The following is a 287657-nucleotide window of genomic DNA, read 5'->3' as shown; positions in this document are numbered from 1 at the left end:
ATTTGTTCAGTGATTTGTCTGTTTTAAGATGTACATAAATGACACTTTCTCTATTATAGGTTCCCTTACAGGTCCAAGCATTTGAAAATATACTTAATGCCATAATCTACCCTAATTCTACAATACAACTGTCCTTCGTATCTGTCCAAAGCAGTCCCAAAATACTGCTGATGGATTCGGAAACATGACTGTGGCATATGAAATGTGAAATGATCTGTTCATCTTATCTCATCCCTCATCTTCAGCACGGATCTGGCACTCAGTGGCTGCCTTGTCATACCAAATTCCATTTCTTTCACACAGCCACATATTTGTTTACAGTGGAACGAGGGTTTAGCCTAAGCTCGTCAAAAGTGAGCATTTGTGTTTGCAAAGTATAAACTATAGCTGTCTGTCCACACGCAGAAGCCACCCACTGGTGTTCACTGTCCCTCTGCTTGTCTGTTCCCAACAGTGGAGACTACAGTATATGACAACAGATGTGTTTGAGTTTGGACCAAGTCTTGTTCAATATTTGCTCACGTCTTAAGGAGATCAGGCCCACATGAAAGAAGCCCAGCTTGGCTTCCAGTTGAAAGGCAGGGCTGGGGATCTGCACAGGGCAAGCCCCCCATGGCAGGTGGCCTCAAACATCCCAGAACCGGCCCGGTTACTCTACACATGCGGACTGGAGCTGGTCCAGGCTGCAGCACAGCTGGTCTTATGGGTGTGAAGCCCAGAACATGCACTCAGGGACAAATATGGACAGGATGAAAGATTCAGCTACACACTTGACCTAAAACCCTTGTTTGTTTGTCTCTCACTGTGTTAGGATGTAAAAAAAACAAAACAAACAAAGACAAAAACCATCGTTACTCCTACAGCAGCATGGCAATACCACTGTTGACCAAATAATAATAATAATAATAATAATAATAATAATAATAATGATGATGATGATGATGATGATGATGATGATGATGATGATGATGATGATGATGATATTGTCAGATGGGTGTAAGTCATAAGATGTAACGTGTTCCACTAAACGTGTTTGGCTACTTTTGAAGGTTAGCTTGTCTGCATTAACATTTCCATTAGCCAGCTACACCTGAACACCATGTTTCCTGAGCTTCTTTAATGTTTCCAACGTGAGATATAAATGCAGCTTAAAGAATAAAATAAATATAGAAAAACTGGTGGTTGAAAATAAAATCATACTCCCAAACTCGTTCATACAAGCAGGGCTTGTTCAGGCGACGGAAAAGACAAACATTTGAAAACCCGTATATACATATACATAAATATATATACAGACACGTGTGTGTGACATTTTTTTGTCTACCTTTTAAAAGACGTGGAGCTCTGCTGCTGACGGATGTGTGACATTTAAGCTCCAGTGGTTTCCAAACTTGGCTGAGAGAGGACAGCAGCATGTATGTGATCTTTTTGTGTTACAGCTCCTCCTGCTGCTCACAACCAGGAAACACACTCGTGTCTTCTGTTCAAAAATAAATAAATAAAATGTGAGCTCGGTGTGCAGGAACTTCATGTACATGCTGTCCACCTTCTGAAGAAGATCCAGCAGGGTTCTCCAGAACATAATGAGGTGACAGTGAAGAAGTTCACAACTGGGAATTGAAAATAAAATAGAAGAAGGAATAGAACGAAAATGAAACCTATTCTATTATATGTCTATTCTATCTGAGTTGACACCCCTGGATTAAAAAAACATGATATATTTACTTCATCATTGTAGACAGTTTGGTGTCTATAATCTGTGCCGTTAACAATAATGTGGCATCAGTGTGATTTTGAAGTTAGACCATCAACCATAATCTGTCAATCCCACCAAAATCTCACACTTTCTCTCTGTGTCAAATCTGAAGAATTGTTATTGAGAGATGCCTTTTATTAGAGTGGGATACATGGACAAATGGACAGATATAATAGCCAAATATAGTTCTCTGACTGGAGTCAGATACGCTGATAATATATACATATATACATTTGTTTACTACTTACAGGACTTTTAATGGAGCATTTTCACACTGTGCTATGATTACTTTTACTTAAGGATGTGAATGTTCGTTCCATCACGCTGGACCCAGCAATTAAATCAGCATGCATGTTTCTCTTTCAACATTTAGCACAATTCGGACACCCCTCTTATATCCATTCATGACGTTGCAGTGTTACTGTTAATGTTACTGTGTCATGGACAACAGCAGACAGTATACCAACTGGTCTACTGTATCACTAAAATGTTTGTTCAAAGGAAAATCCAAAGATGAGTAGACATTGAGTTCAGATTGAGCATACACAGAGGTGTTTAATAAAGTTGACAGTTTCTACTGTTTGGGACTTCACATGAGAACAAATTCTATGTAAGAGTTGTTTACTTTATTTTATACAGAATAAGAGAGATAACCTAAATTACACATTAAAAGCCAATATTTGTACTTTTTGTAATACAAATTTTGTACAACAATATCTAGCATAGTATCTTATTTAATAAAAAGTTCACTTGGATATTTATTTTATGATGAAAATAAAATAACACATTCAAGGGAAATAAAATGTAGATTAACTTAAATCTCTCAATTTCGAAACAAATAATTTCATTATTGGCAACAAAGTCCAGCTTGTGCCGCCAAACGGTCTGAGCATCCAAACCGAAAACAGCTTCTTTAGTTAAGTGAACTATCAACTACAAACACTTACCAAACACGTAGTTCTGTTTATAAAAGCCATGAAGCAAAGCAGTGTTCTCTTGCACAGCAAAGTGAAGAAAGACCTCTACAAAGGTTCATTGATTACCCTTTCCGTTCACATTCATTAGTTGTGCACATCTTGGCCACAGATCAAAAGACCAAAGTGTATCACGGTGCATTCATCATGCATTTTCTTGTGTGAGTCTTCTGAGAAGAGGCAGGTCTGGTCAATCTTGAGTGTTATCTGCATTGTTGTTCTGTTCTTTAACTGAGAGAAAAATAAAAGTGTTGTATTTTTCTTTGGGATAAGGCATTTCCTAACTGTGCATATAGATAGAGAAACTACAAAATTCCCTGATATGTTATTAAGTGCTAAAGTATGTGCTCAACTATGAGGTGATACTGCCGAGACAGGCACGGAGTTTGTGTTGTAGTCTTTTATTATTGCTATTTTCACCTGCTGCGTTTTACTTAATTACACTATGAACTACTATACATCATGTAATGTCCACTAATGTGTATGAACATGAAGAGATTGCCCTGGGGGATCCAAATCAATAGATTTAATAAAACATATCGCATCCATCGTGAAGTCTGGGCACTTCAGGATGTGAGGCAAACAGTCTCTGATGACATATATGACCTGTAATGACATCATAGTCTGTGTATGTCACGTGTATTAAGGTTAAAACTGCATAGATCATTATGGGCTTATACTGAGTACTACTGTGGAGTTGATGATGGGGGGCGAAGAAAACAGTAAACCTCAGAAACACACACAAGATATGTCATTTCAAATGCACAGTGATAACCTGTCTTGTACAGCAAACTCCTCATACAACGTGTGCAATCCAGCAGTGTGATTAAAGTCAATGGCATTGCATTGTTGTTGTAACTGTTGATTAGCTGCTGAATTATTTGCTCTGTCATGAGTGAGAAGGAAACAAGTCGAAGCCCCCTTTTCCTCTATACAGCGTGTAGATGGCTGAGGCATTGGCCTTGTGTTGCAACATCTATCACGTACACGACTTTAGCGCCTTCAGATATTCACTTTTCTAGCTCCTAAAGTTCCTAGGCCTACAGTTCTCCTGCCATTATAGGGCGTATATTTAAGATACAGTTTCTGGAGCCAATTAAAGTAACACATGAGTATTTTTGTACACAATTAGGGCTGAAATTTCAAATTGACTGCAATATTTACAACCACATGTGGGCACAGGCATGATAAAAGTTGTGTGAAGGTCAGCAGCCACTCTGAGAAGGAGTGTGTGTGTCTTCTGCTTAATCCCATGAAACCATTAACAGAATAGTGGAAATGGCCTGAGAAATGACATGTCTTTCAGCTGAGCGCCATGCAATAACAATAGATTATTCTTCAATGTGGGGCCTGGGACCTTGGGTTTGAATGTTGGCAGTGTATTCTGCAGCTGCTGGTACACAACTAACACGAGCTAACACAATAGGAGGGAAGAAACTCTATTTCCCCTAGCCTTGTGATTCTTCACAAAACTGAAAATAGTGGAACTTCAACCTCACAGTATTATTATTACAATGTCTTAAGGACAAACAGTCACCACTAATAGAGAGAGAGGAAAAAAAAAACCAAACAAACAAACTGACCACCTGGAACTGAAACAGAGGAGATTATGTTGATAGGTAAATTTAGTAGAGATGACAGTAAAATGAACACAATAGCAAATATTGACCAGTGAATGATCTACTTTTTAAGGGTCTACGCTTGTAAACTTGGCTGTTATCCACAAAAATATACTTTTCTTGAAAACGGTGATCGTACAGTACTTTCAGTACATACTCACACCCTGGTGATATATATTAAAGTCGCTATTTACAAAACAAAAAGAGGTTTGGCTCAAATTTTCAGTTATACAAACAGAACAGCAAATGTTCATGGCTTTTGATATTGATTCATGATCTGGTTTACAAGATTTACACTGTAATAAAGCACAATAGAAAATAAAACTATGGCAAGGAAATGGTGCATTTGAGTGAACTGTTAGGAAACCATAGCGACTGTACAAAACAACACAATAGAACAGCTTTGGCTTATATTACTAATGAACTGTTAGCAAATGTGAACATGTTGAGTTTTTCCACCAGTTCAACTGGACAGGTTCGCGCGATTATAATTGCACATTTAGATAGCCTACTTTTTAAATTATAAAATGAATAGTATGTCATTATTGCAATAAATTCTGCTGCTATTTTGTTTTTAAATCCCCAACAGCATTGCTTCATTTATTCACTTAAGTAGTCTCAACTGTTGTTTTCTGTATAACCAAAATTCAGGTATAGTACTTGTTAACTTCATACTGTCTGTATCTCCTGATCGGCTAAATCAATAAATTAGAAGAGGCCACTTGAGCCAAAGCTCTTAATGGTTACAGCATGATTTTAAAAGATAGTTCTTGCAGTGAACATCATATGTGAGGGTCCTCAGCCTGAAAGAAACACAACTTTCTCTGATTGTTTGCAACATGCGAGCACGACAGCAAAACAGAAACTACATGTAAGTGTCTGAGTAGACCAGTGACTACAATTATCTATCGCCTATTGTTTAACAATTTTCTTTCCTCTGCAAAAGTCATCTGAATTGCACCAAGTACCTGATACCTCTTGCTTGTGCATATAATTCAGTCCAGCTAACTGTTTTGTTTTTTTTTTTAATTTCTTACTGTATCAGTTTGAGAATTGACTTTAGATGTGTCCTGACGTGTCTTATAACATCTCATTCTTTCAAATTGAAATGGAGTTGAATAATATTATCATAATGATAGCTCTAAGGACCCTTCTCTTTCTTTTATCTCCACGTCCAACCCCTCCCTCTCTCTGACTGGCTGGTAACTGGAGGCCCGATCGTGGGCTCTTTATGTCACCCATGTGTCCATGCGCAGGCGCTTGACTGAGGGGCTCTCCCTGTCCTCAGAGCCAGCAGGGGGTCTTCCCAGCCCTAGTGGGGAGTGGAAGTCTGGCCGGTGGTCTTCACGATCACTGCCGTCATATGAGCTACAAGAAGAGCTGAGGCTGTCGGCAGGTGAGCGTCCCAGAACTTCCTGTCGGCTGGACCCTTGCTGTGGCTGTTGAGGGGGGAAACCAGATGGGGTGACACGCTCCCGAGGTGGTGAGATGGGTTCGGACTTGATATTTATGCTCTGGCTGGTGCTGATGGACAGGTTGGAACCCTGAGGTAGGTGACCTCCACCACTGCAGAGAAGAAATGAAGAGCCATTTGTGTTCGGAACAAAAAATGAGACAACAAATGTGAGGTGCAATAACGCGCAAAGCCAGAAATATGTAGCTGTGTGATTCAGCATAATATCACAGAGCACAGTGGGTGTTGCTTTTATGTGGGGGCGTCTGGAGAGTGTGCTTTTGTTTGGAAGTGTGTTACTCACACCAAAGAATTAAGAGCTGCCTGGCCCAGTTGATGCTGTTGCCATGCCGACATGGAGCTCAGTGAGAGCCCAGGAGAGCTGAAGCCCTGTAGGGAAGAGATCTCTGCACTGCTCAGGGAGTACTCTGCAAAAACAAAAGCAACCACATACAGTGAGAACTCAAACTCACATTGCAACTACAGCACAGAGATAAGAGCAAAAACCAGCAGTGTGTAGTGCAAACAGTCACGTCTACGGAGGTTGGTTTCAGTCTGAGGGGAAGGCAAGGCCAGACTCACCAGCAGGGTTGTAGGAGGTGGGCATGCCAGAGTAGACCAGGCCCTGGGGGGGTAAGCTGGGGGTGGTGACAGACACTACTGGAGTGGCCAGTGCCTGGGTGGACTGGGAGCTGCTTATTCTCTGCGTGTTCTGCAAAACACAAGAAGCAACAAAGAAAGTGACCAGAAGCCCCAAAAGTAAAGCTCCTAATAGTTTTCTCATCTTTTTAGATATTTAACCAAGACGCTCACATTTTTACTCACTCTAACTGAAGGACCTGTGTGTAATAGCAAGGACTGCCACACGGTGGTGGTGTAGGTTCATGCCTGTCTATATGCTGAGCTTTCTGATTTGATATTGACTGTATGTTTTAATAAAGTTTTTAAAAAAGAGTGAGAGAGTAAAAATAATAACATTTAAAAACTAATGTTCTACTTTCTTAAGAGCAATTTAATTGATATTTGTCCAAATAAAGACGGTTGAATATGCCTGAAAGTATAAACTAGATGAAAACTGAATCTAGACTTATATATCAAACATGGTCAGCATGAGCTTTAAAGTAGCTATGTGGATTTCTGTGCTTTCAATAAATAATAATAATAATAATAAATAATAAGTCACTCCATAAATTTAAAGTGGACAAGTGACAGATGCAGTCAGTGCAGAAATCACAAGTGACATGCAGTTACAGACACAGCAAATTATTAATCAGATTTATTAAAACCTTTATTTGCTTTGTCATGAAAAAAAAATGCTTTTATAACAATAGTGCAGTATTGAAACAATTCAAATAAACAGCTTTTCCCTGCAAGGTGTGAAAAGATAATATAAATGACACATTTTAATTCCTTGGGTGATGTAAACAAGAGCTCCAGTGGTTTGTTAGTGCAGTGACTGGCATGCAGTCCACAAAAACACACCAACAAAACTTGGTGTCGTCATGCAGCAAACTACACTGTGAGCTGGAATTGCACACACTCCGACTGAACTAATCAAATGCTCAGAACAATACCAGGACGAATACCCAAAATGTAATGTAAGAAGTGTGTGTGCAGCTGCCACCAGTTGCATCTGAAGCAGAACTGCATCATAATCTAGTTGATGGCTTCCTTGTATTGTTCCGACGCTCGCCATCTAAATGACTTCACCAAACCCGAATACCTCACAGAATAATATCATTTAAGATGTTCATGTTCTCTTCCTTGGAAAAAATACACATATATTTTTTTCTTACCCGACAGTTCAAACTGTTCACATTGTGACTACAATATGACAGTGAAAAATTAAACATTCATTTGTCTTTCTCTTTCACAGGCACACTAAACACACACAAACACTACTGGTAGTATCTGACTAACACTTTAGTGTTGGGAATGGAGGAGCCAAGTTAACAGGCTCAGGCAATTTTCACAAGCCAAACCCAAAACATGCAGTAACAAAACATTTTTTACATTATTAATATTTATTGCTGCTTGAAGTTCTCAAGGCTAGTTTCTGCTTTGAACAAAACCTTTAGATAAGCATGTGCGATTACCGGATGCATGTTCACACTTCAGCCATTTCCCAAGCACTTGTCAAAACTCACCAAATCCATTTCCTCCTCCTCCGACTGCCCACAACAGAAGAAAAAAAGAGAGGCAGAGTTACAGAAAAGAAGCAGAGCAACTGTAAATTGCTCTGGAAAGTAGTTCCTCCTATTTAGATTTTACAGTTAAAGGAAAAAGGTTGCATAAAAGTGTGGATGACTTCTGCAGTCGTTATAAAATCACACTTATTTTGTGTTTATAGTCTGGTGTAATATTGAAGAACCAATTCGCCCTAAGCATAAGTACCCAATTAACTTTATTTAACCTTCAAGCATATGGCCACAATCCTCCAACAATATGTGGATGTGATGCTTTGAAGCTACAGTTGGTTTTTCTTGTAAACGGTAAAGAAGAAACTGAATAATCCTGGACAAGACTTTTGTCCAGTGTAGTAAAGATGCTAAATTGTTTTAGATTCGGACTTGTGAACATGGCACTGCAATCACCTCATCATAAATCAGAAATACAAATAAACTTCTTTCTCAGGTAACAAAAATTACTTTATACAACTGTGCATTGCAAATCATCCCTGTGCTGGAGAAATCAGAAGCCAGTCTTCCATCTTTCCTGTGCTGTGGGACATACTGTGACCAGACCAGGGCTATCTTAATACCCATACTCAATCAATAGCGGCAGGAAGACACGACAAGGGCGACAAGATATTATCTGGCTCACACCCTAGGCCCCATGATTAAGTCTTCATCTACACTCTGTCACACTGAGATGTGATTAATTTAATACCATTATGTCCTAATGACAGGCTGTCTGCAGACCTGCCACAGCCAGCACCAAAACGCTTCCGTGACTCAGACAGAACCGACCTCCCACCCCTGCATAACTAGTTTCCGGATCTCTTGCATCTCAACCTGTCCTGCTCCACCAATTTCACATGTCGACATGGTGACACACACAGTTGTTTAAACACTGATCCTGTCTAGCCAAGCCTCGGCAAAGAAGGAGCACCCGCAATAACCCAAGGTTTATTTACCAAACACAATCATTCTCCTGGCGTGGCTCCTGTTGCTGACAACACCAGCAGCGTGCACATGTTTTTCATCTATGCCTGAAAAGCCCAGTGTTACAGTGTTTTTTCGAATGTAGTTTTGTGACCAGCAGAATTCAGACACCTCAGGTGTTTGACTGTGGTCAGGGTACTCTTAAGTTTCATTATCTGTAGTTCCAACAATTTTCCCTCCTTTAGGGATCAATAAAGGGTTATCGTATTATTAGAATGAGAGAAAGTCTCTCGTTTTAAATGCGAATACTGAGCCTGAGTTATGACACCTGGGCTGCAGATTGTTGAAGAATGCAGCAGATGAGGAACATGGCTCATATAAGGCCTCCAAGTAGTGAGTGAGTTCCTCTCAGGAGATAAACATAGTCCTTGATGAAGTAACAACCCCAGCAGCACAGCAAGATACACTGATGTGATGACAACAAAAATATATGTAGGCAAAATCCTGCAAAGTATTCACCCCTGAAAGTCTACATAAAGATACAAAGCAATGCTCTACTCTACCCTGCAGTCGAGAAACATTAAGGTCAGTTAGTTGGTGATACTTGGGTGAAGCAGCATGCTCAATACTCACCAGCGGGGGCATCATCCCTTTGCTTGATGGGGGGATAACAACCCTCAGGTCTGGCTTACGGCTTCCCATTCCCATATTCCCTCCAGGGGGTGGTGGAGACTTGGTGGGCATGACTTTACCCAGGCCATTGCCGCTGGGTGTACTGAGGAGGCCCGGAGAGCCCCTAGGGTTAACAAAACCATTCCCTACAGAGGTAAAAAGCAACAGAAACACATCATCAAACCATGGACTGTGACTGACAACAATCTCAGTCATCAAGCAAACCTCTCACTCGGTGCTGTTTCCAGCTTGCTGCAGCACGCAGCGTTAAGTGTTTCCAACCCTCTGGGAAGTTTTAATAGACTTGGATAATTATCCTGCACATTTACAAAAATAAAATGTCCATTTCAAAATTGATGAGCCTTTTATTTTTTATTGTAAATGATTACATCAAAGTCAATTCTTTGCATCTTGGGATGAGGAGCAGTTCACTGACAAATGTACTGTGACTGCTTAAAAGAAATAGCTGAAGCTATTACAGTTGAATAAAAACAATAAAAACTGATCTTTTGTGTTGTTGCTTTTGTTGTTGTTGTACACAAATGTAGACGCTCCCTTCAGCTTTCACACCTTGAGGTGCATGGCCATTAGTCACTTCCTCTTTTCAAATAGCAAATATAAGTCCCCACAAACTTATTGTGAGATCCTCTTCACATCCAACCCATAAGAAAAAAATCTAATGAAATATGAATAAATGCTCTAAATATTGTTATTGGGTGTGGATTGATGATTTTCAATCAATCATTTCAATCGATCATTTCAAAATTTTGTTTTTCTCACGTATTTTGTTTTTTCAGTAGTTGACAATAAATAGGGACATATTCTTGGTATTTTGGCTCTGAAAACGGATTTTTTTTTTTTTTTCATAGGCAAAATACCAAGAATACCAAGTCTGACCTGATTTTTTAATACAGGTTTCAGAGGTGCACCTGCATTGCACTTAAGTGAGTAAAACCTTTACTTATGCACGACACACTCATAATGCAAAACAGAAAATATACAGAAAACAAGGGGGAAGAGAAAATGAATGGTATCGACCACTGTTATCAACAGATCAGTAACACTTCAACAAGTTGCTAACTTCTCCATTGTGTTCAGTGAAACACAGAGTGTGCACAACGCACAGACTCTTGTGTAGGAACATAATAGAACAATAGCCTCTCTGACTGTAGATAAGAACTGCAACAATTCATGGTCAAATAAACAGTAATGACACCTACAATAGTCTCTCCCAGCTGAATCAACAGTATATGCGAGCAGCTATCGGCATCAGCTCTGGCTTTGATCATACAAGACTTGGCTGCTTCAAGAAAACACCGTTCATGGAATTAGCAGAATAAATGTCCAAGCCACTAAAAATAACAAACCTGATTAAAAGCAGTGAAGATGTCACTCGGTTGGAATGAGATGTCAGTGCAAATAGAAGTTGATCTAAAGGAATATGTTGCAATGTGGCAATTAGCCAAATGATGTCTTTTCTGATTCCAATCTATAAACTGTGATATTTTACTTTGAGAATCAGCCTGAAACACAAAGATGTTGCTGACAAAAACAAAGACAAAAGGGGGAGCAGAGAGGCTTTTTATCTTCCCCATAACACACTGTTCAACTTGCCATAGGTACAAAAGCACAGGCGTGACAAATAATATTAATGATGACTGCATTCAACTATGCAACTATTTTAATGAGCCTCGTCAATGCCTAGCATGCAGAGTACCAGAGCCCTGAAACTGGTCATCCTCATTATAATACATTATTATTGTTGTTACTAATTACAAAAGCTTTTTCTCTTAAGAAAAAAAAATCATATGTAAAAAAAAGTTACTTATCAGACAGTTTTTATTTCTTTTTTGTGCCATTTGGCCATTCTCACAGTGGGAACACTTCGTATTGACAAAAACACAAAAACACCAACTATAACATTATATGCACTTTTATTTCACATATGTTTGAACACAGAATTTAAATGGATTCTGTGTTGAAGGCAAAAATTTACAATAACCCTGAGGTGAAATGAAAAAGTTTCCTCATCCTATCATTTATTCTTTGTTTGCTTTTTTTTAACAATAGTCTATCCATTTACATCCCATTGGCATCTATAAGAGTATGCGCTGGGCTGATGACAGCATGACACATTGGACAATGTGCCATTTCATCACAAGAGATAGACACTGTGTACTATCTTTATAGACTAATTAAGACTTGAATCAACTCATGCACCTGACTTGAATAGCATGCCTCTGATTACAACTTCACATGTTTGAGGATTTCTAAATCACCGTACCTCTTTCAAATGATTGCCAAGATTGGAACACATGTCCAAACTAATGCTCAGACCAAAAAGTTAATACCAAGCCAGGATAAAAGCCACAGATTTAGACGCCACCTTTCCGTTGGGACATTACATTGGGCTTTTCTGATGTCTGCCTTCATTCTCTATTCATATAGATTAGTTGTGGTAAAAAAGCTTCTCTGGCTGAAAACTGCACACAGTGTAATTCATTACATAAGGTCTTTTGTTTACAATTAAAACATTCAGATCTGATTTGAAGTTCAAGGAAAGAAAACCCAGTAACTTTTTGTACCAACATCCCACCTGTACCGTAGCCGTAAGAAAAAAAATTGTTTGCGCATGCGAAATAGTTGTAAATAATGTGCCTCATAAAAGAGCATCATTTAAAAAAAAAATTGTGCAGATGGGGATTTGTTACAAGTAAGCACTGATGGTAGCTTCTTTTTTTCCCTCCAGCATGGGTATGACTCATCATGGTGCGTCAAATTTGACTATAGGTTTCACATCGAATTAACATCGGAATGATCACGAACATCACAAACTACAATGAAAGAAAATGGCTTTCTGAAAGTAAAACCAACTCAAATGCAAACTTGATGCACCTGCATCAATTGCCAGATGTTAACTGCTGAACATACAAACATGCTCTGTAACTGTGTATCAAGAGCTTGCAAGGCTCCACTTGTAATGGAAGGATTTGTGTGGCCCGCATATATAGTGCATAACAGAGAGCACTCTTAAATCCTCCCTGTGCACCACAACTCACAATTCTTAATGCTCACCAGTCAAAGACCACAGTTTGTAATTAGGTGTAATTGTCTTAAGTTGCTGAAAGGAAAGTTCTAGCACATAGAAGTAAGCTGTTGAGCCTTTGCCTGAACCAGACACGAGGTGAGAATAACACTTGCCTCATTTCAAAGAGAAAATAAATTTGTTTGCTTGAAAAATATATCTGGTAATGTTCACTGTGACATCAACATGTTTCGCAGCAGAGAAGTCTTCAGAATCAACTAAAAACTAGCCCAGAGACAGTGAGGAAACATACATCAGAAAAATCCCTCAGTTTTCCTCTTCTATATGTCAGTATTTCAATCAACTTTGCTGCACATGCACTCAATCCCCTCCCTGTGCTGACACCATCAGACTGGGGAGAAGATGTCACCATTGCACATCTTCCATCTGGCCACTTCGAAAGGCTTCTCCTGTGGTGATAGCTGCTCCTTGTGAAAAATCAGAGCTATGTCAGGAATGGTCATCTGACAGCGGGCCTGGAGAGGTTTCTCCTCCCTGTAGTCTCTGCTCTTACACACTTGGTACAAACAACAGCTGCAGCATGCTCACACCATGCCAAACGCTAACACCCCCTGGCAGAAGATCCTAACTCTACCCCGACGGGGTACCACACCCTAAACTTAAAACTTACCCAGTGCCCTCTTGGAAATGTTGACTGTAAACCAATATGAGGCGGTATACTCTCTAATCAATGCCTAATCAAATATGACGCTTAATCCCCTACTCTGTTGGCCTTCAGCTTGTGATTATGATCATTCGATATGGTTTCATAAAAAACGCATGCACTTTGCCAGAAACAGTATATGGAATACAGCAAGCTGAGTGACAAGGAAAGAGTTAAAGTCCACCTGCCTCCGCCTCTCACACAGCACATTGCAGCCATGACAGGCTGTCCGGTCATTGTGTACTGAGGACTTAGTGGGATGTCATGGCCCGAATACCTACAGGGTTATGCTGGTCTAGGCATCTTACAGACCCTACCCAGCCTTATAAGGGCTGCCAGGGTAGTGGTGGGGAACAGATGCACCTGTCAATAGGAGGAAGGAAAAAGGAAGAGGGAGGGCTACAAAGAGGTGACAAATTTAAAGAAAAGACTGCATTTATTTATCTGCCAAAGTCAGTTCGAGAGCTAATTACCTCACCTGGTTACCCCTTTCAAGCACACACTCCACACTGTGTGAATGCTACTGGGCTGTTTGCCACCTCTCAAACATGCATTTACTTGACATATTCATTTCCTCTGTTGAGAGGAGCAACACATGAATTCCCTTGGCATGCAGTGAAAATATAGTCAGGCAAAAGCACCATCAGTCAATGATAGTGACATCTATGTTCAACCAATCACAGATGGACACGCAACTATCCAGCTCTTGTGCTAAGCAGGAAGCCTATTGGGCAGAGCTACAGAGAGCTAATGAATCTCTCCGGGAGGACTTACCCGCTGGGCTGGAGCCCGCAACACTTGGCACTGAAAGGTCTGTGGTATCCAGCATGCCACCTAATGAGATGCACAGAGTGATATGATTAGCCATCTGTATCCTTCTCCAAGCGAGTAGAGCATGTGATGGAGATGCCAAACCAGACATGAAAATGTCATGTAGATCTGTCTTCACTGCACACAAAAGGAAGGCATGTGGTCCTGCCAGTGCTCTCTTGGTGGGGAAATATTCACTTTATGCACAAAATCAACCATTCCTCTATGACGATGCACCTTCGGCAAACAATTCAGTCTTCAAAATTAGGGAACTCTCAAATATTCTTTAGAGCGCTCTTCGCAGTACACACTTTCCAGAACTACACCAACACACACAGTGCAAATATGAACAAAAACCGAGGGCAAAAACTACAAGACAGTGGTGTTATTGTAGAAAAACAACCACAGTAAACCCCGAGCAAAGGGGCAAGTGTTAACCAATTCTGATATGTGGTTAAATTTGAATGAAGAAATTCACACCTTGCTGCATGTACATCTATCATATGCAGTGCAGCTGAATCTTGCAAAAGCCATCTGGACAAAGTGAGTCAAACCAGTCATACAAGTACTCACGTAGACTGACATCATTTTTCCACAATGCTGAGACAGTAAAAGGTGTGATGATAAGTGATGGTGTGAAAAAACCAAGGCACAAATACATTCACCGGCCACTTCATTAGGTACACTTTGCTAGTGCAAATTTGGACACCTTTCGCCTTCATAACTGGCCAAATTCTTTGTGGCATAGATTTCACAAGGTGCTGAAAAAAAATCGTCAGGTTTTGATTCATATTGACATGATAGCAACACACAGCTGATGCAGATTTTTCAGCTGCACACTCATAATGTCCCACCACATCCCAAAGGTGCCGTGTTGGATTGGGATCTGGTGACTATGGAGGGCATTAGAGTACATTGAACTCATTGTCAGGTTCAACAAACCAGTTTAAGATGATTTGAGCATTGTGACACAGTGCATTAGCCTGCTGGAAGTAACTATCAAATGATGGTTAGACTATTGACATAAAGGGATGGACATGGTCAGCAACAATACTCAGGCAGGCTGTGGTGTTTAAATGATTTTCAGTTAGTATTGAGGTGCTTATGGTGTGCCAAGAAAATATCCCCACATCAATAGCCCAACACCACCAGCTTGAAGCGTTGATCCGAGGCAGGATGACTCCATGCTTTCATGTTGTTTATGCCTAATTCTGACCTGACCACCTGAAAGTCACAGCAGTAATCAGGAAGGCATTAGACCAGGCAACATTTTTCTAATCTTCTTTTGTCTAATTTTGGAGAGCTCATGTGAATTGTAGCCTCCATTTCCTGTTTTTAGCTGACAGGAGTGGTCCCCAGTGGCGTCTTCTACTGTTGTAGCACAATTGCTTCAAGATTCAACCTGTTGTGTGATCACATATGCCTTGGTTGTAACTAGTGGTTGCCCTTCTGGTGGCCATTCACATCTGACTTCTTTCCTCAACAAGACTTTTTTACCCAAAGAACTTGCGCTCCCTGGATATTTTCTCTTTTTCTGTCTCTTCTTTGTAAACAATAGATATGTTTCAGTGTGAAAATCCCAGTGAATCAGCAATTTCTGAAATATTTAAGCCAACCATTCCTTATTCAAAGTCATTTAAAAAAACCTTTCTTTCCCATTCTGATGTGTTTTAAACTTCAGCACATTGTTTTGACTATTATAATTGCATATCTAAATGCATTGAATTGTGCCACATGATTTGCTGATTAGATGTCTGTGTTAACAAGGAAAAGGTGTACCCAATAAAGTGGCCTGTAAAGTCATATCAGTCTTTGCCAATCTTGGAAAAATAAGTATAAATAAGTATGAGAAAAACTTTCATGTGAGAAACAACCAAAGGAAAAAAAAAACGACACCTTGAAACCATCTTAGGGGACTAGGTAACACTGTGGGTTTAACATCTTGGGAACCACACTGATAAGAGAGAGCTTTATTTCATTATTTTTGGTGTTATATCCTAATGAGATTGAAATCTAATTTAAAATAGAGATCTGGCCAAGAAAGTATCATAAACAAGGTTATAACAGTAAATATGGACAAATACAACTGTTGGATACTACAAACAAGTGGACACAAATCCAATTAATGTACAACATTAAAACAATTTCAGTGAATATTTACAAGGAATCATTTTGACCCAGAGTATGTATTTCTCACTTCTATAAAAATGACTTAAATCTCCCCACATAATCAGCTGACATTTTTAATTCTGTTCTGCTGGGCAACATTTGTGAAAGATTGTGAGAGTGATGAGGGCATTGTTGCCAAACCTGTGTCTGTGCTCTCCATATGAAGCTGGGGAGGTGATTAGTCTAATTTAGCATAACAAGGGGGCCACAAGGGAAGTATACCGAGGTGTTATTCCTTTTTTCAAGTTATTTTTTTTTTATCAACATTTCTGCTATCAAATCAAGAAGCTAAAATGTATTGTTTAATAAGTTTTTTTTTAATTAAAACAAAAAATAAATGTGCTGTTTGTTTCACTTGGTATTCATTCACTATGCGGAGCTAAGCTAATAATGTCAGATATGACCACCTGTATATGCTATAATCATAGTAAAAACATCCATACATAAGTCCTCTAATCAGTTAATCAAGTCAGGGTGGTCTGGTTCTATATGTCACTGACCTGCACTTCCTGCACTGGTGGGCCGCTGGGGGCCTCCACTGGAGCCCACACTTCTGTGCAGAGAGCTCTGTGGAGGGGACAACATCCCACTATCACCCAGAGAGGCTGTAGCTGCTGCCAGGGACTGGCTGCCCAGTGTCCCTCCTGGCGGGTACATGGCATTAGGATTGGATACAGGCACTGCCACATGCATGGAGAAGTTCTGCTGAGGCAATGCTGTGGGCTAGAAGAGGGAGACACACACAAAAGCACTCAAAATCTCAGGTCTAATGAAGAGTCTGATGAGTCAGTGGTTATCAAAGCGTCATCAACAAAGAGCTACCCATGTGGGTCATCTTTAACAAACCAATAAATTCACAAATTGAGGGGCAGTGCAGACTAAAGAAGTGCAATAAAGGAAGAAGCAAAAACGATACATCTTCAGCTTCACAGATGATTTACAACACACTTTCAGAGTCACGACTGAGTGACTTATACCCATCAAAAAAGTTCCTTGTCATTGACATCATACATACAGAATACACAAAATCTTCATTGTTACCACAGTGCACACAATACACGCGAAAAAAAAAAAAAAAAAATCCAAAAACATGCATTCAGGTGTTCACTTTGGCATTGCAGCAGTCAGCAACACACGGGTACTGGTGCCAGAAGTTACTGCCACAATGACAGAGAAGGGTAGTGGGAATTCACAACTACAAGAATCGTGACTCACTTGCATTTACTTACAAAGTGCTGACTGTGCAAAACGTAAGTGAGAATGATAGGTGGTAGTGAGAACATTTCATCAGAGCATTATCCAGTGAGCCAGTCGGCCGTTATCATTAGTTTGTTAATGGCAAAGTGATGCTCTTCAAGTCAGGAACATAAAGGAAATGGCTGCTTAGTAAGCACTATGTTCTTGCACATTTCTAATATTGCCACGCATGATAAGATCACATAAGATTTGTGGCATTTTAGTCGATGAGTCAGTGTGGTATTTGATGACATAGAGGGAAGATGTTAAATGACAGTGTCGCACTTGTTAGCTTTGAGAGCACTTTGTGGTCACAACTCAGAAGTAGGAGCCATCTCATGCTAGAATGAAGTGAGAAAGGTCATAGAAAGATTTCAAAGGAAAAATAATATATTCAACAAATGTTTGTCTATTAGTTTTTTTTTTATGAACTTATGAGGTAGAAATCAGCTTTGAGATAGCATCAGCCCACCTCTAAATCATAGAACCTGCAGTTCTTCATGACAAGCCCTCATAATAAGATTTTGTTATGAAGATCTGTTTTTATAATGACTTGTTTTATTCATAAAAATCCAACCACAGTACTGGGGTTATTGTCTTTCTAACAGAGGGATGCAACATTTCATCTGTTCATGAAATGTGATCTTATCAAGGTGTGCCAAAATATCAGTGGCAGAACAAATCAACATCACAAACAAATGTACACCCAGTAAAGTGGGTATTAATCTTAAGATCAAGGAGTTCTGAAAGAAGTTGACAGAGTTTCTGGGGTAGGGTAACAAAAAGAGGAAAAAGTTAAATGAAAAAAGAGTGAAAATCCTTTGTGCCACAAAGCCAAGCAAAAACGGTACATTTACAGTACTTACGATTTTATGATTTCTCATCATATTATCAAACTCCTCATTAATTTTTTTATACTTTTCTTCTGTGTGAGGAGTGAGGACATATGAGGCATCAGGGTCCGGGCTATCACAACCTCTGTGTTCTTTCTTGTTTAGCGCCTGTAGTGAACATCAACATAAAGACAGGAATCAACACAAAATAGCAGGGGACAAAGGAAGTACTTACACCACAGCGCTTGTACATTAAATCACTCTCTTCGCTTAGTTTGCCGAAATGGTCGTCCATGAGGGGGCTGTGCCCAAAACAGTCATCAGGATCAGGACTAGCACAGTCATTATGGCCTTTGTTTCTCAATTTCTGAAATGAAATTGGACAGTTGAAAAGAAAACAGTATACAAGATGTGGTTCGGTGTTTTTGCTGCTTGTTAACTATACATTTCTATCTGGAAAAAGCAGCTACCAAAAATTCAATTACTGCTGTTGTCACTTTTATTAATGTTTGTCCTTCATATTTTTTCATTTTGTAACAGCAAAATATTAAGAGAAGCCACAGCGATGCTGGGATAACTATAGGTCAGTACACGGCTCTAGAACAAGGGGAAACTGAAATGTCACCCCATATCCTTTTACCCTTCAGAAGTGTTCAGAGAAACAAAATATTGTGTCCTCCTCCCTTTTCCTCTCTTTCGCTCTACTCCTTAAAACCCCCTCCCACCTCTGTCCCTTTCTGTTCTTTCTTCCCTCTTGCTGCAAGTGTGTGTTTGCATTTTTCATTATATTTCAGTTATCATAAGCTATCCAGCTGGAAGAAACCCCAACATAAGAAGATTCAACAGCAAAGCACTTTAGCTTGTCCCGGACTACAATTCAGTATGGTTGTCACTCATGGGATCTTATCGAAGTTAATGCAAGGGGGAATAAAATGGATTATCAAATGTGGTCAAAATGCCTATTTGAGCATGAAATTGAGCAATTATTGTGAAAGCAAAGAGCTCGTAAGGTTATATGGTGGTATGTTGTGGTATTACAAAAAGAGCCTATTATAACTTCAAGGAGGAAAAAACATGTCATGCAGCTAAACAAATAAATGCTGCACTGTGCTCTTTTGCTCACTTTCATACAGACTGTTCTCTGCTCCTCATTACAGCTCTGAATAGTGGTGTTAACAAGACTTGCTGACAGCATGTGACAGCTTGTGATATCAAGGCAGTGTACATCAAAACATGATTTATGTGTGGCTCTCAAGGTTTCTCTATCAGGCCGCTGCAGGTCTACAGCAGCGCCCTGCCCTGTCTGTGGGCTGCCTCAGAGGCCTCATGTCTACAGGAAGGTCACTGACTACTGTGGATGTACAGGTCAAAGTGTGAACCAGAGGAGAGTTACCTACATACACTAATGAGACCTTACTCTCTGTTTCTGGTCCTCATCACCCCACAAAGTGGAAAAAGTGTGTGTTCATGTGTATGTGCATGTGTCAGAGTGAGAGTGAAGAAGAAGGATAGAAACAGAAACTATAAGAGTAGGAGTACATGCAGTGCATTTGTGCAGTGTCTGCGTTGAATATGGGTGTGAGTGAGTATTCTGTTTGTGTGTTTGTGTGTGCGGTAATGGAGGGTCGAGGGTATTTCTACAGCTGCTACATCCTCTGACAGCGGTGTGACAGTACATTTTCGGTTTGTGCAGACAATGTGGCTAACCCAGCATTGCTCACCACAACCTCAGTGTAAGTCACATTTCCTAAAACCTGTGCTATGGCTTCATAAGACTCCTGCAAATAACATAATTGCTCAATAAAACCAGGTGCTACTAAGTCCCCCACTCTTCACTCCATCTCCATGCATTCACATACTTTCAGTTTGTGAGGGATATACTGCAAAAAGCAATGTAAATCAGCAGAAATGGGATGCCGTACATAGCTAAGACAAAAAGGAGGAAGTTCATAAAAGCACCCATGCGTCTTCAAACATAAATGTCCACAATGCCCCGAGAAGAGCAGGAGAAAGAAGTCCTCTGGATAATGAATAGCCTGCATTGTACCACAGACGCATTAATGTTTGGTGTGGTACAGAGCAGTGGCATTCTTTTCATTCTAAGAAAACGCCTTGCTGGGTCATTTCCTGTTTACTGTACGAACCCTCTTTAGTTAAGGTCCTGACTGGCCTGTGTTTACTGGGGTTAAACTGTGCACTTTCTCCACCAGTGAGCCAAAGATCTGATCTTAACCTGCAAATTTAAGTTCCAACCTGCTCATTATGTGAATATCTTGGTCGGAGCGGTCAGGCGCGGCTGTGTGAGATGGGCAGGACTGCTCTACTTTCACAACAAGCCTGGCCAGCCTTCAGTACACCGCACCCACTGGCACAAGCCATTTAGGGAAGGGCTGCAGCAGTGCAGTAGATGATCAAGAACCAAACAGCATTGAGCAATTGCAGGCGGCACGTAGATCAATTCCATGATACACGACACATATTAATTTCAAAAAGATGCACTGAAGATGATGCAAGGTGCAGTGTTATGCATTCAAGATTTTGGTGTTCAAGTGTTAATCACCTCTGCAGAGTTCTAACATATATAACAGTGAAGGCCTTGGAAAGCATGGCAGTAATTCTCTCTTAAATGGCTTGGCATGTTTTGGGTGTCCCACAGACGCTGCCCACAGCTCCCAGGAAATGGATCACTAAATCAGCACACGGACGAACAGGTGTCCCTCTTCCAAACACCTGTCAAGACCTGGCTCCCCATGCTGGCCAATCAGAGGCAGCCGTACGAACATGGCCGTAGAAGGAACCACATGTAGCCCCGAAGGCCACCTGATCTGAGCTCAACTTTTCTCTTACGTGTCGATGTGGATGACTGCTCCAGAGAATAATGTTCTGACCTAGAAAAACGGAAACTTGCAAAGGAAAAACAGAAAACTTATTTTTTATTTTATGAATAGTTTGTTGAAAGCGGTTTGAAAATGCCTCTCAAATGTTGAATAAAGTGGTGGGGTTTGTATTTTTTAAGAGTTAAGTTGGCTAGATGTGAATGTAGCTGAGGTTGGAAATTTTCAGTAGAGTTTCTGATGAAAGATATGGGCTGATTGTTGCAGAAAGGGGGCTGCAGAGAATATAGACAAGGGAACTTGTGTAATCTATTCACCAGGCCCTGAAATGCTCACAAAGATGAGTGGGACCAAGGCCAGCTGCTATTTTCTCACAGCACTCCAAACCTGTATTGATAGGAATTTGGCTCTTCAAATAAAAATGGAGACTCTGACTGGCTGACGTCAAACCGACTGGACACTATTGTCTGTTTGCTTGTGCGATACTTCAACTTCTCTTAAAGAAACATTTTCCTTTTGCAGGATGCCTTGAGGTTTTTGTTCAGAAGAAAACATCTATCCACCATCTCCACCTGAGACCTGACTACTAACCTAACTGTAACCATGGGGAGCATTCGGCACAGTAATTGCCTCTCTCTGTTGGCAGTGTATGTTAAGAGTAGAAGGCTATGTGCAGGGAAAGATAACGTTACATACAATTTAGATTAATTTTTTTATTGTTTTTGTTGTTGTAATTCCGCACACCTGATCCTTTTACATCCTTTACATTATGCTCAAGTCAACTCTGGGTCAGGTTTACAGTTAAGCACTATATTCAAATTTTAATTTGAAAATTGACACTACCACATTCAATGGATTAAAAATAAAACCTAAACCATTGCATAAGCCACCTACATAACCTGTTTCTTGAGAAGTACTTTCAGTTAAATGGGCCCAAGCAATTTACTCTGCTGCTGTGAATCTTAGAAAACCATTTCACTCTGATGTTCTCTCTCTCTTGTGTCAAGAGAGCTTTCTGCATTTAACTTATTCATGTACTGTACAGTACTGTATGTGAATAGAAGACAGGGTGAAAGGAGAAAGATAGTAGTTAGGTATAAAAGCTGAAGTTCAAAAGTGTGGGGGAGATGGCTAAAAGGAAGGCATGAAGAGGATGTTTCTATGGGCTCCTCCATTGTGCCTGAATCACAGCAAAAGGCTATACTTAAAGTAGCTTTCGATATTGGTCGAGCACCACCTGACCTATGACTGGAGTGGCACAGGGGATTGCATTCCCCTCACCGGCAAGCTTGTTTGTAGCATAATGGCAAATCCATCAGGAAATTACACAAAATGTTCCAAAAGTGGAGTAGATCATGAATGTTTAATGCATGTTGTGTTTGTTCCATCCTTCTGTAAAGCAAACACAAGCTATATTTTATTGTTGTGAAGTAGCTTTCACTCACCTCATTTCAGCCGGGTTGTCCCGGCCTCTCACCCTGCACTGCTGTGAATTACCCCTTGTGCCCACCACTACACTAAGTAAGGTAGCGTGCTAATCCTCATGACATCACCATTGTGTCCAGGCTGTTCCATCTAATGTGCTTATCAAAGGGCCTCTTTCAGTGTGAACACACTAAGAAATCAGCAAAGAGAGGCAGTTGATAGGAAGGCTTTTATCTGCTGAGGAATATTTCTGCTCTTATATAACATCTTAAGAGACTTTCACTAGCATCACGTTCCCTTTCCCCTGTGGTGCTGTAGTCTTCACTTGAGGGGAATAAAAGCTTCTTTTAGTTGGCCTTCAGGCACTGTATGCCACGGCCCATGCAACACTGGGTTACTGTATTATAGGAAGCCACTTCTTCCCTCTGCTTTTTCCACCGCATATTGTTAGTCGGGGGAGAGGGGCTATTAGATGCGGAGACCACTGTAATTCCCAGCCATATCTTGTTTAATCTCATGACCATTACACATTACTAAGTGGACTGAAATCAGGATATGAGGCTCGATTCATGTCCTTCCTTTGGCTCCCTCCATTGTCTAGATACTCAGTGAACAGGAAGAGCGGCAGGAAGGGGGCGAGATCTCAGCTTGACCGTCTGCAATTTATTCTCATCTTGTTGTCTAGCAGCTGTATATACATAGTGAGATATACATCGTGAGATTCAATTCCACCTGACATCACAGTATGTGATGAACAGTAAAGTAAATGTTCAGAGTCCATGGGTCATTAATCTAAAGTGAGTCACGTGACTAGATCTAAAGCAGATATGGATAAATGCACAATTTTGTCCATATCTACTTTGAATACTGCAAATGATTACCTGCATCTGACTGTTTAGATTGCCAATTAAAAATGGCCATCCATTTCACTGAATAAGAGGCAATTGCAAGTGCAGAGAGCGGTCCCTTCAGAGCTTTCTGCTCTGAGACTGTGGTGAGTGACTGATGTGACAAAGCTATTAGCTGCTACAGTCAGAGAACAGTCTCAATCAGTGGACTGCATATTTTGAGTATAGACAGGAGGGAATTAAACTACAAATTGAGGATAAAGGCAAACCAATGTCATCATTATCTACAGATTGAAAAGAATGAGAACACACTCCCTGCTCCAACTCCACATAAAGAAAAGGTGACACAGATTAAAAAAAAATAAGATAATAAAAAAATTCCAATGTAGTGAAAAATGTTAACATACCGATTACTGAAAATCTTTTGGAGTGTTTTTACTCTTTCGCTCTCTGTCCCTCTCTCTGTCTCTGGTCATTGAGTGGATCATTAGCTGTCAAGGCCCTTGAAACCATACCCCAACCCTGAACTCCCATTCCTGCTTGCCTCTAAAATATTCATAAGGACAATTAGGAGTTCCGATAAGGCGAGTACGGAGGGCTGGGGGGGCGTGCAGCAGAGAGGGCAGGATGTGCCATCAGGACGTCTGTTCTGCAACACTCTATACCCAGACCACAGACCTGTCCTCATCAATCTGAGACACAGCAGCCTCCCTCTCTGCCCCCAGTCAGGCCTGGCAACCAGGGAAGCTGGCACAATGCCAGCTAACCCCAAGTCCCCCACCCCCACCACTCCCAGCAGGCTTTGCTCTGTCCTCGCCCCTGGGCAGGAGGGGTTGGCCACACAGCATGCACAGGAGGAGGAGGGGGCACAAGGGCAAGCTGATTGTTGCATGAGCTAACTCAGAGAAGCTGCTGCACACAAGAGCAAGGTCTCATTTCAGATGTTCAACCCACAAGGTCACTGAAAAACACAAAAGGTGGACCCATAGATAGTGGTTGAAATGATCACTGATCTAACTAGACCCTGTAACTAGATCAAACCAAATTAGGTCAGCTCATTGTTTGACCTATTTTGTATATTACATTCCAGTTTTTGACAGGTATGTGTGAAACATATGCAACCCATCTTAGATTAAATTAAGATTAGTTCAAACCCCTCAGAAAAGTTGATTTAGCCATTGTGTTGCTTTTGAATTATTCCTTGTGACTATGTCACTCATGTTCATTGGTCAGTAATGTAAATTCAGTAAAACTAAGCACAAGTGATTAATTCAAATAAAGAAAGATGCAACTTTTTTACTCCAGCAATTTGAAAAAAATTAAAACTGTAAAACTTATCCATAAGGCTGAGGTAACAGGAAGAAAAAGCCTTTCACCGCTCTGAACAGACTGTGGATTACTTATGACTTGCTTTCATACTGGGGACAAAACAAAAACCATGCTTGTCCACACAAATTAGTTAAAACTCTCTGTCGGTAGTTTGTCACACAAACTTCAGCACCAGTTCCAAAAAACTCCTTCTGCTATTTGACAAACATCAAAAGAAATTTTAACATAAGATTGAAAAATTTTTTGGATATTTTGACAGAACAATTTGCCATTCATTTAAAAGAACACTGCTTTTCCAACAGAGTATTAGTGAGATTTTTTAGTTCCAGATTTTGAGACAGCATATCTAATTTTAGACACTGGTGTATTAACTCATTAGTGTCACTGGAAACTCATGTTTAGAAGCAGGCACCGTGGCCTGTGGTCTTTTCTTGCTGGGTCTTCTTTAATTTTAGGCTCTCCGAGAGACCCTGAGTTTGAAATGAGACATATGCAATGTCGTGGACAGGGTGGAAAAAAGCCCTGACGTCAATGAAATACAGCATGTGCCAAAAGCAAAAATCTCTTAGCAGTTACCTGGTAACAAGCATCACACACCAGAGAGCAGAGACATTATAAAGCAACAAGATGTAATACATGATAAATTTAAAATGCACAGAGAACCAGTACTTGTGCATGAAAAGTCTTGTCTTGCCACAGTGACTGAAGCAGTATTAATGGTTCTGTTGCGAGCAACATGCTGGGTTTCAAAGTGCCTCTTTTTATAGGACAAGGACTCCTTTTCCTCTGGGCTTTTAGTGAAAAAGGGTCACCAGTCCTATTTTGTAGTTTTCTGAGTGTAATGAAACAGTTGAGGTAATGTTCATGTGAGTATAGGGCAGATTCTGTAACAAGTGTCCTCTGCAATCAAACAGATACAGTAGCCAGTACTTGGTACCTGACGCCTGAGTGGAGCCTTTGAATCAAACTGACCACAACCAGCAGTATTCCTGCTCTTCATATGGGATTTTGTCCTTGGGTTAGGTGGGTGAACATTTATAATATATTCATACATGCAATAATATGAATGCATTGTTGATCTACTGAAGAATTCATAAAAATGTTTTCAGTTGTGTATTGTTATTTAGGGTGTCTCTATTCTTCAAATGAAACTCACAGTAGCTTACTATGTGTCTGAAGCATTATGCTACTAACTGTTCAGCAGCATTATCAGATCCTTTACGGCTGTGGCTAACAGTTTTCACTATGACTTTTTTTTTTTTTCCCATTTCTTATTTATTTTTATCTTGTCCTACTGCACCAGTCTGAAAATAGATGCTGGTGCTGTGTGACAAGCCAGCATTGTTTATTTTGACTGGCAACAGAAGCTAACTCTGAGGCTAATCTGGCCTCAAACACAGGCCCAAAGGTTAAGTACCAGCTCTCAGGTATATAAAGCGCTCAGCACACACAGGAAAAAGTTGCTTGTCTTCACCCCACAACACGTTTATAAGAGTAATAAACAAAGAGGCAGCAATAGGATTCTGGAAACACAAATTAATGTTGCCCAAGCTGTTACTTTACCAAAGCCTCTTGAAATGACAGATTGACTGACAGGCTTTGTATTTACATGGCAACACTCACAAAATTTACTGAAGAGAAACTAGGTCCCTCTTGACAAAGCAGATTACCATTGATAAAAAGCATAAAATTCTAAAATATAATATTGCTATACTTAAGGCAATTTGCAGTACTGTGCATGACATACAGTCAAAATAAAAATATAGAAAATCATTTTAATATCACTTCAATAAATCACACAAGCCCAAAAGTGTGCATACTGTTTTTCTGTAATATTAAAAATGGCCTGGTAGAAAATTTCACATATATTGAGAAGCAGTGGGAAAACCAACATCTACCCAATAAGTCTATGTCAATAGCGATGACATTTGGTTTAGCTTAAAAGGGATATCTCATCATTGCAGCTCTATGGTGGATATCAAAAAGGAGAATAGCAATATGAAGATGGCTCAGAAAGGGAGCAATATACTGGTAAAGCAATAAAAGTGAAAAAAGTGTTATAAGGCCTCACAATTAAGTCACTAAAACTACGGTATACCTTAATTTAATGAGAACTCTTGAAATCACTCAATTATTTAACATTTATTTGGTAAATATTTAAGATTTTCAATCAGAAATTAGATTTCTTTTTTATTATTATCATTATTTAAACCTGATCTGAACTCTTATTTAGTCGTTATATTTAGACCACTGCTCCCCCTTTCTAAATCACTGTCAGTAGACTAGCAAATGCTTGATAATGATATAGATAATTATATACAAACACTGAGCAATTTGGCCAGAGACACAATAAGAAATCATGGATATTTCTAACTGGAATTATGTCTTGCAGGAAGTGTAATTTAGCTGACATGCAAAATGTTTAATTAACTTGCTATTCTACTTCTCTCCAAATGACAGTTCACTTAAAAAAAATAAAATAAATAAATAACAAAGCAGAGCACAGCCATGTTTCTCTGCAGACCTGAACCACTAACCAAAAAATTAAATTATGCTGCCTCTCACATTTAACTTCTACAGCCTGGTTTCCAAATGTGCACACATTCTCTCATCAACTTTGTTTTTATGGAGCCCAGCTTTTGTTTTCAGGCCTCATTGTTGTGTGTACTATGGCTATAAATGAGGTTCAATGGAAGTACAGCAGATTTACATCCACAGGTTGAGAAGGAAGGAGAAACTTAACCCTCAAAAGTAAAATTATTCTATCAACAAAGAGATGGCGCATCAACATTAAGTAATATGACTACTGCAAAAGATAAGTGCCTTTCCAGAGAATATACCCACTGCTGCAAAGTCACAGAATGAAGAGATACAGAAAACATAAACATAGGAAACTGCAAAGGCCCTGATTCTTCATACAAACATTTTCCAAAGTACAGCTTGGCTTAAAAAATTATAGTACACATGAATTCCTGCCCTTTTCCAGTCATTGTCATGTAGCATGAAACAACAATAGTTAGCATGAACATAAAAAATGTAATACTGTGTTCAGCTGTGAAACAGTAAATTGTATACTGGTGATCTCATCAAATCTGTTTTGGCTACTTCAAAAATAGTTCAATTGGCCACTTGTCAACAATTGAATCCAAATAAAATGAAGAAGAACATGACTCATTTTAGCTATTTAATGATCAGTTGCAAAAAACACTTGACCTTTTCCAGAGTCAAACAGTAATGGCATAGATTTTTTTTTTTAAATTAAAAATAACCTCCTTCAGGCAGACAACTGCCTCATTTGTAATTAGAGATAGGAGGTAATCACTCAGTGAAGCATTATCAACATAAAAAAAAAACCTTAGTTATTCATCAAAAGCAATTAAAAGTTCACAAAACAGCACTGACGCTTGTTTAAATCATACTTATAACTAATATAACCAATTTTTATAAGTTGCAGTGAGCCATACAACGCGTTCTACCCCATTTAAGACCTTAGAGATTGCTTTTAGTGTAAACTGTAGCTGATGTATGGTTATATTATCAACCTGATTTAAACCTCCAATGTATAGAATAGTATTCTTGAAAACAGTGTAAATGTCAAAAAACCATACCTATTAGGAACGGATTCATATAAGAATCGTGAATATCATTTACTACGGTTCAGAATAAATTTAAAATGTCCCAAAATCGACATAAAAAATAAATAAAACAAATCCCCAGGATGTCTGCCTCCATTTTGTATGCAGGACATCCTGACGTCACCACAGAGCCGGTTCTGGGACATACGCATGCCCACGCATGCACCAAAGCACCACAACAAGGAGGAAACTACAGTAACGAAGGAGAGAGTGATTCAACCCACCCCGTCCTCATTGAAGGCAAAAATTTGGAATCATTTTGGTTTTTATACTATAAAAACCATTTTATTTTTTTCCAAATTTCACTTAAATTTTTCCCAGGTTTCAATTTTTGGGAATTATGATTTTAGCGTTTTACTTGTGTTTTGAGTAATGAAATATAAACAATTTCTTAACTTATAACTAAAGACTGGCTTGCTTCCACACATTTAAGCTAAAACATAACAATAAAACAATGAAACACACGTTCCACAACTTTGGTAGGAATATCAAATCCACTGTAAACTTTTTAATCTCTATCTCCATGCTCTTTAGTTTTCCACCGATTACTGGCATCTCTATTGAAGTTCATGATAGTCAACCTCTTTGTGTTGAGCTCAGTGAGTGACTCAGCGCTTCACTGGTGGGGAGTGTACATTATTAGTGACCTCCTCAGAGAATTTTTCCGACAGACACGTTCCTTTTTATTCTGGAAAAAAAAAAAAAAGACTGGGGTCTGGTCTCTATGGAGGGGTCCATTCTCGCATCTCATCTAGTCTGGGGAGGTCGCTGTTCTTTGCTGTAGTCCATTACTTGTCAACAATTAACCAATTAACAGGGACGTGTTCAGGTGCCCACACAGGGAATCAAACCGCACCCTTCTTATTGCAGGGCAGCAGCACTAACCACTGCACAGGTCACCACATACATTTACATCAAGTCAACAATTAACCTAGACATGTTCAGGTGCCAGTAACGGGAATTGAACTGTGCCCACTACGCTCAAGTCACCACATTCATTCATTATTTATTCATGGGTAGGGGGGGGCAAACATTATTAGTGACTCCCCTCTGAGCATTTTCCCAACAGATATGATCGTTTTTATTCTGGAAAAAAAAAACAACAAAAAAACAAAAAAAAAGTTTATGTAAACTGTTGACCAGTTCCGTGTTTATAATTAATTCTGTTTTTTCGTGATCGCAGATTTTATAGGGCCCTATTTACTGAATGCCCAGGAATGCCGAGCTGGGCATTCATTAGCTTCATAGTGTGCAAGGCTTACATAATGAGGAACCCATGTGTAACTGCACTATTTTATTTGATTTTATAAAAAAAAACACTTTTAGTTTTGTAACTTAAGCAATATGTGATATTGCTTTGATGCACCAATTTCATCTAAGCATGGATAAATGTTTAAAACTTAATAAATGTGAAAAAGACATTTTAATGTCTCAATTTGCCATTCTGTCTTGCAAAGCAGACTGGAGTAGATCATGAGGATCCGTTGCACACCTATAGATTGAAGCAGAAATCATTATGAATCAAATAGTTTTGAATCGAAAATCGATTTTGAATCGAATCATAACACCAAAAATTTGAATGGAATCGAATCGTAAGATAGTAAAAGATTCCCACCCTTGATACCTATCTATCATCTTATTCTAGCTGAATATTAATATCAAGCATCTTCATGTGCCTATCATAAATAATTACTGTATTCACTCACGTTTAGCTCATTTACGGATCAAAGTTTTGTGAGACTTATATTTTTATTCCATTACTTTTACACTAAAACCATCACATGGCTGATTTGAATTTTTTGTATTAATCCTGTCAATTAATTAGCCAAACAGCCAGTTGCCTTTCTCTGTGTCCCAGCCAGAGCGTCATTTGAACATCCTTTTATGTTTTTGTGTCGCAATTATAAATACACAGTATGTGAGAATCTGCTTTTGGTACTCGGGGTATGTTTCACCAGTGTGCTTTGATATTCAAGGATTTGCAGTCTGTTAAAACCAACACAAACAAGCTGCACAACACAATATCCTCGACAGACTTCAGAGTTGAAAAAGTACTGATCTACTAGAAATTTGTGTGGCTGACAATCACCTCTCAGAGGGATTTTCAATCAGAAATTTGGCTGATGGAGTGAACAGATGTCAAATGCAAATTGTGTTTTTGTTCATGTAAAAATTATGTATATTAGTCTCATAACCTTTTAAAAAGAAGGCCGATGTCTTACCAGTCGGGTGGAGTAAAATCCTGTTTCAATATGAGGAAGCGTCTGACGTCCAACCCTACTACTTGTGTCTTCATATACAAAACTAAACATAGATATTGCTGTTTATTTTTCTGAACAGTGTGCCGAAATATAAAAGCCTTTTCAGGAAAATGAAAGTCTTTCAGTATTATCAAATAAAAGATTGGATTTAGTAAAGGTTTAGGACATTTTTGTTCCCTTTTTTCTCTTGCTCTTCCAATTCTTTCCAACTGCCAACCCCATTCCCCTGCCTCCATTTCCAGTGAGCCACCAGCAGGAGAATAATTGATCAATCATGCTAATTGAAGAGTCTGGACAGCTAGCCCACCATAGCAGATTTGCCAATTTGCACTCATTAAGAAAGAAATGAGTCTTAATCACTACTCAGCTTTTGATTGACAACATAAACATTCCCTGTCCGAAACTCTTGGTGCTCGTTCAGCCCTAAGCTTTTTAAGTGATTTATTTCATAACTGGCAATAAAATACTTTTTTCTTTGAGCGCCACCACGTCCCTGAACAAGTACTTTTGATTGATAGTGGCTAAATGCATTTAGAGTTTCCATCAGTTAAAAAAAAAAAAAAAACGAATATGCTACATGATGACAAATTGAACCCATATGTATCTCTTGTCATTGTAAACTCTGCAAAGGGCAGGGGGAAATTCACAAACAAAACAGGCGTGATCAAGAGGAAAACACTTGGATTGGCATTCAGTAATGGTCAATATTTACATATCTTATTGAATGATTAATTCAGGTTCATTGATCACAAAAGCTGATAGCGATCATGAATTAAATTACGTGATGATTTTATACTCATTTCCTCTTTTTGTAATTGTCTTGTGAAAGGGGTACTGTTCCCGCATAAATAAATGGGACAATTGTCTGCTTTCCCTGAGTAACAGCAACAATAGCCACCCGTTTTTATAATGAAGATGATAAGAAAAATTTCCCTATGAATGATATCCGGTCGTTTACGCTCACAAATCATCAGGGTAATATAACAAAAAAGGAGAAACGTCAATCCTTTGCATATGCTGCAATCCAGTTATTTACAACTAACAAGAACAGGTATTTGACTGAGATTACATTCTCAAATTGGGTTAAAGTCCATTTGCAACCCTGATTTTACAAGATTACTACTTAGTGTTATCTTAGTGTTGATTCCATGTGCCTGAAAAACCTGATTATTCCTAATCTGTTTTATACATCTTAATTGTGTTGAATTGCTCAAAAAGAGTACCCAAAAATGCCAAATGATGCCTGTTAAGTTACTATTTCATTTCAAGGTTCCTCTTGGGGATACAGGGCTCTCTCTGTGTGCAGAAGAACAGTGTGAGGTTATAGTGGAACATAAGTAAAATCTCATTAGCTCCACCAGCAGAGAGGGGAGGAAGAGTAAATATTATTAGATTAATGTAATGACTAACAGCAGCATTTTCATTTGCGGTGTAAACAGAATTCGATAGTAAGAACGATAAAAATAACACAACAAAACTTTCAGTCATGAATGATCTTGCTAATCCTAAACCTTACTAAATGCTACTTTTTTACTGTTTTCGTCCAGTTGGAAGCGCAGATGATGCTGGTTTTAAATTTAGCAAGAGTAAAAGCTGTGATGTTTTACTATGTAAATCTATACATAAACTATACAGCTTAAATAAAAAAAGTACATACATGACTTGTTAAGAAATATATAAAAATTAAGGAACACCAGCAGATGAATTCATAAAAGGAAAGATTTGATACATCAGTTAGCCTGTCGCCTGGAGTGTCTGTAAGGTTAAGACCATCAGCACATGCAGACACACACAAATACTCACACTCCAACACGCGTAGAAGAAAAACCTGAGCCTACTGCTCTGCTTTGGACTGTGAGCCAAGTTTGAGACAAAGTCCATAGCCCTCCACTGGGTTATCAAACTGTGGCCCAGGCATGCATCCATCTGTGGAAAACATGGAGACTGTTCTCCCACACTGCACAGTTCAGCCTTTATCTACAGATGGTACTACTGAGCAGGAATGTGACCTTTGATTTAGTTTCTCACACGGAGCAAGCTTCCACAATGAAAAGTGGTAAAGGGTTTTTCTGGCCTCTCAAACCAGAGAGATGATCACATGATTGTGCATGGCAAAGATTGGTTTAACACAATTTTAAAATTTAGATAAGAGGCCAGCGTAAGTGTCCTCATGTGAGAAGCATTTCACTAGATAAATGGGGGAGGGGTTGGGTTCTTCCCATCATTAGAAATGCATCAGCTCCTCAATGTATTGCACAAGGATCTCTGCAGATGCAAAAGTCCTCTCCAACTGAGGTACTCAGCAAAAGATTTCATATTTAGATTTTCCTTCCTAAAATGATAAAATTTTACTTCTCTCAAATTATCAAACACCTCTCACAGTCGCTGGCCAAGTGAATAGAGGGGTTATCTGGTAATGTTGTGATGGATACTGGGTGGGTTACTTCTGCTCTGCTTCTTCACTTCTGAACCCTGTCCACATAGCCACGAGGCAGAGGTGGGATTTGTGCATAACTGCAAAGATGCTGGCCAAGTGAGCAGGGACAACAGTGGCTTGTTGTCCCCCTTTTGTGTAAAGGGGCAGCTTCCTTGAAAGCAGCCAGAAGGGCTAAGTGGAAAATCAGCATGGGACACATTATGCACATTATACATTGCAGTTCTAACACCATGCTGTTAATATAAATATACCCTGGAAGACCACAGATACAGCATATGTAGTATAGCAGTCTAAGAGGAATGACTCAGCTGACACACGGTGAATTACCCAAAACGGTGAGTGAGTTTGGGGTGTCGTTGGGTTTCTAGTGAAGTCTTGTTCAAAACAAGACAGGTTCCAGAGATGTTGCAAAAACAAATTTGTGGTCACTCTTATGTAAGTAAGGAATATATCCATGTATATTTTATGCAGGTGAGCCCATGCTCTGCTCTGAGAGCCCCTGATGGAGGAATGACTGCATGAGTCTACTGAATGCCAAAGCACTCTTCTGCAGCTCTGCCAAGCAGGTAATTCACAAGCAGAAGCAGCATGAATAAAAGATAATGGGCCACAGCTGACTCCTTTATGCTGCATGTAATTTCAATTGGGGATTCTTGAATTTTTTCAATCTCACCCATCTTAAACCCTTAACGTCTCCTATTTGAGATGCCGTGATAAAAACGCTCAATGTTGGAGTGGACAGAATGCCATAAAGAGTGTTGTGGCAGAAGTGTTGCAAGGCAGCAGTCAGCATTTTCTAGTCGAACAGTAACTCCAAGATCCGAGTTTCATTTATCCACAAAGAGGATAGCGGTCTCATAAAGAAGATCTTGAATTAGTCAAGAAAGCTAACCAAGATGCTTGGAACAAAACATATCTAATCATTCTCTTCACTTTTGCTTTTACACCTTGGCTGACAATTTTTATGGCGTAACAAGTGGCCTGCTCTTTCCCTTCAGGCATGCAGAAGCTGCCAACAAACCTGACTGGCTGTTGATTTTTATGTCGTAGTGTGGAATATACTTAAAACTGTATTTTCAGAAAAATTACTGCAGCAATGCCAGAGTAATTGTCTATAATGAGAAATAACCAGAAAACTGAGCCCTACAGGTACAATATCTATGGGAAACAGGATGACTATGGTGCTAAGCTGCAAAATATGTGCATGCAAGTGCAAAGATATCCTCTCCAAGTCAGTTGATGTGCACAAGAGAAGCTGAACTTATCAGAGTGTGCAGACCTCCTGTACCCTATCTGAAGGGTGACTTAAAGGAAACTGTTATTTGTTCCTCTCGCTGCATGTCTGTTATCCTTGCAGCATTTATCAAAGATTTTAAGGCTAAAATTACTGGAGGGTCTGAATCCAAAACTAAAATAACATAAATGGCTTGTTACTTAATTTTGTCTTTTGCCTCCACATTGAATTTGAGTAGTTAGTTGTCGCACTGTTTTCCCTCACAAAGTAAGAAAAGAGCACTCACTCACCTCTACAATGTCGGAGTTGGTTCTGCTCTCATGGGGCTCATTGTACTCTGTGTATTTCAGCAACACTTTGTCCATGTCTGTGCTGGCGTACTGGAACAGTTTGTTAGAGCTGTTGAAAATGATGAGGGCTATCTCACAGTCACATAGCACACTCAGCTCATAAGCCTTTTTCATCAAGCCAAACTTCCTCTTTGTGAAGGTAACCTGATGAAACAAACACAGAAAACAAAACCTTCCATTACTTGTTTTGTGCAGTATAGGATTCTGCATTCAAATTTAGCATTTCAAGTATTATCAGCAAAGTAGGCTACCACCAGTATGTGTGTGTGTCCTTGTGTGCATGAAAAATCTTTTTCAGTATACCATAACCCAAATTTTCCCATTAATCCGTAATGTAGCAATAAATAAATGCAAATCTATAAATATTTTGTTCATAGATTTGTATTAAATCTGTAAATGGTGCTGTTAAGATTTAAAACCTTTGTAAAACCAACTCTCTCATCTGGGGTACGTATACCATTGCCTGAGCCATGAAAATAACAGTATTAACAACGCTACTGTAACCAAGGTGACAGATAACAAGATAATTTCTCCTTTAGGAAAGATTACAATGACAACAACAAAGTGCATGTCTGATGTGTCTAGTTTTCAGGCCAGAGGTCAGGGTTAGAGGCACAAGTCAGTGAGCTGAGTCAGAGCTTTGGCGACAAGAGGGGTCCATACATTATTGTAGCCCATGACTCCATATACGGAAAGCTATCTCTGTAGTGCAGCATAAGCCTTGTAACATGAGCCCTCAGATGGGACTTGGGGTCATACATCACTCCAGTGGTAACGCAAACCCTCACTGCAAAGTGACTTTATGTCCTGCATCTCTGCAGCTCTATGTCTGTGGTAGCCTAAGACTCATACGCACATGTCATTATGTTACACCCCCTCTTTAGAGTAAGCTACATTCATTTCTCTAGCGAAAAACATTATTCACAAGTAGAGATGGAAAGGCAGCTGTTTTCTCATCTGGTTTCACGATTGCTGTTTGCAGAAAATAGATTTAAAAATGTGCATTTAGAGTAATCTTCTTTTTTCTTTCTTTATTGCATGCTTCTTGGTAAATGTGTGTTATACAGTGTGGCTTGTGAATGTGCTGGTAAAAACTGTGTTTAGAGCCACAAAGGATTGCATCGGTCTGCATTTGCTATCATTTGCACTGACCTACTAAGAGAGGAGTTGAGCAGATGAGCTGGCTTTGTTCAACTTTAATTGGTCACAGCTTGCGGCTATACCCTCATTTTAACTGGTATTATGCAGTATATATCTTATGTGTTGCATCAAGCCTATGTAACCACAGTGGGGTCACTCCAACTGTGATAAATGAACTTCAAATCTTCCTAACCACAGGTAATTACACCAAACCATTATTCCCTTTCTAGACATGGAGGAACCTGTCCTCTTTTCACTTTGTCTTTAGTGCATCGATATCAGCTGAGCTTATGACAAACCACACTGTAAAATGACATTTTTAAAATGACAAATACAGGAGAAGCTGAATTAAATGACATGTTCCCTGCAAATCTAGAAAATAAAATCTTTTGACTATGTTTGGCTGAACAGAAAAAGCACGATGTGGATATGAGGATGTCCTTTGGATGATTTTCTGGAGGTGAATTGCCAACCTTAAACCCGCATAGCAGAAGAGCAGGAGACAAAGTACGTGACTTGTGTCAGGTTTGTTTCTCCCCAGGTAGAACACCTGCTCAGCTACTATGACAAAACACTGAAGGCTGCCCAATTTCCCTTTTCCCTGCATTGCCATGTATTTGTTTATTTGCCTAATCAAGTGGAAAGCAGGGACTGTTATGTGGGGGAAAATGATTAACAAATTGTATGCTCTTTAGCAGATGAATGTGGCTGTTAAGCCATGGAGATGTCACCTTTCGGCAGGGAGCTCAAGATGAGACGCTGAGCGAGGACTTTGTTCCACCTGGATGCATGGCTGAAAGAGTGCTGAGTGCAGGGTTGCTGACCCAGGCACCGCTTCATTTCAACCTCAGCAGCAGCACAAGACTCGGTCCGTGCTCCAACTCCATACAGAGTACCTCTACAAAAGGTAGCTGCAGCAAACAATGCCATTAAAGGTGATGTCCACATTGTTCGCTTGTACTTTTTATATGGAAAGAATAGGCAACTAAGCAACTGAGTTTTGGACAACTTTCACACTTAGATATCAAAATATCTAAGACGTATTTGTATAAAGACAAACACATGCTAATATAATCATCATGCACCCCCATTTTCTCTGAGGTGACTAGCGAGACAGTAGGAAACCACAGGCATCCTTGAGGTCAAGTGGGAGGTACACTGGTGGAGCTTTCAGTCACCCACAAAAGCATGTAATGTGGTTTCAAAAATTTTAATTGCTGTGATAGTAGCATGCGGTATAGGGAGTCTTGCCCCCTGACTGATTCATGTGATTCACAATTACAGAATGAGTTTCACTATTTTAAAGCTGCAATGTAAAACTAGTGTACCAATGCATCTTGAAAAGGAAGGCAGAAGCTAGGCCATATTTAAACTTGCAATTAACTGTAGAGAGTCAAATTTTCTTTACCTTTGCTATGGTCAATATAAAAGCTCATACAATACCAGACAGTTCATTACCTATAGTAGCATTTGAGTTAAACTACGGCAAGCTGATAACTCTGACCTTTTAAGATGCTCTCAAGATCTCAAAAAGATGAAACTGCTCTCAAGTCTGTATTAAGTACTTGAGTTGAAGCCAACTGGACTTCTTTCAGAGTCAAGATGATACCTTCATGTCTCATCTGAAATGTGAATGAGAACCTACAAAAGAAGTCCAGTCGACTTTGATTCAAGCACCTAAGATTAACATGACCTGGATGGCTGAGAACACATAGACTCTCAAGTTACTTGACTTTCTGCATTTCTGACTTCTTCTCAGAATAAATTCTATTGCACTTTAACTGAGTTTGGTTATTCAGTTGTTCAAGTATTTCTTATATATAGTAGATCATGAGGTTCTAAGGCTACAAAACCTAAACAGAATCACAGAAATTTACATGAAATGTAGTGCATGCTGGAATAAAGATATGTTGACTCTATAGCATAAGCCTATGCACATACCCAGTATGCCTTTAATGCCATATACAATTTTTGTTTTATCACTTCATTAGTCAGTCCCTGTCCAAGAAAACAGCCTCAGATATAATAACATAATTGCTGCAACAAACCATGACACACACATCCACTCAAGAGTTGATGTGTCAATCAAAGGGTCTATCAATGTCTGTCCTCAGGCCAAGGTGCCAAGATGACAAACAAGACATCTGGGACTGAGACTACAGCTGTGACCAGGGCATGGCAGGAGATGCCTGACTCACTAACACCTTCAGAGGGGTGAGGAGCTAGAAGTCTTATTAGAACCTCATGCCACCTCTGACAGGCCCTGTGGCAGACGTGAGAGAGAGCTTGAGAGACAGTGAGGTCTGGCACCAGCTGGCAGAATGACCCAGGCCCTGTGGCTGGTGCCCTGGCCATGCAGTGGCAGAGTGTGCGGGCCTGGGAGACAGGCCAGGGCCACCATGACTGTCTGCCTGGATCATCTCTCAATGGGGGAGAGGACAGCCCCAGGATCCCCATGTGGACAACTGAGGGCACCAAGGCCTTGTCCACTGGGTGGGATTGACCTTGAAACCTACTGTAGCTGTGACTGATCCTGTTTAGAAGAGGATGACATGCTAGCTAACAAAACATGAGTATATGTTTGTGAGATAACTGTAATCAATAATGAGACTCACACAGTTTAGGGGCAATTGGCTTGTTGACTTTGTTAAATATGAGCATTTTAGCAATGAAAGCCCGCTGTCTCAGAAAATAAAATGTGACCATCATGTTCATATAACTGCATATTGTATTTTCTTGAAGAATATACATGTGGGCTGTTACATCTAACAGTGTCCCTCTGTTCTTCCCAGTCTATCAGCAAGCTCATTAAATGTCAAAATATTGATGACCGCTAAAGAGTGGGTGAAGATTAAAAAAAGTGGGAGGTATGTGCTCCCTGAAGAGAAAGTAAGATAGAAGGCTGCTCTGCGCCAATGGGCTTTTGACATGCCTGCGCAAAATCCAAAATGAGCCACAGCAAGGGCAGGCAACCCTCAACCCAGCAGCAAAATCATCAAACTTTTAATGACTTGGGCAATTACGCCCAGCGAGCCTGCTTAATGGCATCCAGAGGACGTCACTGGACATTGCTCACTAGGCTCAACAGCCTATCCCCTGCACTAACTTACAGCACAGTGTGTGCACTTCCTTATTCAAAACCATTCCTCTTGTAAATCCACACATGCATATATGAAAAATGGGTAAAAGACCCCGCATATGCTCATTGAGTGCCACTGGCTCTGTCATTTTGTTTCAAACCTGTAAATCAAGACACAACAGATGCTCTATTCTTTTTGAAATCCAGGTGGTTCATCTGAGTCCAGTGTTGGAAACCAGCCATCTATTTGTGTAAAAGTGAGTTTGAGTTCATGTGTGTCCTTCTGTGTCACAAAAGGTAAATAACTGTTGTGAATACTGTGAATGAGGAGAATCAACCAGTGTTGTGCTGTTGACTGATGTTATTCAGTAGTCATTTGCAGTCAGCATGTCATTCTCAGTGATGACTCCACCTCTCTATTATGGGACCATCACTTATAGAATCCTTGGCACAGGACTTGGCTCCTACATTGTGCATGATGCAAGACCTCTGTTGTCTTCATATCTCATTCAACCAGAGACCAACACATTTGTGTAAGCATAAAGCTACACACAAATATCTTAGATAGACATAATGCAACAACTGTACAATGCTTTATCTCTTCTCTCATTCTACTTGCCATTTTGGGGCAATAATTGATGTCTTCATAACTGTAAAAATTAGTTGTCAGTCTACAATGTAGGTAATGACATAAGGCAAAACGAAAAAAATATGAGCCAAGTTCACTGCCTGTCTCAACTCTGCACTTGCAATTCCTGATAGATTGTGCAATTACAGATCTTCTCGGTCGGTGCCACGCTCCATGTTATAAATCCTGAAAGGTTAACAGCCCTGCAAAAGCAATTGCAGTGATAATACAAGGAAGCCCCCACTGTCTCAACACAACATTCTCCACAGCAATACTATCTCATCAGCCCACTTAGGGACTTCCTTTATTTTAATGCAATGAGCATGGATAGCTTGTAGCAGAGTGCTGCAGATAAAGATTTAAATCGTCTTCCAACAGTGGGGACCATATGCTAATGGCTCTTCCCCCTTGGTTTGGAGCATGCCCCAGGGAGGTGGCACTGCGTGCATGACAGAGAGAAAGATACACACACATACATCACTTCATACCAAAGCTTTATTTTAGCACAGTGGCCTATTGTGATGGCAGATTCTCTGCTGAGCCAGCAAAAAGCAACTAAGTGTGAGCTGAAATGCCTGTGTTATCCTGATAAACTTTTTTACAAATTACACAGTGCGGCATTTAAAATCTGATGCACACAGTAAATTTTGGGAGATACATTTAACAATGAGCAATGTGTCTCCCTGCAGCTGAACGTTTCTGTGAAACACTAGGGCTACATCTCTACCCTTACGCCCTTCATACAACATTTGAAGGGTTAATCTATTTAGTTGGCGATTACATGAACTCTTTTCATGTCATTATATAGACTGTAGACAACACCAATGATACTGTCCTAGTGTTTGAATTCCACCCAGAGCCAGGTGTTATAGTAACAACTGGTCCACAGTGACGACTGTTGTTTCGCACTTGGCTGAACTGCTAGCCTCAAAGCAACAGATAAGGAAACAGTTAGACAGTTAGAGTACCAATTGTATAGTACCATATTATGTTAATACCCAGAGGAGAGAAAGCACTACTGGACGCCTCTATTACAATTTTGTGTGCACAGCAGAAAGTTGTTCCACCTGTGAAGGAATGCAAATTATAATTCGAGGACTTAATAATGCTCTTCTTCAATATGAAAAACCTACACATCTACATTAATTAGTATAATTTGTCAAAAATGTTCCCTCATCTTTTCTCAACTTAGCTCTTAAATCAAAGCAAATTAATCTTAAAAAAAAAAAAAGGACCCAGCCTTCCTGCTATAGATAATCTAAACCTGTTATTCTTGTTTCAAACAGACTCAGGCTGTTTTCTCCTGTGTTTTGCTGTTTTGGAGTTTATATTTAACGTGAGCAGACAGAGTGAATTCCAGCTCTCTCCCTCTATGTGGCTAGCCAGAACCAATGTAGCCAAGGCAGAGAAGGGTGCTGTGTGTCCTGCTGACCCACCCTGCAAATGAGAGGGTGCTGTGGTGCAGTGGCTGCTCCTAATTACTACCAAACAGCTGCAAACACATAGAGCTACAGCAAAGGGGCCCAGCCATACTGCCAGGCCAGTGGACAAGCCCTACAGTGTGGGGAGGCCACAGGCAGCTCGCTGTGCTCCTCGCTCCCCTCAGCTTACTCCCACGCCATGAGGCCCCCGCTGCAGCCCAGTGCTCCTGCTGCCTCATCAAGTTCTCTGGCTGAAATTGCAGGGTGGCAGGGGAATCATGTCTGTAAATATGACCGCACTGACAAAGAAATGTCATGGTCCCTGTTCCTCTGGCCAGGACTTTGGGGAGGGAGGTATGTCTGTTTAGATCCATGTACACCATGACAACTGCTGAACTTCAGTCACAGGCAGGAAGGAAAATAGAGGAAAACATCAATCTTCATACAGGTACCAAGCACGCACTTTCTTTTCTCAGGCAAAGAAATTGTACTCTTTCCATATGCATAAAATTTCTATAAATTGAATTTGAACCTTTGAAAGTCATCCACATCAACTGACGTACAAGTATGTGAAATACATTAGAAAGTTTCTGGGTGTAAGAAGAAAAGCTGTGACTCACCTGCCTGTTCCTTTCATCCATGATCCTGGTGATCTGTATCTTCTTCCGCCCCATGGCTGTATCCTTTCCGGTCTCTCTGACACCTCGACAATATCAGAAAAACAACAAGCTTTCTTCCTCCACGCTCCTAGCACATCATGCAACAGTCTCTTCTTGTATACACTCTTTAACTTTTCGCAATGCACTCTTTGCTCTTCGGCAGACCACGCCACAATCTGCAAGATGCCCAAAACACAGACAAAGAGGGATGGGGGGTGGGGGGGCAGAAAGTTAACTTGATACTCAACAATGTCTCCTTAGGCACTTCAAAGCATCGTATGGCTCTGTACTGTGTTCACAAGCACATTTACAAAGTATGACACCCAACTGATGTGCTCTTATCTCTTCAGGTGCTGCACTTGAACCACAGCTGAAGTCAATGAAAGATGGCTTCACACTTAAAGGGCAGCACCTATACAAGTCACAGACAAGTTGTACTGAATAACCTATTGTGCATTCTGATACCAATCCAAGTGATCAAAATACTTTCACAACTATTTGAACATTTTAAATTTTAGAAGCTTACATTTAAATACCTATAAAACAAACAAGATAGTATCTGTCAATTAGTGAGCTATAGCAGAGCAAGCAGGAGGGCTTTGTATTCTTGCGATCCCTGAGCTGACCCATCCTGATGCCAGCTTTGCTCTTAAGATGATTAAGAGAGTGCCCAGACTGGGGTTGACAGTGGCTGAAATCTCCAAGGCAAGTAAAGAAGCCACCTGGGGGGTCTGGGTGGTGTATTCCCACATGAGCTTGTAACCTGGCCAGAGGTTTGGACCACACTGCTCCCTCGGGGACATTTCCTGACTCTGCTTCTCTGTAAGAGAAGATATAGCCCGCTCCCTTAGGGCACATCCATCACTTACAGACAGCAAATAGAAAATGTCTACACAACTGTATTTCCCCTATGGCTACATATGTAGAGAGGTTAACAAGTCAAGCCATTAGATGCAGTCAGCAGTTGTGAGGCGAGGAAGCCAGGGGCCGAATTGGCAGTCAAAATGAAAATGACCAGTTCCAGTGGCACACAGTCATTATGGGTTACAGATGGACTGGCATTATGGTGTCTGGCTGTCTGATTCGGGGCTCCACTGTAGGCAAACTTGACTGAGATCACCTCACTAACTACCCACGCACAACCGTCTGTGCCAGGAAAGTAACCGCCAGAACCCCCACAAAGAATTTCCCCAAACCACATCACAACAGGCCCGGGAGAGTGACGGTGCTCTTGTTCGTTCACCATTTCACACAGAGACTGACGAAGCAGTGTTTGAATTAGAGAGAGGTCAGATTAGGGATGGGTTCCGCTTCCCCAATGACAGACTTGAGCCACCATGAAAGTAACATTGAGGTAAGCTACAAAAAGTGATAATATAGTATTTTTTATTTTATGAAAGTGCAGTGAAATTGCAAAAGTGAAGAGTTCAGACATCCTACCATATATGTATGCATGCGAATACTCCATCCTGTCTTTAAGCAAAAGAGCTGTCACTCTGGGAGAGTTCAGGTGTAGTGGCACATTTGACTATATCTTGACCTTTTCTCTTACACAGAAACAAAACGTCAAACCAGGAGAGCCGTCAGACTGGAGGTGTGCCACACTCCCACCTAGGCGTCCACATTCATTACAGGTTTGTCAACACAACGTTGATAAAATCTTGGGGGGGTTTTAAATGATCACAATGATCTCATAACATCTTTAATATCACAACATGCTTCACTGTAGATCTTATAACGTAATTTCAGTCTCCAGAATTAAGTTGGAAATTTAAGATGGCACACCCATTCAGATCAAAAATATCAGAAGATATATATACCAAAAGAGAACATTGTCTGTACTGTGGCAGAGCACATGTTTGTGCCGATAGTCCAACTTCTTCTGAGCGTTAGAATAGGACAAAGTATCTGTTCATTGGCTGAATCATGTGCTCCTTCAGTGTGTGCATAAGAAATAAACATAAAAAGAGAAGAAGAAAAGGGAACTTTGCCTAGAAGCAAAATCAGGACTTTGACACAGGGCGACTGGAAATATAAACACACACACGCAGATATTATACATATATTAATTGCATTATTGTCAGAGTGGAGTTAAAACAACAATACTGGATGATACATTTTTTAACAGGCCAGTTTTTCTTTTGATTTGGTTACCAGAGTACAGACAACATGTAATTATGCTAAAGGTAGGTTTTTCCATGTGGATGCACAGAGAGCCGCGAGTGCAGCATCAGTTCTGAAAATCTCTGATCGCAGCAGTTTGTGCCTGTTTACAATAATAACCCTATATAATAGATTGTGTTACATCTATTTAACTTAATTGTCTGTTGTTTCACACACACACATACACAAAAGGTGCTTACTAATAACTTAAACTTTTCACTATAGAAACAACCACATCAGCTTGAGGCATAGTCAATAGGACATGTCTGCCATTTAAGAGTCTGTGCCTTACTGTATCAACACACACACACTTTTTGGGGCTATGCTTCATCTCTTAACAGTTAGCAGTAAGTATAACAGTCTTTTCTGACCAGGGACACAATGATTCTCCTTGTCTGTGTGTGAGCCTGGAACTGACTGGAGGGCCAGTCTGCCTCCTCCTCCTGTGGAGACAACAGGAGGCTTGGTGACAGCCCTGGCCCTTTCACAATCAATAAAACAAGCTCAATTCCCTGTGTAATTACTGTATCCAGCATCCTCCTCCCTCTCTGCCTGTACGCCTTTGTTCACGCCTCTCAAAATTGAGGTAATACTCCCTCAACTGTTGTCCTATATAAAAGAGAACATAAAATTACAGACTAAATTTATGTTGCAGGGATTCACCTAATGAACCAAAAAGGAGGCCAGTGTTATTCTGTATGTTTGTGGCATAATGAAACTATGTCAGTTGAATCTGTAACAATTATTCAAACCTTCATTGTGTCTAAAGAAGCACCCACTATGTGAGGCAACCAAGCCTCCACTTCTTTTGAAGGTGATGGACAGGAGCCAAAGTCATACCTAAGCATACTATAGCCGTGACAGTTGTGTTTCCTGTGCAAGGCAGCGTTAGCCTCAGTATCCTACCACAGGTCGTGGGTAGACAAGACCCAACTTCCTGCCCCTCCATTTCCTGTTATTCAGGACCCTTCTACATACATGGTGGGTGGGGCGGTGAGGGAGACGCAGAGAGGAGGAGGAAGAAAGGGAGTTGACCACCTTGGGGACACCCCTACGCTCTGATCATTTTCCCTATCACCTACCAGACTGTAAGTGCAAGACTAAACAACAACAAAAGCCCATCTCTTTTGGCTTAGCTCAGCGTGCTTATCATGTTTACTGGAAGGATCATTAGATAGGCTGGACAACATGCGCATGCTGCTTTCAGCCCCTCACTTTAGAATTAGTAGGCAGAGACCTTTTCTTGTTATTCAAACACTCCATTGGTTACATAAGAGTGAATCACAGCTCTCACAGTAAGAGTTAATATAAATTGAAACAACATGATTATGACAGAACTACATTTTCGAAAGGATGCAACAGCCTCAGCAATCTGACGTGCAGTGGCATAGGGATTCGGTGAAATAATCCATGACAACGTTCTTCAGTGTATCGAACCCAAAGTGTCAACACTGTGACTTGGTTGTGATTAGCCTCAGGCCAACTGAAGATATAAAGCAAAGCAGCCTAAATCCACAGTTTTACTGATTTGTTTCAATGGAGTCTTGACACCAGCGCAGTAGGAAATGAACATCCACCTCTTTGTTCTTGCTTTCATCAGAAGGTGCCATACCTGTAAATGGTGCTGTTGGCCTGAGGGGAGTGGAGACGAGCCAGCCCTCTCACACTCTCTCCCTCTTGCCTTTTGTGAGAGTGTGCTTATCTCCCTCTCCAGCAGTGAAAGGCAGGATTGTGGCCCCGGCAGCATCACTAGTGTTAATGTCTTCTGATGCTAATCTGACACACAGCTGATCTCTCAACAACCACTTTTTCCAATGCCTCCTTTCAGCCTTCCCTCTTTTTCATTCTTTCCTTTCTCATGATTTCTTTTTTGCTCATTTTCTTTCTCACTTTCTTTGAACTCATGTTATACATTCCCTTACCTCAGTTTCCAAGGCAACAAATGAGATATAATTAATAAGAGCCATTGCAAGGGCATGCGAACAAAAAAGTGAAAAAGAGCCTTTGAGAAATGTAGAGAGAGGTGGGGCAGTCTGCAAATCATGGACTTTCTGCAGCACTTCCCCTTCCTCTGTAAAGCATTGCTGCGGGTGACATTTCTCATACCAGAGAGTGCTTAAGTAACATTTACAAGAGAGGCTAAAATATTTTCTTGATATTAATACCTTGAACGATTTCAAGGAAAATCCAACACACATAGTTTTCATGATAGAAAGGCCAGTAGGCCAAAATCTCGAGATGATGAATCAAATGAAATATTTAGTATGCTTACGTCAAGTAAGAATTTGTTCAGGCATCTCTTATGTTGTTCCATTCAGCAAAATGTTTTGTCTACATATTAAAATGGCCTAAATGCAACTCAATTAAGTAAGGTAAAAAAAAGTGACCTACACAGTCAGGCCAGTGATGAAGCCAACAGAAAGTCCTAACTAAAATGGCGGCCAAGCAGGCAGCGAGTGGTTAATCTGCCCTGATGACTGGTAGCTCAGTCCAACTCTCCAATGGCCCAGCTGTAATCCCACATTGGATCAATGCAAGTTCAAACAATCCTCCATGCTGCTAGCACCTTGCCTGGGCTGGGGGATGGTACTGTAAGACAGGGACCGGGAGACAGAAAGCTACTTATCACCTCCAAAATGACATCAAAAGGAACGAAAACCCCACAGGGTGAACCTGTTCTGACTGAGAAAATGTTTCGTTGACGCCACACTGTGTAGCAGACTGACTGGAAATTATGTCACTCTTCAGATAAACACTGGACACGTATTTAATCTTCAAAATCTGAATGACAATGAATGGATACAACAACCAATAACCAAAGGACATCATATACTGACAGCATTACCAGACAGACATCCTCCATCTCACTCTCACACTACTGTCAGGGGATCAGAGGACGGTGCAAGGTGACTTTGACTAAGAGCCTTGGGGTTTCATGAGAAAACGCCATTGACATTACATTAATTTCGTGTCTCTTTTTTAACTGACTTAGTGCCACTGAGTTCTGGATAGCACGAGAAAAATGAAACAGATACGTTTGGTTTTGCTTAAAGGCACAGACTGTGGAGCTCTACAGGCCAGGAGGGCAACAGTGACAAATAAGTGACATGTTCAGCTACCAAATTTTTCCTCACTTGCAGGAGTTCTTCAACAAATGAACGCTCAACAGAGCAGGATAAATGTTAGTCAGAAACTTTCCACTGCACTTGACATGTGTTTGGGTTTGATAGCCGGTGTGTGTATGTGAGAGAGAGAAACAGAAGGAAAAACAAGAGGGGAAAGGAGAGCGAGAGGAATCTGACACAGAGAGTGGGAAAGGAAAGGCAGCATGACTGTGTTAACTATGTGAAAAGATGTAAAGGAAACAAGACTAAAAGAAGCACCCGTGCCCATCTCATCCCACCTCTGTGGTAGTGTGCGGCAGCAGCGTTGTAACATAATTACTGCTGGGACAATTCTATTCCCAATGATCCATTTGCGTCAGTCAGGTTTTCGAGCACAGCCAATGAATGGATTCTCAGTTTCTCAAGGATAAAGCGATGACCCTCTCCTTGCTGTTATATCCATTTCATGTAGAAAAGCTACTCTCCTCCTCAAGGTAAATCCCTTGATGCATTTAAGAGTGAAACTTTTATGAACAAAGAAAATTATGATACCTTCCTTGATGCAAAGGTAGGATGATGACTAACAGAAAAAATGTGCCTGCTTGGTGAATGAGAACCCTAGATACACATTCAAGTTATCTGAAAAACAAAGAAAGTTGGAAAATTCAGACTCTACAACAAATAAACATTTTTAAGTTGTCTTTTTTTCTTATCCAAAGATGATTTCCTCAAATGACAATGATGTACTTACTTAATACTTTATCAAATCCATGATTTGCATTGGTTTCTCTGTCCAATACTGCACATTTTCATAGTTTCATGTTATACTGTACTTGTGTTTTACAAAAAAAGGCAAGAATGTCAATTCCATCTGCCTGAATTATACAAATAGAGCTTGATAAACTTTTCTTCTTTTTTTTTTTTTTTTTTTTTTGGAATGAAGTAGACAATATTTTCTCATTCGGACAATAAAAAGTAGTCTTTTGTTTGTGTTTGTGTATCTTTATTGTAATGGTAATACATGAGAGACACAAACTGGGGATTTTTGAGCTCTTAAGGATGCAGTATTTCACACAGAGCATTGTTGTGACTTGTTTGTTATGTTAACCTCTTGACCTTTAGAAACAATTTCTAATCAGCCAATCTACAGTTTGTCATGCAACATCTGTAAAATGCAATTGACAGACTAATGAATAACTACTCACTTCTAATTTATTGCTGTTGGTTTAACAAACTATGTCTCTGAGCAAAGGCCCTCCATCACCAACATTCCTTATGACAGCATGTCAGTTTAACAAGTCACTATCTTGACATGGCACATCAGTATCACCAGGATTCATTATGGATGAACAATTCATATGTCACTTTCTTCTATCTGATAAAGTTACATCTCTCACATTTTCTTTTACTCTCAAGTTTTCACAATTTCACTTTTTTAATTGCTGTCTCAATCAGTCTGCTTTTGTATACTAAAAGAAAATGCATAAACATGCAAAAAATATAAAAACTAAAATATGCAAGATCTTAAGGGTCTCCAAATTTGCATAGCATTAGTTTGGGGTCTGATATGATATAAGGGCTTGTGTCCATATACATGGTTGCCTATCATTAGATGGACTTCTCATCAGGGAATGATAATAATAACAATAATAGTAATGCCAACACCATAGGGAGCACCCCCCCACCACACACACACACCACCACCCCCCCTCGCAGGAACCCTGCGAGTTGTGTTAACTGCCATGGCAGCCTTTTGATGTAGCGCAGACTGCAACTTGGAAATGGTAAACAGCAAAGCTGAACCAAGATCTTCCTCCAGGGGGAATCCACAGTGTAAGGGTATTAGGGACGTCATGCATAATGCGTCTCAGCAGTAGTACATTTACCCACTCTCAACACATCTTTGGAAACACTGAGGATCCAGATTAGACACTGAGATTCCAGATATTCTGTTCTCTCCCAGTGTTTGATGATCAGCAGACATATTCCACTAAATAAATTGTGAGTAAAAAACAACAGTTTCTGCCACATATACATGCCATAATATTGTTTAGGATTATAGTTATTGTCCACTCTCAGAAAAACTCTGCTTTTAATGGGGGAAAAAAAAATTAAAAAGCTCTGAATAAATATTTGATTTTCTTTTCCCATTTTTATCTTCCACTCGATGCCTCTTTCCCACAGTGTTCCATTACATAAAAGGTTTATGCAATCTGAGCAATGAGGATGGCCATGAGTCATAACAACAGTAAAAGGAGATATCTAAAGTAGCATTGATTTTTTTTCCGAACAATTTCATGCCTTTTTTTTTTCCCATGTAAACATTTCAAATAAAGCAATGGCTGGCCCATTTCTGAAAACATGTGGCACATGGAGGTTGGAAGAGGCAGGAAATTAATTCAATTCTAGGACTTTTAAATGTTTTCAGTGGGACTTTGTGTTTCAAGGTTTCTATGACAAGCTAGAAGATGTTTTGAGATGTTTTGAATTATCTGTGCACCATTTGAATCTACTTTGTGAATGATACGTCTAAACAGAAGACTCTTCCTAAATACCCTGTTTTCGCAAAGGCAGATGTGACAAAAATGAGCAAGCTGGATCATTTCTTTATAATCAATAAGGCTTGTTAGACCAACTTCAATCTGAAATGTGAAGGGAATACTTTTCACTCACGTTTCTATCTGGTTTGAATATCTGTTAACATCAATGAAAGGCATTCACTGAACAACTAATCTAAAAGGGATTTTTTTGCAGTTAAATCCCACAGTTTCCCCCAAATCAGATGATGCGTTCTAGCTGTCACATGAACACTGTGTGCAAACACTGGAGAGAAAGACAGAGACCCCCACAGGCCCTGCTGCTGCTGCTGCTCACCTCTCCAGGAATCTTTTCAGTCAAACTGTTCACTGATAGCCTCTGGTCCTGAGTCCCAGGGCCAGCTGCTGATGATAGATGCCCCCTACCCCGTCCCTTTACCCCAACCCTCATATATGTTCAGAACACCCCTGGTAGTTGGTCCAGCGACAGAGGTTGAAGTGGGATGATGGAAACAAAATCAAGTACAACACAGTCTGACATGAATACAGTCTGGCAACAGCTCACTGGTGGGAAAAAAAAGCTACACCATTTTCACCTAGATTTGCAGCCCAGAGCACACAGATGGAAAGTGGACTGGGAGAAGCGGAGAGGACAGACGGGCAGATGCACAATCAGCGGGCAGACTCAACACCTCACTTTCAATCCCAGTCACACTATATAGAGGGCTGGGATCTAGGGACTGGAGATGCAATCACAGTACTATATGGATGGACCTGACTGAAAACGACTAGTTTTACCTGAATTCAAATGATGCCTGCAGCTTTCCAGAGTGCAGATATTTTAGAACAGGGCCTACGACTAAAGAGGAGTAATGTTTACCCTTTAGAATTCAAAGTGAAGTGGAAAAGTATAAAGATGATATCATGACTTGTAGAAATCATAACAAATTAGACCCATGCTTCCCCTAAAATTGGAAAAGTCAAGAAAAAGGAAGACATTTTTTATCATCTTGAATAAGTACACACCAAATAGTCACAACATACTGCGTTTGGAAACACATGCTTGAGCAAAAAGAACGTGCATAAGGCGCTGTAATGTTCATGCTGTTCCAACAGAGGCCTAACAGCAGAGAGGAAGGCAACTTTGAACTGTGGACTGTAGTCCTGTGGTGGACTAAAGCAGCTTCCAGAAAGTAGAGGGGGCTGGGTCACATCCCTTCCCTGCATACAGCTGATGTGTGCTACAAAATAATGAAAGGAATCACATCCCCCCCAGCTGTCCTAGTTCACAGGGCTTTGCAGACAGACAGAAAAACAAGGATATCGCAGGACAGGGCTCCTTCCTGCAGCTCAGGGGGCCAGAGCGCTTACCCAGCTGCAGGAGCTCCAATTCTTCCTTCCAGCAGCTACTGGACTTTTAGTCAATGGGTTAGCTGCAGGAGTTGTGACACCCAGGTCTCCCAGCTGTATTTACTACACCAGCCATTGATAAACACCTTTTCACGGCCTCTACTTCCTACTGTCTCGGGTAACATAATGGGAGCAAGGACTAAATGGAGATAAAGGTTGTAAGTGACGTATCAAATTGCTTACTATACCACTTCATAACTAAAAAGTAAATAGTCTTACAACAAAGAAGTTACCAGACTTTGCATAAAATTACCTTTGCACTAAATTCTATTGTTTTTCCACTCATGGTACTTCTATTTATCAGTTATACACAAAGATTGAAAAGTTAAATCTCCAGTGAGAGATAAAGATCTACAGTAGAGCATCAGGAATTCAATACAGTGGGGTATATTAGCAATCATGGGAGATCTTTTGATCTAGTAAATTAGATTATAATATATTCCTTTGATTTATGTATGTCTCATTAAAATTCAACTAAAATGCAACTCAGCAAAGACATGTCTTTCTTAACTTCCTTTTCAACTATCAGTTTTGCTTCTGATTCAACTTCATTATACTGCTGTAGGAATGTAGACACTCAGTCACTAACAAGTATTATATGTCCATACATACAAATGTCTATTTCAACAATAACATAACAAGTTAAGAAATAATGATTTACTTAACCACATGACACAAGTGTTTAAACATCTTCTTGGTGTGGCCCACTCACTTTTGAGTTGATGCTCAGAGTGATTCTGTGGTTGCTCCAGCACTCAAGAAAGCCAAAGGGGGTGGAGGTGTGTTTTAGGAAGGTGTGAAATGACTTCACCTCTCAATGTCATCACCTTTGCTCCACCACATGCTTCCACAGTTGACTGTCCCAAGCCACATAGTGCACATGTGGGATTACTCTGCTCATCTACTTCTTTATATTAGCGAAGCCAACTTACTAGCACAGTAGACAGCAACTAAGGGAACAAGAAGTGATTTAATGGGCTTTATGAACAGAGAAAACACCAAAAAGTCATCTGACTTAAATGCATACAGGGGTCAACTGAACCTTTGATGCCACTCATAAGACCATGTAAAATATCACAACTTCATTTAATTACACTGGACTTTCAGTGTCATGTTTAAAACATTCATCGTACAGTTGAATTCAAGGAATGGGTTTATTAAGGGTAGGTATAGGAACAAAAACTTTTGTTTTTCAAGGTCATGCTTTAGGTTAAAAAAAAAAAAGTACAAAGCACATGATAAGTGTTTAACATTGTGCAAGTTAGGTTGCAAAATGAGACGTTTTAAAAGAAACAAGGACCAGTTTAAATTTTAAAAAGAGCTGCAGTCTCCTATGTGAAATACATGTGTCTTGTTCACAAATGCACTCTCATCGTTTGACTTCCCCCTTGGCTCCCATTATAGCTACTATGGCACCAAACAGTTAAGTGTAATTGTTGGTCATAATAAGCTGCGTGCTGAGACAACCTATGAGGTTGGTTCTTTTACTGTCCCTATTTTGAGATACTGTGGTGACAGAGGCTATATAACATAGTGAATTTGTCTGTCTTTATATTCAGAATCAGAGTCCACGACCAGCCTGGATGTGCAGTGAGATACAGACTAGGATCATAGTGTCAGAAGCAGATTAACAGCAGATTTGAGTGTGGCTCTGCTTGAGTATCTTCCTACTGATTCTCCCGTGTGGTCCACTTTGAAGAAGTGAATAGACCTCCAGTCAGGCATTGTTTGGGAGAGCAGGGGTGACAGGAAAAGACGGCAAAGTCTTAAGCTGCTCTGCCCTGCTCAGCAGCACATGTGCTGAGTGAGCCAAACAGGGTGCTTACCACCAGAGGTCTCAGTCAAGGGCAGGGCAGTTGAAAGGTCGCTGCTAGCTGTTTTGCTATACAAACGGTGCCTCAGCGAGCAATGCATTCACCCTCTGAGCTTACATCAAGCTATTAGAGTGCCTATTAGAGGGCCTGAACAATCAGCTACCAAAGTTCCTTCAGAGTTTCTTACTGCGGTTGAAATTGAATATGCTTGTTCGGCAATTATCAATTAGAAATATTAGAAGAGTGATTTTAAAAACAAAATTGAAGACAGGTAATAATATTGGCATGAATTCTGCAAGTAGTTTTTTGTGACAGTTGGCAATCATAATTCAATGTTGTGTGTTTTAATGTAAAGAAATAAAGAAATATCCTTTAACCTGCAAGCATTTAAGTTGATGTCCTTGCAAAAAGTCCTTGTTCACACCTAAGTAATGGCTCACAACCACACCACGTGCACATCCTGTCTAGTATGAGGGGTACACCCCTAACGCAGAGAGACAACCACATACTGAATACAAGATCTCCTTGCAGGGAGGTACTGGTGGGAACTACAGGCCACTGAGACACAGTCCGGATATTTGCTGGTGCAATTGCCCTTATAACTATGAACCATAAGCAAAAAATTTAAAAATGAATAAAACGATGTGTCTTGACTTGAAATCAAACTCACAGAAGTTTTATTGCCGTCGAATCATAGTTTAAGACAAATAATTGGTATATTGCAGTCAAACAGTATATTCACACTATTTAATTTGTTAATATTTGCTGAAGAAAAAACTGCATAAGATGTTTCTATTTAGGCTACCAGGGACAGTGCACAGTTAACTGTGGTCTAAAACATTATCTGCCAGGCTCAAGATTCTGCATCCAACCTCCAGGTCTCACAGGAGAATGCTGGAATCTCCATATTGATGCTCCAATAAACAATGAATCATGTTACTAAGATGCTTTTGTTGGTCAAAGAGAAAGTTGGATAGTTAAGCTGTCACACTGAACATTGTCATGTTGCTTACTTATGAATGTAAATGTAATTATTTATTGAAGTAAAATACACATATAAAAAATAATATGCTGCCAAAGTCTAATGTAAAATCAATTGCAGAAATAAGTATGAAGTGCAGTCTCTGAATCTGTGTAAAATTGACATTAAAATCAATTCTATTAACCAAACCAACCAAGAAACTCCTTGTAATATGCTTTAACTCTGCTTCTCTGAACTAGACTTCACCTAAAATTCACTTGTAAAACCTAAGAGCCTAAGAGAGTTAAGAGCCACTTAATGCTGCACACAAAAAACATTTTCAAACACAGCTAAACAATTAAAAATTTTATTTATATTAGGCTAAACACCAAAAATATATAAAGCGATTGTTAAACAATTGTAACATCCATAATTGCTGTAATGTTAATGCTAAATTTGCAGTGTAAGAGAACATCTCAGCTTACCAAACCATCAAAGAAACCCTATCCCTTTTATTGGACCAAAATGTTCAGCCTCTATCTCTTATTTTTCATTCAATACATCCTTGGCTTTCAGCTCTCTGGTGTTTTGTCCTCCTTGGAAAAATGTCCGGGGAGGAGAAGAGTGGAGGAGAAGACTAACGCTCAGTGATTCAGCGGCATCATGTAAACGCCAGCATTCTCTTTCTGACAACCAGCGTTAATTGCAGATCCTACTCGCCCACACACTCCACATTTCTCCTGGAAGGAGAAGCTGAGAGATATTGAAGTGGGATGAGGAGTGCAGTAAAAGATGCTGCAGCTGCCTGTTCCTCACACCGTCACCACCTCTCATTTCTCCTTCTCCACCGAGAACTTGTGGTAAGACACTAACACGCACTTACGCACATTTACAGAGACATGCAGGGGCACACAAACATGCCATGTAACAAGGCTAAAACATTTCGTAAACAATGATAGTCATCGTGGCATATCATCCATCTATCTTACATTACTACATTAAGTTGATTGAATGTTCCAGGATAAGACCAATAGACACATTATCAGACCGCTTCGTTTGTGTTTGTGTATATGTATAGGTAAAGCATTGGGGATCTGAAGTTCGAGAAACTGTTGACCGCATGATGACTCTATCTGTCCCTTCACCGACATTGATTTAATTCCAGTGGCTGATATATAGCATAAATTGTTAAAATTATATTAATTCAAGCAGCCTTGAAAGAATCTCTCATCCACACATTAGACATAAGAGCTCACGTGATGTGGATCATGAGCAACAAGGCCCATTACTGTCGAGGCCTGGGGCAGCACAGAAGCTAATGAATGCAGATTGGAGGGTGCTTTATTCTTTGCTTTAGAAATCACTGGCAACCAGCTGGAATGGCAATGTACATGCTGTCAGAACAGCAGTAACAGAAAGTGGACAGTGAAAAATTCAAGTATGCTTTAACGGTACTGCAACAACTACTACGTCCCTGAAGAATTGCTTTCACAATATATCATTGGTTAAACCACATAACTGAGGCACACACAGTAAGCCTAAGTATATCTATGCCTTTTACACTGGTGTAAAAGCAGTGCTTTTTTTTTTTTTTTTTTAAATCTATCCACCTAAACAATCTGCTGCATAAAAAGCCTTGAGTGTTTTCATTTGTTGGATTGCGTATGTACAATACAAAAAAAAAGGCACACATTACTGGTTACAACATGTCAGGCATCCAAATATTTTCATACCAATATTAACTTTGTGGTATTTTCAGTTACAAGTACTCCTTCTGTACAACCTTAATGAGACATGTGGGGCGTAGGCATACATCAGAAACATTTTAGAAGGTCAGGTTACTGTTGGCTATTGCTCACTGTGGCCAGAGGTTAAGGTCACAAGAGACAGAGAGATTCAACGACGCACCACACAGCAAAGATCCACTCCCACAAGCTTAAACTAAAAAACAATGTGACTTGCACTGAAATGTACTATACGTTGTCCCACTGTCTATCACTCTGAATAAATAAAAAATACGATCTTCAAGGGAATGTCTTATGCAAGGAGACAGCTATCAAAACAATCTCACCTCAATTGACTTGGTTGGGGACAGTTCAGCGGAGTCTATTTCAGCTTCAGCTGGTCATTTCTTCAAAGTAAAGACTTAGTGTTTACTTTATATTATTAAAAAGGTATACAACATCAACACAGCTGAATCACTAACATACTGAACTGCCAAAGTGATGTTCTTAATGGCTGTTTGGTGTCGCCTTTAGTTGAGCCGATTTAAGTTTGCAGTAGTGAAAACTCAGATCTGCAGCTTCAAGCAAGTGTGGCGATGCCACAGTGACCAGCAACATGTACACTGGACAAGCTGTCAAAACTGGCAACTGGATCCAGGTCTCAGGCGAATTTAAAGTAGGATACATAATACGTATCAGCTGCATTACAACGTTGAATTAAGTGAAACACATGTTTTTGAGAAGCGGTAATAATATACAAACATAGAATTTGCTGTAAACTTAATATCCAAGCTCAGCTTGTATGACCAGGCTAATGTCAGAGTGTGAGCTGCTGTTGTTGTGACTGCTCGGCTGTGTCATTACACGCGCATTGATTACTATTTTTGTCCCCCCCACCACCACCAAAGTAGATTGAAGTATCTAAACATGTCGGATCCCGGGGAGTTTTAGAAGCCGTACTGGGCCGGAGGGAGAGACCGGTGCGCAGTGTTTCGGTCCTGTCTGTCTGTCTGTCTGTCTGTCTGCTGGCAAAAAAACTTTCTCGCGTTTGACTGATATCAACAGCGCGCGCGCGCGTCTGACTGCGCCCTTTAAACGGACAGCTGGATATTTTCACGGCGGCAAAAAAAAAAAAAAAAACAAAGAAAAAAGACATGAAAAGAAAATGAATAATAATAAACCCTCCACCTTGCTGAATTTTGACACGACAAACGTGAAGTGAGCCGACGCTTGAACGCGCGTGCAGAAGAGGGAGATAAATGGACTCATGTCTCCGACTCCCAGCTCCTCTCCACATCTCCCTCTTGCGCTTTTTTGACTCTCACTCAGTGAAGCTACAGCTCCGCCGCTACTCAACAACATTGTTTCTATTTCCGTTACTCACCTTTACTCCCAAGTCAGTCGCTGTATATAGACACTCTATATCGGTGGCTCCAGTGGATAAACGTAATTTCGGTTCACATTTACACGCTGACTGCTATTTTGGGGAGAGCTGACAAACTCAGAAAAGCCAGTCTTCCTCTTGTCAGGGGGGGAGACTCCTCCCCTTATCTGACGAGCTGCCGCCTCTCCGGCTCTCTCTCTCTCTCTCTCTCTCTCTCTCTCTCTCTCTCTCTCTCTGTGTCAAACACACACACACACACGAGTCAAAGCTTTGGGAGGAGTTGGAGAAGTCTCTGTTTATTTCCAAGTTTTAACATGAAGTTAAAATTGAATCTGCGACGTGCTGGACTCTTTGCCTGCTATTATTGTTACATAATGCGTCTGCCTGGATGGCTGCTCGTTAGAAATTGTGTCATATTCATAATAACCACCCGGCGGGTGAGTCAGTTTAAGGTAAAACAAACCAAACTTTATGGAAACTCTGACAGAACCAAATGGAACAAACAAAAGCAGTGCAGCTGTCAGGAGAAGAGACTGTGATTGTGCTCAGATATGCTCTGTTTTCCTTCCGGACTGACTTTAGATTTAGTCCATTACTTTCTCAAATTGCTCGGATCGGCCTCGTCGTACCAGATACATTTGACGTCATATCGCTAAGACAACAGCGATGGAATTTGGTTTGGAGGACACGCCCCTCGGCCAATGGGAACCCGCAGCGCCTGTCCGATAGCCAATCAGAGAAGGGACAGGCGGAGGGCGGGGCGGGGACTGATTGACTCGCATATGAGCTTGTCACGTGTAAGTGCTGGATCAGAGGAGGTGTGGTGTCTCTCCTGCCATGTCAGAGGCAGGTGTCACAGAAAACCAGGCCAGTGATCATTCAGCACCGTGAGCATGGCTCTGGTCCGGATGGGAAAAACATTTCACCAGGTTGAGACAAGTCACTACAGCAAACACAGAGGCAAAGCATGAAGAAATTAAAACCTGTAAAGTTTCATGAAGTTAACAAAGGTACTTGTTGTTACACATAGAGTTTGAATATAGTACAGGATATAGTATAATGTATATTCTGAAAATATCTATATATCTATCCATATATCTATCTGTCTGTCTACCTATCTATCTATCTATCTATCTATCTGTCCATCATAACTACTGAGGTTGAGCATGAAGATATTCAACATTTTAAACCTGTAAAGTTACATAACGTTGACAGAGCTGTAGCAGAGCACATAGTTTACAGTATAGTAAAGTTCTTACTTTACAATCCTTCTTTTATCCGACAGCTGGGGTTTATCCATCAGACCTGAAATTATCTCATAAAACTATCTAATAATAAAGTGGCTTTGATGAGCTCCATCTTGACCGAGTACAGCATTGAAATGCTGCTTAAACATAGATGCTCCCCTAATTGCATAGGCCAATAAAAATGATACCTGAAAAAGTAGTTTTAACTTGTTTTAAGTTGTGCACTTGTATTAGTTTATGTATTATATATAGTTTTACTGGAGTGTAATCTGAATGCAGGACTTTTGTACAGTATTTGTACGTCTACCGCTACTGCACAGAGGACAGAAAGTTGAAGCAGAAATTGCACAAATCTTTTCACATCATTTAGGTCACACAGAGACACGGCTGAAGTTTTAATGTAATAGGACTTTTTTCTGTGTTTTAGAAATGAGGGTATTTGATTATCTGCAAACAAAATTAGCAGTGAATAGTAAACCAGTGTGAGCTTGCTCAGATATCCTCTACTAATGGCATCTTTTTTCATTACACTGCATGCTCATTAATGAAGGAGAAGGTTTTTCACAAAGTATGGTTTCTGCTGCATAGCTCATTTGTTTTAGTCTAGTATAGTCTGGTCCCTGGTGTATTGAGCTACCTTTTCCACCAGTTAGTTCCATTCCCACAGGAAAAGATTGTGTCTAGCCTCCTTCACCCCTACTGATTGCTCAGGGCTCTAGGCCAAGTAGTCACAACTGTCCTTAATGATTTGTTATGCCCATATAAAACAGGTTTGCATTAATAATATTTAAATATAAGCAAGAGTAAGTCAAAATAGTTACATTCTCCTTTAAGTGCAACAATCTATAATAACAAACTGCACTACCAGTAGAAATTAAAAAGATATTGCTTGAAGTTTATTCAATTTGGCTAGACTTGTCTGCATTATGTTCTTGGCAGCTGTCCATATACTGATCCAGGTTAAATGAGGGAGTTCTCTGTGCCCACATGGGGTGATGTATTTTGGCTCTTCCTTGACTTTGCCTAAGCCTTGATCCATTATTACTTTACTGTGCAAACTCTGGCTCCAAAAGGATAATGTTAAAGGACCCAGGAATTCCACCTCCTTGGTTTTCACAGGCCAGTAGAGATGCAACCACTTTGTCCATTAAAATCAATGCCAGCTGCGTTTAACATGCTTGTGTAACGTGTCCATTCAAAATGAAAAAAAAAAAAAAAAAGCATGGTAAACTAAAATGTTATTGTTCTCATTACAGCCACAGTGATGCTTGGTACATTGTCCTCCCATATGCTTCTTACACCAACCAGTCCTTCATATTCTACCATGAAACTTCAGTTACATTTCAGGGCAATACACTTTGGTTGTATGTTCATTAATTATATATTTTTATTGACAGTCTACTGACATATTTGCAATCATATCTGCAATTCTAATGGTTACTATCCTGTAGAGGAAATTAATTTCCTTGTAGGTCATGTTATGTTAGGTAGGTACGTATTCGAATTGCATCACATGGCAGCCGAAGAGGCTTTGTTGTAGAGATGTGTTCAATATAAACTCTGGTGATCTCACTTCAAACTGATGTCCCAGCCACATATGCATGGGTTACATTCATTTAAATGTCATGAGAAAAAACCTTTTACTGTTTTCTGCAGGCCAAGACATGAGCCATCATTCATAAATAGGCTCTTCTGCAGCATTTGAATAATTGAATAACTCTATGATTTCTTTCTCATCTTCCAAACCATTGAAATAGTATCAGCAACATTTCAATATTAAAGCGCCACAGCATGAAAATTATATTAAAAAAACAAGCTGATAAAACGCAGTCCTCTCAAGCATCCATGTTTTTTACTCTTTCCTGTGCTTTAAGCAGTGTGTAACTATAGTCGTGACAAGAAACAATTAGATAGAAACAGACCCCAGCTGTTCTCTCGGAGTGTTTTCAATCAGTTAACTTTCTGCTGTGCAGCGATTCTTTGTGAGTTCAGGTTGATGCCATCTGACAACAGTGTGGATCCAAATTGCTCTCAGCATCTCCTTCAGCAGCACTTTGGAGTTGTACACACCCCTCCTATCTTCCAAAAGTGATGCTCACAAAAATATAACCAAAACATCACTTACATCAGCTCATTAAGTTTCACCTGAACATGATGCAATAGACTAATGTATGACAAAGGATGTAGGGCTAAAAATAGTTTTTTTTAAATCCATACAATTACACAAAAAATTTGATGTGAATGGGAATAAAACATGATTCGCATTAAGAGGTGTTTCATTTCTATCATGTGCAAGGAGTCATAACCTTTTGTAACACCTGTGTCTCACCTGTTTGTTGTTGTTGCAGATGCCTTCACAGAACCTGCTGTTACAACCTTCTTATCCTGCAAGTACTGGCCCTCGTTATCGCTTCTTTTCCTTCTGTCATCAGCCCTCCTTCTTCTTTCTGGCCTTTATTTCACTCTACCCATTGATTTACCTAAAAACCAGACCAGCTGGCTTTGGATGCTTCCCTCCGAGCCCTGAGAGGCCCGTCTTGATATCCTGTTCCTCCTCTTGTCCCTGGGTCTCTCTGCCGGCAGAGAGCAACGGTGGCAGTGGTTTGAAGAGTAGGACCCCAGATGGACACAGATATGTTGGGCATGCGTTATGTGATGGGGCTTGGCTCAGGGCTCTCTAGACCAGCCACAGCTGTCAATCATAACCTCAGAAGGTGTTAAGGATTTTTCTTTCCTGTTCCTGAGGGCTGCAAATAAATAAATATGTAATTTCCTCCAACATGATGGGAAACGGTTGCTCCTCATATGTCATTCTTCTTTGTGGTCTGGTAAATAGGGATAAAGGTCTGTTGTTTTTAGATTAAAACACACCTTATTCAGATTCTATCCATCAAATGTCCAAGTCCGGTACTTTGCCTTTTTAAATTAAGGGGTAAAACTTATTATGTGCGACAATGTAAGTGAAATATCTCAACAAGTTTCAGTGACGTGCCAAATAATGGTTTGTTCCAGCAGGGCTTTGATTTGCGACAGCTGGCATTTCCAACATTGCACCAGACCACAAATAGACCCAGACACTCTTTCTCTCCAATTAAAAAAGGGCCTAAAACTCTTGTGTCATGCAGCAAGCGTTATTAGGCTATACAAGTCAAGTTTGATCTACAATACGATAGTGAGGAAAAAAATTGGTGTTTATTTTGTAAATGAGAAAGGCACAAACAGATCACTGAGTCACACAATTTTCTGGGACAGCAATCTAATCACCAAGCTCTGAAATAGCATTTCATTATCTGAGGCTCATTAAAACAGCCTTTCTGAAAGCCCTCAACACCCCTCACCAATCCACAGCCCTCTACTCGCCACATTCTACACATTCAGTCACAAGACAAATCCTGCCGACAAATGCCATGCTGCAGTTTTACTGACTTTTAGATAATGACTCTGAAATATTAAGTTACCCATTGTTCACACTGTGATTTCAGTTTCTGAAATAAGCGCAAAAAACAGAGGTGCTCGTAAAATATTCAAATCTCGTTGGGTTTTTTTCGACAAAGTACTCAGAAAACTACTGATTGATTTACCTTATGTTCCAAGATGCTAAAATTTTCCATCCACAATGATTTCAGTCATCTTGATATTACAAAAGTCTTCAAACAATCCTGTATCTGAGGAAACCGCAGCAACGTGTTAGATAATCAAAATCAAGATCTAAAAATACTCCACGTCTCACAGTCTGGATCTCTTCTCTTATTACTCACTGTAATTAAAAGCAACCAGGGCCTGTTGGCTCCAAATAGTGTAGAATAGCACACAATTGTTAACATCTAGGAATAACATTTGAAATGAGAATCGTCATCACATAAACTGAGCAGAGTGCACAAAGCAGATAGAAAGGCGTCCAGTTAGATGTGATTGTAAACAGCCATCCAAATGGTCTTTGGGCAAATCAGAACAGTTTCAATGTATTTGTAATAGGTTTACGACAGGAGTAACTCTGTGATGTGTTTGACTTGTTTTTATCTGACTTCTGTATATCTTTGACACAATGCAGTAGGCTTTCTTGAATGTCTGCGCTCTTCCTGAGGCAAAGAACAACAGCATATTAATGTCCGTATGATGAGCTGATGATCTCTCTGGAGAGTACGTCATCTTTCTTACCTCTGCTTTTTTGATGTATTCCTCTCTGTTTATCACAAGGTTGAATTCTTATCATCTGGTAGATGGAGTAGCCCAAACACCCTTCCTGTCTTGTTTGCTCTTGTTTCCTTTTTTTTTTCTCCTCCAGACGTACAAAGATCCAGCTAATAACACAAGCTTTTTAATTATCTCCACCATTCACATTAGCCTATAGCTCCATTTATAAAAATGTAGTCTCCATCGTACTGAGCTCATTAAAAATTGAACAAGGTCAGGAATGAAACTGCTCTTACCATTATTCACTTTGTCCCTAATTTCAAGTATTATTTAATTAATCACCTGAAATGACTCCAATAATTCACAGTGTCATGAATTGCTGGGTGATAGGCCATTAGCCAATTTCATACCTACAAACAATAAATGGAGTAAAACACTTTGTTTGATTTTATTTATTTATTTTTTTAAGAACTTCAATTTAATTCCTATGGTTCTTGAATACCTGTTCTGTTTTTAGGGGATAAAACTTTGATGTTTTATGATTCATAACGATCAATTTGTACTTCAACATTTCACGCTTGGCTAATTTCACAGATTTTCTGACTTGATGATTGCATCATAAGCAGGAACCTTGTTGTGTGTGTATGTGTGAGTTTCTGACATTGCCAAAGCCAGTCAGCAGGTGCCATCACTTCTCATTCCCACCATTTACAGTGCAACGACATGTTGAGGACAAGCAGGATCAAGAGAGTCTGCCAAAGGGAATGTGTGGGAGAGACTGCGCTAATTTTTGCCTTTCAGCCAGTTCTCCTTGGCTTTTTAACTGTGAGTCCACATCAAGCTAATTCTACTGTAATTCATCTAGTCAGACTGAAGCGCAAGAAAGCTAAAGCTATATGAATCTACTGTCACTTAAACATGTAGGCAGCATTAAAAGAAGACAAAGTGTTTTCCATTCTGCTCCATTTTCTGATTTTTTGTTCTAACTGAAATTTTTTAACAAATGATAGCCACAAAAGAACAGAAATATAATATGTGCTGTTCAGCTTTTAAAAAAAAAAAACAAAAAAAAAAAAACATATCTTAGAACATTTTCTTGAACTCTTGTTTTTGCACTCATGTTTTCTGGATTACTGAAGCCTTTGAATATTGAGAAGAGCATTACATGCATATTCCCTGACAATGCTCTATTACTGCACAGTTGATTTGTAAAATCCTACCCTATCATGCAATTGTAGGTAGGTGCCCAGTTCTCGCAAAGCATTATGACTCATACCAGGCGTAGAGCAGCTATCCAACTCTAATCCACAAGAGATAATTTGGTATTCATGTTTTACAAATGTGCTTCAGAAAAATCCCTAAATCTTTTTGGCAAGTGCAGTCGAGAAAGTCGTGCAAGCATGTCATCCACCATGAAAAGGCAGAGGTATGTTGAGTAGAGCGAAGCTTTGTCTCCCGAGCTGAGCCTGGAAGACACTGCCATCATCAGCTTCCTTTGTTGGAGACTTTGTCTTTCCAGTATTTTGGTGGTTTCTCAAAGGTAAATAGAGGCTTAACTCAGAGGGGCACATGCAGTTTTCCTACAACAGGTAATAAATTTGCGTGTCAGGCCTGCGCGTCACAGATTAAAACATGCTTTGTTTAGGATGATTTATGAGTGTGATGTCGTGCTGGGTGCACTTGGCTGTGAGGAGCCGAGGGTTTGATGGTGGTGAGGGGGTAGCAGGTGGGGCGGTGGGTTGTCGAGTGTCAGATTTGTCTTACAGGAAGACTGATCTGTAGCTGCTCCGAGGGTGCCCACTGCAACACACACCTCTGTCATTAATCACACACAGCCTCGGAGTGGAGTGCTTTGTCTTCTCCTCCGCTCACACCAGTGCTGCGAGCTGTCACCATACTGAGAAAAGCTTACTTCAGAACAACTACGAAGAAGTAACAGAAAGTGCTTGTGCCCTCTGAATTTGCAGGGTGTGTGCATTCTCTCAGAAAAATATAAAGTCCCAAGAATAAAACTTGTTTTCCCAGACTGTGGCAGTTGTTTCGTAACCACGCAAGAAAATACTAAGGAATCTAAGATCAATCTTTACACTCATGAAATCCCTTTGCCATTTACTTTGTCTAGACAATGCCTGACTATTATGTCTTAACTCTTCTTGTTTTGTTCCTCCTTCAGAAAAGGTTACCTGGAAATACAGGATTAAGATCATTCACTATCCTTGGGAAGAAACAGCTGAATCAGCAGGCAGCACAGCTAAGAGCACGTTGACTTATAATCCAAATACAGCTGACCGCAGATGCCCTACTTTCCTACCACTCTCACTCCATCAACTTTGAGCTTGAATTAGTGGCAATTAATTGCAGCAAGAGAATTATTAGCATTGAAAGAGTGAGTTAAAACCTATTTCCAGGTTGATGTTCAGACAATTAGTCAAAATATGTTAATTTGTATAATACAAAAGGGGTATGATCCTATTTATATATTTTTCTATTCTGATGCTATTTGTTGCTCGCTGAACTGACTTTTTACATCCTTTTATGTGTAATATTACAGGTTAGACTATTAAAATAGGGTGTATATGTATGAGATAATGGAGAACCACCCTGTTCTCCCTGACTGCCATGCAAGGATTTCATGCAGAAAAACAGTGAGGGTGCTTTTCATTGTGGTCCTGCCTCACTTTCAGTGTGTCTTGGCTTAAACTGAGAGAAAAATAAAAACGGAACAGGCTGAGCTTCTTAAAACCACCTGGTGGCCGGTGACCAGTTTAAAGATCTTGCAGTGCAGTGACATTATTAAAGTTATACAATATTTCGAAGCATTTGTCAATATTGACATTGCTGAGATACACACTCCACAATAAAAAATGTAATTTCACAAAAAACAAAAGCTTCAGAATAAGAGTATCATGAATTCAAATCTACCGGCGAGAGGAGAAACAATGGCTGCCTTCGTTGGTGTGAAGCCTGACTGTCTACCCTGATTATTAAGTGTACATGAATCCAAAGAATTATAGGAGTTCTTCATATTATATTTTCATATATCAATATTCCAGAGGATGAATATTCCCATTTGAAATCCACTGACAATCTGTAAACTGTTGCCTCATCACTTTTTCCACTGTGAAAACTTTATTTTCAAGTTACAGCTTTGGATGTGTTCGCTTTTCTTACTTTCCTGTCCAATTATTAATGCAATAACCAATGAGTGAGCCAGCTAACCTTTTCTCTGAGCCGACACAAATACTAATTTAATTGGATAAGTCAGCTTCAGTTTTGAAGCTGCTACAGCAAAGCAGCCAACCCCCCTCTGTTGCAAACCCATGATGTCCGCCTCTGACCCAGAAAACAGAGATGTCACCATTTTAAATTTAACACCTTTTCTGCAGATGATTAGTTCCTTGCTGGGAGCCGATGGCATTGCTTGGAGCTTTAGCCATTGTTTTTACAATACAAGATATCAGAAGTGCTGCTTTTTCTAGCTGGGCTGGAGTTAGCTGATTAATATTCTGATTTCAGTGGAAGACAAGCCCCTCCGATCTTGAAGCATTGTAATGAACATCTCAAGAGTAAATGTAGTTTACTGAAAATATTTTGAATTTTCATGGCCCATTTAATCTCCAGAGGTTAAAAAAATAAATGTCATCAAAAGTTGAGAGTGCATCCTTTCCACACAAACAGCTGAACTTGTTTGATATCTTTCAACAGAGGTCTACCAAGCCCATTTCTGGCACAAAAAACCTCCCTTACATAAGTAAGTGGACTATTTGTATTGATATAATAGTAATAATAGACAATATTGCCACAAAGACAACAGAGTTTGTATAATAGCCGCAGCAGTAAAAGAAAAAAATAAAACAACAAACTAGAGTAGATAAAAAGCAGACACAGTCAGTGGCCCTTAACCTGTGTAAGAAAATGAAAGAAAAGTGAAAGTACCATCTTGTGTCCTAAAAACAAATATTCAGAAAAGAATAGAAGTCAAAGCTTAAACCAACCCATTAGTCATGTAGTTCTCTAACTCCAAAGCATCTGAAATCTGCACTGAACCGGTGTCTGATTTCTCTGCACATTTTAATGTATCCTCTGCCCCCTCAAACTGGGACATTTTCATGTAATAATCAATGTTTTCTTCCCACTGAAATATGGGCTAAAATGTGTCATCTACCCTGGGCATCTCATAAACAGTTCATTTCTGAATGTAACCCTAGGTGGCCAGGAGGGGGAATAACGATCTGTCAAAATAGAGCACCGGTCTACAAAGCGTGCTTTCAGTGTGGAGGGCTAGATATGTGAAGTATATAATTGCATGCAGTGTTTAACATTTATTACATTCACTTCACCAATGCGGTTTGTTTATCGTAACATACCAGGTAAACGGAGTTAATGTGTGCCTAAGCAAATATTTGCAGCACTATATCAAATGCAGCTACCAAATTAAGGATATCAGAGAGGCCAAATAGGGTCGCGTGTGAAATAACAGACTTGTTAGGCCATCCGCTGTTCCATACACAGATTGCCCTATCACACGAGTGGCTGAAGTGTTTGCACACAGAGCTTTGCTGCCTGTGGGCTTATATATCACACTGTGCCTTATTAAGAGCTTTAACAAAATCTGGCTTTCACTAGCCCCCCTTAGTCACCGCTCTGAAGGCAGTAGTCTTCAGGGCTTGTGTTTGTGCACAGCCCCAACTTAACGCCGAGTCCTCCTAAACCGATTGGGGCAGTGTACATGTGTTGGATAGATAAAAGGCACGGATGGGGATATGATGGCTGTGCTGCGTGAAGACTTGGTCAAAAATGACATGTTTCTTGTAAGTGGTGTAGGAGATCAGACACACTCAGCATTATTGGATGTCATGCCCTGATGTGATTTTGTTTCATTTTTCAGTATAAAGATCTGCCCGTTTGAATACACCCCACAAATTCCTTCACATCATCTCAGTAAAATTGAGAACGAGGACTTGAGTCAAAACTATTTTTTTTTTTTTTTTACTCACATTTAAAACAGATTTTACAGGAACAACTTTTGATATCCATGGAGAAACCGTAGAAATTGGATAATGCCAAGGGTTTAGCTGTCAGAGGCCCTCTTCAGACCGGGTATTCGGTCTCAGGTGATTCACTTCATAAGTGGACAGCTCTAATTTCAGTGGTGAACCAAGAGGACATATTTGAGATCTGATCACTTCAGAGACCGGCCATTTATTTTTATGCAAAAGTAATGAGCAGTGCTCCAAGAAAGTGAAGCACCGAAACATCAATTGATTATCTCCAGCTGCACAGTGACCCACTGAAATGACTTCACTGTACTCACACGCTGGGTGTAGCCTCACTGTGTCCTATTCCCTCACTCACCAAAATAGAGGAGTCCATTTTATTATAGCATGCTGGGAATTCCCCTCCATTTCCTCTCGCTCTTGACCTCCCACCCTCCATTGTATTTGCAAGGAGAGGGTCTGGGGCTGGAGTGGCCTGTGCAACTCTGCCAGGCTGACAGATCGGCTTGTCGTGCCCTCTGCTGCTCCGTCTGCACTGCGGCTCCATTGTTCTGCCCTCTCAGGCCCAGCCGTCGGGCAACTCCTCACCATTGTGTCTGACAGACCTGCAACCTGATACCATGGCAGCAGGCGCCGGCTTCTGTCCCCGCGGAACACTGAAGCTGTGTTCATAAATGCATGCTGGTGTGTGAGAGTGCGTACATGAAGTTTTAATTAGAATTTACACCAACAAATTTGTAAGACACTTGCGGTCCGAACCTCTTTTTTAAAGTGAGATTAATTGTTTTATGTGAACCAACAACTGTGTGCTTTCCAGAATCAGGACCATCGAAGTAGTTGAATGTCACAGAGGAGGAATGAAGATGATCCAGGCACATGAACAAACTCTACACTACACTGCTGTAGGATCTATATCTACAAAGGCCCTGTTGGGTAGAAAACTATGCACTCACAGTCACATCTTAACAGCAACAAGAGGAAGACTGACATCTTATCGCACCTCCACAGAGAAATGGAAAAACTGAGCCTGAAGAAGCCTATGGTGCAGACACAACACAACAGCCTATACACATCAAAGCAAGCCCCAACCAAGCCGAGCATGCCATTGTATGTCACTGAGGAATAGTCCTCTTTTTATGTAACACACAGATGATTAAAGAGTTCAACACTGCAAGCAGACTAATGACTCCACTGGGTTGCAGGAGAACTCAGGAGAGAAGAAGCCAGGGCCTCGAGAGAATACTTGCTGAAACAGGGATAGGTTCTAAAATATACAAATTTATTCATCAGAAAGCAGTCTTTTTATGTCATCGATGTGTGCGTATGTGAGTGTATGCAGGTGGCAGGGAGTGAATGTGAGCGAGGAAGATGGAGGGGGAGAGAGAGAGATGAAGGAGAGAAAGACAGAGCGATCTGATAGTGTCAGCCTCCTGTGAGCAAAAAACATCAAGCAAACGGTAACAACCACCAACCAACTCTGCCATAACGTTAGCTTTACGTTCTTCTGTTTCAAACATAATATAACGGATATTTTAAATATCATTAACAGGTGATATCCCATATACATTTATTTGTTTATATTACGTTTGACGGTGTCACTGTGGAGTTTTCCTTTTCCTCCTCTTCAGTTTATCGTACAAGATCATGGAGGCTATAGTATTTCGACAGAGTACACAGTCAGACTTTTTTCCTTTGGATAAATGTACACTGGTGGGTCCCCTGTGAGAGGTGACAGAGTGATGAATGGTTGTGGTGCCTCTTAGACAAAGTAGAGAAATTATTGTCAGTCACAATAGGAAGAGGGATTAATGGCCACAAGTGGCAAAGGGTAATCATTTAAGATTACAAAAAGAGTAATCCATAGATATGGAAGGTACAGTTTGGCCCTCTAATCAGTTGCAATGAGGATAAATGTGGACACAAACCATATTGTGATGCTATTTGATTTGTCTGGATTGAAAACGTTTTGAAGAGGAGTATCCTACATGGTGGAAAATGTATTATCCAGAAAAGGTGTGAAAAAATGGTCATTATAAATAGTTTTTTTTTTTTTTCCCATAACATACCCTCAACCTAACCCTAACACATTCCCACTCCCCATGTTCTTTTTGTTTGTTGGAGTTCCTTTGTTCATTTGAGTTAATATAGTTTTCTCCAGCTCCCCAGAGATCTTTCACTTCTCAGAGAATATTAAAAACTTAAATGTAAATAGGACTGATGGGGAAACTGAGGCTCCATGGTTACACAGTGACACAGTTTATTTAAGAAATGTATCTGGTTTCTTCATGAATGTATTAGATTTTCTTCCTTAACAACTGAAGGCAAACATTTTGAATTGTGACTATAGTACAAGATTTATTTTATTTTTATTTTTTTCGAGAAAATATAACGATTCTTTCTCTGTCTGTTCTGGTCACCTATTCATCTACATATACTTTATAGGATCACAGTAGTGAGGTCACTACTGGACACTCTCAGAAACCATGTTCCTATTTGGCATGCTGATTTTACTTCTTACATTCTTGTATCCATTGATAGGATGTTGTTGCTTGCCATGATCTTGTGCATCTACTTGAATAAAGACTAATTCTGAGTAACAACAATGTGTGTGTGTGTGTGTGTGTGTGTGTGTGTATTGAATTCTGGGTGGATTACATTCCCTGTCTTGTTGATATAACTCTGAGGCTGTTTCAAAACCATTGTGTGCAGAAAGGAAACATATTCCGTCCTTAGATTCAGGTGCTATTTTTACATGAACAGGTAGCTAACAGCCTTTTAAACACAGTCACTGTGAGAAGTTGAATGAATCTTTACTTGAACATGTTTTAAGAACTTGAACTTGTCAGGAAAATGTAAAAAAAAAAAAGAAAGACATGCATATTTGTCTGATTCCATTTAAGACCTTTTCAGATCAATCTGGGGATTGTTTAATTTAAATTTTTATACCGATGAGAGCTTTGTTAACCCTTCTGTTTAGTTGAAGGCGTTCTTCAGAAATAGGACTTAATACCCAGAACATACAGCATTTAAGAGGAAGGGATCATCAGGAGATATGGCACTGAAATAGTACATGCAAATCCACGAAAATGGTTACCCCTCGAGTATGATCCAACAGGGATGACAACATAAACAATGGTGCAGCTAGTTTTCAAACCAGCTGCACAGTGCTATTGTTGGGATTAGCATGGTAATCTCATGGCTGGGAACGCTCACTGTAAAGACACCTGATCAGCCAGTAAGTATTTGTAGTATAATAAGTATTTGTTCCTCTTTTATTTAGCACAATTATGACAAACAGCATTGCTGAACGTAACATTTTTGTATATTTTTATTTGACTTTACCAATTATGTATATTCTTTCCAATTATGGCTAAATGAATGGCCTCTTTTGAACAGCCCAGTTAAATTTAATTTGATTTTCCGAGACAAACATCCAGTTTGATATTGAATTAAGTCAAAATTGTGCAATGGAATAAATAGAGTGCTCTCTGCAAACATTATGAGAGAAACTATGCAAAGGAGGACTACAAACAGGCAAAAGAAAGGAAGGATAATATGAAAGAAGGGATAAGAAAGCAAAATGAGAGCTTGCCTGTGTGTGGATGGGCAGAAGGCCTGCAGAGCTTGGCAGGAGTCCTTCTTCTGACAGCAGCTGTGGCTTCAGTTTTATATCTTAAGGTGGTGCCTTGACTCCACACCAGTCCTTCTATCTCCAGCTCTCATGTTTTCAATCAGAAGGGACCATAAATTATTGTCAGCAGTAATCACAGCTGTCCACCGTGGGCCTGCTGAGGGGTCCCAGCCTGTCCTGGTGCATCAAGTCATGCTGGATCGTGGCACCTCTGATACGGGCAGCTGAAAGAGCCTGCAAGCAGAGTAAGAAACAGCACAAACTTTCGGAGGAGGCCCTGTTTGTCTCAGAACCTGAAGCAAATGGAAATGATCAGCTGGAGTGAGATGATAAAACTGACTTAAAGGATAAAGTGAAATTGAAAACCTAAAAATTTTCTACACACTTAAGAACAACTAATATAATTTTTCACGGACACTAAAGTATGCTTTTACACTTCTAGAAAATATTTCCAAGAATCACGCGCTTTGTAAAAGGCATGGTATTCATGGGAGAACCCTCAGATGAATGTGTATTTATTTGTTTAAACAGCAATATTTAGGTGATCACTGAAATTGAAATGTTGGGCGAACAGTTCCTTTTATTCTGTAACACGAGAGAGCAACAAAAAATTACAGACTCTACATCTTCGATCAAATATGACCATTAATTGTGGCACTGTTTAAAAAACAAAAATGTGGTTTTATTTCATTCTTACTCTGACTGAAATGGGAAAGAGCCTGTTAGATTTCCACTAAATGCTGGCACAGCTCTCCTCCCTAAAGTCATAAAGCAGACAAAGTGGGTTTCCCCTCTTTCTTCTGTCCGCAAAATTCATCTGGCTCCTTTGGCAAGCTGCCTGGGTAATCGTGGCACGGGCTGTGTTTTTCGCGACAGTACTGTTATTTTGCTGTGAAAACTCTCAGCATGGGGTGGCACACCCACCTCTGGCAAGACACTGCTGTCAAAGCCGATCAGCAGAGAGCAGCCTTCCCTTTCAATTAGCCTTGTCTGTCTAAGAACAGGGCCAGGAGCACCATCACAGAGCCACACAGCCACACAGGCACCCAGTGAAGGAACAGCAAGGAGAGCAGGTGGGAGGAGAGCGAAGAGCTGGAGAAGTAAGCCCCAAAACTCCAGACAGGGACTGAAATACCCTCCACTGCTGTGCGCTAAGTCCCTCTGTACCAGAAAGGGCCCTGCCATGGCACGTCACAGTAAACACAAGCAGGCTCCATGGAAACATGGCCATTTGGCACAAAAGCACAGGATGAGATATGGCACCAATGAGGCTGATAATTCCCTGAATAACTATATCTTCCCCTCATGTGCTATCACAGTGATGAGGAGTGAGAGTGCATGTGTGTGTGAATGAGAGAGAGAGCGAGAGAGAGAGAAAAAAAGAGGGTGCAGTTAAACAGCCGTGTCACATGCTACCCAAGGAGTTACCTAAGAAACAGCTCGGCACAGTTTATATGGCACTAATCAAGACGCAAATTACAGGGTGTTTGGGGAACTTGTGAACACTGTTGAAGAGGTTTGAGCAGTAGCTGTGGGAGCTGGAAGAGAAAGGGTGGGAGCCTTGCCCCTAGGTTGTTTATTACAAATGCCATATCCAGGTGGGATTTGCAGAGTTGCACCCTAGCCAGCGTCTTTCTCTCAATGGAAAGAGCCTAAGGTGGAGAATGGTAAACATGGGCAGCTGTAACACAAGCACAGGTTTCCCTGTGGGCCCAGCTGGGGATTTTTAATAGAGAAACTGCAAAGAAGAGGTACAGTATCAATAACCATATCAAGTCTATGGGAAGGCTTAACATTGGAAATATTGTCACAGATTCAGTTTTGCAAAACTCAACAAAAAACATCGCGACTGACAACGTTGCTTGTTTTGAAAAAAATCTAACTCATCTTTTAAATGAGCCAGTCTGAGTTGAGAAGTTACATCAAAGGCCCATCTCAGATTAAAGCAAGGCATGAGATCAACACTTTGAGCCTTTTCTTCCTGTTTCAGCTCTGAGTTCACTGAAGTGCGCCGAACAAAAAGCAGGCAGTAAGAAGTCACAGCGAGGAGGAGAAGGCTGTGTTGTACGCTGCTCCAATTTTCCACGCTTCGATTTTCCTGAACAGTTGAAGAGATGCTCCATTGTAATGAGTATCATGTGTATAAAGCTGTTGTACTGAGGCATTGTACCCATAAAAACAGCAGCTCTGTCACCGGCAGACTGGGATCTGGAAAACCCATCACTGACTGGAGCTCATAAAACTTGGGAGTAAAGAAAGTGTGTAAAGTGACAAAATGAGACTTCATTTCTTCATTATTTGTCTTTTTTTCTCCATAATGTCTCTGACATTATTCTCTTTAGACAAAAGTTGATGCCAGTGTGAGATACTCAAAAGCTCCAGCAGTGATTTAGTCAACAATGTTTTATTTATTCTATTCTGTTTACAAGGTCAGTTATGTGTTGAGCTGCCCCCATGTGCAACGTAATACCACAGAATAAATCTAATAAAGCAGTTATTCTCAATGTCACGGCACAAACACAGTGTTACGATTGTTAAGCGGCATGGATGACTCTGTACGCTCATTTTTTCATTATGGGCTGGACTCTGTATCTCAGCACACTTTCAAGCAATGCCAAAGTAAAAATCCAGCTGCTCTCTTATATCTCCGATTCCATATGCATCCTGTTCATCCATATATAACTGAGGATATGACTCTGTCTCTTTGTTCTTTTGCCATTGAAAAGATATCAATATATCATTTGGTTGAGATTTTCCTTTATCCTAACTTGACCAAACCTTTTGTGCAGATTTGACTTGTCTTTGAATGGAGAACACCAAGAAACACTAAACTGAAACATCTAATCTATTTATTTGCATATCAACACAACAACCCCTGCGACCCAGAAATGGAAAAGCAGTAGAAGATGGATGAATGGATGGATGGGTCAGCACAACGATTTATACACATCAACCATCTGTTGTTCAGACGCCACATTACTTCATGTGAGATCAGATTTTGATCACTTTTGTGGATAAAAAATTCTCAAAATTTCACTCCATGAAACATAAATGTCACATAGCATATTTTACACATCTATGTTTGAACATTTTGCAGCTGCACGTGTCATAGACTTGACATGCCAAAGAGAAAATATAAGACTTTAGAACAGGACTGCACTATAAGTCTAAGTACAGAGGGAAGGACAACATCCTCTCTCGCCTATGCAGCTGATGTGTGGGACGGGGGCCCCTTCGGTGAGTGCTGTTGTCAGCCGAGACAAACTGCAGCTCCTGGGAGTGCCCCAGATCTGACAGAAACCTTCCCCTCCATCAGTCAAGTCATCTGAGTCAGTGAAAGAGTCTGCGCCCTGCTTGCGGTCACACCAACCAGGAGACACAAGCTGTTCCTCTCCAGGTGCTCATTAATGCACTTGTCCTTGATACCTCCACCATACAACAACACAAAGACAAACAGGAGCCTGCCGTGTTCTAATTACACTTGCGTGCACACACTCACAAGGATGGGCCTTACGTATTTCACTAAGTGAATTGTAAATGTCAAACGATAGCACACAGCCCTTTACTTCCTTACCGCTGTTGGTGCTACTGTCTTTTTCTGGGGGGACAAATATGGACTGATGTGGAGCAGAATAAGACAAATAAGTAATGTTATGTAAAGATGGTTCAAGGTTTTGAGGTGGGGGACGTTGGGGAGAGTTGATGGGAGAGCCAGTGCTGGAGTGGAGAGCCGAGTAGAAGAATTCATCAAGCTTCCTCGGCAATTAGCATATGGGCTTAATTATCATATGAAACCAATCCTCCATAGCCAGACTCTGCCTGCAATATGACTTCCTATCCTTTTACATTATCACCCATCCCACTGAAAAATGGTGAGCATGAATGACCCTGGTATTGTCTTATACCTCTCCTCTCCAAGGCCTGCTTGAATAACTACCATACCTCCAATGTTCCTTTTTCCATTATGCAGTTAAGCCAGACAGTTAATTATCCAGGAGCAGGGAGGCCGGGTCTCTTTGCTGGCCGCGATAACGATATGCTTTGCTGGGCAAAGAATGAAGAGGGCCAGCCCACAGGGAGCCCTGCTGATGTCAGGCAATCTTTCAAAAAAGGCCCAGACAATTAGATGCACCAGTGCTACCAGGGATGGCTAGTGTTATTGAGGATACTGGCTAGCTTCTCTAATGGGGGTATTTAGGGCAATTATGATAAAGATGTCAGGGCGACCTCCCTGCGAATGCTGCTTTTACAAGGGGTGCCTCTAAGTGCAAGATCACAGAGCAGAAATAAGGAGTGACTAAAGATGTGGCCAGTCCCGTGTGGAAATCTTGCCACCAGCAGAACTGCACTTAAGACTCGTCTCATATGGAAAATACTGTCTAGAGGTGCTAAATGGGCTAATCTGCCCTGAGAGTTGAGTTTTTATGGGAATTTTGAAGTCTATTATGACAGTCTCAAGAAAGTAAACACTCCAGTGCGCAATTAAAGAGCAAAGCCTGGCTGATTTGTTTCCATTTAGCATCATAAGGATTCAGCACATCTGGCCCAGGGAGAGATCGAAGTACTGTTATTATTTAATGGACGGGGGAGGAGGAGGGGGGGGGCGCTTACCATCTGTAAGGTAGCAGAGCCCCAGAAAGGGGCCTTTCATGTGGTTACTGTTGCTCACTGCTTGTGTCTGAATTGTTTCCATACACACGTTTACCTCAGGCATCACCTTTCTACTGGAATCCACCACCTCACATCAAAGTTACAGCTCAGGGACAGAACCAACAGCTACTGGTCACCACACACCTATAACAAGTCAGTCCAAGTGCAATGATAGCATATGCCATCCACATGGCTGGCATGACACGAAACACAAACTGACTAATGTTTGAAGTAGGTTCAAAGAGACAAAAGCAGAGGAAAAGTGCAATGTGGAAGCAGTATGTATCCTCTTTCTCTTTTTAAAACAGCAAAACAGCTGGTCGTGCTCCTACAAAGTGCTAAGTACATTTCCACAATTGTTTTTTTACACTGTGTGTGTGTATAATTCTCTGTGATATCCCTCTCTCTATAATAACCTCTCTGGATAGATATTAGATGGTCAGTAAACAGCAATCCCACTCTGCAGATGAAGACAAGCTCTTCACTGAAGCACATTCCAAAAGTAAGTGTTTTTTCTGTGGTAGTTCATCGAGCAGAGCAATACACTCGTCAGGAAAGGGGAGATTAGATATGAAGTTTAATGCAATAAAAGCCCCTAAAGTGCAATGGGCCTCTCGCCTTAAATGTCTAATAAAGGACGTTTGATAGAGAGAATGAAACATGTTACAGAAACATAAATCTTATTACATTGAAAATCTCTGGGTTGGCACTGTCTTTCTGTCTGTCTTCACAAACGCATGCAAATAGACAAAACACATTCAGCAAACATCATTTCCACTTAACAACATATGCAAACACTCACAGAACAACCAAATACACATAATGACAGCAAATGCTACTTATCGTTTGAAAAGGGGATGTTACAACTGATGAACATGGCTGTACACACTTCTTTTTAGTTAGAAGCAGTGAACACGCTTTGTTCATCCCATCACACTGTGAGTGTTTGTGGCGCAGTTAGTTGTAACTATTACAGCATAACATGGTGCCAAATTGAGGCAGATGCTTTCTGAAATTGTTTGTGTGTTTTGTCTATTGTAGATTGTTTGTTGTTTGTTTCATTGCAGTGTGGTCAAAATCTCAGGGCCACCATAATGTGCAAACATTTAGAGCCCCTAGACAATGAATCTGAACCACTGCGATTTATTTTTAGTATTTCTTTTTGGCACCATCCTCAGTGCTTTGCCAAAATATCTCAGACGCTAAGATGAATTACCACAAAAGTTGGTGGACATATACATGTCAGCATTTTTGCTTTTTGGCTAAATTACATTTCAGTCATCTGTGTGTTTAGCACTAATTATCAACTGAGAGCGTGCTAACACACTAAAATATTATGGTGAACTCAGTTTAATTAATAAATGTACCATGATAATCCTCTTTTTTCTCAAATTCACCCTCAATAATTGTTTATTTTTTTGTTACACTGACTACTTTACGTTATTTGTCTTTACTCCTTCTACATCCTAAGCAAATGGATACAGGTCCCTGAAATACTAGCCAATCAATCAGGCCGAGTTTGCCCTTTTGCAGCAACAAGCCCCCGTTGTACCCAGCCATCAGTCATGGCCCACCTCTGGTTGTCCTCTTGCCTATTTTCACACCATCTCTTTCACTCCACTCCCAGCACAATGACTTATTATGTTTTCCAACTTGATTCCCCTTGATGTTTGCTCTCTAACTGGCTCACTGTCTGTGAGTTACAGTCCCTTTGGCCAAATTCACCATCATGATAGCTGGACATTTAGCTCAAAATGTTTGGCAGAGTGTCAAAAACAATCATAGGGAACCTGTAGAAAGAAAAATCATTTGAATCTTAATTTTGGTTATCAAGAATATTTACTGTGAAAAGGAGTGTGTTTGGTTTGGATAAAAGCATGAAAAGGTGAGTAATATTTGTTGCTGAGTCATGACACGATCTTAGCTTCAGTTAAGTTAAAGGTTTCCACAATCACAAGGCAAATTAAAATGACAGAGGACGGTAAAAAAAAGATTTACTGCCACTTTTGCAAATAAAGTGTATCATGCCAATACTGAAAGCATATTGTCTGCTTGGAGATAGAAGTTCACACCAGCAAAATAACAAAGAAAGCAAATCCAAAGAGGGTGTAAGAGATACTTTATAGGGTCACCTTTAAGGCTGCCATGCTGCACTCACACACAGCTAAGAGGTCCATTTAAAACATCAGCCAGGCAACAACTCACAGTTTCACAGGCTAAGTGTTTGTCCCTATTATTTGCTGGGGACTGGTGTTGATTGGTGAGTTTGTGAGGAGCTTCCACACTGCCCAGATTTCTCACAGGTGTAGGAAGATGAGTTTTAATGAATTTGTCTTATCACAATAAACTTAAATCAAAGCCTTCCGACAACCATTACATCAAAAGCAAAGCGTAACCATACCCATGGCAGCTAAGTCGTTTAGTTCCATTAGAAAGGGGTGCCCCTCTTAAAGTAACTGAATAATCAAGAGCTGTGCATGAGGTCTGGGCAGATGTGTATACACAAACTGTGCATACACCAACCACAGCTGTAGTGACTGATGGCAGGTTTGACAGAGTTGCTTTGTGATGTAGAGAAGGAAAATGTCCAATGTGGCTCCCATCCGCCAGCGTGCACACAAACTTCTCAAAACAGTCAGGTATCATTGTCTGCAGATGCTGAAACGAGGATGTCTAGCAAAGGAAAGGTTTGAGAGAGTGGATGTACCAACAATTTGTGTGTGTGTGTGTGTGTGCAATTACATAATCAGGAACACATAACAGCTTACTTATCTGATTACATTGGAGACACAAAAGGGAGTGAAAATCTGTCATCAGGAGGTTAACAAAAGAAAAAGCAGAGAGGGAGAGTGAGAATGAGCAAACCATCCTTTCAGGAAGGACCCTGAAGGGTTTGGGGCCCTGAAAAAATAAGGCTAATTTGAAGGTCATTTAAAGAGCGCAAGGCAGTGCAGCTCAGGAGGGGGGCCTCGAACAAGTGCAGGGGGAGCGGCTTGGGTTGCACCGCTGTAAGGTAGGCGCTCTGACGCTCTCCCTGGTGCTCTTCATCAATCTCTTCCATCCACTGAGAGCCTCGTCTGACCCACATAGCAGCCAGAGGGAGGGGGGGGGGGGGGGGGGGGTTGCCTTTCTTCCATTATTGATACCACTGCATCATACAACCCTCTCTTACCTGAACCTAGTCAGCAGAGGAGCTACAAAGGTCAGAGAACCACAGGCAGACATTTAGCCTCTCATTCAGATTCACAGGCAAAGGTAAGGTAACCCCCACCCAAACCTCTCTCGCATTCATTTTGGAAACATGGTCGGATTGGTGGAGGTTAAAACTAATTCATTTCAGCTTCAAACTGAGTGGATCATTTCTTTTTGATATAAGAAAAAGCCATCTGAAACATCTCTGGTTGTCATTTGGGACATCACGTCAAGTGAGATAGTGACAGTTACTGTGTCTAAAACTGAAGCCTTTGTGTTTTTATTTTTTGGAGACTTGGAGTCCATTTCCTCATCAGCTGTAGGTATGTCCTCAGTGCTGCTATCTTCCTGTGTATTTTTTACGTGGAGATACAGATGAACCCCCCCCACGTTATTTTGCAAATGTCTGGTGAACAGTTGCTGATCCTTGTTGCAGCATTTCAAAGCTTGATTGCAGGGCCATTGGAAGAGGATGAAACTCCTCCATACACATATCTCCCTGTCGCAATACAGCTAAAACTGCAATTATGAAGGAATGTACTCGCTCTCAGCACACAAAACACAGTTGTTGGTTTAGAGCACCATTGTCTAAACAGAAAACGGCAATATCACCTCCAAAGCTTTCCATAATCTTTGATTTTGACACTGAATAGAAAGAAAAGACGAAGCTTTAGTGCTGAAACAATAGTAGATTTGTTTTCTGCATATGCTTCAAATTAGGCCAAGGTTTGGGTAAGGATAAACACAAGTTTAAACCAGTCTAAGTCTTTGTCATAGAAGGGAACAATTCACATTTGAATACAAAACACTTGCTTAAAAAGCATTGGCATTGGATGACGCTGTTGGATGGAAAGACAGCTTATCTTATCACACGGTAACTATCATGTCTTAGCTATGGACAGCTTCAGTCAATTCAAAGGAAGGGGTGCCCGGCTTAAGTGCCTGGCTTTGTTTCTACCTCTTAAAAGTGGCATCACTCGAACAAGTACTTTGATTACAGTACTGGAACACATCTCTTATGTGCGAATAACGTGCTTTATCTTAAGTCTAGCAGCTGTGAATACATTAGCATATTTGCTGTGAGTCAGAAGCGGATACCTTTGTTAAAGTGCTAAAACCAATTGTGCTGTTTAACAACAACAGAGAGGTGCCACATTTTCCACAAATTTGGAATTTTAATAATTTAAAATAAATTCAATATCAGAGACACACATAGTGATGCAGATACATTTTTTTTTTTACATTTGAATCATTACTTTTGACGATTCTGAGATACTCTATAAAAATGTGCTATATTAAATAAAATCTACTCTGTTTCCCACTTTAAACTATTTGCCGTGACAACTCATGTTCAGTGGCAGAGGATGGGTATCTGTGGGTTAACTAGCACAGGAAGTGGGCACAGCTGTATAAAAGTTAGGTGCTAGTCTGTGGTTTTAGCTAATAACTGTGACATATGTGAGAATAGCACAATTGAAGACTGAATTTAAGAATAATGTGAGCTGAGTTTGCAGACATTCCTGACTGAGAACGGGATTCATTAATTGTTTGCTATTTGTTATAAAATGCTGTTCAGACATTCCTGTGCTAACAATTGAAGCCGGGTGGAACTGTACATTAAGATACTATAATAATTTATGTCTCATTGGCTTTTTTAATTTTTATCTTACTACAGAATATAACAGTTAAACAGCAAATGAAGCCTTTATGAAATGGCTATAATAGTTCCAAAGGGGACATTTAGCAATCTATGTTACTTTCCATTATTTCATTCAGCAAAAACACCAAATTGAAGTAATATGAAGAGCACTTTATATGATGACTAACTTCTCTTGAAGTTAATGATAATGGAATGAAAGGAATAAAAATGTTAATTGTTCTGTGCATTTTTATTCAAACAGGCTCAGCTCAGTGAGAATAATGCAACACTTTACGTGCATTAGGAAAACTTGAAACTGTATTTTTGTTACCTTGTCCTTCCTTTACCGCACAGTTGTGTGTCAAAAACTCACCATACAACTTGTGATATCTTGTATAAGCTCTTTGTGCTACGAGGTGCACTGCATATGTTTCATGACAAATCCGTCAACATTTTTTTCTAAATAATCTATAAAAATCTACTGATTGTTGAGCAGCTGTCAGCTGGCCTGTAAATGTAGTATTTCTGCAGCGGCCAACAAGACAGATTTGCTGTTTTCAACCAAAGCTTTGGCTTTACAAGTGAAGCTGACAAGGTTGTCATGAGCCTCTTAAACTGTGAACAGGAAGGTCTGCAGTGCTTGAGGGCGGATTTCTATGGTCGAGTGTCTTGACAGATGAAAATAGAATAATTGCAAGCGCAGGACTGAGCTCAGGCAGTGGATGTTATTCTAAGCTCAAAAATGTATTAAAACCTCATTACCTTCACACTGTGTTGTTTAAGGCTAGCGCTCTTGCATTGTACATTTTAAGTTGTAGGAGGAAACCATTATTCAGAATCAAATATTTAGAGCCATTATATAATTGAAAAAGACTTTTCTGGCACCATTTCTCTCATGTCTTTCACTGAAATGGCCTCAATAAAGTTATTCACCATTAATGTTTTTTGGAATGAGTCCATGGAAAATGGAGAACTTTGGAAGCCTGGCGTGTATAGGGTAAACATACATTAAATAACATGTTTTTCTTCCGTTGCCTGCATGGTCTGTAACTAAGTCTACAGTATAGCTGAACCAGGAAGCTCTATATATCACGTGTGAACGGGTTCCCCCACAGATATAGCAGCCAACTGTCAACCCCAAACAACATGCATAAAACGCACACTGTCCCACTGAGACGTTGTCTTTTTTTTTTTTTTTTTTTTATACAAAGTGTAAAAAACACAAGGCTGGTTACACTGAGGTTACAGTTGCAGCAATAGTGTTAAAAAATGCAACTAGGTAAACAACTTGAGATGAAAATGCCACTCTTTCAATAATTAGTCCATTTGCACTATACACCACAGCTTTGCCGCACACTCTCACAGTGGGATTTAAAGAAAACAGAGGAATGATTAGAAGTGTTTGAATGGCATTTGGCAAGGGTGAAAAATTTTAAGTGCTCACCCTTCACCTCTTGCTCATCATCCACTCCTACACACTCCCCTCAATGTCTACACATACACACAGAAACACACAGATGTCAGAGAGGTCTAAGTGACTCTACCCCTGTCACTGGGTGCCTGCTGTGAAAACAGCAGCCCCCCCACCCGAATCCCCCATCCCCTCTCTCCCTCTTCTCTGGACGCTAGCCTGACATACCAGACCTTGTTCGTTAGTGCATATTTTTACCCACCGTTACTAAATTAGGAAGCCAGAGGGAGCAAATGGAGTGTGACTGCCAAGGCAGAAGAAGAAGGGTCTGATCAGGCCTGGGTTTGCTGAGGGCCCATGCCAACCCTACCAGCTTCATTAAGAGCCACTTGGGTTTCAGAAATAGAAGCCCAACAGGGACTGGGGCCAAACAGAGCCCTGAACGGCCAGCCAAAAACTCACGGGACCCACAAACAAATAAACGGGTTGTCTCATGGTCTGCCAGAATCAACCGGCAGCAATCATCCCATGGAGCCATAAGAAGTTATCTTAGGCAGTATTGCACACAAAATGTGCTCTGCCCCGAGTTTAAAAGTGGTGACAGTACAAATACTGCCAGCCTGATACAGAATAAATTAACCTAGAAAGCTGTCTCCAGAGACCAATTTCTCAAAGCAGCCACAGAGACGTTACTTCTTGTTTATATTGCAAGGATTTTGGACACTGATGTAAGAAAGGATATTTTCACAAGGAAATGCACATTTCCTCTTCTCGCTATTGGTATATAGCATTCCCACCTACTAAAGTGCAGAATAATGTGGAACACATGTATTCCTTATCTATAGCTCTGTATTTTTTTAATTATTTTATTTTCATCTTTTCAATACACCTGTGCTCATAAGTAAAAACAAACACGCACACACACACCCACAGATAATATGTGGGTGTGTGTGTGTACAGTGATAAAACAGTATAGGACGATGTGTTTCAGGTACATTGTTTACTTTCTCATCTTAGTGACACCTCTCAATAAGTTGTGCGCTGCAGTGACTTCAGTCCATTTAACATCCACCCATTAAAACTAATGAGCTATTAGAATCTGACTTTGACCAACTTTAAGGTCAATGTTGGCATTTACGTTCACCATATTTACCTAAGAAGGAAAAAGAAAATGCATTGCCCTACAGGACAGTTTTGATTGACTGTGACATTGTTACTCCAGTGATGATGCTTTTATTCATTATTATTTTATTAATAATATTAAGCCCATATCATCAAAAAACACTTTGGGCTTTTGTCTGTTTTTTCAGACTGTTATCACATGTAAGTGACCAAATTATGGTTTTCAAATTACAAGTAACATCATTAGAGGCCTGAGAAATAATGACATAAATGGTCTGATAAATGCTGAGGCTGTAGAACTGAAAAAGAAAGGATGGCCCTGGGGTTTATGTATTGCTAGTTTAACATTGTGAAGTGTGAATGCCCCAAGGACAGGCCAGAACCCCTGCCATCACATCTTTAAAAAGCACAACAAATTTGTAATAGCCTTCTCCCTGGAGCACAACCGTAGAACCTGCAGTACACTCTTGTGTTACTATATTGACATCTTGTGGAAGTTTCACAATACTGCAGTTGTTTAAAAACTACAAATACTAAAACTAACTAAAAAAAATACTCAACATTTTGGACTCTTAATGATGAAATGAATGAAAAACAAATTACTCAAAATGATTTCTATCCTGAGCGGAATTGCAGAAAACTGCCCGTTGAGAAAAAAAATATAAGAAAATATCATTTAAAAAATAGTATGTTAATATAAACTTTTTAAAAATAGTTTGCAACAAAAGAAATCCCAATTTAAAGTCACAGCTGCCTATAATGTCTGGTAGATGACAAAAGCAGAAACTCTGGTATTGCTCAGTTAGCTCAGAAGTATCCACTTCACTTGTGCTAATATAACATCTGAAGATTTTTCTTATTGTAATTCGGTAACTTCTACATGTAGTAGCAAATAATAATAATAATAATAATAATAATAATAATAATAATTAGAAGTAGAAGAAGAAGGTCACTGAACAGTATTTTTTTCTGCAAAGACAAATTTGAAATTCAGGTGCGTTCAATTACTCTCTAGTTTATGTCTAATTCTGTGAAGTAATGGCCTTTGGCTTTAAAAGGTTTCTTTGATGTATTTCAACAAAGGTGTTGAAATACTATGTGAGAATAATCATCCAAACACACACGTCAACAGGTAATAGGCCTAAACAAATTAATGCCATTTCTTAGCATTTCTTAGCAGTTTTGCAGAGTCCAGATTTAATTTGGGAACCTGCACTGTGTTGCACTAATGTTCAGATTTGTTACAAATCACACTTTTGAGGAGTAATTTCAGGAATAACATTTTAGTTGAAGAAACCTGCAACCTAACATGTAAAATGCTGACATCGTGTTTTGAAAGTTGCTGTTCTCTTTTTGTTAACCAACCAACCCGGAAAGCATCATCGGGGAATTCATGTTGAGAAACTTAAACGCTTGTAGCCTCTTTGGTGCTCAGAAAACAAAATGAAAGTAAAACGTGAGCCATCACGGCCTGTATACACTGTTTGAATGAACATTTGAACTGTCATTGATTACTTCAGCGGTTCTTGAACGCATCCCACTTCCTTAGCTCCACCGGAGGGCTCTCCGTGTTGGATACTCCAGCTTTGTCCTCCTTAAACTGCGGTCCTCGGCTGAGTCTGGCTTTTGCCTGCCGGCAGCTGTGAGCGCCGTGTTTGTACAGGTGATTTTTACATTTCAACGCCGTGAAGTACTCTTTTGGTTTTTAATCCCATCGTCCATAACAGAGCATCAGCAATTATGCTAAATGGGCTAACAGGCTACGTGTGCACTGTTACCACGGAAACGAGCGCAGCGTCGAATAACACGGAGCAATGGCGGCTGCATTAAATCCACAATAAGTTGGAAGTCGCGTTTCCCTTTCAAATAAAGTCTACGTGTGCCTCCAACTGTGGCCGCTTGATGATGGTAACGCGATGGCACAAACACGGCCCAGTTCCTACGAGTCTCAGACCGAGTAAGCGTTTTTGTGTTCTTGCTAAAGTTTTCGTTTAACCCACTTATCCACTGCATTGGCAGGAAAATGTTGAAGGAAAGTTAATTTCTTAGTTCTCACCAAGTTGTCAAAGTGCCCTCAGTTGATTCAGGCCTCAGTGGACTTACATGCATTTCAATTACAAGGTGGTCTCCTGTAATGCGTGTCCTCCATGTTCTGCCAGTCTTGCACCCAGATCCCCACAGAGCATGGGAAGCACCGACGCATCGCCTCCGTCTGTGTCCAACGTGCAGAGTCCAACAAAAACAGGCTGTCCAAAGAGGGATTTTATGATGATGCCTCCAGAGGAGAAGCTCAAACACTTTGACTGCCAGGCTCAGACTCATGAAGGCAACCAAGATGTGCGTACAGTATAAGCTGCTGTGACAATTTTACATGGCTTTCTGTGTTCTAGGGTTAGGGTTAGGGTTTGCTCAGGTGCTGTGCATTCACAACACCTCATGAAGACTTAGATCTTGTATAAATCTTAGCTGCACACTTAAGGCTGTCAATGATAATTATCACTGTTGAGATGCATGTTGCTATTGTGATTATGAGTTTTACTCTGGTTTTGATTGTGTCCATGCTGTTATTGGTATGTGACACAAGAAGCCTGATCCTTTGTGTTCTCTCATACATACATGAACATAGCACTAGAAAGTGTGCAGGTGTGTCTTAATTCCCAGAAATCACAAAAAGATGATCAGACACCTTGATAAGGTGTTAACATGCCCAAACTTTTCAGTAAGAGTTTACCTGAACAGGAGAGGCTGCATCAATATGAATACTAGAATATAGCAGAACCATTACTATATAAAAGGCTGTAACCAGTGAATGCTTTTGATTTTGTGATGTATGACTTATGCATTTAATTGCTTATCATGTTTTTATTCAACAGATTGTAATATTTCTATGGCTTTTGATGCATGGTACAGTGAGACTGAATGCCATTAACCATATTTTCTCAGTTTGACTCTTGCATCCAGGACTTGGTGCGTTATGTGGCTCTGACTAGACTAGTATATGGGAAGAGACATCTGAAACTAGCCCAGGCTCATGTCCGACTGGCAAGAGCATATTTCCGACACAAAGGTAATTTTATTAAGAAAATACTATAAGTATATCCTGACTTCAGATAATATGGTTTGTTTTCAGAAAAGACCACAAAAAACAATCCACCCAATACATTTAACCATTAAATATTTTCTAATCTATCACAGATTTAATTTTTGACTGTCAACAACAAAACAATGATATTCAGATTTAGAGTCAACATGCTATTCAGTTTCCAGTCTATGATTACTTCTTTCCTCAGGCTGGGGACTTCAGGCCCGGGAGCACTGTATTCTGGCCAGGGAGCTACTGTCTGTCTGCTTCACCATCTCCTCCTGCAGCAGTGAAAAACACAAGATCCTCACGTGTGTCCTGAGTGTACACCTCACACAGGGAGGTGCTGCACTGCTTACAGCCAAATATCCTTGTTATTGTGTTTGACAATACTGCATGAATCTACAAGATGAAAATATCCTTGACACTCCCCCACTTTAGAAGAGGCAGAATCTTCTTTTCTGGAGGCAGAGCAAGTTCTTAAGGAGCTTCATCAACACTGTGCCATGAAACAAGAGGACATTATAGAGACTGAGCTGGAAATTTCCACTGGACTATGCAGGTAAAGTAATAAGTTAAAAAAAAAAAAGAAAAAGGTGTAATACCTCTGTATTGTTTCAGTAGCATAGCTCAAGAAAATGTAGGTTAAATAGTAAAAATACAGTAAATTAGAGGCAGTAATGCAACATTTGTAGCTTGTGGTACATGGTGGCAGAATCCACTCATTTTGTGGGAGTAATGTCTGTTAATCAGGTAATTTGCTCTATTTAACTGTTCCTCTTTCAAGTAGTTGTAAAGTTCTTTTTGAGTTTGACCACAAGATGGCAATAGAGTACAGAAGATTTGTATATAATCAACCTCTCAAATTGTTTTACAAGTGGGGGTTTCTGGCTTAGTCATGCTACTAAAACTATATTGTATATATGTGACATAATGTTATGTTCTTTTGTGAACAACAAAAGAAATATTAGGGTTTTGGCTTCCTGAAACCTCCTATTTTCAGTTAAACCTGGTTGCCATCCTCAATTATTCTTTTGTCTAGACGTTCTGTTTCCCTCCTTTAGAGAGTCCTAATTTCAATGTAAAATTTTAGCCATTTTGTTTACACATATTTTCCATATAATGAATTTGTTTATAGCATCAGTGACATAAATGTAATAATGCGAGGGCTCACAAAGATCCAAACCATATGGTTTGGAACAGATTAAAAATTTGTCTGCCATGCTGGAGGCATTAAGCACAGCAGTGTAGACTCTTTGGTTAGCTGTGTGGTAACATAAAAATAACAGCCTCTTCTCATAGCTTAGATTTCTGTTGGTAAAATTAGAAGCATAACATAAAAACAAAGTGTAGTCTTACCTGGGTTGTGAGACCTAATGGCTCTGTTTATTTTGGCCCTGGTTTTTTTAAATGTGAGAGAATTGATTTTGAGAATATGTATTTTGACTCTGTAAAAGTTAATTCTGCATTAATAAGCCTTATCAGCGTCTGGGGTGATCTACACTCATGGGAATTTGTAAATGATGCCATCTTGGTCTATTTCAGAGAGTTTGTTGACATGATGTGTGTAATTGAAAAAATGTGCAGACTCTGGCTGGTGTGTAAGCTTTCTAAATCTCTTTTGTTAGGTGATGACTAAGAATTTGGCATGCTTCTAAAGCTCTGTCAGTCAACACTGTTGTGGTCGAGGGGAATGTTCCCACCAAAGCCTGAAACAATAATGTAAGCTCAACTCCCTTATAGATCCCAGTCCAAATATTCTGCCCAGTTTCAGATCCACACTCAAGGTGTGCTCTTATCAGCCAGATGGAATTGTCTGTCAAGGGACTTCATTTTATGTTTATACATCATGTCAATTGAAATGAACAGCCACCAAGTTTCACGTTCATCAGCTTTGTTTATGTTGCAAGTAACTAGTTGTGCTGCATACACAGCATACATCTGCATCTGCATCTGTTGTCTCATTCTAAAAAAGCTAAATCAACTTTTGTTTCAGATGTAAATATAAAATAATTAAAGCCAGCAGGTTAGGAGGAGGATAGGATAGCATCACTAGCCACACAGGTGATGTTAACATGCAACTGTATTCTTTTACCTAAATCTGCCTTACGAATATAATAAATCAGACTCTTCAGGCAGAGAGTCAACACTACACAGATTTGCTGCCACAGTGTTATGTTTTTGTCCTTCTGTTTTCACTCTGAATTGGCTCAAATATATAATTTTCCAAATGCAAGCCCAGAGCAAATTTACGTCAAACCATGTTCTGGAAACGTTTACAAAAGAGGGCTGTGTGGCTTGCTTGGCAACATATCTACAAATCCTTAATTGTATTAATTCAGTGGCCTTAGGAGTCTTAGTAGATTTCATTGGGATGTGGTATATTACCGTTCTGCCAGGAAGTGCATAAGGATGTAGAGTGAATGAGAGGATAGAGAAGCATTGTCTCTGTCTGGCCATGCAGGCAGAATGGCAGGACTCAAGCCATGCTGGAATGCACTGTAGCTCTGCTTCAGCTCTGCTGCCCTAAAAGGACTTAAGTGCCTGCCTCATGAACACTTAGGAGCGGGGCACTCCTGTTATCCATTACTGCATGTTAGGATAATCTTGGATTCATGGGAATTGTAAAAAAAATAATAAATAAAAGCCTCTGCATTGTTTTAGTAATATGTGCTGCTGACATTTAACCCCTGAGCCAGGACCTTTTGGGAGGGGGGAATCTAAATCTGCGCTCTTACAGATTACTTCCATGTGCATTTTGTAGCCAAATGAACTGTCATTCTGGTGACCACTATACACTATAGTGTGGATATGGAAAGATGAATTATGAAAATTGGTTTTCTATACTACTATGCAACAGCAATATAGTGAGAGATCACATAGTATTGAATTGTGTGCCCTCGGAGACTGACCACCAAACGTGACTGGAGAGCTGAATTAAATTTAGAGTCCATTAGATGATTTGAAGCTGTTAGCTGTTAGCTGAGGTTCCTGATGGATCCAGTGTCCTTGCAGTGATTATTGCAGCTATCATCTCATCTCCTCTCTGTGGCCACCCAAGATCTTGCTCAGTAACAGGCCTTGCAATATTATAGGAAGTAGTTGTCTTTTAAAACAGTGAGGACTGGGCATGCATGCTGGTATACCAAAGCATTGTTATAGTGTTACCTTATTTAGACACCCTAGAATGATTTTTGAATACCCTTTGGGACTTGTTCGTCAGACCCTGGTGTGGAGTATTTAAAGTGAGGGAACTCTAATGAGGAGACAATCTTGAATGAAATACTTATAAAAAGGAGATGTGCAAGCTTTCCCTGTTATATTCTGCTTTGCACCAAACATGCACTGTTAATATAAATGGTTTCACAATATTGCTTTACCATCCTGCTCTGTATAGTAGAACACAGAGGTCATTGTCTTGATGTCTGTCTTTCTGTCTCTGCTTATCTGTGTGTCCTCCCTGCTCTAAAGGATCTATAGGAAACAAAATAAGCCCGACAAGGCCTTAAGCCAGTGTGAGAGGTCACTGAACCTGCTGAAGGACTGTGATAAGCCAGAAAAGACCTGCTCTGTGTATAGGGACATGGCCACCATTGAACAAGACAGAGGTCATTTGGACCAGGCCATTCAGTATCTCTCCAAGGCAAGTGACATACCACTTAGATATAATGCACAACACTTAAACACAACATATATAACCACACGAAGGCTTCCTGGAACAGTGCCATGCTGTGTTGTTAAGTAAAGTTCCTAACCCCTTATTTGCTGATACGCGATCTGCCTCATTTAATGTAGATATTTCTGTTAGGCTCAAACCATTGCTATGAGCCACAGCCTGGAGGAGCTGAAGAAGGCTCAGATCACCCACAGCCTGGCCCTCATCCTTTCTGCTGTACCAGAGCCCCATCACAATGGTGAGTCTATTCAGACAGAGGCAAAAGGCATTTATCAGAGCTGGAATCTCCCATTATCTTCCTATATGTCAAATTCTTTGAGATGATGATATGGAAACCAGACTTATAAGAGGCTTATTGTAATAGCCCTACATGACCGAGTCCACCCATGTCAGTACAATTCACTTGTGCATATGTCTGCTCCATGGTATCTGTAAAGCACCCTGAGAATATTGAAATGATCTGGACACAAAAATGGAACTGCTACTCAAAGGTTTCTGTAGTGATTCTGGAGCAGTATATAATTTAAGAAACTGGTATTATGTCAATTATAGCATTGCTATAAGTTAAGTAGTCACTGTGCATCACTGAGTATTTTTCCTCATGTTGGTTTAGAGTCTGCAGGTCACTACTTTGAGCTGAGTCTAAGTGCATACAGGAACTCTGTAGGTCCACAGGATCCAGCCTTTCTCGCTGCTCAAGATGATTTCTGTCGTTTCCTCCTCATCAATGGCGAACAAGAGGTTAAATACAGACACACACATGCACAAACGCACACATCTACAACATCAGTCAGGTGAGACCACCACTAAGTTTTCCTTTCAAAGCACCTGATATGTTTTCTTTTTCACTTACAGAACCTCAGAAGGTTTTGTTAGCAACACAATTTTTTTTTGTCCCGAGAGCAGCACCATGGAAACACTCCCTCAGAGTTTGTAATTGTCAAGAGGTTAATTCCAACTGTTAAATTGGGTGTGGCTCTTTCTTCTGTTGGTAAGAGATGAATTACCCGTATGTGATGTACCACTGCAGAGATGTGTGGAGATTCAGAGAAACTCAATTACAATGAAGAGATCCACTTTTGGTGACACGAGTGCTGAGGTAGCAGACACCCTTCAGCTGATAGGAAGCATGGAGATGACGGAGGGTAGGATGGTGCAGGCACACAGGACCATGACAAAGGTAATCACATGCAAGAGAACATAAACAGCACAAGCAATCTTGTGATCCCCTGCAAAAGCTTCTTAGAAATCCTGGAAAGCGTAGTAGTTACCGTCATCCTGCATGATGTTTTTCCTGCCAAACTATTCATGGGGGCTGACTAAAAGGCCAGGAGTCAGCAGGTGTGGCCACCTACACCAGTGACAGATGAGGCTTGTCCAAAATACACACCAGAGTCCCTATCATTTCGAGATGAGCTATTTCTGCCATGTCTCTAAAGCTCAGTGCTATCAGAGTTAATGCTAATCTTGGGTGCAAGGTGCAGAGCTGCCCTCCCTGGTGTAAAATATCACACAGAGTGACTTTGTGTTTCCTCAGCTTTGGAAAAAGATTGGCAGTCTGTCAAATGCTTTCAATTAAGGGAACATTGACCTCAATTAGTGTGGTATCCCAAGTTGTTCTTTGGGACAAAGGTGACATTCTTATATCTTCCAGCACACATGCATTGAACAAACAACAGCTTTTCACCAGATTTATTTGTGTGCAAACTCTATAGCTGTTACTGTTTTGATTTGTTATGTAAGGAGTGATTTTGTTTTTCACATACAGTATGACTGCACGTTTTCCCAATGAGCTAATTTCTGCCCTCAAACACACTAAAAAAACACCCTCAAAGGGGGGTTTCTTCAAACTGGTAACTACATGCCTGTAAGTGAAGAAGGCTGGTTGCTATGTTGTTTTGTTATGGCATCCAAGTGTGAGGGGTCCAAATATGACAGGGTATATCAGAGCTCACTCTCTCTAACCACATCCACGTAGTAACCTTTCTAAAGTGCCCTGACACAGAGCAGACATGTCCGGACATTTTTTTTCCCTGTCATTGTGACACCATCTGCACAGTGACTAAGTTTTGTTTTTCCGACGGAAAATTAATACAGTATGTCCCCTCAAAACAAACATTTAGAACAATGGCACACACAGAAAAACACACTTCACATTTCCCCTCTCCTCTGGAGTATTCCTGAAAAAAAAGAAAAAAAAGGCCTTCCATTACGTCAACCTTAGCAACAGTGAAAACAGACGTGACACAAGATGGATCTGTTGCAGATTACAAAGAGTTTTACTTTCCACGGTGAAAAGGGAAACTTTCATTCCCCCTCCCTGATTTAGCAAAGTTCAGGTTCTTTTTACATCTTTACATCATTATTTCTGATGTTTGCATATATGACAGACAGGCAGCCTTTCATAGTGTCTATTGTGTCACCATGGGAACTGTGCAGTCATAGACATGTGTTTGTAGTCTAAAGTTCAGACTTTTCAGGATTTGGTTTAATAATGTAACATTTTCTGATGTCGTAAAGTTAGGCAATGATTGCTGATTCCACCCATTTGATTAGACCAAATTAAATGTAGAGAGGAAAAGTCCAGTGTTGTGTGGACTCAGGCTGGTCTTAATTATTTTGAGTTAACAAATCCAAAATCTTGTGTTGCAGGTTTTGGGTGCTTGTAATAAATCTTGCAGATCCCCCTTGTTAACTGGACACTTGGAGTAGTTTGCACAGGTGTTATCCAAAGCTTGGACTGCTGCAGTGGTTATTTTCAGATGTTTAGTGCATTGACATGTTGCTAGGAAGTATTTATTCCCCTCTGAGCACAAGTTGTACCTCTTATCTTCCATTGACCACTTATTCTACTGTCATTATTTTATTTTTAATTTTAGTGCCTGGAAATACAGAGTTTGATGTATGGTCCTCAGCACAAGAAGACGAAAGCTACACAAAAAGCTGTGGATATGTTGGCTCGGTAAATATGCACAGCTCTTACTTTTATTTGCAAGTATCTTATATTAATATATTGGGAGAAGGGGGGAACAACAATAAGCAAGCGATGTAACCAAGTACTGTATGCTCTGCAGGGCACCAGTAGTGGCTGAGAGGCTCCAGAGGCATGGTAAAAAGAAAACAAAGTGTCAAACATTTTCAGTCTCACCTTCTAGCGCCAATGATGGAAATTCAATGTCTGACTCCTGAAAGCTTTAAAAAAAAAAAAACCAACCAACATCTCCCAGTAACTTTGAGGGTTTGGACCACAAACTAGTGACATTTTGTTGTTTGTTTTGATCAGTTTCGACTGAAAGTTAGCTTCTATTTCATTGCCCTGATCATGATGATCTTTGAAGAAAAACTCTTACACAGAAGACATATCCACAAAAGGTTTTAATTGTCTTAAGGAAGTAGTCCATTTCCAAGGAAGGGCTGGAACGACTGTCAACCAAAGCAGTAATGTTATGGGTTATGTTAAGTAGAAATAATGTCAATTAAAGCAAAGACCTTTGGTTATCCATGGTGACTGATACTTATTTAGCACACTTACTGAATATTGCTTAGATATCACTTGATTTTCTGAATGTTTGCGTACAAAAATCATGTACACTATGAAATGGCACATGGTTTCCAGAGTACACTGTGTACACGCCCAACAAATATTCCTTAATTTAAGTTTTAATTTTAATTTTTTTTTTAATTACTGCAGTTCATAAATGGGAAAATGTAAGCGAATCTGCTGTATCTGGCACTTCAATGCGACAAATATTTTATCTTCTGCTTAGTTTTTATTTAATTTCTAACAATGAATAAAAGCATGGCATTCAGATTTAACTTTGTTATTATTTTAACATGATAGAGCCAAAATGCCCGTCCGTGACGACACTGCTCAGTGGTTGGTAAGCACTCATTACAATAACCACAGTGCAATTAACATTTCCTCTCCCTGCAACTAGCACACAACAAAGCAAACCGTAGTGAACATCCAGTGCCACTAAGCTAATGAGCCAAAAATAGTCATGGTCATGAACACACTGTTATGTCAGACCAGAGGTGATTTTTTTTTTTTTTTTTTTAAGCTAACACTGTGAAAAGTAAATGGTGCCATAACATATATTAAAACCGGATGTGATTATATTTTCTCTAATATTAGTGCTGCATTAATTCTTTTCTTTTTTCTTACTATTTTCTTTTCAAAGTGACACCAAACCTCCTCTGGCATTCTAAGCAGTACAGTCTAACATTTTGAATCCCAAACTCTACCACTTGTTCAGAGCTAAATGTTCACCATTCAATATAGTATATAATATTAGAAATGTACATTATTCAAAATGTGTAATTAAGTTATTTAATCTGTCAACACCTAACTCTTTTAAGTGTCACATTTACTTGCACTACACTTTCATTCAAAACTTGCCATATTTTTCCTGACTCCACAACAAAGACAGTTACATGACTATATTCTGAACAAATTAGCAACTGCTCCTTAAAATAAACCATGTTGGGCTTGCAGGATGCAGTATTAAGTTGCGAAATTCCATTCGAATGCAGTGCCCAAAACGAAAGAAAAATGAAAGGCCCAGTCTGCCTTTGTAGAGTTGTACAGCACCACTTTACTCCACCCATCATATCCCTATGTCTCTCTGCACTAAACCTTGAGCAGTTAGACGAAACATGGTAGGCACAACACTATGTGTTTGTTGGGTTAATGGTGTGCTGTAAACTGCAGTAGCGGCTGTTTAAGCTGGGTAGCACAAGATAATAGAAAAATAGAGAAATCTAGAGTGTAAACAAAACTAAATATAAAGTATGAAAGCGTAACACATACCAGTGCAACACTCCATCAGTATTAACTACTATAAGAATAATTCTAATTTAATTCTACTCATATTAGTTAGCATTGAGTATTATTAAAAGAAATGTTTCCCTTAATGAATACCATGGAATATATTTGTATTAATCTGGTTATTTTAACCAGATAACAAAGTTTGCTTTGATCATGAGGTGCAGTTAGGTACACCAAGTTTTAGATAAACTCCAATTAGGTAGAGTAAAAGAGCAAACCAAAATCAAAGCTTAACTGCAAACATTACATCGTTATTATAGTGTTTACAGTCAGCACTGATGCCACATGTGATCAAAACAACTTCTATATGTGCACTTAAGGGAAGTGATACACTTTCGGACTGAATTTGCTCTTAGTCATCTGTTGGGCTTTCAAGGTAAATTGTAGCAACTCTTTTCTCTTGAGGAATCTTTACTGGGGTCTCTGGGATTTGAGGTTGCAGCCCTTGTCCTGCTGACGCGTCAGAATGGCTGCTCTGTACATCCATCTGGAAGGTGAAGGACTTCTCTGATGGGCTGAGTTTGATGTATTTTTCAGTGATTTCAGACACAGATTCTCTTATATTTGAGCCTTCAAACTCTTCACCATGACCTACATCCTCTCCTTTGGTCACTCTGAAGCTGTACTCTCCTCCTGCTGCACCCTGGAAGGTTTTCTCAAGCTCTAGGTTAGACGATCTGAGAGCTGCGACAATCTGCTCCTCAGACAGATCATCCTCTGGCTCCAGGAGTCCTGAATCTTCTAAAGTTTGAGAGACGTTTAGCTCTGCAACTATAGTCATGGTTCCGTTGTCATTTGACTGCTGCACTTTTTTCACATCAACAGCCACATTCTGTGGAATTTCACTGCTCACCTTTGTGAGGAAAGACAACTCCTCCCTCAGTGGACCAGAAACTGAGCTTTGTAGCTTCTCTAGTGCTCCCTTTAGCTGTTCTTTGGGATCCAAAGAGTCCTCTCTCAGGAACTCAAGCACCGACTCCTGCACAACAGGGGAGACGCGGACCTCTTCTTCAATTATGCATTCTGGAAAGCTCTCTTTGACACCTGGCAGGAACTTGTATTCGTCACTTTCCTCTACGATCGTTCTTTTCAGTGGAAAACTCTCATCTTGATAATACCTTTCATCTGACAGGTCATCTACAAGACCATAATGGCCATATGAGGTAATGCCACTACCCTCCTCGGCTTCAGAAAGGTTGTCATCTGGGGTTGACACATAATACTCATGAGGTTCTTGCTCATGGGAGAAATACGGAGATTCACTCTGTCTAGAAACCTCTTCAACATGAACAGATCTACCTCTGGTGTGATCTGTGTCTGTCATTGGGGATTTCATCGCATGTTCATCACCACTCTGAACATGAACATTAAGAGGGACATTTTCTAACTCCTCAATTTGGAAATAAGTTGAGGAGGGCTCATAAAAGATAGATCTGGACTTCTGTTCAACTTCAAGGTCTTCATCGCTGTAAGAATCTATTGGTTCCTCGATGATTTCCACATTGACAGACTTATTTTGCAGGGTCTCAGCTCCCTGCAATTCACTCAGCAGATTCTTAATCATGCCTCCTGTTGCTGTGTCCTTGATGTCCTCCAGTGACACCTTCTTCACACCTTGGCCCAGAAGTTCCTCCAGGGTAGAGTCCTCAGAAACATCCAGCTCTTCCTCCACTTTGGACTCTAGGACAATCTGTGTTTTAGTCGTGCCATCCTCCTGCTGAGTTTTCTCCACATGATACCGAACCTTGGAGTCTCCTGATGAACAAACACTAGCTTCCAAACCTGCTGGTTTCATTGCTCTCTCAACGATATCCTCTACGGACACAGAATCCAATATCTTTTTCGCACCTGGCTCTATTTTCTCTTTGTCTCTGAACTTGCCGTAATCTATCTCGGCGTCACCTGACAGCTGCTTTTTGCCTGCTGCTTCAGTTTTCGTGCTCAGGGTCATCATTGGCGGAGACACCATTCGCACTGATTTGGTTTCAGCAGTGGAGGACTTGACCGGACTGCTAGTGTTCTCCACCTGAGAGACCGTTTTGATTTTCACAGTTTTCTCCTCTGTTGTTGTTGTTTTCTGCACAACTTGACCCCCAGGCTTTTCAGTCGGGGGTGTGTGTTTGTCTTTAGCAGCATCTGTGGTCGTTGTGGTAGTTGTAGCGGGGGTGGCAGCAGTGGCCCGAGCTTTGGCAAATGAGATCATGTCCCTTCTTGATGCAGGACTTTGATAACGATCTCTACCTGCAACTGAAATGGGAATGACCCTAGAGGGACTTATGGACCCAGAGGGCGGCACAGTGGACCTTCTCAGGCTTGACACTGGCGGTGTGTACCTGATGTCCATATGCTGCCTGGTGTGTAAAATTGAAGCTCTGGGTGTGTAGGGTTGGGCCGGCATCTTGATATCTGAGGCAGAGAAGGAATTAGCAGATGTAACTACATGATGCATAATACATTTCCTGTTTACTTCACTTATTTAACATTGTTTAATATATAAATACATGTTCATTTATTCTGTGGAAAGCCTTAACACCATTTAAGGTGTTCTCTTGTGATCTATTGAGATCAGTACAGTACCTATTATTCTTTCTCTCTGATGCTGATTCACTCTCCTGTGGGCATCTGGTATTCCCACGTTCTGTCCCTCCAGGAGAGCCCTGTGCAAAGAAGAAACACATACTACATAAGGCAGTCGGGTTGTATACAGTTGCTTATCCCGCTGCTTTAACTCAATATTTTTTTGATGGAAATGGAGACGAAAAGACAAATGCAACTACCTCACAAGATGGTGTATATCATTCAGCTCTGCCATCTCAACTCTCAGACTAAACGCAACAGGCTTACAAGATGGTATGAATCCAGGACCTGGCCATGTAAGGCAGTAATCAGCAAAAAGGTAACAAGCCACTGTCATGTAATAAAGACCCTGTAGTAAATTGTTTACGCATTTCACCTTACCTTTGCTCTGCTTAATTAAACATAAAAGAGAAACGTCCATCAAAAATGAACAACCTGTCCCAAGAGCGTCTTCCCAAAGACTGACCTAAAAATAACAGCTACAATACGGGGCTGTCCACACAACCCAGTGATTCCCAAAGCAAAAGCTGACTCGTGACCAATACAGAAACAGATACCAAGGCGACGTCTCTGAACAAACATTCTGTCTATTCCAAAAATTCAAAACAAACCAGATGTGCTGTTGGAAAATTTGCAATACACAGACAGACTAGAATAGACAGTCTTATAAATAACTCCTTTGGATTTGCCTTAATACTAATTTAATGTTGATTAACCTTAACAATAGTCCTGTAGACTGTTCAGATGTCCTGACAAATGAGCTAAGGGTTTATGATAATATGATATTACAGCGAATAATTGAACAAAAACAACCACAGATTATCTTTGAATGTGAAAATACCGTATGTTTTAACAGCTATAAAAATAACTTTGTCTTTCAGTAAAAATAGTCTGTCAGTGTGTGACCAATGTTAGGATCATGAAAACCGCATACCAAGCTATTACAAGAAATTGGATGCCAAATATGGTTAGCCTTTTCGTATGTATTAAGTATGCAAATATCACTGCAAAAGACGATTATACCTTTCAGAAGTCACCAGTAACGCCTGCTATTTCCCCCTCAGCCAAATTAAAATGACTGCTGGGCATATCCTGCCCAAACTGTGAATTTACGACTGTTTTGACTGAACAACTGACAAAGTCAATCTCATCACCTGTAGGCAGCCACCTCCATGCCCAGATCCATCTTAACCTGGAGAAGGTGCTGGTGTTCTTTCATCTTCTCTGCTATGGTGTCAGCCATGATGTTCCTCTCGCGCTCCAGCTGCTCAATGATCATCTGGAGGAGGAAACAAGCACAGAACAAAACCAAAGTTTTTACTTCATTTACAATTCTATTTGTCAATTGGGTATTGTAGTAAAATTGGAAATAATGAAGCCATTCAGTAAATGAATGAGTAACCACCTGCAACGTTGTTAACTAAACAAGTTTTATCTGTTTGAGTCAAACGTGCTTGTAGCATTTACCATTGTATCATCAAAGTTATTAAATGTCCAGACCACTGACTCACTCCAGGGACTTTTCACCAGAGGGACCAGAAAACCTGGTCAGTTCCAAATTTTAACCTGGATGAATCCTGGAGAAAGCACACAGTGCAGAGCCAGTGTGGTCATTTGTAAGTCCTGACCTGCTTGGTGTTCCATCTTTAGGAGGCTAATGAGGATTTGTCAGTCTGACAGCTAATTGGTTTAAGATACTGGTGTAATCTCACAAATGCAAAGTCCTGGGAAGATGGTGTGTGTGTTCACTTGCTGAAACTCCTTTCAATCCTTTCAAACTGAGGCCAAATGTTGTATTCAAGATGCATTATTTCTGCAGTTTACTGCTGGCTGCCATAATGTACCCAAACAGGCAGAATTAGATTCATTTTAGAGGAACCATTCAGAGTGAAGCCAGAGTGGGGTTGGTAACAGGATGTCACACATCATAGCTATTCCTGATATAAATGGCAGCAATAATTATTGGTCCTGGCAGCTGTCTCTGGGGGCGGTGGGTGTGGCACGGTGAAGACAGAGCCGCTGCTCTGTGGGACACTCTGGGAAAATGTACATTTTTTCTGTCCGTTTTCTGTCCTCTCACCTGATATTCACTGAAGTCCACGTGAAATTTTTCCTGCATGTGCATGAGTTCTTCTTCAAGACGCATCTGGACCTGGCCCTGTTTTTCCGCTTCTCTGCGTAATTTGTCCAGCTCTGAGGCGTACAGCATCTTCTCCCTCTGCAGCTCAGCCAGCATGGCCTGGTCCGCTTTGATGGACTGCTCCATCTCCTCCACCTTCTGCTGGTACATCTCAAAGGTCTGAATCCACCCCTCGGACACACCCCGGGCGTACTCCTGCACTTCCTCCGTGGAGGCCACCGCGGGCCCTCGGTAGGTTTGGGTGATGATGGGCACCACCCGGGCCTCCACATGCCGCCGGAGCTGGTCCTTCTCCTGCCTCTGCGCGTCCTCCAAGCTCTGGTACTCGGTCTCCAGCCGGAGCAGGCGCTGCTGGAGCTCTCCGTTGGTCTTCAGAGCGCAGTGGAGCTCACTCTCGCAGTCCTTGAGCTCTCCACTGATGTCTCTGCACACCTCGGTCTGCTCGCTGCACACAGACCGGACCATCTGCAGCTCCCTCCACAGCTTCTCCCGCTCCATCTCCGCCTGGGACTTCTCCAGGGACAGCTGGCCCACCATCCTCCGCAGCTCCCGCATTTCAGCCTTGTAGCTGGGCTCCAACTCCGCCGTCTTCGTCAGCCGGAGTTTGTTGATTTCTGCGATCAGATGCGCGTTTTCTTGCTCCAGCTGCTTGGTCCGGGACAGATACTGGCCGAGTCGGCTGTTCAGCTGCTGCAGCTGCTGTTTTTCGCTCTCAAAAGTTCTCTTGAAAGGCAACATCGTGGCATCTAACGATTAAAAACTAACGTGTCCGGTCCGAATCGGGCTTCTTAACAGCAGACTGACGCGTCTGTGTCTGGGGGGCCAAACTGCGATGTCACTTGCGATCAGCGGCCTTTGACAAGTGCAGGAGGAGGCGGAGGGCGTGTCCGGCTCACAGGAGCGTCCCGGGGCGGCCCCGGCAGATGTTGTGCTGCATTTAAGGGCTGTCAGAAATATCAAAACTGATCAAGGAACGATAAGAGCGAACACACGGCGAGGTGCTGTGAAGTAACTCTACAATCAAGTTGGCCCCTTCGATGCGCATCAAACTGGGTCTGTTGTGTAAAAGTTAGGCTATTTGGTGTAACTATATTTTATGTCCATATTCATCTTTAATGTCGGACGTTTTGCTTTAATAGAGGTATTCATCAATAAGTTAGCATGTCTTATACAATTGTATTCCTCTTAGTTGTGAGTACAGTAACAGAGTGTTTGTTGTCACGATCGGTTGCTTCCATTTTGTGCTGTTTAATTCGATCTCATCACATTTCAGAGGAAAGAAAAAATTACCTTACCTACCAAATGCACATTCAAAACCCAATATTATTAAATATCACTAAGGATAAAGAAATTATATATGGCTTAAAAAATATGTTCTGCCAAATAGACCATTGCTTGTGTTATTTTGCTAATAATTTCTTCAAACAACACGGATTTTCTTTATAGATCAGAAACCTTTCACAAAAACAGGTTTTTGTTACCTTATGATTTATAACCCCCCCCCCCCCCCCAAAAAAAAAGGTTAATAAATAAGAAAAAAAAAAATTATAAAAAAGTAGTTCAGTCTGCTCATCGGGATTTTAAAACTGTGACCATAGACTGTTGAAGTGGACATGTCAGGGTGTCCATTTGTACGAATAAGAAATCAATTGGAATGAAAGTCTATGGGAAAACGTCCTCAATTTTTACATAGTTAATGACCTCAGTAATCATTCTTCAAATGGGTGCATGATATACATTTAGTTATCTTCAAGTTTGGATCAATACAACATGGTGTTTAATTTTTTAAAACTTACTCTCATTCAGAGGAAAATGAAAGGGCTGGAAGAGGGCGTGGCTTCCCTGTGATTGACAGGCTGTCCCAAAAATATTGATCTGGCTGATAATCAGGACAGAGAGCCATTCTCCCTCCTCCTCAGCTCCACCTTCCCCTCCAGATCTGCTTTCCTCTAGTGACAAACACATCAAGATGGCGATGGGTAAATTAGAAACTCAGGACCTCCAAACAGCAGCTCAAAAACCCAGGAGAGACATCGGAGGCTTTCCTATTCGACTGTGTCGAGATGTTTGAGACCTGAAAGGTGTGATCACATTTACTACAGGTACGTGAATGCATCACCAGTTTCCCATATCGGTTTGTCTCCACTATGTGGACAAAGAGTGAAGGAGCAGGATCTGTTTTCCTGAGTCCTGAACCTGAACCCTGATCTGGAAACGGAGTGGAGTGACAGCGACATGAGTGAGGGCGAAGCTGTGCTGATTACTGGTAAAGAAACAATCACTCAATAACTATCAGTACAACTCTGTGACTGCTCATCTTCAGCCTCTTGGTGTTCCTCAGGGTTTGGACCTTTCCGACAGTTCCTGGTGAACCCGAGCTGGAGATTAGCTCAGGTAATGGTTCAAAACAAAAAGTTCTAATGTAATGATGATAAAACGCTGATTTATGTTCATGTGTGAAAATAAGCCCAGAATAAGGAAGAGATTTCATTCCGTCTTTCTCTCCATAATATGAGTCCATTGTAACTGAAGTCAAATGTCTGACTGTTTGTGTTGTAGAGGCTGAAGTTGGTCGGACTGGGACGGCGGATTGATGTTCATGTGAAGGAGCTGCCTGTGACTTACGTTAAAACTCAGCAAATCATTGCTGACATTTGGCAAACCTTCAATCCAAAGGTAAAATCTAGTCTTTGACTCAAGCTAGCCAGCAATTTTTTTTATTTTTTTATATGAAGCTGTCAGAATATTGTATCATTTAGTTTCACCGTTCAATTTGAATAATTTCTTTGTTTCCATACATGCAGATTCCTGTGATGTTTCAAAGACTAAATAAACTTGTAACTCTAAGTTTATCGATTAAGTCCATTTAAATCTATTTTGCACATAAACACTGCAATCAAACCAAAAGTGGCCTCAACCAGTTTACTTCTAAAGTTTGCCAAAGGTTTTAAAATTGTTCCAAAAACTACAGATGACGTCCATAAGCATTTAGAGTAATGTCTCATGTGAACGTTTTGTGTCTGTGTGTCCCAGTTTGCGGTACATCTGGGAATATCCAGGGGCTCCAGTGTTGTTATCTTGGAGCAAACAGCGACAAATTGTGGTTACAGAGACAGAGATGTGTGCGGTTTCTGTCCTGAAACTCAGTGCTGTGTGGAGGGAGGACCGGAGAAACTCTGCTCAGTGATTAACATGAGGGCTGTTTCCAAAAAGTTCAGAGAAGCAGGGATGGATGTCCTTTGTTCAAGAGACGCTGGCAGGTGGGCAGGAGGTCCTGTTGTGTCTAGTCAGACGCACAAGTATGTAACACAACCAGATCATGCTTTCTGTCTTTGTTTTTTTTTCAGGTTCCTGTGTGACTTTGCATATTACTGCTCACTGTATCATGGGCAGGGGAGGGCAGCGCTCATCCACATTCCCACATCTGGTAGCCTGGCCTCCATCGACAGACTGGTACCACTGCTGCAGAGCCTCATTCAGACCATGCTCAACCAGCTGGGTGACCCTTCAGGAGCAGCACGAACAGAGACAAGTGATTCGTCAGCAGCCGCACCCAGGTAGATCTCCTCTGACAGCTCACAGATGGGAAGCCACGTCTTAAAGGGAATCAAAGTACAACGAGCAGACAAAGTTCTCATTCATTTGTTTATTCAAAATTTCAGAAGAAAAAGAAAATACAAGAAATTCTCAGATACACATTTGGAAGATGGCATGTCAAAAAATACACCATCTCAGCTATAGGTGTGAAAAATGTTGAGGCCTTAGATACAGAGTTTGAAAAAAGACAGTCTTGTGAAGGTTTTTGATTATTTCTCTCTCCAATCAGGTAATGAACACACAGATATTGTGAAAGTATTATAAGATAGTACTAGAGACCAAGGGCCCCTCAGAAGGAGTAGGAATGCAAATAATAAAAATAGAGGCATGACTATGATAAACCTCAAACTTATTATTGCAGTTTGAATGCACTGACACATCCTCCATAAACCTGAGGTTTGCATGAAGAACATTGATGAAATCAAATGATAAATGTCTATGTTGGATGTTTTCTAGATAGCGACTGCATTTCTGCTGCAAATCCGTTAATGAAAACAAAAAATAGTAACTACTGTGAAGCCGTAAACTCAGGCCTATCATATTTTTATTCTAATCGTGCTGTTTGCTCTTCACCATGCCTACCCGTAATCTATGCAACATCCCTGTCCTACATTAGGTTTGTGAACTAATTATAACCAGTAATTCAACAGCAATTCACCTCACAACAGGCCAATGTAATGTCTACCACCAGAATTAAAAAGCTGAAATATATAAGAAATATTATTATGATTACATACATCCAAACTGGAAAAAAACATAAATCCACAGATATGTTAAGTAACTACATAAGATGTTTGCTCGTCAGTCATGATTTCTGTACCAATGTAGTAAATCAGCAGCAGTCGCACTGTTTTTCAACAAAAAGATTGTACACCCTAGGATTGTTATTCTCTTCTACCATGCACAGATAAACTCTTTAATAAGAACCTGGATGGACTATCCAGGTTTCACATTAGATGTTACCCAGTGGCCTGATCATAGTACCCCACTTTTTTTTTTTCTTTCTTTCTTTCTTTTTTTTTTTTTTTTTTTTTTATAAATTGCTTTTGGCTTTTCATTTCAACACAGATTCTCAATATGGTTTTTCCCCTCTCGCTCAAAAGCCTTTGCACTGAGTTCATGCAACATTAGCGACTTTGAGTAAAAAGGAGTACTGAGGTTTTAAGGTGAGCGAAGGTTTGAGATGTAAAAGCTCCCTTCCACCATTACACTCAACACTTGTGATGACAGTCTAAGATTCACTGAGGCGACAGTTTTTGAACCAGCAGCATAATTGTGAGTAGCAGTACAACAGGCCAGAAAACGTGTAGACTTTACTTTCAAATAGTTCAAAAAGCATAAAAGTGATCACTAAGAGATTCACTCTGATGACTATGAGAGCTAGAACGCCATAGCATTTAGCAGGAACACTTGGACTGGAGTGCCTATATACCCATAAATATGGATCGAGAAGTGAAAAGAACATTTCTGCTGCAGCTTTGACTAAACAATGACTGCCAAACAGGTGAAGTTGTTCATTTAGGCTTCAAGATAGAAACATGTAGGAGGTGGAGTTGCTGTAAAAGGTTTTGTGTAGAAAGTACAGAAATATCTTTGTTTACATTCACAGCACAGATTCATATTAATAACTGTATGTAGTTTTTTTTTTTTCCTTTCTTTTAATAGTGCGATCTGCTTGTTTAGGAATAAACATAATGAAGTTGTAGAGTTGTGCTGTAATCTTGCATCATCTCCAAGTGAAAATATTTTTTTTTTGAGAGGTCAATAAAAAAATTCCCTTTTTAAATATTCCTCATGTTATTTGTTTAGACGTTTATATAAATGCATTTTAATGAGAAAATTAAGGTTTTTGTTGAGGATTCAAGGTTGTGACAATACGTTAGGAGTCGGTGGAGATGGAATAATGTGCTCCGGCCTCTTTTCTCATCGCCCACAGTAAGCTCCCCTGTTGAATGGATGTCTCTGCTGATATTACTGAGTAGCGTTTTAATGCATACCCAAACACAATTTAATTTATTGGCAGCCATAGCTCAGTCCTTTTCTTTGTCTGCTCAGAGTTAAAAATGGATTTTACATAAATTTCACTGGACCAGAAGCTGGTGGACTGAACTTGGAGCACTTAAATTCCACCTCCTGTTTTAGTTGGCTTTGTGAGGTCTACCTAGATCCCTGTGGGTTTTAACTGGGTGATGAGGTTTCAGTATAGGCTAATGAGAAATAGTGAGATGTATTTGTTTTCCATATGTTTACATGTATTTAAAGAGTGAGGTAGATATATACTTGAAGGAAAAAAAAGTTGTTGTTTTTCTTAAGTCCCCCAGTCATGACAACAAAGAAAATACATACAAAAGAAAAATCCAACTTTATACTGAATCATGGGGCATTTATACAGTGATTGAAACTGATAACAGAAAAGGAAAATAAAAAAAAATTAATAAATAACACTCCTACAGAAGAAGAAAAAAAAAAACTTCAAAGAGGGGAAAAAAAAAAATCAGGCGATATTTCTACACGATGAAGAGAAATTCTTCAAAACACTTTCACTATTCAGCCTCCATTTTAAGACCTTTTCCATTCATGACATTGAAATGTGCTCCCTTCCCTGGACTTTAACCCATCCTATATTTGGTTTTTAGAAGCTGTGATTATGAAGACAAACAGTAAGACCTATTCTCATTTTGAAAACAGAACATTAACAGAAGTGACGTAGTATTGCGTTGTTGAAATAATAATAAAAAAAAAAGGGGGAGGGGGGTGTGATTCTGAATGGTTGAAAGGTGGTTGGTATAATTAAGGCAAACAAGACACAATCCAATTAGCCCTATTGATTTGAAAAGAGGCAGGATGTGGATGGGTTAAAATACCAGATGGTGTATAAAGTAAATACCTTGTATACTGGATCTAATCCTGAATTCAAAAGGAGGCACAAGGGGGAAAGGTACAATTTGTTGTCGAGGTGAGTGAGGGGCCAAGGGAAGTGAAGAGGGCATTTTTAGACAAAGACACGATGATGGAGGAGAGAGGGTGGGAGTGGGAGGGAGTTACAAAGTGAGACAAGTAGAAGACGATCATGACAATGTGTGGAGAAAGCAAAACCTTTACTTTGACCTGAGATTGAGTCGCACCTAGAGGGCAACGCTAGGCGCAGTGCGAGACAACAAGTACAAAAAAGGGTGCAGAAAGTACACGCTCACACATCGAGCTAAGGTGTCCATTCCAAATAATAATATTAATAATAATAATAATAATAATAATAATGATAATGATAACAACAATAATAATATAGACATCCAAAAAACAAACAAAAAAAAAATACAGAAGAAACATTTCATAATTAAAGGCAACGAACAAAATGTAGTGTTACAGAAAAACCTTTTGGGGTAACAGAAAAAAAATTTTGTTAGAACTTAATCATCTTAATTTTTGTATCTTTATTTTTATTTTGTTTTTGTTGTTTTTTTAACAGAGTTTGAAGATATAAGAAATGGACTGTAGTGGAGACCATAAAATACCAAACCTGAAGGATTCCTTTATATATAACATCCAAAAGAGAAAAAAAGAATAAAATAGCAGCTTTGTTCTGTACAGACATAGAGGCAAACATTTTGAACCGTAAAAAGGTTTAAAAAAGTGACAAAATCAATGATGTGTATAAAAACGATCCTGCAGTCTAAAATACAACTGTAAGACCTTTATATGTGTTTGAAATGTAAAGAAACTAATGACTATTCTAAAAGAGACCTGCTGTGACTTTAAAGTTGTCTCTAGGCTACTAAAATCTTTACTGATCCAACGCCTTCTCATTTTCTGTCTCAGGTCTTAGACTGATTTGTTTGTTGTGGTGTTTTTGGTGCCATTCAATGCAAATAGCAGTTATCACCTCCCACATGAAATGCACACTTAAAAAAAAACAAGAAAAAAAAAAAAAAAAAACGTCATAAGGTTTGAATAAATGAAAGTGGAGGCAGAGCCGTATCCCTTGATTTGTGAAGTTCAGTGTTTTGCAGTGTGGGAACTCTGATCTCTTGATGTTTTGTTTCATTAAAGCAAAGACAGACGGAGGCTGTGGTTCAGAGTTGGCTGACTTGAGTCACATGTGCATGTCTCTCAGATGAAGAAATGAAAGCAGTGAAGGGATAAAGTTATTCTTAGATCTGAAGGGATTTCGGTGGCTCAACAGAAACTTTTGGTTAGGCCATCATCGGTAACAGCATGCGGGCTTTTTTTTTTTAATGGAATTATAAGATAATGCAATCAATATTTTTGTGATCAATTAATCTAGTAATTATTTTTGGAATTTGTAGGCAAGACTGTCCAAAGTGATATATATATATATATATATATGTGTGTGTGTGTGTTTTTTTGCCTGAACAAAAACATAAGTTTATTACGACAGAGGGGAAAAAAAACTACAAACAAACAAAATAAAACTCCTGATCCTCATGTTTGCAGAGTTGGAACCAATGAGATCTTACAAAAAAAACATAACTTATAGCTCTTGGGGAAGTCTTGTTCCCATTTGATTGTTTTATAACACTGGTGGTTAATTCATGCTTATTATAAATAACTCAAGAATTCATAATGATATTGTGTCCCTTCAGTGGTAAAACTTGTGTTTATATCTGATGCCTTTGCTTAAATTTCAACTACAGTAAGTCATATAGGGTTCATTGATTTTTCTCCTGCTGTCTGTGATGGCAGTTCACTTGTATCAGGTTGTGTTAGATTTATTTTTCAGCCCTGGTGCAGATGCTGCACAGTCTGAGAAATACACGTGACTGCAGGTGTGAATGCAGCACATGGTAACAGTTAGACTGTATTCTCACACACACACACACACACAGAGCTGCTGGGGCAGATCCTGCATGAAATGTGAACACCACCGTGCCAAACAGTTTTGGTATTATTTCCCAGAGAAACATATCTCAACTCTGAATCACAGCCTTACACAAGAAGGGAGACCTGTATGAAATTGCAGAAAAAAGCTTGATTTGGCAACAATTTGGTAGATACACAAATAGGCCCCCTTCTTCCATTTTGACCCTTTCCTGACAAGGTCTACACCCACACAAATCAACAAGTAAGTGAAACAATTACCTTAGTCCAAACTTTCCAACTGAGGCATCCTCAAGTGGCATGAGCAATTCTGCTCATGGAAACAAAGTCATTTTGATGGAAAGTCACTTTAGAAATTGAGTTTACCATACAACAGAGAGATTCATGTGTTTTTAAATACACACTTGGATATCCACAACATTCTCTCTAAAATCATGAGGGGAAGAAAGTGCTCCTCTATTGGATTTGCTGGCAGATATGCTAAAAAAACGGTTTTCTTTATGTTCTTGTCTGACTCAGGATACGTGCCTGTATTGTTTTCATTCTGAAGTACAGGCGGCACAGGAAGGGGTTCCCCAGTGTCGAGTCTGAGAGACCAAACTCCGGATGCTTTAGCAGGTTTCTGTGTTATTTGTCAGTTTTTGTAGTTTATGTTTGACCTTAAAGGAGCGGAGAGGCCATCTACTGGCGCACAGTCACTCCTCACCTCACCCATCCCTCCTCAAGAGATGGGAAAGAGGTTTTTGTTTACCCTGTGTAAGAGGAGGAGGGGTTGGACTGATATCAGCAGGCTGACGACTGGGGCAGTGGTAACGGCCGTTCATTCTTTCTGCCCCCATTCATGTGTGCATAGGGTTGCATCTCGTCAAAGTTGGGCCGCAACACAACCACGGGCCCGTTGGCTGAAACATATCCTGAGTGCTTGTCCAAGGCCTGGCCTGGAGACGCCAAGGCTGAGGCAACCGTGCCTGGGGAGGAGTGAGACATGGGTCCCAGCAGTGGAGTACTCGGGCCCTGCATGGGGGATAACTGCTGGGCAGAAGGAGGTGGCGTGCCTCCCGCACACCCCGACGAAGGGGCGGCAGTCGCCGAGGGCTGCCTGGTGATTGCAGGGTCCAGTGGAATGTTCTCCATGTTTTCTACCTCCATGTCCAACTCCTCGGTGTCAGGCGGCTTGTTCTCCTCACTGTAGAAGAAGCTCATTTCGCTGAAGGGAGGATCCAGTTCATCTTTGATGCTGCTGATGATCTCCAGAAAGGATGGACGCATCTTGGGGTTATACTGCCAGCACATCCTCATCAGCTCAAACCTGTAAGTGACATAAAGTTACATGTTGATTTAGGATTTTTCAAGTCTAGCTCAATAATTATACGTATCATACCATGACAAAGATCACACCTTCAGAAGATACCGACTTCATTTACCTTACGCTGCTGAAGCCTCATTCTGAAGCATTAACAATGTGAGAACGATGGATTCCTTTCCCCTCTCTTGCAGTGTAACTTAGCCAAGAGGCTGTTAATCTAGCCGCGATGGACAGGTGGAGTACTGACAGCAACCACACCTTGCACCTTTGACCACAGTAGTATTTTACGAAAGATGAGTTTTAAAGCTTCGTAATGGGAGGACTTCTGACCGCTCACCAGCAGGTGGCAGAACACACTAATGTTTTAACCCAGGTCAGTACTGTACAGTACTAAAACTCAATTTACAGTATTGATCCTTAAAAAGAAACCAGTTACACAGTACATTACTACACTACAGCGCTGTAAAGTTCAGTTTTTACCTATAGTTATTAATACTGTCCAATAAAATGCCATATTAACTGCACAGTGGCCGAAATATAAATACAAACAGATGTTGGCTAAATCTTGCTGCCAGAATACTTTAACTGTCAGCGATATAAAAACTTTCTAGAGCAGATAAATGGAGACATCTGCAAAGTGGATATGATTCATTTATTGCTACATGACTACAAATACAGTAAGATCAGTAATGTAGCATGTGCTCAGCAGCACAGTAAATCATACCATAGGTTACTTTGCCAGGCCAGCAGCCGAGCTTTGGGAATGTCAAAACAACATCATAAAAAGGAGAATTATTACAGTTTTGTGTGGTGCTATGCCACACACCACAACTTCAATTATACACAAACAAGCTAAGAATACTCTGAGCCCTGCTGACATAAACACCTCAGTTGTCTGTCGTTCACTTTTGGTGTTCCCTCTCTTGTTTTCTCTCGCTCCCAGCGGTCTCTTTGCAGTGTACAACAGCCTCTGCAGCTGGATGCCAGCTACTCTCCACGCAGAGGAATTATGTGTAAGCACGTGCCTCGCTTCGCACTCTCAAACAGCAGGGGGCTTTGGCTTGTTTTTCAGCAGTGCCGCAAGTGTCTTAAATATGACGATCAGATGTCCAAACCCAGGCAGCAGAGACGTCCCATGAAACAACGAGTAATGCTTGGAGCCAGGCCGACGCTCCAGAGTAACCTGTCTGCAGAGCCCTGCCTGCTGAAAACACTTCCCCCGCCATCTGTTGCTTTGCATGAGGCATGTTGATGCAAATTTAGAAAACAAACACAGCAGTAAATCCTGACTTCTTGTCAGCATCCTGCCAATCATGGCACACAGGCACACGCTATTGCCATTAAACTAATTCACTCATGTGTGACCTGTTGTCAGTGACGTTTGCAATGTGTAACAGATCAAAGTGCAACACGAGGTGACTGTGCTGTTGGTGTACAGATATCTCCTCAAAGTCAAACCCCAACCTCTGTTGCTGGAGTAAAATCCCTTCCCCGACAATACATTGTGAGCATTGTAAGCGGATATCAAGTTATGTTTGTTTTAAAATTGTGCATCAAGATGAGGTTTGGAGGCGCTTAGGCTTTTTGAAAACAATTTCCACACACACATTCAAAAAGTCCTTGAAACAGTCAAATAAAATCAAAAGCAGACTAGCTTTAAGGCCAACTGTGAGTTCAGAGGAGTCTCTGCTCATCAATGGCGGATGTTAATAAACCTAAACTGGAATGTCAGTTTTGCAACAACGAATGCAAAACTTCACACATCCGACATCTCCAGTGTGGTGAAGCATTTATCCATAACAGCGTTGTAACTGATACTAAGTATTCCACAATAAATCGTCACGCTAAATGCGATCACAGAGTTCGTGTTTCCTTTTTTGCCCAACTCTGCGAGAAAGAATGCACTTTTGTTGAGGGGAACTGTAGACAGAAACATGGGAAATCCAATCAGTGACCCAGAGCTACCTGATCATGGGAAACAGTACAAGGAGGAGACATTCAAAGCTCTCCAAATGTGACTCATCCCTCTGTATTATTCAGCCCTCTTCCTCTTCTTCTGTCTTTCTATTCAGTCTTTGTTTCAGACTTCTGGCTTCGCTACATTTCAGCAATTTTCTGGAAAGCTCCATGAAGTTACTACACCAGAGGCTACAAGCATCAGCAGCAGCCTGACTACCCCACGTAGCTCAGATACCAGGAGGCGACCCCACCACCTCTGTAACATAATCCACACACTCCTGCAATCAGGACAAATCAGCCAGGCTGCCATAGAAACCAGAGGTTTGTGTCTGCACAACACTTGGCCCTCCTTTTTTTTTTTTTTTTGTTGCTCACACTCGCTTTCTAAGGTGAGGTCAGCCATGAAGAGTGGGAGGGGAGGGAGCAGAATACCTTCTTATTGAGGTCAGAGGGGGAGTGGAGAAATGCATATATGCGGCGCTTCACGCCGACAAGCAGGTAGTGCAGTGCTTTCTCTTCTCCAACAGCCAGGGTGATTCAGTAATGAATTATAAATACATTAATGAATTCATTCCGCTGCTCTCACTCTCTTTGCTGACAAACACCATCTTCCTGCTCATGCCTGCATGCAGCAGCAGCAAAGAGGACATCTCTCCAACACGTGTCGGGGCATCCTTCTTTGGGCTGAGGCTGACGAGCGAGGTGACTTCTCACTGCCAGCTGAACACTGAAGTCATGTTGTCAACAGACCACATTTAACCTGTGATGTTAATATCAGGTCCCATCTTGGCTCTACCTTAGCACACATATCACACGGTCCCACACACTTAGCACCACAAATTAAAATAGACACAGGGCAAAATATTAATAGGGCTGTGCAAGGTGACGGCACTTGAGGATAAAACAATATATTCCAACCTGAACCTGAAGGGGATGAAATTGGCGGTATGCACAGTTATGGATCACAGACACAAAGAGACTCACAGCATGTCAGGGCAGTTGTCAGGTTTGTCCAGGAGTCCTCCCTCCATGACGAAGCGCAGCACTTGCTCGTTGGACATGCCCTGGTAAGGCTGCTCTGCTAAGGTGGCAATTTCCCACAGCACAACGCCAAATGACCTGGGATGAAAATTTTATAAAATATATGAACATTTTTGGCTTTTATCTGATGGTAATCAAAAACAAGCTTCTTTTTTTTCTTTCTAAATAAATATTTCAACTTAAAATAGGAGCCAACTAGTGTGTTCGACATTTCCTCCCCTGGAACCAAATACAAAGCACTCTTAGCATTTGTAGGATCAAACTCACAAAAGAATCCCACAGACAGTCATTTACATCTATTGACTTTATCAATGATGTCTTTGTCCGTGGATCATTATTAGGTACACTTGAATATTATTAACTTCATTATTAACTTCATATTTCACCTTATTGACCTTTCAGGCAGCCAGTGGTTTCTTTGAGCTTCACATTCTTGCATAAGATAATATTCGTTTATTGTAGTGAATTCCACTTTAGTACTGTTGTTGCACTCAAACCTGCAACTTTGGGGCCAGACTAAATTTGTAATCTTTATTATCAAGCAAAAATAAACAGCAAACAACCAAGCAGAATAACTTTGACGATGCAAGATTGTGCCAAATGACAATATGTATTGTCAGAAAAAGCTGTCACCTCACACCACAGTTCACTACAGGCCGGCAGGCTAGGTAATATTATTATAATGTTGTGTTTAGAGCTTATTTTGTTGTCCCCAAGCAACCTAAAAATCCATCACTACCAAATTGACCTTATGTAAATGCTAGTGTGGGTTTTTTAATAAAAATTTACTGACTACTCCGTAAAGCCTGCTTTAATCTTTCCTCATCCGGAGTAAAAATAGGCTGCTAACTGAAATATCATATTCAGACCAAGTCTAACCTGTCAACATTTACTCAGTTTGAAATGTTGGAGGACGGTATAAAGGAAAACCTACCCTCAGCAGATGCACGTAACTGCATTTAAAACCTAAAAATGTGATGATTTAGAAATAAATATAAGGAAGAGTCAAAGCTGTGTAGCAGCGTTCAGCTCAATGGATCACAATATAATTGCTTAGTGATAATTTTTTTTGATTCACTGAATTAGTTAATCAGTCAAGTAAACGTCTTTAAGTTTTACCTGGCAACTGGATAACTCCGACAATGAAAAACAGTCATATTTTCACCAGTGGCACAAGTTCTGAGTGCAAACTCAACAGTCGTTAAAACAGCCTTATTACAACACTGCGTAAAACCTACACTGACAGACAAAGCCTCAGCCAGACAGCTTTTCCCAATCAACAAAATAAAGGGTACCTACTCATCGAGTCCTACGGAGCCAAGAAAAGGTTCGTCTTACAATAAGCTTCATCTGCTCAACTTCAAAGAGAAAGATAATAGTAAACGAATGTGGAGGTGGGTTTTGTGCTGGCACTGCAACCTCTCATTTAAGAACATCTGGAGCAGTTTAAGCTCATTCTTAGGGACTGGCCCATGGGACACTTTGAATTGGGAAACAAAAACTTGCAAGGGAGCTAGTAAACAGTTGTATTTCTTGAGAACAATATCATTTCACCAAAAGCTGGAATAAAAAACAGAGTGGTCTTGTTCTATACTGCTCTGTCACAGAGTGAGGAATTTCCGTAGAAGCAGCTGGAAACCAAAAGATTTTTGCTGGTTTTCTCCTGACAGGATATGCATGTTCGAACTATTAAAATGGCTGCAAAGTGATGGATACGTTTTTTTACTCCACAGCATGAACTGAAATCTCTACATGCTCAGAGACACACAGCATTTTTGGAATATTTTGCAAGATCCCAGGATTAAGGCAGGTTTACACATGTACAATACAGGCTTTGTATGTGTGTTTGTGTGCATGAGTGTAAGAGTGATGTTGTCCTACCAGACATCAGACATTGTAGTGAACACGCCATCTTTCAGCGACTCTGGAGACATCCAGCGGACAGGCAGCAAGCCCTTCCCTCCCTTTCGGTAGTAATCTGTCTCATAAATATCTCTGGTCATGCCAAAATCTAAAAAAAAAGAAAAAGAAAACAGAGGTTGGGGAAGCCACTGAATATCACTCATTCTGTGTGGGAGAGGAAGCTCCTGAGAGCTCATCCATTCCCCTCACCTCCCCCTGCCCTCCCTCCCTCTGTCCATCTCCATTAAGACTCCACTGCTTCAGGCACTCACTGAAATCCAAACACTTATTTTTGAGGCCAGTAGATTGAATCCAGCATTGAGCAACCGAGGGAGGCTGAAGGCATCATATTAACTTGACTTACCTCCAATCTTCACAGTGAAGTCTTCTGCTACCATGCAGTTCCTGGCAGCCAGATCTCTGTGGACAAATTTGTTGGCATTTAGGTACGCCATGCCGTCAGCAATTTCCCCTGCCATCTGGATCATCTTCTTGAGCGGGGGTAGGACCTGGCTGGTGACATTCTGTGGTAAAGCCAGAGGAGCCGAGGTGAGAGGGTAAAGAGCACAATAAAGCACTGTGTCCGTCTCACATTTCTCTGCTCTCGGCAGATCAGCACTCAAAATTGTGGGATGAATGCTCATATAGAAAGGTGCAAAAGAGCGTTGAAGAAAGACTGGGACAGAAAAGAGGGGCAGGGTGTGTGAATGTAAGACCATCACCTTTTCTTCTAAGAGACTGTATCACTTATAAAGCTGTGTGTGTATGCACGCGCTTGTGAAATCTGCTTACTTCTTTGCGCAGAGAGCGCAGGTGGCTCTTGAGATCACCTCGTGTCATCAGCTCCATAATCACCAAGGTCGGCTGCCCCTGCGAGACCACACCCAGCAGCCGAACCTGCAACAAAGCACAGGACAGCACATGTCAGATGTGAAGAACCTGAATTTCCACATTGTACCCACACTACATAGGACCTACGGGAAAACCCGTTTAAAGAGCAGGTATATGTTACTGTATATAGGCTACTGTTGAAAATGAGCAGCAAATGAGAAAAATGTCTACATTCCCAACTCTGGGTGATGAGCAAAAACGTATTTAAGTGGTTGCATTAGATCTTTTAAAATTGAATATTGAAATCCACTCCTTTTTAAATTATTCAAATTGAATTTAATAATTGAGTGTTTAGTTTTTTGGCAACCAGACTTGATTAAAAAAAGAGGTTGTAATAGCAGCTTTCCAAAGGGAAAATCTTGAACACATCCATTTAACTTAGTTAATGAGGCTGTGATCAAGCTGATGAGAGAAATGTACTCCATCTCCAGGAGGCTGCACTCTGCCTCAGGCTGTAAAGACAACCGCACTCAGCACTCGTGACCTGCTGACCTCCTGGTCTCCTTCTCACACTTGCACACATTATTTTAAAAAACTATGCTGGTTAAAAGTACCATCTTAAAACGTGGTGTTGGGTTATTTTACGCCATACTGTGGTGATTAATGTGTATTTATTTCAGGCTGTCCCTCGTACCACATGGTGACAGTTGAATTCCTTCATGACGGAGGCTTCGTTTAAAAACTCGATGCGCTCCCTCATGCTGGCGGACTCGTTGACCGTCTTGATAGCCACTCGTGTCTCAGGTTCGTCTTTGACCACCCCCTTGGCGATGCCTTCGTACACCATGCCGAAGGAGCCCTGGCCAAGCTCTCTGTAAATAGTAATCTTCTCCCTTGCCACCTCCCACTCATCCGGGACATACACTGACACAAAACAGTGGATGGCGGGTCAACATCGAGGAGCCACACAGCAACGTAACAGCGAAAATTGAAGATATTTGATATTCTTACTTTCAGCAGCACTGACGTACTCTGGGTTGACAGACGCATAGAGGACTCCATTTCCCAATCTGTCGCTATTCCTGTGAACACAAACACAGCTCAGTTAATCAGCAGGCAACTCTGATTGTTAAAATTATGTCATACTCTGTATGAAGTGTGGTCTTTACCACAGAGGAATGTTTATGAAGACAACACCGATTAAGTCTAATTAAAGTTGCACCAGTTGTTAAAGTTTCATGAGCAGAGCAAGGTAGAACAGCATAATTAGCAGTAATCTGGTTCATGAAGAGACTTGCCTCTTTTTGTTGACAAAGAAGAGAATCGTGGTGAGGCTGGCAATGAAAACTGTCACCAAGACAGGAATTATGATGACCAAATAAAACGCAACATCATTGTCTCCTGTCAGACAGAACAGAGAAATGAAAGGGATTAGCACTGACAAGCAGTGGCATGTCTCGTTTACTGTCACTTATTCATGGGAAAAAACATTATTTAATGAGCGAGAAACGTTGCATTACGTATGGGTGGAGGCACATAGAAGAAGACGCCTTCCGTCCAGGAGCCGTTGCCTGCTAGTGAAGTGGCGCGCACCCGGGCAGAGTAGTTTCCTGAACCCAGGTTGGTCAGCCGAGCTCCTTTATACTCACGGTATTGCTGCTGTGACACACACTCTGGTTTCTCAGGCTGAAATAAATAAACACAGAGCGGTTACTGTTTACAGGACAGTTAAGACACAAGTCCAGTAAAGGGTAAAAAACTAAGTTGCTGGCCACATGTCAAGGATATTTCTGTTCTGAGACCCCCTCTGCTTCAAAATACGTTTAGCTTATTATCATTTCATGAGGTTTTATTGTGCAGAATAATTCATGTGTAAAGTTCAAGACATGTTCATTTGCATGCGATTTAGCGAAATCACAACTAGTTTGCAGCTTATTCTGGTCCAATGTGCAACATATGATACAAGTAATGTGCAGCTTTGAGTCGTCCAGTGAATATTTACTGAGAATTATCGTTCATAATAAGACAAATTTTTTTCCTCAGATACATAATTTATCTATAGGGAGAAAAAAACTGATTATCACCAAGTAGTATGTTTGCTATATGTATATTCTTTAGAAGCAAGCCTATTCCTCACACATCTTAAAACATGACTGAGGGGACTGAGGCGACTTACGTTAGACCCAGCCTGACTCACCTCATTACCGAGACGGAACTTGATCTCATACATCAGGATGAGTCCATTGGGCATGCTGGGCTCTGGCCAGTGCAGCACCACACAACCCTCTTTGTCACTCTTCTCATAGTTCACCTTTCCAGGAATGTCATCTGCTTTGTCTGGGAAACACAGATACATAATGATTTCAAATAAGGAATTGTTTGTATTTTATTTTCACTGAGGGAGTTACAGCACGGGTAGCACAGCGACATAGTGGTTAGCACTGTTTGCCTCTCAACAACAAGGTCGCAGGTTCTGGGCCTGTTTGCATGTTCTCCCTGTGTCTGCATGGGTACATAATGTTTGGGTTAAATGGTGGCCGTAATGGTCCGTAGGTCTGAGTTTGAGTGTGAGTGGCTGTTGGTCTGTGTGTGTCAGCCCTGTGATGGACTGGTGGCCTGTCCACGGTGTACCCCACCCTCCACCAATGTGAGCTGGGATTGGCTCCAGGACCCCCCGCAACCCGGAAACGGATAAGCGGTAGAAGATGAATGAATGAATGAGTTAGAGCACACTGTGCCCTTTTTTCCAATCACAGAAAGTATCCAGGTCAGTGACTCACCTGCAGGTTTAGTCCTGGAGAAGACAAATGCACCAGCGCTGCAGTGCCCCACCTCCTCATTGCAGGCATGGATGTCAATGCGGTAGACTGTGAAGGGCCGCAGGTTGGTGATCTCTAAATATTCTGTTGTGCTCTTCGCCTCTAAGAACGGGTACTCTTTAACAGGAGGAACGTTATCTGTGCTGTTCCCGGAGCCAAGGCTGGTGTTCCCTCTACCAACGCCCTCATTAAGCAGTGTGTTGTTAGCCACACCAAAAACATCTCTGCGTCGACGGTCTTGAGGTCTGAAAAACATATTACATCAGGTTGATTTAGATACAGTGGGTGCTATTATGACAATACAAGACAAAAAGATGTAGTGGAAAAGATATTGTAACAAATAACTGTAGCCCTATAAATCCCAAAAGCATTTTCCACAAAGCTTAAGCAGCTTGCTGGACAGGATGAAGTGTGTGTGTGTGTTTCCCAATGTTTCCAGATGCTGAGAAGTACTCCCTGTGGGGTTGTGCAGAAGGATGAGGTCAGACAGATCATAGTGAGGTGGACAGACAGAGAAAAAGTATAAAAACGGGGAAAAAAAAAGCAGTGACAGGGACATTTTTCAACAGAAAGGAAATAAAAGCCTGAACCAACGCTGCGGTCCAGCTTATCCAGATGAATAATATGAGTACACAAAGCTGAAATATGGTTTCTCCATTCATTGAATCTATAATGTAAAAAGTATAATCTGTTTTTAACAGTCAAACGGACGGCACAGTGGCGAGTGGACACTTGGTCTCATAGTGCAGAGGCGCCTGGAGCTGGACATCATCATTACTGTGAACAAGCAGCTAGTGACAGCTGTGACTGCAGCAGCAGCAGAGGCACAGGGCTGCTTGGCTGGATGAACCTTTAACAGTGACCTGTGAAACCTGCTGGGTCGTCCGCTGAGACAGACAGAACCAGAGCCCCAGCTCTGAGCGAGTGTACTGACAGCAGCTGAAACAGGTGATGAGCAGTGTGTGGAGCTCAACTGTGAAAAATCTTTAGACATTTGGAAGTGTATGAGGACCACATAAAACAGGTGGCTATGCTTTCTTTACAGCTTACACCACTCATCTCAAACAAAAGAAAATAAAGCACAGGACTCCAAAGGTACACCAGAAATTACTGGATGAAACTCTTTTAATTATAGACATAACTGCAAATTCTTCAATGTTTGGTCTCTAGACTTCCAAAAAATAGTCAAAAATGCCCATCATTGGTCCAGAAGCCAGAGACATTCTGTTTACTATCTCACAGGACAATGAGAAGTTACAAATGCTTCGGCTGTTTGGCATTTTGGGTTTGTAAAAAGAGTTTCACACTGATACTGATTACTTTTCTGTCAGTCTGCTAATCCTTTCAACAGCACCAAGAGTAATTAAACACTAAACTAAGAGCAAATGTGAAGTCAAGCATCGTATGTGTCTGAGCAGACCATCACAAACAGGAGGAGTGTCCAGACACAGATGGATCCGTGGGAAAGAAGAGTCACACTGACACGTTAAAATTCTTCCCTGGCAGTCATAGCTGGGGCAGTGCTATCCAGAGTCCAGCACTCTAAAACAGTTACTACTGACAATAAATCAAAAACATATGAAAACTGGCAGGAAAGTAAAGCCCAGGATGCATGAGTGGGATTCACACTGACTTGTAAACCTTGCACTATCCTTTATTAAAGTGACAGAATGAGAGGGAGGCAGCGTGGACAGAAGGGGGAGAAGTTGAGGGTCTAATTTTTGCACATGCTGTAAAAGTGTTACGTCTAGCAGGGCAGTCTGAACATTGTGAGACCGCTCCTCAGCTGACTGAGGCCTGACCTTATAACAAGTGAGTTACTACAGTTAGTGTCCTGACCTCACCCGCTAAAAAAAAAGGTTTACCTTCACTCAGTGGAATCCAGAAACGAAAGCCGCGTCTACACATTCAGTCTGTGGCTACTAGGACACGTTATTTGTGCCTGACCCTGACTGCGGCAACACATATCAGGCTCACAGAAGAGGCCGCAGTCTTTGGACTTTACCAAAGACGAGGTAACAGCATTAGTCATGAGTTTCAGTAGGAGGAGATTTTAGGAAATAAGCTGATAACAGGTTTTTGGATCGTATCACAAAGTCTCCTTAACAGATACTGACAGCCGTCCTCTTTGTGCAGCCACCCTCCTCTTCTCAAGTAAATTAGTCGACCTCCCTTACTTTTTGTTTGTATTTTAGCACTGATGGGACTCTTCCCTCATTCATTTAAATTCCAGATGGATTCACTGTACATTTCCTGGCAGCTGTCTTGCTACAGAAAAAAAGAAGAAGAAAAAAAAAAGTCTCAGACAAAGAGAGCATGCAAGGGGAGGAGGAGAGTGGAGTGCTGAGTGGAGAGGGACAGAATGGAAAACATTTCCTCTTCTTTCTGTTTCTGTTTTCACCCGCCCCTCTTTCCCCTCACCCGTGGTCAAAACCCTGAACTTTTGAAAAAACCTCCCCGATTTTCGAGGCCTTTCCCTTGAGTGGTTTGTAATAATGCTGGCTCTGTTTCAGTGGAGACTGTGCTTACACAGGCTGAGCCATTCGCTGCAGGCCTGGGACCTGCCACCCGCCTGTTTCCTAGACAGCTATAGTATAACAAATCAACACAGCCAGAAAGCAAGGAGGAGGAGAGGAGAGGGTCAGATATGAGTTCAATTACAATAGAAAGCTATGTGGTATTATTCTCCCTCCAAAGACATATTGATCCAAATCCACAAGAGAACTGTGAAAGAAGAAAGAAGGGCACTCTAACACTGAATGAATGAACTTTGGAGGTTTGGCAGCATTATTTAGAAATATGGATTCATAAGAAACCTGTTGTTTCCTTAGTGAGGGGCAGCAAGTACATCAAAGGTGTCTATTTCATGGTGATGTGTTGTACGAGTTACACTTGGATTGCTTCTTACTGTCTACATTAGAGTATAGAAGGGTGGGAGACAAAGGGAGCTGTAGTATTTGAAACTGTTAAACATCCATAGCCACGAGCAAGTTAAATGATAACACAACCCAAATGTCAGTCCCTATTGCGGGGAACAAAAGGCTAAGCAGCTAGTGTGCGAGTGTGCAGCCAAACTAGGCCCTTCGGACTCCTTAATCACATCTCTCTCCTGGGTTTGTTTGTGTTGCCTAAATTGCTGCCTGCTAGGTCCTAACATCCCCCGTGCCATCGTTGCCTCGGCAACAGAGAGCCGCAAGAGTGCTAAGAAGGCTTTGGATCCTGCTCAGCATGTCTTCTCATCTGCACTTCCCGACAAAAGGACCAAGCCCAGCAGGCTGGTTCAGCCCCTGTACGGTTCACCGATGGCCCCATGCTCAGATCCTGTCAGCTTCACAGAGGAGCCACCCCATTCCTCACTTTGGCAAACAAGTTCAGCTCTTTGATGGCCATCTCCACAATGAAAGGAGGCACAGAGCAGGAGCTGTAAACAGTTTAAGGAGATCACTGTGAGGCTGATATTGCTTCACCATCTGTGGCTTACTATACCTCGGCAGGAAGATGGCATTGTGAAGGAAGTTTTCGAATATCTTTAAAAAGACGCGCTCATCCTTCTCCCGATCCTTCTCCTCAGGCGTCTTCTGGCAAGCACAGCACAGGCCCTTGTCTGGCCCCGCCAGGTCTGACTTGGTTGGCTTGGTGTTCTCTTCCATGTCAGTGAGCCCTACTGCCGGGATCCGGATTGGGATTCTGATCTTCAGTTCTGTTTCAGGGAAAACCAAAAGTGTTCACTGACGGGCAGAGCCTTAGTTTTTTCCACAGTTATGTTTCAAAATTAAAAGATTGATTTAAACATTTTAACACTAATTCACTTTATCATAAGAGCAATCCCTTTTATGTCTATATCCAAGTAAGAAGCTACAGCTCACGCAATTATTTAACAAATACACATGAGAGCAGTTTTAATGCTCATCAAGAAATCAAATAAGCTTATAACCTAAAATCTAACTATTGATTTCATGACAGCAAGCAATGGGAAAGTAAAAGACAGTAAAAATAGTGCTTGTTTTGTAGAATAAGGGATGCAGACCTTTAGAGCAGTAGTTATGTTGGTAGAGCTCCCTGTCCTCAGGCTGTTGCTGCCAGCGGACCAGGTAGTAGGTCAGATTGCCATTGGGAAAGACCGGAGGTGACCACTTCACCAACAGCTTAGTCGAGGAGTTGGCAAATGCACGGGCATCTTTAGGCACGGATGGCACTGCAATGAGGTCAAAGCCAAGTTGTGTTATGCTAAAATGTATCAACCTGTAGTGAATGCAAAGTCTTAATCACTCTTAATTAATTGGGAACAATGGCCAGCCACAGAACTGATGTGAACAGATTCTCAGACTTACATGATGGGCGTGTGCGAATATAGATTATATCGCTCTTTGCACCGCTAATGTGTTTGTCCTCCACCTGCAGGGTGATGGCCTTCACAAAAATAGCATACTGGGTCCAGGGTTTGAGATGCGCAAGAGTGACTTTTGGGTCATCGTTTTTAGCCTGAGGCAAATCCACATCCACCATGTACCAGCTGTTTGAGCCGCAGCCATCCTGGCCGTCAAACTCTGTGATGTTCTGGAAAGGCCTGGCAAAGAAACGAAACGAGTCCAACGTTCACAAAAAATGTTAACGTTAATCTAGTAAAAAAAAGAAAAGTAAAACAGATTCCAGGTCACATTTGAGGATATACTCCAACTTTACAGCCAATTTCTGTATATCTTTCAGCCAGTTGCCTATTCTACATTACTCATGATAAAACTTTTAATGACTACATCTCTTCGAGGGAGACATTTTGTTTCACTTTGGTCCAGTTGGGAGAATTTTATCTCAAACAAGAAGCAGGTAAATTGTTTGGTTGCTTTACTTTTGTTAAATTCTTCTATCAGCCCCCCGAAATTGGAGAGACTCAAATTCAGGAAATTAATCCAAAAGCTTATAACATTAACATAAGAAAATGACTGGCAGTAAGTAGAGCACACAGCCAGCTAATTTTTAAATGTAAATGTAAATGTAACTGATTTTGAGTGGAGTCTTTTTTTACTTTGGAAACATTAGGTTCTTGATATCATATGTCCTACGCAGAAGATTTTAAGATATATAATCATTCTCAATGTCAAGTGAATTTTATAGTGTGACAGTGTTACAGAATATTGAGCTGTTACTCACGACTCCTTGTAGTAGACAATGAAGCTAATAAGGTCTCCATACTCTGGAGGCCGGTAGCGCTCCCAGGTCAGATTGATCGTATTGCTTGTTGTGCCATTATACTTAAACATCAAGGTATGGCTTTCACCTGTTTTGAAAGGACATCATGCTCAATGAGACATGCAGTGTATGCATTTCATGGTAGCTCCTTTAATGCTCAAGCACAGTAATAGGCAAAGGAATAAAAACAGGAACAGGTTTTTCTCAGGATCCTGCAAAAATGCAATGTTGAATGTGTAAATGCTCATGCAACTATACTCACAACTGGCTCTTTCGCCGTTGTTACGGAAATCACCCTGCTCTGGCTTCACAGTTATTCCTGTCTTCTCCCACATGGTGTGAATCTCAGACATGCAGAGTTTGGGGTTTAGACGGAAGAAAAGACGTCCAGCCCGAATAGTCAGGTTGTGCTGACTCCAATCCCACAGGTACTGCAAGTGCTGGTTGTTGATGGCCGAGAAAGAATACATGCTAATAAAAGAAGAAAAAGAGTAAGTTACAACCATCTCATTATCGTTTTTTTTTTAAAGATGTTGAAGTTGTTTTCTGAGTATGACTCATGGAACCTGAAGTTATGAAGAAATCATGTTCAAAAGGAGTTTTTTCTTGCCACGTGGTGGCAGCGTTAAACACTAACAGAAATACACATGACTGAACTCAGGTTTGTCCATCTCCCTGACAGTAAGGGTGGGTTTGTGAAGAGGACATGAAATAGAAACTGTGTCTAGCTAGCACTCTCTAGCTGTCCAAGTAACAGAGCAGAGCACCTCCACAGTTAAGGGAATGTCTGCCATCCTCAACAGCATTCCTCTGAGTGAAACTCAACCCTGGGAGAAACGACAACAAGAAGAGCAACGGGCTTTCCCATGACCCCTTTGGCCATTACCGAAAAACTTTCCCTCATATCTAAGAGTGCTGCTGATACCCCAGTAGAGACGTGGACCTGAGACTTCTCATGCAGATCAGCAGCCACACTGACTTATCTTGCCACGACCTCAGGAATCATTATTAGTTTCATCAATTCATGTTTATGCAACTCCAGTGATATGCTGAGGTAGCCTCCCTGCTTTGCCAGTGTCCTTCTCATTCCTTCAGTCCCTGCACACATTCACAGACCAAAAAGCTGCAGACAAACAGCGCAGCCGAGCCATACTTGTCGATGAGTTCCTGCCCATTGATGTAACGCAGGCTCTTGAGAAAGGACAGCGAGCCAAGTGCGTGGGAGTGTCGAATCTTCACATAGCCCGTCACTGTCTGGATCAATCCCATGAAGCTCTCCAGCTCAGACGCTATGTTATCTGGGGACAAGAGATAATCACACACAAACACACACGCACATAAAAATGCATTGCAGCTTATAAGGCAAAACAGCACATAACAGCACATTTAAAAACCCACAGGGACCCCTACTGCTACTGCTGCTGATGCAAATTTCCCAACAAGCACTAAATTGTATAAGCTTTATCATATGTGGAGATTAGCTTGAGAGCCACCTTGTCGACAGAGCAAATATACGGCATTATTGTTTAATGTGAAGATCACAGGAAGCAGATGTAATGTTGATTCTGCAGCTCTCATGTGCATCCTAGCAGTTTAGACTGCCAGACTCTTGTACTTTATCTGCCTCAGGCATCATAATATTTACAAGGCAGTTGAGTGTGGACAATGTAGTACTGAAATCAGTATAGAATCATTATGGCGTTAGAGTGGCAGATTGTAGCCGAGTTAAATATTTGACTTTATTGGAATAACAGCTTCAAAGCAGAGAACCACTAGTGTGTTTAATCTGCTTAGTTGTGTCTGATGTAGTTTAGTCCTCTAGAATTCCTTGGAGCAGACTACTGGGATTTGCTAAACTCGTTTACTCTTTAAAATATTCTCTACATGCGGTGTGAAAAGCCCCGTGCTTCACTCACTTCCACGGCGAATGTTGATGTCCAGATTGCCCATGATGACAGTGCAGTCCTTCAGGGACTGAGCAGCATCCACAGAGTCGATGACAGGTGATGTACAGACTTTATCACACAGGCCATTGCAGTCACTGCATAACATGCTGTCAGAGGCAGACGTATAGGGAAGAGGCAGGAGAGAAACATTGGAAAAAAATAAGTAATAAATAAAATCTCATGCAAGCTTTCCTACCTCACCCTGAAATCATCTTCTCCCCAAGCTCCCAAACATTCCAAAGGATTCAGGCAAATAAATTCACTATGTGATATGGAGAATATAATCTTTTAAGGGGCCCTCATCTGAACTCTGCTGTGTGAGAAGGAGACTCACTGTATTGACCTTTGAGACCTGCAGCAATGGAATGGCCAACAAATCTACAGCAGCAAAAAGCCTGAATGGAGTGTTTGGGAATTGATGCGACAAAACAGGGAGGAAGGCTGCCTACAAAGTTTTCGTTTTTGTTGTAAGTTAATCTTGAGCAAAGCAAAGTTGACATTTGGCCTCTATTTAAACCATTTGAGTATTAATCTCTATCAGTTCACTCTTTCTATATTCGAGTTATTATCATTCCAACATGTTCTTAAGCTGTAGCACTTCTAACTCTGTGGCCTACTTAAAGAAAAGCAACGTGTGAGAGGCTGGGCCAGGTGAAGTTCACACCATCGATACTCCATGAAAATTAAGTAATTATGCGCAAGTAAATGGCAAACATAAGCAACTTTAGCACCTGAGTACTGAAGAAAAACTACCTATTCACAAATAAATTAGCCAGGAGATAAACAAAACTATTTGTTTATCTCCCCCTTTCTCATGTATCATGTTATTATCCACTATAAAAATAAATTACAGCATATTAAAGTTAGCTTAGCCTTGAAAAGTTTTTAGACTTAATATGAAATAATTCATTCTAAGGAGCTCATCTTTATAGTTTCTACACACTGCGTGATCTGGACTAGTATTTCCAAATCAGACCCAAACTAGAAGTGAAGGGTACATCTTTACCGATTAGTCTCGTTGCGTGTGAAGCCAGAGGGGCAGTCGGGCATACATTCACCCGCATGGATGACGAAGTGAGTGTCACTGGGCAAGTGTACTTGAGAGCAAAGCTCCATGGTGATGCAGCGCCAGCCCTCAAACTTGTAGGTGCCCGGGGGACAGTCGGGAACACAGCGGTCCTCGTGGAAATAGTGGAGGCAGGCGAAGCAGGCCATGTCATTGTTGGGTTCAGTGCAGCTGCCCAGGCACTGGCTGTGGCAGCACTCCCCCTTGTCTGTGCACGCAAGTTTGCAGTGATCTGGACATACTGGAGAAGACAGAGAAAGATCGGGAAGAGGTCAGCTTTAGGAGCCCCGTCTGCACTGCTGAGCTATTATAACAGCCCGCTAACAAAGTTAAAGTCAATATGGATAAAAGTTATTATTAAGTTATTTTTGCGTGCACACAGTGGCTACACTCCCTGGCCATTTTATTAGATACATGAATACAATCTTACACAATCCACAACACTGTCACATATATTTTCAATATGAAACTCCTAATGTTTATCTTTTGGGAAAACCTTCTAGAAGATGTTCATTCAGCTCTGTTTATTATTGAAATTTTAGTCAGTAATGGTGATGCACTGGGCTGAATTACACTGACATTTGTTTCTAATATTCTTCCTCCCCCTGTGTTTGTAAATATGATGAGGAAAAGCATCTCCAACACAATGCATTCCAGTTTAAGACAATTCTATGACTTCATTGATAAACATCTAGTTGAACTAATACCTCCTTGACAGTGCTGCTCAAAACTGGACACTACCTTTGCAAGCACAGGAAACAGAGACAGACCTGATTAAATGCTCTCACACTGATATTTACCTTTTTGTGTGTGTTTTTCAACCAAAGCTAACAACAGCTTATATCCAGATCCATAAAAAAATTGAAGAGTTAATGTTTACAGTTCATATAAAAAGACAACCTATATATTCTTTAATAACATCAGTAGTTTGGTAAAATGGAACAGAAGGAACAGAAGATAATTGCACCTCTAACAAAACTCACTGCCACTATCAGTTCATCTTCCAAGAGAGAATTGCTGAACATCTTTACAGGCTGAGGGAGAAATCATCAGAGAAATGAGTGTGTGGCGTGTCTCAAATTAAGCTTGAGCACATGCTAAAGGCTCCTCGTTCTTTATAGGATGAGGAACCAATGATGCCAAACAATGTGTTATCAATAAAACAGTTCACTTTCCCATTGCTTGGGCCAGAGATATGACAAATTATCTAATCCTGAAAGACCTCCAAATGCCTACGACTGTATCAGCATTATCTCTCCAAATCCAAAGTTTGATACTGATAGACAAAAGGCACATTCAGGCAGTGGGACAGATCAGATCTTGCTTATAGCTTTACAAACTCGCCGCTCTTACACTTTAGTCTACAAACCACATGGAAGTGACAAATGAGAGGTTTTTTTTTTCTTTTGTAGCATACTGATAGAGAAGCACTTGGGAAAAAGCAGAGAATTCCTACTGCTAAATAACCTTGAAATACTTCAGGCAAAGGTGTCCTAGTTTTAGATGATTCCACTCCACAGAAAATCCACTCGGAGTCTGTGTGGAGCTGGATGAATGATCGTAAAATGTCTGGTAACAAGCAGTTTTCTGCTAATAATTGTTTGAGGGGTCTCTGTCTGGATAAAGAGCTGCTCTGGGAAAGACTGAGTCAAGAGTTCATGTTTCTTCAGGGGAAATGTCGAACATAATAAATCCGTCATCATTATTGACAAAAAAAAAGTCTTTTCTGCATATTATTTCTGCATATATGTGTGCATGGAGGAAAGACGTGCCCCCCCACGTCCCTGTGTTGTTTATATATGGAAGCTTTAAGTGTTTACTATTTATTTTTGTTTTCTTTGTTATTGCTGCAAGACAAATTTCCCCACAGGGGCAATAAAGCTGAACTGAACTGAAATAAGAGGCACAGCACTCCTGGTTCCCTAGCAACCGCCTCCTGGTGCAAAGCCAGAGCTGGAAGGAAATGTGCACACAGTAACAGACACACAAAGCCAGAAAAACGTACACTAAAAACACTAATTTCACCACTTCCATGTGTGCCTTTATAATTTGAATGACTGTGATACTCCACATGTGACTTCCATGTCAGCAGTGTCATAATTCAAGATATCTGCATCACTCACACACACACACACACACACACACACAGTTAGAAAAGAAAGGAATACACATGCTGAAGAATGAGCTTGTGATGTGTGCACATGCATGTCGGTATGTGAGTATTTGTATGTGCCAGAGAGAAAGAGGAAAGGAGCTCTGCTTGTTTATTTGCTTTTAAATTAAAAGCGGGTGTCGGCGCATCGCTGGTTCACAAGAAAATGAAGCCGGCTGCTGAGCTAATCTCCTAATGAATATTTCATGTTGCTTTACAAAACATCTGTGTAGGTTAAGAGTGTGACGGTGCACTACAGAAATGCTGCAGAGGAAACACACATACACCCACAATGCTGTGCCAAACTCCAGTTGCAGTCCTGACATTTTCTCAAATACTTGTCATTCTTTCTCACATTCAGTCACATCCAACAGTACAGAGGAGGTGAAATGGTTGTGTTAGGAAAATAACCTTGATTTTGTAACAAAAGAAAAAAACAAAACTCCTTTGTCTATTTCCCCCAAAACTAAAATATTAGCAGAGCCAATAGAATATTTTTTGCTGAATACACAACAGTACCTCAGGAATTTCCAATATTTGTCTCCTGATAAGACAGACCTTGAAGTTACCCTGCAATTACTGAGAGTATCACGATGACAGCAGAAGTAAGCAGGATATTTAGCTGCATGGCCTTGCCTGCGCTATCAATAGCTTCACACTATGTATATGTTCTGCCACACCAGGATTTGACTGGTGCTGCAGTACTTCATGAATAACCATATCTAACTATTCTGGATTTTCTCCAAAACAAACAGCAAAGATCTTTTTTTTTTTTTTTTTTTTTTTTTTTTTTTTAATACAAAGACAAATTTGAACACAACCAGGTTCTCACATAACAGCTATGATTTGATTGGAAATATGATGCTGATATTAGTGCGTTTAAAGCAGGAAAAGAAGTAAAGAAGTGTTGCACATTTGCGCTGAGAGCAAAAAAAAAAAAGGGGGGGGGGTGAGCAAAAGAGGCATCAGCCATGCTTCATTTCCTTGGAATCCTACCAAAAGGGGGCAGCCAAGGCAAACTCTAATGAGCCTTATTGAAGGAGGTCCCTTCCTTCCGCATCATTTTAACAGATTCTTCAATGAAGAGAAATTCCAAACATGCATACCTTCCTCCAGAAGAAAGTGCAGGGAGGGGTTGTTGCTCACTCGAATCCATATAAGTCGACCCGGTTTCACTGTGTGACCAAACAACCCGCGGTATCAAGGATACAATCCTCTATTTATAGATGCCCCTAATGCAGCCCTATTTCAAACGCCGCTGCTCTCTACAGATAGCTATGCAGGGCATTGTGGGTTTCCACTACTTCAAAGGAAAGGGACTACCTAACAAGGGGCTCCTCTTCAGATAAGTCGTCATCATCCTTGTAGCCCCCTGAGTGGGTATTTGAAATGAGCAGGAATAAAAGAGCATCAGCAGACTGGCATCTGACCCCACGCAAGGTAATACATTATTACGTCAACCAATTACTGAAGGCATGAAGAAACATTATATATGTTAGTCAAATAATTTCTCCCCCATTCCACAGAGATACACATATAGATTCACTGGGGACTCTATGTGTCGGCCCTGCAATAGATTGGCGACCTGTCCAGGGTGACCCCGCCCAACTGTCCAGTACACCCAAGATCCTGAAAGATAAGGGGTTGAAAATGAAAGAATGTGTCAAACTGCTCTGGGTTAGGGAGTTGGGGGGGATCCTCCCTTCTTCCCTCCTGCTCCTTACTGAAGCAAACATAGTCAGGTCAGACACCACAGCCAACCACCTGCCTGCCCCTGCTGTTCACCAGAGCACTGCGACACGAGGAATGGCAGCGTCTGTTCCATCGACAGTAAACGAGAAAACAGTCACCACCAAGGAGTCCCATTCTGAGCGGCCGGTGCATCCCAACAACCGCCGTTACATATAGGAATGGGGAGAGGAGGCATCACTGACAGGCTGAGACACACTGTTTGCTTTTTGTTCTAAAGGTATCCTCCAGGCGCTGGACTATGTGAAGTATCTGCAGAATGTTCCAGGCCGCAGAGGATTCAAGGGGGGGAATGTTAATCCCTTGTTCCGCTGCAACAACAAAATAACAACTTTAGGAATTGCTATGGAAACCTGAGAGGAGGCAGCTATTTTAGCTACAGACATGAACATGGAAGAGAATGGGAGATTAGAAAACTTACATATGAAAGATGGGAAAAAAAAGAAAATATCTATATAAAACAATATAATGTTCCAATTCTGGAGCAAAAGAGAGGCTTCAGCTAAGCAAAAGAGGAGGCAAGCATCAAATGTATTCCTCCATCAAGCTGTTTTCTTGACGTGCATTTGGGGTTGGGGGGGTCAGAGTCATGTGACCCATAGCCCTTCAACAATGCCCTTTTCACCACAGTCCGTATGGACAAAAAAAACAGCTTTTATCTGATAACAACATAGCTAGATTTCAACACTGCTTGGAAATGGGTGTGCGTGTGTGTGTCTGTGTGTTGAAGGATGACAATGAGGACTTCTCACACTTTGGGTTCCGAAAAACAAATTAATTACCTTATTAGAAAAAAAAAAAAAAAAAATGTCGGCACATGAGAGGAAGAAAATTGCAATGCAGCAATGCTCCTCATCTGAATGCGAGTCATGCAGCATTTGCTCAAGAGCACGCTGTGTAAGTAGACTACTACACTGTTTACACTGAGAAGCTGGTGACACGTTTACTGCCGGCAGGTCACTGCCACCTCTAAAGGTGAAGCACTGTGTGGAAACATGAAAAAATGTGGTAAATTGATATAATTTTTCAAAACCAATCGCAGCTCTGAGCCATGGTGAAGAATAAAAAGGATCCAATGGAAAGATGAAACATTTCATTCTTCATAACATATCAAAGCACACTGTGTTTTCCCTGCGTCATTGACGATAGGCAGGAAGCGTGACAGACAGTTGGGAAATCATTCATTATTCACAGTGGGGCTCATGGGGGAGGGACAGAGGGAAGGAGGGTGATGGGGAAGAGAGGGGTGGGGGTTAAACTGGGAGCAATCTGCTGGGCCAATAGCAGGCGGGCAGGGGAGGTTCCACGCCTAATGACTGACATGTTATTGAGTCTGGAGCAGAGATGGTAAACAAGTCCTCTCTTGAGCGGGCGTCGGAGGAGTATGGGAGCGGGGGTGGGAGTGGGGGTTTGTAACCATAGTGATTCAGCATGACTTTTCCACATTTTCAGAGGAACCATAAGTTGGGAAAAACTTGAACAGATTACTCAACAACAAGGATCAGCAACATTACTCCTCTAAATAGAGCTGACTCTTAACTGGAACATCATCTGATAACAAAACATGACCACTATACAGGAGTTAAGATTTTTTATTTTATTTTGTTTTTTGGTCTTTTTAGGATCTAGCACAGAGTAAGGCTACTTGGCTGACAGAGATTTAAACCTTTAAACTTTGCAGAGGAAAAAAAGAATGTAACCCCGACATACATTGGTGTGACTGCTTCATTTTGAAGTTTATTACAGAAGCTCAGCTATAACTGTGAATTGCAGCACTTCTTTGCCCCACAGTGTAAACAGGGCCGTAGCCTCACTCGGACCTGATTCAATTTATCTCTACATCACATCCATTTACTGACAGATTCACTGCTGCACACTACAGCAATCCAAGGCACTGTGGGGATACAAAGCCAGAACCGGTGAGCTCAGGTTACCATAGTGGAGAGCAGTAGCAGACAGTGAGGTAGCTGTTCAGGAGTACAGTAGGAGAAGCCAGGCCTATCATGGACTTCTGCAGCCTGGATCCCAGCTCCCCCCCAACACACACACACACGTTACAGTTCCCTCAGCTCCATCAGGCCACATCCTCATCCGGCAACCCGATCCTCCATGGGAGCCCCCAGTGGATCACTCCAGACACTTGTTTAAACCACATCAGCCCAGACGGCCAGAGAGAGGATGCTTCCTCCACTCACAGCCAAAAGGCAAACCGCATCTGAGATTCCACCTCTGCCTTACAGCTTCAGTGACAGAGTCTTAAGTCCCAGGATGGGCTGATCTCGTTTAAAAAGGTGCTTTTCACCTTTGCAGACAGTGTGTCTGGCTTAGTGCGTTTGGCAAGATCAACTGCTCTGCTGATCAGAGTTTTTTTGTTTTAGAGGGGAAACACTGCACAGAGTCATGATGTGATTTTCTCATGCAGACAGCTGGCTCCGGAGAGCTTGGCTAAATCTCTGTTCAGCCCCATGCACAAAGGTGTGTGAGAGCCTCTTCCTCCCCATCCCACTCTTTCACTCCCATGCCCACTAATGACCAGCGATGTGTTTTTCACACAACTATGTGCTGGTCTGTGTGTTCAGGCATGCGTGGCATTTCCCCTCACTCACATTCAGTCACAACAACACACACACACACACACACACACAGACCCCTTCCTTCTACCCTCAGGCCTCGGCCCATTCTGCAGCAGCTGCTGTTGCTGTGGCTGTTTTTGTGTTGTTGTTGATTACACTCTAACAGGATACAGGTATACATCACCATCACATATGAAAACGCTTTGGCTTTTATTATCCTCAGAGGAGGTTCCGGATGTGCTGAAAACTATTAAAAACATGTTTAACCTTAGAAAAGTTCAGTAAAGAGAAATATTTCACTAATATAAAGGTGCATATAATGACCTACTTCTTAACAAGTAAATGTATAGTATAATAATAATATATAGGCTATAATGTGCACAACATAATAAATGATGGGATCAATATTAACCATGTTATTGAATATCATATTACATCACTCCTACTAATCCAACCCAGAGGCAATTCATGTCACTTAAAAGGATTGGTTGATTACTTGATTAAATAACTGAAAATAATCAAATATAGAGGGACGCACATAAACATTCATAAGTAATTACAAATAAACACAATCCAGTCCCAATAAGAAAGAGCTATTTGACAAAAAATCCAGAACTGCAGACAAAATCCATAACAGAGGTTGGACCCACACTGAACTTCTAAATCCCTGTAGGCTCGACTTCTAGTAAGCCAGAATTCCCAGAGTCCTAATGGATCCCTGGACAGAGGCACCACTGGAGTCATATTTGTTTTATGAAGACAGGCCTCTGTGGCGGGCTTCCTCATTAAATCAGGCAACTCTCCAGTTTACTCTGAAGACTCACTCATAGTGGATGTCATGACTTGGAGGGGTTGGGAAACAAAAACAGGCCTACTGAGCTATCATACAAATTTATGGGATGGCTCCACTTTGAAAGGCACATCTAAATCAAACATTATTACAGAGATGTGCTCTGTACTCTTACTCTGTACTTTTATTACCCAATGAATTGAACTAAGTGCATCACCTGCTCCTGATCTGGTGGCTTGAACAAAAAAAATAAATAAATAAAAAAAATCAGCAGGGCAATTCAAAACACTGCCAGTTTAAGAGTTTGGTTTGTTTTCCCCACTCTGATTATGCTCCAGAATGGTATTAACTGAAACGATCATCACAGTTGCGGGCACCAGCAGTGTGTTAGGTACTAAGACAGGCATTGGTATGGAAAAGCCAAGTTCAGGGAGAACTCAGGTACTGTCTTTTTTTTTTTTTTTTTTTTTTTCAGATTCAGAGGTGTTTCCTCTCACTAAAAGTGGCTTCTAAAAATACCTGACTTCCCAGATTTGCTTCATTAAATGCAGTGTGTTTCCTGGCAGGGCTGTGCTATAGCTGGCTGGCAAGTTGCGTTGCCTGGCTATTTTGCTAGTTGGAGGACTGGCTGGTTGGGGTTTGTGAGAGTACACTTAACATTAACATCTCTTCCTGTACGTTGCACTCTTAAGACTCTCTGGTGAATGTAGAGGAGACACCCATGAAGACAAATGTTTACCTAGAGGTGTATATATGGTATCCATGTAACACTGGCTTTAAGATACAACAATGTAGAGAAACACAACTTAACAATAAGTGAACCCTACACATAAAATGACTTGACTTAGATGCTGGAATTTTACAAGCTCAGTCTAACACCTGGCTTTGTACCCACCTGCCCCCAGATATGCAGCTCTGACAAAGACTCACAAAGTTGATTGCTTTTTCTTTTTTTTTTTTTTTTTCCATATTCAAATCAGACTCCACAGCATTTCTACAACTAACACCTTGGTTATTAAAAAATTACAGCAAATGTTGCAAGAAACCATAGGCAGTACCTTGTGTAACATTTTTACCCATAGCCAAACTTGGTTCAGCCTATAATCACCAGAGCATCAGAATAGTAGTGAATCTGATGCCAAGGTCTATTTTGGTTGATGACCATCTGCAGCTTTGCAGCACACGGTGCCCAGACTCCGTCCTGGCACACTGTCCGACATACATTTTCCCTGCTGGCACAACGTCTGGATTCAAAATGATATCTCTTCATTTCGCATTGACCTCAAGGAGGTCCGAATACTGATTTGCCCTGAGCTAAAAAGCTAATGGGAGTAACTTTGCATCCATTGCAAGCATTCCTACCAGGTTAAAATGTGCTCTGGAGAGAAGGCCATTAGTTGATCGTGGGGCAGATAGTCATTGGACTGTAAATCCTGAAATTATCTTGCAGTTTGGTTATGTTTTATATGTGCAAGTCAGGATTGACATTTGTTTGTATATGTACATGTAAACTCGGGGTCATATTTGGGCCGTTAAGTTGGACACCTTACACACAGCTCACATTGCAGTCTCTGTGTATGTCTGACTGCAGTTTCCTTATCTTTCAGATGATGGTGGCTGCTCGCTGGCACTTGCACACACACACTGCGGTGAAATGCAGTTGCTCAGCCCGTTTCCTCAGTGCATCTCCCTCCTCTCTCAGTCTCTGCTACCTCGTTGGAGCCTGACGTTCTGTACAGTCCCATTAACCACTTCAAATACGACGTCTGGATTTAGGATTTCCTTTTTCGGCCATTTAATTTCATTTTTGCTGAGAATTTCATGAGGATACACACAGTATCCTTTTTGTGATTCTTCTTACATTCCTTTAAAAAATAGGGCAATCTGCAGGTTCAGCAGTGAGAGTTGTGTCAAGAGTTGACAACTGTTAATGGCGACCGAGGCTACACTCAACAACAGGAGAGGCTGCACCTAGAGTTTGGGCTAGGAGAGTTAAAAGCTTGCAGCTTGCAGATACTTTATGGACAGCTGAACAACAAAGAGGAGTGCAGGCTCTTGATGCTAGAATTGTGGCATGTTTATACACTGATAAATGCACCAGTGATGGGAAATGTTTGGCAGCCTTCGACAATGCATTTGTTTTCACTTGATCCTTTCACATGAAAGGCCATGTCTGAACACCAAAATTAGGAACATTACCTAAAATGTCTCCTTTTTTCCAAGTGGTTGAAGGTGACAATCAAACAGCTAGTGTGGGTTACCATTTGAACAGAAAGGTACCAAAAACACTAAAAAACCATCACATTGCAGTAAACAGTGAACTCAATAGTTTGTCCTCAGTGGTAATTGGGTAACAACAGTACCAAATATGGCAATTGCAATGGAGTGTAAAGAGCGTCACTGTTTACAAGTCTCTGAACAAATTGGGAGTTACGTCACCTTCAGTTAAGCTTCACTCACAGGCTCAGGGACACACAGCTATTCAGTTTCAACCTAGGTTTTGGTTGTAATCAGATTTTGCCATGACGCAAACCTCCCATTCACTTCTGGTCTAAAATACAAGAAGTGCAGTCATGATACCGATAACAGGGAAGTAACAGACCATAGCTCCTATCTAATCTCTCCCATATTTAGTTTAAGGACACAGTTAAGGACACAGTTTCTGTGGGAACTCAAAACACACTGGGCTCAACAGTCTGATATGGTTTACATCAATGGTAAGACCGGGTGTACGGGTTTTTGCTTCAGAGGCTTGGGGGGAGGGGGGTTAAAGGTCAGAGGCTAGAGGCCAAGGGCCAGAGTATGAATAAAGCTGTGCCTGGCCACGCTGTGCCAACAGTAGAAGAAGGCAGACGATGTGGATGGAGCAGGACAGCTGACGGGCCTCAAACAGTCCCCAGCCCACACTTCCTATTGGCTACCAGTGACATCATTGTTCTATCCCCATTTTTCACCTCCTCTTTTCAGGGTGGGCGGAGACTTCAGTTCTTCCTCCTCCTCTCTTTCTCTACACTTAACTAGGCCGTTTCTTGTTTCTTCTCTCGCTTGCTTCCTTTCCATCTCTCCCTCTCTCTTTCTCTCTCTCTCACACACACAAATTCACACACTCACAGAGTTTTACTTGCCCCTTTAAGGGACCTCAGCAGTTCATATGGCCACCCTTGTTCAGGAGGAGGGAGGAGAGAGGGGGGAAAGGAGCAACAAAACAAGAGTAGAATGAAAGAACTATAAATGATAAAGGAAATCTATCTATCCCTTCTTTGACGGAGGTGCATGTGAGTCGACTTCCTTGGTTGGTGTGGAAACTTCAGGCTGTGTGACGCTCACAGGACGTGGCATGCACACAAGACTACACGGCGTACCCTTGGTAGCTTCAGCTTCCCCCCTCTGCCACATCACACTTAGTTACCATTAACATCCACCATGTGGTCTCCAATGGGTCAGTATATGGGGCACACAACCTTCCGCACACACACAAGTACACATACATATACACATGCACACACACAAACTGCACATATGCAATAATTTTTTTTTATCCCAAACAACACTTTCTTAATTATGAGAAGCCAAGTGAGGAGCTTTGTTTGGTGCTTCATGCTTCACAATCTGTTATTGTGAAAGTCTTGGTCTGACATTTTCACTAGCAGACAGCTCACTAAATTACCAGCTGGGCTTCACTGTGATATGCCTCCAGTAATGAAACAAAAGATGCTCAAAAAGAAAGAGAAAAAGACACTCAGAGAGAAAGAAACCCAATAAAAAAAAGGCATATTGAGAAATAATTGTCTAATATAAAAAAGATGTGCTGGAAGAAAAAGAGGAACGTCCATGTAGCTGAGGGAGGTGGCTCTTTGGGGAGGTCTTAATCACAGAGATCAATCCCTGTTCCAGACATGTCTGATGAGCAGGAATGGAGGAAAGGTGACAAAAGCGGGTTTAAATCAGTCAGTCAGCTGACCTTCCTGTGCTCTGTAACAGTCCGATGCACTGTTCAGTCCAGGATCACACCCCCCCATTAGAGATTAGCTTTTAGTCAGATTAAGGAGGAGTCACTGCATGTAGGAGAAGGGGAATGTCATGACAGCAACACAGGATGAATCAAAGGGGTGGAGCGAAGAAAGAGGACAAGGGACAGACAGAGGTTAGTTGGCACTGAGGCAGAAGGAGAAGGATCTCCACAAAGACTAGATGTTAATGCACGTTGAGGCAAGACAATATCAGCAGAGCTTAACAGTTTCTGCTTGCTGGAGTGTCCTTCAGCAAACAGAAGTTCAAGCAGCACCGTTACAAACTCTACAGGTGTGTGGTGTACACCAAAGTAGGCCATTCAAAGCATACCTCAGAGGGCAGAAAGGGCACATGCCAGCGGAGAGGCAGAGAAATGGGCACAGAGAAAAAAACTGCCACCAACCACAGGAAGTGCTGAGCCCCCAACATGTCAAACATAAGCCTTCCAGAAATGACTGCAACAAAATACCCACGCTTTCTCCCCCAAACAAACAAAGACATCCATTGTGAAATGCAGCGGCACACTCACAGTCAGGGGAGACATAAAGACACAGTTTGAAAACAGTGGGCAACATTCCCCCTCCTCTCTTTCTCTCTCTTCTCAAAGCCACAGACAACTTTCTTCTTCAGCAGAGACACAAACAAGGGGGCACATAACATTGTAGCCCACTATGGACCCCCCCGCTACTAAGAAAACTATGCTTTTGTCTTTCTGTTGTTACAGACCTCACACGACTCAACGGCCAAGGCTGCGCCAGTATTTCAGCAGACATGTCACTCTTATCCACTGAGAGCGTCAACAACGTGGACAAAACAAAAACACAAAAAACAACGGGTTTTTTTTGGGTCATGATTCAAAAACCTATGGGCTCGCATTATAAATTCAATATTTAAGGAACAACAAATACGTGTATTGCAGCAATATGTATACTGAAATCTTCACAACACTTCCTTAAGACAGCTCATACAAGAAAGTGCAAATGATCCTTAACACGATTCACAGTCTGATCTCTTGCTTATAATAATGTTTCAGACTTAATATGATTTCTCCAGCGCAGGTTCATGCAACCTGAGGGATATCCCCAAACAGATTACTTCATGCTATTCTTAAGATCACTCTGCTCCTCTCGCATATGTGTGGGAATCTGTGGAAAGAGGACACTGCACCAACAGTATGTGCTGCATGCACCGGAGGAACCGTCTCTATATTTACCTCAGAACTACTCCATTCCAGCCGTCCCCTGCAGTAATTTGTTGGAGTTATTTCATAAATGTCTTGTTAACCGTTATTGGTCTGAAAGCCACCAAATTGGACATCATGAACTGTAACAAATGGGGGGCCTCAGGCTATATTTACTGTTCCATGGTAGAACTGCTGCTGCTCTGGAAGTGGCTCAAAAAACACTACACTGAATAACAGATGATACAAAGGCCCTTTGTCACATTTATATTCTTAATGCAATATTATCTTAACGGAGAGGCGTGAAGCAGTGTTAAATATTGCCTGGGACTGAACATGCTGTGAGTTACACATTATCTAGTCTAGTCTAAACTAAGACTCGCACACCTGCTAGATCAGTGATTTCCTCCAGAACGCACTTAGACAAACACAAATGCGCACACACACTCACATACTCCGTAGCAGCCGGTGCTGTGCTGGCTGACTACAGACAGCCACAGGAACACAGAGCTGGTCCAGAGAGGGAATGGGAGCTCACTGCTCAATCAATGAGCCATCAATCACTCAAAACACACACACACATACACATACACACAGTGACGCACACAGAGAGACGGAGCAAACACAGGAAACAGGAGACTATATCCTTTAACTACCACTCAAAAGAAAGTCATCAAAGTGCTGGCTCTGACTCCAGGCCTTTTTCCATGGCCAAATTTCCAAGCACTGTTTTGTCTTGTGGTGGTTTGATTAGAGCTAATATTACTCTGCCCTGAACTCTCTCGTTTGTGTGTGCGTATGTATGTCCTATACAGTCTGTTGCTGCGCCACAATAGCTATCTGCTAGCCTAACCAGCTCACAGCTGGGCCTCCTATAATCTGCCAAGCTCTCAGACAGGAAAGGAGGTGGCAGCAGCTCCCATATAGTTATACACCTTTGTTGTTAATTTAATGGAACAGACAGCTGGCAATCGTTCTAATTATTATTTCAATGCCCTAAGATTTTATTCAATTTTTATTTTAAAAATGACACAGGAGTAAAAAACAAAATAATAATCCACATCCAAATAAATTGATTCCAATTAACGACTGATGAATTCAAGAGTCTTTTAGTCAGAGGAGAAAGGGTCAGATGAAAATTATGGTCAAGCCTACAACAGATACTGAGTAGTAAATTGTCAAATTATAAATTCATGGTTTTGAATGGAACAGTTCTTGATAGTCACTTTGCAACCCTAACCCTAACCCTTATAAATTCAAGGAAAAGGTCAAGAAATTAAAACTTTTAAATCAAAAATGGGTATTGATTGAACCAAGATAAACATATAGGTTTGGCAGCACATCAGGTGGTGGCAGACACAGACAGCTCTCCAGATCAAAGCACCATTCCAGCATTTCTTCCCAGCCCCATTCTGCCTGCAGGAGCACATTCCTGCTGCATGTAGGCAAAGCGAGGCTCACCTGAAGCATGTTATTACTGCATCGCTTGTCCTCAAGGGGGAAAAACACGAGTTCACCGAGTTGCCCCAAGAGCAAGTGAGCTCATCCAGCTCTTACACCATGTTCCTAATGTGTCTTGGATGCAGAGCACGTCCAACACGTAAACAAGAGTTTTGAGTAAGCTCCAAGCTGAGCTTGGGGTGTGTGTGAGAGTGAGGTGGGGGGTGGGGGGGCTGGACCAGCAAAGTTAATGTACACAGTGAAGAGTAAATGACACCAGTGGACATCTGCTTTCCCTGAACATGTGACAGCCTGCACTGTCACTGTGTCAGCTCTTATTACCTAAAGGCTAACGTCACGGACTGACTGACTAATGTCACCTGCTACCTGATGTTGTATGGGTGAAATTGACATGACAACAGAGGCTGGTCTGTGGGCTGACTGTCTCTAATAAATATTATCCATCAAATTTTAATGATATGTTGAAACTATTTTTACTTTCTTTTTTTTTTTATATAACTAAGGTTATAAAAGTTATCTTGACAAGTGAATCATGACAACCTCAGTCCCTTCATAAAGATGCTGCCCTCCCCCACCACACACACACACACATCCAAACCCCCTGTAACTCATGCATCAAATGGAGCAGCACGCCCCCAACTCCCTGCAGCGAACCCAGGACAGCCATGCCAGCATTGTGTCTGTGGTTTAAGGGCAAGCAAGTCAGCTAGGAATGGGAGTTGAGGATCAATGCAACTTGGCAGCTCAACGCCTCATGTCATCGGCATGCATGTAATATACTGCCTCAGAAAAGAAGAACAGAGACTACATTCTGTTTGACGTCGAAGACAATAAAAAGACGAGTCTGCGCTGGCCTGTTTTTCTAGAAGCTTTTGAAAAACTGCATTAACTGTGTTGACTAAAGAAAGTCAGAAACTGGAAAGAAAACAGACCTACTCAAGTGTAATTAAACCCTTATATACACACATACAAGACCTGAATAATTGTGCATTTGGTAACACAGCTCGGAACTTATACTTCTAAGAGATTAACTGTGTGGATGCTTTGTTGAGCCCCTGGGACTTCACTGTAAAACAAAAGTGGTTTAGATTGGGCATGAGCATGATGCTTACAGACAACACACATGTCACAGATAGACAAATTCAGCTTAAAAGCGCACAGTATCGTACTGCATCACCTGAGTGGGTTAAGACGTTACGAAAGTATTGAGGTGTGCCTGTTACTTCCGAGTCATTGTTTTCACGTGACGTCACGCCATTGTGGGAACGCCCCCCTGGAGGGCAAAAGACGCTACTTCATCTGCCGCCTGCTACTTTTTTTTCTATTATTTATTTTTTTTTTTTGTTATTAGTTTTACTAGTTTCACTAGTTTGGCTTCTCTTTTAGCAAAATGCCGGATAGTTGCTGCGCTATTGGCTGTACAAACCGACGAGGAGACAAGCCTGGGTTGTGCTTTTACAGAATCCCGTCTGAGAAAGAAAACCCAGAGAGGAGGAGATTGTGGATATGCGCCATAAGACGTGCCTCCGTCCCCGGGGAGGGCAAACAATGGCAGCCATCGAAGTACACACGTCTTTGCAGCGAACATTTCATCAAAGGTAAGGTTAAGCTCTAACGTCAGCCAACACTGTGTATTTTAACTTTTGTACTCTCAGTCATCGTGTTTTTTACGTATTCGTTCTGGCATGGCTCGCTTAAGTGGACCCGTGCAGACCAACGCCGACGGACTCTGCTAATTAGCAGTTAGCTAACATTAGCCGATAGTGTTAGTTGGGGGGGTCATTTTCAGATATTGGAAGTGGAAAAAGTTTTACCAGTTTGCATGCAGTGTAAATTTGGTAACAGTTCTGATGATACGTCATTTTATTTCATGAATAAATGATTATGGTAACGTTAGTTGCATGAATGAAGAAACGTTACTGTAATAAACATTCAGCCTAGATGAGTAAACATCTAGCTCAGGATATAACGTTACTTATTTCTCATGGTTTTGTTTTGTTTGTTTGTTTTTTTTTTTGTTTGTTTGTATACAGCCAGGAAAAATATAATTCAGCAAAACCCATTACAGCATCAACTTTAATTAAAACTGTTCCACTACTGACTGTAAACCTTTACAAAAACAAAATTAGACTACCTAAATACAATTTTTGGTAAGTGATGAAGATTAAAACTAAGTTAACACTGTCTGAAGGAATGATATCACAGTGCTCTTGATGCTAATAACTTGTTGGCATATGTGGGACATAAACCCTCATGTGTCATTATAGGTGCCAAATGTGATGACCCCTTGTCCCCGGACTGGGTTCCTTCCATCTTTTCACACATTCCAGCCTCCAAGAAGAGGAAAAGGGAGAAAGACATGGACAGGTATAAGCAACACAGCAGAATGAAGAACAAGAGGGCAGAGGAGCAAAAGAAGAAAGATGCAGTGGATGTCCTCCTCGACGTGTCATCAGGACCAGATGCTGAGCCTGCACCACCTGCTGAGGATGAACAACAGTGTGACAACAAGCCATGCAAGGAAAAGATCGAAAGATTACAAAGGGAGTGTAATGACCTCAGGGAGGAAAACTGTAAGCTGAAAGACATTATTAAATCAGGAACATTTGATGAACTGGCTTTTGAAAAAGATGATGAAAAGGTTAAGGCAATGACTGGAATCCCCACATATTCAAAGTTACAAGTAATTTTAACAATTGTTTTACCATTTCTGCAGACTGGTGCAAACCTCTCTCCCTTCCAACAACTTCTGTTAACTCTTATGAGGCTGAAAATGAATCTTCCCCTGTCATTGCTTGGTTGTATGTTTAAGGTCTCAATTCAAACTTCCAGCAGAACGTTTAGAAGCACCATTGAAGTTCTGAATGCAAAGCTTGTTCCAGCACTTGTGTTTTGGCCAAATCGAGAGGAGCTTCAGTTGTCAATGCCTATGATATTTAGACAGGTTTTTCGTAAATGTGTCTGTATAATTGACTGCTTTGAGGTTTTTATTGAAACGCCTAGAGACCTAAGAGCACGAGCACAGACATACTCAAAATACAAACATCACCATACAATGAAATATCTAATTGGCATTACACCACAAGGAACAGTTTCTTTTGTATCAAAAGGATGGGGTGGGAGAACATCAGACAGCCATTTGACTGAAAGAAGTGGATTTTTGGATTGCCTTAACCCAGGTGATGTCATACTAGCTGATAGAGAGTTTGATGGTGCAGATTCAGTTGGTCTCTACAATGCTGAGCTTCAGATCCCAGCTTTCACTAGAGGCAAAAAGCAGTTTGGTCCAGTGGAATTAGAGTCCACACAAGGAATCGCATCAATTAGGACACATGTAGAAAGAGTTATTGGTGAGACAAGGAATCAGTACTCCATACTTCAAAGTACAATTGGAATTCAAATGTGTGAAGCTGAGCATCCTGAAGGCCTTACACCTCTAGATGAAATAGTCCGTGTGTGCTGTGCACTGACAAATTTGGCTCCTTCAATTATTCACTGGTCTGGATACAGTTTTCTAGAAGCTTTTGAAAAAATGCATTAACTCTGACTAAAGAAAGTCAGAAACTGGAAAGAAAACAGACCTACTCAAGTGTAATTAAACCCTTATATACACACATACAAGACCTGAATAAATGTGCATTTGGTAACACACAGCTCGGAACTTATACTTCTAAGAGATTAACTGTGTGGATGCTTTGTTGAGCCCCTGGGACTTCACTGTAAAACAACAGTGGTTTAGATTTCATGGGGCGATTAGGATAACAGAGGAGCATGAGCATGATGCTTGCAGACAACACACACGTCACAGATAAACAAATTCAGCTTAAAAGCACACAGTATCGCACTGTAGCACCTGAGTGGGTTAAGATGTTACGGAAGTATTGAGGTGTGCCTATTACTTCCTATTGTGAGGACTGATCAAGCGGCTCTGGAGCAAGCTGCCTCAGACGAAAGCACATCCCAAATTGGGTCTTTGTTCCAGACTGCACAGTGTGTCAGCAGAAGCATGAACAAAACACAAACACACAAAGCCTGTGAAGAGGCGAGAGTGTATGTGTGTGGGCCTACCCGAGGCTCCTCCTCAGCCCGAAGAGTCGCTAACACGCACACACACACGCAACCAGTCCTACCACAAGCGCCTCTGAGCCGCGTCTCACCCACCCACACACAACACACAACCTGACCCGCCTCTCCTCTCACCCCCCCCCCCCCCCCTCCCATCTCTCTCTCTCTCCTTCCCACCCTCATTCATAAAATGGCTGCTTCACAACTCCAGCTGCTGGCACAGAATTTATGGATGAGGGGTCAGGGGCAGCAACAAGCCAGGAGGGACTTGTTTGCTTTATTTCTCCCCTCCCTTCCATCTCTTCATGCACTCAACTCTTGTCTGTCTAGCCATTGCCATCCCCCTAATTCTCCCCCCTCACATAGACCAGCCTTCCTCATCCCTGCACCCCACTCCCCCTTCTCCCCTCCAAAACAAACCTGATAACCTCATGGCCTAGGAGGGAAACTGAAGCTATGCGTCTGGCAGAGGAAGGCAGGAGCTGAGCAGAGCGGGGGCAGGAGCAAGCACTGGTGGCTCCTCCTCAGAGGCCAGCGAGAGGGAAACAGGGACATTCTCAAGTTCCATCCCTGGAACACAACCTCCATGTTTCTGTAGTTTTACCACATCACATGCAGACTCTCAAGGCATGCTTTCAAAGCAAGAGATTGATCGCTTTTTTTTCCTGTCCGCTGCTCTTTGTAGTCTAGAAATAGAATTTTTGTACCTGGGCATTTTGTAAAGTGGTATTTGTTGAAAGAATAATAAAATTATGCACGGCAAATAGATTGTGTCTCTGAGAAGCTCACTGTGGACCGGCAGAGTTCTATCAACTGATCCACTGGACAGCGAGTACACCAGATTTTGGTTCAAAAGAGAAAATAAGACTATAAAGCCAGAACAATTCAGACAACACCACGGGGTGCAGTAGTAAGTGCCATCATGTGTGTACTTTTTTGTTTGCAGGAGGGGTGTGTACTTAGTCTGAGGTGAATGAGTGCATGAGCGTTAATGTAGTCCCCCCCCCTGCCAGTACTACAGTACACCACTCTGCAGCATCTTCTGCTGTAAGCACACAAATTAAAACTCACTCAAGCAAGTGCTTTGGCTGGCCTCATCTGCTCCCCTCCCCTTCCCTTCCTTCCATCCATCTATCTCTCTCCTCCCTGCCCCCCCACCGCTGCAGCGCTTAGTAGGCAAGTGGACAAGGAAGGAAGGAGGGAAGAACTATGGGGCCGCAGTGAAGCCTAAGAGACCCACCTCTTGCTGGAATGAGTCTTAATTTCAGAGGGTGGGGCTAGGCTTCTGTGGTAGGACAAGCACATGTGCCACACAAAAGGGGCATGTGTTCAGTCTGTAGCAGCGACGCACACATATACATATATAGCAGGCACTGTGACAAGGGTCAGTCTAGGGATAAAAGCCAATGAGTCTCCTGTGTGGTTTCTTGTATCTACCCCGAAACAGCACGTTTCCTGTTTCTACATCATGTATCTAAAGGAGGACACCAGACTTAATTATATACATCTGTAAAAGAAAAGGTATGCTCTGGTTATATAATCTCTGTACAAGTTGTGGAACTGTTGCTGTGTTTCACATCTCTTAAAAGCAACACATTTAGTTGTTCAGTTATAACCAGGATATTGCATTTCCCCTCAGCATTTCTCGTCAGCCCACAGGCTTCAGCCCACGCAGGCCACCTTCAGCCCACCCACCACCCACCCTCTGCCTGCCTGTGTTTAAGTCCTGGACCCATTCCACTCTAACTTTCCACAGATGGGCACAGAGCTGTGTGGACGTGCACTGAGCATTCGGTGTACGTGCGTCAGTCACACCACAGCCCAGGAATCACAGGATCAGAGTTGGAGTTGAGGGGCACGGGGGTGGGGTAGGTGCAGGAGCCTGGCCATATCTGAGCTGGCAGGGCAAAACAGGGACAGCAGTAAACAAACGAACCAACATCCCGCCTGTGCTGCATAGTGTGGTTGCCTGGCTATTTATATGTGTCCCTCCTTCAGAGAAGGAAGCCGCTCCTATTGGATCCAGATGTGAGAGGAAGGACAGACAGCAGCCCGACTGAAAGGTGGCAGCCTGGACCCAGCAGAGGTTCTGCTGTTGCAGAGCTACTGTCCTGTCATTTACACAGCAACTTAAGTTTACTTGGAAAAATGGCAAAAACAAGGTTATATTCACTTTTGACGTGGAGCAATAGGACAAATATGTGCTGTATGATGACGAAAAATGCATTTTAAAATAACCACATATGAATACATTCGCAATTACGAACAAGCCAACAGGAATTCTGCTAGAAAAACGGGTGATATTTCTTTGACCCCAATTATGCTACATAGCTGAGTTAGGAATGAAGTGGTAAAGGTAAAAAGCTTCTTTTGACAAGCTAAGGTCGCAGCCCCATCAGAGGCTTTAAAGATTAAATCACACTGCTCTCAGTGAGCCAACTAACATAACTTAACACTACTCTCTTCCTTCTGCCTGACTATGGCTCTTGAATGACAATGAGTGCTTGTGAGACAGGGCTAAATGTGATGCGACCCCTGATGATGGATTGCCAGTAGCCAGCCCCCAGTGGGCTATGAGCCCATTGATCCACTGGAGGATCCAATGACACTTAATCAATCCCTTGGTGAGCTTCCTGAGATGCAGAGGTGGCAACTAGGCAAGAGGATCCTTGATAGTTTCCGCCAGAATGAGTTTGAAAGATGGAGGGACTTCCTGTCCATCAGTCCACAGTTCCTTCTCGACTGCGTGCCCGGCTGCGTGTTGTCCCTGTGTCTGAGTGGCGCTCTGAGAGCCACTGCACATGATGCGGCGCACAACAGAGGTTGCGCACCGCTGCTAATCAAGTCACATCTGGCTCTGTGAGCACACACTTATGCCTCTTCCAAACTGAGTGGATATGATAGGGAAGACTATTCTCAGAAATGACATACTGATCCCCTGATCCACTGTTGCATCAGATATGTCTGGCATGAGAAAGTTGATGCAAGTCCATATACACACACACACGACTCCTCTTTGTGGTTGTGGGGCATGAGGTCTGAACAGGAGCCATTGTGGACTGTGCTCCCAGGCAGCCACACTGACTAGGGCCCATTTGCCCTTATGATATGGCTCGAGTTTGAACACCGACGTCAGCCCACAGGCAGCCGCGTAACGTCAGCACATGTGTGCTTTGACCAGGCGCCTGAATGGGTCGGTTTCACACAGAGGGAGGTGGAGAGCATGGGAAGGGAGGCAGGCACGATCCGGATGTCACAGTCATTTGCGTCCCCAGAAAACAGAAATTAAGATAATTTCTGATTAGAGCAAGCAAAATAAAACAGCTGTATTGCGCAGTGAGCATCACTGTCAATGTAATGGTATAATTATGCGTCTGCTCTCAAAAAACTCAGAGGCATTTTTGGTGCCAACAGTAAGGCCAGTGTTCAAATAAAATAGCACTGTCTGGTTGACCAACGGCGGCTGGCTTGGATTTAAAGAGAATTGATACAGATGGCAATGGAGAGAGCAATAAAAGTAAATCATTTCACCAGTCGGGGGTACATCAGTGCCATTCCAGATTGGATAAACAGGTTTCTTAGAACAAAACCAAACCTCTGAATAAGTCAGTAGTCTCCTCTGTTGTCTGTGCTTCTTGTGTAATACAACATTCTGTTTCCTCCACCTGATGCCGGGTAACAAAGGCAGCTGCTGGGCCGCAGCCCATTCAAGGAAGGGACAAGACAACATGCTCCTTTGTTCCACAGACAAAAGAAGGTCCTTTGAATTCAGCCCCCCATAACGCTTATCTTTTCACACCTATGTGGGAAAACAACCACAAACTGTAAGTCCATCTGCTGCTGGTCACTGTAAGGCATGTGACCCAGATCTACAAAAATCTCGTTTCCTCCCCTACCTCTCCTCTCTCGCTTCCCTCACACCCTCTTGGCTCTTGGATCCTCTGAGGCCTCCCTTGGATTAGCTCGCCTCACTTGGAGTTTGGCCCTGACCTCCAAGAGTGGATGCATGCACGTATCAGAATAGTACCTGTGTGTTTGTAATAAATGTTCTCAAACTAAACCAATGGTCTATCTGATATTGCACAAGAAGGAGTATCGCCAACCTCTTCTTTGGAGAACTCAGAATCCTTCTGCTTTAATATGGTAATGTGTCTCTAGTTGTTAAATTGATGATAGTCAGAGATCCAAATGAATAGTATTTTATACTACACTGAGACTGAATTGTTGATTTGGGTATTGTTTCCCTTTTTAGGCTGGCATCCTGAGGTTAACCTTCATATTAAAGTAATCATTTAACAACAATATTTTTAATATTAAGAGTTTAGTACATTTTTGATAGCCAATCCCCAATGAACTACCAGGCCCCGACTAATGGTGCCCCATGTAAGTTGTATCACAACACAGCCATGACGACTTCTGTATTGCATTAGCTAATAAATAACATTTGATAAATCTATGGTGCAAGGCAGCTAATGAATGACATCCTAGTAGGAATTCCTAGAAGGAATTTACCATACTCAGAATAAAAGCAGCTTTGGAATACATTTTTTTTTTTACAGATGTGCAACCCTCGACTCCAGAACACATTCCACTGATCTTTTCGTCATCCCATAGCACCTTCCTTGTGCCCAAATTGCTGGCTCCACCCACCCAGGCCACCCGCCTCGAGGGAAGCGGCAGAATGGTACGATATTCTCCAAGCCTACGTGCTACAGGACACAACCCTACAACAGTACACACACACAGAGTGGAGCAAGGCGAGGGGGCCCTACCCTCATAGCACACCCCCGTCACACTCAATCACAGCAACACACACAGACTTCAGAACACTTTGGCGGGGGTGGGGGACAGAACATGAAAACATGAATGATTTGTGATTTCTTTGGAGTACCTGCCTTCAGACCACTGAGCCCCACCTGTCACCGCAGCCACAATACTATCAAAACAGCTTTGAACTTGTGGCTGTTGACCATTGAGGAGTAAAGAGGGCCAAATGGGCTTAAGTCAGGGCCCAGACTGCCCACTGCTCTCCTAAGCCTGTTTGACCAGCTGTCTGTCTGCCTAAAGACAGACTAGAGAGTTCCTCACACGCACACAATCGCCCACTTGAGGGAGGGAGCACCCACCGCACTCCAACCTTCGACCACCCCTCCCATCTGCTCCACCAACCGCCAAAATCAAATCACAACAATAGCAAAGCGCCTGTGTCTGTTTCCTTCATGAAAACAGTGCATTTGATTCTGATTTCACATCTGTGTTGCAAGACTGCATAAAACCTTTGTATGACGTTTTTCATTGTGGCATCAATTTCCACTTATGTAATACATAGAAATAATATTTAATAGTTAATTGTTATTAAGTTGTCTGTTCAGTAAGAAATACAGTAAGCAAAATTATGCTATTCCATGTATATAATGATGAATATACAATTTGTGTGTATTTCGGCCTCAGCACTGCATTTCGCTCCGCTCTCCCCACTCAGGCTGGCAAATAGAAGGTTCATACAGTAGGACAGAGTTTGTTAGAGCTCCCCCATTAGTGTACTTTTTGCCCTGTCTGCTCTTCCTCCTCCCTTGGCTAACATTTCCTCTGCTGTTAACCAGATAGTCCAGCAAGATGAATGACTACATTAATCGTCTTTGATAGCTCAGGGATCTGCCTCGTGCACAGGAGAGAACAGTGTGTATACAGGCAGCGGACAAGAGCATTTAGTGCAGCTCTTTAAGTGTGCGTGAATTGTGTAAATGCACACGATTACAGAAGCACCTGAAAAATACAAAGTTTTGCCCACACTTAATGGGCTCTTCACTGCTTGTGCATCCACTGTCTTGAGTTCATAATGGGACACGGCAGCAGGCTCTTAACACCACTTTCTCAGATGGACACATGACTGCATTTAGTCTTGTGCTCTCCTGTCTCCTGAGAGGTGAGCCCTTGACAGGAGACCACAGCTCTACCTTGTGCTTTCACATTGCTGCAGCTGTCAAGGTAGGCCCAAAGGACTCTGACCTGCTTCCTTGCCTCACTAAACACGCACTCCCTTTCTATGTCATTCACATGCAGTTTTCCCTCTGAGATACATGGACACAGCAGGGGAGCGATGCAAGTATAACCTGTGTCAAAGCAGTCAAGGCTGCCCAGCCATGATGCATGGCCTTACCCACGCATCTGGGAGATCTCAGGATTCATTGTCACAGAAAGCATCAGCCTGCAGACTCTATAGCAAAGCTATGCCTGCAGGGTTTGCCTGTATCTGTTGTTGTGCAGTAGTGCTGTATCATCATGGCACCTTTCTCCGGAGGGTCCCTCTAATCCAGTTACCAATTTAAACAAGGGAAATGGTTCCAAGGCATCCATCCCACTTATCCTTGGATCAAAAGGAGAACCGAAAACCTTCTTGTCAACCCTAAAAGACTTCAAAGGGTTCAACAGTCTAAACATTTGTAGAAATTTGTGGAATTCAACATACTTAATTGCGCCTGACCCACAAGCAGACTTGAAATCCAGCCCATTAATCAAAACGGACACAGCCTAAAAGGGGTTATATGCAAGTGTTTTATAACAGAATGTGAAGAAATAATATTTTGTGTGTATGCTGTAGAGGCATATACTGAAGTCAGCTTGCTAACCGGCTATCCACAGCCTATCCCATCTTGTAATACTGCTTGGTATCTCAAGAGGCAATAATGAGCTACTGTCACATCCTTGAAGCCCTTAGTCTGACACTAGAGGACAGTGACTCTTGTTGTCAGTGGCTGAAGCACTTGGCAAGGGACTATTGTCATCCCCAGCACCACCACCACCCACTACCATCAAGAAAACACATTCAGCAACAAAGAAATATAAGCAAACAAGAGTGGCATTGCTTTTGACCACTGGAGAAAACTCTTGGCAGGTAAAGGAATAGGCTTGAAAGAAACCTCTAAATTTGATGCTAGACTGGTAAGTAAACAACTCCTGTAGTGATAGAAAATACTTAAATAATCACCTTAAAATAGGGAGTGTGAGGCACGTGAGACATGGAGAAATCTACATCTAGTAATGCATATTTACACCAGAGGAAATAGCAGAAGTGAAGGGAATCTGGCACTGACTGTGAGAGACAGTGAGCAGCCTCGTAGTAGATGCCATAGTGGCATAACATCCAAAGAACATGATCATATATCTCCGGGGTTGGGGAAGAATCTAGGTGACTAAGCCAACAGCAACAACAACAGTACGGCTGGGCAATTCCTGCTCCACAACTTCATATAGTAACCATCGGCACTGCATTTAGCACTGAGCCAAGCTCACCAACACTTGGCCTGGACACCTGACTGGAACCAGCCGAAATAATGGCACATCCACTGTGGATAAGAAGCAATAACCCCAACATAGCCCTTCTTAAAGCACAGCACAATAATAGTCCTAAGTAGAGAAAAATAACAAGAATAATCAGTGTGGAAGGAATAAGTAGAAGAGGAATTTTCTAAAAATAACCTGATTTGTTGGGGTATTAAAGGCTAGACACAGCATTCTGGGGAGGCTGAGCTGAGCGCAAGTGACGTATTAGCAGATCGTTTACTGTCAAGCATTACTTAACTTCACACACGCAAAGGAAAATGGGGTTAAAGTGGATACAGGTTTCCAAATGAGGATTGGTCTGAACAAAAGCTGTTTTATTTGGGCCTGTCTCCCTGATGTCGGATGATGCCTTTATGACAAACAGAAGAAAATTATATCAGATAACCTTCTAGGACTCATCCTTAATTTTCACTGGATTCCATACTGGAGCAATATGACAGAAGGAAAAAGGAATGAGTCACCCAGTATGAACGCTGGCTTACATTGTTCAGCCATGCTGATCCAGTGAATGGGGGTTATGGTGAAAGCCTGGGTGTTCAGTTGCTACAGGCCTGGGCAGGCTGAGAGGTAGTGGATTGAGAAATGAAGTTTTTGGAGGACAGGGGTTATGTCCTCTATCTGTCTGTGACATTACATAAAGGCACCGGTGTTATCCTTTTGTAACAGTGGAAATGAACTGTACTGACAGCAAAGACAGTAGTCTTTTATGTAATCCCTGTCCAGACCGAGGCATTTTTTTTTTTTTTATCCCGTGTAAGCAGGGCAACAGTGCCCACAGGCTGAGAGGTCTTCCAGCTCAGCAGCTGTTCGGGTGAAGATCAGCTAGAAGAGGAGGGGGAGGCTGGAAAGGAGGACATCAGATGAGGTTGCAAGTGTTTGGGAGGGCAACTGGGTGACGATGTAGGGAGGAGAGTTGGTGTTGACATCTTTCAGCTATAGAGCTGGTCTCGAGTTTATCAGACAAAGCAAGTGATGAGGAAACAATAGGCATTCTTCCAGATCTCCCTGTGAGGGTCAGACAGTGAAAAGAACAGCCTCCACGCCACACACACATATGCTGTGCCCTACAAAAGCATTTAAAGCAAAGCACTGTTTGTTACACAAGGCCTGACTGAGGCATATATCGGGCATCAGAAGCAGACAATTTCATGAGGTCGGCGTGACACCACCAAAGGGAGTTATACTCACACTGTGACAGTAGGCCAATACCGATTGGCTCGTTTAACAGAATCTGCCCATTGTCTGCCCTCTGTGGCCTCCCTTGTTCCTCATTACTGTTGTCTCCCCTCTCCTTATCTTTCTCATAGACAGAGGAATGTGGAGTATGTAGTAGGAATGCCAGCAGGGAGACCAGCCGCAAGACTGAACTTAAGTAACCTTGGCTAAGGGGATAAAATGTTACATGGCAGTTAAAATATAAGGATGATGAAGCTCGACTGAAAGCTCTGCCAAGCTTTGATTTCAGAGAAATTAAGCTAATGTTGCTTATTTTTTCTTCTTTCTTTTGGGATATTTGCTCAAGGTCAATTCTGAAGGGTCTCTGAATTTGAGACTAGGACCAAAAGGTCAGTCACTTATCAGCGATGCCTTAGGAGTCCCAGATCGTTGAGAACCAGTAGCATATGTAGTATATTCCCTTGGCAGAAAGATTAAATATAGAGTTTGGTTTTCAATAACGACCACATGTTCTTATTTATTCCTGTTCACATTTTCTTGCTTGGATTTAATGGAGCAAAACAATTTAGAAAACTCAATCAGGAGATTTATGGTCCTCTAGCCATTGGTCACAGGCACTCATATGGAAGGAAAAGATACAAAGGCAGTTAGCAGAGATTAAAGGCTGCCCAGATGAGCAATGAAAAGATCTGGATCCAATAACGCAGGGGCCTTGCACTTATTACTTCCAAGGAAACGATTCAGAAGTGATAGCAGTAACGATAAACGATACTCAGATTAAATAAAACTCCACTGCAACTATATTCTACGCAGAAATCTAATTACATTCTCAATTCAAACACAATTTCACTATCAATTTTCAAAAACAGTCAGCTGCTGTCTTGGCTTTATTTTAATCTGAGCATTCCCATGTCAGAAGCTGAGTGTCCAACATAAACATCAGTGCCATCACTTAGGAATCACTGCATTTCCTAATAGAGTCTGTGATTTAACTGACTTAGATAAACAGTCCAAACTAAACCAACAGACCATTAATGGCCATTTGTAAGAACCTATTGGCACAAAAAGGCTAATTAATTTCTGCTGAGTAGTGCAGCTTACTAAGAACAATGAACTGAGCACTGAAGAGGGTATGAGGCCACACTTGAACTAGCCATGATTTACAAAGGAGAATGGAGAGAAAACTGAATAATAGAGGATCTTGGCACGATGAAGCAAATGTTTCTCTGCTATCAGAGATTAGACATGCCCTGAACCATGTGGAGAGGTACCAACGTCAGCGTGAGCAAGCAGAGAGCCATTTCTATCTGAGGATGCCCACAGCAGACCTAAGATGGGGAAGGATGCCAAGCAATTAACTGGAAAACTCACTGGTTCAACAGTCACGGTCTGGAAGCGTTTTAATAAGCTGGAAACTATTTCCAAAATGGTTGATGGTTCTGATGCCGACCAGAGACAAAGGCCTGCATTGTAATGGCAGAGTGTGTATTTTTCTTCGCTGATCAAGTTTACTGCCAAGAGGCAAGGAACAGGCGACAGACCCGAGAGCAGTCACCGTTGTTTCTCTAAGCCCCACCTCCCCCCACCCTCTACTCCACCTCCTAACACGCACGCACACAAACACAGCCTTCTCCACCACAAAGGCAGACATGTGAGACCTTCTCCATTGAGCCATGTCAGAAGAATGCCACAGTGTGGACCATCCCCACAGTGGACCGTCGCCAATATCCCGAGAATCAATGTGCAGTATGATAACTCTAATTTAAGCCATTCAGTGGGTAAGTATTTACACGAGAAAATTAAAGTCAGCAAAACCACTGGAGATTCCTGGAATGGGTGTGTAACTTACTTGACAGAAACAATAAAAGGAGAGCAAAAGAAATCATGTCACTGACAAACACACTTCCCAGCACAATGCCTCTGCTGCAATTACAGACACATGACAGAGAGGCTTTTCATTGGCACCTCTATGTGTCACACTATCACAGCAACCTTATTGCACAGTTCAGTCAAACTCAGACATACAAAACACAACCCACACTTATGCACACAAACAAAAACACCCAAGTAAGGGCAGATTTTACAATTTTCTTTTTTATAGCAGCATTTCCGTTTCTCTTCCGCTCACTCTTTCATGTGGCCATACCATGTGGCCTGGTCATAGATCAGAGATGTGGGGGTGTTTCTGGGACCATGGGGGTGACAAGCTCGTTTGATCTTAACTTTCTCTTATGTAGATGCGAACCTGACCTTACTGCTGGGTGGGGATATGTGAACCTCCGCCTTTCTCATTTTGTCTCAATCTGTTTTTCACTCCTGGCGCTCTTACTCCAGTAGCCAGCCTCTCTGGCAGGAGATGACCCGCCCTGCTCATACTCACTTCATAAATCAGAAGCTACGCTTCCTGTGCTGCACTTGAAAAGGAGCTGGGCCTCTGCCTTTCTTCTTGTTCTTTCTGACCTAACAGGCTGCTTCCTCCCACTGCACCAAAACCAAGAGTTTAAACGCATGCTTGTTTGCAACATTATCTGACACCCGCAGGCATAAAGTGACACGCAAGACGCAGAGATGTCTGTCTCCATGGAAGCACCAAAGAGCATGTTGGCTAGAGCATGTCCTTGCATGCTAGGAAATAGCAACCCTCCTTGAAATTTACATATACTCGGATGAAAAATCACAATAGGCTACTTTGTGCTGATATGGTGGTTTGAATTGGAACAGATACTGTAGTAGTAGAATACTTGGTTATTGTTAGCACTGAGATTTGTCAAGCGTCGACACACAACAAAAACGAAAAAAAAAAAAAAAAAACTATACAGATGAAGGTTTCTGAAAACTCAGAATAATAAAAAGAGCTCAATTCAAACCCAAGAGCTTTATAAATGCAATTAATCCGTAAACTCAAGTCACAGTCAAGGCAGGGACTAGAAAAGGTCACAGTCTCAAAAGCATCTTTGGTGGTCTGAAATATTTCCTTCACTAAGTCCAACATGCTTGCGTAACTATACCAGCCACGTTAGGCTTTCGCTTAATTAAAACACTGGCCAGTGAACCACAAGGTGTAAAAACTTCCAAGAGCAAGGTTTGTTTTTCTATATGGTACCTGGGCTCCTCACCAGACCAAGGGGGTAGAGGGGTGTTTTTTATGACCAGGAGCCTCCCACAGGCACAAAACCCTAATAATACCACGGCTGTCGTGCCAATGATGTCACTGATGCCAACCCGGCTACTCACAGTCTGATTCAACAACACACCCGTACACCCAGGACTCTCCTTAACACGTGTGATTGTCCAAAGATGCGCTCTCATGGAACTTCCAGTATTTTAAAAAGTTATTCTCTGGTTCTGGTACGGCAATTTAAAGACTTTGCCACACCTCTTTGATACAGTGAAGTCTGTTTCTTCGCTCTCCGTTATTCCTGTTTCTCTTCCTCACATATACTTCCAAAGTCATAGTGAGTTGGAGAAGAAGGTCAAGGCCAGTTGAGGGAAGTGGTCCTCAGCTGGTAGAATAAGCCTGGCAGTATCCATCAAAACTTTAAACTCCTTTGGAAACATTTTTTGGCACAGCTACAGGTCCAGCTTATAAGCTCAGGTGAGTGGCTTATTGTGGTCATTTTGCAACATTTTATTAGTTACATAATTGTAAATCATAAATGTTTGCTTTATGCCAGTTCCCAGTCGGACTGCAACTTACATTATGGTTACATTATGCTGCTTCTTAAAATCCAGTAGAGGTGTAAAAATGAAATAATTTGGAATAGGCCAAACTGGCGCTTGTGAGCTTGTTGTGATGTGATGTGATGCTGTAGGCAGGCCAAGACACTGAGTACCCAGCATCACCTAGGGCTATATCAGGCTTGTGGATGTCATCCATCCTCTGCTTAGCCTCAGGCTATGCCCTCTGTCGGCTCAACAGTCAGCGATTCACATGACGTCAACTCCCTTCAAGCTGGAAACTTAAGGCCAATGCATCACTGTAGGCGTATTCCACACTTGCATGTCCCTTACACACTAAGGGTTTGGGTGTGTGCTTGCTTAAGATGAAATTCAAGATACATTCAAGCAATCTTGATCGAAAGCAAAGATTATTTGAATAATGTCGTACAGGATGAGCGAACAAGGCAAAATTTATGAGAGGGAGTTTTTCGGATTTTTAAATTTAATAACAACCATACTCCTTACTCTGTCATATTGCTCCTTACTTTTTTTGGTGTTGGAGTAGGAGACGCGAAAAAAAACACCTCTGCATGCAAAAATCTGAGCCTGAGAAAACAGTATTCCGCAGTTTGGATAACTGATGTTATACAGAAAGAAAAGCATTCATGTCACAATATTACAGCTCCGCTAACAAATGCTGCTTTGTGTCTATATAGTACACAAATGGTTGTAGTGTGCATGCTCTAAGGACATGCATTAGATAGTCAAAGAAACAATAACGTGCTGCTTTCCTCTCTACATAGCACCATATATATTAAAATATTATATTATATATATTAAATGAAGCCAATTATCAACATTTATGTGGAACACAATTCAACTATTGCATCTATTACATTAAGCAGCTGCCCACCACTAGCAGGACTGCATCCACCTCTCCATGTATTGAGGCCCAGATGTTGGAAACCAACAAGCTGGGCAGTTGTACAGATGAGTCAACACAGTTAAGCAGTATTTTGATTTATAAAATGAAATAAGCAAATGAGGTTTTTATGTGGGCTGTGTGAGACAAAACTGATCCGTATATGCACATACAAAAAGACAAACTCTGGAGTAGAGCACTGCATAACCACATTCAGCTCAGACATGTCATCATTATCCTGATACATTCAGTACATAGATTGCATGCCATGTATATATACTTAGAGGCAGAGACGCACATTCCTCTCCATGCACCTCCCTGCTCCTGATTCATTTTCAGTATGAGACACATCTGGATTTGGGTTTTGACATTTTTTTTTCTGAGCACATGCGCTCAGCCTATTGCACTAATCTCAGACCCCCTAAAAGTCACAATATCCTCACGATGGAAAAACTGTATTTTGTGTTCGAGCTCTCAAACGGAGTTATGATCTCCAATCCGATTTGGATAAAGCTTTATAAGCAGAAAAATGTTAAAAGCATTTCTGGAGTGTAAATATTCAAATTCATATTGTATTGTTTGTGAACAGGAGGTTAAATTTACAGCACTGGAAATGAGACAACAAAGAAAAACAGCATAACACACCAAAAGGTAAATAAAACATGCAGAATAAAAAGGGAAATCATGGCAAAACCTAAGCATTCATTGAAATATGAACAATAAAGATGGAACAAAAGGCTTCTATGTCTTGTTGACAGAGAAAAGAGAAAAGGCTTTCAGTAAAAATATTTGGACATTTGGATATAGGAAAAGGAACGTAGATCTTTGCATAAAACCATTCAAATAAGTTCTTTTCCTGTTTATCCCTGTCGACATTAAAACACCATTCTCAGCCTCCGAAATCTGATATTCTCAATGTGTCCGTACTGTGGCTACAAGCGTAAACAGCACATCAACAGGTATGTTTGTGGCCTTTCTTTTACCAGCAGAGAGAACAGAAAAGTCAAGGCAGGATGAAGCTCTAGGGGTTTTCCTGAAAAGGAGCAAAAGTGTCATTACCCCACACAAGCAGAGGAAGGGAGAAAGAAAAGGGTTGGAAGATAATACCATATATTAAGAAGGGAGGCAAGAGGAATGCAAAAACAAGCTTTTAACAAGCAAGTACATGTCTGGTCTGGGAAAGTGCTCACAACAGTACATATTGGACGGAAGAGTGTCTCACTGCTGGGAAAGGCTGACACATGGACCTCAACACATCAAACACACAAACACAGATTTCCGTATTTTTCCACCACAACATGGTGGAACAGAAGGTTTGACTTACTCATCAGCAGCAAGTCACGGCATTTTCAAGCCACATCACAGTCAAAACAGAGAGGTGTAACAAGACAAAACCAAAGCAAGCTGAGGGCCATGGCGTGGGTCCATCGAGGACAAGCTGCACAGAGTAAATGAGTGTGAGTAATGAAATATGAATGAGAATGGGCGGTGTTTACATGCCGGCTGTAAGTTAGTGTCCTTATGCACACTCAAGTGCAAACAAGCCTCATCTTTGTAAGTGATGCACTAATGGCAGTGGGAGGCAGAGGGTTGGCGTTGGACTGAAGGGGGACAAGCCCAGACTAGGACTTCAAAGGTCTGTTGGACACTTCATCAACAAAACATACTCTAGTCACACACACAGGAGGATGGAGCAGATGAAAGGAGTGCTAATGCAACCTCCAACCCCCACCCATCCCGCTCTATCAGCAGCAGACCCGAGAAGCTAGGCTGTCATAGCAGGACACACAGACGCAACCACACGCACAAACAGCAGGGGTCAATGGGTTCCTAAAGTCTGTAAGCAAACTCATCAATCATGAGCAGATCACTGACCACAGAAGGTCACATCTACTCAGCAGTTTTAAATTAAGACTGAGCATTGATTCAATATTGCAGTGCAGCATGATAACATTTCATACAAGTCTGTTTACCAAATGAAAATCCAAAAATCTGGTTAAACTTAGTTAAAATTAAGAAACTGCATTGCAAACTGGAGGTTCTCTATCTCTATCTGACTGTTCAATCCCTCTGACAACCCAAAAACTGTAGTAAGGGGACATGGAAATATTAATGTTTTATCAGTCTACTGTTTAAGGACATGTACAGATAGATAAAAAAAAAAAAAAAACAAGTGATGAACTTCATTTCAAGCATACAAAACAGTGTACAAAGAATAAAAAGTCGTTGCCCTAGCTCAGGTGAGTGCAGATGAGGTTGACTTAAACTTAAAAGATGTAAACAAGATAAATAAAAAAATATTGATACATAAAATTAAATATAAAAAGCTAAATATAAAGCTGATATTGCACTTTTTTTAAGCATTATTGCATTTAGTGACATTTGCACAAAGGCGTATTGCACAAAGACAGACACTCAAAGACAGGGGGATGAGTGGGGGAGGCAGTCCAGTGAATTTAAAAAAAAAAAAGAAAACTGATCTGCTTTTTAACTATTACAATTGGAAATCCTTTAGTTTGGTCCAATAGAACTAAAAATAATTAAATTTGTGAAATGTATGCAATTGGGAAAAAAAATATGTACTAGAATGTAATATCTACAAATATTGTCAATGAGACAGTTTTGTAGTTTTAACCACCACACTAAATGACCAATCACTGACAATCTCATTATAGGTCAGCAGTGTCTTTTGGGTTTTGGGAGCGCACTGGCAAAGTCATCCTGATACATTACCTCAACTTATCTGCCACCAAAAAGTCACGATAATCCTCAATGTCCTGTGAGTAAAGCAAAATTTAGTGAGGATGAATGAGGATAGTGAAGGCTCCCAGGTGACGCGGCCTCTCCTTCCCTCTGAGCAGCAGGCGGAGATAGAGCTGCAGTGGGGAGCTCCAGAGACCTCTATATTTATCTGACACAGTAACAAGCTGCTGTCTGACTGCTGCATGGTGCAGTACAGCTGTACAGTTGCTCTTCAACCGAAGCATCTGCCCGCCCGCCCCCCCCATACTTTCCTGGGCTGTGCTCCGCTGTGGCCAGTAATGAGTGTAGCAAAGATGACCCAGCAATGTGCCAACATTTCGTGAGACGTCATGAACAAAATGACATTTTCCTCCATATCTACAGGAGCAAGAAATAAACTGAATTCTGTCACCGTGTGAGTTATCAGTGTCGCTATATATGCGACTGGATTTCTCAAAGGGAAGAGCCATATTTCATCCCAGGCCACCCTGATGCTAACAAAGCACCAACTGGTGATTGTCGTGTTGGAGTGGTCCATTGAGGCGGCCAGCCAAGGAGCAGCCAGTTTGCCAAGAGAGCCATGCCAAGAGGGCTGGAGAACGCAGAGGAGCCCCAGCCACCTGTGCCCATTAGGCGGCGTGCTGACAACTGCACTTGGCCCTGGGGATCCCACCCAAACAAGCCGAGAAAAAGAGAGGAAGCGGAGGACCCAGACAGGGTCAAGGTCATTCTTCAGTCATTTACAGAAAGTAAACTAATGACATTAGACAAGCGGCACTTTATGGGTCGTTGACAGTGGAAGATATATGGGGGAGGGGTCTCAAAGAGCTGACGTGATCAAAACCTTGTTTAGAGCTGATAAAACGCCTGCGCTCATGCTGGCATACAGGTAAATAGTTTGAGTTTGAGAGGAAGTGCGCAGTTTTGGCAGACATTTCATCGGACTGTATAGTTCATAAGCTTTCTTTTGTCATTTTATGACTTCCTTTCTCTGCCTTTAGCTCTGAAAAGAAAGCAGTTGGCAAAACACTACTGGCATGCTGAGGCCTGCTCGATATCTCTTAAAGATTCATAGATGAATTTACGCACATACAGAACATACACAAACACACACAACACACCCATTAGATCCATGACTCATCCTGAGCTAAGCTCAATAAAAGGACAATAAAAGTCCTTCAGTTCTATAGTTGATATGTAGCCTTAGCTGTTCAAGCCGTTTGTCTGCCCGTCAGTTTGCTTAGTACCAAAGGCACTTGGTCATAAAAGCTTTTAAAACAAAACACAGCCCACAACTGCACACACTGACATGCCCTTGGGAAGGACATCTGCTCGCAAAGAAACACACATTTCAGCCATGTGTTGAGAGAAAGGTAGAGGGAGGAGATCATACCCACCCCCCCTCCCTCTTACCACACACACAACAGAGGAAGAAAATAGAGGAGCAGTGTTTCTGTGACCTCGGTGAACCTGACTAACTATTCTGGCAGAGCAGAATACTCTCCTCTCTCTGCGGTATGCCAGCGTACATCCTCACCTCTGCAGGAGAGATTTGTCAGCGGGAGATTTCTTTTTTTTTTTTTCTGTGGAATTAACCCATGCTCTCAGAGCTTACTTGCAGGCATGGCACATTATCTCCCAGGAAGAACTGCCAAGCCAGCGCAGCAGAGAGCAAATGGCTGCTCTGGCTTACAGAGGGATAGAGCTGGGGCAGGCAGGCAGGGAAGACAGAGGCACTGCTCAGGCGCCACGGGCAGGCACAGGCAGCAGGCATGGGCACTCGTGTCTCTCAATTCTCTGAGAGGCGTCACTAAGCGGCAGAGATAGCCCTCATCCTTCCTGCCATTTAGTACGGGATTGAGAGGAACCTACCACAGATCGGGGGAGGGGGCACGGCTCTACGGGAGGAAGTTATAGTATTCACGCAGATTTATGAATGAGTGCTGAGAGCAAAAGATGACTCAGCCACTGAGCTGCCCAGCCAGAAGTCAGCCTATCACCAGAGGCACTGGGTGGCTCAAATAGGCACCAAGCAGGCTGGAAACACACCCCTCACACTTACACAGGCACACACACACACACACACATTAACAAACGCAGCAGGCACGGTCACAGTGGGCACCCACAACCTGGGCACAAGTTGAGGAAATTTTGTCGATGAAGAGAGGTGGCACGTGAGAGGACAGACGGAGCGTATGTGTTTGCACATGAGTACATGGACGCTTCAATTTGAGCGCAAGTGTGTCAGTCAGTCTCTTTGGAGGGCTAGCAGCATGACAAAGGCCCTCTTCTGGTCAATCGAGTCTGTGAGAGGAAAGCTAGGAAAAGAGGCCAATCTGTCAGTAATTTGAGAGGAGTCCTCTGTAGGCCACAGAGGACAGGAGTCGGATAAACTCACAGCACTGGCCATCAATGAACAATAAGCCCTGCTGTTCATACATTGACAATAGCACAGTGTATAATCATGTCATCATAAATGAAATTTGCCATCTCGCAATCAAACCGAAATTATGCTGAAAAAGACACTGTTGTTGACATTAAGAGTCAGCAATAGCAGCCGACACTTGTCTGTGGCTTTTCATGAGTTTCACCACACTCGGCTCAAGCAGTGGAGCAAATATAATATGTTTCAATTTCACGTTTGGGAGGAACTCAAAACAAATTAAAGTATGAGGCAAAAAGAATTCCACTCTGACCAATCACATTTGCCATTCATGCTCTAGGCCTCTCAAAAGTCCAAAGGCAACCAATAAAACCAATTGAGCAGAAAAACTATTTGTAACCAAACAAAGTTTTTCTTCTTCCTTGAAGAGGGCTCAGGTTCTGGGTACTCAGTGAAGAAGGTCTCTGTTTTTGGGTGAATGTAATAACATCGACTGCTAACAGTTCCCTAAGAATGACATTTATGAATGTGACCTAGATGGAAGAAAATGTGGCAAAGGCCAGGAGAGAGAAGTAGAAGGGCACAGAGTGAGAGAGGGGGGTGCAGCGATATAGAAAACACACACACATACAAGACACACGCACTCACATTCAACAACAAGCATGTGCGTTTTCTACAAACTGTTTGCTCACAAAAATTGGCATATTCATCACATTTTGATGAATATGCCAATAGATCTTATTTCTAAAATGGACACAGCTAAATTCCCAAATATAAATTAATATAACTATAGTCTAAACCTGTCTTATTTATTAAGGGACGTATTTTATCTGAAAATGTTGTCCATGCATTTACTTACTTCTCTAGTTCAGACCTACTTCTGACTTCCACCTGTGTGGTATATACAAGTGAAGAAGCAACAGTAAAGGAATGATGGGAGTAGTTGTGTCAACGGTCTGTCTAATAAGCAACCACACACACATCATATTGTCTCCTCTTTTGCCCTTCAATCACTGTTTAAAACGGCAGAGGCATTGACTACACAAAGAGAATGAAGGACTTCAAAGAAGACAGCTTTGTCTTTTTTCTCTAATGTGTTTATTTCAACAACACCATGAAGTTGTGGATCAATAGTTGCCATAACTCTGGGGGAGTAATACAGGCAAGGGCATGCACGTCCACACACGCACATACAGTGCCACCGAGTTAGGTGAAGAGAAAGACGGCATTTAACGTGTTAGGTACATCCTCAAGAAGTTACCTACAAGAGCTTCAGCATACGGGGTCTGTGTGTAGTAATGTATTGAAATGCTGTGCAGTTACTAAGCACCGGCCCAGGAAGCTGTGTGAAAAAAAACTGATCCCTCTGGGCTTGGGGTGGTCTTCGGTCTCACAGTTATGGGAGTGCAGGAATGAATGAGTCTGATCGACCTGAGTGCCATCTCTCTGGCACCCTCACTGGCAAAGCTGCCTAAGTGTTGTACAAAATGGAACATAGCACATGTTGGGTGGAAACAGCGGATGTATGGGCACTGAGTCATGGTGCTGAGTGTGCCCCCAGGAAAGCACCAGACTCTCAGGACTGGAATCCGAGACTTTTCCTCACTTCCTGTGCCCAGAAAAGCAATTAAATATTTAAAAGCTTCCTTGTGTCTGCTGATGGATGTTGGTTAAACAAAAACTGTTGACAGATAATCATATGATCTCAGGCCACCTTGGTGTACAACAGCCTCAGATAAACACAAAATAGACTGCATCCACATCAATATCAGCACTACCATCAACTCAACTCCTTCTTCCTTCCCACAAACAGTCTCTGTATGCCTCCGCACATGAAACCCATACATACAGTCTGTGCTGCGCATTCCCCCTTTTTATCCCCTCACAACTGCAATGACTAAGCCAGCAGGAATTTCTACCTTATATACTTAAAGGGGCAGTATCATTTTATTCAACTTAACCAACATGACTTGTACCTAAAATAAAAATATATTTAGCTCTTTGCTTAGCACAAATGGACACGATCTTTGCACAAATCAATCTTTGCTCAAGTTAGAGCTGAACTTGGTAGTTCCAGAAATCAATTTAATAAAGGCTCTGAAGATAAAGGAGGATTTTTACTCTCTTTTCTCTGTGATTCATTTACCTCCTGTTGTCAATAATTCTTTGATCAAATCGATTTGCGTATAATATTTGAAGAGGGGAAAAAACTAAATTTTTATTCATTTCTAAGAAAATTACTGAGCAAAAAATAAATAAATAAATTACTCATCCGAGAAGATTTTTGGTTTTGGTGTTTTCATGAGATTTGGTGAGATTTTGGTCAAGAAAATCGTAGAAATATTTCACAGCTGCAGTAAAAGATTCAGTCTGGCCGCCAGTTGCATCGTCTTAAAAGAAGCTCTTTTTTCCCTGCTGTCAAGTGGGCACCGAGACCAGAGATATCAAGTGGATCCCTGGCAAGGAGGGAGTAAACATTATCTAATGCAAAAGTCTCCCAGGGCAGTGGAGAGCTGTCCCAACTGCTTGGGTTCCAAAAGGCCTTTGCTCTGCTGAGTTCCTTCCGGGTTCAATTCAAGGTCACGCAGAACACAGGCTGTCTGTGGAATAACAGGACAGCAGGTCTCCTTATATTATAGTTCACCGTGCATTACTATAGCTCAGGCACTAAAATGCAAATTGAAAACACACCACTTTCACTCTCACTGGCTTTTTTTTTTTTTTGATTGGTTCAAAAAGACTTTGAGAGACTTTCACTATGTGGACATTGTGATTCATTAAAAATTCACAGGAGAACTTGGGTTCTCACATTTGTCCAATTAAAACCTCAGAGAAATGATATTCCTTCAAATGTGACAGGTTAAGGAGACAAGGGTTGAAAAACTGCCAGGGTGTCTTTTGAGGCCGAGAATATAATATAAGTTCATACTTTTCTGGAGCTATGTGAGGACAAACGAGGGAGAGAGTGTGTGCCTCCCTGTGGAGCTGTGAGGACTAACCTGCCCTGAGAGTGGGCCTGAAAACAGCAGCTTGCTTTCCTGCTCGTCTGCCTAATTGCAAAAGCCTCTTGTCTATCTGGCTTTGGCTGGGCTCCAGGGGTAGAGGGCAGGCCTGTCTGCAGCAAACACAGAGACCTGAGGAGGCTATTTGAAGCAGGCCAGACACTTTTTAGTCACAGGATTCCCCAAGACACAAAGCAAACAGCATGCAATGTCAAAAGATCCAGGGCCCAGCCAAGCAAGCTGGTTGGCTCTGACCACTCGACTGATGAGAGAATGCTTCCAACAAGTAAACAGTGGAGCGATATCTGACAGCTGGAGCTGTTCACAGCCCCTGATAAGCCCCACAGAAAAGAATGAGGTGAAAATAGCAGAGGAAACACCAGCGGAACAACTGACAAGGACAACCAGGAATGGCATCCAAGTTGAGGTTATGTGAGGAAGAGAATGCTAGCGTGGAAGAAATTGAATGACACCTTGTATGAAAAAAGGAAAATAGTGTCAGGAAAATCACAGAAAGAAAGCATGGGGGGGGGGGCACTAAGAAGGATGGGCTTTTTTTCAACCCCTCAAGCACCCTCCGCTTTAGCATGAGCTTGTATACTTGACATTTGTCTGACATTTTCCCCTCAGTGCCCCTCCTCCTGTGTCCAGCTCCTCGGTGAGGGCCTCTCCACACATCGCTGGCTGCCACTAAAAAGCAGCCTGGACCTCTGCTCCAATCTGCACTCCCCTACACTGTCACTTCCACTCGCTTCTATCCAACCAAAAATACTGCATTAACCTTGCTTCCTTTGCCCAGTGTCATATTGATAGTCGCCTCTGTGAGCGCTCGACTAATACACTCCAAACTGTTGTCTGAAACAGTATCTGCTAAGTAGTCAAACATATGGAAAGATGATTCTTCTTGTTGCTCAATGAACTACTAAAATGCTAAGTGGCTGCAGTAGTGTACGAGGCAGACAGCGCTCCCTCCTCATGTAGTGTAATTAAAGAGGAGATCGGGCTGTATTGACTAAAAAACCACTGCGCGCCCTTGAAGGAACATCTGTACTGGAGAAAAACAAGGCAATTATGCAGAGGGGTGGAGGGAGAAGAGAGGAATCTTAAGCAAGACGGAGGGAGGTAGACACTTCAAGCCTTTTAAAAAACAAAGACAGGGTGAGAAATGTTACCTGTTCATGTAGTTTGGAGTAGTTGCACACCGTCTAAGACTTTCTCTGGGTTCGTTTTGTCCTATTGTTGCTTTTAAAATGCCTCTTTACCCCCACTGTGTAGCTCCCTGCGGCCTCTATCTGCAGCCTTGAGACCTGAAGGCCTTTTAGACGAATGCATTTATCCTGACCTTGGCCTGGGGCCTCCGGGAGAAATAATCTGGTTCAAACAATACCCCTGTTCTGCCTCTCAAGTCTGCCGTGTGAGAACAACACCACGAAACACTACATAGGATCTACAGTGGGGTGGGACCAAAGGGTGACTGCAAACAATTGAAAGTTTCACAATGTAGCATTCTGTACAAATTCATATTTAGGAATCATTTTTGTGATGTTTCTATAACAAAACATGTCCCTATAAAACCAGAACAAATGTTTTCATTCACATCAGAAATTGTACATGCATCAGACAATCGATAAGACCATGTCTGGAGCGCGGGAGGGTCAGAATAAACACAGCCACAACAATAAACGTCATAGCTTTTCTATAGAGAAAGATGTGGTCACTGGGGAAAGGATGCAAGCTTGATTTCCACTATTTGTTCTGGTCTTCTATAGAAACAACCTGGATGATTTTCCCACCATTATTTCACACAGATGAAAAGCCAGGAAAAAAAGGCTCAGGGCAGGAGTCTGGAAAAAATTGATCCCTTTTTTTTTTTGCTCCTATACAGCAAGAAAAACAAAACAAAATATTTATCTGTGCATTTTAGTCACTCCTATGATCTGTGGTCCAAGAAAGAGGGAACTATGAGTGAACAGGCTCTGTAAAGCAGCGGTGTGTTTATGGTCTATGCAAAATACACCAGTAAATAGAAGTAGTGCACTGCACCTTTATGAGCCATTGAGACAGTTCAGGACAAAGAACACAAAAAGAAGCTCAGGCAGCAGTCAGTTATTAAATTTGTCCAAACTGTGAAAACCTTGTTCCACCCTATACAAAATACGAATAACCCTGTTATACAGTCTGCCATAAAGACATGCCAGATAAAGGATGGCAATACTTTACTGACAGGAACATCGCAGGTTCCTTCGGTCTTGCTGCTTGGCATTTGGCAAGTCAACTGACTGCTGTCCCTTCATAAGCAACATGGCTGACTGGAGGCATGTTCCCCAGCACTTAGAGCAGCATGAGCAGCGAGGTTGGAGGCTACTTTTTCCAATGCTTCTTAATCCGACATCAGGAGCCTGCTAAGTGTCACATTAAGAGGAAACTGGATACATTCTGGAGCGTGTGTTGGATGTTTGAAAGTGAAGAGGCCTTAGTTACAGGTCAAAAAATTATGCTGCGCACACGCTTTGAGGCGTTAATGCTAATCAAAGCGATTTCTCTTATGCCTGTAAGAGCATGTATCTGAATCTATCTCTATCTCCTGGAGCTCAGCATCCAGGAGACCAGTGTTCTGTTGTTCAGAGATACGTCACAGACACAGCTCATGAGAGGCTTGTGGCTGCCATTAAGTGCAGGGAATCAACAGGCTGGTATTTTGTCAAGGTGCTTTTTGGGGTCTGCTGGCAACCTGACCTTGGACTTAAGCATTGGACAGCTAATATGCAAGAGTGCAGTAAAGTCAAAAGTCTTCAAATCAAATGTCCGTCCTTTCTGGCACAACTGATGATCACATTGACTGATTTTATTCAATGAAAGCGGCTCACAATTTGGACTACTGAAAGATAGTGCTGTTATTCTTTGCAAGTCATAGAAAAGGACGAGTGTGTGGGAGAGTGAGAGCCAGAACCACATGTTAGTAGGCCAAGGATGGTGCTTTGAGGAAAGTGTTCTCTTGCACATCCAGATAATAGTCTCTATGTGGATGTCATTCTTACACCGACCCTTCCTGAAGTATGAAACAGTATTCACAGCACAGATCTTGTATTTGAACAGGCATCCAAACCTCTGTCAACAGAAGGGACGGACCGTGCATCCAGCAGCAAAATTGTTCAAAATAAACTGTTATATTAGACAAACTCATCACAAAACTAACCCATCATGATTTTTTTTGTTTGGATAGATTCATCCAGCGGGCAAATGAGAAAGTAGAGGAGCAGGACTAAAAAGTACAACCAACACAGCCATCAAAGAGGAGAAAGAAGAAGCTGATCAGGCCTGTAGAGAAGACTCACGCTGAGACTGTCACAAATCCAGAGAAGACATTCTAGATCACGGTGGATAATCCTATAATGGACACAGCCAATGAGATAATGCCCAGAAGATTTCTGAGGCATTGCACACTTTATTCTTTTTGGCCTGAAACACTTCCCCCTCACTTGGGAGAAGTTTTCACCACCTCCACATTCAGCCTTTAAAGAGCTCCCCGAATGTTTGCTTGACTTCCACACAAATGCAACTGCAGAGATTTTGCAATGTGAATTAAACAGTTTTGGACTTAAAATAAAATAAAAAAATAAAACAATAATGTCACCATTACAACAGTATGAGACCAGAACAGTGGAGGTGAATATGAATGAATGGGAGTGTGAAACAACTCAAAAGCATTATCCATTATTTTTAAGAGTGGAGACATTTAAACATCTGATTAAAAAATACAAAAAAACAAAAAAACAAAACAACCATCAATGGGCCTTTCTGTTTTGCAAAGAATTATGGAGACTACCAACTGCAGCCATGAAAAATTATTCACGACCCTGGCCTCTGCGCCCCTGCCGGAAAGTTAAAAATAAAGCATAGATAGCCTAAGGAAACAAAGAGAAGCTTGATATCTTGAAAATAGCTGCAAGGAAACTGATTCAAGCAAGAATATGGCATATTAAAACAAAGGAGTAGTTGAATGTTATGTCATAAAGCAACAGAGCATTTCTACCAGAGCCTGTGCCCTACAGGCTGTCAGAACACATTATAAAAGTCTTCAACCGCCTTCTACAGTAGTTTTGAATAACTGAGCCGTTGGTACCACACTCTAATCAAAAAGCACCGAGTGTCTCTCTCTGCAATCTACAAGAGAAAGAGTGGTTGAGATATGCAAAGTTGCAGCAAGCTGCTTCACTCACCTTGAGTGCTGTAGGATTGGTTAGGACGAACTGAACACAAGGGACAAATAAACAAAACTGAATGAATTCAAACCTGCAGATGGAGAGGAATTTTAATGTATAAATATCTATATAAATGGCATGACCCTCCTCTGAACTGTTTTAAAAAATGCATGACCCTACCGCGAGGCCGAAGCTAAACGAGGATGACCCTCCCCCAGATTCTTCAATATACCCCTTTTCATAAATTGCAAAAGTCCCTAAGGCAAATATTTAACTGACATGGTCCAGACAGGTCGACTAGCTCATTTCTTGGCAGAGCAAGTTTAACCTCAACTGAGTATGCCTTTCTAATACCCGCTGCTGTATATTGCAACCATCCTTCACTCCACATATAGCCTGATCTTAGGACAAGGTCTCTATAATGAACAGAGAGGAAATGTTTGCACTGGCCCGTGGACAATCCTACAGCCTGACGGAAATGAAGGAAAAACACTGCATAGATTCATGGGAGTTGTTCACTGGCAAAGAAACGCACAATTTCAGAAAGTTTGTGCGACTGGAAACCACCTACCTAGATCAAAGTCACATCTGCATTTACTGTACTAATATTGCACAAACAATGCTGCTATTAAAATTGTATTCAAATTTAGCAAAAAACATTGTTGTTGTTGTAAAACATTGTTTGCTTCTTGATTTCTTTAAATCCATCGCTTGGTTAAAGTATGAAATTGAACATAGATATTCAGCTTACCTTTCTGGCACTGGTTAGAGGTCCAGCAGCGATAGTCATAGTTGTCATTGAAAGATGTCCTCTGACAAAGAGGGTTATACTCCATGAAGCCTGGACAGACATTGGCACACTCCTTTGCCTTCTTATTCCCATTGATAACATTGTTGAACTCAGCATCCATAATAAGAGACCAGTCCACTGAGTCCAGGTAGCAGAGCTCAGGGTTCTTCTCGATCCTCAAGGCCCCCCGTGTGATGTTCCTAAGGTTGTACAGACCGATGTCCTTCAGGCTGGTCATCTCGTAGATCACGAGGGCGTAGTTGTAAAAGAGATTGTGCCCACGGATGACGCTGAGGTTGGGGAAGAGCACGCTGAGGCTGTCCAGGCCCGAGACACGAAACAGCAGCAGGTAGTCGGTGATGACAGTCAGCTTGGGGAAGCTGAGGGAGCGGAAGACCTCTTGATGGATGTTGTTGGTCTTGTCATTGATGAGGAGGATCTGCAGGTAGCCCTCCACCACCGTGCAGTTCTCCAGCCGCTTGAACTCACTGATATCATTTCGGATGTCGAAACTTGGACCACAAACTGGCAGAGAGACAGAAACATGATGAACACGTCATCCAAAAAATGCTTGTACAAAACAAAGTAACACAGATTTTCCATTATACTGTACATGAATGTAATACAGCAAGGCTACATATAGATTAGCATGTAGATTTCTATTGCCAAAAGATTTTAATTATAATAATCTTCCTGAAGCATATAATCCCGTTAGTCGAGACTCTGAGGCCGCTATTTTGCTGGCAACATTTCACACATAGAAATAATACAGAGCTCTGAAAAGTAAGTGTGTGCGGTGTTAGCTCACCACGTTTTGACGAAGAATAGAAGAAGCTAATGTTTTTTCTGAGCGCGCTCGAGTTTTTGTATTCTAAAGAGAGAAAGATTATCATCGGGGTCATAGGAGATGAAGATGTTTTTAATAAAACAGTGAAAGGAGAAACTGAAGATGGCAAATTAACACGTCGGCACAGCCATCGAATGACACGTGAACTCTGCTTTTCTCAGTTACAATGTCGTCCGTCACCTCAGCTAACCCCAGAGTTGAAATACGTTTGAATGAGTTGTGCCTCTATGCATGGAAAAGAACACCTGAAACCACAGCGCCTAAAGCCTCCCCTGACACACACACACACACACGCACGCACACAAAATGAACAAGAAACACATTTATGATTGATTACAACCAACTCTCCCCCGTTGTGCCTATCAGTTACTACACTTATGGATTAATGGTTGACAATAATATTATGTCATTGTTCTCTAATGCAGTCACTGGTTCCATAAGCACTTTTTTCACAGGCACATCTTTGACCCCACCCATCATTTTTCAAAAGCATTCAAATCTAATTAGAGTGTCGAGTGAATAATATCTACAGTAACAGCATTAAAGTTGTGTTCTGTTACAATATTTCATTCATACAGTTGAACTGTCAGTATTTGGGTCAGGTTCCCATTTGAATCTTTTAGATAATTATAAATGATCAATTATTGCTCGCTATTTAGACAGTTAACTGTTTCACTATAATCTCTAGTTAATTTTACACTACAATTGTACTAGAAAACAAATACGGTCTAAGAAAGCAAAAAGAATGCAAAAGAATTGACCAGTTCAAGAAAACATCAAAAAAAAAAACAAACAAACAAACAAACAAACAAAAAAAAGCAAAACCTCTAACCTTTTAAGAAAAAATTATTTTTAAGAAAACAGAGTCGGCATCCATTTCTCAAAACAGGTTGTGTATTATTTTGAACTGTCTAAAAGAAGGTTCAACAGTCAGCACAGGAAATGCCTTGACATATAAGCTCCTTGGTTAAACCTGTTAGGTTCTTAAAGAGGCTTAGGACATTGTCGCAGCGAGCAACACTGTCACAGCGTCTGTCTGAGACAAACAGGCGTGCGTTCAATAAGCATCTTTGATCCTTGTCACCACAACTAGTGGATGAAGCTATGAGCTAAACCATCTTGTCCCAAAATATACATGGTGCCAGCAGATTGTCCTAGATGGTCAAAGAAGTCGTACAAAACTGACAAAAGTGATCTCAGTAGTAGGATGTCTATGTACTATTAGAATGTGCCGGTGAGTATATTAAGTCCACTTCAGTGGAGATAAAAGAGGCCATGTTTGATGTTCTTTGTTCACGCTAGTCGGCCAAAAATAGAAGCAACATTGTTTAAGGGGATGAATGGGCTATATTTGCTCCTGTTTCACTTCTCCAAAATTAGAACGGAAACGATTACTCCAGTTGAAAATAGTATTTGCTTTCTCCAATCAACACTAATGCCCCTGGGATCCACTTGTGAGCCATCGAGCTGCATGTCTTCTTTGTTTCATTGAGAATTTTCTTCCAGCTTCTCCAGCAGCCGGAGAGAGAGGGAGGAGGGGTGGAGCCACTCAAATACAAAGACTAATTTGTTTGTTAGTAAAGAGAAACTGTAGGCCCCACTTCCTGATGAGGGCATTAATAAAACCAGTGGGTGTCTGGCCAGAGAATGAAAAGGGCGGGTGGGGGGGGGGTGATGGGGAGATAAGATTTCTGCCATGCAATCCTATCTGAAGCCATATTAGTGTTCTAAAACCGTCACAAAAAGAAAATGTTTTATACATACAAATTCTTTTTTGAGGATTGTAAATGCCAGATATTCTCTCTTGTTCTACCACAAGCTGAAATTGATTTCCACTCACATAATTTCTGGAGAAGAAAGGAAAAACAGAGAAGACAGAAAGGAATGAAGATTGAAAAGAAAAACCTCCTCTTTGTGTTTCCCTACTTCTACTCATTAGGCATGTTAAGTACCAGGAATTCCAATCATTTCCTTGGAAAAGGATTGAGTAGGATGTTGCCTCAAACCTAAACCCCAAGGCTTCTCTGATTCATGGCAATCTATCCATTTGTTATGAGGATAACAATGCTTAAATAAGATTTAGATACCAAACTCTTTATTCATCATTATATGAAGAGGAAGTGTGTGTGGGGGGGGTGCTAACAGTCACTCCTAGTAGTGGTGAGGATATTGAAGCGACAGTGTCCACAGTGGGATAAGCCTGAATACATATGTCCGTCTCTCTTTGCTGCTCACGCTGCTGAGTAAACACATCTATCTCCAGAGTGCAACAGGATCCAACGGCTCGTGTTTATAATTGATAAACCTTGCCCTAGCACTGTGTGGAAATGCCATCACACAAACACACGTGTCACACCTGTGCATGCACGCACACACGGTCAAACATGACCCTGTTTACAGGACATATTAAGGGGCGGTGTTTATCTTAACCTCACTTAAAATCTGATTCAGCTTTACTAAATATATTCCCCCATATAAATAAACTTAATCCCAGTTTTGGCTAACAAAAATCTGAACCTTCCGCCCACATGTTTATCCTTTACCAGACATGCAACTTAACATTTCTTTGCCCCCGTATTTAATTTAAAGAAAGGTTTTCTGGTCTGGAACGGCACTTTTGAGGTCCTAAACATCTCGTGACTGTTGCAGAGTCGTGCATTTGCCGTGTGAATGTTGAACAAGCAGGTCAGCACGGCGGCATAGTGGTTAGTGCTGTTTCCCTACAACAAGAAGGTTGTGGGTTCAGTTCCTGGCCTTTCTGTGCGGAGTTTGCATATTCTCCGCGTACTTGCATCCCTTTCCTCCCACCGTCCAAAGACATGCGCATTTAGGTTGACTGATGATTCTATATTGTCGACCTGTCCAGGGTGAACCCCGCCCTCACCCAATGTGAGCGGAGATTGGCTCCAGCACCCACCGTGACCCGGAAACAGATGAGCGGTAGAAGATGGATGAATGAATTTACAGCAAGCGGGGCTGTATACAACAGTTGCATCAGGATTATGATTTTTTTTTTTTTAAACTAAGAAACTCAACATGCGATCACAACTGAGAAGAAGCTGGCGTATGGTCGTATTTTAGTGGAAAAAATAAGCAGTACCATCAAAAACTGTCACCAATTACTTTTCAGCCCACTTTCATTGATTAGGAATTAATGTACTGATTATTTTACAAATAAATTTGAGCGTTTCTTTATTTTGGATTCTGTAGTCTTAAGTAAATTCCTAATGTTTTTATTCATCCAAAAAAATGTGTTGAGCAGAACTAAATACATTAAAGTTATGGATTCATCTTGTTTAAAAATATTATTTTATATTTTATATTTTATATAGAATATTATTATATTGTGAAATTGTGGATTTAATGTAATTTTATGAAAATATATCCAAAGGTAGGGAGAAGTGACAGTTATTTTATGCAAAATGATCTCTTTTTTTAAAAAAGATCAATTCAAATAGATTTTACGATTGAGGTTTGCATTTCCACTCTTGAAAAATTTGAGACTTTAACACAGGTTTTATGTTTAGATGAAACATGTATTAAACAGCTTTGGCAACACACTTTTCCACTCATGCAGCACCAGTGAGAGAATCGAAGGAGCTATTCACTGAGCGGTCATATCCCTTCACACCTGCCACATCAGCTTGCCCTAATCCTCAGCATACTGGAAATCATCTGACCGGCGGTCTGGTGGGTCACTTCCCCTCAGTGGTCCTTACTTCAAACACGTTGGATCAGATATCACCGAAACCTTAAACAGTAACACTACACTCACCACCATAACAACCCCTCGCACAAAGAATCCCCCGGCCCATCCCATCCCAAAATAAGGGGAGAGTGCAGGAGGTGACACACTTTGTGTTCACATGCACACTGTAACCTGATTACTTTAAATAACAAACTGTATTAGCTGCTGTTACTAGTTTTGATGATATTGAATATAATCAAGCACAAAAAAAGAAGGTGCTGAACATCAACCGGCAGTTTAGCATCAGCCTTAATCTGAAGCTCCTGACAAGCTGCTGTTTATGACAACTTGCTGTAATCTGCTTTGTACCTGTGCTCTCTGATACATGTATGAACAACTGCCTCATTAGAAACAGTATTAAACAGTGATTCCTAATTATAACAAAAGTGCTGCCTAACTGATTAACATGCAGCAATGAAAATCCTTCTCCTCAGAGAATAATCTTTGTCTGATGAATTCTCTCTTCAGGACCAAAATGCATTCAGCTCTTGATGAACAGCTTTCAACTGATACAGTGAGTGCCATCCATTAGAAGAGCTAACATTTGCAATCATCTTGCAAATTGTACAATACTCCACGGACCATTAAAACCGGCAGCCCATGATGATGTATGTGTGGTTGGCCAGAGCCTGCATTTGAGCAAATCCAATGACGGGCCACTTGAAATAAAGTGTTTAATTAAGCATTGTAAACCTCAGCTGGCAGCATGGAGGAGCTGTAGGACAGCATTTGACTGCACTCTCTCACAAACTAGCCCAGTGACACACTTTCACATCCTTACACAGGAGCATGCCATTGACTGTCACTGAGTCCTGCTGCAGTACACACACGCAGAGCATCACAATAAACTCACATGCATGGACACACATTCACTCACACGCCATAGGACTATGAACACTCATTACACTTTCCCGTCGGGGGCGAGACAAGGTATTCCTGCGTCTGGCCAAGCCAGAATTTGGGGGAAGGGGTAGGGGCTACATGGCTGATGGAAAGGAGAATAGGGGGGATCCGTATGTATGTACGAATGCAACCATGTAGCTCAAGTCACAATATGGAAGGGGGCACCTTGGAAGAGAGTGACAGCAGTCATATCTAACCCACTCGCCTCTGTCACGACAGGGAGAGTTGTACTGCAACATGCCATACCCCAAAGGAAAAGGGCAGCTGTCAAACACAATGCCTGCAGACATTCGATTATTTATGCTGCCATTCAGGTTTTCCAGAGCAACTTGTCCTTTCATAAATAACTGAACAGGAAGAACGGTGTGCCCTCATGGAACGGGACAGAGAATGTCTGTGCTCACACAACCCCTGCACCAATGTTGTTGGTGATACATCTATTTATAACTCCAATAGTAGTGGCGCCAAGTGAAGTTAAGCGCATCAGTCTATAGAGGAGACAGCTCCGTGTGAACAGCAAAAGCCAATAAAACAGTTCACAAACTCTCTACTCTTCCGATCAACAAAACCAAGTCTGTTTCTCTTGCAAGTGTATTTTTGCACATTCTATTTCCAAACACCAAGTCTCTATCTTCCTCGCACGCTCTCTCTCTCTGCCTTTTAGAGACTTGTTTGCTGCATACTTGGAAGCCATGGCATGGAAAGTTTACTGCGGTGAGAGTTAAAAGGGAGCTTAATTACATTTTATTGGTGTGGACAGATTATCAAAATGAACAGGGCAGAGGAGTTTTCAACCCCTAATGGAGCTCTTGGATATCTGGGATTTTCCACCAAGAGATGATAGAAGCAGGAAATTCCAAATTTACGCCACCCAGAGAAATTAAAACGATCCACAACTGATAAACTGGTGAACCTCGTCCTTCTTTTGATATTCACCGCAAGTCATTGTGCCTGAATTCTTTGTTCTGGATGGCCTCATGTATTATACACCACAGAGTGTCAAGATCTGAGAGCAACTGCTTGTCTCCCAGCCCCCAACTGCATTCATGGGTGTCTCACTGGGTTGAAGATGGGTGCAAAGAAAGGAAGCCCCACATTGGCTGTGGTTGGATCATTGGTCAATGGGACTGAATTAAGCTTTTTTTGCCTCTTATTTGAATGCTAATAGAGGTCAGTCTACAGTCTCCTCTACTCATGTCAAGTTGTCTCCAGCATCCCTCCTCTCTGCAGAAGTGGAAATTAGTATAACAGGAGTTACATTAATGCCAAACACACACTGATACACTGAGAATGCAAGCCACACCACCCACATTGCACACACTATCACTGTGAGCTCAAGGTGGAGTGATGTCTGGAAAAAGGCTTGAAACATAATGACAAACAGGTGAATGAGCAACTCCTGATGTGTGGCTTGTCAAACAAACACATTAAAAAAAAGTTTTTAAAGGATCTGGATTTAAGTGCAGCACAATTACTGAGCTAAAACTAGTCTTTTAACTATATTTTACTATGTATGATAAACATTAAAACAAACAGTAAAAGGATTTAGCAAAATGGCCACTTTAATCCAGCAGTTTTTGGCCTCGAGTTTAGAAAAGACAGATTATGTATCATCTACGTGTGACAAGGTATTGACAGAGTTTTTCCTGAAAAGTCTCTCACATCACTGTCAAGCAGTAGCACATATGGCTGTAAATAATCCACTATCTAATAAAATGAGAAGAAACCCACATTGATTCCCAATTCTGCCTGAGCCGTGGATGCTCTTTCATTTACAGGGAATTAGATTAGACTGGATGACTTTAGATTAGATAAAACAAAAAACTCATTAAAACATTTATGAGCTCAATCTAAAATCATACCAGAATCAAAACAAAAACAAGAGGGAACTTTTGAGGCAAAATGATTAAAGCACACTTAATTATGAGGTTGAAAACAGAATTCAAAAATAATCTTGACCTACACCCTGGTGTTTATTTATTTGCAGCCTAGACATTTAAACTGAAAACTCAGAGTACTTCGATGTGAAAGAACCTTTTGTGAACTCAGGTGAACGATTTTATATTATTATGAATTAATATTATCTACTCTCAACTAGATATCATGAGTAATTCTAACTGAAATGGGAATTAGAGATAAAACATTTCCCATAATATACTCTTTCATGAATTTCATGAATAGAATCATAGTCCATTTGAGTATATAGTTTGCGTCCTGATTGTATTTTGTCTTTGTTTTTTGTTTTTTTTTTATGACTGTATGGCCTTTTTAAGAACCTGAGCTTTATCTGATTCAGCTTTTTCATACGCAGCGACGCTACACTATCAAATGCAAAATGGCCACATGGTTGTAGTAACCTTCAGCTCTGTTCCCTGGATTCATCCTCTGCTTTCTGGATGTCTGCCGTGAAGATTACGGCGACATGTGCCTCGGATCTTTTCCCTGTTTCTAAACAAACAGCACAGCTCCAGCAGCCCCGAGGACACGGTTTATATTAAAAAATAAAAAATAAAAAAAGTATATGTGTGATTGAAGGGACACCGGCAGGACCACATGGTCTCAGCTAATGTAAGTAACAGGCACACTGTGTGTGCTGTCCAACACAGTCACCAAGTCCTGTAGAGCAAGTAATCCCTTCATTTTAAATAAATTCAATCAGTAATAACTATAATAATAATAATGAACCGGTAAATATTATTTAAACATCATTTTCCACCAGGCTGATTTACAAAAGCTTGAACTGGACTATGAAAACACTTTCTATAATGATGTCCGTCTATACACAAGCCTGTAACAAAGTTTAAGAATAAAAAAATAAATATCACAACGAATACTCACTCTCTCCAGAAGCGGACCACATGCAGATAGTGGAGACAGACAGCATCAAACCCAAAACCAAGGTCGGGCTACCCACCGGTGAGTCAGATCTCATGTTCCTCAACATTATTCTCCTCCCCCCACCCCCCCAAAAAATATTCTGCAAAAATCAAAAGACGGGAACAAAAGTGACACAAAACAATGATTTTGTACACACAGGAAAATGGAGGGGAAACTAAATGTGTCTGTGGCCCAAAAGGTTACGCTATGATAGCCCGAAAAGACGTGGTTGCTTGTCTGCCAAGATTTAAAATGAAAATAAAAATAAGAAATAAAAAAAAAAGCAATAAACGAATGTGTATGAATTACTACGATTGGGAATTTCTTCGAAGAAAATACAAAAACAGTCTGCTATTTTTGCCAATCACAGGACACTTTGACGTCGGCTGGTATGCCAGTGATTTCACTGGATAAATGATGGTAATCCCCATCTTCAGTCTCCATCTCCTGAAAACAGCAGTGCGCGTACAGTGCGATCGGGCCCCGCTAATAACAGCGAGAATATCAGACTAAATGTTTTTTGTTGTTGTTTTGTTTTCTTGTTTTTTTTTTAGTAATATCCTCGGCCAGCAGGAGAAATACAGCCAGTGTCGCTCACAAGACTCCCCCGGTGAATGGCTGAGCGCGAGGGGAGGAGGGAGGCAGAAAACACGTCCAGATCCACAGGGGTGGTGGCTGGGAGGCTGAAAAATGAATGAAAAAGCTTTTATGCCTCTGCCATTCACCCAACACAGGCTCCCGATCCTCAACAAGCAGTCCCGGCCCGCAGACAGGAGTCGTTTTGTTGTTTTTTTTTTTTAAACCAATTTCCAGGTCCCGGGGTCGGACTTATCTCCGCCGTCAGTCGGGATTTGCAAGTGAAAGAAAATACCAGACTTGTGCCACGCAGGAGAAACGGGTCTCCAGCTCCACAGCTACACGACCTCGGCTGGGGTGGGAGGGAGAATATGTCCAAGGAGTTGCCCTTTAAGCGTGTTTTTACTTATTTATTTATTTATTTTCTTGTTTTTGTCTGTGTCCTCGCAAGTAAAAAAAAAAAAAAAAAAAAAAAAAAAGCCCGAAAGTCCCGGTGTGCATAAAATCCAGAGGCTGGAGTCCTGGGGCTGGTCCTGGGGCTGGTCCTGGGGCTGGTCCTGGGGCTGGCCCTGGGCTGGAGGAGGCTGAGAGTCTCCACTCCTCCGCGGTATCTCTGCTGTAAACAACAGTCGGCTTCTCTCACTCAAACACATAGTGCCTAAGATAAGGTGGCCGGCGGGAGGCAGCAAAACCCGGACCGGGTTCAGGTCCCGGGGATTCGTGCAAAAAAAAAAAATCCACCACATTCCCAAAACAAAAGGCGCAGTACGCTGCACCACGTGTGCGTCTGAGAGCTGTAGGTTGGTTTAAAGACATATAACCCGCTGCAGAGAAATGTTTAGTTTAGTTGGGCCCCTGGATGGCCACATGAGGTCCAGTTCCTGCAGACTCAAGTTGTGATCTGCAGCTTTGATAAACTAAAGTATCGTTAACAAACATGAATTGATGGCACACAATGTTAGACTGTAGCAAAGTATATAATAAAAATAGGTTAAAAAAAAAAAGGTAAAATTGTTTAAAATCTGTCAGCTATCCTGGCCAGGCTGTCTGGGGTTTCTTTCTTCAAGGCCTTCCACTCATTTGCTTGAGAGACTTCAACATCGTTGACAGGTTTACAGTTATCAGCTTGTTTAAGACACAGGCGGGGCTTGTAATTTCATACTCTATGTTTTAATGGGTTACAGATTTGTATAAAATAAAACAAACCTAGACATATTTAATAATTAATTCCAGTTACTCAGTTTTATAGTCTTTTTCATTTAATATTGTATTAGCAACAAATAGAAATTTATCATTATCCTTTTATAAACTATCGGTGCTAAGTGGCAGCAGCATTTAAGAGGAAATAATGACATAGCTATTTTTAAAGTGTAATTTATTTATTTATTTTCTCTGGAGTGAACAGGGCGAATCTCCCATACCATGAAGTCTATTTTGTCCACCGGAGCTGTGCCATAGGTTACACTCGCCTTCGTCGTCACGGACCTACAGTAAAAGCTGGCATGGATCTGTAATCAGGAGCGGACTGCCGGCGCAGCAAACATCGCCGTCACAAATCAGTGTACCGGGAAAAACTGTCGAGCTTTAATATGTCATCAGAAATGTCCGTGTTTGCTTTTTTAGCACACTAAATCATGCGATCATGTCATATCGACACACAGCTGACAACATCGTGGCACATTTTTCTTACCGTTGTCTTATTAAAAAAGAAATAAGTGGGTCATTAGAAAGTCTTTCCAGCGCGAAGTAATTAGGGCGGTTTAATGAATCTGATGTAACAATTACAATTAATTTCCAAATAAACAAAAACGACCTTCCCTCTTGTTAGAAAACGTTACTAAATTTAAAATAAACTTAAATAAATCTTAATATGTTCTTTTCCCAAATTGGAAATTTTACAGATTACCAGAAAATGTTTTAAACAACTTTTATATTCATGTTTAATGACCGATTGGTCTGGGCAAAATTCACATTTGCTCTGAACTGGAAAGTCTTGTGTTAGCTTGCTGATGTAAATTTTGTCTACCCAAAATAAAAACAACAACAAAAAAAATTATAATATAACCATAGTTGTTTTTGTTTGTTTGTTTTATATATTTATTTTCTGGAAAGCACCATCTCAGGGCCTCCATGTCTGGGCTCTATCAGTGCTAAAGTGCTGCCCTCTGCTGCTGTTAATGCTCCACTGCAGGTTTAAGGTAGCCACACTGCACTGGATGTTAGATGGATTCAGATCATCTCTGAAAAATCAACCATGGTAAACACTTGCTGCACTCTATTCTGGGCAAAGTCTTCTTAAGGTCATTCACTTTGTCAAGAACGTGATTCTTTGTCTCTTTCGCACAAAAACACAGATCCCATCTAATGAGCACCAAGTAATTGAACCCCATAACGCTGTGCAAATCATATTTGATACATACAATTATGAGACCATCCACTTGTAAAAATAAAAGAAAAAGAAATTGAAAAGGCTGCAGTTGGAGAAAAACAAAGATGCAGCTATAAAGATACAGATGTTACAGATGATCAAGGAGAACATTTTTTTGTTATTGCATGAATTGGGTGTAATTCCTGATGTCAACAAATATATGAACAAAAACGCAAAAATGTTTTGTTTTGGGTTTTTTTTTTACATTTTGTTAAAGGGCAAAATAAAGAATTTTATTTTTGGAAGCCATGACATGGAAAGTATATAAAAAAAAAGAATTTTCTGTCCATTATTTCTCTAGTAAGGCATTATAAGGCTACTGAACATCTGAAATCACAAAACATGTAAAAATAATAATTCTACATCTGAATGGCAGTGTGACACTTTAGGCAACGTTCTGCTGGGAAACCTTGGGTACTGCCATCCACGTTGACTTGGCCTCCATGTTCTCCAGATCTCAGTCCAATCCAGCATCTGTGGGACGAACCAACCAGTCCAGACTACGGAGGCCCCACCTGCTGCTAACATCTTGGTACCTGATACCACAGCCCACCTTCAGGGGTCTAGTGGAGTCTCTGCCTTCACAGGTTATGTGTGTATTGGCAGCAAAAGGAGGCGCAACACAATATTTGCCAGGTTGTCATAATGCTACGCCTGAGTATAAAAATTAGTATTAAAAATATGTAGTAAACAGTACATTTAAAATTGTGCATAAGGAGTCTGTGCAGAGGAGAAACTTGGTATGAATTTGCATAAAAAGATTTGGGTATATTTTAGCTGAGGCTGTACCGTAGTTAAGTCTACAGTTTGGTATTGAGGTTTCTGTTATAATTCTCCTGAGGAAAAGCTTTTTCCTCAGCCTCCTCTGTTTTTTCTTTAAACAACCCCAGCACATCCCAGGACCGAGGAATTATTTGGCGAGAGAAGCCCTGCTCCACCAGCCAAGACACTCCAGTAATACATATCACAGAAGAAAGCATGGCCAGAGTCCTGTAGGGAAAACACTGTTCGATCACGCCTTCCTCCTCCCTCCAGCCGGGATACAGCAAGACAGGAGGGATCCCGAGCAATGGCTCCCCACTCAACAGACGCAGCAGCAGCCCAATTATGTAGCCGGCGATAGCACCGTAGGTATTAGCTTTACGACAGTGTATCACACAGACAAGCTGTGGGAAAATCAGACAGTAGAGAAGATCCCCGCTTACAATCAAGAAGGCAAGCACACTGTCATCACCAAAAGCCAAGGCTGTTCCAACCAAGCCCACCAGCAAAACGCTTATACGTATGGCCCACTGCAGCTCCCTCTCCGATGCCTGCCACGAGACAGAGAGAGGAGAAAGACAATTAGACAATTAGTTTGCTTATTGCTGAACCAAATACACACACACACACACACACACACCTGCTTCCTTAAAGTTGTCTTGTAAATGTTTTGTGTAAACATAGATGCTGAGGACAGCAGCGCAGAGTCCATGGAGGACATAACTGCTGCAGCCACAGCACCAATGCCTAACACTGAGACCCAGGTGGGGGTGAGGTTGTGCAGGACCAGTGGCAGAATCCTCCCTGCCTCCCCACGGTCAGCAGGAGGGGGTAAACCATAATCTGTCTGGTTCCAGTCTTGGAAAAAAAGGAAAGGAAGAGAGAACAGGCGATATTGAGGTAGATAGAGAGACAGACAGATGCGAGAGGAAAAGATATCATGGGAGGATAGGAAGAGTTTTAAGAATTTGGTGATGGTGTTAAAAATATTAAAATAAAAACTGGAGTATTAGGGGGAAGGAAGCAAAATGAAAACTAAATGTACAACATGTCCCAACATAATTAACATAACAGAAATGATGTACTAATAATAGCCAGTTATGCTAATGCTTAAAAGCCCTGAGCCCTGAATGTGAGAACAAGATGTCCAACTGAACAGATGAAGCCATTGTGTGTGAGTGTTTACTTTCATCTGTACCTGCAGAGACAGCCACTCCTCCAACAATCACTGAAGGGATTCCCATCATAAAAGTTGTCCCAGCAGCAGCATAACAGGTGACCTGAGCCTGAGCTGAGGAAGCTGAGGAGAGGATCCTCTGGTACAGAGCTTGGTAGGACAGTCCCCCTAAAGCCTACAATATAGACAATCATGTACACAAAACACAAGCGTTGTCAGCAAAGAACTTGGCAATTGATGGAATTAACCAAACTGACCTTTCTCACAGCAGAGAGTTCAGCTTGTCAACAAACGTATCTAATAACGTGAATAACAATGAATTCATTCTATTTGTCGATGTTATGGCAGAGATCCATTTCACTACTTCAGGTTCAGGGCCCAGCTTTGCTGATTTCATATTTGGCATTTAGGTTTACACATTTAAGAGAATGCCATTAATTTTCAGAATGACTTGCAATTAGTCAGCAAATTAAATCTGACAAAATTGCTGTTTTTTATGTAATTCTAGTAAACTATTTTTCATGACTTAACAGCCCCAGTCATGAAATTTGAGAACTTGAGGTTTTACTGAACACATGGAAAGCCTATATGAGAAATATCTTAGTGGTATCATTTGGTGCCTTAGTCACCAAGCTCCATTACATACATACATTACACACATACAAAAAATATATTACGAGCTAACCAATAGCAGCAACTCATCTATCCATTTTCCTGCATCCTCTAGTGCTAGCTCTCCCATCCATGTGTATCCATTCGTCTGATTGAGGTGGGTTGGCCATGAGACATCAGTAACGGCTGGTCCGAGTAGCAAAAAAATAACACAGAGCCACTGAAACGGAGAAAAAAACGAATGTTAGCAATGCTGATGAAGAACATTTAATTTCAATTTATTTCTCACAGTGTTTCTCACCAAGCTGACAAAGATGAAGATAAGTTGGATAATATCAGTATATGCAACAGAGTAGAGCCCTCCCAGAAATGTATAGATGATTGCGAAAGCTGATGAGATAATGATACACATGGCAGACGACAATCCAAGAATCACGCTCATTGTTCCTCCTGGATATCACACAGAAAATTTAATTAACAATGGTGAACAAAAATATTAAGTGATGATTTTATTTGAAGTTATCACATACAAAAAGAGTTACTTACCGAGAGCATTAAGGATGCTGGCAACCCACAAAAGATCACTGACCAAAATAGGAACCAGAAGTGCTGCTGTGAAAATGTTGCCATAGCGACGCTGAAATGGATCCAGCATGGTCACATAGCGTTTTGATCTCATAGGCTTCGCAAAAAACAGCCCCGCTTAGGATTAAGCAAAACAAAGAAAATAAATGAACTACTCTGTCAGAAAATGTATCTGATATTTAAGATAATGCAGTATGTTAATTCATTTATTAGCCAAAACAGTTCCAAAGAAAAGCAAGCAGAAATAATTCCAGATCCACAAAGGTGATCACTGTTTCTATGATAGAATACATTTATTTCACAATTCAGAAAAATTTTATATTGTTTAAGAAGAAGTGCTTTTTTTGTGCCATGACAACTTCATGTAAGTGTATACCCTGCACTAGCTAGAATAAATAACTGTCTGTGAGCCATTCCTCATAGTTTATATTTACTGCTTTTTAATTTCTGCAACTAACTTGAAAATGTGCAATATAAGTGTAGCAACTTGCACCTAAACTTTTTTTCTTTCATAGCTAAAACAGATCATTTAACTTTGACAGGAAAAAAAAATTCAATAATGATTCAAAACAGCTATGGATTAAACTGTGCTTCCTTTCTGCAGAAATAAAATCATTTCAGTAGACTAAATGTGGCATATAATTTGCGTGAGCTGTTTTATTCCGATATGTGAAGAATCTGAATTAGCACTCTTATTTGGCACACATCCATTTTAAGTGGACTCTCCATTGACTCCTTGGGATGTACCCTGCATCTTCCTCAAATGCATGCTGGGATAAGTGAAAGCCAACAACACCACCAAAGAACAACCCTAACCCCAACCCAAATAACTTGAATGAATGAATTTCTGCTATTTTTCTTAAGGTTGATGCATCTCTGTAATTCTTACATTTTTGTAGGTTACACATGATCTGACATCTACTTCTTCAGATCTTTTTCTGAAGGCTGGATGGAGATTGGTTTGGGGTCTGAGTGGCACTGTGTGCAGTTGTGGCACCAGCTTAGACCCATTTTTAAAACTAAACTCAGCTCTCAGTTCTGGATATAATTGGTTATCTGGATAAGCTTTATCTGCCAAAAATGTGTATTCTCAGGCGTCATTTGAAGGTGCCAACATAACATCTCACTAATTTCAATGCAGTCTGTGAAATATTGGTCATCAAACAGGTCATTGCACTCTGCAAGACCCTCTTAGCTATTTACAACTTACTTAAAACTTATTTGTAGGAACCTATGCCAAGTAAATCTTTACTACATGATTTGGTTTATGCTTCAATAAAATATTACTGAAGAGCAAACATATGTACAAAGTGTCACATCAGCTGTGCACAGGCAACACTTGAGTATGCATCTATGAAACCACAACTCCAGGTTGTTAATCCTTGCCAATAAACAGGAAGAAGCTCAAATATCAGACATATTTTTGGATAGCGTTTTTACAGCATATTAATTGCATAAGTTTGATTGGAAGCTTGTGCAATAACTATGATCTCTTCCTCTGTTGTATGACATTTTAAGTGAGTTTCAGCTACTTACCCAGAATGAAATTAATAACATATGAAAAAGGTCCGAGAGCCCAAATGAGACCTTGAGTCGGAGTATAAACAGCCTCAGCAGTTCCCATAATATAACCTCCACCAACCCAAGTTGCTGAAAGTAGAGCAAAGAGAACAAGCTCAAACTGGAGCAAAAATACAGAGAGAAGAGCACAGAATGCACATGAAGTAATAGATGATCGGCATGAAATGAAGAAAGCTTTTACCTGTCATGGTGAAAACACCAATTATGGTATTGATGTTGCGACCACCAACTATGGTAACTTCGCTCTTGCTTCCAACACATTTTTTCTCCACTTTCTTGGATTTTCGAGCGGCCCAGATCCCAATTACCAGAATGACAATATAAAAAAACACAACGGCCACCAATCCAGGGATATCCACTGCCATGTTTGTCTGGTAACACAATATACAGTCCATCAGTTACACTGTCATACAGTATAGCACAGGGATCTTCAATGTTTTCCAGGCCAAGGACCCCCAAACTAATGGAGAGATGGAGCGGGGACCCCATACTGCGTTCCAGACAACTCGGAACTCGGAAATTTCCCAGTTGACATCTCAGAGTTCTGACCTCAAAGTGTTCAAGGCAAGTTACGATTGCCGTTTGAGCACAAGGAATTCTGGTTTGTAACCAAGCCAACATGACGAACACTATAAGAATTCAGAGTAAACACAAGAAACAAGTGCTACAAAAATGGATCAGACTCAGTGACTAACTCCCTAACAACAACCTTATGGCCTACCCTACATGCCCTAAGGATAATTATATCTCACTAGCCCAGTAAGCAGTGATAACTAACATGTCCTTGGGGTCATCAGGTGGGAACCTACTTCCACCGGTGTTTCGTCTAGTTGGTCCCATGACACCTCCAGGAGGCTAGACAGTGATCACTGGCATCCGAGAGTCACTAATGCCAGCCATCACTGCTCCTCACACCAAGACAACTATTTCAAACAGCACAATGGTCGACTACTCCGACTTCTCACCAACTACACCAGTGAAAGCAGGCTGGGGATGCAGACCCTGGTTCGGGTAGGGGGGAGAAGTAGAAGAAGTGGAGATAAAAGTAGGGCTGGGATACAAACCCAAGTTCGGGTAGGGGGCATGAATGTATAGAGGGTGCAGGAGGTGGAAGACAAACTACACTAGCAGATTCAGCAAACTCACCTGAACAGTCCTATAATCAGAGAAAAAGACACCGTCCCTTTGCATTCCTTAATATTTCCTCCTGTCTGTGAACCTGCTCCACACTAGCTTGCTTCTCTTTGGGACCTGCTCTGCTCCACACCGATTTGCCTGGGCCAAGCCTCCACGCACTATTTTCACATTACCCACAATCTCTGTATGCCTTGGATTCCATTTTCTCCCCTTGGTTGGGTTTGGAACCACCTCACTACCACATCTTTACTCCCAGATAGCAGGAAGTCCTCACAGTACTTAAACATCTACGAACATCCAGCCACTTCCTAACACTTATCAATCTTTCCATTTTCTCTGCAGCAGATATTGGAATCTCATATACAGACAGCGGCCACATCAATCTGGAAAATGATCCAAACTGCAAACATCATAGTTTCAATTTCCTGGAAGCCCTGATTTATCTATTCTATCCAGACCCTCAGCAACATCCTTCCCAAACTGCACGTAAAGCAAGTCTGCCTTGCACCACCTACCTAGGCTCTTTAACTGATTGTTCCCTATTAATTGGAATTTCCTCTTCATCTATTACAACATAAGATTATTTATATAAGATTACTATGACTTATACTTAATCATTTCAATCGCCAAAGGTGTGTACAACTTGCTCATTTGAGTGAATCGGGGCCTAATTTAACAGAAGCCTATACTTTATATTTTATGTTATTTGCCGTTATTTTGAAACATATTTTGTATTGATTGACAATAAAAGATTAATTTAATTGATTAATTAACATTGTATGCCTAATTTTGCCATACTGAGTAATAATTGTACACTACTTTTTTTTTTTGGTAATAGCATGGTCGACTTCTTGACGTTAGCTAGCATTAGCTATCGCTAGCTAGCATTAGCAATTTCTTGCCGGCGACATATTCGGGCACCGTTTCAGACACATAACAGATTGTAGTACACAATCGTGTGTGTAATATTTTGATTGCAACGTGCAAATCTTTACATTGTCTGTGTGTCACGCGCAATACCACCGCATCCACGGAAGCTGCCATGTTGATGAAGAAGCGATCGTCGGTTAGGTACGAGTTCGACGTTCCTGTACACAAACACGAGTCACGGGTTTCCTGGAACGTATAAAATTGTGTTTTATATTAAACTGGTCCTATAGTGCCATGTGTAAACGTACCTTGCTATTGTGCATTCAAAACTAAGATATTCAAATAATACACAAGTTCATATATTCATGTTTTTATTTTAAGCATTTGCAAGGTACAGTGAGTAGGGCGACCATGCCACTGCCGTTTATAAACATACCTCAAACGGATACCTGCCAAGATCATCAATGTCTCTCAATTGCATGTAATCATGCATAAAAGCTATTCCATTTGACATTTTTATTTTGAGTTACGAAACGATTCATTTTGCAAGAATGTTCTAGCTGTTAGCATTATAGCAATGGCCTTTCGGAGCCAGCGTGGCACAGCAGCCACAGGCCGGGTCCTCCTTGTTGGAGGGACAGGTGTTGTGAATGAGCCGGTACCGGAGGGGGGGGGGCACACTATTGGTTACAACGTTGTGTGTTTTTGCCCTTTTTAAAATTAGAAATGGATTTTGCGCTCGCATCTCTTGCTGGCTAGCGGAGCTACAGTGACGTCACCAAATGTAGCGGCGTTGTAAACAATGTTAGCGCGCTGCTGTTGCCAGGTTTGACAGAGACAGGAAAGGTATAATGAAGATGTTTGTAGTGCCGTGTTCACTGAATATGTATGTATTTGTATGAAAAAAAAATATATGTATATATTGGCTGTGTTAGCATATTGCTATAGGCTACCACAGGAGCCACCAATTAAAGCTTGAGGAGCCGCGCAACAAGTATTTCTGGCCAAGAGTACATCCGACCAACTGCCTCAGGCATCACCAGCCAAACTGGCCCGAAAGTTTTTATCAACACCCACCAAATTGGATTTTAGGCCGCTTTTGGCGGGTGTTAATTTAGAAGCCTGGTTGTAAGATGACACTTTTAGCTTCGTCCAGGATTGCAGGCGCTCACCCGTGAGCCGTGAGCGATGTTTACTTTATATAAAGTTCATTGTAGAAAAGATGTTGTCGCACAGGTATGTGGCTCTAAAGATCGACAGGACTTCTCCGTGTTCACGTAGATGTGGTCTATGGTGTTCCACGTGACGAACAAAAGTTTTTCCGGTTAGGGCAGACTTCCAATGTCTCCAGCAAATTTTAATCAGCTGTTAAAACAAAAATGTATTTTAAAGTCACAAGAGCATCTGAATCTATACAACTAACTATAGTTGTATAGTTGTAACTATACAATACAATGAAAAAAATATTAATAAGATAAAATCAATTAATTTGCCATTAATTGTTCACTTTATTTAATTAATTGTTTAATTAATTAACCAATCGATCAATTAATTCATTACATCAAATTAAATTAAATGTATTAATTAATTTATTATTTATTTAATTTATTTATATTTCGAAATGAGCTTGCCCTCCGGAGCTACAGCAGGGGCCAGCCCTGGTCAAGTCTGTAAACTCTTTCTTCTCCTGAACAAACAGGCGTTTCAAGCGTCATGCAACGTCTGACTAACAAGAAATCGCACAAATGCTTCAAGTTATTCTGACAGAACAGTGACCATGAGGAGCGTCTTTAATAACGTTTCTATCACACAAAAAGTTGGCCAGTAACATTTACTGTATTAAGGGCCACACAGCGTTAACTCATTACCTACACAGTTATGGACAAGTTACTCAACAATGGATTTATCCGATGAAGGCAAGTTCAAGTTCTTCTCACCCTAGGACTGAAATGGACAAGGTAGCTGCTTGGTAAACTGCCTGCCAAGTTTACATTCCTGTTAGAAAATCGCTGTTTTTCAATCATCCCAAATGCTGATATAAATATATAGATTAAATCAAATTTAATTGGGTCGATGTTGTTTCGATGGCACATTTTTATCATTGAAGAGGTGAAACTGTAAGAGGTAAGGGTAAGTGACTGGTAGTGAGGGCAGACGTACCTTTGATACGGAGGGGTGGCGTCCTCTCTGTCACGCATCTGCCGCCTCTGTCGTGACTCCCTGTGGTTGTCTCCCTTTATAATGGGATTCTTCGGGTTGTGTTCAGCGCTGCCAAGAAGTACAGAAACGTTTTTACGCAGCAGCGGCCGCCTACGGGACTATGTATCTGCTGCTGGCAGTGCTCAGGCTACACCTACGCTGGGAAAAAAACGAATGCTAAACGCTGCTGATGTTCCAGTTCTGTTGAGAAACGTTGCAAAGGCTGCGCACGTTAAACGTTTCCACGCAACAGTAAGTCAGTCAATGAGCATTGTTTACTTGCAGATCTCTTTCATCCCTATAACCTTTGACTGTCACCATGAAGCAAAAAAAAAAAAAAAAAAAAAAAAATTGCATGGGAGACTCGCCAAATCACACGGTATTTTATTGCCTAACTAGGACAACAGAAATCTTTAACGAACCATATCAAATGCCATATTCCTGCTGGTGGCTTGGCGAGTGCATCATGTAACACTCAACTTGGGAGTACAACTTGGAATCTTTTTACACGAGAAAAAACAATTTCTGTGCCCCCCCCAAAAAAAAAGTCTTTCTTTTAAAAGATTTAGGTGTTTGTTGTTAATTATGTTGTATATGTCTGATCTATTTTTTGTCATGTTCCAACAGTAGAGTGGATTGTGTTAGATTTAGACTGGGTTTTCCTGGGTGGGCTCCTTGTTGTTGGCTGATAATTCTGGAGTCTTCAGAGGAACAAGCCCGTTTCCTGCAGGGTTAGAGGTGCACAAAATCCAGTGGTTTCTGTCCTGTTCAGCTTTGTGGGAATCCAAGAAGGTGTGAGATGTAACTTCGTATTCATTCCCATATATGTTCCTGCAGGGACACAACTATTAGCTAAAGAATGATAGCAGGTATGCATATACTGTCACCTGACTTGAATCTGCTGTTTTAGAGGTGCTCATCTCTTTGACAAGTGGCTTTGAATATCTGAATGCAACTAAATGATCTGTTTGACTGTGTGAACTGAATTGAGTCTACATGTCATATTTCTATCACAGTTTGACAGGAAATTCATTATTTTTGTGAAGTGACTTAATAAATTCACTTCGCACACTAACACTCTTTCTGTATATAAACAGTTTAGCTATTATTTACACCAGAATTTCAATGAACCACAAGTTGACATCTGACATACTTCAGCAATGTGATAGCTGCACATATTTTACAAACAACACAGGAAACTTTAACATACTGCAGAACTTGATCACCCAGAACAGCAAGAGCCTGGTTTGTCTTACAGTGTATAATAAGCACCTTGGCATTGGCCTGTAAGAAACACACAAAGAAAATTGCGTGAATATTCACAGGCCATCAGAGCGAAAGGATAGAAAAAGGCAATCTTCTCTTTTCAGCTTCTGTAACCAGTGCACTTGTTAACAATGAAGTCACTGAAAAGACTTACAGGGATAGGGTGACCCTCATGTTCAAGCCTCTCCTGGGGGTCAAAGTGGACTACCTTCCACCCTGACAGGTAGGAGTAATTTTCAACCAAGTTTACCTCTTGCAGACGGGACTTCTTTGCACACTTTAAATGCAGATACATGATTATAAGATTAATTAATTATTAATTAATTAATTAATTAATTAATTGATTGATAATATCTAGTGAAAATCACAAACATTGTTTTGCTTGCTATTTATCTTCAAGTATACATCTAACAATTATGCATTTGTACTGTTTAAGTCACAGTTGTTACTTTCTTAGTATAATGGATTCTCTTTAATGGTACTCAACCTTTTGAAAACTTTGTAGATCACTTGTCAAGTAAAGCTGAGGAACAAAGCAAGAAAAACTCTTTAAATGCAAAGAATAACACAAAAATAACATGTAATAAACATGTGATTTATGTTTTTTGTTTGTTTTTTTACATTCATACACATAATGCAAGATAAAGTATATCGGCCATCTTACATATCAGAGCAAGTACACATACTATGCATACAATGCATCTCAATTGCACCACTCTTCTTGAGCTGTCACGTAATTACGAGACAGCCCCAACATAGCTGAGATAACTTGGTTCCACTGTTAAGCTATCAAAAGATCGCCTTGGACCCACAAAAGATATTACACATCTGTTTTTATGAGCCACTTGGTACCCCTTGTGGCATGCAAACTGATTTCAAATGTGTTAGATTGGTGAAAAGAACCTTGAAAATATAAGTCAGTTTTTGTGTATAGTACATTGTGTGATCTAACAAGTTTCAGCGGCTGTTTCCGGGTAAAACTTGGTTTCAGTGTGACTGTGCATGACTTACTCCCCTGGCAAAACCACTTGTCGTTCTCAGGGCAAAACGCTTCTCAAAAACCAGAGGTGATCCATCGGGACTACCATCTACGCTGCAGACAAACAGTGTTACAGCTTAACCTCTGGGATTTTTACCATGTGGTATCTGTTGATTTAGATTTAAGCATGCTTGTGTGTGTACCTGGTAATAATAAAAGCAGTACGAATGCAGGGCTGGATACCTCTTGCTGCACTGATGCCACAGGGGGATTGAATTCCAGGTGAGGGAACCTTTATCAAACTGTTAATGTCTGCATTAATGCTTACTGTGCTGCACTCCCTGTTTTCTCCTCCCATGTTCACCAGCATCACTACATCTCCAAAGTGCAATTTTCCATCGTTTGTCGCAGAAAGATTCACCTACACACACACAACAATGTCATTGTTTTCATTGCCAACCCACTAATGAATGTGATACCACTGCTATTATTAATGGTTTTCATAACTTTTCATCTCAATTTACCGGTCTCAAAATGTTCTCTTTAAGGAAGTCTACTTTCTGCACAGTGAGTTCCCCTCTTTTCTTTTTCTCCAGATATTCTTTTTTTTTATCCTGGAAAAAAAAAAATCAACATATGCAATGTGTATTTTTAATATGTGCTCACAACACCAGTTACTGCTGGCTGTGTGAAAACAAACAAACAAACAAAATTTCAATTTCAAATGTGTTCAAATCTGCCTTTATACCATTACTTTGACCTAATCATAAATATAAATGCTGGTGTTAAAAATATTTAGCCCTTTTGCTCTTCGTCACCACATTATCTTTGCAGTTTTTGTCCTTGTGGCTTGGTTAAATGACTGTACATCATTTTACAATTTAACAATTTAAATCTCACTGGTTAAAGCATTACAGATTTCTGCTGTGCAACCAGACTTTGTTCAAGCACTTTTGGTGCTAATTATACAGCAGCAGTTGATGCGATGCCTTCAGCCATTTTAAGTATATTTTGTTGTCAATACAAATGCAATACAAATGACTCTTAGCAAAGTGTGTTTGCTAAGTCCTCACATGTCAACGCCTTCAACGCCAGACCTTGAGAATGAATTTAGCTAGCTATAAGTTGACACTTTCATTTGGAAACAAACCTCTTGTAAGCGAAGGTCTTCGCTCCAGTTTCCAATTTTCACACTCGTACGGTAAGTCCTGCCATGAGCCATCCTGCTGTGACACGGACGGCCGCTGCTTCCGCCTGCTTTGTGTGGTGGTTTCTATGGTAACGCATGGTAGCGCTAATTAGCCCAACGTCCCGTCCGCTCTCACTTCTCGCTTATTGTCGCGAGAAGGAGCGCTGGTTGTAATCGATACCCGTCCTGTACCTTCAATGACTCCAGGTGAAATCTGTTATTTCTGCTCTTTCTAATACTCTGCTGCGGTAAAGAAGTGAGTGATTCAGATCATTAGAAGGAGAGTATTTCTGCTAATCAGTTGAGGTATAAAGGGCAAAAACATTAATTATTCTTCAAGTGGATCTCTTGCAATACTTTCCCTTAAAGGCTGTTAAATAACATTATAGGTGCATTGGTTAACATTTCATATATTTTCAGAGTTTCCCGACCACACCCACACAACTGAACACACCTTGCTAGTGAGCATTGCATCTCCAGAAACACATGATTTATGAGCTGATGATGGAGAAATCAGTCACCAGTGATTATATTGTCAGATGGTTGTTGTGAAGTCAAAAGTACAATAATGCACCTCTCATTGTTGTGTCTGCTTCTTCTCTTTATCAGCAGGTTGAAAATGCTCATCCTGCACCAACCTAAACATAAACACAATATCAATCATAATTCTAAAGCTATACATTTCCTCATAGTGCTTCGGTTGTGCACCAACAGAAAAACAAACTGCTACCAAGACGATTCACATGTCCCCATTGTCACTTAACAGAGTTCAGTAGTCTTCCTCTATTCTTTAATTGTGAGTAAATTAAAAAATGGTAGTTTCTTTAATAGTTTCATTAATTGCTGAATTCACTGAATGAAGCTTACAGTCAACTTATGTATAATCCTTCACCTACACCTATAAATACAATATTCTTTGTTCAAGTGTTTGTAATATATGCAATGAGGTTCTAACAGCTGCAACCAAGACTGAGTCTGTCCATACTCCTGATGTTTTTCTTATTTTGCTGTCCTTTTCCCTTTTAGTCTGAGTCAGTGGCCATTGGCTCGGCCTCTGGCTCCAGAGCCATTCATATGACTTTTGTGGTTTGTTTCCTTCAGTGAATCAGAGTCCTCCTCCTCTTCATCACTCCTGTCATCACCTTCCAGCTGATGAGACACAGAGAGGACACATGGGAAAGGTGAGTGAGCCAATGAGGAGCAACAAGACATGTGGATCTTTCAGCCTGACACATATTGATACATTTCCGTCATTCACATGAATGAACAGACATATGCAAACGCACCTTGCTGAAGATAAACTTGTATACCATTCGTAAAATGAGAACAGCCCAGTAGAGATGCAGTATCTGTAGAAGCATCAGCATGAAGTTGAAGAAATAGTAGCCGAAGAAAGGAGAAAAACGTTCCAGTGGGTAAACCCATGTGCAGTGGATCAGCCTGTAGAAGATATGGATACATAATATTTTCACTCCTCCACTCCAAGGTCATAACCTTGCACTATCCTGTATTCCTTTCACTCCACACTTACCAGAAAGGAAAAATTACAAGCCTCGTCACCATAAAGAGAACTGTGAACACCATAAATATGCCGTTAGCTGTCTGGTGCCACTTGGCATAGTTGAGTACCTTTGCACCCTGTGAGGCAAAAACAAGGAGAAGAGACAGGTTTGGTAGGTCGTTTTTAAGAGGTCATACATTTGACCTAGTTTGACACAACTTTGGTATTTTATACTGTTGACACCATTAAAATGTGAAACATAATCACAAATACAAGTTCTTGAACAGGTAAAGCACTGTTTTTGCTATGTGTAACATTAGTACAACGTGCTTCAGTCTGCACCTGCACAATCTACTCTCACTGCACCAGCCTGCAATAAGACAATAAGACAGTTGATGTCCAATAGATTACTTTGCTCTTGCACTCATTTCGTACCAGCACTGACCTCCAGTAGTATGTCAGCAGAGTCATGAATGGCCATCACAAGGGTTCCAATACGGATGTAGTTTGAAATCCAGGAGAAAACGAGAAGAGTCATTGTGGCTATATGATGAATCACCTGCTCTTTGAAGTCCTACACACATGCATATTACACCCCGTTACTCACCCCATATGTATTGTAATAAAAGTTATTTATATTAAAAAATGGTGGAGTCATTGATTTCATACAACAGTTCACATGTGTAGACTTACTTTCCGTTTCACATCAAATGAGAGTCTAAAGAGCAGAGAAAGGTAAAAGCCCGTCTCCAAGAGGTAATACCAGTACTGAGATGGCAGCAGTGACTGCATGGACACACATATATATATGGATATTTATCACAACACAATCTGTGATGCTGTTTGACATCCGCTTGACTCCTGCCAAATGCCAAAACACTTGCCTGTTTAGGGAAGCCTTCCCAAACCTCCTTCAGGTTGTAAAGCCATGGTTTCTACAGCCAGCAATAATAAATATGATAAATATGATACATGTCCTATCGCTGTAAAACAAACAATTCATGGACTGGAAAAAATATGAAACAATAGCTAAAACCATATCAAGGAAACAGTTCCTGGGACAGTGAAAGGACAAAACTATGTACTTACATCATACAGAGCTAGGACTCCGCCCACAAATGCAAAAAAATAAAACACGCATCTCCAGCTGTTGAGAGATGAAAACATTGTTGTCAGACGTTTGTGCAAAGTCAGATATGTGTGGAACCACACAACCAAACCACACACACACCTGGCCTCACAGAACCTCTTTTGAAGCCCTGGCCGGTCCTGGTTCCGTCTCCTCCTAAACCACACTTGGATTCTTCTTTCTGGCCAACTCGTCTTTTTACACAGTGACCTCACATCAGCCTAGGACAGATTATTCAGATTTGATTGTAAAATGATTTCCAGCAGTATAAACTGTAGCCTCAAACAGTTATATTGACAAAAACTGACTAACTGGCACAGCATAACTGAAAAGACCATAACAAGCACTTATATTGATTGATTAGTGTGGCAGTCGTTATTTATGTTTACTGTGTTTAGCTTTTTATTCACTGGCATCCTTTTTTACATACAAAGAAGACAATAGCATTTACCCTCCAACTTTCTTCTTCGCTTCATTGAAATCCTGAGTGATTCGATGTCCACATTCCTTTGATTGATTTATATTTACCTGTAAAGCGTTGATGTTTTTTGAATTTCCATAAACAACTGAAAGAATACAAAACCAAGACAACCTCCTGAAGTGAGATTTGTAACCACTGCCACACTGCAGCACAGTTTGCCACCTGTTAGGGTTTCCATATGAGAGGTACAGTTGTAAAAATTTACAGATAAATATCTAAATGTGTGGACAATAATTTGGTTTACTTGTATTGTCTAATAGTAATCAATATGTACTCATGGTTTGGTGTATTAATATGGTGTCTGGAGGGATCCCATAGCAAGAAATCCTCTATTGTATGATTTCACAATGGTGGAGGTGGGAACTTCTCCTCCATCCCTTCTCTCTCCAAAGATTATTATTATAATGAACTCAGAATTAGTGACTGCAGAAGCCAGTGAAATCAACTGAATTGATGAAATACATTTAATCATGTTGATGAAACCAAATTGCATCATCTTAACGACATGGAGCATTAGCCTGCTGGAAGTAATCGCTGGAAGGTAGCAAGTTGTGGCCATGAAGGGAAGCACATGGTCAGCAACAATACTCAGACAAGCTGCGATGATTGGTAGTAAGGGGCCCAAATTGTGCCCCACTATAACACTACCCCTGGCCAGGGAGGACTGATAGTTCTGTTTGTGAACCATTTTTAGCTTTAAGTGAAAAGCCCATTTAACAAACCTGTGATGGAAGCCGTGCTTGGCTGCAGAAGTAGTTTTCTAGGATGGGGTTCGGTTCTGCTGTCAAACGTATTTGGTCCCTGATTCCCCAAACATTAGCTAGAGGTGTGGCAAGGTACCTGCAACATCACAGTAAATCTGTGTCAGTAGATACCACTGCATGAGAAAATGTGGGGCACAGCGAGGTTTAGTTTTTTCTATTCAAAAACAACAGAAATCGTGTTTTTTTTGGACTTCACAGCTTGTTTCAAACAACTTTTGCAGCATAATCCCAGTTTTGCAAAACCAGATGATCAAATGGTTAAACTCACTGACACACAGGAAAACGTAGTCAGGATACTCTCACCTTTCAAACAAATATCTGACTAGGAGCAGGCAGAAGGCGCAGGGCACGGCAGCATAAAGATGGGAGGCTTTCGCGTAGATACGACCTTCACTGTCCTCCAGAGCAGACCAGGTGAGATTCCCTGGAAGCCACAGACGGTCCCACCACAGCCACTCCCCAAGTGTCTGTAACATGCTGCTGGAAACAATGAAATACACAATGAGAACATATCCACTTTTTTGACAAAGATGCTAAACACTTTGTCATCTTCAGGATGTTCTGCAAAGCTACAACAACAGACTATTGTGAAAGAGAATCTATTTAAGAAAAATCTTGCTCCCCATCACAAACTTATTTTCAAGCTCCAAGTGGACTTAAAGCCAAAAGTGATTTTCTTTTTTGGTCGTAAATCAATATTCACAAAATTTTGTTGTGGCCAATATCTCCTGGTGATCTGTGACTGTACAACTGCCGCTATGGAGGAGGTGTGCCATTTGGAGATGGAGTGGGAAAGAGATATCAAAGGGCAAGGAAGATAAAGATGAATGTGCGATAATCCTGGGTGCAGAGATTAGAAAGTAGTAAAATCCTTCATCTTGTGAACTCTGCCCCTAACAACATGTAGATAAAAACTTTATGTGAACAGTTGGAAAATTATTGTAGAAAGAATGTTTAGTGGACATGTTTGTCTGATCAAACATAAATAATCATATGTAAATTTTTCTAATCATATTAATATGTACTGTGCTCCTGATCAGTGGCAACCTCAATGTGAGTTAATAAACCATGATTGGAACTGAAGCATGCCTACAGACAAGTTGACAAGTTCTAACAGAACAGAGTGAAGCTGAGACAGAGCAAGGATACTGAAAGACTGCGTTACATAATCTGACTGAATTTATTTTAAAATATTGAGTAAAACATAGTCTCAGCACTCTACCTGATCTCTTTTACACTTAAGATTTTCATTTCATCCATACTAACGTCTAAATGAGAATATTTTAAAGTGTAGTCGTATGATCAAATGTATGTACACTTCAGTTTCCCCACGGCGATTTGTTCTTTGGGAACCTATCTGTGAAGTGAGTTTGCTAATTTAATAGTTCATTTATGGCTTCAGGAAATAACAGTCGTGTTTACACCATTACATTCACAGTTACAGTTTTGGTGAGCCAATCTTCAAACATAATTTAAAAAAGCAAGCATTTACTCATGAGCTTTCCTTAATCTTATTGATGTACCTCGTTGTGTGTGAGGTGGCAGGTCTATGCTTTTGGAGCATGTGGATGATCACTCACCTTTCTTTGAAACAATGGGATCCCTCCCTTCCACTCTGTCCGCTCTTATGATCACACCCTCGTAGTTGGAGCACGTCCTTTACCTTAAGATTAGACCAGCACCAGAAATAACTAACTACCCTTGGAGCATTTTGCGCTCACGGTTGTTGACGACCAGCCGAAGCAGTCATCTGAGTGTGGGATTGTTTGTGAATACCCTCACCTGCAAGAATTCCCTTGGAATGCTGGGAAGCCCCCACAAAGGCCCCATTCAGCAGAGGAGGGCAGCAGCAGAGGAGGAGTCAGTGCATGTTGGGGATAGAGGAGAGACAGGAACTTTCACACACAGAGATAAAGAGAGGGATAGCCACAAGGGTGAATAAGAAACACACAAAGATTATCTGTAAGGAATGCACGGGACAAATGATTTGTTTTGTAACTCTGCAGGCGAGCAGCTCACATGTACGTTTTGAGAGTGAGCATTAACCAACACACCACTGAGCGATCAGGATAATGAACTTGTGTTTCTCTATAAACCAGAGGGGGGCAACAAAGACAACACAATAGGATCAGTGCTGATACTTCAAGTTAGGATTAGGATACCACTGGCATGTGTTGTTGTTGTTGTGTCTCTCAGCTTGTCACAAATAGCAGTAGTCTTGATATATGAGGCCACTTGTCACCTTGTAGCAAAGGAAACAGGAATGCAACATACCAGGTTCACCTTGTGATTTTGCGAGTTCAGAAGGAAAAACAGATATCAAAAATATGTCCTTTTATTAGAATTTTACATTTTTCATATATCAAAACATCTAAAAATGAACAGCAGATCTACAAGCATAACTCTTCACGCTGCTTTACATATTTCCGTATTCCTCACCATATTCCAGCACCGCTGCATGTGTGAGACTGAAAATAATAGAGGAAGAGTGACTACTGAGCTGTGGCTGTGGGCAAAAACAAACCAACAACAAAAATGACCCCCTCCCCACGTCAAAAAGAACAAAAAACGAAAAACAAAAGAATAGAAAGAGGTAACGCTCCAGCGGTGTCTGGCAAACTGCTTCAGATCAGTCTTTCTCTGATTTGTCCAAGACCTCCCCTGCCAGAATCAGTCCTAAACCACTGAGCGGTATAAACATCTCTGTGAAGATTAAGAGGATAAAAAAGGAGGTTCAGTTCATCTGGATGGTCTCTCCTCAGGGGTGAGGCACCAGGCACAGACAGGCTAATCTGGATAGCCCTACCCCTCCCTCCCTCACCCTCTGTCCCCATGCAATGCCTTCCTGCACTCCTCATACTGGTGTGTTGCGCTTCAGTTCACTGGGGGAAGGGGGGATTCGATCTCCCAGCTTTGTGAAACTGGTGGAGTGGCTGGGTTTGGTGGAGGGCTCCTCAGAACTAGGGGCTCTTTGTCGCGGAGGCAAGGTGGCGCACCGGGCTTTGCCCCGCGAGCGTGGCTGCTGTGGCGGAGGGCCCTTCAGCATGAATAGTTCAGTGGCAGCTTTGGGCTGGGAGGACTCAGGACTGACCTGCGGGGGTTGTGTGGGAAGTGAAGATGAAGGTGACAGTGGAGTGTTCAGGGGAAGGAATGGGCTGGATGAGGTCTGTAATGACGACCCCATGGGAATCAGAGGAATAAGCGGCGCTGCCTGCTGAAACCTTGTGAGGCTGGTGGAGTGGCTGGGCCGAGGCAGGCTATGACAAGCTTCAGCCCCTCTGTGGCGGGAAGGCAGGGTGGAGCAACGGACCTTTGCCCTTGAGACGGGCTCTCTGGGCGGAGGAGGGGCAATTAGCGAGAAGAGTTTAGTGTCAATATCTGATGTTGTAATTTCTGCCCTGGAGGCCCTCAGGCTCTCAGAAGAAGCCCTTTTAGATGATGATTGTGACGAAGGCTCCTTCTCTTTCTGGAATCCTTGTTTGGAGCCTGAGTGGGGAAGCTGTGCTGTGCTCAGTGAGGTTTCCTCATCTACATGGCAAGAAGGAAGCAGAATTATTCACTAGACAAAATGGAGAGCAAATCAAAGAGAACATGAGAAATATATGAAACATAAAGCTGAATCACTCGCCTAACAGGCCCAGCTCACTCATGAAGGAGTCCAGATCAACATTTAATTTTGTGTTATCTTCCTTTGCTTCATTTTCTTCTTCAGTTCTTTGCTCTTTTTCTTCATTTTCTTTCACTCCCTCTTGCTCATTTTCATCACAGTCATTGATCTCTTGATTTGTTTCAGTTTCTGCCTCTTGTACTTTGCCAACCTCAACTTCCCCTTCTTCATCTTCTTTTGGTATTTGTCCATTTTCTTCAACTTCTTCAATTGTCTCCCCAATCTTTGGATCACTGTCGCCGGTCTTTCTGGGTCCATCCAAATTGACCTCAAGCGCTTCTTCCTCTTCCTCCACAAGCTGCTCCTCTTGGCCTTCTGTTGGCGCCTCCACCACGATATCGATATGGGTGGGGAAATAGGGGATGGAGCATTTGGGGGAGTGAGATTTGGCACGTGCTTCTTGGTCTTGATTCAGCAGAAACTCCATCAGCATCATGTTCTCTTTCTTCAGCTGTTCCCGTAGAGACCGTGGCACGTCTGGGATCATCCAGGCAACCAGCATACTGAGGAACATGGCAAGGTTCTAAAGGGAAGAAAAGGATTTTTGTCTCGTCTTAAAACGTTAGGCTTGGAGTTCATTGCTGCTGTAGTTAACTTATTTCATTGCATTACTGTAAAAAAAAAAAATCTAATAAATTCAATTTGCTGAAAGAGACGATAAACGGTCGCCATGGCAATACACTACTCCACCAGCTTGGTAATGGTTTGATACTTACCCTATAAAGCTGATGGCTACTGACTGACTACTATTTAATTCAGTGTTTCCAGTAATAGACACACTATTTCAGTAATGGTGGGACCAAGTTTTTAAGCAACACAGAATCCCAGGCTTCCTGGTATATAAAAATTATCCGGATTAGTTTCACACAGGGTAGACAAATTTTTCTTTTGAAAAGGAGAGAGGACTGCTATCAGACCAGGAAACCGTATGGGGATGTACTTTGTGATCATATGCAGGGAGACAAAAAGATAGCTCAGTGCATCCTTTCTAAACTGTGTAATCCCATTGGTCAGGAATAAATATACTATAAACATAAAGATGAAGCCAAATGGGTAAAACCACTGAAGAAAGCAAACTTCTCTAATGCTAAGATGTTCAATAACCACCATGTTTAGAATGACATGAACAAAGCTAGAATTTGAAATGTAATTTTCCCACCTGGAAGAATATCACAAAGGCCAACTTTGCCGCCAGGACAGACCAGTACTGTTTTGAGAAGGTGTAGGCATCTGGTGCCCATGGAGGGTCTCTGTAGTCCTTATACCTGAAAAACACAAGCAGGTGGGTACGAGTAAGGACACATCTATCAAGTTATGAACTTATGTTATCTGAAAATATATAAATAAATTATAATAATAATTAATCCTGGAAAGTGCCACATTTCTTCATTTGTAAAAACACAAATGTGGGATTTAGATAAAGAGTTGAAATGCTGCTCAGGGATTTACAGGTAGCTCCAGATCGGTCGAGGTTAAGAGCGCCACTCTGACCTGCACAGAGACACTCCGGTGATGAGGGTGGTGGTGGGCGCAGTGCCGGATGCAAAGTTGCTGACATTGAAGTAGGACAGTGAATGCTCTGTGTAGCCATTCATTGTGCCATTTGCACTGTACATGTACTGGTAAACCATTCGTGGAACAAACTCTGACGTGAAGGAGATGACAAACGCCTGAGAAGATAAACAAGGGAGATGGAAATGGAAATCAAAGACATAATACGTAACTATGTAATAAATACTTCTATCACATTAACTCATGGACAATTATATCTACCTCAGTTCAGCCATTTTTTCAGATGTGACAAATTTATGCTGAATTAATAATGGCACTACCATTATTAGTTTGTCACGTGCGTGAGACTCCTGAATTAAGTCCATCATTTCCCTCACATATTGTGGCCAGAGTCGCTTCCTGAAAGAGAACATTCTGCGTGCTTTGACACTTTGGGTTTGGGCCTGTTTTTGTCAGTTCGGTGTGCTGACTGATTTGTTCTCCTTTCACCAGTTTTACATAACAGGAAACTGCCTTTGCCAGACAAAACTGTGCCCAGAGATACAAGTGCCACTGAGACTACTCACGCTATAAAGCAAAGTGGCTTTTACAAGTCGCCGCTACTCCACTCACTGGTAGTTGAAGAAGTGCACCCACCAGACCAAAAAGTGACTGTCAGCTAAAAAACATGGCTGTTAATCCAAAAATGTATATTATTAAGGAACGCTGATATCTAAATATAATAAAGACAGCTCTTTTTCTTGACAACAATCTCACGGGGGCAGATTGAGCGCATGACAGGGAGGAGGCTCTCAAAATGTCAGAACATTTTAATTATTGATTAAAGTACAAGTTCCTTCATGATCATCAGCACCAAAACTTTTCATTTGCATCATCATAGAAATGTCAGCATTCATTGCAAATATTGTATAATGTCGTGCAGTAGGATCTCTGCCAGACTTCTCAAACTCACAGACATTCACACTTACATTGGTGATGACAGAGAACTTGCTGATTCCACAGAGAATGTTGTACCAAATCCCTGCAGGGAGCGTGTGCATGGAAAGAGACAAACAGGGGAAAGGGAAGTGTGTCCATGTGTGCAGCAGGGTGTGTGCGTGTATTTGTGTGAAGGATTGCGACGGACAATACAGAAATGGAGACAATGGTGGGGCAGAGTGGAGTAGAAGAAGAGAAAGTGAATAAAGGATCAAGTGTTGCTTATTTCACATTCACGCAAGGACTGAAAGAGGAGGCATACTGGCATGTGTGATCTATACCTATGTCTTTACACCTCACAGCATCAGGCCGCCGGATCTCCGTTACAAATTTTGCAGCATCGAGGCGAATCTCGATGACATTGTTGAGCAGAGCTAATGCTGGTGCCAGTGGAAATGAGGCCACGAACAGAGACACAAACCCATACTGGATTACTGTAAATACAAACATGTACATGCATAGATGGTTACAAATTTCATGGTGTGACTGCAATGTTGCGCGACTGAGTGACTACAAGAGTGAGCAGGAAACAAGAATACATACTCATTTCCATGTACTCCGGGCTGACGCCTTCAAAAGGCTCAAGGGTGAAATCTTTATCAAATTGCTGTTTTGGTCTCTTCTCTTCTGTTTCATTCTCCTCATCCTCTGCCCTTTTCTTTCCCTTTTGCTCCTGTATTGTTCTGTACATCTTTTTCAACTTACTGCAAAAAAATAATGCATTGATGACAGAAAATGTAGAAAATAAAAAAAAAACAAAACAAAACAAAACAAACTAATCTAAACAACAACAAGAACAACAACATACGGTATGAGAATCTCAAACACATTGTTTTGAATAAGCTGTTTTCCAAGCATGATCATGCTGAGCTGGATGCAAAGTTCAATGAGGCAGCCTGGGGGAGCACACTGTGGAGCATAAAACATACATTTACTCAGGACCTAGACGCACATAAACACAGATTTTTACACAGTAATAAATAATGTGTGTAACTGAACCTACTTCTTCCATTCGATAGTCTCCAAAGACGTAAACATAATCGCCAGGCCGCCCAGCAAATCTGCAGGGAAAGGAGAAGCAACAACAAAGCAAAGTCATTTGATGAGGAATAATAATAATAAAAAAGACTGGTGAGAGGTGAGCCATGGAAGACAAATAAGAAGAAAGAAAAAAAAATGCACACCTGCCCTTGAAGAAGGCCACATAGAAAATTGGTGCAAAGGCGTTCATGGATTTGAGAAAGAAAGACTTGAAGATCAGTCTCTCTTCAAACTCTTCCTTTGTCTTAGGGAGTTCTGTTAGAACGAAGTCACAATTATAATAACAACATCAGCTCATGTCAAGCGCTTGTTCATGATGGTGTGTGCCACAATGAGTGAATTTAAAAAGGGCAAAATATTAAAATGACGTCCCTAGGTTTAAAAAGGTAATGGGAACTAAGTAAATAATTTACAGAATTCAGAGTAAAGTGCCACTTTCATTTATCCTGCAAACATATGTATGATGCAAAGAAATAATGTTACGCATTGTTTACACTTAAACATTTGTTCCAGTTAAGTCGCCAGTAGGTTGTGATTTTAAGGCTTTACTTTGTAACATAAAGGAGAATACCCAGTTCAGTCAGCCACACAGCAATTGCGCCATAAACCTCCTCCAACACCAGGACGACCAACATGTTGAGGATGATGCCGGTGGTGGTGACGGTCATCCTTACGTTGGCCTTGGCTTCAGGATCAGGGTTCATGGACCAAACACTTAACATGCAAATACGGTAAACTGCCACCCCAAACACTGCAGAGAAGGTCACGAAGATCTGGACACATGAACACAACATGCCTTAGGAATGATTAAATCTTATGTGCATTTTCTATATTTGGTAGATATGTTTATATGTTTTTCTGACTTCTCATTGCCATTTTAACATTATTTTGAAACTTGACTTGAATGTCTGTAGTAATTTGAAACAGACCTCCATAACATAACATAACAAACATAAACATTAGATCATGTAGTTACATAAGTATAAAAATGTTGATGTTTATAAATATTATCAACAGGAAAAAAAAAATCTTATAAAAATGATCATAATCACAAACTACTGCATGAAGAGAACGCATTATGAGATTAACAATAGGAGAACATGAACATGAAGTGTTACTGTAGTACCAGCAGGAGCAATGTGGACACATTGATGAGGTAACCTGACAGGTGGTCCTCAATGTCCAGAGACTCCGGCTCTTGCTGTCAAGAAAAACATGCATGTTATTTGGATGATATGTGTGATAACACTTAGCAGATACTCTGCACACGCACTTTATGTTTTCTGTCTGCCAGGTGCGTGTTTGCTATCAGAAAGGACAGAAATCCCCTCCCCTCCTCTCCTTCCTCCCGTTTCTCTCTCCATCAGTAATCTGGGCTAATCTCAGGCAGGTAAGCAGCTTTGGACTCAACCACCCACAGCAGATGAGGAGGGGGTTCCTCTTTATGCACCAGTATAAACTCATAAACTCCAAGTTCATCTGCAGTAACTTTATTGCAGATGAAGCATAAATTTTGCTTGTAGTGCTGCATTTAGTTTAACTTCACTGAGTGTTGTGTAATTGAAGCAGTGACATCTGTGCTAGCAATCACTGTGAGGCAAATTTAAATCCTCTCAGTGTGACAGCTCTGCCCTCCCCTTCCCTCAGCAACTCTGTCCACTTAATGTCCTACCACACAGCAGTGCATCAATACCTGGGAGGTCAGCATCTGGTCAGTTTCTCCGTCTGCACCACCGTCAGCTCGAGTCAACTATACCACAGGACAGTGAGAAAAAAGACCCCTCGTTTATTCATGTGTGATGTGCTACAAATCATAAATTTGTATCTGATTAACCAAATACAAACACACAGAGATATGATACCTTCTTCTTGGACTGTGCTTTCATCTTATCTTTTTTCTCCTGTAAAACTTCTTCATATTCAGGTCTCAGTTCCTCCTGTCATGCAGCACAGATGTTAAAGCCAGTGTCAGTGCAACACAAAGTGAGGAACATACACGATCACCCTATGAGCTGTATTGACCTCCTATGAGCCACACAAAGGATCATCTGACATGCACCAATTCATATGTAGCTGCAGTTCCTTGGTATTTCTGAAGGCTGATTCCACCAAATCTGATTTGAGTGACCTCAAATCTGCAGCTGGCAGCAGGTCCTGTTAAAGGATGCTACGACTTTAATAAAAAAAAAAGACAATCCAATGAAAATGGTTTTTATACAGTTTTTGTTTTTTTGTTTTTTTTTTACTTGATTGGAAAAGTTGTTAAGAAAGGAATAGGAAAGTTTTCTCATGGTCAATTCAGATTATGCTTCTGTAAAATGCAATTCAGTGGCTGCTCAAGAATAGTAGAATAATATGCAGATTGCATCTAGAAATAGCTATAAATTAAAGATCTCAACCACAACTTTTCTAAAAAAGGTAAATAATAAAATAGAAAACAAACAAATACAACCACTTAACCCAGATTTGGGTCCAGGTTAAGATTTCAGTGTTTCTTTTTTACATCTATTCAGTATAGAAACTTGCCCCACCTTGACTCGCTCCTTCAGGCAGCAGGGGCATAAAATGAAAGGGAGAGAGAGGGAAAATTGTTGTTTTAGCATTTGTGTTGAGACCCTGTAGCGTCATCTCATCCAGCAACTGCACTGCTTTAAGAACAGACCAATCCTATTACAGTCCTGTACAGGGTTAAGAGTCGTGTTAATGCATTTATGCATGTGTGGCCAAGGACGTGTGTGTGTGTGCTGATGGGGGCAAAACACAACTGACATCATGATTGACCCTTGACATTAGGTGAATTTTCTCTGACCCTTACTAACTTGGAACTTTAACATCCAGGATGTGAAAGAGGGAGAAAAACACGATGGACACATTGATTGATATCACATAGTAACGACAGTAAAAGCTCTGACTGTGTCTACTAACATATCTGGGTTTATTCTACATTATTCATGCCTGTATTACGTTTATGTATATGCACACACATATTTATGTACTCACCTCCTCATCCTCCAAGCTTGTCAGGTCCCAGGTATGTTTTAGACACATCTGTCGCCTTTTCCAGTGTTCAAGGAAACAGGCAGCTGCAAAACACAGAAGGAACTTTGAACATCACAAGAATTCAAGAATGACTTCAAGAATGCTGCAATACTGTTGTAGCAAATCAAATCAGATTTATTTGTATAGCACCAAATCATAACAAAGTTACATCAAGGCACTTTACACATAGAGCAGGTCTAGACCAAACTCTTTATAAAATTATTTAAAGAGACCCAACAGATCCCCCGATGAGCAAGCACTTGGCGACAGTGGCAAGGAAAAACCTCAGGCAGAACCAGGCTCAGAGGGGGCGGCCAGGGGAGAGAGAGAGAGAGAAGCTCAGTCCTTCCCCCAGTAGCCTAGGCCTATAGCAGCATAGCTAAAGAGTAGATGGACTTTAACTTTTTAACTATAAGCTCTGTCATAGCAGGAGATTAAAGGGAACTACTCTTTGTTCGGCAGCAAGCCCATGTGTGCCTTTGAGCAGTGCAAAGACTAGAGTTTACAAAATGAACAAGAACGTTCTTAGTTTAAGTATGTCGATGTTTGTTGTCATTCTTTTACAAAGAGGTGTTCAGGAAGAGCAGAAAATTCACCAGTAACAGGACTCAGAATCAGCTCACTAAATTTATTCAATACAGCAAAGTGTAATCAGGTAAGGAAATTACCGGTCGTTGTTCTGGTGTTCTGTTATAATGTGCAGCAATGACGACTTTAGCAGTTTCCAGCACCAGAGATACAATTTTGAGGACTTACTGGAATATGGAAATTTACTTTATGATTGATTGTTACAGACAAGGTGAGATTTGAGTGTATATTTACCCCACAGAGACATGAAAATTGCAAAGAGGACAGTGGCACCGTTGTCAAACAGGTATGAAGCTCGGGCCAGGGAGCACACTGTACTCAGACGCCAGTAGTCACACACTCCATCACACAGTGGACACATGGTGATGTTCAGGTTGTCATCACAAGTCTCCTGACTGATATAAAACAACTCTGAGAAGAACGTATTCACACGACATGCATATATGGTAGTTTTGATGAAGCATTCATGAATTCAAAGGGGACGTGATTTCCTACCTTGGGATATTGGCATCCACAGTGAATATGCCGTAGAGAAAGACTATGATTCCCAGTACAGAGGGAGGGATGAGGAGCTGAGTATAAACACCCAGCCAGGCAAAATACAACCCGATCTGCTCGCCAAAGTATTTCCTGTGTAAATAAAAGGCAACGTATCACCCAAATGCCCTGGTTTCCTTCTTTACAGAGCTACACTCTTGTTCACCCTTCATAATGTAATTCAGTATGAGGCCAAAGTACTGACTTCTTTTCTAAGACATTTGTTGTTTGATTCATGACTTTCAGTGCATAAAAAAAAGGGGTGGGTCAGTCAATCTACTGAGTAGTTGCTCCTCAGAGCTCACATTATTTCCATTTTAAGGCCAAAATGTTATATTTACCTAAGGAACTATTTATCTGATGATGTGTCTTCATTTTGTTTTTTCAGATTTTCTCTCTTTTATCCTTTTTAACCTGCGAAGCAAATTTTGTTGCTGATCTGTATGAAAAGTGCCATATCAATAAAGTTTGATTTGATTTGATATTAAATCTCTGAAATGCACTTGTGTACCTAAGGGAAATACTTGCTTTTAATTACAAAATGGTCTCTTTTATTGATTCATCACCATTACAATAAACTTATCATACTGAGCTCTTGAAGAGCAAAGTTACCAATAAGTTTGTTCAGTATGACAGTTCTACATTAACAGCTATTTTGAACGATGCAATTGTAAAGCTCGCTTAGTACCTGATCAGGTCCACAGGTTGGTATTTATGCATGACCCCATAGTTAGCCCATTCTTCATGCAGGAGCTTAAGGAAACACAAACAATTTACAAGTTAATAATGAAATATAATCACATTTTATGATGATATATAGAGAGCCCATAGTAATATAGTAAACAGTAAGTCTCAGTGGTCTGAGTATAATTAAAATAAAAAAGGAACATCACTGGTCCTGACCAAATCAGGGCATATTCATTTTAAGAATATAGTCCGGTCCACTTTCTAGAAACATTTTATCTTCAGATTTGTCACTCAACTCACCTGTCTGTCATTTCGTTGATCTTTCCGTCCTCTCCTTGTGAATGACCCCTAAAGAAAAAAAAAAAGTCACCACCCTTTTATATGAGACTTACTGTCTTACATGTCATGTTTTATGCATAGATGTATCTGCAGATAACAAAATAGTTTTTTTATAGTTTTATTTATAAATGCCCTAATTTACTTCTATGTGCAGAAGATTAAAGCTTAATAAATACAATTTTCAAACATACACACACACACGCACATATAAAGAGTTGTTTCTTTTATATCAACAACATTCACACAGTGTGATATTGCTATTTTTGTTATACTCACATCATGTAAAGGGAAGGCAGAGTCATAGACACCCCGAGCCAATAATGAGCTGATGCCTTGTGACACAGAGAGAGAGTATAATACAATATCATGGACATGGTCAGGTTTGTGACTGCTGCCATATGGCTAAAATCAGACTGGCATTCGGCCTTTGAGCAGTATAAAAAGCTCTCACCGGTGGTTTGGCAAGTGTGTCTGCATGTAGTTCGGGAAATAATCTCAGCCACCTAGAAGTAAACATAGAGCACAGATAGTACGTGTCATGTTGTGTTCACTCTGATGAAATATTGAGTTATGTATCTGCAGACTCACTATTCTGCTGCGTGTTGCATTGTCAAATAAGGTCTCTGTTGACTTTATGTCATACCTGCAGGAAATGACAAAAAATGAGAGAGAACATGGATTAATATTTGATTCACATGTACTGGGATCAGTGTTCACGCTTGCACCTTCTCAGTTCCTTTTGCTTCTCTGTCCCACGGATTACACAATTCCCATTTCAGTGGTGTGGACAGGAAAAGTTTAATTTATGTGAGAGCTGCACCATGTTGTGATAAAGACGATAAAAGCAGACAGCCTGCAGGTGATTTAGACATTAGGGGGTTATGTAAATCACTAACCATGACTGAGTTAAAGCACAGGTGTGTCCCCAGGCAAGGACAACTCCTAAACTGAGTTGGTTTTTTGATAAGACATGAGCATATGTGAGTGTGGCAGAGCAGGTACTCACAGGTGGAGTTTGTCCCTGATAAAAGGGTGTTTGATGGTTTTGAAATGGACGTGTGTCTGCGAGTCTTTGTGAATGTCAAAGTCAGGGACGTCTGGCTGAAACGGCGTGTTGACTTTAGCCATGATGGAATCCCATATTCCAGCGATGCCAATGCGTTTCCGCAATTCACATTTCTGCTCAATGAAAAAACATGAAGGAAATACATTTTCATCACATCTACTCAGTCATACTGATATATTGACTATCTCACACATCTGTCTTCCACAACGGCCTGACATACAACTCCTCAGTCTAAAAATAGTTGGCTGCAATGTGCACCATAAATATGCAAGACAGACACAGCATGGACATTTCTGTACAGAACTGCAGACCTTTTTTACAGCAACTTTGATCTTCTGAAGTTCCGCCTCTCGACTCAGTATTGGCCATGGGATGTGCAGCCGAATAAACCCTATGCCATTTGACCTCTGCACAGAAAGAGAAGAAATGTAATATAAATGAGATAATAACAAAAGTAACACTTTATACATTTCTTCATCACATCAACCACTGCAGACACGTCGAGTTCAAATTACACCTCAAACTTGTGCTTGAATGATATAACTGTAGGGTTACAAGGACAGATCAGACATGTCTCCTTCACTCTCTTCCTCTTTCCATGTAATTGCTCCTGCTATTTGTCCTAAAGCAGCCAGTTGAGCCTTCTCTAAACCTGTAAGTATGCTACTTTGTCTTACAATGAGGCTGTTTGGAAGGAAATCCCATTATTTCAAGACCAAAACCTCCCAGTTTTGCAAAGCACAGAAAATGTGCAAAATGAATTATTAAATGTTGGTACAGGCACCGGAAAACCACCACACTGTAGCCATTTAATGTGTCAAAAGTCAAAAGCTACTGCCGTGTCTGTGGGCCAGTGAATTAAAACCAGTCCTCCCAATTACATTAATGACCTTGGAGGGAGGTGGATACAACAACACTGGCTACACTTATGTTGTGATTTATCAGACATTTATCAAACTTTCCATTTGTAGCATTAATATCCATCGCACCTACAGCACTACTAATCAGAAATGATAAAGATGCTAAGGTCAAAACCACATAAACATTCATAAAAATCCAGTTTGGTTGCAAGAGAGTGGGAAAGTAGAATAGACCAACATACAAAAAATACAAAACATAATCATTCCATGATTCACCAGCCTACATTTTTAAATAAATCCTGCACTAATGAGCTGTCAAACTTTTTGCTCAACTGTGTTTGTCCACATACAGACTGCTATAGATACAAACTGATGAAGTTCAGTTGACCAGTGAAAACAGACCTCTCACCAATTGCAATTGTGCTCAATATACGTTCATGTGGCAGCATACACATTTCTGCGTAGTGGATATCTCTCTAATAAGGCTCTATAATCTGCCCTTTGGCTTCGCACTTCCAGTCAGCGGTCTTAATCCTGAACCAAAACAGCAGCTGAGTTAACACGCAAGTGTCTCACAACCACAGACACACACCAAAATCTACACATGGACCCATACATTGTTTGCTACTGTATTTGTGGAGACATGTCGCTTCAGCTTGGCCCCAATCATGTCAACTGTATTACTTAGACAGAAACTCAGCCTAATTCTGTTTCTAACACCCAAACAGTTGAACCTGTGGGGTCCGTTTTATATTTTGGCCACTACAAAATTAAATACTGGCCTCCTAATTTACTAAAACTTCACACATGCACACACACTCAGACAAAAAACATTCATTAGTCCGCATGACAAGATAAGTGGAACATTATTATCATTATCATATTATCCTTAAATATGAACAAGTCATCTCTTTAATTGGACTGCAGGCATGTCCTCGACCTGCAGGGTCAGACTGAGTCTTATCCTCAACCTGTTTGGCGGCTGTCCAGTCAGAGGATTTGAGGTCACATCACTGAAGGATGGCTGTGACCCATAAATGTTTATAGAAGTGTGCAGCAAACCAAAAAAACAAAATCACAGTGAAAGCTCTGTCAAAGCAGATACACACCTCTTTATCACGCTCTATCTGTAGTCCAGCTTCAAGGAGGCCCCTCTCAAACTCCTCCCTCATTAGTGCCTTCTCCTCCTCAGACAACTTTGGCACCTCCACTTCTGCAGGTGCCGCGGCCTCACCGGACTCTGCTTCTGTGTCCCACTGGCCAGGTATTTGGATTGGTAAACTCCCATTGGATGCGATGGAAAGACGTGACTTGGAGGCCTGCCTTTTCTTATACTTGTAGCACAGGACATAGTCCACTTTTCTCTTGCCATCAGCAAAAAAAAGCCCAGGGCCTAGATCAATGCCAGAGTCCTAACAAACACACACAGGTAATTAATGAGCAAAGTAACAAGAGTTACTTGGAGCATGACAAACCAGGCGAAGCTCCACGTGTGGCAGCTCGGGGAGGGGACAACTGTGCCACAGGATGTGAGTGTTTACAGCTGTAGGAGACCATACCGACAGAGGGGGCTCATCGGGCTCTGGGGGGTTGATAGGGCCTCCATTGGCGGCGTCGAGCCCAAGCCCAGACAATGATCGGGCCAAAGAAACAAGCTTCACCGAGTGGACGGACGACGACTCACTCATTTCTGTTGTAACGGGTATACGCTCTTTTCCATTTCATCCCTCTGCTAGAAGATGAAATGAAAAACAGGAGTTTAGTATCCAGCACTCACCTGAGCTGTTAAAAAAAAAAAGCCTTAAGGCAAAGTAACCTGCTCTGGAGTAGTTTACATTACATTACATTTTTTTATTATTTGCATTAAAAGTTGATCAAATTCTATAAAATCCTCAAATCAGGAACAACACTGTAGATGGACATTAGGTCCATTTTACTGTCAAATATCATGTGTGAAACCACAGAGCAATGCCGGCTTTAGGACGACATCAAATCTAAGTGAAAGTCAAACCCTCCCGTCTCTTTTTTTACTCAATTGAAACTGCAGGCTCAGATTAAGATCACACTGCAATCCAAGCAGCACAGTTTACAATCTGTCGGGGTAATTTGGTCACTTGGCTGATTCTTTAGAGATTAAGAGTTTTGAGTAATTAAATGTTGCACTACTAGAAACAAATGTGGATCTCGGGCTTCGAGACATAAAATATTGAATATTTTTGAAATTGACAAAGCAAACCTTTCTGATGTTTGTGATTCACTCTCTTAAGTGTTCATTGAGATCACTTAAAATACATAAAATACAGGGGACTGTATGTGTGGATTTTAGAATTTGAACTTGAAGACAGTGTTTGAAGGCATTTGTTTAATTTTAAAGAGCAGCTTTAAAACTTCTATTACTCCTTATTGTCATCTCAGGTTTTTTGGTTGCAGGTTGTCAATAGCTCTTCCAGTAAAAATCGTAATGCTTATTATTGTGTTTTCATTTCACAATTCCCAGCTAAGAAATTCAAATCTTTGTACTTTATCTCCTATCAAGAACTTTATCCTGCCAGATTTTAGTTACAAAATTCAGAAAATCATATGAAGACACTTTACAGAATTTGTAATTTCACATTTCCACTTATTACGTGGTAAAAGTAAAGAATTTCTAAAGTTTCTCTTCAGAGTGGATGAAAACAAAAACATGTTTATATTATGTCATTTTTAGTTTTAAGCCTGGATCACTTCTGTGACTGGGCGGTTAAAAGTCTGTGTATTCTAGCAATTACATATTTGACACATATGCCACTTAGACATGTGTTACAATTGTGTTATAAACTATTAATTAGAGGCGTAACACAGCTTTACCAACCCTTGTAAATCATTGTGTGACAAAGTGTGAGGGGACATTGATCGCTGGACAGATTCCAACTGCATGTTGGAAACCCATGAGACATGCAAATAAACAGACAAGCAAACAGCGTGCGGCACATACAGAGACATTCAATCCCATTACGCATATGCACACACATCCACGTTAATCCCTGTTTACCACGTGTTGGCAAACACAGTCGAGATGGAAATGGAGACAATGTCAGTTCAGTTTCAGCTAAACAAAGTCAACCAGATGGACAGTGTGATAGAGGAGAGGGGGTTCAGTGGGACAAAACTAAGTAATGTTTAGCTGAGCTGTCATCTTATCAGCCTCTTGCATTGTATAGTTACACTAATACAGCTACTCCGTAACTGTAACTGTCATTGTCTTTGGAGAAACAAAGAGAGGTGTGAATTTGTTTGTCTCAGATGAAGTTAGCCACTTAAACTTGATGATCATAATTTAGTGTCCATAATGGCTGATATTCCTGCAGTTTCCAAGAATGTTAATGCAGCTCATGAGAAGCAATATGCATATGTACACACACTCACACACACACGTGGTGTGGTATCAGCCAGAACATCAATGATTACAATGGCATCTTATATAAGCAGAACCAATGATGTAGACCAATATAGAGAGGAACTCAACAGGTATAAATGTTATGATATATGTGTTGATGATATGATATGTCTCATTATCTCATTTATACAATCTCAACAAGGCTTGCAAAGGAAAACATGTTTTTACAATGAGTTGAAGTACAAACTTGACTTTTTTCAGGGTGGGGTTGAAGATCCTTACATTGCACAGAAACTGTGTCTAGACATTATAAGCAAGTAAAGACATCAGGACTTGGACTCTGGGTGACTCAGGTATGGTCTCCTCTGAAAACAGCACAGCAGAGCAGAATGAACCAAAAGAAATGTACACAGAGGTACAAAGTTAGATCATAGACGTTATAAAGCTTCCCTTTCTTGTTCTTGGTTTCCATTATCTTGGGTCTGAATCATTTTTTTATGTCCTCCCGGGCTGCTCAGGCACAGAAGGAGTACGCAATTTAGTCAAAGTGTGCGTCTCATCACAGGATTTAAAGACATGTAAGCTTGCTGACAGCTCAACAGCAGAGGCCGGAGGGTCATCAGCACCTCACACCAACATTACAGGGCAGAGGGCAGCAGGGGAGCGGCCTAATACTGTCCCTCCTGGAATACAGCAGATTATACACCGCTAATTTTAACATCTGCTCACTCCTCTCTAAAGATGCAACAGGAACTCACAACATTTTACCATGAACAATCAAACTTTCCCTCCTAATCACCTCACCTGTTTGTCAGCTTTCCTGGCTTTGTTTTTGCTTTCTTTTTTTCTCTCTCTCTTGGATGGAAACGTCCATCCAAGACAAAAGCATCAACAGATTATATCATAATTAATTCATTTGCATTCTGATTGCCTAAATCCCTCTGCAGTTGTCAGGAGGTGATTATGCGACAAATATGTGTTGAATTAAAAGCTCATGGGCGCAACAGTTGTTTGCGCGCAGATGGTCAGATGGAAAAACCAGCCTCAGCAGCCCGACACACACACACACACACACACACACCGCTGCAGCCACCGGGGGATTTAAATGGGCTAATAAAGGCAGCGGCTCTGCCTGACTTTTTTTCATGGAAACACAAGCAAGCAGCGAATTAATAAACACAAACGTGCCAAAGTGCATACTAATAATAATGATAATAATATAAAAATAAACTAATAAATAATAATAAAAAAGGACACTGTCCAAACTGCCTGCAGGCGACATAAACAAAACAACTAACAGCAATGACGGTGGAGTGCGCAGTTGTTTTTTTGTTTTTTTGAACATCTTTGCTTTTGTTTTTCTTTCTCTTTCTTTTCTAGCTGCCTGCACGTTACAGAAAAGTGAGAGAGTGGACTCACCAGTGCGGCTGGAGGATCAGCTCTGTGCTTTGGAGATGGATGATAAGACGCGCGGGACGCGCAGCCTGGAGACGGACTCAGACGGTGGACAATCCGCGCGCGCTCCCGGAACCCCTGGCTTAACACGCGCGCGCACATAGCGGCTAATTCCCTGACCGTTCCATAAGAGAGGAAGGGAAGGTGCGATGCACGCTACCGCTGCAGGGGGTGTGTGTGCGTGTCTGTGTGTAAAAGGTGGCAGAAGTTGGCCTGAGCTGAAACTGGACCTGACCCACCCTCTGTAGACAAACACCAAAGGCGACACACAAATAAATACAGCAAATAGCACTTCGATTGTTGATGTAGCAACAGTTTATTTTTGTTTACCAAATGTTTTGTTGTACTTAGCTACCGCTGTGGACTAAATGCATTGTTATATTCCACTACTGCCTTTATTGCTCACTCTATTGCTATTCATTTTTTTTTATTTCCAACTGTTTCATAGTTAATCTCACATGAAAAGGAAAATCTGGAAAGGACTACTCCACATCTCTAATATCTAATTATCATACACAATCTCTACACAGTTGTACAATAAAAAAAAATGGTCAGGCTATAAGACAGACAAAAACTTGTGCTCATAGAAACTTGCAGGCTTGCTTTATTGTTATTTGTTGCGATTTTATATGGATTCATTTTAGTTGGATGCATCTACTGTTATAAACTCTCCCTCTCTAGCTGCAGTGTTTGGACAGACAGTCACAAGAAGAGACGGACAGGACAGTGTGGTGGCTGCGGGTACCGTTGGCACAAAGGATGGGAACGCTGAGAGGCTCTGTCTTCACAGCAGCACAGCACACACACTCCTGCTCCACAGAGGCCTTCTCCAGAGAGAACATGGACTTGCTGTGACATTTTCCCTGACAGACAGAAAGGGTGAGAGGTGATGGATAACATTGTGATTTCATTGAACTTTGCAGGCTCATCCTAGGGAGAAAAAGTATTATTCAACACCAAAAATTTATGTGTGTGTGTGTTGTTTCTTACCTCACAGTAATACAGTTCTATCTGGTTCTCTGACTGGCAATCATCCACTTTGATGTAGTTAAGTGTTCCCACCACCTTCCGGCACTGTGGCTCCGTACCTTCACAGATGCACACACTCTTTTTAATATCAAAGCTTCAGGATTTTTCAGAAGAGTGCACCAGTGTTGCAGAGAGCACAGATCAACTTACACATCTCACAGCAGGTTGTTCCAATCTGGCTAACTTTCCCCTGAAAACAAACAGATAAGAAGAAAAAAAACGTAAAAATGTGCTGGCAGAAGCTGTATTGTTGGTGTGGGAATGAGTTTGTGTAATGGTCGTACCCCTTCATCCAGACAGGCTTGGCGGTTAAAAGGAGGGCAGGTGGTCACTTTGTTCTGCAGCACAAGATCTCCTTTCCTGTTTACACCACAGGAGTATAAGTTGCAGCCATCTTGGCTAGTAGTGTTCACCTGGAGGAATATGGAGCATGTATGTAACACCACTACTGCTGAGACACTTCATTTTAAAATGTATCAGAGGTAAATGGAATGAATGAAAACAAAATTGTTCAAGTATAACTTGTTCAGTATAATACTGTGGCACAGAGAATTATGTATTACTGCAGAGCATGTTATTTATATCATATGGCATAGTATAGTACCGTCCAGTATAATATTCTATAGTATAAGATAATATTATGCAGTATACAGTATAATATAGCATAGTATAGCAAAGCATTGTAGAGTACTGCACTGTATAGTGTACATAGTACAGTAAAGTTTATACACTACACTATTATCATACATTTTTAATTCAACTGTAAATAATTGCAACAGTATGTCTGCATTTTGTGTGTGTGACAATGTTAATCATAACAAAGGTATGGCATTTTACACAAAGCACCCACCTGCAAACTCATCAGCGTTCCATCTGGTTTCTGCATGATGCAGGCAGTGGGAACACAATGACCACAGCAAGCACCTTCCTCCGTCTGCAGCGTGTAGCCCTGAAAATATCATGGTTAGAATAATGCATGTTAGCTAATATATGAAGTCATCAGAGGAACGTTGCTGTAAATACAGACACATAAATGTGACTAGACCATTTTCTGCTAATTAATAATTCCAATTCAGTTCAATTTAACGATGAACAAGGAGGAAATGTAATGCTAGAGTTAGAGAATATTTGATAACAACAATGGACATTTAAATGTATTAGTTAGTTATGACGATGACAAACAGTGATAGGGATAAAAAAATTTTGGATGGCTTGATGGATGTTACCATGGGGCAAGTGGGACAGCTGGTTCTCCTGCAGGACAGTCTGTATTTCTTCATGGCGCCATTCTCTACCATACATTCACAGTGTGTGCACACATCCACCATTATCTTCTCCCCTGACTGCACAAACACAGATACAGATAGTCCAGTAAAAGTAATATTTGAAGTTCTCTTATGTGTATGTGATAGAAGAGTGTTGTTTTCTGTTCAACTTACTGCTATTACAGAGCTGTTGAGTAAACAGGCATCTAAAGGAGCTGTAGAGAAAAGCAAATATTTGTACTGCAATTTTTTTAACAGTATATATTAAGCCGTAGGCTTTTAACGGTCAAATTAGGGACAATTAGGCAGGAATAAGATGAGAGAGTCCTCTGCTGGACAGAAGCTGCAACTGCAACTCAGTATATTGACTGTATGTGATGGTATGTGACTATGGGAGGGAAAAGATTAATAAGTCATGAGTCATGAGGCTTTTGAAATAACAACCACTAGTTTGTTCAGTACAAAACGCTGTGACTGCGAGTAATTTCACATGAATATGTATGTGTTTACCACAGTGGCAGCGGGGGCAGCAGTCCTGGGTTTCACAGTGTAACTCTGTTCCCAAAGGGCAGGAGGGAGTGTCCATAACTGAGCAGCTCATGTTAGTTGCTGAGATGAACACTTCATCTTTCACTTTCACACACTCGTGTAACACACATTTATCATGTGGTGACTGCCATACCTCGCCCACCTATAAACAAAAACAGTTGATATTCTAAGCATCTTCAAAAACAGAGGACTCTTCAACAGGTTCTTTTTTTGGATCTGTGTTCACAGTCAGAACAAGCAGCACGATTGTTATCTGACAGGAAATCATGATCAAGTCACTCCACATTATCACTTCAACATGTTAATTTTTAACACACGTACATGTCTGAGGCTTCCCCCAATCAGAGTGTCTCCTCGCATCTCTCCTTCTGACTCCACACAACTGGTTGGTTTACACTTCCCACAGCACTCTCCTTTTGATAAAATGTATGTTGAGCCCTGAAATGAAAAATAAACATATGATACGTATGAACTACCAAAGACTTTGCATCTTCATACGAAGACATTACATTTTTGGTTCTTTTTGGCATTACACTTAATTTTGCTGAACCTGTGAGCCTCATTCTTGTCTTTGTCATCTTGTGGCCACCAAAGCAAATTTCAATGATCAGTGTACAATCAAAATTGACAGCAATTCCCACAAACATGTATAAAATTATAGCTTGGGTCTCAGCTGTGAAATCATCATGTAACTGTGAATGCTTAGCGTTTTCTTTTTCATGTGTACGTGTGTATCCGTCACCTGAGGGCAGGTCCGATCACAGACCGGTGGGGTGCACTGAGCAGTGTGCAGAGATGTCTCCTTGTCCTTCAGCTGTGTACACCTGCACTTCTCACATCCTTCCTCCCATTCACGTCCCACTGGGTGAATCACCCCACTAACAACACACACCTGGATGGACACAATATTGAAAAAGGAAAAGTTTTCGAAAAAGTTTAAAACAGCAACAGAACAGATGGTCCTTTTTCCCTAAAAGTTTCATGAAGACACAAACTCGCCTTGTCTGGCAGGCAGTTGATTTCTGTGCAGCCACAGTCATCTGTGGTGGAGGATGTAATGTACCCTGCAGGGCAGGTGCGGGTGGAGTTTTGACAACTGCACACACATTCAAACACATCACAACACTTTGTCTTTTTGACTGACAGCTGGCGATGTGTGGGACACGCAGGGGGAGCTTGCAGTGAACATTCCTCTTTCTTGCAGACTGAAACAGAATAGAGATGAAGAGAAGCATGTCAAGCAGATCAGACAATTGTATGCTCTGTTTTATATTTCATTATTCCCATGTGTTCCACAGGAAAGCCACGAGTGACTTACCACACTCGTGTACGGGCTGGCATTCCCCAGGGTTTTTCAGAATCAGGGTCTGACCATCCTCACAGCGGGGCACTTCAGGCGGGTCACAATTCACCAGATCACACACTTAAAATTCAGAGTGAGACAGTCTATTGAAGGTGGGCGATATATGGAAGTCCCTGATAAATACAGAGTATAGAAATTTTCGGTTCCAGTAATTTAAATGGTTTTCCTTATATGAGATGATAAAAGTTTTAACTCTATGTCGCCATATAGGCATAGATCATGTGCATCACATATTGAGCAGTGACAGATCTGTTGTGCTTGTTTGATTAAGGTAATCCTGGACCTGGAAATAATAACATCATATTTATATGCCATTTTCTGTTTTTTCACATACCACATTCATACTCTGGGCAGCACTTTGAGTCCTTCTTTGCTCTCAGGGTCTCACAAGCTCCACACACTGGACCTACACATGTTCATATAATATATACATATATGACACGTACAGCCTTCATTCAAAATGTTGTAAACTCACACTGCAAAATGATTAAGGTTGCTTAAAACCAGAAAACACAGATGCAGTGAGCTTAAATACGCAACAGAAAGAGAAGTGGAGCTTACGTGTGACATCATTGCAAGGCCGGGCGGTACAGTTGATGCGTTGTTGGTCCAAACACATGCAAATCAGACATGGGTTGTTGTCTGGTACCCAACTCTGCATATACTGTCAAACCAAAAGCAAACCATGGCTCCTTTTAATGCATTAGTTGGTCATGTGAAATTAACACTAGAGGGAGCTCACTGCAGACTTTAATGGAGAGCATGTTGATTGACCTATTATATTCTATCAGCAGGTGTTTTTCCATAACTAAGAGGTCGATTCCCTAACACATGCATCCAACTCACCATATATGTGTGTCCATGGGGATCGACACACTGTGTGCATGCTTCTTGTGATACACACTTTCCTTGATGCAAAACCATCCCTCCAGTACAGAAACAGCCCTCAGTAGGTGTGTCCATACAGAATGTCTCGTTACCCCTGGCAACCGACCAGTCACCAGGCAACGACTGTATGCTGCCACAGTCCTCTACACAACCTGTCCGACATGCATCATACTCCATGGAGCTGGGGCACGCTAATGCTGTAACACAAATGAAGCGAAAGTTTATGTTAAAGCTTAAAATGTGTCCACTGCAGCCATCAAGGTGCAAAACATTTACACATAAGTGACTTACGGCAGAGGTGTGGGCTTCTCCAGTCCACACACACGTCTCTCTGTCTGCAGAGGCGTGCATAGGCAGAGATGAGCTCGCACACATCTGTGTCCTCACATGCCTGTTCCTCACACTTGGAAAGGAATACCTGGACGGGAATGTGCTCATGGCACGGTTGAAACACCTCAGAACGTAAGGCCTGACATCCCATTACTGCTCCAGACACACACACTGCCTTCCGTTTTTGCAAACACACACCACCATCTACAGCCACAGTCCAGTCTGAGATGAAGGCAGGCTGGTTGGTGGTTGAGCTGCCATTACGTAAAGACAGGATGTCAGCTTTCTCCCCTGAACAGGCACCTGAAGGAAAGAAAGAAACAATAATCAAACACTACAAGACAAAGAAACGGTTACACTATGAAAGATGGAAATGAGGATCTTATTTCATTTACCACAGAGCCCAGCAGTCGGATCAGTTGCCGTGGAACTCAGCAATGTGATGGTGAACTCGTTGCTCTGAGGAGTGAACGTCAGAACATATCCGTGGTTTGATTTCAGCTGCAGCATCACTCCTCCATAACGCACAAGCTCCAGGCCACCATATCGCCATGGCAGTGCAAGCTCTTCTTGATCAATCATTGCCTGCTCAAACACAAACACATGCAGTGAGTAATTAAACCATTACAGGCTCACTTATAATGATCAATCTCAGTGTCTGCACACACAGCTCTCACAAACCGCTTACCCTCATATCATCCATCAGCAACAGTTTATGCGGGCCATGAATCACTTCCATGGATTTCATGCAGACCTGGTTGTAATTCTCTGAGCCCAGGCAAGGCCCACTGTGGAGTTTGACCTCTGACCTTTCATTGATGCCTTTGTTGACAGTGAGAAGTGTGTAGGAGCACAATCCCTCCCCATCCAGCCTAAGGGCCAAGCCGTCAAACCTCACCACATGATTGGTGGAGCTTCCCATACACATGCCTGTCAACGCAAGGCAGCCAGGAGAGAAGACAGCGTTTGCACAGGAGTCAGGACATCACGTGATCCATTTATAACTAATATAAATAGAATGGAATGTAAGACTCCACAGTCATAGTTAACAGCTCAAATGAAAAATGTTGTGTAGTAGATCACTTTGATGTACATACAAGGGCATTCCCAGTGGCAGCCACAGGTCTCCTGGACTTTGATTGGGGGTATGTTGTTTCTGCACGCCGGTGGCTCCAGCCTGTCACAGCTTACTTTGTGATTCTCTACCGTCACTGCTCCGCTCGGGTGGCACAGGAGAGAGTGGCAGCCGTCATCCAGCAGCCATGACTCACCAGGCTGAAACACACAGAAAGAAAGATGCAGGTGTTCTAGTGGCTGTGAAAAGCGCTGTATTGCCATTACTAATGTAACTGATATTGAATGTCACTCACCTTTCTCTCATTTCCACTATCATCAACACACACTCCTGGTGGACCAGCTGAGAAACAAAGCAAATATTATCTCCTCTTCTGTCAGTAATTGTAATCACCACATTTATTCAAAATTTAACCTGTTTATTTAAACAATGAGAAAGGAATACACAAATTTATTGGGATTAATTATGGTTGCTGCACATAATTAAACTGTGGATGTGCATGTGTAAGCACCTCTGCAGATTCTCTCTGTGTAACCATGGTCCAGAGTTAGCAACATGAGTAACTGATCCATGTTGTTCAAGTGCAGCGTGTTGTCTTGGTTGCCATGGTGTCCGAGCACAGTTAGCTCACTCCTGTCGTATCCTGGTCCCACCCCAATGGGGAACACGGACACACCTGAAGAATGAGACTCTTATATTAGTGAAACTTCACTAGAACTGACATAGAAGTGTTGAAAGGACTGCATTTTGAACATATAGATTCATGGTTAGTCTATTGGTGGCTTAATTACTTGCTGCTACAGCTTCTGCAACTGCCTCTTTGACATCATCAGATGATTTGTCAGTCACTAGCATCACCACAGCTTTGGGTACACCCACCCTTCCCCCATTGCCTGGTGAGATGGATGTCTGCACAGCAAATCGCAGTGCAGATCCTGCAGACAGAAGGAACAAGTGAGACTGTGTGGGGACTTTTGCCTGCTTTCATGTGTGTGTATGCGCTTCTCACTACCTAGTGCAGAAGAGGTGGTTTTCCTTTTCTGTATGCTCTCAACCAGGCCCAGGAGGTGTGATTTGCTCTGTTCATCCTTCCAAGTGAGCTCTGCCTTGTTGGTGTCTCCGTACTGGACCACACTCACCTGAGTGCCATTCAGCCCTACACAAATGCAGTTAAATAATTGATTCAATACAGCAAAGGAAGACCTTGAGGAAGCATTAGTAGTATATACTGTATTTGCTTTACAGTTATGTTATAGAAATGGTAAAAATAAAATACCAAAAATGCTCTCAAGTGAACCCCCTATTGATATGGTAATGTTTTTACATTGTACAATATATACAATGCAATATCTATATATACAATATACACTATATAAGACTTGCCGCCAATGGGCGGCAATTTTGCTCTTGGCCTACTCAGTCAGCCTGCAAATTGCTGGGAAATATGTGCTGAAATATATGCATTACAGAAAAAAATTTTGAAAACAGGAAAGTAAAATATTACATGTCAGTAAATTGCACTACACTTTACAACATACATTAAAAACACAGTGGTGCATGTAGGTACTGAGTCACACCTACCTATATCTGAACTCTTGATGAAAGCTTTGACAAATGTCTTCATGTCTTCAAATGTGTCTCCAGCCTTCAACAGGAACAACACATCCAAAGGTTTCTTACATGGCACTATGGGAAGACATATTTACAAATGAGTAACAGCAATGGACTCACTGTAGAGTAAAGGTTAAATGAGTGTCTGTCTTATGTACCTGAGGGTGGTAGGCTGGAGAGTGTTGGGGCAACCAGGGGTGGTAGTGTGGGAAAGCGGGGCCTGACTGTGGTGTGTGTGATATTGACTATACGGTGGACTAGGGTTGTCAGACGGTTGTAGTCCTCAACCATTAGTGGTTGTTGAGGGGAGCTGTATGGGAACAGGTCAATCTCACGTACTTTTGGTCCAACTCCAATGGGATAAACCTGAGTGTTGGTGGTGGTGGACGGTGGGCGTGTCACTGTGTCAGTGGGTGGGTTCTCCGTCACAAGGAAGACAAGCTGAGGAGGGGTGGGCCCGTGTGAAGGCTGGACAGTAGCAATTTCCTGAATGGCTGTAGTGAGAGCTGCACCTGTGTTTGTCTTACTTCCACCTCTCCAACGAATCTCCCTCAGTCGTTGAAGCAGCAGCGTCCTCTGTTGCCTCAATTCCCATCGACTTATCTCCACAGTCACAGATACTGAGTACTGGATCACAGTGATGCGAATAAACTCCTCCTCTTCTGTCAGCTGTGAGATAACTTCCTCCAGGAAAAGAAGTGACTTGTTAAAATTGGCTTCACCAACTGAATCAGAGCCCTCAATTATGAATGTCACATCTTTGCCTGGAGAAATGGAAGATGGTGTTGTGGTGATAGGAGACAAGCCAGCTGGTGCAGTGGATGTTGGGGTTTTGGGATGATGTTGTGTAGGATTTGGCTCCAGACGTGGAGTTGGGGTAGTGGTGGTCGTCCCCTGGCGAGGTTTCCCCACAGTGGGCTTTGGAACTGGAGGTTTTTCCACCTCTGGCTCCAGCCCCAGGGTGCAGAGGTAATCTGTCAGCTCTAACAAACGATCAGGCAACTCGGCTGTGCTGCTAAGCACATAGGCCCTGTTGTCTGGGTTGGCCTTGGTGATGTCATTAATCTGCCCCATGTTTACCCCAGGACCCAATGCCACGGTCAGTGTGGTGATGGCTTTCTTGCGGAGCATCTTGACCAAAGCACGGACAGGACGAGGGTTGGCACTGGCAGTTAGGATGATGGCAACACGACCAGCATGCTCACGTTTGTTCTTATCATAAATGTTGATGGCCAGGTACTTGACAGCTTCGTCCAGGAAGGCAGCATCTCCTCCTGTGTAATGCAACTCACGCACAGTCTTCTTAAATATCCACTTTTGAACCTGCAGAATCATAAGACCTTTAATGTGACATTCATTTTGAGCAAGCCAGCAAAGTAGTTTATTTCTGAGCTAAATAACTCAGCTGAATTCAACACCATATACAGTGTGTGAATGAATTGTTTACACACTGTGTATATGGTGTGCACAGTATATATTTATCTACCTGCAGGTCATACGTTTTCACTCCAGAATGGTAAAGCAGCACTGTAGCTCGAGTGTGAGCTGAGCCCATGCGAAATCGTTCAACAATTCCCAGTATAAACTCTTTGGTTGTCTGAAATTCTTCTTCGCTCAGGGCTTCTGAACCATCAAGTAGGAAAGCCAGATCCATGGCACGATCACACAATCCTTCAGGCATTAAAGTGGTGAAGGGCAGAGTTGTAAAGGTGGAATAGGAGGGTGTTGGCATAGGAGTAGTGAACATGCTGGGGGAGGCACAAGCCTCACAGTTAAGGGTGTTGTTGTCACAGTGGCTATGGAGAAGGAAACAAAGCATTTTAAGATGTGCTATCATCTATTAAGTATCAATCACCAGTGATTCATCATTACTGAATGATTCAATGAAGTATTACCATATCTTGCAGTGATCTGGATCATCATGGTTAAGGATGACCTTGTTGCCGTGGGAGATTCTCTGACCCTCGTGGATACACACCTGACACTCAGATGGAGCCACACAGCGCATTGTCACCTCATCAAGCAGTTGACCTGAGATTAACAAGTTTGTTTGAGCATGTATTTAGTTATATCTGTTCTGTATTGAAATGCTGCATATAGAAATATGTGACTGTAATGTCCACTGAGTAAATTTTGCACCTGGAGGGCAGTTAGCATGGCAACCTTCCACACAGGTGAGCGAACAGTCGAGGGGATCAGGGTGCTGGCAGGTGATTGGGCAGGCAGGACCACATGTGCTATACCTCCACTGGCATAGTTCCTCCCCACCACCTGGTCCCCGGGGATTCAGCTCCTCACAGCTCATTGCTACGGAAACAAAGGGTTCAGTTTAAGTTATTATTAAAGGGTCCAATGAAATTTGGGCTCTGCATTTGACCTTTACCACTACCCACTGTACATTTCTTTCTTCAGCGATCTCTGATACCCTTAAGAAGACAGTTTCAGAATATCACAGCTGATCAGAAATGTGCATGTGTGGGACACAGAATAAACTGGAAATAGAACATCAAATGAAATCCAATGTAAATTCACCACAACTCCCAATTTAGATAGTAAACAATCAAACACAAAAATAAGTCATGCAGCCGAGACTTTTTTTTTTCCCCTAAAAACTGAGAAACAGTTTGGCACAGTAAAATTCACTTCACACTCACGGCAAAGATCATTAGATCTCCAGCTGATAGATACACCCCTCTCTGAACAAGCTTGTGCGTAGGCTGCAAGGACATCACAGAAACACGCACAGTCGCCCACGGACGGACAGGAGCATGCTGCTTCCACGCACATTTCCATGTATGGCTCTGCATCCACCTAGACCCAAACCGGAAAGGGTAAGGAAAGTGTCAAGTACATGAGAAATGGACATGGAATTAAGGGAAATCCACTGTATCTGTAATGGCACTTACTTGGCTGTTGCACTCTTTAAAGAGGGGACCAGTGATCACACGACATGACTGCTCCACTGTTACTAACTTGATAAAGTTGTCACTACAAGGAGAGGGTACCTATAGAGACAAAGACACACACAAACCTATTGATTAAGCAGTTAGCATTTACATGGTAGTGTACTATAGAATAATGTGTCTCATCCTAGTAATGAAATAGTAATTTAGGATCCAAACTAATAATTTTTCATGTTTCAGAACACCAACTGCAAATTGTTCACACTTAAAATGATGGGAGACTATTTTAAAAAGTATAATTAAATAGTTAAATTTCAATCTGTTTGTATCATACCTCACTATACACAGACAAATACTGTATAAGCAAATCATATTAACAGAGCCAATCCTAAAGTGTAATTCAATACTGAATCTAAATGTCAATCTCACACTTCAGTCAAGGTATACATATTATAATATATTGCCCACACTTTACTGTGACTTTTACCACTGCCACAATAGACATTTTTGCACGATTGAGATAAATTGTTGCTGTTAATCTTTATTTTTAATGAAAAAACTGAAGTGAAACTGTAAACTTCTCATGCTCCATTCCATATTTCATAATATGAGAGACCTAATATTTCACCTGTGTTACGTCCGCGCAGCTGGGAACAACCTTCCATGAATTCCCAAAGTGGGAACTGTCCACCTCCAGCTGGTTGTTACTGCTCATCAAATCGTTGTTGACATTTCCATCAAAGTTACCACATAAACCACACACCCGGCCCTAAACACAGTAACAGGCAGGAAACAAAAAGGGATACGTTTCATATAAGGTGTATGAGGAAAAAAAGGTGGAACCCAATATAAGTAGGGTTTGATATATATTAGTACTGTGGTGGCAAAAAGTTAACAGAGAATTTTTAACTATAAAGTCTTTACACGTCAGCTGTTTCTGTTGAGTTTTAACTAAACATTCATGCGTTTCTGTGGATAGTCAAGATATATGGTGTTCCAGAGGTCCCGACTTGCTTTCATAACAACCCCCACCAAGGTACAACACTCCCTTGAGATCTCACAGGGCCATCACAAGTAATCAACAATGTCATCAAACCCATCACAAGGACCTCTTTATTTACGGAACACTCTAACCTGTGTCAATCGGACCCTCTGCTGTATCTCAAAGTGCTGTCACAACAGGGGTCAAGCAAGCAACATATATCTATATGAATGAATACAATATAGAGTATGTAGGTACCAGATAATGCAAAACATAGCATGGGTTAAATACCAGAATTTTCTATGACAGTACCCTGTATGAAGCAGCGATGTGGACCAGGAGATGGGTTCCCTTGTCCCAGCTGAGAGAAATGTGTTTACCAAGCAGCAGGGTGTAAAACTGCCCAGATCGGATAATCTCTACACCTGAGCCCTGCAGCACCGGCCTCGTCATCTTTACCTGTAAAAGATGAACATGGCATAGATACTCATGCTAAGTGTTAAGAGTTTGGTCACGAGGCTGACATTATTTTATGTTTATGACAAAATGCATCAGAAACATGTAAACACATTTTATATATTTATTTATATATACACAGGTGACAAATCTATGGTAAATATTTTATTGATTGATGGTGACCTTGTGACCCCAGCGAACAGGCTTAAGGTTATGTCTTATCCTTTTCATTGCCACACCAAACCAGTAATTGAGTGTAATTGCACACTTGCTACAGTCGGTGGCAGTGGCACTTTGATGTGGTGTGTCTTTAAACGATGGAGATGAATAAAGACCGCGTGTATTATGTCTAAAAACTGAAGCCATGAAGCCAAAGAAATTAACAGACATTAGACTTCAATCATGCTAATAAGCCACTTGAGTTATACCATTAATCTTGTGAAACACTTCGTCATTTTTGATTAAAGAATATGCACAATTTCTTTTATTCATTTTCTTTTTGCAGGTTAAAGTGTTTTATTTGCATCCAGCATAAAACTACAGCCAAATCAATCACACAGAAAGAAAGAAAGAAAGAGAAAGTTTAAAGTGTTTTATCTGTTGTGCTCCTGACGTAATGATGCAGATAAATTATATTTATCATTTATTCATTTCCTTTAAGTTTATTTTGCAACTGGTTTAAGCAGCTGTTGCAAGTTTGTGTTGTGACTTTTTTCCCGGAGATTGATGCAGCATTCATCTTTTCTGAAAATTCGCTCAGACTGAAAACAGGGTTAATAAAGGTAATCTTTTTGTAAGTGGATCTGTATTTCTTCTTTTTAGTTTTCTTTGTTTTAGTAATGTTATGCAGAGGTGTACTTTTAACAATTTTATAGACAAACTATAGTATTAACTATAGTAGTAATACTACACTACAATAGTTATAATGTGGGGTACATAAAACAATTGAGAAGCACTGATCTGAGATGGCACATAAATAACATTAAATTGTATGTGTGTGTGGGTATCTCTGAATGTGTTACCTCTCCATGCTGCATTACAATCAATCCTCCTTGGTAGAAAACTTTAATCGCCTTTGCACAGCGATGTCCCACAATTCCACAGGCCTCATTCTCCACCAGAACCCTGAATGAACCGTCTCCTCCATTGCACAAATCCTAGGAAGAGAAAAGTAGATAATGGACGGGAGAGAAAATGTTTTTTTCTATTTTTTATTCCACTGTTGAATTCATCCTAAAACTCTTTCTGAATCTCTCTCTCTTACCTGGACCAGGACATATTGACAGAGGCCAGGGAAGGAGTATTTTAGGCCATCAAATGATATGTAATGACTCTCGCCTATGGTGCGGCACACACCATCGCACACCTTCTCTGTGCAGCGCCACTTTCTGTTCTCACATGTACTGTAAAACCAAAATAGATAGCATTGAGCAAGCAGGCTGCAGATAGTATCTCTCATAGCCAAATATGCAACTCATCTTTTTACCAGGTGTTGCAGTCCACAGAGATGGTCTGTCCTGATGTATATGGCCTGTTGTTATGGTAACAGGGACATTGCTCTGGTGCAATGCAGTCTCTGCGGTGACGTACCTGAAAATTGATTCATTAATCAATCACTATACTATACTCTCTTAAAGTTTATTGGTGCTTTAACCACACACACATGCAAAAGTGCACACATATAACCTACCGTGCCAGGCGGACAGAGGCAGCCAGGGATGCAGGCGAGACTGACACAGGGCAGATCCATGTTCTGGCAGGTCCTGGCACACTCAAGGCCTTTTTCTCCAGCATTGCACTCTGCATGAGTTAATGGTGGGGGACACTGGGCTGACCTCCGCTCTGTGTGCAGGGAAACAGGATTAGTTGAAATTTCTAGTCAACTTTCAAAAACATAAAACTTTCCTGAGGCTATAAAGAAATAGCAGAGCAGGTTAACTTTTTAAGTGAAATTGGGATGACAAGTAGTTCACGGCGTACTGCAGCAAATATCCAAACACAGCTGGTCAAATGGAAGATACAACCCAAATTTTCTTAAAAACACAGACATTTACACAAAAAATAGGCTTTTGGACGTAATTGTATTTGTACCTCTGGATGGTGCCAGGTCATCATCGTAGAAGAGGTCAGATAGTAAATTACTTGTTTCAGAGGAGCTGCAGCGCATGGAGCCATTCTCACAGTAGCTACAAACACAAGTAAGGACAAATACAAAAAATATAAGTAAAGATAATATAACTAGACTAGTTTCTGAATATTCAAATGCACAGTATCTGACCAAATGCTGTTGTGATCCGCATAGACATCACCAGGTTGGTAGAGCTGTCCATCATGCATGCAGGAGCACAGGTCGGCAGGCACACACTCTCCAGTTTCGCTCAGGTACATTCCAGCAGGGCAGAAACAGCCCTCTTCACACAACTTCTCCCCCTCACAGCCAGGCTCAGCCCCAGACAGAGCACGGCATGTGCGATCACATGGACTACCACAGGCCTCATACACTTGGTCTTCGGGGCACTGCAACGCTGACAAAACCAAACCAGGCCCTCCTCCGATCAGTCATTTGTTGTCACTTAAACTGTCTTTTTATATCCAAAATAATTTTTTATCTGCCGCTTATGTTCTGATTTGAAATTTTGATTACGAACATTTTATTGCTGACTTTTGCATTTGCATTAATAGTAAGAATGACTATAAACCAGTTACCACAGACTGAGGGAGACCTCCAGCTGAGCAGCACTCCTCTGGCAGTGCATGCAGCAGCATAAGCAGCCAGAGCTGAGCAGAGGCACTCCTCCCCATCCGCACATGAACACACATCATAACGGCAGAACCGCTGGAATGGAGCCGGGTTCACCAAAAAGTGGCATGCACTGAACACTTCAGACATCATCATCGAACATGCCTCCTCTGCAAAATGTACTGAAACGCATGGGAGGATTAGAAATTAGAGTTTAGTCTAAATGTCCATTCTGTGTGTATATATATAAATTCATATATACCTCTTTTGGGATTAGTGGCACAGGGATCAGTCACGTGCTTGTATGTGGATTCACAATCTCCATTGATCCTCCAGGATTGGCCAAAAGCCTGAGGGCTTGCCTCCACCAAGCCAGAAGCAGAAAGGAAGTCGTCACCTTGGTTACCATTGAAGTTACCACAGAGACCACAGGTCTGCCCCGCCCATCTTGGTCCAAGCTGTGGTAGGTGACAGAAGTTGCTTATCTTTTCACACATGTATCATCACTGAAACTACTTTTAATCATAAACATACAACACCTTTAGGAGCACTCGGCCCTTCCCATCCCAATCAAGGCGAAAGCCATCACCAAACTTTACATGTACAGAAGACTGGACAGATCTTTGGATATAGAGATGGCCTGTAAAATTACACACAATAATTTACTACAAATGATATAAAATTCTACTATTTGATGTTTTTGCCGAAATCAACATAATCAAAAAGGGTTTAACATATTATTATTAGTAATAGTAGAAGTAGTAGGTTTTGACTGAAAGTCTGAAATAAAGTTGCCTAGAGGAAATAAATTTGACTAGAGGAAATATACAATCCAATTCCTGTCCACTCATCCACCAAAGCAGCTTACCATGATGCATAGGTGTCTGAATGTCCATGCTGTTGACAGAGACAATTCCACCATGCTTCAGCTTCACTGTCATGTCCTCCAGAGCTGGCAGGGTGAGAGTCACTGAGCGTGTGCAAACTGCATCCTGATCATCTGCACACTAAAACACAACATCGGTAAACAGCAGAAATACTGTAGATGACAAGAAGTGAGTGGTGGCAACATAACAATCCAGGGTGATATGATTTGTGCAAGAGAATTTTTTTTTCTAAATTGTGTGGGAGTTGCTCTTCATTACCTGTACATTCTCAATGATGACAGAAAAGCCGCTGTCTGCACAGTCTCTTGCCATCAGGAACTGACAATGGCCAGTGAAGGTGAAGAACTTATTGTCAAAGGTCTTAAAGTGAGACTGACCCACGACCAAACATTCACCTTTACAAAGAGAACACACAAAAAAAATTATAAGAAAGTATTAGTAACTCACAACCAGGAGGATGTGTAATTAAGTGCATTAACTTAATGCACTTAGACTGTAGATGTCTCTCACCAGGGCAGCCTTCATTGGTACATTCCCAAGAACCGTGACGGCAAACACTGCGGGACAGGACAATTCATGAACAGTTTGGATTGATTGGTAATTCTCTGAATGTACTTCATGCAATATTTGGCCTCTCATTGTGTCTTCTCACCAAGTGTTACAGTCCTGAGACACGGAGGATCCTGGAGGAAAATGTCTTCCCATGTGCAAACATGAACATTCAGAGATCTCAACACAGCGATTCCCATCCAAGACTTTACCCACTGAAAAACACAAATACAAACTATGCCACAGCTACTAGTGACAGATAGAGCAATAAAGGGAGATGTACTGAATGAGAGGGTACCAGGGCATGTACAGCCGTCCACACACTCCTCCTTGCAGACCTCCTGGATATTGAGACTATGGCAGTTTGTGGAGCAGGACTTGGTGCATTCACTGTACTGCATCCCAATTGGACACTTGGGGACTGTATATGCAAAAAGACATATATAGATCACAGATGTAGCTTTATAGCTTACTATTACCTTTCACAGACTGACCAACTTACAGCAGCTGCTCTCCTCAAGCCAGCCTTGAAGAAGTATCCCATGGGCGTGGCATGTGCGGGCATACTCCAACAGGATCGGACAGTAGCAGTCTTCTCCGTCCTTGTGGTTGCAGTGACACGCCTCCTCCTGACACAACAACAGGAAGGCCTCAGGAGAGACCATGTGGGCACAGTGTAGGAAAACACTGGAGGTCTGGAGCACACTGCAGCTGGACAAAATCTACACAAACAGAGATAGACACACACAGACCAGTTGACTTATATATTAATTTCTGTTTACTTTTGGTGGTTAAAGGATTTCATTAGTAGAACTGAAAAAAATAAATATTCTTGCAAAAACAGGTTGATCTTTTCATATCAACCCACTCACAGCAACTGCATGTTACACCACTGCATCTCTACCAGTCAGAATTGTTGGCCTACCAGCAGTTTCATTTTAAAGAGATTGGGGTCTCATGCCCATCTGCACGTATGCTGTATGCATAAGACCAGTCCCAGTCAAATGCTGACACAATGATGCAGTGTTTTGGAGAATTTCATGCTAGCTTTTATTAGAAATCTTACAGCTTAGTGGAGAAAGAAAATGGAAGCCCTCAGAACTGAAAACATTGTGGTTCGTGGTTTGTATCTTAACCTTTAAAGGACCTGAAGCAACCCAAGAGATTTCAAGACATAGGCCAAAATTTTACCTTTTAAAAAATATTACTGCTTTAAGGGGAAAAAATCAGTTAGTAAACACAATCTTAGCAATTCTGCCATAGCACCACATAGTAACTTGCAGATGTTCTAACAAATGTATGTTTATTTGTGCGTGTGTGTGCATACTCACCGCTGAAGTGTCTTTGGTGCTGTTACAGGACTGGCCAGAGGTTGAGACACGTCGGCAGGACTGATCAGCCCCCTTCACTGCCCATGAATTTGCGAAATCATAACTGTCCTCTGTTAGGAATCCTGAAAACACACAGACACAGAGGCAGACAAACACACACTTAGTTGAATTTGTAAATATTACTTATAGAAAATAGAGTTTGATTGCATTAAATGGTGATGTAATTACTTTGGATATTGGTGTTTTGTTATTGAGGGATAGTTCTCTTTGTTGACTCAAATATGTGTGTTATTTTTGATTGAACCATCCTCCCATCATCAGATTGATACACTTTGGCAGCCACTAATTGGCTAATTCATTCAACTCATCTGGACATGGTCAGTTTCATGAAGAAAATGGCCTGGCCTGTGTGGAGCTTGCATATTCTCCCAGTGCCTGCGTGGGTTTCCTCTGGGTACTCCAGTTTCCTCCCACCATCGAAAGACATTGTGTTTGGGTTAGTTGGTGACTCTAAATTCTATGTGGGTCTGAGTGTGAGTGGTTGTTGGTCTCTGTGTGTTGGCCCTATAACAGACTGGCGACCTGTCCAGGGTGTAGCCCGCCCTTGCCCAGAAGTTGGCTGGGATTGGCTCCAACACCCCCCCATGACCCGGAAACAGATAAGCGGTAGAAGATGAGTGATTAAGTGAACAAAGCCAATTCAGTTTGGTCTGTGTTTATCTAGAGGCGCCTTCACCTTGCCGGTGGATGAGAAGTCTGGTCTCTTCAACTTGGCTGCAGTTAAATATAATGCAAATTCTTCATTATTCTCTTTTTCAGCTATATATATAGGCTAGTTTAACTGGTATGTTATCTTGAATAAATGTCTCATTAATATATTTTTTTTTAGGGGAACATAACAAACCTTAAGCAAAAACGGAAAACAGACATAACTAAAAATGTTGAGTTTACTAGATGGGCAAAAGTTGTCTTATTATTTTGATTATTACCATTATTATCTGCATTTGATTAGCATCAAGTAAATTTCACTCAGATGCAGTTCTACATCATTAGCAATTATTTATTGCATGCCTTAAATTTTTTGGTGAACACACACACAAACATATGAATAAGTTGACAGATTTCTCCTTAATCTCAACATACCACTACTGTTTCCCTTGCTTTCCCTTGTTATCTTTTCCTGTACTAGGTTGCTATTCTTCCTGTTTCTGACTGCCAGTGACTCAAATCATTTCCTTAATTCCAGTAATAATGGACCCTCCCTATTTTGTCTTCACTCTCAAACATCCAAGTATCTGACATACGCATAGTTAGAGCGTTTTGACTCTGCTAATTTCCCCACATGCACCTACCCTCTTGAGCAGTATATTCATCAGCTGGTACAGAGTTGAAGTTTCCACAGAGGCCACAGGTTTGGTTGAAATGGTGCTTAGTCAGGGTCAATGCGATGTTTGCTGCATTATCAATGGTTACAGTGAAGCCAAATTCCTCACTCCAGAGCTTATAAGACCCCAGCTCAGAGCCCACAAACACAGCATGAGATGCGTAAGGCAGAGACAGTCTGCAAAAAGGAGACACACAGGAAAATTGTGGGCTGTGGGTTTTCTGCTGTTGCAATTAACTTTTGCATGAGAACTTAAACATGTAGTGAGCTACCTTTTTTCTCCTTGTGTGAGCTGTCCATTTACAGAAAGGTGCAACTCCCAGGCATCTCCCAGAAACAAAGTGACACCCGTTCTTTTGCCATTGACAAAATCCCCTGTAGATGCACAATATTTTTTGTTTTACTATATGGATACAACACCCTGGAACACAAGGCTGTATTTTGAGTCTGCATAAAATTAAAAATTAAATAAAATCAAAATAAGCAAACAGCACTTACAGTCAAAGATATTGCCACACGAGAAACACGAAATCACACAATCAAACCCATACAATGTACACTTCATACTGAAATGCACAGGATGAACAGCGGACATCATTAGAATTCAAACCTGTTTTTGTCTGTATTGAATAGTCTATGACTCACCCAGAAGTGTGAAGGAACGATGGTTGCAGTCCCCAGCCAGTAGATAGCTGCAATCGCCAGGAAACTCATACAAAACCCCATCAAATGTGTGGATGTGGTGTCGTCCGAACAGACTGCATCTCCCTGTCATACCTGCCACACATGCTGTGCACACAAAATAAACCAATATGCAATTAATTGAAGAAATTTTATATGACTGATAACACTGTAACACTGTTACTTTGGTTACTCCTAAAGAATCTGGACATTTGATATGACATATACCTGTCAGATGCAGGAGAACCCAAATTTCTCGCCAATAGCTCTTCGCAGACCCCTGAGAAGCACAGATAATCACTATCAGCCATACCAACATTGCCATCATACTCTCAAGGAAAAATAGAGTATTATTTTGTGAAAGAGCTTTTGACTGCTTTCAGTAACCATCTTTCTCCAGTTCTCCAAAGTTAGTCCTACCTCCATGGTCCAGATTCAGGTAATTCACAGAGTTGCAAAGAAAAGGCGGACAATCCAGAATCAGACAATCCAAATATTGCACATTCAGACCTCAGTCAGGACATGATGATACAATATGATTGTCTGTGTCAAATTTATGCTCAACTCTGGGATCGATAAAGTAACAATCTATCTATCTAACTAAGAAACGGGTCAAGCCCTTTGTCACACAAAAAAAACACTCATGCACACTTGAAGCTGTATTTTATACCGAAGAAAATACACACGCCCAATTATACATGGCCTTAGCTTAAAGTCCCTCCCTTCACCAGGTTATGTTAAGAAGGGCAGAAATCATTCTGTCCACAACTCAGTGCCCGCGGACTGACACCATCAAACAGATTCAGCAGGACAATACCAGGATATACCCACTGATCGCCTGGCTGAGTGATTAGTCTACACATGCGTATCTGTATCGGTGCCAACCTAAACAAGTCTTGTGGAAAACACACTTACTGGTGATATCTCACGCAATAACACTGCTTTGGTGTTGTCACACAAACACATGACTAAGCTGTGCTAAAATTATACAAATAAACACTCACACAGACATGGGACATGGGGTTTCTCATGTGGCCCCATGTGACACTGGGAACATACTTTGATCCATACTCTCAGGTACAGCCTTAACCGATAATTTGGGAAAAACAGATAAGAGAGAAAAAGAGTGACATTTTAGACAAACATTCACAGCCAGAGTCACATTCTCCAAAACTTAAAACCACTTTTTCTATCAGTAACCATGAATACTTCTGAATGTCCAAATAAAGACAACTCTTGTCCTTCTTTGCTACAGTGTGGTTGTCCACAGGTATGTTACCTCTGTGATTAATGTTAAGTAGTTATTGTAAATAAACTGTAAATGTATACTGAGCACACTGTTACACTGTCCAATTCAATATACTAATGTACTAATGTTGATCATCATGTCCTAGAAGGTGATAAGAAAGCTAAAATGAGGCAAAATTATGTCAATCAAGCACAGTTTCTATGTGTTCACACAGTTTGTGTATCGACAAATCTTTGCATGAGGGCTTGCAATTGTAAGTAATCTATGAAATTTAACTCGACTAGAATAGATGGATATGCTTGTTTCCAAATAACTATTTTTTTCCCCTGAAGACGCTGTGAGGCAGGTTTCAGTGATATTAGCTGTCTAAGAATTATAAATGATTTGGGACTGATCAGTGAAATGCAATTGAATTGTCTCAGTAGCAAAGCAATGACTTACTATAAAAATAATATTCCCAATAACGCTCATAATAAATTATAGTGCAGGCTTACACATTGAACTGTCTTTGTGCTGCTCGAGAGGACATGCTCGTGCACAGTGTTCATTCATGTACAGTATATTCAATACGGGAACGCGCCGTTCTTATTCTGGGGGAATTACGTCATCCAAAGCTGCATGTTGTGCAGAAACTTGATGCTGTGCCCACTGTTGTACCAGTATGTGCTGAAAAGACAGGCCCATCACAGGACAGAATCTTTCGCTGTGACATTTAAATAGTTGGCAACAATTGGGGGGAAAAAGTAGCTGCTAAAACAATCTATAAAGACATTAAGTGTCTGGTGTGAGTGAATACAGAGTCATGTTCGGTGTGATGATATTTGGGAAATTCCTGTTGGCGCAAATGTTCCCTTTCTAAAACATAAAAATGCCTCCGAACCCCCAAAAAAGAAAGAGCTTTGTAGTTCTAAAAATAAAAACTTGAAAGAAGGAAATAATAATAATAATAAAAAAGAATCCCACGCAGGACGAAGAAAGAGGTGAGTAGTTTGCAGCTTTTGCCTTTGCAGGCTGCTGTCTGTGGGGGCGGTACACTACAGGCGCGCACAGCACGACGCGCGTATCAGTGCCGGCGGCGCGACAGCATCTAACCCCATTCTGCTCACTGACTGTTACTCAGAAGGTCCAACATCCGATCCCACCGCTCACACCGGCCCGGGTGGCATCCACAGCCCCAAGCACCGCCATGGCTGCGCTGTCGGGAGGAGAGATGTGCATCAAATACCTGATGTTTGCCTTCAACCTGGTCTTCTGGGTGAGTTGGAAGCGAGAAAATCTACTGGGGGGAAACGCGCGTCCCGTCTGTTACACGCGTGCAGTCTCCGGGCGTGCGTGGGCGCGCGCACCCGCGTGTGAGCAGGTTACTATGGCCGGTGAATGAAATTATGCGGTGTCCCATACGCAGACTAACCCGCGTTACTGATCACCGCTTGCTGGAGAGGTGGCCTCTCCGGTGATTTCTGACTCCGGACAAAGTGGCAGAAAGCCCGGGGAGCCCGAGGAGACCGAGCGGGCTGGGAGAATAATCCCTGGTGGCCAAGTGACCCAGTTCCAGCAGACAACGCTCCAGAGTTTGCGCGCACGGCATTTTATCATTTGCAATGGGGGGAGGTGAGAGATGGAAGGGGGGGGGGGGGTTATTATGGTGGGGAATGTGACTGATATGTGAATGATAATTAAGGCTTCTTCTCTGTCATATGATGTGGAGCGGTGCGCATGTCAGGGAGCCTGCCCATCTGTATGTGTCTGTGGGGGCGTGAATCAACTCCGGATATCTTATATGGGATATTTATGTCCACAAAGCCCGGAGGGTGTGTCTTGTTTGTTTGTGATCTGTGTGTATGTGTTCTCAGTTGAGCATTTCCAATTTGAGCAGATATAAATAGAGCCATGGATTTATTACAGGGCAGACAGGGGTTTCCCACAGCGTGAGAGAGAAGTGACCTCGAAGACTTCCATCAAAATCTATTGAGGATAGGCAAAGAACCGAAATCTGCGAAAGAAAGGCACACTTAAAGGAATAAGGTTACTATGAAAAATGTCCTGACTAATCACCGGTTTGAGCTATTTAAAGTCAAATCAAAGAAAACCCTGCTAGTACCTCAATATGTAAGTGCAGATTTTCCTGTAGCTACAAATCCATGACATGCACATCTGATTCCAGCTCAGTCTGGACACAACAAGCATGCCTGTTTGGTTGGTGCCTCAACCTTGCTTTCAATAATAATAATAATGGGCTCTGGGAGCAGCTGTTTTGTGACTATAGTCACATACAGTTCAGGCAGCAGAGCAGTAAATATGCCCCTAAACTGGTCTTTTGGGAAATGTTCTATAGCCCTGTGCCCAAAGTCCTCGATCCATTACCTCCGAGGTCATAAAACACTTTATTCCCACATCCACGTGTTGAAAAGAGAAACTGTACATGTATGAACAAGCCACGAAAAACAGACAAGAATTCCCAAATGTCACTTCAGACACAATCAAGGTCCACTTCTGGAGTAACACAACTGCCACTCCCTAACTGTAGGATCAGGTGAACGAATGGAGGTGTGGTATTGAAAGCACATTCCCTTTTAAATAAATAACTGACACTGCCATACTTCCACTTCCTCTTCACCAGAAGTTAGAGACTATACACTGTGTTACTGCGTTTATACCAAATCAACATGGCTGTGGTTGGGGGCATCAAGTGTGTGAAATATCTAATGTTTGTCTTTAACTTTTTCTTTTGGGTAAGTGTGCTTTACATTTTGTTTTGGCATCTTATTGCAGTGTGTGTGCGCAAATGTAAGCGAGAGAGAGAGAGAGGTGACAGAGCTTCCTCAACTAACATGGCTTCTACCGTCTCTCTTCACTGAAAACTGAATAGAAAAACTGTAAGAATGAGCTTGGAGAAGTGCTCCGGAGAGGAAGAGTTAACTTAGTATAATGAGCATATGAACCAGGAAAAGAGAAGTTTTAAATTCTGGCAGAAACTGTGGTTAAATAACAATAAACTGATGAAGTTACCAAGGGGGAAAGTATTTACTCTGATAGAGATCGTACATCAAAAGTATTCTGTCTTCTATAGAGCAAACTTTGTCTACTATAATAACTAACTGCACTAATGAGTGTGAAAATATGTTGGGTTTTTTTTTTGTTCCAGCTTGCAGGGACTGCTGTATTTGCTATAGGCCTCTGGCTCAGATTTGACCCAAAGACCAAAGGGCTTTTTGAAGGAGCAGACTCTCCGTATGTGTTTTATACAGGTAAGACACTCCACTCTCCACAGGAACATCTTCCAGACGTTTACTTGAGCTTTGTAAGTATGTTTGGATGGCTGTATGTATAAATTGATATACTGCATGTCTGTGTCTGCAGGTGTATACATCCTGATAGGAGCTGGAGCACTGATGATGGTAGTGGGCTTTTTGGGATGTTGCGGTGCCATCCAGGAGTCTCCCTGTATGCTGGGACTGGTTTGTACCACTTTTTTTGTATTACTATGAAAATCTTACTTCCTGTTTGGTTACTGGCAATAATTTAAAGTTTCTTTTTGTCTAGGTTGTTTGATATCGATCTCATTGAGTAATATTTGGACTTGTTATCTGACTTTAGCAAGAGCTACTAACAGAACAGTCTGATTCTTGTTCGCTCCCTCCCCTCTCCAAGCCCCAGCTGTCCATAATCTTCTTGTACTTAATCTCCTGAGAGGAGGAGTCTATGTAAATTGGGTTCAGCAACACTCAAAATGACCTTACATGTTCGCACAAGCACACAAAAGGCAAGCATGTACATAAGCAGATATGGAGGCAAATATTCCCACAGTCTGATGTTGTCTTTCCTCTACGCAGTTCTTCTTCTTCCTGCTTATCATATTTGCTATTGAGGTTGCTGCTGGAATCTGGGGATTTTCCAACCAAAGCAAGGTAATCTACAACCTCAAAAGTATGCTCCATTGACGCTTTAAGACTTTTCAAAAAGAAGGTTGTACGAAGGAGTATGTCAGAGACAATAAGAAATAAATGCCACAAGTTAAAAACTGAAGTAAACCGTCAATGGCAGCTGTAGAAATGAAACGTCAGTGAAATATTTTCCTGTATTTCATGTATTCACAAAAAGCATTTTAAATGTACTGCTTTAGAGAGGCACATTTCCCAAAGCTTTCTTGCTGGTGTGTTGCAGGTGGTGAATGACATCACAACATTCTACATGCAGACCTACAAGAACTTTGAGACAACAGGAGATGAGCGCCTGAAAGAAACACTGCGGGTGATTCAAACTGGGGTGAGCCATTTATGGTCATTCTGATTCAAAGTCACAATTTTTCAAGCTTCTTGGCAGTGTTGTGGAAGAAAGTGAGGGATCTACAAAGATCAAACGTTGAAACAGATGCAGAGATACAGGTGTCAAATGGGGAGTCTCCTTTATTCCAGCAGCCCCACTGACACACAGTCGGAGATATCTCAAAGTATTACAAAACCCAGAGTGTATGTGTGTACGTGTGAGTCCACATGATTGTCCACGTGGACTGCGCAGGCTTCATTCGTGTTTACCAGAGTCTCCATTCTCCCATCCCATAGGAAATGTGAGCCATCTTCAAGGGCGTTTCTTAATAATGTTTATCCTGGAGACACAACATTGTGTTTAGTACAGACAATGCTTGCCAGGGTCTCAGCACAGTCATGGTGACCTTCCAGAATAATGCCTGACTAATGTCCTCCTGTTATTCAGTATTCTGATATTTTCATTCCTCCAAAGCAGCAAAGATATTTTTAAGTAAATGCAATGCAGTCCCATTGGAATGTTTGCAACAGCTACGGGTACCCAGCACGACACACAACATTACAGTCTTTCTAATGTTTTCACTGGTTACTTGGCAATCCCACTGTAGCCACAAAAATAAACTTGAATCTTAACCAACTTTTGGAGCCATTCTTTTAACAGTAACATGAGTAAGAGATAGGCATTTTTTCATCAGAAAGCCAACTTGTTGTCTGAATATATGATTTTGTATATTTACAGCTGAACTGCTGTGGTCCAACTGGTGGTGTTATAGATGCTGTCAAAGACATCTGTCCCCAGGGAGGGGTGCTTGAGGAGCTCATTACCAAGGTACAACTAACAGGGACAGGTACTTTCGTCAAGAGACAGAGGAAGAAAAAAAAAAAGTAATCGAAATGGGAGACGAGCAATTGATCTAAAAGATGTCAGACATCCACAAGCTCTGTGAGAGTCAGGGCAATTACTGTATGTCAAATTCATAATGACGGCCTGACATGTTCAAGTCCATCAGTCTTCTCCTTGCAGATAATTACTTCAGCCTATGTGCCATGTTACCATGGAAACAATGGTTTACTGGCACTTGCATACTTTCAGGCTGTTATACATACCATACTACAATTTGTGTTCAGCATAAATTTAGAGCCAAAGCTGAAAGGAATCATGCTTAATTTCTGCAGAGCTGTCCTGATGCCATTGACGAGGTGTTTGACTCCAAACTACACATCATAGGAGGGGTGGGCATCACTATCGGGGTCATTATGGTAAGTGTATGATTTTATGAAAATTTCAACATCTGCTTAACTGGAGGATGAACACAATACAGACGTGGGTAATACAAACACAAGTGGTATTTCTTTTCCTCTTTTTACAGGTGTTTGGGATGATCTTTAGCATGCTCCTATGCTGTGCCATTAGGAAGTCTCGAGAGGTGGTGTGACCCCCTTCACACCCTAACGTACTTGTTAATGTTGCATGATGTCATTCCTAGAGTCATAGACTCACTACTGCCAAGACAAACACTGCTTGTTTAAGGTGGATAACTGAAGCTTGGTTGGGTGCAGATATTTCAGATTTTTACATGATTCGTCAGTTTTAACTGTACTTTTGATATTTAGGCCCACCTTCCTGGGCTGGATAGATCTGATGTGGTTAACAGGCCCAACTGAATGGGTGTCATCTGCTTCAGTGGCAATGTAGAACAGGAATGTGTAATTTGTGGTCATTTGGTTAAAATTAGTGTTGTGATCTGCTAATTATCTAAACAAAAGATCATATTATTGTATACTGATCACATTTCAATTGCTACCACTCGAGTTCACTTACTGGCAAGAAGAGTCATGGTCCAGGTACACAAAAAGGCAATCTCATCACTCTAGCACAAGACAGCAGCAGCCATTCAAATTCTACAAGTCCTCAATCTTATAACACTTAAGTCAAACTATGGTGACAAGTAGCCAGCTGAGTTTTGACCTATAGGGACAGTGCATTTTTTATTTATTTTTTTTTTAAGCTAGGTCTTAGAGTAACATCTCAGTTCCTTCATTGTGATGACATTCTGTTTATTCCTTTCTTTTCTTTCCCCCATAATTTAAATTGGCCTTGTTTAAAAGCCTTTTTGTAACATTTTGTATATGTGTTATTTTTTATTTGCTGAACATTTATAATCTCAGATGATTAAACTGTATGTGTGGTTTGATTATATATTTTATAATGTCATTTTCATTTAACAGAGACTGGGTTGACTTATACCATATGCAAAATGTTTCACAGAGACAAATTAATGAGATCAAAATAAACAAAAATGTAATAAATGGGCTCTAGTTTTATACTGTGATATATAATTACTCAAGTACATACAGTGCAACAACCACAATAACCATAACTTTTTATCAGCACCGCACTTGGTCAGTCGCTGACTAAGTTCTTTAACCACATCCAAAAAATCAGCCCTATTCAGTGAACTGTTTAGTATACTACATTAAGAAGTGATATTAGGGGAATGCAGGGTGTAGGTGCCCAGATAAAATTCAAAACAACATTTCAGGTATTTTTTGGATGTGCTGTAGAAAAAACCCTCTGAATACTTCCCCAGCTTTCGCCTCTTTGATATTTTTGGACCTCAAATGTGACTCATGCAGAGATAAACATCAAAACAGAAAATAATGCAAAGAGCTCTTCCTACCACAATTATTTTACGGAAAATTTATATTCAAAATTAGTTTCACACACTGATTACAATAAACAATACACATTTTTGTATGATTGTGTGTCTAGTTAACATCTAATGACTCATTATTTCCCTAAAAAGAGGTGAGAATAGACTTAACATGCTTCTGATTACAGCACATGGAAGTACATGTTGATTTGGTTGTTGACAGCCTTCTGTTGCTGTTCAGTTACCCCACCCCCATTACAGAGATAACACTGATTATAAAAAGTCTGTGTGTATATCTGTGAGGTGATGTGTCCATGATATTCAGTGTGTATGCCGCTTATATAATAGAATGTTTACAAGCCAAAGGAAGTGGTAAGGAAAACGGAGATAAGGAGAAGTGTTAAACCAGAGTGAGAGGTCAAAAGGAAAGAGGCCAATATCAACACTTAGTGACTTTGCTTAACATGAACACATAGTTTAATAACAACTGCACACTCTGTACTATACTGAGATTTACACTTTGTCCTTCTCCTTCTATTGCTATTTCCAAACCTAGCCTTGGTTAACAACAGAATGGTGTAGAGCCACATTAACATTTCATGAAGCTATAAACTCAACCACAGAACACTAGTGTTAACTATCTCTGTAGGTATGCAGACTTGCAGGCCTAATAAACTGATAACTGTATTGCAGTGGGACAGAGAAAAAATGCTGGGGCAAAAAAAAGAAAGTCTATAAAGTCTGTAACTGGGAATTATTTCCACTTCATTTTGATACTTGAGAAAATTTTGAAAAGAAGAATATGTTTATGGAATACAACACAATCTCAGTCATCAGGCTCATCCTCTGTGCCCTCCCAGGAAATGTTTGCAAGTCTTTGAGACCGTGCATGTAAAGCAGTCTGTGTACACAGCACCATATCCACCCGGAGAAGACTTCTAAGACATTGCAAAACAGCCAGAAGCAACTCATATTTACAGGAGACAGATTCAAGGCCGGTGTCCAGCATAGAAACTTTTGGTGACATGTCTGCCTTTCTACAACAATGCATGCTTAGTTCACCACCCTCTACAGGAATTTCCCTTGTACCATTACCTCGTATGAGGCTTGTGCTGTGCTCTTCTTTGTATGGAAAATGAAGTGTGTGTGACTGATTTGGTAAATATCTTAGAATTCTGGATTGAATCTGCAGAAAATGCCGCAGATTGTTCGAGTAAATCTGCTGAGGCACAGTCAGGAGAGCATTTGCCAAGAGCTGGGGAACAGCATCGATACCTATATCTGCGCTCTCAGAAACTGCGTGGCGATGATGTAAGATGGCATGATTTAAGAGAATTTCAAATATCCCACCAGCAGGTATAACGCAGCCAGGCAATATCCTACCCCGCTGGTAAGGAGGTGAATTGGAGGAGGTGTCAACCGTTTTACCAGACTGACCATCTGTATATGAAGATGTGTTTTTGTGTTGTGATGGCACAGCCCGTTTTGGTACTGTAGTTGCAGTCATACCCATGTATTTGCAAGTTGTAAGCATCATGCAGATGGCATCTTGAATGGCACATGCATACTGGTCTGTCTGTCCTTCTCCTGGGCCACAAAGTACCAGACTAGAGGGTTTGTACATGATCCTTTCTTCTAAATCATGGAAAGCCACATGAACATATCTGTGGAAGAAGAAATAGCTCATTTAGATTTTTCGGAAGAAAACAATGATTGGATAAAGAACACAAAGGTAATCAAAACCATGTACTGTGTGATTAAATCTTTTTTGCAGATTGCATGTTTTCCATTCAATAAATGTTATGATTTAGAAAGAGCAACACGTTATCATACCTATGGACTCCCAGTAGTATTCGATGGCAAAAGGTCAGAGTAGCTATATTCGCTGGTTCAATTGTGCTGCAGTCCGAGACAGGTGTTGTCCCACTTAGCTTGACAAAGAGAGACAGCTCATCTTCACTGATACACTCCACAACACACATCTCTGCTTGTGCAGCTGAGGCCAGGGCAGCAGGAGACTGTTTCAATGCACAAAAAAGCACAGAGACACCCAAACTCTGTAGGCTTTCAAGAAAACATTCTAGTGATCTTTCTGACCAGACACTAAACTCCACAAAACTTGTTGCCTTCCTTGAAGTTTCCTCCATCATCTGCAATCTACTTCCCACCTCAAGAACATCAACTCCACTGAGCAATTTTGGCTGCAGGAATCCAGTGAAAACTACAGCTTTAACTGCTTGGTCAGTCTGAGGGCAGGGTGTGGCAAAGTCCCTGTGAATGACCTGCCCCTCAATCAAACGTGAGCAGCTAATAGGGAAGCCTGTCACAGGTGTATGTAGTGCAGGGAAGTTGTCATTTACAAACTGAAGTGCTAAGGAAGGTTGGTCGTTGTTAAACTTCAACTGCTGAAGCAGTCTACAAGTGAGGTTACTTATTAAGTCACAGTGGGTGTAACCAAGACGGGTATGAAAGAAAGATGAAAGCAGCTTCTGAACTCCATGGTTGTTTGTATGAGGTAGCGATTGTGTTTCTGTTGTGAAATCCTCCCACAAGACACAGTATCCATAAGGGACTACTCCTTTGGCAACAAGACTGTTCATTTCCTCCAATGCAAATACCAATAGCTTGTCAGCCAAGTGCCTGGCAGTGGCAGCCTCTGCTGCTTCCCTGGAATTATAAGTGTGAGACACATTGGGCTCCTTGCAAGCTATTGTATGAATCATCCGTAACAATGACGCCAGCAGGAGGATGAAGGTTTTAGATCCATCTCCTGTTGCAGTGCTATGCTTCCGGACACATTCCACCACCATCCTAAAAGAAAGAACACACAAGTACAATATATACACAATACAAAAAACAAACAAAACACTTGACAAATAAAATCATATTGAAGCGTAGATCTAGTCTGCACGTTACCTAGCCAGCGGATGCTCAAGGTGTAGTGCAGTTAGAATGTGAGTCCCACTGCAGCTCAGCATGGCCTGTCCTGTGTCTCTGGTGAACAGTACCTGTCCTCCCTGTGGGCCAAAACTGCGCAGGACCACTGCCTCCAGCGCACATACTGTCTGCAGGACATGTTTGAAGCAAAAATGCTCCACCGGCAGCATCACTGCACCCCAGATAGCACACAGGTCAATTTAAAATGTAAAAGCTTTGTACGGTGTACAACAAAAACCCTTTTTACATGCTAGTAATTAGCAACAAAGGAAAACTTTTTCTGTCTTTAACATTTAATTTTGGGGGCTTTACTTTCTACTTACAAATAATGTTAAAAAAAAAAACAGCAACAATGAAAAGTTTTTTTTCCGTCCGTCATTTGATTCTAGAAACAATGAAGATTTGTTTAAATTTTAAGAATAAGATCCTCGGTTTTAGAGATGTACAGTTGAATGTCTTCCTGTACAGCAACATGTGTATTTATTACAACTGTATACGAACTTCACAATCCTGAAGCATATAAATCGTACTGTAATACATCGAATACAGACTTAAGTCATGTAATCACATAACGGCGGGTCTACAAGTCATCAGACTATGGCTCAGTATCTTCTAGTGTTTAAATCGTATAGTACAACATCTTCTTCTAACCTTACTGTCGATGGCTATGAGTAAGTAATGTATCTTTCAAGCTATTGCAGGCGACTCGGTGCTTAACGAAATGCGCACACCCGTATATTTTGTACTTTACCAAACCACCATCAACTGTGAATACACTACTGCAGCAACAAGACTGTGCTCCCTTTCTACTCTCGCAGGTGGACGCAGTTTACCTGTACTGATTTGACTAATTTCAGATTAGCTTAGCTAGCGACAAACCGCTAGCATCCGGTAGCTACTCTAGCTAAGCTAACGGAGCCAAAACCCTGAATTCCGCGGGGGCTAGGAGGTCGAGAGAGTGTAAAACAAACCTCAGGAAGGATTTATACGTAAAACAATATACATAGGCTACCAGCATTTGTGTATAAAATGATGTGAATTTAAGAGAACTCAAACTTTTTTCCAACATCGTGTTTGAAGGGACTCACCGTCAACGCTACGCGTCACCCCGTATCCTAGCAACGTGACGTCCTCTGCGGATGGGGTGGGGCTGCAGCTCGCTCTGTCTCCTCCTAGCGGGCGGAGGAATGAGCTGTTTTATCCTAACACCAACTGTGAAATTTACAAACTGAGCCGGGACAGAGTGACGTTTTGTTTTGTAAATCTTAGTAGGATAATGAACTGCAAAACATTGAGTATAACTGTGTGACGCCAGGCTTGTCTTACTGAACTGTCTAATTGTTATTCTGTGTGTACATTTTCTAATGCACTTCTTGCAAAAGATCTTTATCTCAATGTGACCTCTTCAATAAATGAATAAAGCTTAATTTACAACAGACAGGTATGTGCAGAGGGCAAATATTGAGTTTTTCAATCATTTTAGCTCAATATTTTAACACGGGCTGAGGTCACCTGGCCACCACAGTTATCGCACAGAATAATAAACACAACCTATTGAAAATGTTTATCCTGAGCAAAATTAATACACCGTGGCATATTTTTATGTCACAAACAGAGGTGACGTTGAGCTCCCTCTTTCCATGACCACCCTCCCAGCCCCCTGTCTTTCTTTACTTCTGTATAGTGTCTCTGTGCATCTGTACTACCTCAAGGTGAATGGGGTGGGGCAGGAACTTGATCTGTGTGTTGCTGCAGAAACCACATCCTAAGTTTCTAAATCAGGCAACATCATCTATACATAGACAATATGAGACAGTTCTGCAGCTACTGCCAGATGTACAGATCCACGCACACTTACAGAGCTGTCCACTCTGAATGTAAATGTCCTCTATTGCTGAACTCTCAGTATGCTAACGAGCTTTTAAAAAGCCGTGTCACTACACTAATGAATATGCATCAGTGGCCTGGTGAGGGTGACCTGTTAGGATGGGACAGAGGTCACAAAAGTTGGGGTGTCAGAAAGGACTGGCGGACCCATGAGACCTGAATGGACAAAAAAATGACACATTCACACACGCACAGAGGGAACCAACACAAGCAAGCTGCAATTTCAACTATCCCAAGCCCAACGCTATCTTGTCCTACACCGTCTCTCTCTTCTATCTCTCTTGATCCAGCTTTTATACACCTGCTCCTCGCTTGTTGATATCCGAATCTGAGGACTGGTGGGACAAAAACAGATGATTGGCACTCACTTTCTGTTTTCCTCCACCTCTCTGGTTCTGTCAAATTTTCTGCTCCTCCTCCTCCTCATCTTCCTCAGCTCCACTCTGTGAGGAGAAGGAGTACCTGAACACTGCTGCTTAGGCAACTGAATACAGGTATGTCTCTTGTTCAATTTTTCCTAATTGTTTAATTTATCAAGTTTGTTTTGATGGATTTTCCCTCTTTAATCTGTAAACTGAATACAAACTGTGAACTGTATGCATGCATCTATGCACAAATACTATTAATCAGGTGTGTGTAGGTCATTTTGATGTTTACAGGAGACAGACTGGTAGAAAAACAAAAATAATTTCTAAAAATAAATTGCTAACTTGCAAAAGTCTCAATGATGTGATGATCTTTTGCTTTTCAGAAATATTTTACAGTCCTCTGATGTCAAACAAACTACAAGACTCTTTTTTCTAATTATGATATTCTATCGATACAAACTTTAAACCTCCAGTGATGTTACATTTTCTAAAGTATAATGAACCTGAAGTAACTGACATTGAGGAACCATATGGTGCAGGTATTAAGTCATTTGTTATCATCTCTGCAGTATAATAAGAGAAAGATCATTATTTAATATAATTATGATATAATAAAAACAACACTAATAATACAATAGTAATAATAGTAATGATAATGTCTCTTGTTCAATTTTTCCTAATTGTTTAATTTATCAAGTTTGTTTTGATGGATTTTCCTTCTTTAATCTGTAAACTGAATACAAACTGTGAACTGTATGCATGCATCTATGCACAAATACTATCAAAGTAATAAGTAATAATATCAAAGCAGTTAATTATGCATTCCATAAACTCTGGATTACGCCTTGACAAAAGCATTTCAGAATAAGGGACATTTCTCTTAAAATACACAACATGAATAATATTGAGTAATAGCTTGAACATGTCAGACCTGCTGTTCTCTATGGCATCACTACCCATTCCTTTTTATGCACTTCACCTTGGATTTTTTGGTTTGTTTCTGCAGTGCTGTAGATCTGTGGTTTTGTTAGCGTGCCTGTCTCATCAGAAAAAACTGTCAAATATTCTAAAAAAAAAAAAGCAGACAGGTCAGTGTCAGCTTAGGCGTGAGATCAGATCTGCTGATTCAGCTGAGATACTCAATACTTGCGATGTCTGCTGAATAGATAATAACATATCAAAACATTATTTTAGTAGGGAGCCAAATTTCATCTTTGAGACATTTTTTTTCGCATATAGTTTGTCACTAAGACTGGGCATGACCTTGGCACATGATTCTCACCTCTGGCACCTCATTGGGGAACAGCAGAGATCCACGCGTGACATCTCGTCTCTGTGCGTTTTGCCCCTTCCTCTCCTCCTTGTCCCTCTTCCCTCCATGTCAGCAGGTTTGGCAGAGACAGCAGTTTACATATCCTGTGTTCAAGAGTTAGTGCCAGACCAGCAGAAACAGGAGACGTCATTTGACTCTGATGGTCATACCATGTCTATAAGCACATCAAAGCTTTAAATGCATCAATTAATAGTACTTATGGAAATGCTACTCTGACATGTGTATGTTTATGTTGTTTGTTTAAGTTCCCCATTTTAATTCTTTACACATTTGGATGGTATTCACAGGCGTGTCTATTTCTGTTTTGTTGAAGTGTAATGGTCTTTATATATTGAACACTTTGTGATTTTTTTTTTCCATGACTGAGCCATCCTGCTTTCTGTTTCTTAGCAAAATTTATTCTGGATCTTTTGTCAATCATCAAATAATGACTGGGAGCCATCATGCTCCCCCAGCTACACTGGGAACCCCTGCTTCCCCAACTCTTGTGCCAAATGCAACAACATCTCCAGGCCAAAAACAATCTATCCACAGCCCCAACAAGTTCAAGAGTGAGTTACACAGCATCCACAGTAAGTTAGATACCTGAGAAAATGTTCATTCAACAGTAATACTCTTGACAAATATTTCAGAAACACATCCAACAACCATAGCCAGAAGAAATTGTAAATAGAGTGAAAATGATAAGATGTGATATTGTCTATAGGAGGAAAAAAGTGTTGGGATTGTGCTATATCCAGGAAGATGTGACTGAACAGGGAACGGCCACAATGCAGGCTTGGATTGTATTACAATATCCAGTATTCCTGATATAAGTCTTGTACATATGGTTGTTTCATAGAATGTGTGAAGTGGTCGTGGTGTAAAATAGTCATAGGCTACTTCATACTAACAACTAGTCAGCAGGAAATATGTAAATGTGTATTATCTCTGTGTTTCATTTGGTTTTGCAGTGCCATCGTGGGGTATTGCTGCCCTTGGTATTGTGGGTTTGTGCATGGTGTTGTCGTTATCTGTGTGTGTATGGAGGAAGTGCTTAAAAAAGAAGGACAAGGACAAAGAAAAGGACAAGAACAAAGGAAAAGAGAAGAAGGGAGGTTTTGACACTGAAATGGATGGAGGTTACATTAAGGTATGTTACACACACACATACACAACACATGTACGCAGTCTCCACCCTGCAGATGTGTCACCGTTCTCATGCATCATGGTACAGACATTAAGGTCACCACACCCTCATAAAACTGTCAGTGTGTGTTCAGACTAATGGATGCTTTGCACATTGCCCATGTTGTTCAGTTGAAGGCTGCCGTTATTCTGTTGGAGAGTCATAAAGGAAACAAGTTACACTCAAACACTGATTGTTTAAAATTTAGCTTACCTTCCTCTTTAAACAATAAATAAATTTAAGATGGTTACATTAGCTTTGATTAATTACCACCTTCACCCATGCAATGCGATGCAATAAATGCTAGCAGCACAGCACAAACAGATGACGTGTGTGATATCATGTTTTAATTGATTACTTGCAAAGCTTTTTTTTTAACCTGCATATTACACATGCCTGTATATGTGTGTACAGCCGCTAAAAGATGAAGGCAATAAAGAAACAGAGCTGTCAGATAATGAGCCGAAACAGGAGGAGAAGCTGGGGAGGCTGCATTTCACATTAGACTACAACTTCACAGATAATACAGTAAGATGCTGCTATTCCCTTTTGACATTTAGCCCACTATCTCCCATCTCTAAAATGCCACATTTTAATGTGTTTCTTCCCACTGTCAATTAGCCAGATTCTCATTTCTCTCCTGTGTTATCTGATTCTAGCTGGTGGTGGGCATCTTGCAGGCTGCTGAGCTTCCTGCCATGGACGTGGGAGGTAGCTCAGACCCTTATGTTAAACTCTATCTGCTCCCAGACAAAAAGAAAAAGTTTGAAACCAAAGTCCATAGGAAGACTCTTGAGCCTAACTTCAATGAATCTTTCATATTTAAGGTAAATCAAAACTCAGACACACGCTGACCATGTTCACTGTCAGCACATGATACGTGATATGTTCAAAATAACATGTGTTCTGTTCTGTAGGTACCATACACTGAGCTGGGCGGAAAAACACTGGTGATGACGGTGTATGACTTTGACCGTTTCTCAAAGCATGATGCCATAGGAGCTGTGAAGATACCGATGAGCAGTGTGGACTTCAGCCAGTCTCTGCAGGAGTGGAAAGACCTGCAGAAGGCAGAGAAGGAGGAGGTGGGAGCACACTGTGAGAGGAGGAAAAGAGCTGAACTTGGAAAAAATAAGGATGCCCACTATAATGAGGAAAAATAAATCTTGCTTTTACACTTTGTAGAACTCTTACATCTTTTTTTATGTATTTCAATTCATTTCATGTTGAGTTTCTTTCTGTTTTGCATTTAAGGGAATAAGGTCACGGATTCCTAATGTTTCTTTGTGCTGAGTGAAATCAAATATGCTTCCATTTGATTGGACCGCAGTTTCTTTTGAATTTAAACTAGACCTTTACAATTTAGTCATGAATCCATACAACAATTTACTGATATATACACTACTTTTTGTATCAGAGCGAGCGACTTGGAGACATATGTTTGTCCTTGAGGTATGTGCCTACTGCAGGGAAGCTGACAGTGGTGATTCTGGAGGCCAAAAACTTAAAGAAAATGGATGTTGGTGGATTATCAGGTAAGCCAATCATTGGAATTCATGTTGTGTTTCTTAAACACTATTTAACTCAAGTGCTAGCATTTTTCACTTTAAACAAATTAAATACCTAAATGAAGTAATTATTATGATTTCTATAATTAGGATATCTCCTTTTAACAAAACTGGTCTCAGTGCTTTTTTCTAAGATTACCATGTCTCCATTTTTACATTTTTTAGCTTCAAGCATTTGGGCATTGAGTTCTTATAATAAATTATTTTAGTGATCCCTCCTCTTTCAAACAGAGGAAGATAACAAGAGCTTCTACAATAGAAATAGTTCTTCACTGTCAGTTACTGAACTGTGTCAAACTGCTGGTCTGTTGCTCTGGCATGAAATCTCCCTGTTCTCTTCAAAAGACCCTTATGTGAAGATCCACTTAATGCAGAATGGAAAAAGACTCAAGAAAAAGAAAACAACGATAAAGAAGAACACTTTGAATCCTTACTACAATGAGTCTTTCAGCTTTGAAGTACCATGTGAACAAATAGAGGTACATTCATTTCCATACATACAGTATGCATACATGCAGTTAAAAATCACAAGAACTTAATTTTTGCATTTTGTTTTTTCACTCATAGAAGGTGCAGGTAGCAGTGACTGTGTTGGACTATGATAAGATTGGGAAGAACGACGCCATAGGGAAGGTGCTGCTGGGCAGTAACAGCACTGGGACTGAGCAACGACACTGGTTAGACATGTTGGCTAACCCCCGGCGGCCAATAGCCCAGTGGCACAGCCTCCAGGCTGAGGATGATGTTAATGCACTCATTTCCAACAAGAAATGAAGAAATGACCACAGTGGGCTGTTAAACGTTGCAGCATTTACTTCTACTATTACTACTACTTCAAATTTGAGTTTTTACTCCTGCGAACCTTTAAACTACTTAAATGTGTAAATGTACCCAGTTATATCCTTCATGCTATATCAATCATTCTCTAGGGGAGACAAAAAATTTCAACAGAGGTGTATCTCTCAGTACAGTGCTATTAAACTAGATGGAATGTTTTTTAAACCTTTGTCTTTACCTGTTCTGAGCAGTTGATATGAGCAAAAAATATTCACACCTAATACAGACCTGCAGAGTAATAATGAAATAAGACCCTCATAAGACCATATGTTGTCCATAACAGGTCATAAAAGCTAGAAGATACCGGGACTGATTTTTTAATTGGGTGTATGTGCCTATGTATTTCATTCATAGTTCATGTTCTAAATTATCTATAGGAGGGTTAGACCATGTGTTTTTTGTACTATGCTTATCTAATGGTTGATGGATCTAAGATTTTGCATTGCTATTTATATTCTAATTTATATTATTCTGCAGAAGATCTTCACTGCCACTAGGTGTTGCACTAGACCAGCAGCATCTCAGACCAAACAAACACTTTTCATTGTCGCACTTGCAGTCTTCCTTAGGCCAGAACTAGCAATAGCAACATTTGCTTCATGCATTTATAATATTGCATGATAACAATATCTTGCCTGCTTTTACTCTTTCATGACAGACATGCAACATATATCTATCAGGGTACTAGCATGAAGTAGAAGAAAGGCCCCTAGTCTGTTGTAGCTCCTTGAGTTTTCCATCTTGGTAGAGCCCGTGGGTAAAGCCAAAACATTATGAACTCAGACAGGCAAAAAATTCAGTCTTATTCACTGGGACTGGTCATAAGAATGGCTCAGATCAAGCTGGTAAAAATGTTTTGGACGTTATGAAGTCTATTATCCAACCAGGTTTGGATGATTATCCCCAATGGTTGGTCCACCTGTGCTGTGATCTGAACTGTTCCTGTGTTTGAGGCATTTTTAGACAAAACATCACATACCACATTGTGTCATCTCACCTGCAGGCCTTGGGTGTGAATACTGTGGGAGGACCAATGGATTTAGACATATAGCGTGTGCAATTATTGTACAGTATGAAAACTAGATGTGTCCTTTGGCTCAATCAAACTGCACCTAAGAAGAAAGCCTTTCTAGCAAACCATTTAAAATCCAAAATGGTTTGACACAGGAGTGCTTCCTGGAAATGAAAATGAGGATAACGAAGCAGCAACCAGGCAGGAAACACGTTCCTGGTAAGTGCACACACAGGTGGAACAACAGGAGTCCGTTCATACCGCATGAGACTGACAGTGATCACTAAATAGGCATAGTTTTGTCTAATAAAACATCCATGGTCAAAACAGCCACTACTACAACCAATGATTAAACTGTTCACAATATAAACTATATTGGGTATTGATTTTTTTTAATTATTATTTTATTTTCAGGACAGTGCGTTGTTTTAACTTATATTATATGAATGTATATGATATTTATGTGTATATAAAATACATGAAGCTTGGCCTTAAGAAGCAGAACACCTGCAGTTTCATAATTTATAAAATGTGCTAAGTGCTAAGAGTGTTAGCTGTCTGGGAAGAAAACTATATATATAATATGGCCCCGTTTAAAGTCAGCTTGCCTCACATTAAGTTTGAATTGACTCAAAATTATATTTTAGGATCTGTATCATTCACTCCTGCTATTCTACTTTTAACTGTAAATTACACTAAAAGCTAAAATACAGAGGGAAGACTTTACAGTAATCGTTTAGCTAACAAACAGGTGACTGAGTGACTCATGACAAACTTACCTTTTAGCTGTCAAACCTCTAAACTCTCCCCATGCTAATGTCAAAGGGCAGAAATGGACCACAGCTGGAGCTGGAGACGGAGACAGTAGGACAGTAGGACAGTAGGCAGGGGGCGGGGGGGGGGCTGTCTCTCCCTGCCAGCCTCGCAGAAAGGACCGGGCTTCTCCCTGATGCTGCCACACTGACCTGAACCCGCTCCGGTCCGGACCACTGACATGCTCCCTTAACGCTCCGACCGGACTTCCTCTCGGACTCTGAGATGAACTTACAGTGGACAGTGAAACGGTTTATTCTTATGTCGTTTTCAGTCTCCCACCTGCTGTTACTTGAGGGTGAGTCTGACAGATTTGGTCGTCCAAAATGTTACAGTGGTGAAAATCAACCCTGGAGCTTTATAACGTGTCAGTAATTAATAATAACAGCTACTTAACCACTTCCAATCACTATAGTTTTGAACATGATTGATCTGTTTTGACAAATTAACAACTCAATATTAATTGCACTAACTTTGCATTTAGGAGCTCAGAGCCGACTTTCAGTGCCAGAAGGACGACTACAGAGGTAAAATAGAGAAATGAATGATAATCTGCCATTAATATTGTGGACAAAACTTTATATATATATATATATATATATATATATATATAAAAAAGTAATTTCAATTTCTTTTACACTTTCTGGTCCTGTCACTAGAGGGAACAGCAGTGACAAAATCTGAGTTGTGTGCGTGTGTGCGTGTGAGGGTTCACCAAAGAGTGGTTTGGAGTCACCATTGAAATGTTGCAAAGTGCACTTAAGTCTCCCCTCTGACTGTTTCTTCCCACTAATGTGCGTGTTTGTGTGTGTGCAGAAGGGCTAATGCACTTCGAAGGAAACGGGATCTCCTTGGGGACGAGGTTGGTACACTACACCTAAGAGAACCAGACAGGGTCAGGGCACCCACATGTGCACAACACCCCAAACGGCACAAAGCTGTCTTTGTAATGAGACTGACTATACGGTTTCTCCCAGTCAGTCTGATGCAAATTTTGACTTACAGGAGCAGGTACACCATCAAGTCAGCACTGAGTCACTGATGTTGTTAAAAGTTGAGAAACATTTAAAGAACTGCTCTATGTGTTTATTGTTTCCCAGACCTACAGGCCACTGCTATCAGAGGGAACTCTGTCACGCAGCATTTTACACAATTACACAGCCAGAGATGCCTCTTCAGGTAAATACACTGCGTATGAATTCATGAGAAAATGCATTCACAGAATACTAAAACTCTCATTAACCAGAGAGGGTAAGTCAATTTCTTTATGTCCTTCCCAGAATATTGTGGCTGCCTTAATGGCGGCTGGTGTCAGGAGGGGGGTGTGTGTGACTGTGCTCAGTTCCAGGCGCTGGGAGACCGCTGCCAGATCAGTGAGTAATACACAACCATACACCTTCCACCGGCATCAGCTCAGTTTTAAAAGAAAATGATGAATGTGTGTATGTCTGTCTCTGACATTGTTCATGTGCACACATCATACTCACCAATCACTCAGCAAACATTACTTACCTGCACGCACTCCAGCTTTAATAATCTGATTTATCCATCACTCGTCTTTTTGTCTCCTGGTTGGAATAAATCCAAAACCTTCCAATTCAGGGGAACCACACACACACGCACACACACACACACACACACACACACACACACACACACACACACACACACACACAAAACATACAGACACTTCAGTAATAGATAAATAAAATCATCTGGATTAGAGTGAAAACTGAGTGATGGAATTTCAGGTTTCTATATTCTGAACGAGATTCATTATAGTTATAGTAAATACATCATGATTTCAACAAGCTTATTTAGTATTGGAATGTGTGTAATTCCTTAAGGAACACTAACTGCACTTGATAATAAGTTCTGAGGTCAACTATGTGCAAGAAGGTACAACAAAACATCTTTTTTTTTTTTCACTCAAAAAAAAAAAAAAAAAAAAACAACCTACATAAACAAAGTATGTGAATCTGTGTGTATGTTTGTGAAATTGGCCTTCACAACAAGAATTCACCAAAAAAGGGAAAACAAAAATCTTAGCTCTAATGTACATTTTAAAAATAGTAAGTATAACTGGAAAATACAAAATGTTTCATTTTAGATTACCATTAGCATGACAAACCACTCACTGATAAGATTAAATTCTCAGAGAAGGTAAGAGGATCTTTTGCAGCGTCTTGGCATAGCCTGCTATGGGGAATTCCTTTAACAAAGGGCTTTTTAGAAAATTCAGGTATTCATTTTCCGCTGACAAATTTAATGAAATAAAAACAATAAAAGATATGAAGATGGTAACTGAGATACAATGCCCTCTTAGTTTAGTTCAAATGTAAGTTTCTACTTTAATTTCACCAGATGAAACTAATCCAAGGTTTCGAGAATTCTCGCCAAAGTGAATTGACCACTTTCCTCTCAGTACCTAACCAGGGCCAGGATAGAGATGGGATTTGCAGATCATGGGGTCAGCACCACTATGAAACGTTTGATGGAATGTACTTCTACTTTCCGGGAACCTGCTCTTACATTCTGGCCCAGGATTGCCACTCAGATGCACCTCAGTACACAGTGTGGGTAAGAGTGTACAGATCTTAAGTATGTAACCAATATTTAAATCTCAGGTAGTTCTTTTACAGCAACATTATTGAACTGCAAAAAATCCTGAAGAAATGGACAATCTACGCTTGTTTGAGTAGTGTTTGTAAAATACTGAAACTTCCTGCTGTTTTGGGAAATTTTATAGCTCTTTTTTAAATTTGACTTTGACTAGTAATAATTGGTCTGTTTTCAAAGAAATGTCATCATCACACAAAATGGATGTGTTTTTACCTCTCTATTTTTATCATTCATAGCCTAAGTAGATAAAATGAATTATTCCAGACATTCAGATGGCAAAACACAACAGCTACGAGTGACCATAGCTGTCAATGTCAACACCTAACAGGTGCCTGTTGGTGATGTGTTGTTCGTGAAACATTCGTCCATTTTGAACTAATGTTTTGTATGACTGAGGAGTAACAAGTCATCACAGTGGGGGATTCCTTCTTCTTTCCCTGGTCTGTAACAGACTCAGATTTGTTCACGAACAGGTCTTTCTGTTGCATATTCTCAGTGTAGAAATGAGTGATTTGTTCACAACTCATACCTGCACGGTCTTCAGGTCTTTTGTTCATTATTCACATGGTTACAGCAGCGAGATGACCAATTGTTATTACTGGTGAGGAGAGTTAGCTGACGTTAGCACGAAAGTTAGCATTATTGAATCTGAAAGTATACGCTGTAGTGGTCTTTTAAAAACACAGGAACATTGGAATTTAGCATGTACTCATTTAACCCAGGAGGGCAGACACAGCCAGGGATGCAGGGTTTGTTTGGAGGGCAAGTGAAAAAAAATGTGTTCATTTTACTGAACGAGATTAAAAGACCCGAGTCAGTAAAAAGATCCGATCCCATCACCTGTGCCTGTGTATTTTTGCTATTGCAATTGCTATTTCATATTGCAGGTTGTGAACTCTGATCAACTCCTTGACCATTTTTTGACCCTCCACCGTCACATTTTTTGTCTTATCAGGTCCACAACACCCGAATATGTCGTGGGAGTGTGTATTCCTGCCCAAGAGCTCTCAGTCTGTTCTTCCCAAATGAGGAGGAGATCCACATCTCTGGATATCAAGTCCACCAGGGAGGCCGTAGGTGGGCACGAGTGTGTGGTGTGTCTGTGTGCGGAGCATTGCAATCATGCTTTTCAAAGTCATGACTGTCCCTTATTTTTATTTGCTTTTGTGAAATATAGACTAAGTCTGCCTCAGACCATAGGCAGTGTATTTATTGAGCGGTTGGCTGATTACCTACTAGTGAAGAGTGTGTTTGGCTTCTCTTTGGCCTGGGATGGAACCTCTGGTGTCTACCTGAAGATGAGTGAGGAGCACCAGGGTGCCCCCTGTGGCCTGTGTGGGAACTTTAATCATGTCGCTGGCGATGACCTAATCACTGCTCGTGGTAAGACCGGCCTGACCGGCCCCTCATCTTCTTATCTATTCTCTGAGGACCCACTCACCTCAATTATTATTATTATACACTCAACACTGATTCAGGCCAATTATAGGAGTGGTGGGACTTGGAGAGACCTCAGTGGAAGGACAGTGGAGAGTTGATAGTTTGGGTTTGAATGGCTGGGATGACCAAGAATCCTTGTTATGATGAACAGAAATATGAACTGTGGTCCCCTGCTTGTTAGAGCAGAGAGCTGTCCAGTAGAGTTTGGATGAGGTCAGAGAGACCGAGTAAACAAGTGGAAACGCTCAGACTGGAAAGCTACTTTTACAAGTACATCAGTACATTTACAAATGCATAATTTTAATGAGATTTACCCTTGTAACTTGGACGTTAGCCTTTCTATGCAGTAACTCTTCTTTGTTTCTATTTTTGGAGGTTTTGGTTTGTGATTAAGAGCCACCTGTCCCTGCATACTGTGTGCGTTTTAGGCATCAGAACGGATGAATCTGCAGTGTTTGGTAACAGCTGGGCAGTGGATTTACCACACGAGAGAGCCTGCCCCTCAGTGGATCTTGACTTCAGTGGCCCCTGCCAGTCTGAGTCAGACATGGATGTAAGAAGAACCACAGTAACTAACTAGGTGTACCACATTACACTGTTTCAAATAGTGTAATAGTGTTTTTTTTAACTCTCAGAGAGGCTAAATAGTCCTATGTTTATACTACAACAGTGTTTGTTTTGCTGTGATCACTAATAATTTAACACGTGAACATTCATACCAGACTGTATTCTTTGTAAATGTGTGCAGGATGCTATAGAGAAATGCAGTGCACTTCTCTTCTTCCCGTTTCTGTCATGTCATGAAAACATTGACCCAAATCCCTTTGTGGCCAGCTGTGTGTCTGACCTCTGTGTGTAAGTTAAAAGTCACATTGCTTATTGTTACCTGTTCACCCTTTTCTCTGTGTTTTTTGTAAGTCCAGTTACAGAAATAGAAATCAGGTTACTATAAGTATTTCATACATTATGTTTTGGTTTTTTTTTCTTTTCTTTTTCTTTTTTTCAGATCTGATGATGAAGAAACGTTTTGTCGTGCCTTGGTTGAGTACACCCGAGCCTGCTCTCATGTAGGATATCCAGTGAGGGAGTGGAGAGACAGCTTTCCTTCTTGTAGTAAGTTAACATTATGGCCCTTGTCACTTGAAAAGTGGGAGATCGCTGCTAGTAGCACCTTAGTGTCCTACGACCTTTTGTGTATTTTTAAAACAGGCTTTATTTTTCACAAACCGTTTTTATCATCAGAAACCAGAAATAGAACTTTTTTTTTTCCTGTAGAAATTAAAATTCCTTAGATTTATATTATGCATATGTGCCTTACTTTTGTGTGAAGCTCACATGTTTCTGTTCATATGCAGACGATGGCTGTGAGGAGAGCTTTGTCTATAGAGACTGTATCAGCTGCTGCCCACCTACTTGTACATTTGAGAAAGAGTGCCTGGGAACCAACCTACACTGTCTGGATGGGTGCTACTGTCCAGATGGTATTCAGACAAAAATTTTCCTAAAATTTCTGCTCGCTTTTCTTTTGACCTTGAATTTCTTTACCTTCCTCCTTCTCACAGGTCTTATCCTACAGAATGGAACATGCATTGCTGTTTCTCAGTGCCCTTGTGTTTACCATGGGACATCATATGTACAAGGACAGGTGCTTCAGCAGGGCTGCAGTGTTTGGTAAGTGCAGATGTTTATTCCCCGGTGAGAGTAAGATATAATCAATGCACCACTAAGCTATAGTATTTCTCTTGTGTAGTGTGTGCATGGGAGGAGTGTGGAACTGCACTGAGAACAACTGCACGGGTAAAACGACCCTTTAACACTATGTACACACACACACACAAAAAAAGAAGCAATGGATTCAGATTCAGTAACTTAGCACTGTCTCTTTCTTTTTAGCTGAGTGTTCAGTGGTTGGGGATGTGTTTGTGAAGACATTTGATGGCAGGATGTTTCTCCAGACGGGAGTGTGTCAGTATGTTCTGGCAAAGAGCCGGAGTGGTAGCAGATTCACTGTTACACTGCAGTATACGACATGTGCAGAGGTATTGTGTACTTATGCCACACATGCAACTGTACTCATTCATTCTCTCCACAAAGACATAATCAACCATCCTGTACTGTGTGTGTGTCTACAGCAGCAGGTGTGTATTCAGTTAGTGACAGTGGTGTTAGATGAAGATGTGAGTCGTCAGATTACTTTGACCAGAGAGGGTGAGGTGATAATCGGTGTCACCCCAGCGCCTGTACTGCCCTATTTTGATGGTACGAATCACAATATCTTTGAATTTACGTCATGCACATAATTTTTTTGTGCTGAAAATAAAAGATATAGTTTTATAGTTTTGTAGGTGTAATTTATTTTTCATCATGGGCTTTATTATTTTCATCTGGGAATGCAGAAACGGTGGTGGTGCGGAAGCTGACCTCTGTGTTCACACAGCTGAAGGTAGGGATCGGTCTGCGGTTGCATTATGATGGTCGAGGAGGGCGTGTCTATCTGCAGCTGGACAGCCAGTGGCATGGACAGACGCTGGGACTTTGTGGAACCTTCAATGGAAATCTACGAGATGACTTCCTGTGAGCAGAAACTTCACGGTTATAGATCAGTTAATTACATTTCACTTTTCAGGACTCAAAGTGTGTGTGTCTTTGTAGGTCTCCGGCAGGTATGATTGAGGGAACTCCCCAACTTCATGCCAGCGCTTGGAAGGTGTCATCTGCTTGTGTAGCTCCAGTTAACCTACCCATTGTAGATCCTTGTGAGACGAATCAGCACAATGGTAATTATTTCCTTTTACACCTGTACTTGTTATTTTACTTGAATTAAATACAAAGAAATGGAAATACTGAAGGGCGTTGTGGATTAAAATCGAATTTTATGTGAAGATTATAAACTTGGCCTGCAGACCTACATACTTCACTATACATTCCATTATTCTAAGCATTATTGATTTTTAGTAACACCATGAGGTTTAAAGATCTCTGCTTTTGTGTGTTCTAGCGTACTATGCATCCCAGTGTGAAGTGCTTCTGGGGAATATTTTTGCCCCATGTCATGGCTACATAAGTCCAAACATCTACCAACAGCAGTGTCATTACCAGGCCTGTCACTGTGGGGGCAGGTGTCTGTGCACAGCTTTGGCTCACTATGCCTATCTTTGCTCCAAACATGGAGTCAACATAAGTTTCAGGTCACAAGTCTCTGATTGCGGTAAGTGGATTACTTTCATTTGTACTGTTTTTTGTTAGACATTTAAACATCTTACCTCAAATGTGTCAAATGAAATGAGTCCATTAGTATGCCATATTTGTGTTTGTGTTTGAACAGTTTTATGCTATTTCAACACCTGGATTATTTTCTGCATGTGTGTAAACAGGCATGGTGTGTGTTGGTGGAATGCAGTATCACTCTTGCGTGTCATCTTGTGGACATTCCTGTCGGTCTCTGTCAAGCACTGAGACATGTAACCCTGACGACTGTGCCGAGGGGTGCGGCTGTCCAGTTGGCAAATTTTACGATGATGTCCGTCAGCGCTGTGTGCAGCTGTAAGACTTTACCACCTCATACATCATCCTAATGATGGTCATCAATTGCCATTTGGCAGAAACTATGCACATTAGTTAATGTAATTAGAATAAAATTATTGGCCCCTCCTTAGGTCTCAGTGTCACTGTTACTCCATGGGCGGTACGTCACAACCGGGGGAGGTGACCTTCAGCTCCTCGGGCCCCTGGTAAGTCATGGCTGGCCTTGACCTGCACTTTGGCTGCTCTCCCAACTACACAGTGTATCTTTAATCATTGTCAAACGAGATGAGATATAGTGCACTGAAACTAACCTTGTGCTTGCTCTCTTTACAAACACTCCTTTTTCTTTCGCCTTCCTGTCTCCTCCATCAGCCTGTGCAGAAATGGGAAGCTGGAGTGTGTGCCAGAAGAAAAAGGTGACCTCTGCAGGCTCTGCCCTACTCTTGGTTCTTGCTCTCATTCGTTTCAACAACAAAGTGTTGTTTCAGGCCATGTCCCTCTTGCTGAAATCAAGAGTCTTATGTAGTGGTCTGTTTCTTTTGATTGGCTGTAGATGTTTAAGGCTACTCGGGCATTAATTTTCTGGAGTGTATGTGTGTGCGTATGTGCATAGAAGAGCCTGATAGTGAAGAGGTTGGAGAGTGCCCAGAAGGGAAAGTGTACCACAGCTGCACCGAGCAGAGAGGAGGAGTGGCCTGCGCACCTACCTGCCATAATCTGATGTTGAACCTCACTTGCCCTCCAATCGAACCCTGCATCCCTGGCTGTGTCTGTCCTCCTGGGTAAAATGAATACAGACTGCACCTGTTGTTTTTAAAAGACCATTACAGCGTATGCTTTCAGATTCAATAAATCTCACATAATGTTGAAAAACAACAGCAATTGAGATTTGTGGCTACATGGAAGTGACTCCTTGACAACATATTGTATTTCTCACTTACTTGTCGCACCTGGAATTACCTGCTGTATTTAAAATCCACAATGGTTACAAACTGTCCAAAATAGCTTAAAAAATAGTTGTTGACTATTGCGTGGTAAATAACATATTGGCATGTTCTTTACCTTCCATGCTAATTATGTTATGTCCATGAAGGCTGGTGCTGCATCATGGGGAGTGTTACCATCCAGAGAACTGTCCCTGTGCCTGGCTGGGCCTTGAATACCTGCCTGGCGAAATTGTGGAAACACCATGTTACAAATGGTATTCACTTTTACTGTGATCTACATTTGTATTTTCCCATGACAAGATAAACCCCAGACTGAGCAGTGATAGCATTATGTAATGTATACATTTATACTATATTTACTTCATGGTTTTCCATAAGAACTAATTTTGAACAAATTATATCTCTGAGTACAAAGCTGTATAATTCACAGCACAATGAGTTTGCATTTGTGGCATGTATTGGCACTGTGGCTCTGTGGATTTTTTCTACACTCTTCCTGTCCACCCCTTCAGCATATGCCACCGTGGATATTTCAACTGCACCTATTCACCATGTCCAGCTGTGTGTACCATCTACAGTGACAGACACTATCATACTTTCGATGGCCTTGAGTATGACTACCACTCTGACTGTCAGGTCTACCTGCTTAAAGTGAGTAGAGTCTCTGTGTGTGTGTGTGTGTGTGTGTGTGTGTGTTTGTGTATGTGTGTGATGCAAATTAAGATTTTATGTATTTTTAACTAGTGAAATATGTATGGATTTAGTTTGTTAATTAAGTGTGCCTGTGTGTGTGTGTGTGTGTGTGTGTGTGTGTGTGTGTTAGAGAGAAAAAAAGATATGCAATTAATGTGTAGGAGGAGCATCTTCCATATTGTGTGTACCAGGAATGATTTGGATCCGGCAGAGAAAATTCCATCCTGTTTCTAATCCTGGAAGAAATAGTATTTTTTTAATTAGAACAGATTAGTGTGTGTGTGTGCATGTGCATGTGCATGTACCTTGGTGGGTTTGCACCATGGTAATGCTTGCAGACATTTGGCCAAGCTGTAGCAACACAAAGAGGGCAGTGTTCATTTCAAAGCCCAGAGCTCCTGCGCTCCCAGGGATATAGAATTAGAATTAGCAGAACAGAAATCCCCGTTCAGATTCAGAAGAGCAGTAGCCACCATGCAGATCTGAAAAGTATTGGGAAGGAGGTCAGAGCTGTGGCTTAATAGCTGGTTCTCCTGTTTTCTCTCACATATTCAGAGCGATGGTGTTTTCTTGTAAGTTCCATCAAAGTTCATGTTTTTCTTTCTTTTGGGACAAGTGGCAGTTGTAAAGGGGAAATTGCAAATAAACAACTTAAAATCTGTTGCGTTTGTAGGAAGGAATGAGAGGAGCGCCTTCCCTTTCCTCACAAGAGTAATATTTTGTCTTTCCCTATGATCAGAGTGCCGGAGAAACTGAGGTGTCCATTGTTGCCCAAAACAAGGACTGCTATGAGAGCGGCATTGTGTGCATGAAAATGCTGGTCATTCATGTGGGACTTACCAAAATCTACTTTATTGACAACTCTGGCAACCCAGTACGGATTACAAACACACAGTTACTCTCTATATTTATCGATCAAACCAAATGAATATTCTGGATTTTCTTTCCACTCTGTAAAAAATATCAATAGAAACAGAGAAATTCCTGGTAATTCCAGCTAACTATAATTTTTCTTGTCTTAGAGCCCATCCACCGTTGTCGGTAGAGGGTCTGAATTTGAGCTGTGGAAAGCAGGTTATTACACAGTGATCCACTTCTCTAATCAGGACCTGACCATTCTATGGGACCGCAAGACAACTGTCCACATCAGAGCTGGACCCCAGTGGAAGGTCTGGTCGAGGAGTAATGTATTTTAAATAGACTTTTATCAAAGGAATCCAAAAACATGACTCAGCGTGTTTTTCTGCTCAGGGTCTCCTCAGTGGGCTCTGTGGGAATTTTGACAGTGTGACAGTGAATGATATGACTACATCTAGCCACATGGAAGTCAGTAATGCACAGACGTTTGGAGATAGCTGGGCCCTGGGACAGGTATGAGTGACCTTAGCTCATCTTAGCTCCTCACCTCAATTGATTATCTATTTACCATCCTTCTGTCTTTGTCTAACCCTCACTCAATCTGTCTTTCTCTCCTGTTCAGCTCTCTGTTGCACAGGTAATTTATGTAAGGATGTCTCCCTCGTGTCCACTGTGATATTTAAGAGTAATCAGACACTCGACTACCTTGTCTGTGTCTTTGTGTGTTTTTTTTCAGTGTGAAAGTGACTATGTAGTTGAGCGCCCTTGTGAAGGGGACTTAGGGAGACAGCCATATGCCAAGAGGGAATGTGCTCTCCTCTACAGCGATGTCTTTGCACCTTGTCACAACGTGGTGAGTGCCAGCGAACTGATGCACACACAAAAATAAATGTCCCCACAGAGTTACTGCAGCGGTAGAAAGGTTATCCTGATTGTGGAGTTAAGGGGATACAAGAACAATTCCTAACTGATCGCAGCAGATCACACCAAATGAAACATCTGGACACTCACAATTGTCATGGTGGCCAGCAGATGGAGCCATGCCTATACAAATATATGTTTGTGTTTTTTTTTTTTGTGTGTTGTGTGTGTGTAGTGTATACGCACACACAACACAGAAAAAGCAATTGGGCCATAAAGCACCATAAAAAAAATCATAAGGGAGTATTCAATAACCGTACTTGACTGTATTAATATTTTGCAAATAAATAACAAGATATAAATATGCCAGAGCTAATCCTTAAATCTTTCAGTTTAAGCATTCCCTGGGGAGTGTGGTATTGATGTTGTATTGCTTCTACTAATTGTTCTCCTGTATAAGTGATTTTTGTTTTGTTTTGTTTTGATTTAAGCTTTAATCCCCTCTCAGTATGACACAAGACTGAACATGTAAACATGTTTTCAGTCTGTCAATAAAGAGGTCCCGGCTCAGTGAATTCTGTGGTTTATTTACATTTTTTTATGAAGTAACTGATATGTTCGGAGATATTATTTCTGTTTTCCTTTAATCAATTCCCTTTTATGACTCTTTCAGGATTTTTGAGTCATTCGGCGCTGTAACAATGGCAATAAATTATTGGTACAGTACTACTGGCAACACGTTCAATTTCACTCATTCGTTATTTTCTTACTAGGTTACTATTTACTTAGTGGTTTTTTTCTTTGTGTGGATAAATCCAGAAAAGATTGTTTCACACAAATAAGTCAATTTTAAAGCTTAAATCTAAAAAGTCATGATTGGAGAACACATCCAAGGGATTTTGTGAAGATAGCCAAGGCAAAGAAATTCATTACATCTAAACATCTTAATTGTAGAGAAGGAGGCCAGATAAAATATCTCCTACATCTCCTACATTAAAAGAAAAACTTGATTCCTGTAATCAGTATTCCTGTTTCAAATATATATATATATATTATTGAGGATATATGAGATTATTATTTTCCACATTTAACACATTTAACAAATGTAATAAATCATAGGCAGTATATAAATAATAAAATGCCTACGGTTATCCATTAGTAATACAACTCTAATATTTAGCTGTCCGCCTGCTGCTCTCCTGAGGATACACGACACAGCCTTTTCAATGATGGCTTGTCACAATTTCTATGATAATAATAATAATATTTTGCTCAGGTGAAGTATGCAGTATGTGTAGCTCTAGTCAGAAATATAATGGTCCTGTTTGTCTCACCGTTGGACAAACGGACACATTGCATGTGCATTTTGTCTGTCTGTCATCCAAGCTCATCCGATCCTCTCTGCACCAGAGGTTGACCCACATTCCTTTATCCTGATATCTCATCCCTCCTTCCCTGTCTGAATTATTGAGAACAACTCAACCTCTAAACAAAACCTCCCCCAGTGTCCCCCAGCTAGATTTGCCCCGGTTCGCTTCATGATTTGTGTGTATGTGTGTGTATTTGGTGTGTGCGTACTCTCCAGGTGGATGTGGCTTGGTTCTATAGAAATTGCCTGACAGACACTTGCAATTGTAACCGCGGGGGAGACTGTGAGTGTCTCTGTACATCCATTGCTGCATACGCACACAAATGTTGTCAACAGGGGGTCACAATACACTGGCGATCTCCCTCTGTTTGCCGTGAGTACACACACAGACACACACATAATCATACTGTAGTGCACTGGTCTATGCCGCTCATGGAAGTGACTCTTACTTACTTCTTTGATCCACTTTTGACCACACCAGTATTCTCCTGCCAATATTCTGTTGCTTTTTTACTATACGCTGTCTTGTGATTGGTCCATGTCCCTGTGATGCTTTATAACTTCTGAAATGCTTCCCCTCTTTCAGCCTATGATTGTGAATACTATAATCAAGGTATGTAGAGATATGGATTCATAATTTCTATTGCTATTTTGTTCTGAACATCAAACACTTTGATATTCTGCTGGTTTGCCAAACCACTTATTTCTTTTTCTGCTCTGGCACTTCTGTCACAGAACTAGGCAAGGGCCCATTTTCTCTGATGAGTGCTGTCTACAATGATACCATGTTTGGAGTGAATCACACCAGCAGCTCAGTGTTTCCTCTTGTAACAAACAGGCCTGGGCAGTTGCCTGCTCCAGGCCTGTTATTCAACTTCATGATCACAGCAGGCCTGCAGAAGGACAGAACATCACGTGAGCATCAACGTGAGCACAATTACACACAACTGCTCTGTGTTTTGAAGTCAATTAATCCCCAATTATCTTATTTTCCCAGGTGTTCCTGTGGTGTCACTTGAATCTGCAGAGAGACCAAATTATTTCCTTGTCGTGTCTAGGCGTAGCCGCATTCAGTTAGAGCACTGGAGTCGAGGGGCGGAGTTTCGCCGCAGAGCAACCTTTATCCAGCACCAGGGGCTCTTTCTGCCTGGTCACTCTTCATTCGAGCTTGTGAGCCAACCTGGAGTCTTTCTGACACTGACACGCAGTGCAGCCAGAGCCCAGAAATATGACAGCTCAGAGGGCTTCAAAATGAGCAGCAGCTTCACATTGGAGGGTCAGGAGCACATTTCTGGACCCAACATACATAGAAATCCATATTCATACATGCAAACTAAACAACTAAACTGATCTAATTCCCTCTACGCTGACAGAAAGCAGCTTTGTGATACCTTATCGTATGATGTGTGAGTGGCGTTATCAGGCCTGTGCGAGTCCCTGTGTCCACACATGCAGTGACCCAGATGCCACACGCTGCCAGTTTCTGCCTCCGTAAGAGGCTTGCCTCATTAAAAGCATTTATTATACAGCCAGCATAATCCGCTCTCAAGTGCTGAAATAGCTTCTGTATGTTGCAGTGTGGAGGGCTGCTTCCCACGTTGTCCTAGAAACATGGTCCTTGATGAAGTCACGCGAAGATGTGTCTACAAAGAGGACTGTGAGTACTACAGATGACTTTGTTGCCTTTAACATGTATGCGACAATAGGTCATAATGTTCTCATACAACAGATGTTTTCTTGTTTTCTTGGGATTTATTAATGAATTTCACTGAGTGGTATTTTGTTGAAATATGAATTGTCTCCTCCAGGTGTGTCTCTTCCCCCAACTCCAACACCTTTTGCATATGTTATGGACTCCAACAGAACTGCTGCAGTAATCCCAACATCAACCACAAAGCCCACTACCACCACAAAGGCAACAACTGTCACTTCCACCACCGCGACGACAACCACCACCACACCAGCGTTTACCTCCTCCACAACTGTCAGGCCCACAACCACCACCACCACCACGACCCCTACCCCAAGTGCCACCTCATCCACTGAGCGTGTCGCCAGTCCCCTCTACTCGTCTACATCTACATCTCCTGCTCAGCCCACCACTACAGTTGCTGCTACTCTCGCTCCCACAACGTCACAAGGGACAACCACTCTTGGCTCAACTGAAACTACCCCCACCCAAACTACACCAACCACTACGTCGGTCACCACAGCAGTACCCACCACTGTGTCTACTGATGCCACCACTTCTTCTCCCCCTCCCCATACTACCCCTGTTCACACCACTCACCCTGCCTCCACCACCATAACCACACTATCAACACCAGAGCTGTCTAGCCCCATAACCTCTTCCCCACCTCCTTCAATCTCAACCACTACGATTGTCACAACATCGCCCACCACACCTGTCGTTGAAACCCCAACTACAGCGAAGACCACCACTCCGCCTGCACCAGCAGACACAACCATCGCCATAGAGACCACCAGCCCAACAGACACCTCTACAGTAGCTGTGACAACCACAGAAACAACTCATACATCGGAGGAGCCCACAAGTGAGCCAGCCACCACAGAAATAGTCACAAGTCCTGGCATTTCTCCTGTAACAGAGGAAGCAACAACAACTCCTCCGTTTCTCCCTCCCACTACTCACTGCACAGTAGGTGTTGCTGTTATAATTAAAGGTCAAGGTCACAAAAACAAATGGTGAAAGTGAGGATGTGAGGATGACCCATTACATTCTTACAGATATAATACAATCATGTTATGTTTTACTTACTAAAGTATAGATCCTGAAATGTAAACTACATTAACTATCAATATGCACTCTATTAATACACCTGTTAATCCAAAGGCCTCTGTATGTACAGGCGCACAGATATGGCTAGTAGTCTACAGAAATGTTTTATGTTCAAGTCAGTTGAACATGAAGTGCTTTAGCATGCAGACACACTTGTAGACATGCTTCCTGTGACTGTTTTCACAGCCCCCATACTCCTACCGCATCGACAAGTGTGCAGAGCTAATCTGTTTCAATGGCGAACTGCTGCTTCACAACTCTTCCCTCCATTGTCGCTACAATACCACCCAACCCCAGTGTAGTCTGCTAGGCCTGCCCATCCTCATCAACACAGACCCCTGCTGTCCCCAGTGGCAGTGCCCCTGTAGGTTTGGTCGTGCATGATAAATACCATATAAATATCAGGCTATACTATTTTGCCAATAACAATAATAATGACATGCATTGTGTGGTTGGATTACCTCTGTTGGAATTTACTGATGCTGTTGACTTTTCTCAGGTCGCTGCACCGTGATGTCAGACCTGCGTGTGATCACCTTTGATGGCAACAATGTAGCCTTGTATGACAATGGCTCCTACATCCTGGTTAACCTGCCCAGAGAGACCATTATTGGCACTGTGGAAAAATGTCCAACCAGCCAGGTAACCATCCAAGAATGAAGGATACACAATATCATAAGACATTCAAAAAGCCGCTCTTTCAGTGATATGTTCAATTTTCTTTGTAGAGTGTGAACTCCATCAGACGAACTGTGAGTTCAGACACTTCACTTCCCTTCATCATTACATACGTCATTGTGTTTACATCAGGATTAAGAGTTAGTCATTCAATAAATATTGATCTCATGTAATTACATTGTCTTATTTCACTCTGCTGCAGAGTCCAACAGGTGGAACATCTGGTCTTTGTTTTAAAAAGCTGAATATCACTACCTCCTCCTACAGAATCATTATCAACCGACTGGATCGCAAGGTGATCTTCTTTAGTCGATTTTCTGCCGATAAATTAATTGCTTACCTTGCAAACGATGTAATGCTCGTGTTCACATATGTCCCTCTGTCTCTAGGTGACAGTGAACTACAGACATGTCAGGCTGCCATTCTCCCGTCACTCCCTTAATGTGGAAGACACAGGCAGCATGTACCTGATTAATACTCCTGGTGGGGTCAGCATACAGTGGTATCACAGCACTGGCATCATGGTGCTGCAGTACATTACTCCTTATAATTCATCTGTGCCCACTCAAGGCCTTTGTGGTGAGTGCACAGACGCACGCACACCCTCCAGTTTTGACTGCGTCAGCACCAGGTTCATTTATCTGTGCCAGCTATCAGCACCTGTGGGCTTAATGTCTAAACAGCACCATCACTTTGACTCGTGTCTTAATGGGATATGACAATTTGAGATGTTGAGGGCCATTCGGTTTAATTAGGCAGGTTCACAAGCAAATTACCTCACTCAGCAGCAATCTCTCTCACTGACACATAAACCAAACATCTGTCTGCACATTATGTTAGGTTGCTGTGATGGCAACCCAGAAGATGACCTGAAGCTGCCCAATGGCACTGTGGTTAGAGAGGTGGGGGACATGATGCTCTTCCTGCAGGCGTGGAGAGTGCACACGACTGATGAAACAGAACATACACGCAGAGTTGGAGATAACTGCACCACAGGGGATTGTTCCACCTGTCTCTCCATGCTCCTCCAAAGAGCCTTTACACCATGCCACAGCAAGGTAGCTACAGAAATCATAGAGCATTTTAATTGGAGAATCTGTTGTTATATGCATTATTTGTCATTTTGTTTCAATATTCTCAATTTTCAACTTGCTTTCATTTCATTCATTCATTCATCTTCAACCTCTTTATCCGTTTCCGGGTCGTGGGGCTGCTGGAGCCAATCCCAGCTCACATTGGGTGAGGGTCGGGGGGGAGGTCACCAGCGCATCACAGGGCCAACACACAAAGACAAACCGAGACAAACAACCACTCACACTCAGACCTACGGACAAGTTAAGAGTCGCCAGTTAACCTATACATGCATGTCTTTGGACGGTGGGAGAAAACCCACGCAGACACGGGAAAAACATGCAAACTCCACACAGAAAGGACCCAAGTCAGGAACCAAACCTGGAACCGTCTTATTGTGGGGCAACAGCCCTCAGCGACTAAGCCACCGTGCTGCCCTGTTTCCATTTCATGTCACTGGCTAAATCTTTGGCCTTCAATGTAATCACGGACTTTTTATGAAGTTTTAAAGACCAAACGTTTAATTAGATGTTTTAATTGACTCAAAGTAAATAAAGTGGTTAAACAGCAGTAAAAATAATTGTGTGGCTTTGTTTCATATTTTCAGGTGCCTCCAGAGCAGTTCTGCGACATCATGTGGGCAGGTGACCTGCACTACAAAGATCATCAGTGTGACTTCCTCGCAGCATATGTGGCAGTGTGCTACACACATCAAGTCTGCATCAGCTGGAGACGACACAACTTTTGCCGTAAGGAGGCAATGACAAACAAATGACATACACATTTGGCAAATGTACTCACGTGTTCATGCATTGCTAAGTGCCTGTCATCCTGTAGCGCTGAGATGTCCCCCCGGAAAGGAGTATCAGCCATGTGTGAGCACCTGCAACAGCCGCACCTGTCTGAATAGAGAGTACTATGAAGAAACCACCTGCTCCTTTATCAGAGAGGAGTGTGTGTGCCGCAGTGGTACCATCCTGCACCGTGCTGACTCCCCTTACTGTGTAACTGAGGACCGCTGTGGTGAGTGAAAGAGTAATTACATGCATGTGTGATGAAAACTGCACTGTCAGAGAGTGAATGGATTTCGGACTGTACCCTCTATTACTGCTCGACTCACACACAGCTGCGACATCAGTGTATTTACTTGCCTATGGTGTTTCTAGTATGTACCGATAATGAGGGTAACCCACGGGCCCCGGGTGAGGTGTGGAATGGCTCCGCTCATGGCTGCTGTCTGTACAAATGTATGGAGAATGGCTCCGTGGTGGCTGTTGAGCCAGACTGTAACTCTGTGCCGATACCGCTGTGCGAGAGGGAGGGAGAGTATGTTCTGGATGTACTGGAAGAAGGAGCCTGCTGCCCCAAGAAGATCTGTGGTGAGTTTAGAAGCTGACACTCAAATTGCGGTTTATTGATCTGTTTTTTCATGCTCACCTTAAAGAATATGAAACCATAGTATTTTAGTAATCGCACCATTAAATTATCCTTCCTTGCCCTTTTTTTCTTCCTTCACTACATGTCAGACTGCAACATGACCATCTGTGACAGTGACGTTCCACCTTGTGAAAATGGAAACAGGCTCCTGATGGGTTACAGCGCTCTGTCCTGCTGTCCAGAGTACCGATGTGGTAAAAACTACATTTTCCTTCAAAGCTTTCAGTTTTTGGAAACTTGGTGTTAATATGGATTTTGGCTGGACTTTTATTTTGACTAAACACTTGGCTCTAAATGGCCTTCTTTAGAGTGTGACCCCACGGCGTGCCCTCCTGTCTCTGCCCCCGACTGCAGGGAAGATCAGTTCCTAGTGGAGGTCAGGGGGCAAAAATCCTGCTGCTACTCTTTCCTCTGTGGTGAGTTGCTTTCTTTGTTCTTAGGTGTGGGGTTAGCTGTATGATATATTTCCATGTTTTACTTTTTCTTCAATTACAGCAACAAAACTCTGAGTTTGCTGTATGCTTTCTCTCTGAGCAGTGTGTGAGTCTTGTATCGAGCCAATCCCAACTTGCTCAGATGGAGAAATTCTGGCTGTGGATCTAAACAGCACCAACAGCTGCTGTCCACAATACAATTGTGGTAAGTGTGTGTGTGCTTGTGCGTGCGTGCGTGCGTGAATGAAAGTAATGCTTATTGTTCATCCCATGTGTTGCAGTGTGTGATGTCAGCCTGTGCCCTGAATCACCTGTGAGCTGTGCACCTGGCCTCTCTTTGGTTCAAGCTACTGTACCTGGCCATTGCTGTCCACAGTACCACTGTGGTATTCACACACACAGACATAAATCACATTTGTTCTTGGCGTCACTTTGCTTTTGTGTTAACGTTTGGAATATTCTCCGAATTTGATATGCCCGTCATATACTTGCAAGCATCTTATAGTTCTCTAACTTTCTTTCTGTCACTTCCAGAATGCCAATGTGAGGACAGCTCTCTCCCCTTCTGTCGGGTGGTAAGTCAGCAAAAAGCCACATCACAAGTCACTATCTAATCACGTCGCCACTAGATAGAAAGAAAAAGTGATAGAATTTGCTCAAATCAGCTGTTTTTTCAGGGGGAGGTGTTGGTCACTGTTCCAGACAGCAGCACCAGCTGTGGCTGTCCTCAGCATATATGCCGTATGTATTATCTATCCTCTTCACAAGTGTGACAGCAGCCATGCTGTAGACATTATTTAGCTACTGCTTCAATTTCTGCTCTCTTCTACACTCAAGTTTAACTTTAAAAAACTCTTGATTGTCATTTGCAGCGTAGTTCTTCATCCTGTATGTATTTGTGTGTGCATAATGTAGAGAAAGCAGAAGTGTGCCTTTTCCAAGGGGTAACAGTGTTGGGACCAGGCCAGTCTCTTGTTCAGTACTTTGAGGGAGAGCTTTGTTACACTGTCCACTGCCTGAATCACAGAGACCCAGACTCTGGCTTCTACGCCACCGAAATCAGTTCTGTCAACTGCTCTCAAAAATGCGGACCAGTATGTATCTGATACATTTGACGCATTTTTTACAGATCACGCAGTCAATGCACTACTCGTCCTTCATTCCTGTCTTTGCTTCGTTTGTTTAGCACCAGGTGTATGTGGCATCCTCCGACCCTCAGGTGTGCTGCGGCTCCTGTAAAAATGTGTCGTGTACTTTCACCAATGAAAATGGGACAACAGAGCTTTTTGCTGTAAGGGAAAATGCTTCCACATATTGCCACTGCTTCATTTTTCAGGCAATACTGACTGTGACTGTGTGTGCAGGTAGGGAGTTCCTGGGTGGAGAACTGTACACGTTACGACTGCATGGAAACAGCAGTGGGAGCAGTCATCCTTGCTTCTGGGGTGGTTTGCCCACCTTTCAATGACACAGAGTGCTCTCAGGTCAGGATTTCTTAATGCACTATATTTTATAATTTAAAGACTACACACTTGTTTAAATTCTGTTTGAAAAATACACAAGTATAAAATCTAATAAAAATATTTTTCTTTGTCAGCTTTTATGAATCATTAAGGACCTCTGACTAATTGATTGGTACACCAATTTTATGTATTAAAATATTTTTTCCCATTAAAACTTGTTTCCAATTTAATTTTCTTCTTGCAGAATGGCGGTGTGGTTCAGAGCTATGTGGATGGTTGCTGCAGGACATGTGAGTCTTTATATTTAATAGTTGCTTCTGGTTTGGCTTTGAGCTGTCAATCAGATGGGTGAGCGCCTTGTTGCCTGGCAGCGGATTGGCTTAATGGCTGAGTGGTTGGGGGTGTAGCCTGTTGTAAGAGATGGAGATGAAGCCTTTTATTGGCCTGTAAGTGCATTCCCTGTGATCTTTGGCTTTCTCAGTTTGTCCCCTAGGTTTCTGCTGAAATATTCATGAATTTTCACAGTTCAAATATTTAGTGGAAAACTGCTGAAAATAAAAATTACAAAAAAAAAAAAAAAACTTATGTAGGTTGATGTAATATGGCTGCCGTCATTCAACGCTATCTACTCAACACTCAAGATGATGATCTGTGAACTCTTTCATATTTTCATTACAAAGTACTTCCAGCCAAGAGAATTTCCTAAGTTGTTTATGTGAAATATCTAATAGATGTGAAGTGGTGACATTTTCTCTCTCTCTCGTGCTTGCCTGCTTTAGCAGTGACTTTGCAGGGCCAATCAGGGTGCACCATGGTGAGCTTTTTTGCCAATGACAAAGCGGGATGGTGCAGTGGTTAGAATTTGCCCTGCTGAGCAGCTCTTTGTAGTACATCAAATGACTGAGTTCTTTGGCAGGCTGCCCGGAGTTACTCAAATAAAAGAAGGAAAATCCATGTGCTTGCCAGTTGTACCGATTTCATCCTTATGTGTGTTATGCTAACTGTGTTTTCTGAACCAAACGTAACGTTGTGTGTGTTCTCCTGACGTTCTTTGAACTGGACGGCTGCACTCCTGATGATGATCCCAGGTTCTGGAGTGGGTGTTTTACCGTTTACCATTAATCCTGTTACTCCCACTGGTAGTACTAACTGTGACACAGGTACCACCATTTTGCACTATTCCCATTTGCAATGACTTTGGCAACCTGACACTTGATGACTCATTCACTTGCACTTTCATTCTCTGGATATATGTGTATCTATTAATCTGAGTTTGTGGCTGTCTTTTCATCTTCCTCTCTCTGGTTTACTAGTTTATCATGGACAACATTTGACCCTACATTAAATATCTGCTGTGAAATCATCCATCAGAGTGATGTGAACTTCAATTAAAAAGACTTGATTTAAGCGTTGACACAACTGGAAAAAAACAAGCTTGAGTTAAGCACTGTATTCCATGAATAGAAGATGAGGACCAACTACTCTTTTTGCCCTTTCCAGCTACACACAAAATCCATTTAGCCATTGACTTAAAAAACAGGGTTCAGTTCAGGTTAGTAACCAACTGCTGAGCCAGATCAGATCTTATCTGTGAAAACCGTGACCCCTGTTACCCAAGTGTCAATCAAAGCAAGATTCAACTGCTGGGCAACAAAGAGTCCTGCTAAAGTAGACTTTTTGGATTGTGAGAATGATTTGTTTGTGTATGTCTTATATTTTGCTTGCATCCTCATATTACTGAGTGTTATTCTGTTTGTGCCTGATATTTTTGTGTGAACTTGTGAATAGGTAAAGAGGATGGCAAGACATGCAAACGCGTGGCCATTCGGACAACCATTAGAAAAGATGACTGCAGGAGTAATGCACCGGTAAGAGAAAATAGAAATTCAAGCATGAAATGAGAAAGCTGAGTTAATTGAGAAACATTCTACAATTTGTCTCCCATTGTCATTTTCCCTCACTCCTCTTATAGGTTACAGTGTATTCTTGCGACGGGAAATGCCCATCGGCCACCATATTCAACTTTAACATCAACAGCCATGCCAGGTTCTGTAAGTGCTGCCGAGAGAGTGGACTTCAAACGCGCTCTATCACACTCTATTGCTCTCGCAATGCCACAATAGTAGAATACAGCTTCCAAGAGCCTGTGGACTGTTCCTGCCAGTGGAACTAAACAAACAAAAAAAAATTATATGAATGTTAGCCTCACAAATGAGGAATGAAGTCATGTGGTGGGACGCATCAGGTTTTTACAGTACTGATGAATGAAGTATAAAAAAATTTTTGTTTGTCGCTATATAACTTTAAAACAATGGCCATGAGTTGTAGTTGTCACTAAACGTAGTAAGACCAATTGTTCAGGTTGTTTTGTGTGCACTTTAGTGTTTCTTTAAGACCTGCTGTCCCAACCCAGCTTTCTAATGCTTTCAAATGATGAACAATGCCATTAGCCTCTTATCCTAATGTTGGGAAATATTATTTTATATCCAGTGTTGGGTTTAAACACTGTATATGCATTTTAGTTGTAGAAATTAAATAAATGTAGTCTTTGTGAAAATTCTGTGATGCTTTGATTCCTTAGGTTTAATGTGGAGAAATGTGATCCTTGTAGTTTCTTTATTTTGAAGAATAAAGTAGTTGAATAAAAAGGTGTAACAGTATGTTTGTTTGCTGGCTGCTATGTGTCTCTTTCTCTGCTCATCCTGATTCAGCATCCGTTGTGCTGACATGTGTTTGTGTTTCACCTCTGAGAGGTTATTACTGTTTGGGAGTCACCTCTTCATAACGAACCCCTCCACACACTCAGCTCTCCATCTGTTCATCATGTCTCCCTTTCACATTCCTGTCATTCCACATGGACCAGTACAGCAGCCACACCCCGTCTCTGAGCAAAACCATTCTCACCACTGAAATGTTCTGAACAATTTGAAGCCCATGCTTATTTTAGGGGTTACGCAAACTTATGAAAACAAAATATTAGAGTTGTCTGGTGTGACGGAGGGGCTGACTGTTGCTCATGCAGAGCTGCGGACTTGGAAGGCTTCCCCTCAAACATATCTCAATTTCGCAGAAAACACCACCACATGTCTTAAGTTTCTCATGTTCCCCTCAGCCTGGTCCTCATCTCCAGCCTCCACACCTCCTCTCGCCTCAGGAGCCAAGCTGGAGTGGCCATGTGCCCATGGTTGCCATGGTGAATTGCTCTTATCCTAACAAAGAGGCAGAACAAATTGGGTTGAACTCATACATGCATGTTCTCTCTCTCTCTCTCTCCCTCTCTCTCTCCCTCCCCCCTCACATACGCAAGGAGACTCTCCTTTTTCACATAAGGAATTGCTTCTCGGGGGTTAACAGCTATTGAACACTGACTTTGGGTGCACACTAAACTCAAAGTCAGAGGCAAAGAGTCCCCTTTGATTTACGATAGCCAGGTAGGTGTTAGGCATTTCCAACAATTAGGAAGTCATTCAGAAAGTTGCTGGCAAGTGACTTGTTCACATTGTGTCTGCATTTCCAAACAGCTGGGGACTTTCCACAGCTGATGGTTATATACCACTCTCTTTGGTGTATCACATAAACCAGCTGCCAACAGCTGAGGGTCTGCTGTTTGTCGCTGTGAATGTGACTGTTTTTATCCAGATGGATCAGTGACTGTAGAAATCTGTGCTTGATGAGATGGAGTGACATTTCCAATGGGTGGAACAGATCGTCTGTGGATATTTGCTAGTTTATGTCAGGTAAGAAAAGGCCCTCCTCAACTCTGCCCTCTTGATTTTATGCATACTTTCTTTTATCCTTTATTGTCTTCCCAGGTGTATGTAATTGATGTCTTTTTAAATGTACATGGTATATAAAATAAAACTGACACTTTTTCTCTTCCCCAGGTGGTGCTACTGACCTGTGAACAGCACTCAAATCCTATAGAGGTTGAAATTATATTTCAGTCCTTCCCTTCCAGTCAAGTGCCAAGTAGCTACACAGTCACGTGCAAGACTTCGAGTAACCGTCTGGTAAGAACAACAGTAAACGTGGAAAAGGCTGATGATGATTAATTAATACAATCATTTGTCCTCTGTTAGGTTACAATTTTAACTGAACTCAAGTTCACTTTTAGAAAGCTATAGATTCTTCTACATATATTTTGCACCGCTGCAGGTGTATTCAGAGCCCATTGATCATGCAGCATGCTCTCCCGAGTGCAAGATGTCACTGCGATTGGTTGAGGATCAAAAGGGGTACAGCATCTCATTGAGAGCCGCCAGGAATGGCACCACACTTGAGGCAAAGGCTTTCCATTTATGTGAGTCTCTGAGAAGCTGAGCACAATTCTGATGAAGAAAAGAGTTTTTTGACTGTTGATATGTTGGTTAATGATGTTAACATCTCTCCTCTTGTCTCCACCCTTTGTTTTCTGTATTTGCATTCAGTGACAGTCTCCCTGTCTTCATTGAAAATACACAGCACAACAACATCCGCTCTCCTAACATGGAAACTTCCCAGACAACAAAGCCTATCCAAACTGAGTCTGTACAACGCTCACACACAATCTGTCACAGATCTTTTCAACATGAAGCCCCCTGAGGCAACAAAGTCCCAGTTCGCAGTGACAGGTCTGCAGCCTGGCACACGCTTCAAGGTCAGAGTTGTGGTGACTACACTGCTCAAACACCTTAATGTGATCTTAAAGCAGAGATTCAGCATCAGCATGGAAACAGGTACATGTTGTGTGATGCAACATCACATCTGCAACTTCACCCTTGCACCTTGCACTGTTGTCTATGTTCACCATCATTTCTGCCTGCAGCTAAGTGCCCGCATGGCTGGCTGTCCAATGGGAGAAGCTGCTACACCATGAGAAGAAGGGGTTTGACATGGAGTGAAGCCCAGAACAGCTGCAAACATCTGGCAGCTGGCAGTCACCTGGCTCACCTAAAGACGCATGAAGATCTGCAATTTTTATCTTCTCAGCTGCTGAGCCACAACAACCTGCTGCTGCTGTGGACTGGACTCAGTGACCAGGAGGTAAATTTATGAATCAAAAACATTTTAAGTAGGCACTGAGGAGCCATCATGATTTTGATTTATGATCATTTTTCCCATCTACTTTGTCTTTGTTTTGTTTGAGAGCATGCACATTTACATATAATTTAAAAAGAAATGACATTTGAGATTCGTCATTGAATTGTAACTGGGGTTTGTCAAATATCTTTCAGTAAAAGGTTACAATCCAGGATATTATTTTTACATTTAACTAGAGTTGGAATTAAAAGGTTTTGTTCTGCATGACTATGTCACAATCAAATCAAATTTATGTATATAGCACCAAATCATGGCTAAGTTACATCAAGGCACTTTACACAAACAGCAGGTCTAAACCAAACTCTTTACAAAGCCAATTATGGAGAATTATGTGGGACATGACTCGAGTCAATTTTAAAAACAATCAGCAGCATAATTAAACTTGATTAATGCAGTATTTCATAATCTTATATTTTTCATAAAACAATCTATCAAAATATATTTTTGAAAAAGTATAAAAGTAGTTTTGTATAAATAGTGAATTCCTAAGTTATGGAATTATTATTATGAATGCAAATCATTGGCGGATATTTTTAAGAGTGACTAATTTGTGGATGCACTGATGTTACATTATTACATATTATAATGCCGGATTGGACAAAGAATGTAATTTATGACATTCACAAAAGATTTAGTTATATAAATGGGATGTCTGGTCTTGCCTGTAATAATACAGTGCACTGAATATAGATACGTCAGACAAAATTGTAAACAAGATTGAATAACTTCCTGAAGCTGAAATAAAAAAGTGGTCAAACAAACTGGCTCAAAATAACAGTTTTCTCGTGGGCTGAATGTCCTCACATATTATGGTTTGTCCTCCCAAAGACCTGGACAGTATTTTAATGACAGTGGTCTTGTGTCTTGGCTATCACTCCACAGGAAGAGGGCCGTCCTCTCTGGTCTGATGGCTCATCGTATAACCTGACAGACACTATGAAGACATTACTGCCAACCAATCAGACAGACTGCTTTGCACTTCAGAGAAATGCCACAGGACCAGAATATTTTCTCACTCCATTCTTTTGTAACATCCGCTTACCCTTCATCTGTCAAGACAAGAGTAAATCATTTTTGCTACGCATCTTCTCATATAAATCATTGTTTCTGAGAAATGCATTGTTTCATTGGACTCTCAAGTTAGGATATGACTGTTTTTCTCCCTTTTCAGTCCCTGAAGTCCCTGACTCATTCTCTTTTGACCTGGTTCAAGTGACAGAGCAGCACGTGGAGCTTCGTTGGGGTGACTTCTCACTCTTGACCTCACTTGATCGTTCTTCTTCTGAGATATTCCTCCACTACCAAAAGGAGGCAAATGGAGATTTGGGGCAAAGTAACAAACGGACATCTGAGGGCAAAGTGGGGGACAAGAGCCAGAGCAGTATTAGGAAAATTGTAAAAGTCCCAATCTCTGTGTCTTCCAGAGGGGTAACTGTGGCAGGTTTGTCTCCAGGAAGCATCTATTCTTTCACCCTTCAAGCCTCTCACCCTTCAGGCTCCACTGGGAGCTTGGGACAAACACAGACTGCATACACTAGTGAGTCTGCTGATAGCCTGCTCGACACATGGGTCACACAAATAGATTTAAAACTATATCCAGTATCTTCTGCTCAAAAATATCGTTTCAAATGTTTATATCGTCTTTCTTGCAGAACCACCTCCTCCTCAAAACGTCACCGTCGGCCCCATCGCAGTCAGCCAGATTACTGTTCGCTGGATGCTGCCTGATGCACAATCTGGATGGACATTCGTTGTCCGCTACATTGACATGTCTTCAAGACAAGAGAAGGTTGTTGGAGTGACCAGCCCCTCCTTGACATCTGAAAATGGAGGGCCGCAATCATACACTGCTGTGATTGGGGGGCTGGAGTCCTACAGGAAGTACACAGTGGAAGTGTCCACAGTCACCCAGCACGGCATAGAGAGCTGCAGACAGGCGCCGGTGACTGTGCAGACAGGTAAGCGTGTAGCAGGAAAAACACAATGTCACAATTCAGCAAACCACCTCACACCATTTATACGATTAACAAAAGAAACATAGGTGCACAGTCAGGTTATTCCCCTCTTTGGACGGAAGGAGGAACATTCAAGCCCCACCTTCCTCCGTCGCCCCAACAAAAATCTAATGCTAATGAAGCACGCCAAGCTTAACATTTTATAACTTCGTGAAGGAACATCGTGTTTTATCTATCGCCAGCTCCGTGTCACAAATGAATGCATTTCGTGCAGTTTTGTCAGTCACTTACCTGCCGTGTGGTTATTGTTCCGCTGCAATTAAAGTGCCGACATCAATCATTATATTCGCACTTTGGTTCCGGGTTGGATTTTTTCTTCCGGTCTCCGATCTCATGTTCTGCTAATTTAGGCTACATGTTGGCTATTAATGATTATTTTTGTTCGTGTGCAGGTGGTTTGTTTTGACGTAGGATATTTGTTGATTAAAAAAAAAAAACGGAAAGGGAAAACGTCCTCAAGTTTGTCGTGCCGCCACCTCCCATGTCTCTGCTCCCTACCAGTCATTTGTTATTACCAAAGAGGATAATCTAATTCATCCAGGTGATAAGGTGCACAATATTCAAGTCAAATATTGCAATTTAAAGTCTGAAGTAAGTGTGTTTTTATGTTTTAGCATTTTGAATTGTTGTCACCTGATCCAAAGGTGCCAAAAGTGAACAAACACTGAGGATTTCCTATGTTTTCTAAGACTTGAAAATCAAAAGTCCAGTGATGGTGTTTTTTGGATTTATTACAGTCTTTTTTTTTTTTTTTTTTTTTTTTTTTCAATTCAATAACATTCAGTCATTGGTCCCTCTTCCTATTCCTTTTCCCTTACTTGCATTTTATTTTTTTGTGAATACAATCTTTGGAAATCATTTATCCCATCAAACAAACCCCATAAATTGCTAGTGATCATGAGTTTGGTCATCTGAGCTATAGAAACCTATTATAATTGATTATTATCATACATGACCTGCTGGAGTCACTTAACTTTGCAAATGCACTCTGACTCTCCTGACCCAACCCAGTAACAGTCTGCTGTTGTGCCTCTTAGCTGTGAGGGCCCCAAGTGGTCTGATGGCGTTTAGCATGAGGGGAAACCTGACAGTCTGCTGGACCCGTCCAACCGATGACCCACCAGATGATTATCATATCGCAGCTTGTCCACTCAGCGTAACAAGTATCTCTTCGCTGTGGATAAACCAATCCAGTTCTGGTGCACGTTTGATGAATCAGTCCATGTGTGTTGATTTGGGCACATTTACTCCAGGTCAGACTTACGAAGTAGGAATTGTTGCACTGAAGGGACATGACACGAGCCAGAGGACAAGCATCATACACACATTAGGTAAGAGAAATAAGACAAAGGAGCTGTCACATTTAACCACACTAGCCATTTTGAAAACCTACATTTGTCTTTTTTCCTCACGCTGTATTTGCAGATCCAAAACCAATTCAGGTTGCGGTTGCACTTTCAGTTGGGGCTTACTCTGCACTGCTGTACATTCAGCCTCCACAGCTGGGTGTGATCGACGGCGTGAGAGTTTGTGTGTGTCCAGGAGTTTGTGTCTCTGAGTGTGAAGAATTATGTGGATATTCATGCCAGAGGCACTCCGTCCCTGCTGATGTTCATGTTGTAACTGTGACTGACCTAAGTCCGGGATCAGAGTACCAGTTCAGAGTTCAGAGCACCAGCTGGCAGCAGACTGGACCGCCTTACTACACTCACTCAATAAAAACAAGTGAGCTATTACATGTATTAGTCACTGAAAGCAAACAAACAAACAAAACACCTCCAACACAGAGGTATTAGCAGCAACATTAAGACTCACATTCACTTAAATAATCTCCCCACATAATGGATACATTACACTAATGGCACACCTTCAGTTTGAAAAAAACTTCAAATTTATAAGACAGATATTATGTTGTTTGATCTTTTTTTTTTTTTTTTTTTTTTTTTTACCTGTTTATGTTTAAATCCAGTAATTGAAATGATTAAATTATGGATTGTGGGATATTGTTTATGATTTAAGGTCTGGTGCCTCCCAGCAGACTGAGGGAGGGGGTGGTCACAGATTCATCCATAGAGCTGCTCTGGGATCCTGCAGAGGGACAAACTCACAGCTACGAGGTCATCTGCCTGAACTGTGACTCTTCACACAGGGTAAATAGAAATATTTGATAACGGGAATGTTTTTACTCATACCTACAGGTTTAGTAAGCAGATTTGTGGAAGTTTGTATCTAAAGGCTGGAAATAGAATTTAATGAGAAGTTATTTCATCCACTAAATAATTAATTACAATAAGTGAACACTAATGTGGCCTTATGGTGAACAGTATGATACTGTTCAGCATGAGTCATCAAAATTTGGTTCTAGGCAATGTTGCTCACTTGACCATATTTCTTCTGCCAACCTTTCAGTAGTGATAATGTTATGGTGGATGGGTGTATTTTTAAAACTTTTTAATGAGTGTAACTTCTCAGGCTTTTTGCAGTTACTATGAGAATTATAATAAGGCTCTAAGTCTACTGCTTCTTCACCTTTTTCATTTATCTGCTACAGGTGCAGAAGGTGTTCAGTCAGAGTGTCGTGTTTTCTAGCCTGACGCCTGGCAAATTCTACCACTTTGAAGTACGAACAGAGAAGGAATCTTTCACAGACAGTTCTCATGTCACCATTAACATCACCGCAGGTAGACATGGACACACACGTATGCATACGGCCCGTCTTTACTTTATTTGATAACTTGCATTCTTTATATGCCAGCTCCCAGTCCAGTGGAGCTGACTCTAATCAATAAAACCACATCATCCATACACATTAGTTGGCGTTTGGTCAGGGGAGTGATGAGCGCACTCATCCTGTCAATCAAAAACAGGACATCCAATCAAGAGCTAATCATTTCTCCTGAGGAACCCAGGTCAGTGTCAATCTTCATCATCCAGCATACAACATTTCATGAGGCTGAAATAACAACCAAGTGATCCAGACTTTCTTTTATGAACAGCTGGTTAGAACATGGACCTTTTGAACTTAGTGCTGCAAAACACTGATTGCTGTGTGTCTTCTCAGATCTTACAGCTTTGAAGGCCTCGCTTCTGGAAGCCAGTATACAATTCAAGTGATTTGCCTGAGTGGAGAAAGGAGAAGCAATCCTGCTACCATCATTCTCCATACTTGTAAGTTGGAGTCGTACACTGCGCCAAGTACAAAATATAATAATAAATATCTAAAAAATGTACTTCACATTTGTAATACTTTTGGTTTTACCTCGACTGAGTGATTGTGTTAGTGTATGGTATCACCTGCTAATAGGTCTCTTGTCTCCAGTGCCAGATGTACCACAGGACGTGACTCTTTCAGAGCACATCGTGACATCTGTGTTTATCACCTGGTTACCTCCACCAGGACAGGTGGAGAGCTATAAGGTAAGACAGGTTTTCTAAAATATCCGCCAATTGGCAGAGAAAGCCGTGATTGTTTTTCACACCAGCGTCGCTTTGAAACAACTCAGCCATTTGTCTTTTCAATGATAGCGGAGGCCACTGCATTAGGTTCCATTCTCACCTGTTGGTTACTTGGTAACTGTTGTCGGCACACAGCAGATTCAGTTACCGTCTCTTTAAAGATGCATGACATCTGTAGTGACATGGCCAGGAGGAATGACCAAGCACATCACATGCATGTACAATGTAGGCCCCACATTAACAGAAAGAAATGAAAGACACATAGATAT

General features: G+C 41.3%; 13 protein-coding genes and 1 long non-coding RNA gene across 30 annotated transcripts; 5 read left to right on the top strand and 9 right to left on the bottom strand.

Annotated features, from left to right (window-relative positions):
• Positions 1 to 2280: 2280 nt before the first annotated feature.
• Positions 2281 to 56898, bottom strand: mef2aa (myocyte enhancer factor 2aa). 9 transcript variants are annotated; one of them, XM_029522055.1, is made up of 11 exons: positions 56753 to 56898; positions 41617 to 41831; positions 34669 to 34872; positions 18611 to 18742; positions 16807 to 17029; positions 14102 to 14161; positions 9540 to 9724; positions 7950 to 7973; positions 6385 to 6514; positions 6107 to 6230; positions 2281 to 5915 (listed from the first exon to the last, which is right to left on the bottom strand). In XM_029522055.1, exons 2-11 carry the CDS (start codon positions 41668 to 41670, stop codon positions 5579 to 5581), a joined length of 1473 nt encoding a protein of 490 aa, XP_029377915.1. In that variant the 5' UTR covers positions 41671 to 41831; positions 56753 to 56898; the 3' UTR covers positions 2281 to 5578. The 9 variants fall into 9 exon arrangements, with proteins under 9 accessions (XP_029377915.1, XP_029377914.1, XP_029377917.1 ...); XM_029522054.1 differs by lacking the exon at positions 18611 to 18742 and adding an exon at positions 18409 to 18543; XM_029522057.1 differs by lacking the exon at positions 7950 to 7973.
• A 27439-nt stretch (positions 56899 to 84337) lies between these two features.
• ttc23 (tetratricopeptide repeat domain 23) lies at positions 84338 to 102707 on the top strand. Of its 4 annotated transcripts, XM_029522759.1 has the most exons (13): positions 84341 to 84732; positions 84947 to 85112; positions 85719 to 85842; positions 86066 to 86222; positions 86294 to 86419; positions 89329 to 89500; positions 89666 to 89771; positions 90147 to 90274; positions 90564 to 90713; positions 92413 to 92495; positions 92608 to 92642; positions 102112 to 102338; positions 102426 to 102707. In XM_029522759.1, the coding sequence occupies exons 1-12, from the start codon at positions 84692 to 84694 to the stop codon at positions 102216 to 102218; spliced, it is 1395 nt and encodes a 464-aa protein (XP_029378619.1). In that variant the 5' UTR covers positions 84341 to 84691; the 3' UTR covers positions 102219 to 102338; positions 102426 to 102707. The 4 variants fall into 4 exon arrangements, with proteins under 4 accessions (XP_029378620.1, XP_029378619.1, XP_029378618.1 ...); XM_029522760.1 differs by lacking the exons at positions 102112 to 102338; positions 102426 to 102707 and having other exon boundaries at positions 84338 to 84438; positions 84935 to 85112; positions 92608 to 93582; XM_029522758.1 differs by lacking the exons at positions 102112 to 102338; positions 102426 to 102707 and having other exon boundaries at positions 84935 to 85112; positions 89338 to 89500; positions 92608 to 93582.
• synm (synemin, intermediate filament protein) lies at positions 93553 to 99892 on the bottom strand. Its single transcript, XM_029522756.1, has 4 exons — positions 99019 to 99892; positions 98093 to 98217; positions 96939 to 97018; positions 93553 to 96767 (listed from the first exon to the last, which is right to left on the bottom strand). The coding sequence occupies exons 1-4, from the start codon at positions 99814 to 99816 to the stop codon at positions 94714 to 94716; spliced, it is 3057 nt and encodes a 1018-aa protein (XP_029378616.1). The 5' UTR covers positions 99817 to 99892; the 3' UTR covers positions 93553 to 94713.
• On the top strand, positions 101169 to 101784 carry LOC115056380 (uncharacterized). The gene is made up of 3 exons (XR_003841789.1): positions 101169 to 101344; positions 101420 to 101472; positions 101638 to 101784. It is a non-coding gene; the product is annotated as an uncharacterized LOC115056380 (long non-coding RNA).
• A 952-nt stretch (positions 102708 to 103659) lies between the features above and the next one.
• igf1ra (insulin-like growth factor 1a receptor) lies at positions 103660 to 179243 on the bottom strand. Of its 2 annotated transcripts, XM_029522754.1 has the most exons (21): positions 178107 to 178212; positions 169732 to 170295; positions 125509 to 125809; positions 124473 to 124609; positions 123710 to 123854; positions 122819 to 123027; positions 122518 to 122644; positions 121701 to 121936; positions 121397 to 121564; positions 120856 to 121069; positions 117331 to 117614; positions 116748 to 116887; positions 116071 to 116236; positions 115849 to 115951; positions 115562 to 115632; positions 115245 to 115474; positions 114512 to 114616; positions 114084 to 114243; positions 113699 to 113828; positions 111761 to 111895; positions 103660 to 108820 (listed from the first exon to the last, which is right to left on the bottom strand). In XM_029522754.1, exons 1-21 carry the CDS (start codon positions 178210 to 178212, stop codon positions 108295 to 108297), a joined length of 4257 nt encoding a protein of 1418 aa, XP_029378614.1. In that variant the 3' UTR covers positions 103660 to 108294. The 2 variants fall into 2 exon arrangements, with proteins under 2 accessions (XP_029378614.1, XP_029378615.1); XM_029522755.1 differs by lacking the exons at positions 103660 to 108820; positions 111761 to 111895 and having other exon boundaries at positions 113695 to 113828; positions 178107 to 179243.
• Positions 179244 to 181949: 2706 nt separating this feature from the next.
• LOC115056180 (high-affinity choline transporter 1-like) lies at positions 181950 to 186231 on the bottom strand. Its single transcript, XM_029522446.1, has 8 exons — positions 186048 to 186231; positions 185822 to 185935; positions 184247 to 184402; positions 184002 to 184150; positions 183774 to 183920; positions 183110 to 183263; positions 182552 to 182769; positions 181950 to 182462 (listed from the first exon to the last, which is right to left on the bottom strand). The coding sequence occupies exons 1-8, from the start codon at positions 186229 to 186231 to the stop codon at positions 181950 to 181952; spliced, it is 1635 nt and encodes a 544-aa protein (XP_029378306.1).
• Positions 186232 to 190719: 4488 nt separating this feature from the next.
• cfap161 (cilia and flagella associated protein 161) lies at positions 190720 to 193539 on the bottom strand. Its single transcript, XM_029522444.1, has 8 exons — positions 193468 to 193539; positions 192842 to 192931; positions 192521 to 192738; positions 192350 to 192431; positions 191826 to 191861; positions 191493 to 191615; positions 191283 to 191356; positions 190720 to 190903 (listed from the first exon to the last, which is right to left on the bottom strand). The coding sequence occupies exons 1-8, from the start codon at positions 193537 to 193539 to the stop codon at positions 190720 to 190722; spliced, it is 879 nt and encodes a 292-aa protein (XP_029378304.1).
• Positions 193540 to 194045: 506 nt separating this feature from the next.
• cers3b (ceramide synthase 3b) lies at positions 194046 to 199252 on the bottom strand. 3 transcript variants are annotated; one of them, XM_029522977.1, is made up of 12 exons: positions 199164 to 199252; positions 198962 to 199044; positions 197685 to 197861; positions 197340 to 197457; positions 196239 to 196357; positions 196097 to 196154; positions 195892 to 195942; positions 195701 to 195793; positions 195453 to 195581; positions 195038 to 195144; positions 194793 to 194946; positions 194046 to 194655 (listed from the first exon to the last, which is right to left on the bottom strand). In XM_029522977.1, exons 1-12 carry the CDS (start codon positions 199209 to 199211, stop codon positions 194539 to 194541), a joined length of 1254 nt encoding a protein of 417 aa, XP_029378837.1. In that variant the 5' UTR covers positions 199212 to 199252; the 3' UTR covers positions 194046 to 194538. The 3 variants fall into 3 exon arrangements, with proteins under 3 accessions (XP_029378837.1, XP_029378838.1, XP_029378839.1); XM_029522978.1 differs by having other exon boundaries at positions 197685 to 197858; XM_029522979.1 differs by lacking the exon at positions 199164 to 199252 and having other exon boundaries at positions 197685 to 197858; positions 198962 to 199134.
• Positions 199253 to 199746: 494 nt separating this feature from the next.
• On the bottom strand, positions 199747 to 213419 carry ano2a (anoctamin 2a). The gene is made up of 28 exons (XM_029522647.1): positions 213255 to 213419; positions 212805 to 213107; positions 211360 to 211364; positions 211147 to 211240; positions 210776 to 210948; positions 210358 to 210412; positions 210221 to 210272; positions 210046 to 210101; positions 209731 to 209778; positions 209432 to 209496; positions 208702 to 208836; positions 208441 to 208601; positions 207580 to 207662; positions 207111 to 207122; positions 206442 to 206516; positions 206273 to 206329; positions 205706 to 205780; positions 205151 to 205352; positions 204723 to 204834; positions 204542 to 204599; positions 204347 to 204447; positions 204082 to 204242; positions 203820 to 203972; positions 203529 to 203581; positions 202540 to 202718; positions 202208 to 202313; positions 201010 to 201571; positions 199747 to 200909 (listed from the first exon to the last, which is right to left on the bottom strand). The coding sequence occupies exons 1-28, from the start codon at positions 213381 to 213383 to the stop codon at positions 200236 to 200238; spliced, it is 3939 nt and encodes a 1312-aa protein (XP_029378507.1). The 5' UTR covers positions 213384 to 213419; the 3' UTR covers positions 199747 to 200235.
• Positions 213420 to 216835: 3416 nt separating this feature from the next.
• Positions 216836 to 237185, bottom strand: vwf (von Willebrand factor). Of its 2 annotated transcripts, XM_029523011.1 has the most exons (53): positions 236970 to 237185; positions 236778 to 236829; positions 236514 to 236657; positions 236141 to 236243; positions 235837 to 236045; positions 234485 to 234606; positions 233656 to 233875; positions 233452 to 233574; positions 233257 to 233368; positions 233115 to 233161; positions 232863 to 232999; positions 232586 to 232724; positions 232257 to 232357; positions 231980 to 232175; positions 231684 to 231899; positions 231256 to 231502; positions 231069 to 231163; positions 230668 to 230819; positions 230464 to 230567; positions 230242 to 230380; positions 230000 to 230134; positions 228834 to 228980; positions 228168 to 228308; positions 227543 to 227641; positions 227291 to 227447; positions 226776 to 226943; positions 226532 to 226667; positions 226123 to 226432; positions 224795 to 225959; positions 224607 to 224711; positions 224038 to 224181; positions 223817 to 223960; positions 223537 to 223701; positions 223321 to 223367; positions 223048 to 223225; positions 222639 to 222880; positions 222346 to 222535; positions 221912 to 222253; positions 221579 to 221817; positions 221294 to 221396; positions 221067 to 221138; positions 220688 to 220792; positions 220369 to 220574; positions 220112 to 220261; positions 219691 to 219807; positions 219331 to 219511; positions 218995 to 219035; positions 218782 to 218898; positions 218406 to 218504; positions 217840 to 217968; positions 217706 to 217745; positions 217517 to 217614; positions 216836 to 217389 (listed from the first exon to the last, which is right to left on the bottom strand). In XM_029523011.1, the coding sequence occupies exons 1-53, from the start codon at positions 236973 to 236975 to the stop codon at positions 217204 to 217206; spliced, it is 8562 nt and encodes a 2853-aa protein (XP_029378871.1). In that variant the 5' UTR covers positions 236976 to 237185; the 3' UTR covers positions 216836 to 217203. The 2 variants fall into 2 exon arrangements, with proteins under 2 accessions (XP_029378871.1, XP_029378872.1); XM_029523012.1 differs by lacking the exons at positions 236778 to 236829; positions 236970 to 237185 and having other exon boundaries at positions 235837 to 236047; positions 236142 to 236243; positions 236514 to 236653.
• Positions 237186 to 238884: 1699 nt separating this feature from the next.
• Positions 238885 to 244373, top strand: cd9a (CD9 molecule a). 2 transcript variants are annotated; one of them, XM_029523187.1, is made up of 8 exons: positions 238885 to 239053; positions 240944 to 241046; positions 241159 to 241256; positions 241632 to 241706; positions 241963 to 242064; positions 242803 to 242892; positions 243240 to 243323; positions 243434 to 244373. In XM_029523187.1, exons 1-8 carry the CDS (start codon positions 238985 to 238987, stop codon positions 243497 to 243499), a joined length of 687 nt encoding a protein of 228 aa, XP_029379047.1. In that variant the 5' UTR covers positions 238885 to 238984; the 3' UTR covers positions 243500 to 244373. The 2 variants fall into 2 exon arrangements, with proteins under 2 accessions (XP_029379047.1, XP_029379048.1); XM_029523188.1 differs by lacking the exon at positions 238885 to 239053 and adding an exon at positions 240379 to 240530.
• bbs10 (Bardet-Biedl syndrome 10) lies at positions 243656 to 248751 on the bottom strand. Its single transcript, XM_029523186.1, has 4 exons — positions 248743 to 248751; positions 247634 to 247826; positions 246551 to 247528; positions 243656 to 246381 (listed from the first exon to the last, which is right to left on the bottom strand). The coding sequence occupies exons 2-4, from the start codon at positions 247822 to 247824 to the stop codon at positions 245544 to 245546; spliced, it is 2007 nt and encodes a 668-aa protein (XP_029379046.1). The 5' UTR covers positions 247825 to 247826; positions 248743 to 248751; the 3' UTR covers positions 243656 to 245543.
• Positions 248752 to 251669: 2918 nt separating this feature from the next.
• Positions 251670 to 254752, top strand: LOC115056178 (synaptotagmin-1-like). Its single transcript, XM_029522443.1, has 8 exons — positions 251670 to 251814; positions 252196 to 252374; positions 252825 to 252938; positions 253070 to 253237; positions 253328 to 253495; positions 253828 to 253945; positions 254324 to 254457; positions 254546 to 254752. The coding sequence occupies exons 1-8, from the start codon at positions 251670 to 251672 to the stop codon at positions 254750 to 254752; spliced, it is 1233 nt and encodes a 410-aa protein (XP_029378303.1).
• Positions 254753 to 255642: 890 nt separating this feature from the next.
• otogl (otogelin-like) lies at positions 255643 to 279011 on the top strand. The gene is made up of 55 exons (XM_029522437.1): positions 255643 to 255660; positions 257741 to 257819; positions 257921 to 258013; positions 259066 to 259220; positions 260218 to 260339; positions 260440 to 260645; positions 261131 to 261255; positions 261451 to 261557; positions 261709 to 261815; positions 262058 to 262183; positions 262265 to 262373; positions 262453 to 262499; positions 262596 to 262741; positions 262838 to 262925; positions 263099 to 263276; positions 263355 to 263479; positions 263701 to 263910; positions 264077 to 264245; positions 264359 to 264433; positions 264600 to 264643; positions 264841 to 265009; positions 265321 to 265428; positions 265687 to 265825; positions 266607 to 266741; positions 266890 to 267036; positions 267119 to 267238; positions 267462 to 267578; positions 269172 to 269328; positions 269542 to 269568; positions 269691 to 269870; positions 269953 to 270231; positions 270329 to 270446; positions 270533 to 270612; positions 270764 to 271461; positions 271942 to 272119; positions 272255 to 272397; positions 272484 to 272507; positions 272636 to 272728; positions 272823 to 273012; positions 273274 to 273371; positions 274112 to 274253; positions 274342 to 274527; positions 274671 to 274883; positions 275031 to 275135; positions 275250 to 275357; positions 275479 to 275580; positions 275657 to 275761; positions 275910 to 275950; positions 276053 to 276116; positions 276291 to 276469; positions 276562 to 276666; positions 276740 to 276859; positions 277083 to 277128; positions 278627 to 278706; positions 278811 to 279011. Exons 1-55 carry the CDS (start codon positions 255643 to 255645, stop codon positions 279009 to 279011), a joined length of 7326 nt encoding a protein of 2441 aa, XP_029378297.1.
• The last annotated feature ends 8646 nt before the right edge of the window (positions 279012 to 287657 follow it).

This window comes from Echeneis naucrates, chromosome 16 (assembly GCF_900963305.1).
Source record: "Echeneis naucrates chromosome 16, fEcheNa1.1, whole genome shotgun sequence".
NCBI classification, from domain to species: domain Eukaryota; kingdom Metazoa; phylum Chordata; class Actinopteri; order Carangiformes; family Echeneidae; genus Echeneis; species Echeneis naucrates.
This window is presented reverse-complemented; position numbering and strand designations above follow the sequence as displayed.

Bases quoted from the DNA above. Each gene is read 5' to 3' on its own strand.
- mef2aa (XM_029522054.1), bottom strand. From the start codon at position 41,670: ATGGGGCGGAAGAAGATACAGATCACCAGGATCATGGATGAAAGGAAC. The intron at 34,873-41,616 runs GTGAGTCACAGC...TTGTTTCATCAG, and splicing joins TGGATGAAAGGAACAGGCAG to GTTACCTTCACAAAGAGGAA. The intron at 6,231-6,384 runs GTGAGTCTGGCC...TTGTTTTTGCAG, and splicing joins CACCTCCTACAACCCTGCTG to AGTACTCCCTGAGCAGTGCA.
- ttc23 (XM_029522759.1), top strand. From the start codon at position 84,692: ATGGCACAAACACGGCCCAGTTCCTACGAGTCTCAGACCGA. The intron at 85,843-86,065 runs GTAATTTTATTA...TTCTTTCCTCAG, and splicing joins AGCATATTTCCGACACAAAG to GCTGGGGACTTCAGGCCCGG. The intron at 86,420-89,328 runs GTAAAGTAATAA...CCTGCTCTAAAG, and splicing joins ATTTCCACTGGACTATGCAG to GATCTATAGGAAACAAAATA.
- synm (XM_029522756.1), bottom strand. From the start codon at position 99,816: ATGTTGCCTTTCAAGAGAACTTTTGAGAGCGAAAAACAGCAGCTGCAG. The intron at 98,218-99,018 runs GTGAGAGGACAG...TTCCTCCTCCAG, and splicing joins TGGACTTCAGTGAATATCAG to ATGATCATTGAGCAGCTGGA. The intron at 97,019-98,092 runs GTGATGAGATTG...TTCTTTGCACAG, and splicing joins ATGGAGGTGGCTGCCTACAG to GGCTCTCCTGGAGGGACAGA.
- igf1ra (XM_029522754.1), bottom strand. From the start codon at position 178,212: ATGTTGAGGAACATGAGATCTGACTCACCGGTGGGTAGCCCGACCTTG. The intron at 121,565-121,700 runs GTAAGTCTGAGA...ACCTCATTGCAG, and splicing joins TATTCGCACACGCCCATCAT to TGCCATCCGTGCCTAAAGAT. The intron at 116,888-117,330 runs GTGAGTCACTGA...TGTGTTTCCCAG, and splicing joins CTCCAGGACTAAACCTGCAG to ACAAAGCAGATGACATTCCT.
- LOC115056180 (XM_029522446.1), bottom strand. From the start codon at position 186,231: ATGGCAGTGGATATCCCTGGATTGGTGGCCGTTGTGTTTTTTTATATT. The intron at 185,936-186,047 runs GTAAAAGCTTTC...CTCTACTTTCAG, and splicing joins TGGTGTTTTCACCATGACAG to CAACTTGGGTTGGTGGAGGT. The intron at 183,921-184,001 runs GTGAGAAACACT...TCTCCGTTTCAG, and splicing joins TCTTCATCTTTGTCAGCTTG to TGGCTCTGTGTTATTTTTTT.
- cfap161 (XM_029522444.1), bottom strand. From the start codon at position 193,539: ATGGCTCATGGCAGGACTTACCGTACGAGTGTGAAAATTGGAAACTGG. The intron at 191,862-192,349 runs GTAAGTCATGCA...TTTGTTCCTCAG, and splicing joins CAAGTGGTTTTGCCAGGGGA to CTTTACTTGACAAGTGATCT. The intron at 191,616-191,825 runs GTTGAGTACCAT...CTGCATTTAAAG, and splicing joins ATCTACAAAGTTTTCAAAAG to TGTGCAAAGAAGTCCCGTCT.
- cers3b (XM_029522977.1), bottom strand. From the start codon at position 199,211: ATGGGGCCTTTGTGGGGGCTTCCCAGCATTCCAAGGGAATTCTTGCAG. The intron at 199,045-199,163 runs GTGAGGGTATTC...TCTAATCTTAAG, and splicing joins TTCCAAGGGAATTCTTGCAG to GTAAAGGACGTGCTCCAACT. The intron at 195,943-196,096 runs GTAAGTACATAG...TGCTGGCTGTAG, and splicing joins GAGTCCTAGCTCTGTATGAT to AAACCATGGCTTTACAACCT.
- ano2a (XM_029522647.1), bottom strand. From the start codon at position 213,383: ATGAGTGAGTCGTCGTCCGTCCACTCGGTGAAGCTTGTTTCTTTGGCC. The intron at 205,781-206,272 runs GTATTGATGCAC...TTTTCTTGACAG, and splicing joins ACCAGATGCTGACCTCCCAG to CAAGAGCCGGAGTCTCTGGA. The intron at 204,243-204,346 runs GTATGTTGTTGT...ATTTTTTTGCAG, and splicing joins GTGTTTGAGATTCTCATACC to TAAGTTGAAAAAGATGTACA.
- vwf (XM_029523011.1), bottom strand. The intron at 228,981-229,999 runs GTAACACATTCA...CATCTTTTACAG, and splicing joins TTGTAATGCAGCATGGAGAG to GTAAAGATGACGAGGCCGGT. The intron at 223,961-224,037 runs GTAGTGAGAAGC...TTCTGTCTGCAG, and splicing joins AACCACCTCTTCTGCACTAG to GATCTGCACTGCGATTTGCT.
- cd9a (XM_029523187.1), top strand. From the start codon at position 238,985: ATGGCTGCGCTGTCGGGAGGAGAGATGTGCATCAAATACCTGATGTTT. The intron at 239,054-240,943 runs GTGAGTTGGAAG...TTTTTGTTCCAG, and splicing joins CCTTCAACCTGGTCTTCTGG to CTTGCAGGGACTGCTGTATT. The intron at 241,257-241,631 runs GTTTGTACCACT...TCCTCTACGCAG, and splicing joins CTCCCTGTATGCTGGGACTG to TTCTTCTTCTTCCTGCTTAT.
- bbs10 (XM_029523186.1), bottom strand. From the start codon at position 247,824: ATGCTGCCGGTGGAGCATTTTTGCTTCAAACATGTCCTGCAGACAGTA. The intron at 247,529-247,633 runs GTAACGTGCAGA...TCTTTCTTTTAG, and splicing joins CTTGAGCATCCGCTGGCTAG to GATGGTGGTGGAATGTGTCC. The intron at 246,382-246,550 runs GTATGATAACGT...CTTCTTCCACAG, and splicing joins ATACTACTGGGAGTCCATAG to ATATGTTCATGTGGCTTTCC.
- LOC115056178 (XM_029522443.1), top strand. From the start codon at position 251,670: ATGACTGGGAGCCATCATGCTCCCCCAGCTACACTGGGAACCCCTGCT. The intron at 252,939-253,069 runs GTAAGATGCTGC...ATCTGATTCTAG, and splicing joins ACAACTTCACAGATAATACA to CTGGTGGTGGGCATCTTGCA. The intron at 253,946-254,323 runs GTAAGCCAATCA...TCTCTTCAAAAG, and splicing joins GGATGTTGGTGGATTATCAG to ACCCTTATGTGAAGATCCAC.
- otogl (XM_029522437.1), top strand. The intron at 264,434-264,599 runs GTAAGTCATGGC...CTCCTCCATCAG, and splicing joins TTCAGCTCCTCGGGCCCCTG to CCTGTGCAGAAATGGGAAGC. The intron at 270,613-270,763 runs GTGAGTACTACA...TGTCTCCTCCAG, and splicing joins ATGTGTCTACAAAGAGGACT to GTGTGTCTCTTCCCCCAACT.